The following is a 288,358-nucleotide window of genomic DNA, read 5'->3' as shown; positions in this document are numbered from 1 at the left end:
AAATATCTCTGCTAGGGGACCCGCAATTTCCTCCCTAACCTCCCATAACGTCCTGGGATACATTTCATCAGGTCCCGGAGATTTATCTACCTTGATGCGCGTTAAGACTTCCAGCACCTCCCTCTCTGTAATATGTACACTCCTCAAGACATCACTATTTATTTCCCCAAGTTCCCTAACATCCATGCCTTTCTCAACCGTAAATACCGATGTGAAATATTCATTCAGGATCTCACCCATCTCTTGTGGTTCCGCACATAGATGACCTTGTTGATCCTTAAGAGGCCCTACTCTCTCCCTAGTTACCCTTTTGCCCTTTATGTATTTGTAGAAGCTCTTTGGATTCACCTTTGCCTGATCTGCCAAAGCAATCTCATATCCCCTTTTTGCCCTCCTGATTTCTCTCTTAACTCTACTCCGGCAATCTCTATACTCTTCAAGGGATCCACTTGATCCCAGCTGCCTATGCATGTCATATGCCTCCTTCTTCTTTTTGACTAGTGCCTCAATCTCCCGAGTCATCCAAGGTTCCCTACTTCTACCAGCCTTGCCCTTCACTTTATAAGGAATGTGCTTACCCTGAACCCTGGTTAACACACTTTTGAAAGCCTCCCACTTACCAGACGTCCCTTTGCCTGCCAACAGACTCTCCCAATCAACTTCTGAAAGTTCCTGTCTAATACCATCAAAATTGGCCTTTCCCCAATTTAGAATTTTAACTTTTGGGCCAGACCTATCCTTCTCCATAGCTATCTTGAAACTAATGGAATTATGATCACTGGTCCCAAAGTGATCCCTCACTAACACTTCTGTCACCTGCCCTTCCTTATTTCCCAAGAGGAGGTCAAGTTTTGCCCCCTCTCTAGTCGGGCCATCCACATACTGAATGAGAAATTCCTCCTGAATACACTCAACAAATTTCTCTCCATCCAAGCCCCTAATGCTATGGCTGTCCCAGTCAATGTTGGGAAAGTTAAAGTCCCCTACTATTACCACCCTATTTTTCTTGCAGCTGTCTGTAATCTCCTTACATATTTCCTCCTCAATTTCCCGTTGACTATTTGGGGGTCTGTAGTACAATCCGATCAAAGTGATCTCTCCCTTCTTATTTTTCAGTTCTACCCATATAGACTCAGTGGGCGAACCCTCGGATATATCCCCTCTCACTACTGCCGTGATGTTCTCCCTAATCAAGAACGCAACTCCCCCTCCTCTCTTACCTCCTGCTCTATCTTTCCTATAGCATCTGTACCCTGGAACATTGAGCTGCCAGTCCTGCCCCTCCCTTATCCATGTTTCAGTAATAGCTATAACATCCCAGTCCCATGTACACATCCATGCCCTGAGTTCATCTGCCTTGCCCATCAGACTTCTTGCATTGAAATAAATGCAGTTTAATCTAGACTTCCCTTGGTCTTTGCCCTGCTTTCTCAGACCATCTGTCCGGTCATGTTCTGTGCACTCTCCCTTACTGCCTTTTGTTTCTGTCACCACTTTATTTCCCACTGACTTCCTGCATCGGTTCCCATCCCCCTGCCACATTAGTTTAAACCCTCCCCAACAGCACTTGCAAACACTCCCCCTAGGACATTGGTTCCAGTCCTGCCCAGATGCAGACCGTCCAATTTGTACTGGTCCCACCTCCCCCAGAACCGGTTCCAATGGCCCAGGAATTTGAATCCCTCCCTCTTGCACCATCTCTCAAGCCACGTATTCATCTTAGCTATCCTGTCATTCCTACTCTGACTAACCCGTGGCACTGGTAGCAATCCTGAGATTACTACCTTTGAGGTCCTACTCTTTAGTTTAACTCCTAACTCCCTAAATTCAGCTTGTAGGACCTCATCCTGTTTTTTACCTATATCATTGGTGCCTATATGCACCACGACAACTGGCTGTTCACCCTCCCCCTCCAGAATGTCCTGCAGCCGCTCCGAGACATCCTTGACCCTTGCACCAGGGAGGCAACATACCATCCTGGAGTCTCGGTTGCGTCCGCAGAAACGCCTGTCTATTCCCCTTACAATCGAGTCCCCTATCACTATAGCTCTGCCGCTCTTTTTCCTGCCCTCCTGTGCAGCAGAGCCAGCCACGGTGCCATGAACCTGGCCACTGCCACCTTCCCCTGGTGAGCCATCTCCCCCAACAGTATCCAAAACGGTATACCTGTTTTGGAGGGAGATGACCGCAGGGGACCCCTGCACTGCCTTCCTACTCTTCCTCTGTCTGTTGGTCACCCATTCACTATCTCCCTCAGTAATTTTTATCTGCGGTGTGACCAACTCACTGAACGTGCTATCCACGACTTTCTCAGCATCGCGGATGCTCCAAAGTGAGTCCATCCGCAGCTCCAGAGCCGTCAAGCGGTCAAACAATAGCTGCAGCTGGACACACTTCCCGCAGGTGAAGGAATCAGGGATACAGGAAGGAGCCCTGAATTCCCACATCCCACAAGAGGAACATGACACGGCCCTGGGATCTCCTGCCATGACTTAACCCTTAAATTAGCTTAAGAACAACTCCAAAGTCAAGAGGAAAAAAAAGGAAAGAAAAACTACTTACCACTAACTTTAAGGAGTTTACTCCTTTAAATTGTTCTCAATTTAGAGAATGTTAACTACACGAGGGACCTTGATTGACTAAAAAATAAATGCTACTTCCGATAAGACCTGCAGACCTTCCCTTTCCTTTTACTTCAGTTACTGTAGATAAGTAGAAATACTCACCTGAACCTACTCACCAATCAGGTGCCTCCCCTGTGTCGCGTCCCGATCTGATTCCTGACGTCACTTCGAACTAGGGGACCCGCAATTTCCTCCCTAACCTCCCATAACGTCCTGGGATACATTTCATCAGGTCCCGGAGATTTATCTACCTTGATGCGCGTTAAGACTTCCAGCACCTCCCTCTCTGTAATATGTACACTCCTCAAGACATCACTATTTATTTCCCCAAGTTCCCTAACATCCATGCCTTTCTCAACCATAAATACCGATGTGAAATATTCATTCAGGATCTCACCCATCTCTTGTGGTTCTGCACATAGATGACCTTGTTGATCCTTAAGAGGCCCTACTCTCTCCCTAGTTACTCTTTTGCCCTTTATGTACTTGTAGAAGCTCTTTGGATTCTCCTTTGCCTTATCTGCCAAAGCAATCTCATGTCCCCTTTTTGCCCTCCTGATTTCTCTCTTAACTCTACTCCGGCAATCTCTATACTCTTCAAGGGATCCACTTGATCCCAGCTGCCTATGCATGTCATATGCCTCCTTCTTCTTTTTGACTAGTGCCTCAATCTCCCGAGTCATCCAAGGTTCCCTACTTCTACCAGCCTTGCCCTTCACTTTATAAGGAATGTGCTTACCCTGAACCCTGGTTAACACACTTTTGAAAGCCTCCCACTTACCAGACGTCCCTTTGCCTGCCAACAGACTCTCCCAATCAACTTCTGAAAGTTCCTGTCTTATACCATCAAAATTGGCCTTTCCCCAATTTAGAATTTTAACTTTTGGGCCAGACCTATCATTCTCCATAGCTATCTTAAAACTAATGGAATTATGATCACTGGTCCCAAAGTGATCCCTCACTAACACTTCTGTCACCTGCCCTTCCTTATTTCCCAAGAGGAGGTCAAGTTTTGCCCCGTCCCTAGTTGGGCCATCCACATACTGAATGAGAAATTCCTCCTGAATACACTCAACAAATTTCTCTCCATCCAAGCCCCTAATGCTATGGCTGTCCCAGTCAATGTTGGGAAAGTTAAAGTCCCCTACTATTACCACCCTATTTTTCTTGCAGCTGTCTGTAATCTCCTTACATATTTGCTCCTCAATTTCCCGTTGACTATTTGGGGGTCTGTAGTACAATCCTATCAAAGTGATCTCTCCCTTCTTATTTTTCAGTTCTACCCATATAGACTCAGTGGGCGAACCCTCGGATATATCCCCTCTCACTACTACCGTGATGTTCTCCCTAATCAAGAACGCAACTCCTCCTCCTCTCTTACCTCCTGCTCTATCTTTCCTATAGCATCTGTACCCTGGAACATTGAGCTGCCAGTCCTGCCCCTACCTTAGCCATGTTTCAGTAATAGCTATAACATCCCAGTCCCATGTACCCATCCATGCCCTGAGTTCATCTGCCTTGCCCATCAGATTTCTTGCATTGAAATAAATGCAGTTTAATCTAGACTTCCCTTGGTCTTTGCCCTGCTTTCTCAGACCATCTGTCTGGTCATGTTCTGTACACTCTCCCTTACTGCCTTTTGTTTCTGTCACCACTTTACTTCCCACTGACTTCCTGCATCGGTTCCCATCCCCCTGCCACATTAGTTTAAACCCTCCCCAACAGCACTAGCAAACACTCCCCCTAGGACATTGGTTCCAGTCCTGCCCAGATGCAGACCGTCCAATTTGTACTGGTCCCACCTCCCCCAGAACCGGTTCCAATGGCCCAGGAATTTGAATCCCTCCCTCTTGCACCATCTCTCAAGCCACGTATTCATCCTAGCTATCCTGTCATTCCTACTCTGACTAGCCCGTGGCACTGGTAGCAATCCTAAGATTACTACCTTTGAGGTCCTACTCTTTAGTTTAACTCCTAACTCCCTAAATTCAGCTTGTCCTACAAGCTGAATTTAGGGAGTTAGGAGTTAAACTAAAGAGTAGGACCTCATCCTGTTTTTTACCTATATCGTTGGTGCCTATATGCACCACGACAACTGGCTGTTCACCCTCCCCCTCCAGAATGTCCTGCAGCCGCTCCGAGACATCCCTGACCCTTGCACCAGGGAGGCAACATACCATCCTGGAGTCTCGGTTGCGTCCGCAGAAACGCCTGTCTATTCCCCTTACAATCGAGTCCCCTATCACTATAGCTCTGCCACTCTTTTTCCTGCCCTCCTGTGCAGCAGAGCCAGCCACGGTGCCATGAACCTGGCCACTGCCACCTTCCCCTGGTGAGCCATCTCCCCCAACAATATCCAAAACGGTATACCTGTTTTGGAGGGAGATGACCGCAGGGGACCCCTGCACTGCCTTCCTACCCTTCCTCTGTCTGTTGGTCACCCATTCACTATCTCCCTCAGTAATTTTTATCTGTGGTGTGACCAACTCACTGAACGTGCTATCCACGACTTTCTCAGCATCGCGGATGCTCCAAAGTGAGTCCATCCGCAGCTCCAGAGCCGTCAAGCGGTCAAACAGTAGCTGCAGCTGGACACACTTCCCGCAGGTGAAGGAATCAGGGACACAGGAAGGATCCCTGAATTCCCACATCCCACAAGAGGAACATGACACGGCCCTGGGATCTCCTGCCATGACTTAACCCTTAAGTTAGCTTAACAGCAACGACAATGTCAAGAGAATAAAAAAGGAAAGAAAAACTACTTACCACTCCCTTTAAGGAGTTTACTCCTTTAAATTATTCTTAATTTAGAGAATGTTAACTACACTAGGGACCTTGATTCACTAAAAAAAACGCTACTTGCTATCAGACCTGCAGACCTTACCTTTCTTTTTATTTTAGTTGCTGTATAAAAGTAGAAATACTCACCTGAACCTACTCACCAATCAGGTTCCTCCCCTGTGTCGCGTCCCTTTCTGATTCCTGACGTCACTTCGAACCCCGTCGCAGCTCCCTCTGAAATCCCGCCTTTTTATGGGACGCTCCCTCTGCTCCGATCCGCTCCTCTCAGCTGTTCTCAGCGCTCTGAAATCCCGCCTTTTTATGGGACGCTCCCTCTGCTCCGATCCGCTCCTTTCAGCGCTCTGAAATCCCGCCTTTTTATGGGACGCTCCCTCTGCTCGGCTCCGCTCCTCTCAGCTGTTCTCAGCGCTCTGTTTGATGGGACATTGCAGAGGGAGCTTTACTCTGTATCTAACCCACGCTGTTTAAATAGGACATTTGGTGATGTTACAAATTGGAGTCTTCTGTAGATACCTCTCGGGTTCAGTGACCTTAAGAGGTATGAGCATCTTATTTTTATAGGAGTTGACTCACACTGTCCTATAGCAGCTTGTATATTAGCATAACCCAGGAATATAACAACAGCATCCCCTTGTGATATGGATCGGATACATTTATCTTTTCCATACGTATTTCTTCAATCTCCCAACAGCGAACTGAACTACGACTATGTGAGGCAAGGCTTGATGCAAATTGTTAAGCTGCTTTATTCCACGGTGTGGTGAATGTACAGAACAACAGTTATGACCAGTTCTACCAGAGGTGGCAGTACAGTGATATACAGTCAGGAGGGAGTGGCCCTGGGAGTCCTCAACATTGACTCCGGACCTCATGAAATCTCATGGAGTCAGGTCAAACATGGGCAAGGAAACCTCCTGCTGATTACCACCTACCACCCTCCCTCAGCTGATGAATCAGTCCTCCTCCATGTTGGGCACCACTTGGAGGAAGCACTGAGGGTAGCAAGGGCACAGAATGTACTCTGGGTGGGGGACTTCAATGTCCATCACCAAGAGTGGCTTGGTAGCACCAATACTGACCGAGCTGGCCGAGTCCTGAAGGACATAGCTGCCAGACTGGGCCTGCGGCAGGTGGTGAGCGAACTAACACGAGGGAAAAACCTACTTGACCTCGTCCTCACCAATCTACCTGTCGCAGAGGCATCTGTCTATGACAGTATTGGTAGGAGTGACCACCACACAGTCCTCGTGGAGACGAAGTCCCGTCTTCACACTGAGGACACCATCCAACATGTTGTGTGGCACTACCACCATGCTAAATGGGATAGATTCAGAACAGATCTGGCAGTTCAAAACTGGGCATCCATGAGGTGCTGTGGGCCATCAGCAGCAGCAGAATTGTATTCCAGCACAATCTGTAACCTCATGGCCCGGCATATTCCTCATTCTACCATTACCAACAAGCCAGGAGATCATCCCTGGTTCAATGAGGAGTGTAGAAGAGCATGCCAGGAGCAGCACCAGGCGTACCTAAAAATGAGGTCCCAACCTGGTGAAGCTACAACTCAGGACCACATGCATGCTAAACAGCGGAAGCAACATGCTATAGACAGATCTAAGCAAATCCACAACCAATGGATCAGATCAAAGCTCTGCAGTCCTGCCACATCCAGTCTTGAATAGTGGTGGACAATTAAACACCTAACAGGAGGAGGAGGCTCTGTAAACATCCCCATCCTCAATGATGGCACAGTCCAGCACGTGAGTGCAAAAGACAAAGCTGAAGCATTTACAACCATCTTCAGCTAGAAGTGTCGAGTCGATGATCCATCTCGGCCTCCTCCCGATATCCCCACCATCACAGAAGCCAGTCTTCAGCCAATTCGATTCACTCCACGTGATATCAAGAAATGGCTGAATGCACTGGATACAACAAAGGCTATGGGCCCCGACAACATCTCGGCTGTAGTGCTGATGACTTGTGCTCCAGAACTAGCCGCGCCTCTGGACAAACTGTTCCAGTACAGCTACAACACTGGCATCTACCTGCCAATGTGGAAAATTGCCCAGGTATGTCCTGTCCACAAAAAGCAGGACAAGTCCAATCCGGACAATTACCGCCCCATCAGTCTACTCTCAATCATCAACAAAGTGATGGAAGGTGTCGTCGACTGTGCGATCAAGCAACACTTAGGGATGGGCAATAAATGTTGGCCTTGCCAGCGACGCCCACATCCCATGAACGAATAAAAAAATAACTACCTTCGCTGATGTCCTTTGAATTTAACCCCTTAAAAGCTGAGTCTGATGAATAGTAAAATGCTTGTTCCATTTATTATACCAAGGTAGCATCGTCTGAATTTCTTAAATGTGACCGGTGGCTATATAAAAGTCAAATTCCTTATGTCTCAAAGCTAGCAATAAAGTAGGAATCCAACATAATAAAATGTCACATCTGTACCTGGTCCTTGTTCTTAAAGGGCACTTATAGTGCCATCAAATATGTGGCAGTAAACACATCTAATTATATTGAGGGTGTCGTCAACAGTGCTATCAAGCGACACTTACTCACCAATAACCTGCTCACCGATGCTCAGTTTGGGTTCCGCCAGGACCACTCAGCGTCAGACCTCATTACAGCCTTGGTCCAAACATGGACAAAAGAACTGAATTCCAGAGGTGAGGTGAGAGTGACTGCCCTTGACATCAAGGCAGCATTTGACCGAGTGTGGCACCATGGAGCCCGAGTAAAATTGAAGTCAATGGGAATCAGAGGGAAAACTCTCCAGTGGCTGGAGTCATACCTAGCACAAAGGAAGATGGTAGTGGTTGTTGGAGGCCAATCATCTCAGCCCCAGGACATTGCTGCAGGAGTTCCTCAGGGCAGTGTCCGAGCCCAACCATCTTCAGCTGCTTCATCAATGACCTTCCCTCCATCATAAGATCAGAAATGGGGATGTTCACTGATTATTGCATTTTTCAGTTCCATTCGCAACCCCTCAGATAATGAAGCAGTCCGTGCCCGCATGCAGCAAGACCTGGACAACATCCAGGCTTGGGCTGATAAGTGGCAAGTAACATTCGTGCCAGAAAAGTGCCAGGCAATGACCATCTCCAACAAGAGAGAGTCTAACCACCTCCCCTTGACATTCAATGACATTACCATCGCCAAATCCCCCACCATCAACATCCTGGGGGTCACCATTGACCAGAAACTTAACTGGACCAGCCATATAAATACTGTGGCTACAAAAGCAGGTCAAAGGCTGGGTATTCTGCGGCGAGTGACTCACCTCCTGACTCCCCAAAGCCCTTTCACCATCTACAAGGCACAAGTCAGGACTGTGATGGAATACTCTCCACTTGCCTGGATGAGTGCAGCTCCAACAACACTCAAGAAGCTCGACACCATCCAGGACAAAGCAGCCCGCTTGATTGGCACCCCATCCACCACCCCAAACATTCACTCCCTTCACCACCGGTGCACGGTGGCTGCAGTGTGTACCATCCACAGGATGCACTGCAGCAACTCGCCAAGGCTTCTTCGACAGCACCTCCCAAACCCGCGACCTCTACCACCTAGAAGGACAAGAGCAGCAGGCACATGGGAACAACACCACCTGCACGTTCCCCTCCAAGTCACACACCATTCCGACTTGGAAATATATCGCCGTTCCTTCATCGTCGCTGGGTCAAAATCCTGGAACTCCCTTCCTAACAGCACTGTGGGAGCACCTTCCCCACATGGACTGCAGCGGTTCAAGAAGGCGGCTCACCACCATCTTCTCAAGGGCAATTAGGGATGGGCAATAAATGCTGGCCTTGCCAGCGACATCCACATCCCATGAACAAATAAAAAAAAATATTGGCTCATGACTGCTCTCAGGATCCTGAGCACAAACCATGAGTGCCAATACAATTAGAGCCACACAGAAACCAGAGCTCTCATTGAGCAAACCATAGGAGTTCTCAAGCAAATGTTCTGGTACCGGGACCGATCCGGAGGTGTCCGCAATGTAGCCCCGAGAGAGTCTCCAGATTTGTAATAGTTTTCTGCATGCTACAATTATATAATTTAGAGGGGCCAAGCTTCGCAGCCATCACAGAAGGAAGAAGTGGAGGAGGAAGATGAAAAAGGGAACGAGGAAGAAGAGGATGATGAAGAAGACCAAGACCAAGCAGTGCTGCCAGCTGTCAGAGCTGTAAGGCAACAAATTATTAAGGAACGATTTTCTTTAGCAAACTCTACCCCCAGCACATCAGCAGTCCCACCTACTATCTAACCCAATCCTTTCATCCACATTCTGAATGTCCTGCCAAACTACTATCTCATGGGTGTTACTCTGACATAACTAAGAATATGAAGACCAACATCAATGCAAAAAAAAAAATACTCTTCACTTCAAATCTAGCATAGTCTTGATTTAACAAATTGTCCTTCTCTTAATGTTGAATTGAAATCACCCTAGTGCAATCCCTTAGTGCCTGGCCTCCGAATGTTTATCTATTCTGGTGCTCCTACAAGGTGGTACCCCTGTTGCAAGAGCTTGGGAGGTAGAAGGCTGCTGCTCATCCAAAGGGCACTTGAGATGGCCGTGGTGTGCGACCTCGAGCAGCTCTGTCTGTTGAGGGCCCAGCTACAGATTGCTATGTCTTGGTGTTGTCTAGGCCAGCTGGCTATGTGGAAGCAACAAAGGCACTGGGTCAGAGGCTGGCAGGGGAGTAGCTGCCTGTCATCCTGAGAAAGGACAGCATGATTCTTTCCCATGGAGCCAATGTCACTTTCAAGGGGCTGCGCTTCTGCACTCCCATTGCTCAACATGAGAACACAGTGAAGGAACATAGGAACAGGGTAGGCCATTCAGCCCTTCAAGCCTGTTCCACCATTCAATTAGATCATGTCTGATCTGTATCTTAATTCCATCTACACGCCATGGTTCCATAAGCCTTAATACTCTTGCCTATCAAAACCTTATCAATCTCAGTTTTGAAATTTTCAATTGACCCTGAGCCTCAACAGCTTTTTGGGGGAGAGAGTTCCAGAATTCCACTACCCTTTGTATGAAGAAGTGCTTCCCGACATCACCCATGAATGGCCTTGCTCTAATTTTAAAGTTCTGCCCCCTTGTTCTGGACTCTCCCACCAGACGAAATAGTTTCTCTCTATCTACCCTAGCAAATACTTTAATCATCTTAAACACTTCCAATAGATCACCCCTTAATCTTCTATACTCAAGGGAATACAAACCTAGTCTATGCACCCTGTCCTCATAATTTAAACCTTTTAGCCCCAGTATCATTCTGGTGAATCTGCACTGCACCCCCACCAAGGCAAACATATCCTTCCTGAGGTGCGGTGCCCAGAACTGAACGCAGTACTCCAGATGAGGTCTAATCAGAGCTCTGTATAGCTGTAACATAACTTCCACCCCTTTGCATTCCAGCCCTCTTGAGATAAAGGCCAGCATTCCATTAGCCTTTTAAATTATTTTTGTACCTGTCCACTAGCTTTTAGTGATTTTGGTACTTGAACCCCTAAATCTCTCTGCTCATCCACAGTTCCTAGCTTCTCGCCATTTAAAAAATGCTCTGATCCATCTTTCTTCAGTCCAAAGTGGACGACCTCACACTTTCCCACAATGAGCTCCATGTGCCACAGTTTTGCACACTCACTTAATGTCCCTTCGCAACTGTCTGCTCCCATCTACACGATTTACTGTGCCACCTAACAGTGTCGTCAGTAAACTTAGATACAAGGCCCTCTTTTCCTTCATCCAAGTCATTTATAAATATAGTGAAAGGTTGTGGCATCAGCGGGTGCCTGGGGAACACCACGAATCACATCCTGCCAATTTGAGTACATACCTATTATCCCTGCTCTGTCTTTCACCCCTAACCATTTCCTTATTCAAGCCAATAAGTTGCCTCCATTTCCATGCGCTCTGACTCCTGTCCATGCTCTCCTTCACAGATTGAAAGCCTGGGGAAATGCTGTGCCTCAGAGCCATAGTGGCAGCAGTCTGAGCTCTCAGTGAAGCTGTTACCAGAGGCACCATCAATGTGGGCCTCACTGCAGTGTTCCGTGGCTGACTCCATGGTCTCAGTGCTCTGCTCAATGACTCAAACAAGCAGAGCTCGACTCCTCCATGCTCTCTGCCATTGCTCAAAAGCTCACCGGCAGGCTGCCCAGTGCACTGAAAAAGTCCTGGTGTATAGAAATGAGTCTTTTAATGTAGACTGAGTCCTCAAGGTCTTCATCTATGCCCTCCTCAACAGGGCTAGGATGCAGGCTCTTCCTCTGGCTGGCTGCTTCCTGGGCTGTTCCATACTCTTGCATACTACTGCCCAGTGAGTCTCCCAGTCCAGACCCACCTACGTGTAGTGCCAGTCTCTGAGCTGGTAATGTACAGTTGAGTGATGCTGTGTCATCATGAGTGCTTCCCTCTTCCAACTCCTCAGTCTTTGAGCACTCTACGTTTGCTTCATCTGAAAGGGACGAGAGGGCAAGGATTAGCATTTAGAGTGAAGGATAAGCAGGGACAAATGAGTGACTGCTGAAAATAGCTGCACTTTGACATGCTTTGATGGTGAGATATTAGTGAGAAGAGAAAAAGTGGAAGATAGCCAAGAAACCTGCAGGATGCGTCCTCCAGCCTTGCCCTTGCCACCGACCACTCCCCTAACACGACCCATTCCCGCTATTTCCATGGCGTCTTCCTCGACTTGGTAGAGGACATGAATGGACACTCTGCCGCCTTCTGTCCTCGCATGCTCCCAGTTATTGCTCACAAAAGAAGGGAGAGTGTTAGTGATGGCCTAGTGAGATGCTTTAAGGATATGCATGTCAAGTTAGATTAGTGGTGCTGGCATGTGAAGGGTGGCAGAGGTGTGAGGAGGTGAAGGCAGTAATAGTGAGGAGAGTGGGAGGTGCAGATTATGGTATTAGGAGCAGAAGGAGGTGGCGTGAAGTGTGCAGCAGCGATTGGAGGAGAGTGTTGGTAATCGGGGAGAGAAGGGTTGTGAATGCTGGAACTTCAGGTAGTGCAGTGTTATGCAGAGAGCGTTGCGAGATCAGAGTTAGGAGTCTTACCTTAGCAACCCTGGGCAGGTCATTAAACTTTTTCTTGCATTGCGATCAGGTCTGTGGAGCGATGCTCCTGATGCTGATGCGCTCTGCTATCTGTGCCTACTGCCCGAGCAGCTTTCTTGGATATCTTACTGCTGCCTGGTGGGAAGAGGATGCCACTCCTACTGCTGACCTCCTCCACCAAGACCTCCAATGCTGCATTTGAGAGGTGTCTCCTTGGCCTGCTTTGTTGAAAAGTTGCCTTCTAGTTTCCTGCAGCGAAAGTTCAGCTCTCCTTTAAGAGGTCCTGGCTGCCTTTAAATTGCATCAGGAACACCTGATATTCCCGCCCCCGATTAAGTGAACTGCCAATGAACAGTGCAACTAGCACCGGCAGCCTGCCTATTGAATGATAGTGAGGGCCCATGACCAATTTTATTTCCTAGTTCCAACCATGTGATTAGGCACGTTGTTATCTGCGCAGCACTGTGCCTGGTCCTGAAAACACACCTAGAAGAATTTCTGGCCCAGCAATCAAAACTCATGCATCTTTTAGCTTAAATTCTCTCTCTGTCCTTTGCTTTCTCCTGCCACTAAGATCAGCTTCTTTTAATTTGGACATTTTTTGAATCTCACTGTTTCTGTTCAGTTCATTATTAAGTTTTAAATATCTTAGAATCATAGAATAGAATCATAGAAGTTACAACATGGAAACAGGCCCTTCGGCCCAACATGTCCATGTCGCCCAGTTTATACCACGAAGCTAGTCCCAATTGCCTGCACTTGGCCCATATCCCTCTATACCCATCTTACCCATGTAACTGTCCAAATGCTTTTTAAAAGACAAAATTGTACCCGCCTCTACTACTGCCTCTGGCAGCTTGTTCCAGACACTCACCACCCTTTGAGTGAAAAAATTGCCCCTCTGGACCCTTTTGTATCTCTCCCCTCTCACCTTAAATCTGTGCCCCCTCGTTATAGACTCCCCTACCTTTGGGAAAAGATTTTGACTATCTACCTCATTATTTTATAGACTTCTATAAGATCACCCCTAAACCTCCTACTCTCCAGGGAAAAAAGTCTCAGTCTATCCAACCTCTCCCTACAAGTCAAACCATCAAGTCCCAGTAGCATCCTAGTAAATCTTTTGTGCACTCTTTCTAGTTTAATAATATCCTTTCTATAATAGGGTGACCAGAATTGTACACAGTATTCCAAGTGTGGCCTTACTAATGTCTTGTACAACTTCAACAAGACATCCCAACTCCTGTATTCAATGTTCTGACCAATGAAACCAAGCCTGCTGAATGCCTTCTTCACCACCCTATCCACCTGTGACTCCACTTTCAAGGAGCTATGAACCTGTACTCCTAGATATCTTTGTTCTATAACTCTCCCCAACGCCCTACCATTAATGGAGTAGGTCCTGGCCCGATTCGATCTACCAAAATGCATCACCTCACATTTATCTAAATTAAACTCCATCTGCCATTCATCGGCCCACTGGCCCAATTTATCAAGATCCCGTTGCAATCCTAGATAACCTTCTTCACTGTCCACAATGCCACCAATCTTGGTGTCATCTGCAAACTTACTAACCATGCCTCCTAAATTCTCATCCAAATCATTAATATAAATAACAAATAACAGCAGACCCAGCACCGATCCCTGAGGCACACTGCTGGTCACAGGCCTCCAGTTTGAAACACAACCCTCTACAACCACCCTCTGTCTTCTGTCGTCAAGCCAATTTTGTATCCAATTGGCTACCTCACCTTGGATCCAGTGAGATTTAACCTTATGTAACAACCTACCATGCGGTACCTTGTCAAAGGCTTTGCTAAAGTCCATGTAGACCACGTCTACTGCACAGCCCTCATCTATCTTCTTGGTTACCCCTTCAAAAAACTCAATCAAATTTGTGAGACATGATTTTCTTCTCACAAATCCATGCTGACTGTTCCTAATCAGTCCCTGCCTCTCCAAATGCCTGTAGATCCTGTCTCTCAGAATACCCTCTAATAACTTACCCACTACAGATGTCAGGCTCACCGGTCTGTAGTTCCCAGGCTTTTCCCTGCCGCCCTTCTTAAACAAAGGCACAACATTTGCTACCCTCCAATCTTCAGGCACCTCACCTGTAGCTGTCGATGATTCAAATATCTCTGCTAGGGGACCCGCAATTTCCTCCCTAACCTCCCATAGCGTCCTGGGATACATTTCATCAGGTCCCGGAGATTTATCTACCTTGATGCGCGTTAAGACTTCCAGCACCTCCCTCTCTGTAATATGTACACTCCTCAAGACATCACTATTTATTTCTCCAAGTTCCCTAACATCCATGCCTTTCTCAACCATAAATACCGATGTGAAATATTCATTTAGGATCTCACCCATCTCTTGTGGTTCCGCACATAGATGACCTTGTTGATCCTTAAGAGGCCCTACTCTCTCCCTAGTTACTCTTTTGCCCTTTATGTACTTGTAGAAGCTCTTTGGATTCTCCTTTGCCTTATCTGCCAAAGCAATCTCATGTCCCCTTTTTGCCCTCCTGATTTCTCTCTTAACTCTACTCCGGCAATCTCTATACTCTTCAAGGGATCCACTTGATCCCAGCTGCCTATGCATGTCATATGCCTCCTTCTTCTTTTTGACTAGGGCCTCAATCTCCCGAGTCATCCAAGGTTCCCTACTTCTACCAGCCTTGCCCTTCACTTTATAAGGAATGTGCTTACCCTGAACCCTGGTTAACACACTTTTGAAAGCCTCCCACTTACCAGACGTCCCTTTGCCTGCCAACAGACTCTCCCAATCAACTTCCGAAAGTTCCTGTCTAATACCATCAAAATTGGCCTTTCCCCAATTTAGAATTTTAACTTTTGGGCCAGACCTATCATTCTCCATAGCTATCTTAAAACTAATGGAATTACGATCACTGGTCCCAAAGTGATCCCTCACTAACACTTCTGTCACCTGCCCTTCCTTATTTCCCAAGAGGAGGTCAAGTTTTGCCCCCTCTCTAGTCGGGCCATCCACATACTGAATGAGAAATTCCTCCTGAATACACTCAACAAATTTCTCTCCATCCAAGCCCATAATGCTATGGCTGTCCCAGTCAATGTTGGGAAAGTTAAAGTCCCCTACTATTACCACCCTATTTTTCTTGCAGCTGTCTGTAATCTCCTTACATATTTGCTCCTCAATTTCCCGTTGACTATTTGGGGGTCTGTAGTACAATCCTATCAAAGTGATCTCTCCCTTCTTATTTTTCAGTTCTACCCATATAGACTCAGTGGGCGAACCCTCGGATATATCCCCTCTCACTACTGCCGTGATGTTCTCCCTAATCAAGAACGCAACTCCCCCTCCTCTCTTACCTCCTGCTCTATCTTTCCTATAGCATCTGTACCCTGGAACATTGAGCTGCCAGTCCTGCCCCTCCCTGAGCCATGTTTCAGTAATAGCTATAACATCCCAGCCCCATGTACCCATCCATGCCCTGAGTTCATCTGCCTTGCCCATCAGACTTCTTGCATTGAAATAAATGCAGTTTAATCTAGACTTCCCTTGGTCTTTGCCCTGCTTTCTCAGACCATCTGTCCGGTCATGTTTTGTACACTCTCCCTTACTGCCTTTTGTTTCTATCACCACTTTACTTCCCACTGACTTCCTGCATCGGTTCCCATCCCCCTGCCACATTAGTTTAAACCCTCCCCAACAGCACTAGCAAACACTCCCCCTAGGACATTGGTTCCAGTCCTGCCCAGATGCAGACCGTCCAATTTGTACTGGTCCCACCTCCCCCAGAACCGGTTCCAATGGCCCAGGAATTTGAATCCCTCCCTCTTGCACCATCTCTCAAGCCACATATTCATCCTAGCTATCCTAATCCTGAGATTACTACCTTTGAGGTCCTACTTTTTAGTTTAACTCCTAACTCCCTAAATTCAGCTTGTAGGACCTCATCCCGTTTTTTACCTATATCGTTGGTACCTATATGTTCCACGAAAACTGGCTGTTCACCCTCCCCCTCCAGAATGTCCTGCAGCCGCTCCGAGACATTCCTGACCCTTGCACCAGGGAGGCAACATACCATCCTGGAGTCTTGGTTACGTCCGCAGAAACGCCTGTCTATTCCCCTTACAATCGAGTCCCCTATCACTATAGCTCTGCCACTCTTTTTCCTGCCCTCCTGTGCAGCAGAGCCAGCCACGGTGCCATGAACCTGGCCACTGCCACCTTCCCCTGGTGAGCCATCTCCCACAACAGTATCCAAAACGGTATACCTGTTTTGGAGGGAGATGACCGCTGGGGACCCCTACACTGCCTTCCTACTCTTCCTCTGTCTGTTGGTCACCCATTCACTATCTCCCTCAGTAATTTTTATCTGTGGTGTGACCAACTCACTGAACGTGCTATCCACGACTTCCTCAGCATCGCGGATGCTCCAAAGTGAGTCCATCCGCAGCTCCAGAGCCGCCAAGCGGTCAAACAGTAGCTGCAGCTGGACACACTTCCCGCAGGTGAAGGAATCAGGGACACAGGAAGGATCCCTGAATTCCCACATCCCACAAGAGGAACATGACACGGCTCTGGGATCTCCTGCCACGACTTAACCCTTAAGTTAGCTTAACAGCAACTACAATGTCAAGAAAAAAAAGGAAAGAAAAACTACTTACCAGTCACCAGCCAATCACTTACCTGTTGGCTGTGACTTCGTGCCTCCAGCAGCTGCAGTAGCTCGATCCTCCTCCTAAACAATCAGCTACTCACCAAAATCAGCTCCTTCCCTTCTGCTGACGTCACTTTGGGGTTTTTTTCTCTCTCCCTGACCCTCGCGCTCTGCCGCTCCTCTGCTCCGCCGCCTCAGCTGATCCTGTGCTCCTGATTCCCGCCTTTTTATGGGCCGCTCCTCTGCTCCGCCGCCTCAGCTGATCCTGTGCCCCTGACTCCCGCCTTTTTATGAGCCGCTCCTCTGCTCCGCCGCCTCATCTTGAATCACCTTCATCACCAATATAAACCAGTGTCCCAGGTAGCTGCCAGCAATTGCTCCAAATTTTGGGTGTGCCTTAGATAATCCCTTGGCTTCAGCGGCATTGGTCACTCCCATTGGTGCTTCTTGCATTTAGCAGAGTTCCCATACTATCCATTCTATCTATTCCCATACTATCTATTCATACAATAGCATATCCCTGAGGTGTAACACCAGGACCCCTTTGTGATCTGAACTGTATTTTGTGTCTTTTGCACATGATCACAGTCTTTCAGTAGGTGGATTGATGACACTTTAGTGAGAAGGCCAGATATTTACAGTTCAGCTGCTTTATTTTACAAACTGCAATTGAACGTACAGAAAAAGTTATAATCAAAACTCATTTACTTCACTTCCCTCCATGTACATAAAGTTCATAATAAACCACATCATGCTATAGACTAATTGACTATTTTTTTCAGATCCGCCTTCTAGTTCAGCTTAAGATGAGCGAGTCCTTCCTTGCTGGGCTGGGCTCCCAGACCCAACTGGACGCACATGTGTTCCTTTATCCTCTTTCTCCCTGTGTTCACAGGAAGTGAGAAGGCCATTTCTCCAACAGGGCAGCCTGGCGATAAATAAGACAGGAACCCAAGAAATGGGTGCAACGCATACCAATTTCTACGCCACAACCTGCTGTAGGAACATCTGTCAAAGCAGCTCTGCAGCTGAGATTTTAGATTTCCCTGATTATTTCCCAGGGATTTCCAAAATATGGTATCAATAACTCTTTTAATAGGAATTGTACAATCTGGAATAAAGGACAGGGTTCAAGATTCTGTTAGAACATGGAAGAAATGTGCGATAGTAAACTACTTTCAAACTTAGAACGTAAAAAGCACATACTGTTTGTCAACTCCAATTGGCAGGGCAATGACACAGACTGCTAACAATCTAGGCCCTCTAGTGGTGGAGTGGATCATGTTTGATTTCAGAATACATGGACAGTGGACTGTAGCATAAAGGTTTTTTTTATTTGTTCTCGGGATGTGAATGATGCTGTCAAGGTCACATTAATTGCCTATCTCTAGTTACCCTAAGAATGTGCTGGTGGGCCTACTCCTTGAACCACTGTAGTCCTTGTGGTGAAGGTGCTCCCACAATGGTCTTAGGTAGGGAGTGCCAGGCTATTAGCCTAGCAACGATGAAGGAATGCCAATATATGTCCAAATAAGGATGGTGTGTGACTTGGAGGGGAACTTGGAAGTGATGGTGTTTACACAGCGTTAATGCTCTTGTCCTTCTCAGTGGTAAAGGTCACAGGGGAGGCAGATGCTGTTGAAGTAAGCTTGGTGAGTTGCTGCAGTGCATCCTGTAGATTGTACATACTGCAGCCTCGGTGTGCCAGTGTTGGAGGGGGTGGACATTGAGTCCAGTGGCGGGCTACCTATCAAATGAACTGTTCTGTCCTGGATGGCGTCCAGCTTCTTGTGCTGTTGCAGTTGCACCCATCCAAGCAAGTGGAGAGTATTCCATCTCACTCCTGACATGTGCATTGTAGGTGGTGGAGAGGTTTGAGAGGTCAGGAGGTGAGCCACCTGTTTCAGAGTACCCAGCCTCTGCCCTGCTCTTTTAGCCACGTCATTGATATGGCTGGTCCACTTCAGCTTCTGTTGATCCTCCAGATGTTGATGGTGGGGGTGATGGTGGTACCACTGAAGGTCATGGGGAGATGGCTGAGCTTTCATTTGTTCGAGATGATCTTAACTTGGCACTTATGTGATACGGATGTTATTTGCCACTTAACAGTCCAAGGCAGGATGTTATCCAGGTTCTGCTGTAGGCTAATGTGGGCTTGTTCATCATCAGACAACTGGTGAATGTAGATGAACACTGTGGAATTGTCAGAAAACAGCCCCACTACAGAGCTTATGATGGGGGGAAGATTGTTGATGAAGCAACTAAAGATGGTTGGACTAAGGACACTTCCCTGAGTAACTCCTGCAGTGACGTTCTCGGGCTGAGATCACTGGCCTCTGACAACCTCACCCATCTCACCTTGGTGTCAGGTATTACTTCAGCCACTGGAGGGTTTTCCCTTTGACCCCCATTGACTTCAATTTTATTAGGGCTCCTTGCTGCCACAGTCAGTCGAATGCTGCCTTGATGTTGAGTGCAGCTACTCATACCTCTCCTCTGACATTCAGCTCTTGCGTCTATGTCTGGACCTTAGAACTGAGCGTCGGTGAACAAATTATCGGTAAGCAAGTGTCATTTGATGGCACTATTGATGACTCCTTCCATCACTTTGCTGATGATTGGGAGGAGGCTGATAGGGCAGTAATTGGCCAGGTTAGATTGATCCTGCAGTGTGTGCTGATGTCTGATTTCCCCTCAGTGAAGTGTTTGCCTAACTGTCCTAACTCTCAAACAGCCTGCCTCCCTTCCCAAGCTGTCCTTGGCATGATCATCTGTAGGAAGTGGGTGCTTCCCTTTATCCTGTACACTTAGGCTGCATTCACACTACAGCTGATGCAGCTGGAGGAGGCAGTCTCACTCCACTTCTCTCCTGCCCCAAATTCCTGAGCCTCTCAAGGCGGAAATCTTTTTTGCCGCCCTCATTGACCCCAGGAATTTCAAGGCCACTCTTAAGAAATTTGGCACAGAATTTCCAGTCCTTCCAGTCCTAGACACCCTGCTTGTTTAAGTATTGCTTTACTTTAGATTAAATCGACATTTGTAGGAGGCATGTGATAGTTCCAAGTCTGCCTCTCATTCACAGCATTAGTTCATAAAACAGCCAGGCTTGACCGAGATTTCTGACCATTCTATGACGTCCACGAGATTCGATAGTCAGGTGTCAATGTATACTCGACAATTCTGGCAGAGAGTTGTTGGGGAAACACAAGTGGCAGATCTCTCCAATTACTGCAAGGCTAATCTTTAACAACTCATTCTTCTACTGTGTCTCTAACCCACTGTCTCAGATATATAGGCCTTGCCACATTGTGTTTAACTCTACCTATGACCCTCATTGGTTAATATCAGTAGCATCTCCTGCTTCCACTCCTCCCCCCATTCAGTGGCAGACGCTCGAGCACCATCAAGATCTTATGATCAGGGCCACTTGGACTGGCCAACTTCCCAGCAAGTACAGAACCAGCTGAAGGGATAAGTTTGCACCTTGTCCATCAATTCTATCACCTTCTGCTGGAAGCATAGGGACTCAGAACTCCATAAAATCCACCCATGACCTTCAGCAGCACTGGTACTGAGGATCACACACTGTTTTGAAGCAGTTTCATTTCTTGCCACAGTTAAACAAATGTTTGCAGTAATTATAAATGGCCTTGTTCCTTTACAAATAACAAAAGGAACAGACTATCAATGTGGCAATCAATTCTGTGCCAGGGCCAAATAAGGTTTCCCACATTTATCACATTAAACTGCATGTCCCAGTCATGGTACCAGTCCATAAATTACAGCAGCATTCACCAATGTAACTTATTCCCACCATTCTTCACTTTGTGTTAAAAAAATAAACGGAATCAGTAGCATACATGGGTTCAGGCCCCACTAACGACTTAATAATCAGTGTAGTGCCAAGACAGTGCTGTATTGTTAAAAGTATTGTCTCCCATTTAAGTCTGAGGGGGGGGAAAAAAATTGGATAGGGCCTATTATTGGGCGGGGATAGCGCGATCTGCTATTACCCCTCGCCCAATGACCCCTGCGCAGGCAGGACGAGACTTTTGTGACGCCCGAGGACTTATTTTCAAGCAGCTTTCCGAGTCAGCATTTCGATGCAATTCACACTTTCCACCAGCAAGGGGGGGGCTCCAATCTCTTAAGGCACAGTGGGTGCTAAATTGGGCCGTGTAGCGTCCGTCGTTGGCTCAGGGTCTTCTCCAATCATTGATGACAAAGGCTGGTCCCTCATGATGGCGAGGTTGTGCAGCATGCAGCAGACCACCACGAATCTGCCCACCCGCTCAGGGGAGTACTGCAGGGCTCCTCTCCACGTTTCCAGCGTGACGTGTGCCGGACGCCATCTTGGGATAGGAGTTAGCGCATGTGCAAATACCGAACACTGGAATCATGTAAAGTAGGGCGAAAATGTGTGCAATCAGTGTGCAAGGCTGATTTAAAGTGATAGACACCATTTTGGACCTTAGCGCTCAACTCAACGCATGGTCATAACCCCGACCATCTGAACGATTCTTACAGTGCCTGAAGGACCCCACCAGCGCTATTTAAAGGGGCCATGGAGGTGTTGCAGGTTAGCTGCTGGATTATTGCTTCTGGCTGCTGGTGGAGTAGGAAGTGTTTTTTGAAGCTCCCTATTCTTACTGAGAGTTCCTAGACTACATTTGAGAGTGGTTTGAGGTACTGCCTTACAGGTCGGAATGTTAAAACATTCCTGCCAACTATGGGCGGTCTGCTAGGGCTCCCGCTGGGCATTGAGCACGACTGGGAGCATGCAGAGAGGCAACGCGCAGCAGATCAAGCTGTGAGGAGACGGAGGACGAGGAGGCGCAGCATACTGAGCAGTAGACCCTACCGAATTCTCTTACCTCAACACGGCCGAGGAGGAAAGCATCCGACGCCTGAGGTTCACCAAGGAAGCTGTGACCGAGATCTGTCCACTGGTGTGGCCACAACTGCAGCCTCAGAGCAGGGCGAGGACAGCATTGCCTGTGGTTGTAAAGGTCACCGTGGTGCTGAATTTCTACGGCTCAGGATCATTTCAGGCCTCTGCTGGCGATATGTGCAACATCTCGCAGTATGCAGTGCACTGCTGCATAAGGGAGGTCACAGGCACACTGTACCAGATGAGGAACAGGTTCATCACCTTCCATCTCCACAGAGACAAGCAGAACGAGCGAGCACGGGGGTTTGCTCGCTTTGCTGGCTTCCCCATGGTGCAGGGTGCCATTGACTGCACGCATGTTGCCCTGCGTGCCCCCCGCATATCAACTCAGCCGTCTTCGTCAACCGAAAGGGCTTCCACTCCCTCAACATGCAGCTGGTGTGCGACCGCACACATCGAATTATGGAGGTCGATGCCCGCTACCCTGGGAGCAGTCACAACACCTTCGTCATGCGGCAGTCCAACGTGCCAGCTATCTTTCACTCGACTCGGCAAGTCAAAGGCTGGCTACTGGGCGACAAGGGCTATCCCCTCACGCCGTGGCTCATGACACCGGTCAGGAATCCACACACACATGCACAGCAGGCCTACAATGAGAGCCATAGTGCCACACGCAACATCGTGGAGCACACCATAGGCCTCCTCAAACAACACTTCCGCTGCCTGGACCGGTCTGGAGGAGCCCTGCAGTACTCCCCTGAGCAGGTGGGCAGACTCGTGGTGGTCTGCTGCATGCTGCACAACCTCGCCATCATGAGGGACCAGCCTTTGCCACCAATGACTGGAGAAGACCCTGAGCCAGAGGTGGAAGAGGAAGAGGCTGAGGAGAAGGAGGAGGAGGAGCAGGAGGAGGAAGAGGCTGAGGAGGAGGAGGAAGAGGCTGAGGAGAAGGAGGAGGAGGAGCAGGAGGAGGAAGAGGCTGAGGAGGAGGAGGAGCAAGAGGCTGAGGAGGAGGAGGAGGGGGTGGAGCCAGAAGAGGAAGTGGAGGAAGACGCAAGGGTGCAACAGGAACCACATGCCTTGTCTGCAAGGGCTCTGTGTGCTCGTCTGATCTGTGCCCGTTATCAGTAATGTGAACTACATCCCCCAACTCACTAATAGTCCAACATTCCCCACCTTTCCGCTCCTACAAGACAATCAAATCGCCCTCCGTCTGATTACACATTGGTGTCCCTCTCAGCTCATTGCATAAATAAAAACCACCACCAAATGCAAAATCGAAGTCTCATTTATCAATGAATAAATGAAATTACACAAACAGAACAGAACTATTCACCCTTGTGCATTCCCTTAGTGCCTGTTGTTCGTGTGCCTTTACCTATCCTAGTGCTCCTATGAGGTGCTTCCCCAGTGGCTGGAGCACGGGTGGTGGAACGCTGCTGACCTTCAATGGAGGAGCGTGCAGATGGCCTTGGAGGATGATCTCGAGCAGCTCTGGGCTGGGAGGGCCCGGCTTCAGACTGCACCATCTCAGTATGGGCTGCAGCAGTCTGGCCTGGCTGGCCGATAGGGGCACTGGCGGAGTGGCAGGGGTGGGAGCAGGAAGGCTGTCGTCCTGAGAGAGGACAGCAGGTCTGACTGCCATGGTGCCACTGCCACTCTCCCGGGACGGCGCCTCAGCAATCCTGGTGATCAGCTAGAGAACGATTTGCTGGAGTGCTGTGACGCCATGGAAGCCCCGTTCCACAGTGGTCCCCAGACCTACGATAGCAGCAGTCTGAGCTTCCCAGGCAGCAGTCAGGCCTTGGATGGCATCGGTCTGTGCTGCAATGGAAGCTGTGACATCAGTCATCAGACACTGCATCATGGTGGGTTCCACAGGTGCGCTGATGGAGGTGACCACCTGTTCCATGTTGGAAAGGATGGGCTCCAAGCTCTGCGCAAAGCCCTGTGCCAAGTTGGAGCTGGACTCCTCCATGCCCCTTCACATTATGTGCAGGCTTTCTGGCAGGCTTTCCAGTGCCCCAAGCATTTGGTGGTGTACGCCCATCAGCCGTCTTCTGTAGCCTGGCCCATTGAAGTCCTCATCTGACTCCTCTGCAGCAGAACTAGTGAGCGACCTCGCCCTCCGCCGAGCTGACCTGTGGTATCCGTTCCCTCCGCCTCGACTCCTGCGAACTTGAGCCCGGTGTCTCACCACGTGCAGATCCCTCCTCTAACCTAGCCTCTAAAGGACGCACAGTGTCAGTCTCTGAGCTGGTGGAAGCAAGTGTCAGATTGAGTGATGGTGTGGCTTCAGTGTCCCCCTCCTCCTTCTCCTCCTCCTCCTCCTCGGACGGTGCCGCCACGTGTTCTTGGGTATCTGCAAAGACAAAGGGAACCAAGTTGAGTTGTGGAGTGGGGAGAGGAGCAAGTAAGACGTGTGTGCTGACAGCATCTGCAGCACGTGAGTCAGAAAAGATTATGGGAGGAGGGAGATGTGGAAAAGGAGACGGAGCATTAGATATGCAGAGACCCCCTTCATCGGGACCTCCAGCGCGACATGTTGTCATGGCTGCAGCGACAGCCCGCCCAATGATCCGAAGCACTGTCTCCTCTAGGGGGGCGAGGACATGTAACCGTGCCCGTCCACCCTCAGGCCCCTCCTGCTACCGGCTGTTATGCGCCACCTTCTCCTGCAAGACAGAGGACAGTGTGTCAGTGAGTGTCCTGCAAGGTGATGTGTCTGTCATAAGAACATAAGAACATAAGAAATAGGAGCAGGAGTAGGCCAATCGGCCCCTCGAGCCTGCTCCGCCATTCAATAAGATCATGGCTGATCTGATCCTAACCTCAAATCTAAATTCATGACCAATTTCCTGCCCGCTCCCCGTAATCCCTAATTCCCTTTACTTCTAGGAAACTGTCGATTTCCGTTTTAAATTTATTTAATGATGTAGCTTCCACAGCTTCCTGGGGCAGCAAATTCCACAGACCTACTACCCTCTGAGTGAAGAAGTTTCTCCTCATCTCAGTTTTGAAAGAGCAGCCTCTTATTCTAAGATTATGCCCCCTAATTCTAGTTTCACCCATCCTTGGGAACATCCTTACCGCATCCACCCGATCAAGCCCCTTCACAATCTTATATATTTCAATAAGATCGCCTCTCATTCTTCTGAACTCCAATGAGTAGAGTCCCAATCTGCTCAACCTCTCCTCATATGTCCGCTCATGGTCGAATAGCTGCAAGTTTGTGTGACTTGTGAGTGGTGGTTGTGTAGCCTGCAAGTGTGGTATTATGTGCGGGTGAGATGCAGCATGCTGAGTGCAGCATTGCGTATGGATGGACAGTGTTTGTTGGTGGGTGGGTGACGGGGAGTGTGATGTGTGGAGAACTGGTCCAGTTGGTAGGATGTGCCACTTGACACTTGCATTCACTCACCTTGACCACTCGTGTCAAATCATTGAACTTCTTTCGGCACTGCACCCACGTGCGTGGTGCAATGCTCCTGGCGTTGACTTCCTGCACCACAGCCTGCCAGTGCCTGCGTAACTGCAGTCTGGAGGGTCTCCGACCACCCTGCGGGTACATGTTGGCCAGCTTTTGGTCCACGGCTTCCACCAGGGCCTCCAGAGCATCATTGGAGAAGCATGGAGCCCTCTCTCGTGCCGGTCCTACTATCGTCATGTCCATCTTTCCCTTCTCCCAGTAAGCTTTGTACCTGCCATTTGAAATGTGCACCTGCACCTTTAAGAGGTGCAGGCTGCTGATGACGTGCGCTGTGCACGTCCCATTTCCAACTTCCTCATTCTCCGTGTCGCCTCTCAGCAGCGCCGGTACCACTGGCTATACGGGCGCGGGGTACTAGGGCATCATTCTACCCTGGCCCGAAAACGGCCCTTATCGAATTTTTCCCCCGCTGTCTCTTAAAAATCTCTTAAAGGTAGCTGGTACCTGTTACTTGCTGAAAATAACTGTCTACTGTCTGCACGGAGTCTGAACGGAGATCAGACATCGCACATGCAAAACACAGGTGCAGCTCCCGTACCTATATTTACAAATATTTGAGTTATTTTAAAACATTGAATAAAGGTTGTGCACGACTAAATCCCACATCTTCCAATCTGCATGCCAGACCTCAGCAATCTGTTGATCTGAGTTGGTACCAGGCCTGCGAAAGTGCATGCACCCAGGTTCTCTGCTGATGCACTGGAGACCTTGGTGCAAGAGGTGGACAGAAGGAGGGACATCCTATATCCGCAGGGGGGCAAGAGGCCCTCCAGACATATATCCAAAAGGCAGTGGGAGGCAGTGGGGGACGAAGTCAATGTCAGGCACACAGCATCATGAACATGGATGCAGTGCAGGAAGAAGTTCAATGCTTTGACATGACTGGCCAAGGTGAGTGAGGTCAACTGTCAAGTGGTGTCTCCCACCAACTGGTCCACACACTACACCCCCATCACCCACATACCAATAAACTCTTTCTATCAGTACTCAACTCTTCCAATCAGATGCTTCCTCTCGCCCTTACACATTACCAATGTTTCAAGCCGCCAACCCACAACTCACAGGTCACACACACTAGCAGCTATTCAACCATGACAGGCACATCACCCAGACACAAGTCCTGCTTTCTTGCAGGAGAAGGTGGCGCATATCAGGAGGCAGCAAGTGGCAGTGGCATTTAGCCCCTCCAGCCTGTTCCACAGTTCAATGAGATCGCGGTGGACCTGTGACCTCACTCCAGAGACCCGCCTTAGCCCCACATCCCTTAATACCCTTGGTTCACAGAAATCTATCAGTCTCAGATTTAACTTTCACAAGTGAGCCAGCATCAACTGCCATTTGCAGAAGAGCGTTCCAAATTTCTCCCACCCTTTGTGTGTAGAAGCATTTCCAAACTTCACTCCTGCACGTCCTGGCTCTAAATGTTAGACTTTGTCCCCTGGTACTCAAGTATAGGAGACCTCCAAAAACAGTTCCAACTGTTTCGGCAGCCAGAAGCAATAATCCAGCCACTAACCTGTAAATCCTGCATGGTCCCTTTAAATAGCACCAGTGGGGGGGTCCTCCAGACACTCTAAGACATGTTCAGGTGGTCGGGGTTAAGACCGTGCGTTGAGTTGAGCGTAAAGTCTCAAAATGTTGTCTATCACTTTAAATCAGCGTTGCACACTGTATCCATTTTTTCCTTACTTTACATGCTTCCGGCGTTCGGTATTTGCGCATGCGTTAACTCCTCTGCCGCACGTCACGCTGGAAACGTGCGCAGCCAAGACTCGAAATGTTGGAGAGGCCGTGTAGCGCCGAAACAATGGGCGCTACAGGGCCCAATTTATATCCCTGACTGTTCAAGTGGCTCAGGTGGATATCAAAGATCCTGTGGTATGATTCAACGAAAAGCTGGGAGTTCTCCCCATATCCTGGCTAACATTCCTCCCTCAACTAACACCCCAAGACAGGTTAACTGATCATTCGTCTTGTTGCTGATTGTGGCATCTTGCTGTGAGCAAAATGATTGTTGGTTTTGTCTATGTAACAACAGTCATTGCATTTCAAAGTAATTCATTGTATGTGAAGCACCGTGCTGTGCTTCTGAGGCATTGGATGAGGTGCTATAATACTGTGGGGGAGGAATTCCTGGAGTGTGTACGTGATGGTTTTCCAGACCAATACGTTGAGGAACCAACTACAGAACAGGCGATCCTAGACTGGGTATTGTGCAATGAGAAAGGATTAATTAACAATCTTATTGTGTGGGGTCCCTGAGGGAAGAGTGACCATAATATGATAGAATTCCTCATTAAGATGGAGAGTGAAGTAGTTGAATCCGAAACTAGGGTCCTGAATCTAAATAAAGGAAATTATGAAAGTATGAGGTTCGAGTTGGCTATGATAGACTGGGGAACTTTACTAAAAGGGATGATGGTGGATAGGCAATGGCTAATATTTAAAGAACGTGTGCAGGAATTACAACAATTATTCATTCCTGTCTGGCGCAAAAATAAAACAGGAAAGGTGGCTCATCCGTGGCTTACAGAAGAAATTAGGGATAGTATTAGATCCAAAGAAGAGACATATGAAATTGCCAGAAAAAGCGGCAAGCCTGAGGATTGGGAGCAGTTCAGAATTCAGCAAAGGAGGACAAAGAGATTGATTAAGAGGGGAAAATAGAGTATGAGAGTAAACTAGCAGAGAACATAAAAGCTGACTGTAAAAGCTTCTATAAATATGTCAAGAGAAAAAGATTAGTGAAGACAAATGTAGATCCCTTACAGTCAGAAATGGGGGAAATTATAATGGGGAACGAAGAAATGGCAGAACAGTTAAACACATACTTTGGTTCTGTCTTCACAAAGGAGAACACAAATAACCTCCCGGAAATGTTAGGGAACCAAGGGTCCAGTGAGAGGGAGGAACTGAAGGAAACTAGTATTAGTAAAAAAATAGTGCTAGGGAAATTAATGGGGCTAAAGGCTGACAAATCCCCAGGGCCTGATAATCTATATCCCAGAGTACTAAAGGAAGTGGCCCTGGAAATAGTGGATGCATTGGTGATCATCTTCCAAAATTCTATAGACTCTGGAACAGTTCCTACAAATTGGAGGGTGGCAAATGTAACCCCACTATTTAAAAAACAGGGAATTACAGACCAGTTAGCCTAACATCAGTAGTGGGGAAAATGCGAGAGTCTATTATAAAGGATGTAATAACAGAACACTTGGAAGGCATTAACGGGATTGGACAAAGTCAGCATGGGTTTATGAAAGGGAAATCATGCTGAACAAATCTACTGGAGTTTTTTGAGGAGGTAACTTGTAGAATAGATAGGGGAGAACCAGTGGATGTGGTGTATTTGGATTTTCAGAAGGCTTTTGATAAGGTCCCACACAAGAGGTTAGTGTGCAAAATTAAAGCACATGAGATTGGGGGAATATACTGGCATGGATTGAAAATTGGTTGACAGACAGGAAACAGAGAGTACGAATAAACGGGTCTTTTTCCAGGTGGCAGGCAGTGACTAGTTTGGTACTGCAGAGATCAGTGCTTGGACCCCAGCTATTCACAATATATATCAATGATTTGGATGAGGGAACTAAATGTAACATTTCCAAGTTTGCAGACAAGGTGGAATGTGAGCTGTGAGGAGGATGCAAAGAGGCTCCAATGTGATTTAGACATGTTTGGGTGAGTGGCAAGAACATGGCAGATGCAGTATAACGTGGATAAATGTGAGGTTATCCACTTTGGTTGTAAAAACAGAAAGGCAGATTATTATCTGAATGGTGATAGATTGGGAAAAGGCGAGGTGCAACGAGACCTGGGTGTCCTTGTACACCAGTCGCTGAAAGCGAGCATTCAGGTGCAGCAAGCAGTTAGGAAGGCGAATGGTATGTTGGCCTTCATTGCAAGAGGATTTGAGTACAGGAGCAGGGATGTCTTACTGCAGTTGTACAGGGCCTTGGTGAGACCACATCTGGAGTATTGTGTGCAGTTTTGGTCTCCTTATCTGAGGAAGGATGTCCTTGCCATGGAGGGAGTGCAACGAAGGTTTACCAGACTGATTCCTGGGATGGCAGGACTGATGTATGAGGAGAGATTGGGTTGACTAGGCCTATATTCACTAGAGTTTAGAAGAATGAGAGGTGATCTCATCGAAACATGTAAAATTCTAACAGGGCTTGACAGACTAGATGCAAGGAGGTTGTTGCCGATGGCTGGGGAGTCTAGAACCAGGGGTCACAGTCTAAGGACACGGGGTATGCCATTTAGAACCGAGATGAGGAGAAATTTCTTCACTCAGAGGGTGGTGAACCTGTGGAATTCTCTACCACAGAAGGCAGTGGAGGCCAAGTCATTAGATGTATTCAAGAAGGAGATAGATATATTTCTTAATGCTAAAGGGATCAAGGGATATGGGGAAAAAGCAGGAATAGGGTACTGAGTTAGACGATCAGCCATGTTCATTTTGAATGGCGGAGCAGGCCCAAAGGGCCGAATGGCCTACTCTTGCTCCTATTTTCTATGTTTCTATGCTATATAAATACAAGTCTTTCTATCTTTTAACTATAGATCATTCATGCAGGATTCGGGCAGTATATGTATTGGAAAGGTTTGCCAGTCAGCTGCTATACTGGTCCAAAGTGTTAGATATTTCAACATTCATTCCTCCATCCTCACTTAGGCTCCTCTGTTGCAATAGGTATGCCATTTGCCGAGTTTACAATGGTCGTGGACAAAGTTAATACTGAGAAGTAGGGGACAAAATTCAACTTCGGCAGGGCACGAAATGGGTGGAAGTGGATCCGATTGAAGTCAGTGGAAAGGAAAAAAGGGGCAGGGTCTCATAAGGGCGGCTGATCCACCACTGAAGATTTTACACCCCCACCAAAGTTGAAAGTTCCACTCATATTCCAGTAATATAGCGTCCACTTTAACTATTCTCACTGGCAGGAAATGAGTGACAGTAGGTCAGCAGTGAAGTCAATGGAAATGCAAATCAGGTGGGGTGTAAAACGGGCAGCCAATCTGTTGCCGCCCATTTCCCACTCATCAGTAACAGTTAAAATCGGCCCCACAGTAAAACAACAAGTGTACCATAGGCTTCACTCAGTGAGTACGATTAACACAACCTTCAATATCTGAATTTTAATTTCCATTCCACGATCACATGGAGCATTGCGAATACCCACCTCTGAACATTATGGGCTGACAGTACCAACTGGTCCTTCTCAGAACCCGACTATCCTTTCAAACCAGCAATGGTAAAAGATTTGGACCTGGAGGCTCCTCTTGCTGAGAGATTTTGTGAGGATTTAACACCAGCATTAAAATGTTATCCCCTCTCCATACCGCCATCTGCCTCATGCTGAGTCAATAACAGCCACTTAATCTCAAAAAGAAGATGGGATTCATACAAGACAATCGAGACAACTAGCAAAAGCTGGCCAACAGCCCCAAAAGCTGATCATTCAAGAGTAGCTCTGATTGTAAGCCGACTGTCATGAATTTTTGTCACGAATTCTGGCAGGGACACGGTGGGACAAATGGCCTCCTTCTGTGCCATAACTTTCGATGAATGATGATTGAAGAGTGCAGGGTGCAATGTTAATCTGACGATTGAGGAGTGCAGGGTGCAGTGATAATTAATTATTGAAGAGTGCAGCAGGGTGCAATGTTAAATTAATTATTGAAGAGTGCAGCAGGGTGCAATGTTAAATTAATTATTGAAGAGTGCAGGGTGCAGTGATAACTTAATTATTGAAGAGTGCAGGGTGCAATGTTAAATTAATTATTGAAGACTGCAGGGTGCAGTGATAACTTAATTATTGAAGAGTGCAGGGTGCAATGTTAAATTAATTATTGAAGAGTGCAGGGTGCAATGTTAAATTAATTATTGAAGGGTGCAGGATGCAATGTGAAATTAATTATTGAAGAGTGCAGGGTGCAATGTGAAATTAATTATTGAAGAGTGCAGGGTGCAATGTGAAATTAATTATTGAAGAGTGCAGGGTGCAATGTTAAATTAATTATTGAAGAGTGCAGGGTGCAATGTTAAATTGATTATTGAAGAGTGCAGGGTGCAATGTTAAATTGATTATTGAAGAGTGCAGGGTGCAATGTTAAATTAATTATTGAAGGGTGCAGGATGCAATGTGAAATTAACTATTGAAGAGTGCAGGGTTCAATGTTAAATTAATTATTGAAGAGTGCAGGGTGCAATGTTAAATTGATTATTGAGGAGTGCAGGGTGCAATGTTAAATTAATTATTGAAGAGTGCAGGGTGCAATGTTAAATTAATTATTGAAGAGTGCAGGGTGCAATGTTAAATTAATTATTGAAGAGTGCAGGGTGCAATGTTAAATTAATTATTGAAGAGTGCAGGGTGCAATGTTAAATTGATTATTGAAGAGTGCAGCAGGGTGCAATGTTAAATTAATTATTGAAGAGTGCAGGGTGCAATGTTAAATTAATTATTGAAGAGTGCAGCAGGGTGCAATGTTAAATTGATTATTGAAGGGTGCAGGGTGCAATGTTAAATTGATTATTGAAGAGTGCAGGGTGCAATGTTAAATTAATTATTGCAGAGTGCAGGATGCAATGTTAAATTAATTATTGAAGAGTGCAGGATGCAATGTTAAATTGACTTTCGAGGAGTGCAGGGTGCAATGTTAAATTAATTATTGAAGCGTGCAGGGTGCAATGTTAAATTAATTATTGAAGAGTGCAGGGTGCAATGTGAAATTGATTATTGAAGACTGCAGGGTGCAATGTTAAATTGATTATTGAAGAGTGCAGGGTGCAATGTTAAATTAATTATTGAAGAGTGCAGGGTGCAATGTTAAATTGATTATTGAAGAGTGCAGGGTGCAATGTTAAATTAATTATTGAAGAGTGCAGGGTGCAATGTTAAATTGATTATTGAAGAGTGCAGGGTGCAATGTTAAATTAATTATTGAAGAGGGCAGGGTGCAATGTTAAATTGATTATTGAAGAGTGCAGGGTGCAATGTTAAATTGATTATTGAAGAGTGCAGGGTGCAATGTTAAATTGATTATTGAAGAGTGCAGCATGCAATGTTAAATTAATTATTGAAGAGTGCAGGGTGCAATGTTAAATTGATTATTGAAGAGTGCAGGGTGCAATGTTAAATTAATTATTGAAGAGGGCAGGGTGCAATGTTAAATTGATTATTGAAGAGTGCAGGGTGCAATGTTAAATTGATTATTGAAGAGTGCAGGGTGCAATGTTAAATTGATTATTGAAGAGTGCAGGGTGCAATGTTAAATTAATTATTGAAGAGTGCAGGGTGCAATGTTAAATTAATTATTGAAGAGTGCAGGGTGCAATGTTAAATTGATTATTGAAGACTGCAGGGTGCAATGTTAAATTAATTATTGAAGAGTGCAGGGTGCAATGTTAAATTAATTATTGAAGAGTGCAGGGTGCAATGTTAAATTAATTAATGAAGAGTGCAGGGTGCAATGTTAAATTAATTATTGAAGACTGCAGGGTGCAATGTTAAATTGATTATTGAAGAGGGCAGGGTGCAATGTTAAATTAACTATTGAAGAGTGCAGGATGCAATGTTAAATTGATTATTGAAGAGTGCAGGATGCAATGTTAAATTGATTATTGAAGAGTGCAGGGTGCAATGTTAAATTAATTATTGAAGAGTGCAGGGTGCAATGTTAAATTAATTATTGAAAAGTGCAGGGTGCAATGTTAAAGTAATTATTGAAGAGTGCAGGGTGCAATGTTAAATTAATTATTGAAGAGTGCAGGGTGCAATGTTAAATTAATTATTGAAGAGTGCAGGGTGCAATGTTAAATTGAGTATTGAAGAGTGCAGGGTGCAATGTGAAATTAATTATTGAAGAGTGCAGGGTGCAATGTTAAATTAATTATTGAAGAGTGCAGGGTGCAATGTGAAATTAATTATTGAAGAGTGCAGGGTGAAATGTTAAATTAATTATTGAAGAGTGCAGGGTGCAATGTTAAATTGATTATTGCAGAGTGCAGGGTGCAATGTTAAATTAATTATTGAAGAGTGCAGGGTGCAATGTTAAATTGATTATTGAAGAGTGCAGGGTGCAATGTTAAATTGATTATTGCAGAGTGCAGGGTGCAATGTTAAATTAATTATTGAAGAGTGCAGGGTGCAATGTTAAATTGATTATTGAGGAGTGCAGGGTGCAATGTTAAATTAATTATTGAAGAGTGCAGGGTGCAATGTTAAATTAATTATTGAAGAGTGCAGGGTGCAATGTTAAATTAATTATTGAAGAGTGCAGGGTGCAATGTTAAATTAATTATTGAGGAGTGCAGGGTGCAATGTTAAATTGATTATTGAAGAGTGCAGCAGGGTGCAATGTTAAATTGATTATTGAAGAGTGCAGGGTGCAATGTTAAATTAATTATTGAAGAGTGCAGGGTGCAATGTTAAATTAATTATTGAAGAGTGCAGGGTGCAATGTTAAATTAATTATTGAAGAGTGCAGGGTGCAATGTTAAATTAATTATTGAAGAGTGCAGGGTGCAATGTTAAATTAATTATTGAAGAGTGCAGGGTGCAATGTTAAATTAATTATTGAGGAGTGCAGGGTGCAATGTTAAATTGATTATTGAAGAGTGCAGGGTGCAATGTTAAATTGATTATTGCAGAGTGCAGGGTGCAATGTTAAATTAATTATTGAAGAGTGCAGGGTGCAATGATAAATTAATTATTGAAGAGTGCAGGGTGCAATGTTCAATTAATTATTGAAGAGTGCAGGGTGCAATGTTAAATTAATTATTGAAGAGTGCAGGGTGCAATGTTAAATTGATTATTGAAGAGTGCAGGGTGCAATGTTAAATTAATTATTGAGGAGTGCAGGGTGCAATGTTAAATTGATTATTGAAGGGTGCAGGGTGCAATGTTAAATTGATTATTGAAGAGTGCAGCAGGGTGCAATGTTAAATTGATTATTGAAGAGTGCAGGGTGCAATGTTAAATTAATTATTGAAGAGTGCAGGGTGCAATGTTAAATTAATTATTGAAGAGTGCAGGGTGCAATGTTAAATTAATTAATTGAAGAGTGCAGGGTGCAATGTTAAATTAATTATTGAAGTGTGCAGGGTGCAATGTTAAATTGATTATTGAAGACTGCAGGGTGCAATGTTAAATTAATTATTGAAGAGTGCAGGGTGCAATGTTAAATTAATTCTTGAAGAGTGCAGGGTGCAATGTTAAATTGATTATTGAAGAGTGCAGGGTGCAATGTTAAATTGATTATTGAAGAGTGCAGGGTGCAATGTTAAATTGATTATTGAAGAGTGCAGCAGGGTGCAATGTTAAATTGATTATTGAAGAGTGCAGGGTGCAATGTTAAATTAATTATTGAAGAGTGCAGGGTGCAATGTTAAACTCATTATTGAAGAGTGCAGGATGCAATGTTAAAATGATTATTGAAGAGTGCAGGGTGCAATTTTAAATTAATTATTGAAGAGTGCAGGGTGCAATGTTAAATTGATTATTGAAGAGTGCAGATGATTGCAGTGTGCAGGGTGCGATGATAAACTGATGATTGTAGTGTGCAGGGTGCGATGATGGACTGATGATTGCAGTGTGCAGGGTGCAATGATAGACTGATGATTGTAGTGTGCAGGGTGCAATGATAGACTGATGATTGTAGTGTGCAGGGTGCGATGATAGACTGATGATTGTAGTGTGCAGGGTGCAATGATAGACTGATGATTGTAGTGTGCAGGGTGCAATAATAGACTGATGATTGTAGTGTGCAGGTTGCAATGATAGACTGATGATTGTAGTGTGCAGGGTGCGATGATAGACTGATGATTGTCGTGTGCAGGGTGCAATGATGGACTGATGATTGTAGTGTGCAGGGTGCAATAATAGACTGATGATTGTAGTGTGCAGGTTGCAATGATAGACTGATGATTGTAGTGTGCAGTGTGCGATGATAGACTGATGATTGTAGTGTGCAGGGTGCAATGATAGACTGATGATTGTAGTGTGCAGGGTGTAATGATAGACTGATGATTGTATTGTGCAGGGTGCAATGATGGACTGATGATTGTATTGTGCAGGGTGCAATGACAGACTGATGATTGTAATGTGCAGGGTGCAATGATAGACTGATGATTGTAGTGTGCAGGGTGCAATGATAGACTGATGATTGTAGTGTGCAGGGTGCAATGATGGACTGATGATTGTATTGTGCAGGGTGCAATGACAGACTGATGATTGTAGTGTGCAGGGTGCAATGATAGACTGATGATTGTCGTGTGCAGGTTGCAATGATAGACTGATGATTGTAGTGTGCAGGGTGCGATGATAGACTGATGATTGTAGTGTGCAGGGTGCAATGATAGACTGATGATTGTAGTGTGCAGGGTGCAATGATAGACTGATGATTGTAGTGTGCAGGGTGCAATGATAGACTGATGATTGTAGTGTGCAGGGTGCGATGATAGACTGATGATTGTAGTGTGCAGGGTGCAATGACGGACTGATGATTCCAGTTTGAAGGGTGCAATGATGGACTGATGATTGTAGTGTGCAGGGTGCAATGATAGACTGATGATTGTAGTGTGCAGATTGCAATGATAGACTGATGATTGTGGTGTGCAGGTTGCAATGATAGACTGATGATTGTAGTGTGCAGGGTGCAATGATAGACTGATGATTGCAGTGTGCAGGTTGCAATGATAGACTGATGATTGCAGTGTGCAGGGTGCAATGATAGACTGATGATTGTAGTGTGCAGGGTGCAATGATAGACTGATGATTGTAATGTGCAGGTTGCAATGATAGACTGATGATTGTAGTGTGCAGGGTGCAATGATGGACTGATGATTGTAGTGTGCAGGGTGCAATGATGCACTGATGATTGTAGTGTGCAGGGTGCGATGATCGACTGATGACTGTATTGTGCAGGGTGCAATGATGGACTGATGATTGTAGTGTGCAGGGTGCAATGATAGACTGATGATTGTATTGTGCAGGGTGCAATGATAGACTGATGATTGTAGTGTTCAGGTTGCAATGATAGACTGATAATTGTAGTGTGCAGGTTGCAATGATAGACTGATGATTGTATTGTGCAGGGTGCAATGATAGACTGATGATTGTCGTGTGCAGGGTGCAATGATAGACTGATGATTGTAGTGTGCAGGTTGCAATGATAGACTGATGATTGAAGTGTGCAGGGTGTAATGATAGACTGATGATTGTAGTGTGCAGGGTGCAATGATAGACTGATGATTGTGTTGTGCAGGGTGCAATGACAGACTGATGATTGTAGTGTGCAGGGTGCAATGATAGACTGATGATTGTAGTGTGCAGGGTGTAATGATAGACTGATGATTGTAGTGTGCAGGGTGCAATGATAGACTGATGATTGTGTTGTGCAGGGTGCAATGACAGACTGATGATTGTAGTGTGCAGGGTGCAATGATGGACTGATGATTGTAGTGTGCAGGGTGCAATGATAGACTGATGATTGTGTTGTGCAGGGTGCAATGACAGACTGATGATTGTCGTGTGCAGGTTGCAATGATAGACTGATGATTGTATTGTGCAGGGTGCAATGATAGACTGATTATTGTATTGTGCAGGGTGCAATGATGGACTGATGACTGTAGTGTGCAGGGTGCGATGATAGACTGATGATTGTATTGTGCAGGTTGCAATGATAGACTGATGATTGTCGTGTGCAGGGTGCGATGATCGACTGATGACTGTAGTGTGCAGGGTGCGATGATAGACTGATGATTGTGGTGTGCAGGGTGCAATGATAGACTGATGATTGTAGTGTGCAGGGTGCGATGATAGACTGATGATTGTAGTGTGCAGGGTGCAATGATAGACTGATGTTTGTAGTGTGCAGGGTGCGATGATAGACTGATGATTGTCGTGTGCAGGGTGCAATGATAGACTGATGATTGTAGTGTGCAGGGTGCGATGATAGACTGATGATTGTAGTGTGCAGGGTGCGATGATAGACTGATGATTGTATTGTGCAGGGTGCAATGACGGACTGATGATTACAGTGTGCAGGGTGCAATGATAGACTGATGATTGTCGTGTGCTGGGTGCGATGATAGACTGATGATTGTAGTGTGCAGGGTGCGATGATAGACTGATGATTGTAGTGTGCAGGGTGCGATGATAGACTGATGATTGTCGTGTTCAGGGTGCAATGATAGACTGATGATTGTAGTGTGCAGGGTGCAATGATAGACTGATGATTGTAGTGTGCAGGGTGCGATGATAGACTGTTGATTGTAGAGTGCAGGGTGCAATGATAGACTGATGATTGTAGTGTGCAGGGTGCAATGATAGACTGATGATTGTAGTGTGCAGGTTGCAATGATAGACTGATGATTGTCGTGTGCAGGGTGCGATGATAGACTGATGAGTGTAGTGTGCAGGTTGCAATGATAGACTGATGATTGTAGTGTGCAGGTTGCAATGATAGACTGATGATTGTCGTGTGCAGGTTGCAATGATAGACTGATGATTGAAGAATGGAGGCAACAATGTTAAACTGAAGATTGAAGAATGTAGGGAGCAATGTTAAACTGATGATTGAAGAGTGGTGGGAACAATGTTACACTGATGATTGAAGAGTGGAGGGAACAATGTTACACTGATGATTGAAGAGTGGAGGGAACAATGTTACACTGATGATTGAAGAGTGGAGGGAACAATGTTACACTGATGATTGAAGAGTGGAGGGAACAATGTTACACTGATGATTGAAGAGTGGTGGGAACAATGTTAAATTGATGATTGAAGAGTGGAGGGAACAATGTTAAACTGATGATTGAAGAATGGAGGGAACAATGTTAAACTGATGATTGAAGAGTGGAGGGAACAATGTTAAACTGATGATTGAAGAATGGAGGGAACAATGTGAAACTGATGATTGAAGAATGGAGGGAACAATCTTACACTGATGATTGAAGAGTGGAGGGAACAATGTTACACTGATGATTGAAGAGTGGAGGGAACAATGTTAAACTGATGATTGAAAAGTGGAGGGAACAATGTTAAACTGATGATTGAAGAGTGGAGGGAAGAATGTGAAACTGATGATTGAAGAATGGAGGGAACAATCTTACACTGATGATTGAAGAGTGGAGGGAACAATGTTAAACTGATGATTGAAGAGTGGAGGGAACAATGTTAAACTGATGATTGAAGAGTGGAGGGAACAATGTTAAACTGATGATTGAAGAGTGGAGGGAACAATGTTAAACTGATGATTGAAGAATGGAGGGAACAATGTGAAACTGATGATTGAAGAATGGAGGGAACAATGTTAAACTGATGATTGAAGAGTGGAGGGAACAATGTTACACTGATGATTGAAGAGTGGAGGGAACAATGTGAAACTGATGATTGAAGAATGGAGGGAACAATCTTACACTGATGATTGAAGAGTGGAGGGAACAATGTTACACTGATGATTGAAGAGTGGAGGGAACAATGTTAAACTGATGATTGAAGAGTGGAGGGAACAATGTTAAACTGATGATTGAAGAATGGAGGGAACAATGTGAAACTGATGATTGAAGAATGGGGGGAACAATGTTAAACTGATGATTGAAGAGTGGAGGGAACAATGTTAAATTGATGATTGAAGAGTGGAGTGAACAATGTTAAACTGATGATTGAAGAGTGGAGGGAACAATGTTACACTGATGATTGAAGAGTGGAGGGAACAATGTGAAACTGATGATTGAAGAATGGAGGGAACAATCTTACACTGATGATTGAAGAGTGGAGGGAACAATGTTAAACTGATGATTGAAAAGTGGAGGGAACAATGTTAAACTGATAATTGAAGAGTGGAGGGAACAATGTTACACTGATGAATGAAGAGTGGGGGGAACAATGTTAAACTGATAATTGAAGAGTGGAGGGAACAATGTTACACTGATGATTGAAGAATGGTGGGAACAATGTGAAACTGATGATTGAAGAATGGAGGGAACAATCTTACACTGATGATTGAAGAGTGGAGGGAACAATGTTAAACTGATGATTGAAGAATGGAGGGAACAATGTTATACTGATGATTGAAGAGTGGAGGGAACAATGTTAAACTGATGATTGAAGAATGGAGGGAACAATGTTAAACTGATGATTGAAGAATGGAGGGAACAATGTTACACTGATGATTGAAGAATGGAGGGAACAATGTTACACTGATGATTGAAGAATGGAGGGAACAATGTTACACTGATGATTGAAGAATGGAGGGAACAATGTTCAACTGATGATTGAAGAATGGAGGGAACAATGTTAAACTGATGATTGAAGAGTGGAGGGAACAATGTTACACTGATGATTGAAGAGTGGAGGGAACAATGTTACACTGATGATTGAAGAATGGAGGGAACAATGTTAAACTGATGATTGAAGAGTGGGGGGAACAATGTTAAACTGATGATTGAAGAGTGGAGCGAACAATGTTAAACTGATAGAATCATAGAATCATAGAAGTTACAACATGGAAACAGGCCCTTCGGCCCATCATGTCCATGTCGCCCAGTTTATACCACTAAGCTAGTCCCAATTACCTGCATTTTGCCCATATCCCTCTATACCCATCTTACCCATGTAACTGTCCAAATGCTTTTTAAAAGACAAAATTGTACCCGCCTCTACTACTGCCTCTGGCAGCTCGTTCCAGACACTCACCACCCTTTGAGTGAAAAAATTGCCCCTCTGGACCCTTTTGTATCTCTCCCCTCTCACCTTAAATCTATGCCCCCTCGTTATAGACTCCCCTACCTTTGGGAAAAGATTTTGACTATCGACCTTATCTATGCCCCTCATTATTTTATAGACTTCTATAAGATCACCCCTTAACCTCCTACTCTCCAGGGAAAAAAGTCCCAGTCTGTCTAACCTCTCCCTGTAAGTCAAACCATCAAGTCCCGGTAGCATCCTAGTAAATCTTTTCTGCACTCTTTCTAGTTTAATAATATCCTTTCTATAATAGGGTGACCAAAACTGTACACAGTACTCCAAGTGTGACCTCACCAATGCCCTGTACAACTTCAACAAGACATCCCAACTCCTGCATTCAATGTTCTGACCAATGAAACCAAGCATACCGAATGCCTTCTTCACCACCCTATCCACCTGTGACTCCACTTTCAAGGAGCTATGAATCTGTACTCCTAGATCTCTTTGTTCTATAACTCTCCCCAACACCCTACCATTAACGGAGTAGGTCCTGGCCCGATTCGATCTACCAAAATGCATCACCTCACATTTATCTAAATTAAACTCCATCTGCCATTCATCGGCCCACTGGCCCAATTGATCAAGATCCCATTGCAATCCTAGATAACCTTCTTCACTGTCCACAATGCCACCAATCTTGGTGTCATCTGCAAACTGACTAACCATGCCTCCTAAATTCTCATCCAAATCATTAATATAAATAACAAATAACAGCGGACCCAGCACCGATCCCTGAGGCACACCGCTGGTCACAGGCCTCCAGTTTGAAAAACAACCCTCTACAACCACCCTCTGTCTTCTGTCGTCAAGCCAATTTTGTATCCAATTGGCTACCTCACCTTGGATCCCATGAGATTTAACCTTATGTAACAACCTACCATGGGTACCTTGTCACATGCTTTGCTGAAGTCCATGTAGACCACGTCTACTGCACAGCCCTCATCTATCTTCTTGGTTACCCCTTCAAAAAACTCAATCAAATTCGTGAGACATGATTTTCCTCTCACAAAACCATGCTGACTGTTCCTAATTGGTCCCTGCGTCTCCAAATGCCTGTAGATCCTGTCTCTCAGAATACCCTCTAACAACTTACCCACTACAGATGTCAGGCTCACTGGTCTGTAGTTCCCAGGCTTTTCCCTGCCGCCCTTCTTAAACAAAGGCACAACATTTGCTACCCTCCAATCTTCAGGCACCTCACCTGTAGCGGTGGATGATTCAAATATCTCTGCTAGGGGACCCGCAATTTCCTCCCTAACCTCCCATAACGTCCTGGGATACATTTCATCAGGTCCCGGAGATTTATCTACCTTGATGCGCGTTAAGACTTCCAGCACCTCCCTCTCTGTAATATGTACACTCCTCAAGACATCACTATTTATTTCCCCAAGTTCCCTAACATCCATGGCTTTCTCAACCGTAAATACCGATGTGAAATATTCATTCAGGATCTCACCCATTTCTTGTGGTTCCGCACATAGATGACCTTGTTGATCCTTAAGAGGCCCTACTCTCTCCCGAGTTACCCTTTTGCCCTTTATGTCGGTGAGCGGCGGGAGAGAGCGAGACCAGAGCGGAGATAAAAACAGCGCGGAGAGAGTGAGAGTTCAGTCGGTGAGCAGGAGAGAGTGAGACCAGAGCGGGGATAAAAACAGCGCGGAGAGAGCGAGAATTCAGTCGGTGAGCGGGGGGAGAGAGTGAGACCAGAGCGGGGATAAAAACAGCGCGGAGAGAGCGAGAGTTCAGTCGGTGAGCGGGGGGAGAGAGTGAGACCAGAGCGGGGATATAAACAGCGCGGAGAGAGTGAGACCAGAGCGGGGATATAAACAGCGCGGAGAGAGCGAGGGTCCAGTCGGTGAGCGGGGGGAGAGAGTGAGACCAGAGCGGGGATATAAACAGTGCGGAGAGAGTGAGACCAGAGCGGGGATATAAACAGCGCGGAGAGAGCGAGGGTCCAGTCGGTGAGCGGGGGGAGAGAGCGAGACCAGAGCGGGGATATAAACAGCGCGGAGAGAGCGAGAGTTCAGTCGGTGAGCGGCGGGAGAGAGCGAGACCAGAGCGGAGATATAAACAGCGCGGAGAGAGTGAGAGTTCAGTCGGTGAGCGGGAGAGAGTGAGACCAGAGCGGGGATAAAAACAGCGCGGAGAGAGCGAGAGTCCAGTCGGTGAGCGGCGGGAGAGAGTGAGACCAGAGCGGGGATAAAAACAGCGCGGAGAGAGCGAGGGTCCAGTCGGTGAGCGGCGGGAGAGAGCGAGACCAGAGCGGGGATATAAACAGCGCGGAGAGAGCGAGACCAGAGCGGGGATATAAACAGCGCGGAGAGAGCGAGAGTTCAGTCGGTGAGCGGGGGGAGAGAGCGAGACCAGAGCGGAGATATAAACAGCGCGGAGAGAGCGAGAGTTCAGTCGGTGAGCAGTGGGAGAGAGCGAGACCAGAGCGGGGATATAAACAGCGCGGAGAGAGCGAGAGTTCAGTCGGTGAGCGGCGGGAGAGAGCGAGACCAGTGCGGAGATATAAACAGCGCGGAGAGAGCGAGAGTCCAGTCGGTGAGCGGCGGGAGAGAGCGAGACCAGAGCGGGGATATAAACAGCGCGGAGAGAGCGAGAGTTCAGTCGGTGAGCGGCGGGAGAGAGTGAGACCAGAGCGGAGATATAAACAGCGCGGAGAGAGCGAGACCAGAGTGGGGATATAAACAGCGCGGAGAGAGCGAGAGTCCAGTCGGTGAGCGGCGGGAGAGAGCGAGACCAGTGCGGAGATATAAACAGCGCGGAGAGAGCGAGAGTTCAGTCGGTGAGCGGGAGAGAGCGAGACCAGAGTGGGGATATAAACAGCGCGGAGAGAGCGAGACCAGAGTGGGGATATAAACAGCGCGGAGAGAGCGAGACCAGAGTGGGGATATAAACAGCGCGGAGAGAGCGAGACCAGAGTGGGGATATAAACAGCGCGGAGAGAGCGAGACCAGAGCGGGGATATAAACAGCGCGGAGAGAGCGAGACCAGAGTGGGGATATAAACAGCGCGGAGAGAGCGAGACCAGAGCGGGGATATAAACAGCGCGGAGAGAGCGAGACCAGAGTGGGGATATAAACAGCGCGGAGAGAGCGAGACCAGAGCTTACTCTGAGAGCGAGACTCTGAGACCAGCGGCAGTTCAGGGTGACGTCACCAGTCAGAAAGTGACGCGGCACAGGGGAGGCAGCTGATTGGTGAGTAGGTTCAGGTGAGTATTTCTACCATTTTACTGTAAGTGAAGTAATAAGAAAGGGAAGGTCTGCAGGTTTTATAGCAGATAGTGTTTTTTTTTAGTGAACCTAGGTCCCTAGTATAGTTAACATTTTCTAATTTCAACGTAATTTAAAAGGGGTAACTAAGCTAAGGCAAGTCATGGCAGCAGACCTCGCACCCGTGATATGCTCCTCCTGCAGGATGTGGGAAGTCATGGACACTACCAGTGTCCCTGCCGACCATGTGTGTGGGAAGTGTGTCCACCTGCAGCTACTGACCGATCGTATCTCGGAGCTGGAGCTGCGGGTGGACTCACTGTGGAGCATCCGCGATGCAGAGAAACTCGTGGATAGCACGTTTAGCGAGTTGGTCACACCGCAGGTAAAGGGTATACAGGCAGGAAGTGAATGGGTGACCACCAGGAAGAGTAAGAGGTGCAGGCAGGTAGTGCAGGGGTCCCCTGTGGCCATCCCCCTCTCAAACAGATATGCCACTTTGGATGCTGTTGGGGGGGATGACTTATCAGGGGAAGGCAGCAGCAGCCAACTTCCTGGCACCACGGGTAGCTCTGCTGCACAGGCTGGGAGGAAAAAGAGTGAAAGAGCTATAGTGATAGGGGACTCAATTGTAAGGGGAATAGACAGGCGTTTCTGCGGCCGCAACCGAGACTCCAGGATGGTGTGTTGCCTCCCTGGTGCAAGGATCAAGGACGTCTCGGAGCGGCTACAGAACATTTTGGAGGGGGAGGGCGAACAGCCAGCTGTCGTGGTGCATATAGGCACCAACGATATAGGTAAAAAAGGGGATGAGGTCCTAAAAGCAGAATATAGGGAGTTAGGTGGTAAATTAAAAAATAGGACCTCAAAGGTAGTAATCTCAGGATTGCTGCCAGTGCCACGTGCTAGTCAGAGTAGAAATAGGAGGATATTTCAAATGAATACGTGGCTAGAGGAATGGTGCAAGGGGGAGGGATTCAAATTCCTGGGACACTGGAAACGGTTCTGGGGGAGGTGGGACCAGTACAAGCCGGACGGTCTGCACCTGGGCAGGGCCGGGACCGCTGTCCTAGGAGGAGTGTTTGCTAGTGCTGTTGGGGAGGGTTTAAACTAAAGTGGCAGGGGGTTGGGAACCTGAGCAGGGAGAGAGAGGAAAGCGTAACAGGAAGGGACAGAAGGTATGGAGTAATAGGTAAAGTGTTAAAAAAGGAAAAAGCAGGAACTAAGCGTCACAAAACAGATTTGAAAGTTCTTTATCTGAATGCACGTAGCATTCGTAACAAAATGGATGAGTTAACGGCACAAATAACTACGTATGGGTATGATCTTGTGGCCATTACAGAAACATGGCTGCAGGGTGACAATGACTGGGAATTAAATATGCCAGGGTATTTAACAATCAGGAAGGACAGGCAGGAAGGAAGGGGAGGTGGGGTGGCTATGTTAATAAAGGAAGGAATCACTGTAATACAGATAAATGATATTGGGACAAAGCATCAAGATAATGAAACAGTTTGGGTGGAGATAAGGAATAATAAGGGGAAAAAAACATTAGTGGGCGTAGTATATAGGCCTCCTAATAGTTGCAACTCTGCTGGAAGAAGTATTAATCAGGAAATAGTCGGGGCATGTAATAAGGGAACAGCCATAATTATGGGGGATTTTAATTATCATATTAACTGGACAAATCAAATTGGGCAGAGCAGCCTTGAGGACGAGTTCATTGAGTGCATCAGGGATGGATTTCTTGAGCAGTATGTAACTGATCCTACAAGGGGGCAGGCAACCTTGGACCTGGTCCTGTGTAATGAGTCAGGATTAATTAATAATGTCCTAGTTAAGGATCCCCTTGGAACGAGCGACCACAACATGGTTGAATTCCATATCCAATTAGAGGGTGAGAAGGTTGATTCTCAAACAAGCGTACTGAGCTTGAATAAAGGAGACTATGATGGTATGAGAGCGGAATTGATTAAAGTGGACTGGGAAAATAGATTAAAGGGTAAGACGGTACATGAGCAGTGGTGTTCATTTAGGGAGTTATTTTACAACTTTCAAAATAAATATATTCCACTGAGGAAAAAAGGGTGTAAAAGAAATGACAGCCATCTGTGGCGAAGTAAAGAAATCAAGGATAGTATCCGACTAAAAACAAGGACATATAAGGTAGCCAAACTTAGTGGGAGGATAGAAGATTGGGAATTCTTCAAAAGACAGCAAAAAGTAACTAAAGGATTGATTAAGAAAGGGAAGTTAGATTATGAAAAGAAATTAGCAAAAAATATAAAAACAGATAGCAAGAGTTTCTATAGTTATATAAAAAGAAAAAGGGTGGCTAAGGCAAACGTAGGTCCCTTAGAGGATGAGACCGGGAAATTAATGGTGGGAAACATGGAGATGGCAAAAATGCTGAACAAATATTTTGTTTCAGTCTTTACAGTAGAGGACACTAAGAATATCCCAACACTGGACAAACAGGGGACTCTCGGGGGGGAGGAGCTAAATACGATTAAAATCACTCAGGAGATGGTACTCAGTAAATGAATGGGACTCAAGGCGGATAAATCCCCTGGACCTGATGGCTTCCATCCTAGGGTCTTGAGGGAAGTGGCAGTAGGGATTGTGGATGCTTTGGTGATAGTTTTCCAAAATTCCCTGGACTCAGGAGAGGTCCCGGCAGATTGGAAAACTGCTAATGTAACACCGTTATTTAAAAAGGGTAGTAGGCAGAAGGCTGGAAATTATAGGCCAGTTAGCTTAACATCTGTGGTGGGTAAAATTTTGGAGTCTATTATTAAGGAGACAGTAACGGAACATTTAGATAAGCATAATTTAATAGGACAAAGTCAGCATGGCTTTATGAAGGGGAAGTCATGTCTGACAAATTTGCTTGAGTTCTTTGAGGATATAACGTACAGGGTGGATAAAGGGGAACCAGTGGACATAGTGTATTTAGACTTCCAGAAGGCATTCGACAAGGTGCCACATAAAAGATTATTACTTAAGATAAAAAATCACGGGATTGGGGGTAATATTCTGGCATGGGTGGAGGATTGGTTATCGAACAGGAAGCAGAGAGTTGGGATAAATGGTTCATTTTCGGACTGGCAACCAGTAACCAGTGGTGTTCCACAGGGGTCGGTGCTGGGTCCCCAACTCTTTACAATCTATATTAACGATTTGGAGGAGGGGACCGAGTGCAACATATCAAAATTTGCAGATGATACAAAGATGGGAGGGAAAGTAGAGAGTGAGGAGAACATAAAAAACCTTCAAGGGGATATAGACAGGCTGGGTGAGTGGGCAGAGATTTGGCAGATGCAATATAACATTGGAAAATGTGAGGTTATGCACTTTGGCAGGAAAAATCAGAGAGCAAGTTATTTTCTTAATGGCGAGAGACTGGAAAGTACTGCAGTACAAAGGGATCTGGGGGTCCTAGTGCAAGAAAATCAAAAAGTTGGTATGCAGGTGCAGCAGGTGATCAAGAAAGCCAACGGAATGTTGGCTTTTATTGCTAGGGGGATAGAATATAAAAACAGGGAGGTATTGCTGCAGTTATATAAGGTATTGGTGAGACCGCACCTGGAATACTGCATACAGTTTTGGTCTCCATACTTAAGAAAAGACATACTTGCTCTCGAGGCAGTACAAAGAAGGTTCACTCGGTTAATCCTGGGGATGAGGGGGCGGACATATGAGGAGAGGTTGAGTAGATTGGGACTCTACTCATTGGAGTTCAGAAGAATGAGAGGCGATCTTATTGAAACATATAAGATTGTGAAGGGGCTTGATCGGGTGGATGCAGTAAGGATGTTCCCAAAGATGGGTGAAACTAGAACTAGGGGGCATAATCTTAGAATAAGGGGCTGCTCTTTCAAAACTGAGATGAGGAGAAACTTCTTCACTCAGAGGGTGGTCGGTCTGTGGAATTTGCTGCCCCAGGAAGCTGTGGAAGCTACATCATTAGATAAATTTAAAACAGAAATAGACAGTTTTCTAGAAGTAAAGGGAATTAGGGGTTATAGGGAGCGGGCAGGAAATTGGACATGAAGCTGAGTTCGGATCGGTCAATGCCCTGTGGGTGGCGCAGAGGGCCCAGGGGCTGTGTGGCCGGGTCCTGCTCCTACTTCTTGTGTTCTTTAGATTTGTGGTTGGGATCAGATCAGCCATGATCTTATTGAATGGCGGAGCAGGCTCGAGGGGCCGATTGGCCTACTCCTGCTCCAATTTCTTATGTTCTTATGTTCTTATATATTTGTAGAAGCTCTTTGGATTCACCTTTGCCTGATCTGCCAAAGCAATCTCATGTCCCCTTTTTGCCCTCCTGATTTCTCTCTTAACTCTACTCCGGCAATCTCTATACTCTTCAAGGGATCCACTTGATCCCAGCTGCCTATGCATGTCATATGCCTCCTTCTTCTTTTTGACTAGTGCCTCAATCTCCCGAGTCATCCAAGGTTCCCTACTTCTACCAGCCTTGCCCTTCACTTTATAAGGAATGTGCTTACCCTGAACCCTGGTTAACACACTTTTGAAAGCCTCCCACTTACCAGACGTCCCTTTGCCTGCCAACAGACTCTCCCAATCAACTTCTGAAAGTTCCTGTCTAATACCATCAAAATTGGCCTTTCCCCAATTTAGAATTTTAACTTTTGGGCCAGACCTATCCTTCTCCATAGCTATCTTAAAACTAATGGAATTATGATCACTGGTCCCAAAGTGATCCCTCACTAACACTTCTGTCACCTGCCCTTCCTTATTTCCCAAGAGGAGGTCAAGTTTTGCCCCCTCTCTAGTCGGGCCATCCACATACTGAATGAGAAATTCCTCCTGAATACACTCAACAAATTTCTCTCCATCCATGATTGAAGAGTGGAGGGAACAATGTTACACTGATGATTGAAGAGTGGAGGGAACAATGTTAAACTGATGATTGAAGAGTGGGGGGAACAATGTTACACTGATGATTGAAGAGTGGAGGGAACAATGTTACATTGATGATTGAAGAGTGGAGGGAACAATGTTAAACTGATGATTGAAGAGTGGAGGGAACAATGTTAAACTGATGATTGAAGAATGGAGGGAACAATATTACACTGATGATTGAAGAATGGAGGGAACAATGTTAAACTGATGATTGAAGAGTGGAGGGAACAATGTTACAATGATGATTGAAGAGTGGAGGGAACAGTATTACACTGATGATTGAAGAGTGGAGGGAACAATGTTAAACTGATGATTGAAGAGTGGAGGGAACAATGTTAAACTGATGATTGAAGAATGGAGGGAACAATATTACACTGATGATTGAAGAATGGAGGGAACAATGTTAAACTGATGATTGAAGAGTGGAGGGAACAATGTTACAATGATGATTGAAGAGTGGAGGGAACAGTATTACACTGATGATTGAAGAGTGGAGGGAACAATGTTACACTGATGATTGAAGAGTGGAGCGAACAATGTTAAACTGATGATTGAAGATTGGAGGGAACAATTTGTAATTGATCTTTGAAGTCTAGGGCACAATGTTAGACCGATCATTAAAGAGTGCAGGGTGTAATGTTACACTGATGATTGAACAGGGTAGGGTACAATGTTACACTGATGATTGATGAGTGTAGGGCGTAATGTTAAACTGACGATTGAATATTGTTGTTTCTTTCTTCGACTGATGATTGAAGAATGTAGTGTCTTTGTTGGACTGATGATTGAAGAATGTGGTGTTTTTTTTAGACTGATGATTGAATAATTTAGTATCTTTGTTAGACTGATGATTGAATCGTGTGGTTTCTTTGTTAGAATGATGAATGAAGAGTGTGATATCTTTGTTAGACTGATAATTCAAGAGTGTGATATCTTTGTTAGACTGATAATTGAAGAGTGTGATATCTTTGTTAGATTGATAATTGAAGAGTGTGATATCTTTGTTAGAGTGATAATTGAAGAGTGTGATATCTTTGTTAGATTGATAATTGAAGAGTGTGATATCTTTGTTAGACTGATAATTCAAGAGTGTGATATCTTTGTTAGACTGATAATTGAAGAGTGTGATATCTTTGTTAGATTGATGATTGAATAGTGTGGTGTCTTCGTCAGACTGATAATTGAAGAGTGTGGTGTCTTTGTTAGACTGATAATTGAAGAACGTGGTATCTTTGCTGGATTCATGATTGAAGAATGTAGTGTATTTGTTCGTTTAATGATTGAAGAATGTAATATCTTTCTTGGACTGATGATTGAATAGTGTGGTGTCTTTGTAAGACTGATGATTGAATAGTGTGGTGTCTTTGTAAGACTGATGATTGAATAGTGTGGTGTCTTTGTTCGACTGATGATTGAATGGTGTGGTGTCTTTCTTAGACTGATGATTGAAGAATGTAATATCTTTCTTAGACTGATGATTGAATAGTGTGGTGTCTTTGTTAGACTGATGATTGAATGGTGTGGTATCTTTGTTAGATTGATGATTGAAGAATGTGGTATCTTTGTTAGACTGATCATTAAAGAATATAATATCTTTGTTAGACTGATGATTGAAGAATGTATTATCTTTGATAAATTGATGATTGAATAATGTATAATCTTTTATAGGCTGATGATTGAAGAGTGTGGTATCTTTGTAAGACTGATGATTGAAGAGTGTTGTGTCTTTGTTAGATTGATGATTGAATAGTGTGGTGTCATTTTTAGATTGATGATTGAAGAATGTAGTATCTTTGTTCGATTGATGATTGAAGAATGTAGTATCTTTGTTCGATTGATGATTGAAGAATGTAGTATCTTTGTTAGATTGATGATTGAAGAATGTAATATCTTTGTTAGATTGATGATTGAAGAATGTAGTATCTTTGTTAGATTGATGATTGAAGAATGTAGTATCTTTGTTAGATTGATGATTGAAGAGTGTTGTATCTTGGTTAGACTGATGATTGAATAGTGTGGTGTCTTTGTTAGAGTGATGATTGAAGAGTGTGGTATCTTTGTTAGACTGATAATTGAAGAGTGTTGTATCTTTGTTAGATTGATGATTGAAGAATGTGGTATCTTTGCTGGATGCATGATTGAAGAATGTGGTATCTTTGTTAGTTTAATGATTGAAGAATGTAATACTTTTGTTATACTGATGATTGAAGAATGTAGTATCTTAGTTAGACTGATGACTGAATAGTGTGATGTCTTTCTTAGACTGATGACTGAAGAATGTGGTATCTTTCTGGGACTGATGATTGAATAGTGAGGAGTCTTTCTTAGACTGATGATTGAAGAATGTAGTATCTTAGTTAGACTGATGATTGAATAGTGTGGTGTCTTTCTTAGACTGATGATTGAAGAATGTAGTATCTTTCTTGGACTGGTGATTGAATAGTGAGGTGTCTTTCTTAGACTGATTGTTGAATAGTGTGGTGTCTTTGTTGGACTGATGATTGAAAAGTGTGAGATCTTTGTTAGACTGATCTTTAAAGAATATCGTATCTTTGTTAGACTGATGATTGAATAATGTAGTATCTTTGTTCGACTGATGATTGAAGAGTGTGGTATCTTTGTTAGATTGATGATTGAAGAGTGTAGTATCTTTGTTAGACTGGTGATTGAAGAATGTATTATCTTTGATAAATTGATGATTGAATAATGTATAATCTTTTATAGGCTGATGATTGAAGAGTGTGGTATCTTTGTAAGACTGATGATTGAATAGTGTGGTGTCTTTGTTCGACTGATGATTTAAGAGTGTAGTAGCTTTGTTAAATTGATGATTGAAGAATGTAGTATCTTTGTTCGATTGATGATTGAAGAGTGTCGTATCTTTGTTAGATTGATGATTGAAGAATGTAGTATCTTTGTTAGACTGATGATTGAATAGTGTGGTATCTTTGTTAGACTGATGATTGAAGAATGTAGTATCTTTGTTAGATTGATGATTGAAGAATGTAGTATCTTTGTTTGACTGTTGATTGAAGAATGTAGTATCTTTGTTAGAGTGATAATTTAAGAGTGTAGTATCTTTGTTCGATTGATGATTGAAGAATGTAGTATCTTTGTTCGATTGATGATTGAATAGTGTAGTATCTTTGTTCGACTGATGATTTAAGAGTGTAGTATCTTTTTTAGATTGATGATTGAAGAATGTAGTATCTTTGTTCGATTGATGATTGAAGAATGCCGTATCTTTGTTCGATTGATGATTGAAGATTGTAGTATCTTAGTTAGACTGATGATTGAAGAGTGTAGTATCTTTGTTAGATTGATGATTTAAGAGTGTCGTATCTTTGTTAGACTGATGATTGAAGAGTGTAGTATCTTTGTTAGATTGATGATTGAATAGTGTGATATCTTTGTTAGAGTGATGATTGAAGAATGTAGTATCTTTGTTGGAGTGATGATTGAAGAATGTAGTATCTTTGTTAGAGTGATGATTGAAGAATGTAGTATCTTTGTTAGATTGATGATTGAAGAATGTAGTATCTTTGTTCGACTGTTGATTGAAGAATGTAGTATCTTTGTTAGAGTGATGATTTAAGAGTGTAGTATCTTTGTTAGATTGATGATTGAAGAATGTAGTATCTTTGTTCGATTGATGATTGAATAGTGTAGTATCTTTGTTCGACTGATGATTTAAGAGTGTAGTATCTTTTTTAGATTGATGATTGAAGAATGTAGTATCTTTGTTCGATTGATGATTGAAGAATGCCGTATCTTTGTTCGACTGTTGATTGAAGAATGTAGTATCTTTGTTAGAGTGATAATTTAAGAGTGTAGTATCTTTGTTAGATTGATGATTGAAGAATGTAGTATCTTTGTTCGATTGATGATTGAATAGTGTAGTATCTTTGTTCGACTGATGATTTAAGAGTGTAGTATCTTTTTTAGATTGATGATTGAAGAATGTAGTATCTTTGTTCGATTGATGATTGAAGAATGCCGTATCTTTGTTCGATTGATGATTGAAGATTGTAGTATCTTAGTTAGACTGATGATTGAAGAGTGTAGTATCTTTGTTAGATTGATGATTTAAGAGTGTCGTATCTTTGTTAGACTGATGATTGAAGAGTGTAGTATCTTTGTTAGATTGATGATTGAATAGTGTGATATCTTTGTTAGAGTGATGATTGAAGAATGTAGTATCTTTGTTGGAGTGATGATTGAAGAATGTAGTATCTTTGTTAGAGTGATGATTGAAGAATGTAGTATCTTTGTTAGATTGATGATTGAAGAATGTAGTATCTTTGTTCGACTGTTGATTGAAGAATGTAGTATCTTTGTTAGAGTGATGATTTAAGAGTGTAGTATCTTTGTTAGATTGATGATTGAAGATTGTAGTATCTTAGTTAGACTGATGATTGAAGAGTGTAGTATCTTTGTTAGATTGATGATTTAAGAGTGTCGTATCTTTGTTAGACTGATGATTGAAGAGTGTAGTATCTTTGTTAGATTGATGATTGAATAGTGTGGTGTCTTTCTTAGACTGATGATTGAAGAATGTCGTATCTTTGTTGGAGTGATCATTGAAGAATGTAGTATCTTTGTTAGAGTGATGATTGAAGAATGTAGTATCTTTGTTAGATTGATGATTGAAGAATGTAGTATCTTTTTTGGAGTGATGATTGAAGAATGCATAATCTTTTATAGGCTGATGATTGATGAGTGTGGTATCTTTGTAAGACTGATGATTGAAGAGTGTTGTGTCTTTGTTAGATTGATGATTGAATAGTGTGGTGTCTTTGTTCGACTGATGATTTAAGAGTGTAGTAGCTTTGTTAAATTGATGATTGAAGAATGTAGTATCTTTGTTAGATTGATGATTAAAGAATGTAGTATCTTTTTTGGAGTGATGATTGAAGAATGTAGTATCTTTGTTAGAGTGATGATTGAAGAATGTAGTATCTTTATTAGATTGATGATTGAAGAATCTAGTATCTTTGTTTGACTGATGATTGAAGAGTGTAGTATCTTTGTTAGATTGATGATTGAAGAATGTAGTATCTTAGTTAGACTGATGATTGAAGAATGCCGTATCTTTGTTAGATTGATGATTTAAGAGTGTCGTATCTTTGTTAGACTGATGATTGAAGAGTGTAGTATCTTAGTTAGACTGATGATTGAATAGTGTGGTGTCTTTCTTAGACTGATGATTGAAGAATGTAGTATCTTTCTTGGACTGATGATTGAATAGTGAGGTGTCTTTCTTAGACTGATTGTTGAATAGTGTGGTGTCTTTGTTGGACTGATGATTGAAAAGTGTGAGATCTTTGTTAGACTGATCTTTAAAGAATATCGTATCTTTGTTAGACTGATGATTGAATAATGTAGTATCTTTGTTCGACTGATGATTGAAGAGTGTGGTATCTTTGTTAGATTGATGATTGAAGAGTGTAGTATCTTTGTTAGACTGGTGATTGAAGAATGTATTATCTTTGATAAATTGATGATTGAATAATGTATAATCTTTTATAGGCTGATGATTGAAGAGTGTGGTATCTTTGTAAGACTGATGATTGAAGAGTGTTGTGTCTTTGTTAGATTGATGATTGAATAGTGTGGTGTCTTTGTTCGACTGATGATTTAAGAGTGTAGTAGCTTTGTTAAATTGATGATTGAAGAATGTAGTATCTTTGTTCGATTGATGATTGAAGAATGCCGCAACTTTTTTAGACTGATGATTGAAGAGTGTCGTATCTTTGTTAGATTGATGATTGAAGAATGTGGTATCTTTGTTAGAGTGATGATTGAAGAATGTAGTATCTTAGTTAGACTGATGATTGAAGAGTGTAGTATCTTAGTTAGACTGATGATTGAATAGTGTGGTATCTTTGTTAGACTGATGATTGAAGAATGTAGTATCTTTGTTAGAGTGATGATTGAAGAATGTAGTATCTTTGTTAGATTGATGATTGAAGAATGTAGTATCTTTGTTAGAGTGATGATTGAAGAATGTAGTATCTTTGTTCGACTGTTGATTGAAGAAAGTAGTATCTTTGTTAGAGTGATGATTTAAGAGTGTAGTATCTTTGTTAGATTGATGATTGAAGAATGTAGTATCTTTGTTCGATTGATGATTGAATAGTGTAGTATCTTTGTTCGACTGATGATTTAAGAGTGTAGTATCTTTTTTAGATTGATGATTGAAGAATGTAGTATCTTTTTTCGATTGATGATTGAAGAATGCCGTATCTTTGTTCGATTGATGATTGAAGATTGTAGTATCTTAGTTAGACTGATGATTGAAGAGTGTAGTATCTTTGTTAGATTGATGATTTAAGAGTGTCGTATCTTTGTTAGACTGATGATTGAAGAGTGTAGTATCTTTGTTAGATTGATGATTGAATAGTGTGATATCTTTGTTAGAGTGATGATTGAAGAATGTAGTATCTTTGTTGGAGTGATGATTGAAGAATGTAGTATCTTTGTTAGAGTGATGATTGAAGAATGTAGTATCTTTGTTAGATTGATGATTGAAGAATGTAGTATCTTTGTTCGACTGTTGATTGAAGAATGTAGTATCTTTGTTAGAGTGATGATTTAAGAGTGTAGTATCTTTGTTAGATTGATGATTGAAGAATGTAGTATCTTTGTTCGATTGATGATTGAATAGTGTAGTATCTTTGTTCGACTGATGATTTAAGAGTGTAGTATCTTTTTTAGATTGATGATTGAAGAATGTAGTATCTTTGTTCGATTGATGATTGAAGAATGCCGTATCTTTGTTCGATTGATGATTGAAGATTGTAGTATCTTAGTTAGACTGATGATTGAAGAGTGTAGTATCTTTGTTAGATTGATGATTTAAGAGTGTCGTATCTTTGTTAGACTGATGATTGAAGAGTGTAGTATCTTTGTTAGATTGATGATTGAATAGTGTGGTGTCTTTCTTAGACTGATGATTGAAGAATGTCGTATCTTTGTTGGAGTGAAGATTGAAGAATGTAGTATCTTTGTTAGAGTGATGATTGAAGAATGTAGTATCTTTGTTAGATTGATGATTGAAGAATGTAGTATCTTTTTTGGAGTGATGATTGAAGAATGTAGTATCTTTGTTAGAGTGATGATTGAAGAATGTAGTATCTTTGTTAGATTGATGATTGAAGAATCTAGTATCTTTGTTTGACTGATGATTGAAGAGTGTAGTATCTTTGTTGGATTGATGATTGAAGAATGTAGTATCTTAGTTAGACTGATGATTGAAGAATGCCGTATCTTTGTTAGATTGATGATTTAAGAGTGTCGTATCTTTGTTAGACTGATGATTGAAGAGTGTAGTATCTTAGTTAGACTGATGATTGAATAGTGTGGTGTCTTTCTTAGACTGATGATTGAAGAATGTAGTATCTTTCTTGGACTGATGATTGAATAGTGAGGTGTCTTTCTTAGACTGATTGTTGAATAGTGTGGTGTCTTTGTTCGACTGATGATTTAAGAGTGTAGTAGCTTTGTTAAATTGATGATTGAAGAATGTAGTATCTTTGTTCGATTGATGATTGAAGAATGCCGCATCTTTTTTAGACTGATGATTGAAGAGTGTCGTATCTTTGTTAGATTGATGATTGAAGAATGTGGTATCTTTGTTAGAGTGATGATTGAAGAACGTAGTATCTTAGTTAGACTGATGATTGAAGAATGCCGTATCTTTTTTAGACTGATGATTGAAGAGTGTCGTATCTTTGTTAGAGTGATGATTGAAGAATGTAGTATCTTAGTTAGACTGATGATTGAAGAGTGTAGTATCTTAGTTAGACTGATGATTGAATAGTGTGGTGTCTTTGTTAGACTGATGATTGAAGAATGTAGTATCTTTGTTAGAGTGATGATTGAAGAATGTAGTATCTTTGTTCGACTGTTGATTGAAGAAAGTAGTATCTTTTTAGAGTGATGATTTAAGAGTGTAGTATCTTTGTTAGATTGATGATTGAAGAATGTAGTATCTTTGTTATACTGATGATTGAAGAATGTAGTATCTTTGTTATACTGATGATTGAAGAATGTAGTATCTTTGTTAGATTGATGATTGAAGAGTGTAGTATCTTTGTTAGAGTGATGATTGAAGAATGTAGTATCTTTGTTAGACTGTTGATTGAAGAAAGTAGTATCTTTGTTAGAGTGATGATTTAAGAGTGTAGTATCTTTGTTAGATTGATGATTGAAGAATGTAGTATCTTTGTTCGATTGATGATTGAATAGTGTAGTATCTTTGTTCGACTGATGATTTAAGAGTGTAGTATCTTTTTTAGATTGATGATTGAAGAATGTAGTATCTTTGTTCGATTGATGATTGAAGAATGTAGTATCTTTGTTCGACTGTTGATTGAAGAATGTAGTATCTTTGTTAGAGTGATGATTGAAGAGTGTAGTATCTTTGTTAGATTGATGATTGAAGAATGTAGTATCTTTGTTCGATTGATGATTGAATAGTGTAGTATCTTTGTTCGACTGATGATTTAAGAGTGTCGTATCTTTTTTAGATTGATGATTGAAGAATGTAGTATCTTTGTTCGATTGATGATTGAAGAATGCCGTATCTTTGTTCGATTGATGATTGAAGATTGTAGTATATTAGTTAGACTGATGATTGAAGAGTGTAGTATCTTTGTTAGATTGATGATTTAAGAGTGTCGTATCTTTGTTAGACTGATGATTGAAGAATGTAGTATCTTTGTTAGAGTGATGATTGAAGAATGTAGTATCTTTGTTCGACTGTTGATTGAAGAAAGTAGTATCTTTGTTAGAGTGATGATTTAAGAGTGTAGTATCTTTGTTAGATTGATGATTGAAGAATGTAGTATCTTTGTTATACTGATGATTGAAGAATGTAGTATCTTTGTTATACTGATGATTGAAGAATGTAGTATCTTTGTTAGATTGATGATTGAAGAGTGTAGTATCTTTGTTAGAGTGATGATTGAAGAATGTAGTATCTTTGTTAGACTGTTGATTGAAGAAAGTAGTATCTTTGTTAGAGTGATGATTTAAGAGTGTAGTATCTTTGTTAGATTGATGATTGAAGAATGTAGTATCTTTGTTCGATTGATGATTGAATAGTGTAGTATCTTTGTTCGACTGATGATTTAAGAGTGTAGTATCTTTTTTAGATTGATGATTGAAGAATGTAGTATCTTTGTTCGATTGATGATTGAAGAATGTAGTATCTTTGTTCGACTGTTGATTGAAGAATGTAGTATCTTTGTTAGAGTGATGATTGAAGAGTGTAGTATCTTTGTTAGATTGATGATTGAAGAATGTAGTATCTTTGTTCGATTGATGATTGAATAGTGTAGTATCTTTGTTCGACTGATGATTTAAGAGTGTCGTATCTTTTTTAGATTGATGATTGAAGAATGTAGTATCTTTGTTCGATTGATGATTGAAGAATGCCGTATCTTTGTTCGATTGATGATTGAAGATTGTAGTATCTTAGTTAGACTGATGATTGAAGAGTGTAGTATCTTTGTTAGATTGATGATTTAAGAGTGTCGTATCTTTGTTAGACTGATGATTGAAGAGTGTAGTATCTTTGTTAGATTGATGATTGAATAGTGTGATATCTTTGTTAGAGTGATGATTGAAGAATGTAGTATCTTTGTTGGAGTGATGATTGAAGAATGTAGTATCTTTGTTAGAGTGATGATTGAAGAGTGTAGTATCTTTGTTAGATTGATGATTGAAGAATGTAGTATCTTTGTTCGATTGATGATTGAATAGTGTAGTATCTTTGTTCGACTGATGATTTAAGAGTGTCGTATCTTTTTTAGATTGATGATTGAAGAATGTAGTATCTTTGTTCGATTGATGATTGAAGAATGCCGTATCTTTGTTCGATTGATGATTGAAGATTGTAGTATCTTAGTTGGACTGATGATTGAAGAGTGTAGTATCTTTGTTAGATTGATGATTTAAGAGTGTCGTATCTTTGTTAGACTGATGATTGAAGAGTGTAGTATCTTTGTTAGATTGATGATTGAATAGTGTGATATCTTTGTTAGAGTGATGATTGAAGAATGTAGTATCTTTGTTGGAGTGATGATTGAAGAATGTAGTATCTTTGTTAGAGTGATGATTGAAGAATGTAGTATCTTTGTTAGATTGATGATTGAAGAATGTAGTATCTTTTTTGGAGTGATGATTGAAGAATGTAGTATCTTTGTTAGAGTGATGATTGAAGAATGTAGTATCTTTGTTACATTGATGATTGAATAGTGTGATATCTTTGTTAGAGTGATGATTGAAGAATGTAGTATCTTTGTTGGAGTGATGATTGAAGAATGTAGTATCTTTGTTAGATTGATGATTGAAGAATCTGGTATCTTTGTTAGACTGATGATTGAAGAGTGTGGTGTCTTTGTTAGACTGATGATTGAAGAGTGTGGTGTCTTTGTTAGACTGATGATTGAAGAGTGTGGTGTCTTTGTTAGCCTGATGACTGAAGAGTGTGGCGTCTTTGTTGGACTGATAATTGAAGAGTGTGGTGTCTTTGTTGGACTGATAATTGAAGAGTGTGGTGTCTTTGTTGGACTGATGATTGAAGAGTGTGGTGTCTTTGTTAGATTGATAATTGAAGAGTGTGGTGTCTTTGTTAGACTGATGATTGAAGAGTGTGGTGTCTTTGTTAGCCTGATGACTGAAGAGTGTGGTGTCTTTGTTGGACTGATAATTGAAGAGTGTGGTGTCTTTGTTGGACTGATAATTGAAGAGTGTGGTGTGCAAGAGTTGATGATATCTTCAACCTTCACTAAACTACTTAAGGACACCAGGGTGAAATTTCATAAGATTTTATGACTTCATTTTAGACTTACCTCTCATGGAAAATTAAATAATTCAGGAAGCGATCATACATTTGGAAACTGTCGATTGGATAAACTGGGTCAGAATGGACTGATGGCCTTATCTCTTTTTACACTTTCATACTCTTTCTATTCTTGGATTGCAATTTTTTAATGAAGCTAATGGGAGGGCGCTGGAGCTTGTCAGCACTTGATCAGATGCTGGAGCTTGGCAGCAGTGAGGGTGAGTGTCCTGTGATTTAGCAGTGCTGTGGAGTGAGAACCTAGTGTTTGACAGAACTACTGAGCAGAATGTGCAATTTGACGAACTGGTAGATTCCTGGCACCCATCAGCACAGCCGAGTGGAGGGGACATAGATTTTGACAGCAGTGGGGTGATTGGTCTGTCAACACTAGATTGTAAGTTTGTAAAAAAATCTCTGCAGACATTGAAATAAGTATTTTTGGATTGTGGGCTAGAACATTCAGTTTTTGTTTGATTAATAATTACCAGTGCTGTTTTAGCCTTTGTCCTCTCTACTTGGGGGCTCTCCTGCAGGAACCCTGGAGTTGCCAATTGCTCCATGGTGCTCTGAAGGTTCACCAACAGATCTCTGAGCAGCACTGCATATGGGGAGCAAAGAAGATTCCTTGAATTAAGAGATTCTGCTCATTAATCAGTGCAGCTTGGTATGCAACCCTGAAAAGTACAGCAGGCCCTGTCCCCCTCCTGGTGCTGCTGATATATTGTCACCTCCACTTGCTTCCCTTCACTGATGCTCGCTGCTTCATTAGGTGCACCCACATGACTCTGGGATGTTTCTCGGCTTGTCCCGATTTCCTTTGCAACTCCATTAGCAGCCTTGCTTTCAGCTGCCTAGGTCCTAATCTCTGGAATTCCCTCCCTTAACGTCTCTTATCCCTCTCTCATCCTTTAAGAGGCTCCTTAAAACCTATGTCTTCGACCAAGCTTATGGTCTGTTAACGCTCCTGTGAAGTGCCTTGGGACATTTTACTAAGTTAAAGTCGCTACATAAATGCAAGTTGTTATTGTTGTACTCACAGGGTTTGGAGTGCAGTTGCTCCCATGGGTGGATGTGGGAGACTGCATTCGCTCTGTTCATCACCTCCTACCATGCCTTCTGGATGATAACTCTGGTGGAAGGGATGCTTCCCCTACCCCCAAAACGGCCACCATGCTGCACGCTATCTGCTCCAGCTGCCCTTATTAAATGCGGCAATTCTGTAAGAGCCGCTGCACTTTGGATTCCCCATGCCCGCCAGGTCATTCAGCACTCTGTGCACAAAAAAACATGCAGGGAACTTGAGGCAATTACTTAAATTTGATGGCCCCTGGAATCTGACGGGGATGGCTGACCATTTAACCAGGCCCATGCGTTTTGGCCTGATCGTGGAATCTCCTCTAATATGTTTGACAAGGAGAGGATGATGACATGGTGTAATAGAGAAAGTACTTTGCGCTGGTATATTTCTGATGTTACTGGGAACAAAAGCAATGTTCATTAAAATTAATGAGAGTAAATAATAGAGAAATTATATAGAACTTGAGATTAAATCAATTTAATTGAAAAATAATATGAAGATGTTTATTGAAAGTTTTTTGAATGATTGTTGAGGTTCTTGATAAAAGGGATTGGAAGTTAAACTAAGTTAATGTTTAATATATGAAATAATATATTAAATGTATTTATACATATAAGCCCTCAAACTCTGCTGGGCCATTTGCCCCAGTCATGCTCTCTTCGAACAGGGCTTCCATGTGTCAATTCACTCCGACACTGACTCTTCTGTAAAACATGGGGTCAGCTCATTTAAATACCACCTGGCATTTCCTCAGTGTGGGGGTGGGAGGGTGGAAACTACAGGTGGAGCCTTTAAAAAGGATAACATGGCAGAAGATTTCAACAGCAGGCTGGGGGAGCAACAGTTAAGTACTGAACCTTATGAAAGACAGAAGTGATTGTCTGGTAGCTGTAGCTGTAATAGGTGCCTCACGTGAGATCTTCTGGCATTTTTGAAGAACGTTTTCAACTAAATGATCAGACAGAGGCGCCTAGAGAAAGGAGCAGGGCATTGCAAAGTGTAGAAAAGGAGATACACAATTTATCAATGACACCGACCTTCAGACACTCCCGAATGAAATGCAGCAAAGGAGAGAAAGGCGGCTGGATTCCTATGAGAGGAAACCGCGTAAAAATGTCTCACGTGCCATGTAGAGGGAGCTAGCAGTGACACTGAGGACCATCGCACTCACCTCCAGGACTACAGACCAGTGTCAGAAAATGTTCAAAGACCGGATGATGACAGGCAAAGTAACATCCCGGCCACTGTTCCCTTTCTTTTATGGAAACAATGGCCATATTGTTCACCCACTAATATGACTTGCCACACAAGTCTTCCTTTACACTGCACTGTTGTTTAGGAGGTGACCAATTTTGTATCTTGCACTATGTATTGGCAACACCCCTCACAAGTGTGATTTGCATGCAGAATCTTAACAACCCTTCCTTTACTTTACCAGAAGATCTATTACTGTCTGATTCCACCTGGGAGACATTTCTCTAGTACTAACCCACACCTAATACACCCAATCTTGTTCCAGGATAAACTTGCACCCAATGCTTGTGAAAAGCAAGTGACTCGAGGGGACGTTCCAGACGTCAGCCAGCTGACCCCTATGAGAAGCAGGCCATGTAATTATTGGGAAGGCACTCTGTTCTATATTTCGGACATGGCAGATGGTTGGTGGGTGCAGACCTAAACATTCACCCTGGCAACCAGATGTTTCCACATCCATTGTTTCCTTCATCTCAAGGGGTTCTGCTCACCCATTCTGAGCTGATGTCCTCCTTCTGTGCAGATCGACCACAGCACCAGGGGAAGTTAATGAAGATGATGAGGGGGAGAAGAAGGAGGAAGGAAGAAATTTCTTTCTGGTGGACAATGGCAACGATGATGATGGTGAAGGGGACAAGGATCAGATCATATAGAAATTAAAAAGGAAATTAAGAAAGCAAAGAGAAGGCATGAAAAAATATTGGCAAGTAAAATCAAGGAAAACCCAAAGATGTTTTATAAATACATTAAGAGCAGGAGGATAACTAAGGAAAGAGTAGGGCCTATTAGAGACCAAAAGGGTAACCTATGTGTGGAGGTGGAAGATGTTCGGATGGTTCTTAATGAATACTTTGCGTCTGCCTTCACAAAGGAGAGGGATGATGCAGGGATTGTAGTTAAAGAGGAGGAGTGTGAAATATTGGATGGGATAAACATAGTGAGAGAGGAAGTATTAAGGGGATTATCATCTTTGAAAGTAGATAAATCACCAGGGACGGATGAAATGTATCCCAGGCTGTTAAAAGAAGCAAGGGAGGAAATAGCGGAGGCCCTGAGCATCATTTTCCAATCTTCACTGGATACAGGCGTGGTGCCGGAGGATTGGAGGACTGCGAACTTTGTACCGTTGTTTAAAAAGGGAGCGAGGGATAGACTGAGTAATTACAGACCAGTCAGTCTTAACATCGGTGGTGGGCAAATTATTGGAATCAATTCTGAGGGACAGGATAAGCTTAGAAAGGCACGGAGTAATCAAGGACAGTCAGCATGGATTTGTTAAGGGAAGGTCGTGTCTGACTAACTTGATTGAATTTTTTGAGGTGGTAACAAGGAGGGTCGATGAGGGTCGCACGTTTGATGTAGTCTACATGGATTTTAGCAAGGCTTTTGACAAGGTCCCACATGGCAGACTGGTGAAAAAAGTACAAGCCCATGGGGTCCAAGGGAAAGTGGCATGTTGGATCCAAAATTGGCTCAGTGGCAGGAAGCAAAGGATAATGATTGACGGGTGTTTTTGTGACTGGAAGGCTGTTTCCAGTAGGGTTCCACAGGGCTCAGTACGAGGTCCCTTGCTTTTTGAAGTGTATATAAATGATTTGGACAATAATGTGCGGGGCATGATTAAGAAGTTTGCAGATGATATAAAAATTTGCCGTGTGGTTGATAGTGAGGAAGAAAGCTGTAGACTGCAGGAAGATATCAATGGACTGGTCAGGTGGGCAGAAAAGTGGCAAATGGAATTCAATCCAGAGAAATGTGAGGTAATGCATTTGGGGAGGGCAAAAAGTCAAGGGAATACACAATAAATGGGAGGATACTGAGAGGTGTAGAGGAAGTGAGGGACCTTGGAGTGCATGTCCGCAGATCCCTGAAGGTAGCAGGACAGGTAGATAAGGTGGTTAGGAAGGCATATGGAAAACTTACCTTTATTATCCGAGGCATAGAATTTAAGAGCAGGGAGGTTATGCTGGAACTGTATAAAACACTAGTTAGGCCACAGCTTGAGTGTTGCGTACAGTTCTGGTTACCACATACCTGGGTGTCCTTGTGTACCAGTCACTGAAAGCAAACATGCAGGTGCAGCAAGCAGTTAGGAAGGCAAATGGTATGTTGGCCTTCATTGCAAGACGATTTGAGTACAGGAGCAACGATGTCTTACTGCAGTTATACAGGGCCGTGGTGAGACCACACCTGGAGTATTGTGAGCCGTTTTGGTCTCCTTACCTAAGTAAAGATATACTTGCCATAGAGGGAGTGCAGCGAAGGTTCACCAGACTGATTCCTGGGATGGCAGGACTGTTGTATGAGGAGAGATTGGGTCGACTCGAGTTTAGAAGAATGAGAGGGGATCTCATTGAAACATATAAAATTCTGACAGGGCTAGACAGACAGGATGTTTCCCCTGGCTGGGGGGGGTCCAGAATGAGGGGTCACAGTCTCAGCATATGGGGTCGGACATTTACGACTGAGATGAGGAGAAATTTCTTCAGTCAGAGGGTGGTGAACCTGTGGAATTCTCTACCACAGAAGGCTGTGGAGGCCAAGTCACTGAATATATTAAAGAAGGAGCTAGATAGATTTCTAGACACAAAAGGCATCAAGGGGTATGGGGAGAGATTGGGAATATGGGAAAGAGATAGAGGATCAGCCATGATCATATTGAATGGCGGAGCAGGCTCAAAGGGCCGAATGGCCTACTCCTATTTTCTATGTTTCTATGTTTATTACAGGAATGATGTGATTACACTAGAGAGGGTACAGTGGAGATTTACAAGGATGTTGCCAGGGCTGGAGAATTTTAGCTATGAGGAAAGATTGGACTGGCTGGGGTTGTTTTCCTTGGAACAGAGGAGGCTGAGGGGTGATTTAATTGAGGTGTTCAAAATTATGAGGGGCCTAGATAGAGTGGATAGGTAGGATCTATTTCCCTTAGCAGAGAGGTCAATAACCAGGGGGCATAGATTTAAAGTAATTGGTAGGATTAGAGGGGAGCTGAGGAAAACTTTTTTCACCCAGAGGTTGGTGGGAGTTTGGAACTCACTGCCTGATAGGATGGTAGAGGCAGAAACCCTCAACTCATTTAAAAGGTACCTGGATGTGCACCTGCAGTGCCGTAACCTACAGGGCTACGGACTAAGTGCTAGAAAGTGGGATTAGGCTGGGTGGCACAATTTCGACTGGCATGGGCACGATGGGCCGAATGGCCTCCTTCGTGCCGTAAATTTTCTATGATTCTATGATTCCCTGGATCAAGAACCTTGTCCGTGCCCATCTATCCCTTCCCCTCAATGTCACACCCTGTGTTACTTGCTTTCTACCTCCCATGCACCAGCTCAGATACTTTCACCCAGGGGAAGTTCTATAGTCTGTGAGGATATGGCATTGGGTGATTCACAGAACATTAGAGAGACACAGGAGTGTATGAGGATGTGCCCCTTTCCCATGGCTTCAGAGTCATGGTACCCAGACCACATGGGTGCTTGCCTGAAAAGAACGAAGTTCGAGAAACATCACATTCACAGGCAGGCTCTGAGGACAGACTCTGAGGATACGCAGCAATTGACGTGTGATTCTTGAGTCTACAGCCCTCCATGATCCGGTACATCATGGGAGTTTTTTTCCTTATTGCAGCCATCAATAGAGCATATAACATCTTCATTGGCTTTGGAATCTGCAACAGTCCCCCACCTCAGAAGCAGATCTCTTTCTTTACAGAAGCACAGCCTGCAGCTTTGGCACCAGTAGGGAACAGATTAGACAGAACCCTGTGATCTGGCTTTCAGACAGTTAGGGAAGAGACGTATGCAGCTTTTTCTGAGAGCTTTGAGGATGATAGCTGCCAGCAGTCCAGCCATCATGCCGATCATTGGAGGCATAGATCCAGGGCCCTGTGGGATGGTGACAAACTGTAGTCGCCCTGCATGAGGCTGCAATTTCTCAGAACATGTCAGTCATCTGGCCTGTCCCCTCAGAGTACCACACAAGTGGCAGGTAGGAAGCAACGCCAGGTTGCCGAGGCACAAGCTCCAGAGATGCAGATAGAGGTGTTCCCTTCCAGCAGCAAGCTGCCAAGAGAGAAGGACCAAGAGAGAAAGATCAACCAGCTACCTCTCTGATACAGATCCTCAGGTTACACCATGGAGAAGCACTGGAATAGGAGAAATAAAGGCATGTTTAGACATGCAGAGGAAACAGGGTGTGAGGAAAGAGTAGAATGGACCATGGCCATTGCTTCTAATAAAAAAGGTGCCCTTATTTTGTGCTCTCGTATTCAGTGAGCTTACAAAAACCTGCAGGGTCAGGTAGGGGCAAAGAGGTCTAATGTGATGATTTAGGATGGGTACTGGATTGAAGGATTTGTCATTTATGTGAAGACAGAGATTAGGGAGTTATGGCAGTGGTGGCGAAGAGATTAAACACATGAGGACACTTTATTGATAAGTTGAGTTCTGATGCTCGTTGCCACTGTAACTGAGAAGTCCTTGACTGACAATCCTCCTGATGTTCGACTCCAATTACTTCAGTTACATGGAGAGACTAGAGAAAATGGGGCTGTTCTCCTGAGAACAGAGAAGGTTAAGGGGAGATTCAATAGAGGCGTTCAAAATCATGGAGGATTTTGATAGAGTAAATAACGAGAAACTGTCGGTGACCAGAGGACACAGATTTAAGGTGATCGGCAAAAGAGCCAGAGGCGACATGAGGAAACATTTTTTTAAGCAGCAAGTTGTTATGATTTGGAATGCGCTGCCTGAAAGAGTGGGTGATAAGGGAACCAATATGTAATATTTCCAAGTTTGCCGACGACACAAAACTAGATGGGATTGTGAGTTGTGAGGAGGATGCAAAGCGGCAATTTAGACAAGTTGAGTGAGTGGGCAAATACATGGCAGATGCAGTATAACGTGGATAAATGTGAAGTTATCCACTTCAGAAGGAAAAACAGAAAGGCAGAGATTATTTAAATGGTGATAGATTGGGAAAGGTCGATGTACAAAGGGACCTGGGTGTCCTTGTACACCAGTCACTGAAAGCAAACATGCAGGTGCAGTAAGCAGTTAGGAAGGCAAACAGTATGTTGGCCTTCATTGCAAGAGGATTTGAATACAGGAGCAACAATGTCTTACTGCCGTTATACAGGGCCTTGGTGAGGCCACACCTGGAGTATTGTGGCACCCTGGGTGATATAAAATAGATTCCCCGTGGTTGCGTGAAATCAACCTGTGGCATAAAAGCTGAGCTACAGACAGAGCAGTCTGGGCAGATGATCCTGGCTGCAGCTCTCCATGCAGTAACTGGCACAGCTCTTCCACAGCCTCTTTGGTGAAGCAAATTCTCTTTGTGCAGAGCTGCTCTTCATATGGTCTGCACAGCCTGTAAATTCTTTAGGGAAAGTAATATCACGTGGGGTGCGTCCTCTTAAAAAGTTGCCTCACTCCTTTCCTCGTCATGTCCTGCTCCTGCTCCATTAAAGTAGAGAACACGGGACTGCCCATTGGGAATCCCATATCTGCCACTTTTATAGAACCATGGAACCATAGAAAAGATACAGCACAGAAGGGGCCCATTCGGCCCATCGTATCCACGCCGGCTCAAAGAACAACCAGGTGCCCATTCTAATCCCACCTCCCAGCACCCGGTCCGAAGCCCTGCAGCTTACAGCACTTTAGATGCAGGTCAAGGTACTTTTTAAAAGAGTTGAGGGTCCCTGCCTCTACCACCAATTCGGGCAGCGAATTCCATACACCCACCACCCTCTGGGTAAAAAAGTTTTTCCTCATGTCCCCTCTAATCCTTCCGCCAATCTGCTTAAATCTATGTCCTCTAGTTCTTGAATTCTCCGCTAGTGGAAACAGGTACTTCCTGTCTACTCTATCTGGGCCCCTCATAATTTTGTACACTTCAATCAAGTCTCCCCTCAGCTTCCTCTGCTCCAAGGAAAACAACCCCAGCCTATCCAATCTCTCCTCGTAGCTGCAATTTTCAAGCCCTGGCAACATTCTTGTAAATCTTCTCTGCACCCTCTCCAGAGCAATTACGTCCTTCCTGTAATGTGGTGACCAGAACTGTGCACAATACTCCAGCTGTGGCCTTACCATTACAGTTCCATTATTATATCCCTGCTTTTGTATTCTTTACCTTGGCTAATAACGGAGAGCATTCCGTATGCCTTCTTCACAACCATATCTACCTGTACTGCCACCTTCAGGGACCTGTGCACATGCACTCCAAGGTCTCTCACTTCCTCTACCCCTCTCAACATATTCCCGTTTACTGCGCATTCCCTTTAAATGTTTGCCCTCCCTAAGTGCATTACCTCACACTTCTCTGGGTTGAACTCCATTTGCCACTTTTCCGCCCACTGCACCAACCCATTGATATTTTCTTGGAGTCTACAGCTATCCTCTTCACTATCAACTACACGGCCAATTTTTGTGTCATCTGCAAATTTGCCAATTATGCCCCCTTCATTCAAGTCGAAATCATTCATATATACTACAAACAGCAAGGGACCCAACACTGAGCCCTGTGGCACACCACTGGAAACAGATTTCCATTCACAAAGACAGCCATCGACTTTTACCCTTTGTTTCCTGTTACTGAGCCAATTTTGGATCCAATTTGCCACATTTCCCTGTATCCCATGGGCTTTTACCTCTCTGACCAGTCTGCCATGTGGGACCTTGTCAAATGCCTTACTAAAATCCATGTAGACAACATCCACTGCACTACCCTCATCAATCTTCCTTGTCACTTCCTCAAAGAATTCAATCGGATTTGTAAGGCGTGACCTTCCTTGAACAAATCCATGTTGACTATCCCTGATTAAACCATGCCTTTCTATGTGACAGTTTATCCTATCTTTCAGTATTGATTCTAATAGTTTGCCCACCACCGAGGTAAGACTGACTGGCCTATAATTGTTCGGCCTTTCCCTCGTACCCTTTTTAAACAATGGTACTACGTTTGCGGTCTTCCAGTCCTCCGGTACCTCCCCTGTATCTAGTGAAGATTGGAAAATGATCCTCAGAGCATCCGCTATTTCCTCCTGGGCTTCCTTCAATAGGCTAGGAAACAATCCATCCGGTCCTGGTGACTTATCAACTTTCAAGGATTCCAGTCCCTCTGGTACTTCCTCTCTCGTTATGTTTACCTTATCCAATATTTCACACCTCTCCTCTTTAACTACTATGTCCGGATCATCCCTTTCCTTTGTGAATATGGAGACAAAATATTCATTTAAAACCCTACCCACATCCTCTGCTTCTACACACCAGTTACCCTTATCATCCCTGATAGGTCCCACCTTTTTCTTAGCTATCCTCTTGTTCTTAATGTACTGATAAAACATCTTTGGGTTTTCTTTAATCTTATGAGCTGATATTTTTTCATGCCCTCTCTTTGCTTTCCTTATTTCCTTTTTTACGTCATCCCTGTACTTTTTATACTCCTCTAGGCTTTCTGCAGTATTTAGTTTTCTGTGACAGTCATAGGCTTTCTTTTTCTGCTTTATCTTGCCCCGCATACTTCTAGACAACCAGGGGGCTCTAAATTTGGCAGTGCCACCCTTTTTCTTTGAGGGGACGTGTCTGCATTGTACCCGTAGAATCTCACTTTTTTGTGCCTCCCACTGGCTTGCCACTGATTTCTCCTCAAGTAGTTGTGTCTAGTCCACTTCTGCCAAATCACCTCTTAGTTCTGTAAGATTTGCCTTCCCCCAGTTTAAAATGTTTACTCCTGATTTAACTCTGTCCTTTTCCATAATAATGCTAAAACTAACTGAATTGTGGTCACTATCCCCAATATGGTCACTTCACCCACTTGCCCATCTTCATTTCCCAGGATTAAATCTAGAATTGCACCCTCTCTTGTTGGGCTTGTCACGTACTGGCTAAAAAAGTTCTCCTGGACACCGATCAAGAATTTTGCGTCCTCTGTGCCCCTCACACTGTTTGAATCCCAGTTGATGTTTGGGTAGTTGAAGTCCCCTCCTATTATTGCCCTCTTATTTTTGCACTCAGAAATTTGCCTACATATTTGTTCTTCTATCTCCCTTTCGCTATTAGGGGGTCCATAGTACACTCCTAGTAGTGTGACTGCCCCTTTTTAATTTTTTTTAAATTTCTTAGCTCAACAAAAACATGGAATGTATTACTTGGTGGGTACCTTTACAGAGGTTATCATAAAAACCTATGTGATTCACTAACTTAACAGCTTCATGGTCATTTTTACTGAAGCTTTTCATTAATTCCCAGATTTTTTTAAACCTGAATTTAAATTCTCAAACTGTTATAGTAGGATTTGAACTCACACAGTCTGTATTACTAGTCTAGTAGCATAACCACGATGCTACTTTATCTCCTCACGCCCTTAGATAGCTCCCTCAGACAAACCAATTAACTCCTGCAATAACTTTATCAGATTAAGTTAGAGCATGATTTCCTGTGAATGAAATTGGTTTTTAACTCCTTATGTACCATGTCAGGATTAAAGAAGCCAAAACCATGCTAAGATTTAGACAGAAATACACCAATTTTGTCACGGTAAGTTTAATGTACAGTCCTAACTGCTTATAGCGGGTGTGTTCGTGTGAACACGATTTGCCCGCTGCACACAATGGCTGGTATAATGTGGTAGCGCTATTACAATAATCTGCTATATAACAAGAATGGTGTAGATCACTACTGAATAAACTAAACAAGATTGCATGCAATGCAACTAGCTTTACTGAAACCCCACACCACTTAGAGAGAATCAGAAGGGCTTAAGTACTGAAAAGGTCACAGCACATTAATGAGGTTATTTCACTGATTTCAATGGAATAAAAATCAGGCAGCTTCTATAATGGTTGGGTGATCTGTTCTGCCAGATTACCATCCAGGTAGTAAAGACAAAAATGTATCCTGAGAACAGAAAGAGCTTCTTTCTACTTACAGAGAATGGACATGCTGAATAGACACCCAGATAGAGTGGTAAGTGCAGTGTTATCAGGATAATCCTCATACAGAGATGTTTTAATGCTGTGTGGAACCTGATGATTCCAGAGCAGCTGGAGCCCTGAATACAGCATCTGTGGACGGAACAAGTTAAGAATGAACACTGAAGGACATGGGTTTGATGGATATTTTTACTTGATTTATTATTTGGAGGTAGATGTGAAAACCTTTGCACAGGAGATTGAATGGGGAGTACATTATACATGTTCTGTAGAAGGGGTGGGCTTGATGATGGGACTAATGGCTTTTCTCACTTTGTGCTTTCTTACGTCTGTGTGTCATTAACATATCTGCGTTTAAATCAATAGTAATACTCTTAAAACTGTTGCTCATAAATCAAAAAAAAGGCAGGAGCCATTTTATTTAATATTTCTGGGTAAAAATAATCTACTCAAGTATATTTTTACTGAAATTCAATCAGACAAAAAGTAACATGGTGTTTTATTTTTGCTAAAAACGGCTTCAATGCAAGAACTTAGTAACCTCTATCCTGTTTACTTCAAAGGTAGGGAAGGGCCCTTGATGTGACGCAGCTCTCAGACCTCTTAATTGCCTCCTCCATTGTACGTCCTGTTATGTCACAAATCATACAGCAGCATAGCAAGAGATTTCTATAAGAACTGGAACTCTCAGCAATAAATAACCAAATCCGCCTGGGCTGCAACAGAAACGTCCTGATGAACAAGGTCAGTATGAACTTTGTGTTTTTTATGCTGAGATTGAATGCAAGCACATGAAGTAAAGGCCAACTTATCTGCTCACACCCAGCTAGTGACATTTATGCTTATCTGATGATATATATGAATGTAATGTTGTCTGAATAAATGTATTATTTTGAAGCTCTAAGAAGCCCTTGCCAGTATATCCCAAAATAATACAAAGAAAGCATCTAACAAGCCCAGCAGAATCTGCTTGTCATCGTAGTGAAATACCATGGGAAGCACACCCAGCACCATTGAAATCAACATCTGATCACTAAATGTTTCTGGTTAATGAATAGAAAGTAAAGCTTCCACGTCATTTTCCATTTGTACCCAGTGCACTCTCTTAATTGAATCACTTAGTTCTTTAACCCTTACTCGCCTTTTCCCAAATGTCACTTTACAAACAATACAGCCTGGACAGCATTCACAGGGTATAGCCAGAGACAAGTGTTACAAGTACACGTCCCCAAAAATTGATTCTGGGGCCTATCATCCTGGGATCCAAAGAAAAAGCTGTAAGTGATTCTCAACTTTTCAGAAGACAAGATGCCACTCCAATATTTTGCCACTTTCATTGTGTGGGCACTCCTATAGCATTACTGCTATTGACGCAGGTGCCTACCCCAATATGGTAATGACCCTGGGATGTGGGACAAGGTTATGATGAAAGGTGCACCATTTCTGGCAGCGCAATGCACCGCTGCATCATGGGCTCATAATCTAACCCTCAGGACACACGCAATCAATTTGAGAGTCTGGAAGACCACCCTTTCACATTTAAGTGAAGAAATAAAGAAAAAAGAATTGCAGATGCTGGAAATCTGACACAAAAACAGAAGATGCTGGAAACACGCAGATGGTCCATCAGCATCTGAAAAGAGAAAAGGCAGGTTTGTGTTTTAGGTGGGGACCCTATGCCAGAACTGACATATTAACCAGCCGTTTCTCTTCTGCGGATGGACCTACCCGTACTTCCAGCGTTTCTGGACTGCGTAGGAATTGAACCGTTTCACAAAGATATCAAAAATGCTGTCAGGAAGTTCTTCACACAGAGGATGACCAACAGTGGGAATAGACTTGCAGGCAGGATAGTGGAGAGAAACTCCTGGGACCAGTTAAGAAACAGCTGGATGTTGTGATGGTAGAACTGTAGGCTGTCAGGATGGATGAGCTCAGGTGATTTTGTGATCTTTTGAATGTTCACTTTGTTTTCAAAAATAAATCCTTTGCTCAGAGTGTCAGCAGTGATGCTTTCAAATCGGCCATTGTACAGGCTGCTGTCAGAGGTAGACTAACGTGGAAACCCTGAATGAAGAGAAATGGGGCAGAATTGGAGCATTATACCTTAAAAAGGTAGTAGATCAGTTTCCTCTCAGTTTGAAAAGGGGTTCTTTGCCTAATGCATTGAATTAAACCGGGTTAATAATTGGTTTAACCAGATTTTTACATAGAGCTGTAGAACATAGAGGAAAAAGAACACTGAAGTATGAGCAACGAAGCACACACATGCGAATCTAAGCAAAGTGATAGAAGGAGTCATCCTTAGTGTCATCATGTGACACCTACTCACCAACTCTCAGTTTAGGTTCCATCAGAAGCACTGGGCTCCAAATCTCATTATAGCTTTGATCCAGACATGCGCTAAAGAGCTAATGCCAGATGAAACTGATTGCTTTGACCTTACGGCAACATTCAACTAAGTATAGTACAAGGAGCCTTTACAAAATTGAAGTCAGCCGGGGTCAAGTTAGAACCCTCTGGTGGCTGGAATTATACCTGACACACAGGAAGATGGTTGTGATCGTTATTGGTCAGTTCATGACATCACTGTAGGAGTTCCTCAGAGAAATGTTTTGAGCCCAGCCATCTTCAGTGGATTTATCAATTACTTTAATTCTGTCATAAGATCGAGTGGGCCTGTTTGCTAATGATTTCACAGTTTCAGCTCCAATCAATATTCCTCCGATAATGAAGCAGCCCTTACCATCCTATAACATGACTTGGACAACATCCAGGCTTGGGCTGACAAGTGGTCGCTAACATTCACATCACTGAAAAGCCAGACAGTAACCATCTCCAACATGAAAAAGCCCAACCACTTCAACAGTGCCGCCATCTCCAATGTTCCAACTGCAACATTTTGGGGGTTGTCATTGACCAGAAGCTTAACTGGACCAGCCATATCAACATCACGGCTACAAGAGCAGAGCAAAGTGACGAGTGGCTCAAACCCTCTCCATAACCTACAAGGCTCACGTTCGGAGTGTAATGGAATACTCACCACTCACCTGGATGGGTGCAGCCACAACAACACTCAAGGGCCGAGCAATTCGTTTTCACTGCGTCTGTTTTACAGGCATAAAACAGGCACCTAAACGTCCAATATGTGGGATTCAAGCGCAATCCAATTTCTAGGCCAAGAACTTTGAAATGGAGCAGTCTGCTTGATTGCCCCCTCCCCCCACCACTGGACTCAATATCCACCCCCTCCACCACTGGACTCAATATCCACCCCCTCCACCACTGGACTCAATATCCACCCCCTCCACCACTGGACTCAATATCCACCCCCTCCACCACTGGACTCAATATCCACCCCCTCCACCACTGGACTCAATAGCCACCCCCTCCACCACTGGACTCAATATCCACCCCCTCCACCACTGGACTCAATATCCACCCCCTCCACCACTGGACTCAATAGCCACCCCCTCCACCACTGGATTCAATATCCACCCCCTCCACCACTGGACTCAATATCCACCCCCTCCACCACTGGACTCAATATCCACCCCCTCCACCACTGGACTCAATATCCACCCCCTCCACCACTGGACTCAATAGCCACCCCCTCCACCACTGGATTCAATATCCACCCCCTCCACCACTGGACTCAATATCCACCCCCTCCACCACTGGACTCAATATCCACCCCCTCCACCACTGGACTCAATAGCCACCCCCTCCACCACTGGATTCAATATCCACCCCCTCCACCACTGGACTCAATATCCACCCCCTCCACCACTGGACTCAATATCCACCCCCTCCACCACTGGACTCAATATCCACCCCCTCCACCACTGGACTCAATATCTACCCCCACCACCACTGGACTCAATATCCACCCCCTCCACCACTGGACTCAATATCCACCCCCTCCACCACTGGACTCAATATCCACCCCCTCCACCACTGGACTCAATATCCACCCCCTCCACCACTGGACTCAATATCCACCCCCTCCACCACTGGACTCAATATCCACCCCCTCCACCACTGGACTCAATATCCACCCCCTCCACCACTGGACTCAATATCCACCCCCTCCACCACTGGACTCAATATCCACCCCCTCCACCACTGGACTCAATATCCACCCCCTCCACCACTGGACTCAATATCCACCCCCTCCACCACTGGACTCAATATCCACCCCCTCCACCACTGGACTCAATATCCACCCCCTCCACCACTGGACTCAATATCCACCCCCTCCACCACTGGACTCAATATCCACCCCCTCCACCACTGGACTCAATATCCAGCCCCTCCACCACTGGACTCAATATCCAGCCCCTCCACCACTGGACTCAATATCCACCCCCTCCACCACTGGACTCAATATCCACCCCCTCCACCACTGGACTCAATATCCACCCCCTCCACCACTGGACTCAATATCCACCCCCTCCACCACTGGACTCAATATCCACCCCCTCCACCATTGGTGCACTTACTACAGTCTGCAGCAACTCACCAAGTTTACTTCGACAGCACATCCCTACCCCATGACATCTACTACCGAGAAGACAAGAACAGCAACACCATGGGAACGCCATTAGCTCCAAATTCACCTGCAGGCCACATGCTATCCTGACTTGGATGACTCGTGACATAAGGTCTGATTTTCCCGACGCCCATGGAAATGAGTGATGAGCATGGGCAACACTCTGGAATGGCACTGCACCTGACATTTACATGTTGTGGGCATTACATTGGTGGGCACCAAGGCCGTCTATCGGAAACAGTATGTAGGCTCAGAAAAATGAAGGCCTATGGTAGCTTAAAGGGGCCTAGGAGAGCCCGTGGAGGGAACAGGGAAGCCTGCACCTTGATAAGCAGTGTGGAAGCCGATAACTTGCAGACAAATAACCTGGAGTGCTTCTGTGAATTGATTGTTACCAGAAAATAATTGTTAAGGTCACAGTGCAAAGCAGTAAAATTTGGTGCTTGCATGAAAAAAAAATGCATTCCATCAGCATGCCAGTAAAGAGGATAGAGTGCACAAGGGCATCCTGTTTTGATGATGAGGCCATTGAACCGTTGTTGCAGGAAGCAGAGCAGAGGAAAGATTCTAGGAACACAGGACAATTGGAAGTAGGAGTACAAATAGGCCATTCAGCCCCTCGAGCCTGTTCTGCCAGTTAGTTAGATCATGGCTGATCTGAACCTCAACTCCATTTACCCACCTTAGCTCCATATTACTTGATACCCCTACCTAACAAAAATCTATCAATCCCAATCTTGAAAGCCCAGCATCTTGATTAACCCAGCATCTACAGCCTTTCGGGGGATAGAATTCCAGATTTCTACTACTCTTTGTGTGAAAAAATGATTCCTGATTTCGCTCCTGAATTAACTTTCTCCTCTCGTTCTTGATTTCCCCATCAGAGGAAATAGTTTCTCTGTATCTACCCTATCAAATCCTTTTAACATTTTAAACACCTCAATTAGATCACCCTTTAATCTTCGACATTCAAGGGAATACAAGCCTAGTCTGTGCAACCTATCCCCATAATTTAACCCTCTAAGCCCCAGTATTATTTTGGTGAATCTGCATTGCACCCCCTCCAAGGCCAATATCCTTCCTGAGGTGCGGTGCCCAGAACTGCTCCAGATGGAGTCTGACCAAGACTGTACAACTGAAACATAACTTCCTCCCCTTTGTATTCCACCCCCCTTGAGATAAAGGCCAACATTTCATTAGTCTTTTAAATTGCTTTTTGTATCTGTCTGCTAGTTTTAAATTTGTGTACTTGGACTCTCAAATCTTTGCTCCTCCACAGTTCCTAGTGTCTCACCATTTAGAAGGTACTCCAATTTATCTTCCTTAGGTCCAAAGTGGATGGGTGCAGCCATCTCTACCATTGTAGAAAAGCCATGGCACACAGGACATGTCAAGACATGGCTGAGGCCATCACCAGCAGCAGCACAGTGCCAAGGACCTGGGGGCGCTGCCAAAAGAAGTTTAATGAGCTCACCAGAGGGGGAAAGTAAGTGTGAAATTTTATATGGTGTTAAAAATGTTGTGGCAATTATCTGGTGTTTCTCATCACTCAGTGTAATAAGCTAATTACAGTGCTACCATGTAATGATCGTTCAGACTCCTGCATAATAACCACTGACTCACTAATTACAAGTCACACTTACTCCACACAAACATCTGCAAAGAGCTAATGCATGAAAATAAAGCAGCACTACTTCCACATGTGACTGCAACTACTGCTGAATGCAAAGGCAAAACTTACTGCTAATGTTGAGGGAGGAAATGATGCTTCAGTAAGACAAGAGATTTAAGGTGGTCATGGAAAAGGACAGGGAGGGGCCGGAAATAAAGGTTCTAAATTGGGGGAAGGCCGATTTTAATAGGATAAGGCAGGATCTGGCCAAAATCGACTGGGATCAGCTGCTTGTAGGAAAATCCGCATCGGAGCAATGGGAGTCTTTCAGAAGGGAGATTGAGACCATACAATGGCAACATGTTCCCGTAAAGGTCAAGGGTGGTTCCAAGAACTCCAGGGAACCTTGGATGTCAGGGGATATACGAGAATGGATTAGGAAAAAAAGGAGGCCTTTTGGCAGATAAAAAAGGCTAAAGACGGAGGAAGCTCTTGAGGAGTACAAAAAGTGCAGGGGGATACTTAAAAAAGAAATTAGGAGATCAAGGAGGGGCCATGAAATAACACTGGCGAGCAAAATAAAGGAAAATCCTAAGATGTTTTATAAGTATGTTAAGGGTAAGAGGATGACTAGGGAAAAAATAGGGCCCATTAGGGACAAAAATGGCAATCTGTGTGTGGAGCCGGCAGATGTAGGAGGGGTTCTAAATGAATTTTTTGCATCTGTTTTCACTATGGAGAAGGACGATGTAGACATAGAAATACGGCAGGGGGACTGTGATATACTCGAACATATTAACATCGAGCGGGAGGAGGTATTGGCGGTTTTAGCAGGCCTAAAAATGGATAAATCCCCAGGCCCGGACTAAATGTATCCCAGGCTACTGTGTGAGGCAAAGGAGGAGATTGCGGGGGCTCTAACACATATATTCAGAACCTCTCTGGCCACAGGGGATGTGCCAGAGGACTGGAGAACTGCTAATGTAGTACCATTATTCAAGAAGGGGAGTAGGGAAAAACCAGGGAACTACAGGCCAGTGAGCCTAACATCAGTGGTAGGAAAATTATTGGAAAAAATTCTGAAGGACAAAATTAGTCTCCACTTGGAGAAGCAAGGATTAATCAGGGATAGTCAACATGGCTTTGTCAAGGGAAGATCATGTCTGACTAATTTGATTGAATTTTTTGAGGGGGTGACTAGGCGTGTGGATGAGGGTAACGCAGTGGATGTGGTATACATGGATTTCAGTAAGGCCTTCGATAAAGTCCCGCACAGGAGACTGGTCAAGAAGGTACGAGCCCATGGAATCCAGGGTGCCTTGGCACTTTGGATACAAAACTGGCTTAGTGGCAGAAGGCAGAGGGTGATGGTCGAAGGTTGTTTTTGTGACTGGAAGCCTGTGGCCAGTGGGGTACCACAGGGATCGGTGCTGGGTCCCTTGCTGTTTGTGGTCTACATTAACGACTTGGATATGAATGTAAAAGGTATGATCAGTAAGTTCGCTGATGATACAAAAATTGGTAGGGTGGTAAATAGCGAGGAGGATAGCCTCAGTCTGCAGGACGATATAGATGGGTTGGTCAGATGGGCGGAACAGTGGCAAATGGAATTTAACCCGGAAAAGTGTGAGGTGATGCACTTTGGAGGGACTAACAAGGCAAGGAAATACACAATGTTTGGGAGGACCCTAGGCAAGACAGAGGGTCAGAGGGATCTTGGTGTGCAAGTTCACAGATCCCTGAAGGCGGCGGAACAGGTAGATAAGGTGGTAAAGAAGGCATATGGGATACTTGCCTTTATTAGCCGAGGCATAGAATATAGGAGCAAGGAGGTTATGATGGAGCTGTATAAAACACTGGTTAGGCCACAGCTGGAGTACTGTGTGCAGTTCTGGTCGCCACACTACAGGAAGGATGTGATCGCTTTGGAGAGGGTGCAGAGGAGATTCACCAGGATGTTACCAGGGCTGGAGCGCTTCAGCTATGAAGAGAGACTGGGAAGATTGGGTTTGTTTTCCTTGGAGCAGAGGAGGCTGAGGGGGGACATGATTGAGGTGTACAAAATTATGAGGGGCACAGATAGGATGGATACTAAGGAGCTTTTTCCCTTTGTTGAGGGTTCTATAACAAGGGGACATAGATTCAAGGTAAAAGGCAGGAGGTTTAGAGGGGATTTGAGAAAGAACATTTTCACCCAGAGGGTGGTTGGAGTCTGGAACTCACTGCCTGAAAGGGTTGTGGAGGCAGGAACCCTCACAACATTCAAGAAGCATTTGGATGAGCACTTGAAATGCCATAGCATACAAGGCTACGGACCAAATGCTGGAATATGGGATTAGATTAGACAGGACTTGATGGCCAGCGCGGACACGATGGGCCGAAGGGCCTCTATCCGTGCTGTATAACTCTATGACTCTATGACTCTAATGTGTCCCTGCAAGAGAAGGCGGCATTTAACAGAAGGTGCACCATAGTTACTGAAGGAGGATGTGCTACAGTTCAGGAAGCCACCCCATCTGAGGAAAGGGCCTTGGAGTTCCAGAGACACAACTTGAGAGAGGTGGCACGGAATGGTGAAGCAGGAGGGCACGTCCCCACTGAAGGTGTCAATGTGTCTGAAAATAGCAGCATTTAGGACCTTCCTGTGCAAATGATTGGATGATGAAGCCTATACACGTGCACCTAGCTACTAATTCACCTTTATGTCTCTTTGCCCTCTTATGACTTCGCAAGAACAGCAGAACAGCCAGAGGCCAGACTAACTACAGAACCAACAAGAAAGATCTTATCAGGCACCCCATCACAATTCCAAGACTTGGCATGTAGAAACCCAACGACATCCACTCAGGGATCGAGATACAGAGTATGAGGGGATCACTGAGGTGGAATCACTGAGCACCATGATATGAATTGGACTTGCATATTGTGTAACTAAACATCAGAGAGACCCCCTGATGGGACAAAGCATACTGCAGCAATTACACTCCAGGGTCTCCTCGTGTTACCGAATGTTATATCTAGCGAAGAATGTTCCAGGGAGTCTGAAGTAAAGGCAGCCTTTGCATGACCACACCAACTTGAGTGGTTACTCAGACATAACACACTGGAGAGCAGGAACAGGAGGGGTTGAAGAGGTGGTCCCTCATTGGAGGAGAAGATCCTCCTCCAGCAGCTGCACAGGCTGTCGAGCCAGATCTCTGTGGCCCTGCGTTGGAGTCCATGGAAATGAAAATCATACTGGGCAGTCAATCTGGTACCACCCGTCTTCTGTTTCCCCCCATCCCGAACTTTAAAGTTACTCCCCATAACCTGGGTGTGGAATTTGGGGCTGGGTGCCACCTCTTTTCTGCCCTTGAAACTTTTTCTGTATTTGGGGATGGTCGCATAATATGCGAGGACATGCAAATGAGATAAATACATTTGTCACAGCAAAGCTTGCTCTCTCTGTATCCCTGGCACCTTGCGTTGCTAAAGGTTTCAGAGGGGATTTAAATTTGAAAGACCAATTGCTCTACTGCAATCAGCTGTAGAGCATTCAAATGCATCATAGAAAACGCCAAATTCAAAATCAGGTCAATTTTTACAAATTAAAAAAAAATCTTTGACCATTTATAGTGTGGCAAGGCACCTCAATGGATTTCCTGCCCCACAACCCAGGCGTGCTTTCCAACTACACCATAAACAGTGCGGGCACTCATCCAAAATATTTAAATGTCCCTGACCTCAGGAAGAATGACGGGTTCAGGGCACGACTAGTGATCGGGTTAAAGTCCCGTCCCAACACGTTCCCTTTTTTGAACTGTCTGCACATTTAACAAGCTTACAGTTGGTTTCTGTATCCAGGCCTGTGGTCCTCCACTCAGCACTTGCCCCCCCAGCCTGACGTAGAAATAAGGGTCGGTGTTACCCTCCACAAGAGCCAATAGTCCCAATCACATTTACCCACCCTGTTCCCATATCCTGTGATCTTTTCCTTCATCCATCTATCCAATCTCATTTAGAATGTTGAAATAGGCCCTAAATTTCCTCAGACTTTCTGCCTCTGCGCTACCATGAATTCATTGGTGGTCCAGCGGATTCCCCATTTACACGTGGCAGAAGATCCGAGCAAATTCAGGGCCATCGTTTCTGCCTCAACCACTAATCCTGCAAATGAATTCCACAGCACCTGTTTCCTGTTTTTTTTTTTATCCAACACCTCGTCCAGCCCTACATTTGACCCTTTACCTGTGGATTTTAGTTTTATTAGGAATCTTTCCCATAGGTCCTTTCCCAAAGACTCTCTGAAAGTCCAAACAGATTGTCATTGGAAGCTCCACCATCTATTTGGAATTAGCTCCAAGACTAAAATAGTCTCCAGTTATGATCTTTCTGAATCAACAGGTTTGTGTGGTCGACTTCTGTCATTATAAGGTGACTGCACGAGTACAAAGAGGAGCAGACACCAGAAAAGCACACCCACCTTGAGCATGTTTTTGCAGAGATTATTCCAAAGCAATTTGCTGTCAATATCGCCCCCGTGTGACAAGGAACACTAACAGCAGGTACCAACTTTTTAAAGTTCCGAGAGCAGAATCTTCTTATTGGCTGTAGCGGCAGTTTGGTGGTAGCCCTGTGGTCAGCCCTCACATTTAATGTCAAACCAATGGAATGGCATTTATCTGATTTTACAACAAACAATTCACCGCCTATGGTAAGTTAAAGTTTCCCGTGGAACATAGAATGCAGTAATATCAGTGCAGCACTGAGGGGGTCTCGCAACTTGGCTCCTCGTACAGAGCTGCTGGTGCCAGCGTTTTTGAGGTGTTTCATGTGCCTTTGCACTCCAGTTTGAGTGTTACAGTCCAGATAAAACACTGGGCAGGATTTCTTCTTCTCACTACATGTATCAACAGCAACTTACATTTAAATAGTGCCTTTGGGACAGAAGAAAGGTCCCTAGGTGTTCAGAAGCATGAGGAAAATGAACTCAGAGCCAATGAAAGAGGGATTAGGCGTGACCAAATACTTCAGTAAAGAGTGAATTGTAAGCAGAAGCAGGGGGGGTTCAGACAGGGAGTTGCAGAGCTTGGAACCTAGGTGTTGGAAGGCAAGGCCCACCAATGGTGGGGCAAAGTGAGGAAGAGATGCATAACAGGCTGGAGTTAGAGGAATGAAGAGTTTGGGGGAAGGAGGTTACAGAGATAGGGAGGGGCAGGTCCATGGAGGGAATTAAACGTAAGGATGATTATTTTAAATTTGAGATGTTGGGGGAACCAAGAGCCAACGTAGGTCAGCGAGGGCAGGTGTGATGGGCGAATGGGGCATGGGGCACAGAGTTTTGGATGAGTTGGAGGATGGGAGGCTGGCAAGGACAGCAGTTGAATTATCAAGTCTGGAGATGACTAAAGCATATATGTGGGCGCCAACGGAGGATGAGCTGAGGTAGGGATGGAGGCAGGCAATGTTATGGAGCTGGAAATAGGTGATCTTTATGGAGAGGATATGAGGTCAGAAGCTCAGCTCGGGGTCAAACAGAATGACAAGCTGGTCATTACCCGACACATGTGCAGCACGAATGGAACTGATTACTGGGGAATTGTTAGCAAACAGTACCACCCCTGACCTTAAGATGGAAGGAAGGTCATTGATGTAGCAGCTGAAGATGTTTGGGTTGAGTATGCCTCCCTGAGGAACTCTTGCAGTGATGTCCCATGATGACTGGCCTCTGACAACTACAACCATCTTCCTTTGTTCCAGCTTTGATTCCAGCCACTGGGGGTTTTCCCTTTGAATTCCATTGACCTTATTTTTGTCGTGGCTCCTTGGCGCCACTTGTGGTCGAATGTTGTCTTGATGTCAAGGGCAGTTACTCTCACCTCTCCTCTGACGTTCAGTTCTTGCGTCCATGTCTGGATTAAGGCTGTGATGAAGTCTAGAGCTGAGTGGTTCTGTCAGAACCCGAACTGAGCATCGGTGAGCTGGTTTTTGGTGAGTAGGTGTCACTTGATGGCACTATATCACTCCTTCCATCACTTTACTGATGACGGGGGGGGGGGGAGGCTGAAAGGCCAGCTATTGGCAAGGTTAGATTTGTCCTTTTTTTTGGCTAAGACGTACCTGAGCATTCTTCCACATTGTCGGGTTAATGCCAGTTCAGGATGCGAATATTTATGGAGTGTCCTCATCTTATTAGTTGCCTGGTTGTCCCGCACCATTCTTGACTGGCTGTGGTAAGGCTACAGAGCTTTGCTCTGGCTCTTTGATGGTGGGATTGCTTAGTTCCGTCTATAGCCTGTTTCTTTTGGTTTTTAGCAAGCATGTAGCCTTGTGTAGTTACTTCAATCTATTTCCCTTCCTATGTATAGCATTTTGCACTTGTCTGCAGTACATTTCATCTGCATTTGTTCTGCCTACTTACATATCTTGTCCAACTCATTCTGTAATTTCTGAGCTGCCTCTGTCAACTCCACTGCTCCTCCCAGTTAGGTATCATCTCCAAATTTGATCACTTTGCATTGATTTTCTGAAACCAAGTTATTAATGTAAATTAGAAATAGTGGTCTCAGCACCGAGCCTTGAGGTACCCTCACTCAACATTTGCCCCCACTCTGACACAAATTCTCCAAAGGGGACTTGTTTCCTACCCTACGGCCAGTTTCCTTTCCATTCCAAGAATTTACCCCGAATCCTCACAGCTCTGAGCTTAATTTTATCAAAAGGCTTTCAGAAGTCAACGTCATCCATGTCATAGGACAAACCACAGTCTGCTTGGGTCGTCACTTATTCCAAAGAGCCAAACAGATTGGTCAGATAGGATTCTCCCCTTCTCAATCCACGCTGACTGCTGTTAACTAGGTTATTATTGTATAGATAATCTCCTGTACAGTTTAACCCTGATTATTTTACATGGAATTGAAGTAAGTCTATTGGGTCTGTAATTACCTGTGTCTGTTTTGTTACCCTACTTGAATATAGGCACCACAATTGCCTGTTTCCTATCAACTGGTATCTCCCTCATAATGACTGTCAGTGCCTCACAGATCTCCTCTCTAGTCTCTCTCAGCACTCTGGAATATATACCACTTATTCCTGGGATTTATTTGTTTTGAATCTATTTAGGTTTCTAGGACAACCATCTCCTTTATAACTAAGTCAATGGGCTGGAAATTGCTTTTAAAGTAACGGTGAGCCTAGCAGCACTCATTGTTATCAGTGACGAAATCGAGAGCAGGTTCCAGCGACCGCACATGCGCAGTCAAACGCGGGAATCCGGAACTCGCTCTTCCTGGTTTGCCGGTGATCTGACAGCTTCACCTTAAAGGGACCTCGCCGACTGCAATCAATAAAATCAATAGACCAGCGCCAACTTGCTCTCCTGCCCAGCTGGAAACTAACTAATCTCGCCAGAAAACAGGTGCGCTCAGTTTTTTAAGTCCAAACTAAATTTTAACAGCGTGGTAAGTCTTAATGGCTGCCAAAAAACCTCTGTGGCACTAAAAATTAACTTTTAAAAAATGTGGAGTCTCATTACTCCTGATTTTAATATTTTTTGGACATTTAAAAGTTCTAAAAATTTTAAAATTAAAATTTTTTGATCTGTTTTTAGTCTGCGCTGTTTGTGTCTGAACTGCATTTCCTGGTTCTCGTAGCATGGCTTGCTTCAAGTTGATTGGTTGAGGGGCCTGAGAGATCCTTTCCCCACTCGCACAGCCCGGGAAGGAACGCTGCTGTTTTTTGAACCCGTAGTTCAAGGAAGTTGCCGCCAAAAAGAACGCGGTAATTTAGTGGGTGAATTTAAATCTAATGAGGGGCGATCACCGCTGGTTCATCGCTCGGAGCAATTTCCAGGCCACGGATTTTATTTGGGATATCTTTGTTTGGGGGATCGCATGTCTACTGATGATGCAGCATGTAGATGAAGGAGAGGAGGAAGCCAAGGATGAATATTTGGGGCATTTCAAATATGACAGTGTTTGGGTAGGAAGACAAGCTATTGCTATGGTTCGATAGGTAAGAGTAGAACCAAGCAAAGGCTGTCCTGTGGATGAACAACGGAGGAGAAGCATTGGAGGAGGATGGTGTAGTAGACTGTGTCAAAGGCTGCAGTGAGGTCAAAGAGGGATAATGGACCAAAGTCACAAAGAATGCTATTTGTGACTTTGGTTAGGGTAAATTTGGTGCTGTGGAAGGGTCAGAAGCAAGATTGATAGGATTCAAACAGGGATTTGTGGGAAAGATGCGCGTGAAGCTGGGGTGCCACAACATGTGCAAGGATTTTGAAGAGGAAAGGGAGGTTAGAGATGGGTTGGTAGTTAGTGAGGATCGAGGGGTTGAGGGTGGGTTTTTAGAGGGGGGCGATGGAGACTTATATTGGGCGGGTTGTAAAATTGGCTTTTCCACCTGATCCCATGGGTTTCCCGCCCGGTGATTTAGGTTAAAATTACCCCCTATTGTCTCCATCTTGGTGATGAAGAAATCCATAAACTCTTTGCACTTGTTATAGGTGCAGGTGGAAGGGACAGACAAGGTGGTATATAGTAGAGAACAACAGCTGTATGATGATCCCAGCGTAGTGGATGGTATTGGCAAAGGAGAGTGAGGTCATGCAGAACTTGATGTAGTCTACCCAGGTCTGGTGATTGAAGGCTAAACTGGTTCAGCACTAGATGCACTCAAATTTGCATCCTTCAAACTTGAATGTGCAAAGATGGGGCCCATACTGGTGGAGCAACAGGGATAGGAAAGTTTTGTTGGGGATCAAGCCATGAAAAATAGAAACAGTTGAGCAAATCCACAGCTGCAGAGGTTCAGTAGTGAATGGAATGCAGTTGATATGACTTTTATACATATGTTTACAATTTCACTACACATAACACACAGAGGAAATCTTCCTCATTGTAACTGTATGTTAATGTACTCTTGTGGAAAAAGTGTGGCCGAGAAATTCAATACAGTGAGTCGCACTGCATTTACAACAGTAGAAAATGAGTTGCACCCTCTGATGGTCTGGAGAGATATTTACACCAGAATTTCCTGAGTCCGCTCATTTTCCTATCCATTGCCGTAGTGATTGGTCCAAAACCTTTGTAAAATGGGAGTAATGTGCTGGAGTGCAGCATTTAAAAAGTTGGTTCTGACTGAAGACTGCAGCAGCAGGCTGGGGGAGCATCAGGTAAGAAAAGGACAGTACTTGGCTCTGTTGACTGGAGGTCACCGGTTACTGTTATTGGCTTGGTACAAAGAGGAGAAGAGTCAATTCTCTCTTAACTCTCAATTCGCTTTATTCATGTCGTTCGATCATATACATATAGCTTATACGTCTGGTTAGATATAGACATGCAGTTTGCACCAGGTTATACAATCTTATACCCAAACTAGGATCTAAGCACATACCCACTAGGTTTCTCTGACACTCCTGAGTGGTCACAGAATATAAAGGCTAATACCCGAAAAGGAGAGCTGACGCTGGCCAGGCGTTCCATTCTCTCTCTCTTTCGACGTCGTCTCTACGTCCCTGACGTAGGTTCTTCCACTTCTGCGATGGTTGGTCTCCGAAGTCTTCACTCTGGCTCCACGCCCCAGATTCTTCATTCTTATTCCGAATCTTATCTCTTCAAGCTGTGCTGTCTTTCTCTCCCGTTGGTTTAGGCTTGCTCGCCTAGTCTGTGTCTTCTCCTCATTGGCTCTGTCCCAAGGACTTAGGCAGCATTACCTCATTACTCCTTTTCTAAATAAGGACTTGTGTCTTATCACATCTCCTTTGTCTTTCACAAAACTTAGCTAATTCAAACCGGTTCCAGCCAGCTCAGGCCAGTGACTGAACTCAGGTTACTTCAGTTCAAAAGTTGCTTTTGCCGGTGTGTCAGCAGTTCGGAATAAACTCAGTCGTTTCTGCAGCCCCTGGCCAACAGCTCCTTCACTTGACTTTCAGCCAGCTTGACTACTTGGTGGTGATGTTCCACATGGTACAGCATGGGGGTGAAATTGGTCTTCGACGGTAGAGTAAAACGGGTGGTAGAGAATCAGCCCATTTTACACCCCGCCCAATTTTCTTCCCCTTTGAAGGCGGGGTGTAAAATGGGCAGCCGATTCACTATCGTCCACCGAAGGCCAATTTCACCCCTATACTGTACCGTGTGCAATGGCGTCAACTTCCTGCCACGATTTAAAACCGTTGAGGTGAATCATAGAATCATAGAGATTTACGGCACAAAAGGACGCCATTCGGCCCATCATGTCTATACCGGCCCACAAAGAGCTATCCAGCCTAATCCCACTTTCCAGCCCTTGGTCCGTAGCCCTGTAGGTTTCGGCACTTCAATATCCAAGTACTTTTTAAATGCGATGAGGGTTTCTGCCTCTACCACCCTTTCAGGCAGTGAGTTCCAGACCCCCCACCACCCTCTGGGTGAAAAAGTTTCTCCTCAGCTCCCCTCTAATCCTTCTACCAATCACTTTAAATCTATGCCCCCTGGTCACTGACCCCTCTTCTAAGGGAAATAGGTCCTCCCTAGCCACACTATCTAGGCCCCTCATAATTTTATATACCTCAATTAAATTTCCCCTCAGCCTCCTCTGTTCCAAAGAAAACAACCCCAGCCTATCCAATCATTCCTCATACCTAAAATTCTCCAGTCCTGGCAACATCCTCGTAAATCTCCTCTGTACCTTATTTGGTGTAATCGTTTCTTTCCTGTAATGTGGTGACCAGAACTGTACGCAGTATTCAAGCTGTGGCCTAACCAGTGTTTTATACAGTTCTGACATAACCTCCCTGCTCTTATAATCTGTGCCTCGGCTAATAAAGGAAAGTATCCCGTATGCCTTCTTAACCACCTTATCTACCTGTCCTGCTACCTTCAGGGATCTGTGGACATGCACTCCAAGGTCCCTCTCTTCCTCTGCACCTCTCAGTATCCTCCCATTTATTGTGTACTCCCTTGCCTTGTTTGCTCTCCCCAAATGCATTACCTCACACTTCTCCAGATTGAATTCCATTTGCCACTTTTCTGCCCACCTGACCAGCCCACTGATATCTTCCTGCAGTCTACAGCTTTCCTCCTCACTATCAACCACACGGCGGCCAATTTTTGTATCATCTGCAAATTTCTTAATTATGCCCCCTACATTTAAGTCTAAATCATTAATATATACCACAAAAAGCAAGGGACCGAGTACTGAGCCCTGCGGAACTCCACTGGAAACAGCCTTCCAGTCCCAAAAACACCTGTCGACCATTACCCTTTGCTTCCTGCCACTGAGCCAATTTTGAATCCAACTAGCCACTTTCTCTTGGATCCCATGGGCTTTAACTTTTCTGATCAGTCTGCCATGTGGGACCTTGTCAAAGGTCCTGCTAAAATCCATGTAGACTATATCAAACGGGTACCCTCATCGACCCTCCTTGTTACCTCCTCAAGGTTCAAATATGGCTCAAATAATTCAACAGTCTTCAATTGTGAGCTATAAATTGGCAACATATGAGGGCAATTTGTGTGTTACGCTTTAATTGGGTGGGTAGGGCGGAGGAGTCGGCGTGGGACCCAATCAGTTCTCATGGTGAGCCCTTCTCGTAATGGGGTTGGCAAGCTGCCGGAGGAAAACACGCACCCCAATAGGCAGCTCACCAACCTGAAGGTGGGAAATGGTATGGGGCAGCTGCTTGTAATGGCCTGCAGTGGCACTTTAAAGGGGAGATGTATTTAGTGTTGGGAAAACAAAGAATCAACACTGTGAAGCAGCAGGCCACATGTGCACATAATCTAAAGCAGCAACTACATAACATTTCAAATCCTTTAACGTGAAAAACCCACAAGTGACTGCCATAAAAACGACTCCAAAAATTCCCTGACAGCAGCTGAAAATCCCTTTAATAATCCCTGTAAATGACCGGCTCCCGATTTGATCGATGGGTGGGAGCAGAAACTGGCGGTAGTCAGGTAGGCCGAGGCAAGGATAACATCATTTAACGCTGACCTGCATATATTAATCAGGCTCCCGCCTTTTCCTGATGGGAGCTCTGGCTCCAGGATGCAGAAGTCAACGGAAAGTGAAATTGGATGAAAACGGACATCTGACCCGAACCTGCCCGTTTCCCACCCGGTGGGTTAGGTTAAAACTTCTCCCTTAGTCTTTGTCTGCCCGGCACCCTTGGACCACTGGTACGCTTGTCTGGTGCTCCCCACGTCCTTGTCCCTACCTCATCCCTGGTACCCCATCTCCCACACCAGGAAGGTGCCTGATGCACAAAGGTTAGCCAGCAGACCTTCACTGCCTGCTAGTGCCTGACAATGCAGCTGTGGCATTCCAGTGGTTATATTACTGGAGCAGTAACGTAGAGAGTGAGAGTTTCAGAATCCCCCCATGGCAGTTTTGTAAATTTAAATTCAGTTTAAAACAATCTGATAACAGTACTTTTACTGTGAAGCTGCCAAATTGTCATAAAAACCCAACTGGTTCACTGCTGTACTTTAGGGAAGGAAACCTGCTACCCAGTCTGCCCTGTATGTGACTCCAGTCCCACATCAATGTGGTTGACTTTTAACTGCCCTACAAAGTGGCCTAGCGAGTCACTCAGTTGTATCAAACCATGATTCAGGGCAATAAATGTTGGCCTTGCCAGCGATGCCCACATCTCGGGAATAAATAATAATTTTTAATAATCGCATCACAGAGATGTACTGGGAGTATATTATGCAGGAAGGCTGATTTTGCCTGCACACCACTTGTGCTGGTAGTCCAGTGCTTGGGTGCCATTATCGAGCTCACAATGTCACAGCATCTGACCCATCAATGCACAAGTAATTGATGTTACTTTTCTATACACTAAAGTTTGCCACTTTTATTCTGCTCTGTTACACATGCATGTTTGTACCTTTAAAAGTAAACTGAAGAGAATGGAAACATCAACAATCAGAAAGATTTAGGTAAAGACTTGTTTGATATGATGTAAGAGATCGTTGTGGACTGCATTTTAAATTGTGTGTTTTGGCATCAAATATCTCTAAAGAAAGTTGTAGGTTCGTACACAATGAAGACACAAATGTCACTTTTGATATTAAATTGAGGCACTGTTAGACTAAGTGGGAATTTGGCAACCTGTAATCTGTTTCACTCGTACAAAAACACTTAAAAATGTGACTGTATTCTTTCACCTATCATAATGAAAAATGTTAAATTTTTTACGCTCTTTAAAATTCCTTACTTATTTCGATCTATGCTTTGGGTAGCTTTTTAGTTCTATGTGGCATGTTGTACCCTGGTATGTCCTTTAAAGTATTCAATATTTGCATATTTTCCCCTTTTCTATTTCTAATATATCCTCCCCAGTTCAACCCTCAGAGCTTTAAAATAACATCTCCTGAAATCTTAAGGTTAATTCTGCAATCCTGCGCTCCCAACAAGGAAACACGCTTAATAAGAGCAGGAATTGAAAATAGGGCTACAACTGGGAACAACCCTGTGTTGTACTCATTTTATAATCTCTTCCTACTGTCTGCCCCGCAATATTGAACCTGGTTAGATGCCCACATTAAGGAATGATTTGGCCCAAATGAACAGAATTAATTAATTTTAACAGGCCACGATACTTGTCTTCAAGTCAAATTTCGAATTGGATGGAAACGCAATGATTTTTGGTTTGAGTGCGCATTGGTCAGACCTCGGGCAGATTGATCGCAGCACCTGTCCAATGGCACCAGCGAGGGGACCTAACCATTTTAATTCGATCGGCAAGCTGCCAGCACTCAATGAGTGTTGACAGGCTGCTCACAATGAGGAGGAGTGGAAAATCTGTCAGCTCCTCCGTAGGACTGAGTTGGAAGTAAGCCTTCAAAGAGGGAAGGCAATCCCGGGGGGAGGCCACTGAATGACTGGCAGTGGATGGGACTATTTTTGTGGGGCCAGGAGGAATATGAATTCCTCAGTGGCACAGCTTGTTTTTGGGCTTTTCGGAGTGGCCTGCAGTGGTTCAATTAAGGACCGTTTGTTTAGCCATTCAACACTACTGGGTGGAGCATGCAAACTGCCCAGCATTTTTAAAACATTTGCCTAGCTTACCGCCTCATTTTTCAGCATGAACAGAATGGTCGGCAGATGAAAATCAGCTCCCCACACCCCACCCTCCCTCCTCAGGTGTCTCGGTTGACATATGGACTGGTCAATCAGGTGAGGTACTGGACGCGTGGGACATTACCCCAGACTGAGTCACTGGGGGTAATTTTAACTTTTGGTGATAGTGTACAATGGGCAATATCGTTATACACTTCTCCCGATTTCCCTTTCCATTGAAGTCAATGTATAATGAGCGTCCGATCCGAAACCACCCATTTAACACTATTGCCAAAAGTTAAAATCAGAAGAGGTGAGTTAAGAGCAGAAAACTGAAAAAGCAAGCTTATTATGAAAAGTTCAGGTCAGAAATAGGTGTATCTGTTGACTTTCCTTCAACTGGCAGTTTGCATTTCACAGGCTTCATCAGATACACATGAAACAGGATGTGCATGTGGATCCTGAAACGAATCTCACTACTTTTTCCAAAATTTTTATAACTTCATAAATCTCCTCAAATGGATTGTCAACTCTAGGCTGCTTAGATAGCGACCAAAACAAGTAGTAAATTTTCCTTAATCTTTTTACTTATTCTTCCAGAATTACACTGTTTTGATGGCTTGTTTGCATTTACGTTAACTTGTGACACACAACAAAAGGATTCAGGCAAGTTCAGATGAAGAAATTCATGATTTTTTTTTGCTACATACGCAGTGAGTATGCACAGTTATGTAAAACACTCAAAGGTCCTGGTCACATCTTGTACCGTAAAAGTGTATCTCCGGGGTTAATATAGGTTATCAGGGCCCCCTGAGGGTGGTACAGCATATGGCCCTGGTATTCCTCAAATTTCCCAATGTTTAACACCAGATTTTGGGAGCAGCTGAGAGCCATTTTGTCCTGGTTTTTGCGCTGCCTCAGAATTCCCTCTGGCCTCAAAGCTGAAATGACCCTGGACATGGCGTCTCCATGTGAATGCGACGAAAGTTACCTTTTAAATATGTCATCAGCACCTGTCCTTAGGGTTCCTCCATTTAGCCATGTTGCAGGTCGTGTGCGAGTCTCGTGCAGGTGGCTCCTATAAAAGCAGGAGCAAAGGAGTAAGAAGCACATACCCGATGAAGACAGCATGTGATACGTTCCAGTAAACTAGAATACAGTGGCAAGGGTTCTCTATTCAATCACTGGGTGTCACTACATTTACGTAGTGAATGGCGGATAAGGGCATACTTTGTTTCATGTGGGGCAGAAGGTCCATTTACAGGAGTAGTCATTGATGCTGAGCCCAAATTGTATATTTAACAAAGCCTAAAAATTGGAAAGGACGTGGAGAAGAGCAACAAGGTTGATCCCGAGTACTAAGGGATAAACGATGAGGAAAGTTACGAGGTGTTGCCAAACTACGGCCGAGCCAGAAGGTTGGGTTATCTAACCCCCCGGGTCCCCATTCCTCTATTCCTCCAATCAGAAAGTGATGATTTTCCTCGACATAAAAAGCTCTAGGATCTAGTGTCTGAAATGGGGTACCCACAAGAAACTTCATAACATACACAGATGACAGGAGTGAAAAAAAAAAGGGCATTGGTGATGCCAGTGAAAAGTGGCAGGCAGTGACAGCGGCACCAAAAACAACATCAAGCAGAGGTGAAAAGACACAAGAGTGATGGCCACATGGGATTTTACAGCAGAGGAGGCAGAATCCTTCTGCCCTGCTCTCCCCAGCACCATTTATCTTCCTCTGCTTCAAATGTTTTTCCCCATTCCCCTGGAAAGATACAATTGTCTTGTGGCGTTCCTAAAACCTGATGCAAAATATGTAATAACTGAATCGTAACTTCATCCTCTACAACTTCACCCCCCCTTTCCCGAATGGTCTTACTCTCCCTGTAACTATTCTTTTCCTTTTTATACGCCTTTTAAAAGCCTTTTTTTTATTATCTGTTAGCCTTTTTTCGCACAAAGGGTAATGGAAATCTGGAATTCACTCCTCCAAAAGGGCTGTGGATGCTGGGACAATTGAAGCTCTCAAGACTGAGGCGGACAGATTTTTTTTTAGGTAAGCGTATCAAGGGATATGGAGCAAAGATGGGTAAATGGAATTGAGGTACAGATCAGCCATGATCTAACTGAATGGCAGAACAGGCTTGAGGGGCTGAATGGCCTACCCCTGTTCCTATGTTCCGATCTGCTTTCAATCCTTCTAACTTCCCTTTTCACCTCCCTACTACACTTTCTACATTCCATGTCATTTTCTTTAGTATTGCTAGCGCTAGATTCAGTTTAGCTTTAATCTCTCTATTTAATTATGGTGAGAGGCAGCAAAGCAGAGTAGCAGCAGAGCAGGCCACAAGATGAGGAGGAGGCCCGGGTGAGGAACAGACCCAGCAGCAATAAAATAAGCATATTTTTAATCGCAGTCAATATATTTTTAATCAGGGTCAGTGTTATATGATTGAATTTTTACCCTGATATTTTTCTCGAAATGCCCCATCGGCGGGCCCTTTGTAAAGGGCACTGAAGATTCATGTGAAATTAGACACACACTAATGCAATCGCTGTCTGTCAATAACATGGACTGTGCGTTTCATTTCATCCCAGTTAATTTGCTTCTTTTAGCATTGCTGGATTGCTGAACACCTTACTGCATTCAGATTCAGGCCAGAGGAGAGCACACAAACAATACCGTGTCAGACTTAATTATTGGACACGTATAGATATAACCACCTGCATGTTAGTACCAGACGGATCCCTGGCGTCCTCAGATGTACGCATTTACTGGTTTATTAAATCAATCGACCAGGTTGTTCAATATACCCGCAGCTCTCTTACCATGCATAATTTCCAGCATCTGATTCCCATGCGATCGAGTAATATAGAGTCATAGAGTCATAGAGTTATACAGCACGGATAGAGGCCCTTCGGCCCATCGTGTCCGCGCCGGCCATCAGCCCTGTCTACTCTAATCCCATATTCCAGCATTTGGTCCGTAGCCTTGTATGCTATGGCATTTCAAGTGCTCATCCAAATGCTTCTTGAATGTTGTGAGGGTTCCTGCCTCCACAACCCTTTCAGGCAGTGAGTTCCAGACTCCAACCACCCTCTGGGTGAAAAAGTTCTTTCTCAAATCCCCTCTAAACCTCCCGCCTTTTACCTTGAATCTATGTCCCCTTGTTATAGAACCCTCAACGAAGGGAAAAAGCTCCTTAGTATCCATCCTATCTGTGCCCCTCATAATTTTGTACACCTCAATCATGTCCCCCCTCAGCCTCCTCTGCTCCAAGGAAAACAAACCCAATCTTCCCAGTCTCTCTTCATAGCTGAAGCGCTCCAGCCCTGGTAACATCCTGGTGAATCTCCTCTGCACCCTCTCCAAAGCGATCACATCCTTCCTGTAGTGTGGCGACCAGAACTGCACAGAGTACTCCAGCTGTGGCCTAACCAGTGTTTTATACAGCTCCATCATAACCTCCTTGCTCTTATATTCTATGCCTCGGCTAATAAAGGCAAGTATCCCATATGCCTTCTTTACCACCTTATCTACCTGTTCTGCCGCCTTCAGGGATCTGTGAACTTGCACACCAAGATCCCTCTGACCCTCTGCCTTGCCTAGGGTCCTCCCATTCATTGTGTATTCCCTTGCCTTGTTAGTCCCTCCAAAGTGCATCACCTCACACTTTTCCGGGTTAAATTCCATTTGCCACTGTTCCGCCCATCTGACCAACCCATCTATATCGTCCTGCAGACTGAGGCTATCCTCCTCGCTATTTACCACCCTACCAATTTTTGTATCATCAGCGAACTTACTGATCATACCTTTTACATTCATATCCAAGTCATTAATGTAGACCACAAACAGCAAGGGACCCAGCACCGATCCCTGTGGTACCCCACTGGCCACAGGCTTCCAGTCACAAAAACAACCTTCGACCATCACCCTCTGCCTTCTGCCACTAAGCCAGTTTTGTATCCAAAGTGCCAAGGCACCCTGGATTCCATGGGCTCGTACCTTCTTGACCAGTCTCCTGTGGGGGACTTTATCAAAGGCCTTACTGAAATCCATGTATACCACATCCACTGCGTTACCCTCATCCACACGCCTAGTCACCCCCTCAAAAAATTCAATCAAATTAGTCAGACATGATCTTCCCTTGACAAAGCCATGTTGACTATCCCTGATTAATCCTTGCTTCTCCAAGTGGAGACTAATTTTGTCCTTCAGAATTTTTTCCAATAATTTTCCTACCACTGATGTTAGGCTCACTGGCCTGTAGTTCCCCGGTTTTTCCCTACTCCCCTTCTTGAATAATGGTATTACATTAGCGGTTCTCCAGTCCTCTGGCACATCCCCTGTGGCCAGAGAGGTTCTGAATATATGTGTTAGAGCCCCCGCAATCTCCTCCTTTGCCTCACACAGTAGCCTGGGATACATTTAGTCCGGGCCTGGGGATTTATCCATTTTTAGGCCTGCTAAAACCGCCAATACCTCCTCCCGCTCGATGTTAATATGTTTGAGGATATCACAGTCCCCCTGCCGTATTTCTATGTCTACATCGTCCTTCTCCACAGTGAAAACAGATGCAAAAAATTCATTTAGAACCCCTTCTACATCTGCTGGCTCCACACACAGATTGCCATTTTTGTCCCTAATGGGCCCTATTTTTTCCCTAGTCATCCTCTTACCCTTAATATACTTATAAAACATCTTAGGATTTTCCTTTATTTTGCTCGCCAGTGTTATTTCATGGCCCCTCCTTGATCTCCTAATTTCTTTTTTAAGTATCCCCCTGCACTTTTTGTACTCCTCTAGGGCTTCCTCCGTCTTTAGCCTTTTGTATCTGCCAAAAGCCCTCCTTTTTTCCCTAATCCATTCTCGTATATCCTCTGACATCCAAGGTTCCCTGGAGTTCTTGGAACCACCCTTGACCTTTACGGGAACATGTTGCCATTGTATGGTCTCAATCTCCCTTCTGAAAGACTCCCATTGCTCCGATGCGGATTTTCCTACAAGCAGCTGATCCCAGTCCATTTTGGCCAGATCCTGCCTTATCCTATTAAAATCGGCCTTCCCCCAATTTAGAACCTTTATTTCCGGCCCCTCCCTGTCCTTTTCCATGACCACCTTAAATCTCACCGAATTATGGTCACTCTCACCAAAGTGCTCACCTACTAGCACTTCTTCCACTTGGCCGGCCACATTCCCTAGAATTAGGTCCAGTACCGCCCCCTCTCTTGTAGGACTTTCTACATGCTGGCTCAAAAAGCTCTCCTGGATGCACGTTAAGAATTTTGTACCCTCTAAGCCTTTTACACTCTGAGTATCCCAGTTAATATTGGGGAAGTTGAAATCCCCCACTATTATTACCCTATTATTTGCACAATTTTCTGAGATTTGCCTACATATCTGTTCCTCTATCTCCCCCTGACTGTTTGGGGGCCTATAGTACACTCCCATCAAAGTGCTTGCCCCCTTTTTGTTTTTAAGCTCCACCCATATGGCCTCATTAGAGGAACCTGCTAATATATCATCCCTCCTTATGGCAGTAATTGATTCTTTAATTAATATTGCGACCCCCCCTCCTCTTATACCTCCCCCTCTGTCTCGCCTGAAGATTCTGTACCCCGGAATATTGAGCTGCCAGTCTTGCCCCTCCCTCAACCATGTCTCTGTGACAGCAATAATATCATACTCCCATGTGTTTATCAACACCTTCAGTTCATCGACCTTATTCGCAAGACTCCTTGCATTAAAATAGATGCCATCCAGCCTTGCCCTCACATATTTGCCCTGTCTTCCAAGCTGACTTGTTTTTTTCTCTAAATTGGGCTGCACATCACCCCCTATTGTAGCTCCACTCTGTATCCCATCCCCCTGCCAAGTTAGTTTAAACCCCCCCGAACAGTGCTAGCAAACCTCCCCGCAAGGATATTTGTCCCGCTCTGGTTCAGGTGCAACCCGTCCGACTTGTACAAGTCCCACCTTCCCCAGAAGCAGGCCCAGTGATCCAGGAAACTGAAACCCTCCCTCCTGCACCAACTCTTTAGCCACGCATTCATCTGTTCTATCCTCCTATTTCTATACTCACTAGCCCGTGGCACTGGGAGTAATCCAGAGATTACAACCTTTGAGGTCCTGCTCTTTAATCTGCTACCTAGCTCCCTAAATTCTTGATGCAGGACCTCATCTCCCTTCCTACCTATGTCGTTGGTCCCAATGTGGACCACGACCTCTGCCTGCTCACCCTCCCCGTTGAGAATGCCCTGAAGCCGCTCAGTGACATCCATGACCCTGGCACCAGGGAGGCAACAAACCATCCTGGAGTCACGTTTACGGCCACAGAAACGCCTGTCTGTTCCCCTTACGATAGAATCCCCTACCACTATAGCTCTTCCACTCTTTTTCCTCCCAGCCTGTGCAGCAGAGCTACCCCTGGTGCCAGGAAGTTGGCTGCTGCTGCCTTCCCCTGATAAGTCATCCCCCTCAACAACATCCAAAGCGGTATATTTGTTTGAGAGGGGGACGGCCACAGAGGACCCCTGCACTGCCTGCCTGCTCCTCTTACTCTGCCTGGTGGTCACCCACTTACTTCCTGCCTGTACAACCTTTACCTGCGGTGTGACCATCTCACTAAACGTGCTATCCACGACGTTCTCAGCATCGCGAATGCTCCTTAATGAATCCATCCGCAGCTCCAGTGCCGCAATGCGGTTTGTCAGTCGCTGCAGCTGGATACATTTCCCGCACACATGGTCGTCAGGGACACCGGAAGGGTCCCTGATTTCCCACATAGAGCAGGAAGAGCATAACACGGGGCTGGACTGTCCTGACATGACTTACCCTTTAACTAATTAATTCAAATTAAATGAATCCCACCAATTTCACTTCAATTAAAAAGGTATACTCAAGGGCCCTTGCTGAACAGCAGTCCCCCACTACACAACAGAGACCAGAGAATCCACAAACTCTAACCTTAGACAAATTCAGCAGGATTCTGCTTTTCCTTTGGGCAGCATGACCCTACTCCGGTACTGGCTCTGTCCAGTAGATGAGGACCTAAACAGAAGGCAGCAGGATAGAAGTGAGAGCTGTGTTTACTCGAATGGTAGAGCTGAATATTTGATTACAAAATCAAGGTATACTGAAGGATCACCCATTTTAGAAAGAAAGGGCTTCGCTTCCTGACTCACAATCACTTCACTGTAAACCATTCAAAGAGTCGCTGCAATATAGCACGTCATTTAAATGCACTCAGAGAATACATTTATAATAAAGCCACTAATCAAGCCACTGCAAGATTACCAGCGCCATTATTTTTCAATAGCGAGTACACCGGCATTAATTAAGGGAATTTGCAATCGCCATTGATTTTAATGAGGGCGGAGCTATGATAATTAACTTCTCTCTGTTATAGCGAGAGTAATGGCAGAATGGTGTAAAAGTCCCAAGAAATTAAGGCATGGCATTAGTAATGACGTACGTCACTTACACCATAATTTCCTCTTTTTGCAAAACGGGCACTGTGACATAACTCTCTAGGAAATTTTGAGCCAATATTCAAAACAAGATTAGGGATTTTGCTACATATGTATATTCAGCTCTGAGCTAACAGTTTTTAAAATAATTAAAGATCAGTGACAGCAGCAAAGCGAGTGGAGAGGCCAGGGCCAGCAGTGAGAGCAGAGGTGAGAAGAGGGGAGCATAGACCAGTGGTGAGAGGAGAAGAATACAGGACTACAGAGCAGTGAGAGAAGAGGACAGGATAAGGAGAGGGCCAGCAGCAATAGTGAGAGGAGAGACAGGACCAACAGCAAGAGGAGAAGAGAGGGCCAGCAGCAATAGTGAGAGGAGAGATAGGACCAACAGCAAGAGAAGAGAGGGCCAGCAGCAATAGTGAGAGGAGAGACAGGACCAACAGCAAGAGAAGAGAGGGCCAGCAGCAATAGTGAGAGGAGAGACAGGACCAACAGCAAGAGAAGAAGAGAGGGCCAGCAGCAATAGTGAGAGGAGAGATAGGACCAACAGCAAGAGAAGAGAGGGCCAGCAGCAATAGTGAGAGGAGAGACAGGACCAACAGCAAGAGAAGAGAGGGCCAGCAGCAATAGTGAGAGGAGAGACAGGACCAACAGCAAGAGAAGAGAGGGCTAGCAGCAATAGTGAGAGGAGAGACAGGACCAACAGCAAGAGAAGAAGAGAGGGCCAGCAGCAATAGTGAGAGGAGAGACAGGACCAACAGCAAGAGGAGAAGAGAGGGCCAGCAGCAATAGTGAGAGCAGAGATAGGACCAACAGCAAGAGAAGAAGAGAGGGCCAGCAGCAATAGTGAGAGGAGAGATAGGACCAACAGCAAGAGGAGAAGAGAGGGCCAGCAGCAATAGCGAGAGGAGAGATAGGACCAACAGCAAGAGGAGAAGAGAGGGCCAGCAGCAATAGCGAGAGGAGAGATAGGACCAACAGCAAGAGGAGAAGAGAGGGCCAGCAGCAATAGCGAGAGGAGAGATAGGACCAACAGCAAGAGGAGAAGAGAGGGCCAGCAGCAATAGCGAGAGGAGAGACAGGACCAACAGCAAGAGAAGAAGAGAGGGCCAGCAGCAATAGTGAGAGGAGAGACAGGACCAACAGCAAGAGGAGAAGAGAGGGCCAGCAGCAATAGTGAGAGGAGAGATAGGACCAACAGCAAGAGAAGAAGAGAGGGCCAGAAGCAATAGTGAGAGGAGAGACAGGACCAACAGCAAGAGGAGAAGAGAGGGCCAGCAGCAATAGTGAGAGGAGAGACAGGACCAACAGCAAGAGGAGAAGAGAGGGCCAGCAGCAATAGTGAGAGGAGAGATAGGACCAACAGCAAGAGGAGAAGAGAGGGTCAGCAGCAATAGTGAGAGGAGAGATAGGACCAACAGCAAGAGGAGAAGAGTGGGCCAGGAGCAATAGTGAGAGGAGAGACAGGACCAACAGCAAGAGAAGAGAGGGCCAGCAGCAATAGTGAGAGGAGAGATAGGACCAACAGCAAGAGAAGAGAGGGCCAGCAGCAATAGTGAGAGGAGAGACAGGACCAACAGCAAGAGGAGAAGAGAGGGCCAGCAGCAATAGTGAGAGGAGAGACAGGACCAACAGCAAGAGAAGAGAGGGCCAGCAGCAATAGTGAGAGGAGAGACAGGACCAACAGCAAGAGAGGAGAGGGCCAGCAGCAATAGTGAGAGGAGAGACAGGACCAACAGCAAGAGGAGAAGAGAGGGCCAGCACCAAAAAGGTGAGTATATTTTTTATTGGTCAGTGATGTGGTGATTAAAAATTGATTTTGCAATTATCACGATCTTTGATATCCTGAAGTGTAAAATGTTGTTCCTTTAAACGATCGGTGAGACCAATGCGAGTCGTATTGAAATGTAGAGGGTGAAATCCCACAGAGTGCCGCTATCATCTCATGCTAATTCCATATAATCTCCAGGCACTTTCAGCCTCATAATATTTAAAACAAAGGAATAGGATTTTTGAATATAAGTTCAACTCTTTATTAATTACATTAAAAAATTTAAGTACCAATGACAAAATGATGACTAGGTTTTTTAATTGGTAATTGCAAAACACGTAATCAAAAAGACTCTGGGGAGCCAGGTGCAGGCGATTGTAAAATTTCTGCCCGCCCCGTGACCCTGACACAAACTGCACCAGAAATGGTGGGGTCAGGTCATTCTAATACTGCTGGCTGGGACAAAGATGTGAGTCCCTCCAGCGACTGGTGCACTGCATGTGGGTGGCCCAGAAAATTCTCTTTGGGGATGGGAGGCCCTGGAGGGGTTGTTCTGAGGGCCCGGCTATAGGATTTAAAGCAGGTCTGCTCTTAAAGCAGAACCAGTAAGCGGCAGAGTGAAGAAATGGCTCCAACAGGATGAACTAAAAGGAGAGCAGTACATTTTCCAGGGTGATATAAACATTCGCCTGACTGAAATAGGGGACAGGAGAGGATGCAATATTGGGAGTGGGTGGCAGGTGGCAGGAGTTAGCAGATCTAACACAGCAGGCTGGACCATGCGGAAGGAAGTGGCAGAGGTAGCAAGTGGCAACTTCCTAACCACCAGAGTCCCTCTTCACTGTAGGAAAAAGTTCATTAACATCACCAGGACAGCAAAGGTAAGTGTGATGGCAGCAAGCTGTCATTCATCCATATTATAAACATTACAGGCTGCAAACCAGTATTAATCCTAAAAGTGCAGAAACAAACTTAAAGGTATAACCCTGTGAGCGAAATGATCTGTACAGGCTCCTTCACATAGAACAATTATTGTATTGTCACTGGAGAATCCTGAAATGCATGCATGCCCTTTGAAGAATCATTTTCTGAACGGCAACTCCACAAGACAAGTAATATGAATTCTCCAATAGCTGTCACACAAACCATTCTGTGTCTTAATGTAGCAAGTGTTCTGTTCTCTTGCAGGAAAAAATCGCACGTAATTCACATATAACAATTTACAGGAGGAGGACTGGCAGCAGGAGGAGGCCGTGAAGGTACTGCGATCTTACTCAGCTGGGTTGAGAGGAGAAGGTAACATGGGCGAGCTGGCAACGAAAAATGATTTGTGCAGAACAAGTGCTAAAGTTCAAAGGTCAAGGAAAGCATTCAGTTTACTGAGACTCATACTCTGAGAAAATCCTTACGTGAGCAGAATAGTAAAGAAACAGAGACATTCAGGAAACTCGTTGCATTTCTCTGGGGTAGAGATTCGTTGCTGTCCACTATCGGGCCAGAAGGCAGTGATGCAGCCGCAATGCATGCCTGAACCAGGAGGCCCAAGACTGGCCCAAGGTTAATATTAACTGGGTAAGCTGCCACAGCATGGTGCCCCTCCACAGGCAGCTCACCCATTTGAACAAAATTAATATCAGGCCGACTGACTCGCCACAGTAGCTTGAAGGTAGGTCCCACGAGGGGAGGGGTTGCAGCAACGGGGGAGGGGATGATCGGGATACTGTGGAATCGGAGAGCACTGCTGCTCTTGAAATAAAACTTTCATAAAGGTATTGAAAAACACAATTCAGTGGGTCAATGTAACCATGTTATTGTGAAATAAGTAATTCTTTAATTTTTAATTTTAGGAACATAGAAACAGGAATAGGCCATTCAGCCCCTCAAGCCTGTTCTGCCATTCAATCAGATCATGGTTAATCTGTACCTCAACTCTATTTACCCGTCTTTGCTCCATATCCCCTGATACCCTTACCTAACAAAAACCTAGCGATCTCAGTCTTGAAAGTTTTAATTGACCTGGCATCCACAGCCTTTCGGGGGGAGAGAATTTCAGATTTCCCCTACCCTTTGTGTGAAGAAGTGCTTCCTGATTACACTCCTGAATGACCTCGTTCTCATTTTAAGATTAAGTCTGCTTGTTCTGGATTGCCCCACCAGAGGAAATAGTTTCTCTGTGTCTACCCTATTCAATTCACTTGTCATTTTAAACACCTCGATTAGATCACCCCTCAACCTTCTAAACTCAAGGGAATACAAGGCATGTTTATGCAACCCGCCTTCATAATTTAACACTTTTAGCCTTAGTATCATTCTGGTGAATCTGCATTGCACCCCTTCCAAGGCTAACATATCTTTCCTGAGATATCATGCTCAGAACTGAACGCAGTGCTCCAGATGGGGACTGACCAAGGCTCTGGACAGCAGAAGCACAACTTCCAGCCTTCGTATTCCAGCCCCCTCGAGATAAAGGCTAACATTCCATTAGCCTTTTTGATTCAGTTGTAGCCGTCCACCAGCTTTTGGTGATTTATGTACATAGATACCTAAATATCTTTGCTCCTCCACAATTCCTAGTTTCTCACTATTTAGAAAATACTCTTATTTGTCTTTCTTGATGTGGATTCACATTTCCCCACATTTTACTTCATTAACCACAGTTTTGTCCACTCACTTATTCTATCTATATCCCTTTGTAACTTTCTGCGACCAGCTGCCCTACTTATTGTGACTGCCAACTTAGTGTCATCTGCAAACTTTAATGTACAACTCTCTATTCCTTCATCCAAATCATTGACAAATGGTGAAAAGCTGAGGCCCCAGAACAGATCTCTGGGGACTGCCATTTGCCAATCAGAGTTCGGACCCTTTATCCCACTCTCTGACTCTTACCTCCCAACCAATTTCCAACCCATGTTGCACAGTGGCTCCCAATTCCGTACACTTTCATTATTGCTAATAATCTCTTGTGTGCAGCCTTCTCAAATGCCTCTGGTAGCCCATATGGATAAAATCCATAGACATTCCTTTATCCATCGTGTTAGTAATCTCCTCAAACAATTGAACTAAATTAGTCAGACATGACCTGCCCTTCACAAATCCATGCTGACTCTCTCTGATCAGCTCAAGTTTGTCCAAGTGTCCAGTCACGCTGTCCCGAATGACAGATTCTAGTAATTTCCCCACAACTGACGTTAAACTTACAGGTCTCCAGTTATGTGGTTTCTCTCTCCCGCCCTTCATAAATAATGGAGTGACGTTTGCAATTTTCCAAACCAATGGCAAAATTCCTGAATCAAGAGAGCTGCAATAACAAACACATCTGTAATTTCCTCATCTACGTCTTATAATCCCCTGGGGTGAAAACCATCAGGTCCTCGAGTTTAGTCTAGCTTAAGTCTCATTATTTTCTACACTATTTTAGTTATATTAAATTCAGTAAGTTCCTGCCCTTGATTTATTTTAGATTCCCTTGTACCACTGGTATTTTGTTCTCTTCTGTGAAGACAGATACAAGTTATTCATTGAACAAGTCTGCCACTTCCTTATCGTTGATTACCGTATAACCTATGCCTGTCTTTAATTGGCTCACATTCCCCTCAGCCGCTCCCTTTCTCTTAATATATTTATAAATTTAATATATTTATATTTTGTTTCAAAACTTATTTTGGATATTAGGGGAGAAAAATTCAATAAGGGCCATTTTCGGGTGCGGGTAGCGTGATGCGTTACTACACCACGCCCGATAGCATGAATTTTGAGCTGCCTGCTACTTACCATGATATCTCCGGGCAGCCAGTGCTACCCGCACTGCCGAGAGGCTGCACGGAGAATGAGGAAGTCAGAAATGGGGCGTGTTCAGCGCACGTTATCAGCAGCCTGCACCTCTTAAAGGTGCAGGTGCACATTTTAAATGGGACATGCACAGTCCCCCGGGAGGAGGGAAAGATGGCCGGAGGATGGCGGGACTGGTATGAGAGAGGGCCCCACGCTTCACCGATGAGGCATTGGAGGCCCTAGTGGAAGGGGTGGACAAAAGGAGGGCCAACCTGTATCCGCAGCATGGCAGGAGACAGCCCAGACTGCAGCTCCCGCAGGCACTGGGAGGCTGTGGCGCAGGAAGAGAATGCCAGGAGCATGGCACCACGCACGTGGGTGCAGTGCCGAAAGAAGTTCAATTATTTGTCACAAGTGGTCAAGGTGAGTGAGTGCAAGTGTCAAGTGGCACATGCATCACACTGCTCCACTGCTCCATGCATCACACCCCCCACCCACCAACAAACACTGCCCATCCGTTCGCAATGCTGCACTCAGCATGCTGCATCTCACTCGCACATAGTACCACACTTGCAGGCTACACAACCACCACTCAAAGGTCATACACATTGCCAGCTATTCGACCATGACAGGCACATCACCCACACTGTCCTCTGTCTTGCGGGAGAAGGTGGCGCAGCAGCAGACACCTGAGGGTGGACGGAGACGCTTACACGTCCTCACCCCCCTAGAGGAGACAGTGCTTCAGATCGTTGGGCGGGCTGTCGCTGCAGCCATGACAACATGTCGCGCTGGAGGTCCCGATGAAGGGGGTCCCTGCATATCTAACGCTCCTTCTCCTTTCCCCCATCTCCCTCCTCCCATAATCTTTTCTGATTCACGTGCTGCAGATGCTGACAGCACACACGTCTTACTTGCTCCTCTCCCCACTCCACAACTCAACCTGTTTCCCTTTGTCTTTGCAGATACCCAAGAACACGTGGCAGCACCATCCGAGGAGGAGGAGGAGGAGGAAAAGGAGGAGGGGGGGGGACACTGAAGCCACACCGTCACTCGATCTGACACTTGCTTCCAGCAGCTCAGAGACTGACACTGCGCGTCCTTTAGAGGCTAGGTTAGAGGAGGGATCTGCATGTGGTGAGACACCGGGCTCAAGTGCGCAGGAGCCGGGGCGGGGGGAACGGATACCGCAGGTCAGCTCGGCGGAGGGCGAGGTCGCTCACTAGTTCTGCTGCAGAGGAGTCAGATGAGGACTTTGATGGGCCAGGCTACAGAAGACGGCTGATGGGTGCACACCAACAAATGCTTGGGGCACTGGAAAGCCTGCCAGAAAGTCTGTGCACAATGAGAAGGGGCATGGAGGAGTCCAGCTCCAACTTGGCACAGGGCTTTGCGCAGAGCTTGGAGCCCATCCTTTCCAACATGGAATGGGTGGTCACCTCCATCAGCGCACCTGTGGAACCCACCATGATGCAGCGTCTGATGACTGATGTCACAGCTTCCATTGCAGCACAAACTGATGTCATCAAAGGTCTGCACACTACAGTTTCTGCCCAGACTGCTGCAATGGAAGCTCAGACAGCCACTATCGTGGCTCTGGGCACCACGTGGAATGGGGCTTCCAGGGCCTCACAGCACTCCAGCAGTCATTCTCCAGCTGATCACCAGGATTGCTGAGGTGCCGCCCTGGGAGAGTGGCAGAGGCGCCATGGCAATCGGACCTGCTGTCCTCTCTCAGGACGACAGCATTACTGCTCCTGCCCCTGCCACTCCGCCAGTGTCCCTGTTGTTGACTATCGGCCAGCCAGGCCAGACTGCTGCAGCCCATGCTGAGATGGTGCAGTCTGAAGCCTGGCCCTCCCGGCCCAGAGCCGCTCGAGATCATCCTCCAAGGCCATCTGCACGCTCCTCAATTGAAGGCCAGCAGCCTCCCACCACCCATGCTCCAACCACTGGGGAAGCACCTCATAGGAGCACTAGGATAGGTAAAGGCACACGAACAACAGGCACTAAGGGAATGCACAAGGGTGAATAGTTCTGTTCTGTTTCCATAATTTAGTTTATTCATTGATAAATGTGGCTTTGAATTTGCATTTGGTGGTGGTTTTTATTTGTGCGATGAGCTGAGAGGGAAACCAATGTGTAATCAGATGGGCGATTTGATTGTCTTGTGGGAGCGGAAAGGTGGGGAGTGTAGGTGAATTGGGGTTTAGTTCACATTATTGATAGCGGGCACGGATCAGGCAAGCACACAGAGCCCGTGCAGATGAGAATACCTACGAGGTGCCCCTCTAATGAAATGCATATGTAGTATGGCTCCCCGGCGGGGAATTGAACCTCGGTCTCCCGCGTGACAGGCGGGGATACTTACCACTATACTAATCCTTGATCATTCGTTTATGTTATTAATTTCCTGTATGAAAATGTATGCTTTATTATGAATCAAGCAAAGCGATATGATAAGCTGAATTCTGGGGTAAGCAGGTGTAGGGAGTGTTGTTTTGCAGCTACCTAATGAATGGATCCTTATTTCGGACAAGGTCGAAAAACATCCCAGGCCTGAGATAAGTGAGACTCCCTTTCCTGTGACCTACGTATGAACAGGTATCACCTGTGAGTGGTCGGTCATTATGTCAGTTAATATGGCTTGCCCAGACTCAGCCTATGATTGGTTTTAACCCCTTGCTACTCATGTCCCTCCCCACTCTGAAAATGTATAATTGTGTGAACTTTGACTGTGTAAATTGCCTGTTCTATGAGATTGACCAGACTCTGTCAAGAGTTGAAATCAATTCTATAGATCGGGCCAGCTGCAGCTAATAAATTGTGTTAAAACTTTCAAGTGTATTCGCTTTCAGTTTTTGCTGAACCAGACTAAGAGTAAAGAATCCGGTATCGTCACAGACAAGGCGCTGCACCCTTGCGTCTTCCTCCACTTCCTCTTCCGGCTCCACCCCCTCTTCTTCCTCCTCCTCCTCAGCCTCCTCCTCTTCCACCTCTGGCTCAGGGTCTTCTCTGATCATCGGTGACAAACTCTGATCCCTCATGATGGCGAGGTTGTGCAGCATACAGCAGACCACCACGAATCTGCCCACCCACTCAGGGGAGTACTGCAGGGCTCCTCCAGACTGGTCCAGGCAGCGGAAGCGTTGTTTGAGGAGGCCTATGGTGTGCTCCACGATGTTGTGTGTGGCAGCATGGCTCTCATTATAGGCCTGCTGTGCACGTGTGTGTGGATTCCTGACCGGTGTCATGAGCCATGGCGTGAGGGGATAGCCCTTGTCGCCCAGTAACCAGCCTTTGACTTGTCGAGTCGGGTGAAAGATAGCTGACACATTGGACTGCCGCATGACGAAGGCATCATGACTGATCCATGATTCGTTGCGTGTGGTCTCACACCAGCTGCACATTGAGGGAGTGGAAGCCCTTTCGGTTGATGAAGACGGCCGAGTTGATATGCGGGGCACGCAGGGCAATGTGCATGCAGTCAATGGCACCCTGCACCAGAGGGAAGCCAGCAATGTGGGCAAACCCCCATGCTTGTTCATTCTGCTTGTTTCTATCAAGAGGGAAGGTGATGAACCTGTTCCTCGTGTGGTACAGTGTGTCTGTGACCTCCCTTATGCAGCAGTGCACTGCATACTGCGAGATGTTACACATGTCACCAGCAGAGGCCTGAAATACTCCTGAGCCGTAGAAATTCAGCACCACGGTGACTTTCACAGCCACAGGCAATGCTGTCCTCGCCCTGCTCTGAGGCTGCAGTTGTGGCCGCACCAGTGGACAGATCTCAGTCACGACTTCCTTGGTGAACCTCAGGTGTCGGATGTCTCAGCCATGTCAAGAGAATGTTAAGAGAATTGGTCCAGGAAGGCCCTCATTGGATACGGCCTCCTGCTCAGTGCCCTGCGCCTCCTCGTCCTCCCTCTCCCCGCAGCTTGACCTGCTGGGCGTGGCCTCTCTGCATGCTCCCAGTCGTGCTGAATGCCCAGCAGGAGCCGTAGCAGACCACCCATTGTTGCCAGGAATGTTGTTCAACCACGGTTGTAAATTTCCGAACCGTGAGGCAGTATCTGTCAAACCGCTCTCAAATGTATTCTTGGAACTCTCAGTAAGAATAGGGAGCTTCAAATAACACTTGCTATTCCACCAGCAGCCAGAAGCAATAATCCAGCAACTAACCTGCAACACCTGGATGGTCCCTTTAAATAGCACTGGTGGGGGGGGTCGTCCAGGCCATCTAAGACACGTTCAGGTGCTCGGGGTTAAGACTGTGCGTTGAGTTGAATGCCAAAATGGTGTCTATCACTTTAAATCAATGTTGCACACTGATTGCACGCATTTTCTCCCTACTTTACATGCTTCCGGTGTTCGGTATTTACGCATGCGCTAACTTCTATACCAAGATGGCATCCGTGGGTGTCACACTGGAAATGTGCATGCACAGCCAAGTCGCCATCTTGTATGTTGGAGAGGCCGCGTAGCGCCGAAAGAACGGGCGCTATGCGGCCCAATTTAGTGCTCTAGAAGTTTTAGTTAGTTAGATAAAGTAGTGGATGGACATTTTTTGACAAAGAATTTTGAGTCAATTGATTGGTTTATTAACAAAGACTTGTGATAACTGTTTACATACAGAACATCAATTATAAATGTTTACATAGGTAATTTCAATGTTAAATGTGAACATAAAAGTGTGACAAAAATCTTTGTCAGTAAGCGAAATTTGTGAAGGTGAAATGTGCACACTGAGACTATTTTTAATAGATAGACAGGTTTTTGTGATTATCAAGGTGAGGGAACAGAGCTCTTTTCTACTTTTTTCACCCAGTGTCAGTATCAGCTTCTCCCAAGTCAACACAGCTTGTAAACTGAGTAAAGTTTTCTCCATACTGTTCCAACAATGTGCCTTAACTCTCCCCATCCCACATTCAACACCAGTGTGACATAATCCATGTCCTACATCAGCCATCCTGTCGCCTCTCTGAATGGGATTAGCAGTTTAAGTATTAATTTGTGATGAATATTATTCCGTGTTGTGGGACTGGGTGAAAACAGCCCAGGATCAGTTCACTCAGAACCCTTACAGGGCAAGCATTCAACGGTCAGTCTGAGCTGGATTTGAATCCAGATCCCCTTGCATCTGCAGTTCTCCAAAAAAAGACGTTTTTGCTGTAGTCAATGTATTGATGTATATACAGAGAACAGACTCTGCGTATGTTTTTCAAAGACTGCTTTAGAAATAGCTTCAAATTAGGAAAAGTGATTGTCACTGTGGCCATCACATTCTGAATGTGGTGAACTTTATTTGGATGCCTTGTTAATTTTTCACCAGATGAACCATTTGTGTTAGTTTACATAGATAGTAATAATGCTTCTGTGCATCATAAAAGTACATGCATACTTTGTTCTGTATAGAATGGATTTTAGCAGCATGGGAATATTTACATTTTAAATAGTGATGCCATTCTGGTTCATTTTTCGATGTCACTGTGTAAGTAACGGTCAAACGCTAAATTGGGAGTTAAAATGGCCGTTACTCTGGGGGTTCTGCCCAATTTCCTCTCCTGAACCCTAAATGAAGGGAAATGTTTCAAAGCAATTTTGAGTTACTTTTTGTTGGATACAGATGTACTGCACGGTATGAGGGAATATAAATATGAAGAAAGACTTGAAAAGTTGGGTCTTTTATTGTTAGATCAATGCAGATTACGAGGTGATATAATAGAAGTTTTAAAATTATGAAAGGATGGGACAGGGTAGATAAAAGCAGAGTGTTTCCAGTAGTTGAGGGGTCTAGAACAAGAGGCCAAGATTAAATGGAAGAGATTTCGAACAGAGGACAAGAGAAACCTCTTCACACAGAGAGATGTGAGACTGTGGAATTCACTTCCAGGGTGAGTGGTTGAGGCAGAAACTATGTCAGTATTCAAGATGAGATTGGATAGGTGAATGAAGGATGGGGTTGGAGGGGTATGGGAGCAGGAACTATTTGCTCATGTGGAGGGTACACACCAACACGGACTGGTTGGGCCAAATGGCATGTTTCCGGGTTGTAACTTTCATGTATGTCCATATTTTACAAGCTCATTTTAAACTATCTGTGAGTTTGTGCCATTGGCATGTTACCTTTGAGGTGGTACAATTAGTGGCATCAGGCTGAGCTCCACACACCACTGACAAAAATTCTAACTTGACGTTCATAAAATGTGCCTTGCAGATTTGGCTGTCTTTGTCCCCCTCCTCCACCCATATCAGTGTATTATTACATAGAATTACATAGAAAGTACAGCACAGAAACAGGCCATTTGGCCCAACTGGTCCATGCCAGTATTTATGCTCCACATGAGCCTCCTCCCTCCCTACCTTATCTAACCCTATAAGCATATTCTTCTATTCCTTTCTCCCTCATGTGTTTATCTAGCTTCCCCTTAAATACATCTGCGCTAGAGAGCTACTCCTTGTGGTAGCGAGTTCCACATCCTAACCACTCTCTGGGTAAAGGAGTGTCTCCTGAATTCCCTATTGGATTTATTAGTGGCTATCTATGGTCCCTAGTTCTGGGCTCCCCAACAAGTGGAAACATTTTCTCTACGTCTACCCTATCAAGCCCTTTCATAATCTTAAAGACCTCTATCAGGTCATCCTCAGTCTTCTCTTTTCGAGAGAAAAGAGCCCCAGCCTGTTCAATCTTCCCTGATAGTTATAGCCTCTCAGTTCTGGTATCATCTTTGTGAACCTTTTTTGCACCTTCTCCAGTGCCTCTGCATCCTTTTTATAATATGGAGACCAGAACTGTCATGTAGAATCCAGGATTTCTTTTTGCTTTACTAGTATCATACAGTATACATAACATATTAATAGGCCTAATAATAATTTCATATTATAATTGCAGTTTCATGCAGGTTTGTTTCTCTGTAAATTGTCCATTTTTGTTGTGTTCGGACCACTAGGCACCGGACACGACAAAGGCAAACCAAGCCCAGTCGATCCTGCAAAGTCGTCCTCACTAACATCTGGGGACTTGTGCCAAAATTGGGAGGGCTATCCCACAGACTAGTCAAGCAACAGCCTGACATAGCCATACTCACAGAATCATATCTTTCAGCCAACGTCCCAGACTCTTCCATCACCATCCCTGGGTATGTCCTGTCCCACCGGCAGGACAGACCCACCAGAGGTGGCGGTACAGTGATATACAGTCAGGAGGGAGTGGCTCTGGGAGTCCTCAACATTGACTATGGACCCCATAAAATCTCATGGCATCAGGTCAAACGTGGACAAGGAAACCTCCTGCTGATTACCATCTACCGCCCTCCCTCAGCTGATGAATCAGTCCTCCTCCATGTTGAACACCACTTGGAGGAAGCACTGAGGGTAGCAAGGGCACGGAATGTACTCTGGGTGGAGGACTTCAAAGTCCATCACCAAGAGTGGCTCGGTAGCACCAATACTGACCGAGCTGGCCGAGTCCTGAAGGACATAGCTGTCAGACTGGGCCTGCGGCAGGTGGTGAGCGAACCAACAGGAGGGAAAAACTTACTTGACCTCGTCCTCACCAATCTACCTGTCGCAAATGCATCTGTCCATGACAGTATTGGTAGGAGTGATCACCGCACAGTCCTTGTGAAGACGAAGTCCTGTCTTCGCATTGAGAACACCATCCAACGTGTTGTGTGGCACTACCACCATACTAAATGGGATAGATTCAGAACAGATCTAGCAAAACTGGGCATCCATGAGGTGCTGTGGGCCATCAGCAGCAGAAAAATTGTATTCCAGCACAATCTGTAACCTCATGGCCCAGCATATTCCTCACTCTACCTTTACCAACAAGCCAGGGGCAGCACCAGGTGTACCTAAAATGAGGTGCCAACCTGGTGAAGCTACAACTCAGGACTACATGCGTGCTAAACAGCGGAAGCAACATGCTAAAGACAGAGCTAAGCGATTCCACAACCAACGGATCAGATCGAAGCTCTGCAGTCTTGCCATATCCAGTCGTGAATGGTGGTGGACAATTAAACAACAGGAGGAGGATCTGTAAACATCCCTATCCTCAATGATGGCGGAGTCCAGCATGTGAGTGCAAAAGACAAGGCTGAAGCGTTTGCAACCATCTTCAGCCAGAAGTGCCGAGTGGATGATCCATCTCAGCCTCCTCCCAATATCCCCACCATCACGGAAGCCAGTCTTCAGCCAATTCGATTCACTCCATGTGATATCAAGAAACGGCTGAGTGCACTGGATACAGCAAAGGCTATGGACCTCGACAACATCCCGGCTGTAGTGCTGAAGACTTGTGCTCCAGAACTAGCTGCGCCTCTAGCCAAGCTGTTCCAGTACAGCTACAACACTGGCATCTAACCGACAATGTGGAAAATTGCCCAGGTATGTCCTGTCCACAAAAAGCAGGACAAATCCAATCCGGCCAATTACCGCCCCATCAGTCCACTCTCAATCATCAGCAAAGTGATGGAAGGTGTCGTCGACAGTGCTATCAAGCGGCACTTACTCACCAATAACTGCTCACCAATGCTCAGTTTGGGTTCCGCCAGGACCACTCGGCTCCAGACCTCATTACAGCCTTGGTCCAAACATGGACAAAAGAGCTGAATTCCAGAGGTGAGGTGAGAGTGACTGCCCTTGACATCAAGGCAGCATTTGACCGAGTGTGGCACCAAGGAGCCCTAATAAAATTGAAGTCAATGGGCATCAGGGGGAAAACTCTCCAGTGGCTGGAGTCATACCTAGCACAAAGGAAGATGGTAGTGGTTGTTGGAGGCCAATCATCTCAGCCCCAGGACATTGCTGCAGGAGTTCCTCAAGGCAGTGTCCTTGGCCCAACCATCTTCAGCTGCTTCATCAATGACCTTCCCTCCATCATAAGGTCAGAAATGGGGATGTTCGCTGATGATTGTTCAGTTCCATTCGCAATCCCTCAGATAATGTCGCAGTCCGTGCCCGCAAGCAGCAAGACCTGGACTCCATCCAGGCTTGGGCTGACAAGTGGCAGGTAACATTCGTGCCAGACAAGTGCCAGGCAATAACTATCTCCAACAAGAGAGAGTCTAACCACCTCCCCTTGACATTCAATGGCATTACCATTGCCGAATCCCCCACCATCAACATCCTGGGGGGTCACCATTGACCAGAAACTTAACTGGACCAGCCATATAAATACTGTGATTACAAGAGCAGGTCAGAGGCTGGGTATTCTGCGGCGAGTGACTCACCTCCTGACTCCCCAAAGCCATTCAACCATCTACAAGGCACAAGTCAGGAGTGTGATGGAATACTCTCCACTTGCCTGGATGAGTGCAGCTCCAACAACACTCAAGAAGCTCGACATCATCCAGGACAAAGCAGCCCGCTTGATTGGCACCCCATCCACCACCCTAAACATTCACTCCCTTCACCACCGGCGCACTGTGGCTGCAGTGTGTACCATCCACAGGACGCACTGCAGCAACTCGCCATGGCTTCTTCGACAGCACCTCCCAAACCCGCGACCTCTACCACCTAGAAGGACAAGAGCAGCAGGCACATGAGAACCGCACCACCTGTACGTTCCCCTCCAAGTCACACACCATCCCGACTTGGAAATATATTGCCGTTCCTTCATTGTCGCTGGGTCAAAATCCTGGAACTCCCTTCCTAACAGCACTGTGGGAGAACCTTCACCAGACGGACTGCAGCAGTTCAAGAAGGCGGCTCACCACTACCTTCTCAAGGGCAATTAGGGATGGGCAATAAATTCTGGCCTCGCCAGGGACGCCCACATCCCATGAACGAAAAAAAACCACAAAGATTTTACTCCCATTTAGCAAACAATCTCTGCTCCAAGTTCCAGAAATCAGATCTCAGCAGTGTTCTGCTGTTTCCACTTGGAGTAACACAAATTCTATCTTTTTTGAGCTCTGCCCAATAGACTTTTGTCATCTGGAGACTGTGCCAAATTTTCCTGTATAAAAGACTGAGCCACAGGTGACCGACACCTTACAGGGACCTCGGTAGCTCATACCGAGCTTTGACCAAGATGGGGAGAGATAGGGATGCATCAGTATGGATCCTTGTACTGATAGTCTCATACTCTTATGGCTCCGTCACCTTAGAACGTAAGAATGTTCTCTTTTCCATAAAAATATATTTTGATAATTTTAAGAATGTACTGGAAAATGAGTTCTGTGTCTTTACAAGTATTGAAAAATTCTTGAAAGGCTTCAATCTGCTGGTCTGAATTTGATGCTTTTGCTTTGTGGTTCTTGTTGCAAGGCTGTGTTAAATGCGAATGCCATTGTGGGAACGGAAAAGCATGCTGAATGTACATACCAATCCAACTCTGGAGGAGTATTTTCAATGAGCATCAAACCCATGTTCAGTTAAAAAATCGGTTTGCTGATTGTTGTGTAAAATAGTTAATTTGCATGTTCCTAATGAATTTCTACTGATTAGTCTGATTTCTAATTAAGCCTAAATTGCATTGATAATTGTTAATGAAAGCATGGACTTTTTAAAAAATGAACAAATGTATTTACAGAATATCTCAGAATTTTCAAGGTTTACATGTCTAATTAAAATAGCAGTGTTCTTTGCTACTTGGCATTTTTTCTAAATCTGTGGCAGGTTCAGGTGTGTTGATTTTTTTTTTGGTAAAAACACATTACTGTCATCCTGCTGTGATCTGATAGAGTTTTTGTTGAAGAAATGGTTGCACTACAGCAGCAGTGCTTTCAGACCAAAGCTATTTGGAACTTAAATCACCAGGCGTTGATGTCATTCTTGTCCGTGTCTGGGAAGGCTGTGTTAATGCCCAGTGCCATGTTTATATTTTCCTTTGCAAACCAAAGCACCGACCCATTTCTGACACACTGCACTTGTAAAGGACAACGGGGTCGATTTTAACTCTTGGGCAGCGGATTGGAGGAGAGTGGCATTCTGGGGGCGAGGAAGCCGGAGCCATTTTGAGTCCCAGGCCTCATTTAAATGTGGGCGCTAAACAGGCATCGCAATGAAGCTCACCGGATTCAGGCTGGCCCAATATTGGGTGGCCTGGAGGCTGCAGGCTGGAAGCAACGCAAGTCCAGGGGGGGATGTCGCAATCGCAGGGGTGGGGGAGGGGGGAACCCGAGCGGCAGTGACCTAGATTATTTTTGTGGGGCCTACAGTAACAATCCTGTTCCTCCTGGCCCTAAAGAAATAATTTAAAATTTACCCTTTCAGTGCCTCTTCAGCTTTACTGCCAGTGAAATTGGTTGAAGCGAGCACGGCTCATGCTTCGACCAGTTCTATCCTAAAATGGCATTCAGGGTCCAATGTATGTCATAGGACCCCAACTTGCATATTAAAAGGGACCTACCACCTAAAACAGGCAGGCAGGCAGCACATCTGCTCAGTGGAAAGCCCCTGTGAAAGTGGCAGCAGGCTGATCGCGGCATTAAGTCCACCAAACCCATTTTGAGCTGGATACCACCACGTTAATGCTAATTTTGGCCTTAAAATTGACCCCTATATAATCAGTTTAGACTCTTCCCAATGTATTCTGAATTGGTTACAATTCCCGGTGTGCATTACGGGCATCCAACAGTGGAGATGAGTTGAGAAGAGGAGATCTACAGACAGCTCAGAGAGATGTGGGTGATAGACTGGGAAAAAGGTTGAGGACTATGTGGTCAAAGTGAGGAATGCTTTTTAGAATGCATCCAAAACTGTTTCCTAGATTAATGTGTTTCTAGTCCAACAAGGAAAGAAACATTGCTTGACTTGGTTCTTGGAAATAACTGAAGTGAGAGCAGGAGAACAATTAGGAATTAGCAAATCCAAAATTGTTAGGTTTGATGCGAAAATAGAAAACGACAATAGAGAATCAAAGTTAACGGCGCTGGACTGTGATATGAAGAGATCTGGTTCACATTAACTAGTGCGGAGAGTTAGCAAGCAGGACACTGATTCAGCAGTGAGGAATTTTCAGATATAAGATGGAGCAAATGCATCTATCCCTACGAGGTGAAATGGGGCTATCAAAAGGAAGGTGTTTCATGGATAGATTTAGAAATTAAAATGAAACTGGAACTTAAACTTAATTGTGAGACATATGATAAAGCTAGGGATAACAATACTAAAGAAAATCTTGAGGAATATAGGAAGTGTCATGGGGAGATGAAGCGGGAGATTAGAAAGGCTAAAAGGGCATATCATAAATGGATTACATACATAAGAACATAAGAAATAGGAGCAGGAGTGGGCCATACGGTCCCTCGAGCCTGCTCCGCCATTCAATAAGATCACGCCTGATCTTCTACCTCAACTCTACTTTCCCACCCTGTCCCCTTGTCCCTTGATTCCCTTAGTGTCCTAAAATCTATCGATCTCAGTCTTGAATATACTCAACGACTGAGTATCCACAGCCCTCTGGGGTAGAGAATTCCAAAGAATCACAACCCTCTGAGTGAAGAAATTTTCCTCATCTCGGTCCTAAATGGTCAACCCTTTATCTTGAGGCTATGCCCCCTAATTCTAGACTCTCCAGCCAGGGGAAACAGCCTCTCAGCATCTACCCTGTCAAGGATTTGAGAATTTTATATATTTCAATGAGATCATCTTTCATTCTTCTAAACTCCAGAGAACATAGGCCCGTTCTACTCAATCTCTCCTCATAGGACAACCCTTTCATCCCAGGAATCAATTTAGTAAACCTTTGTTGCACCGCCTCTAAGGCAAGTATATTCTTCCATGGGAAAGGAGACCAAAACTGTACACGGTGCTCCAGGTGTGGTCTCACCAGAGCCCTATACAATTACAGTAAGACTTCCTTACTCTTATACTCCAACCCCTGTGCAATAAAGGCTAGCATATCATTTGCCTTCCTAATTGCTTGCTGTACCTGCATGTTAACTTTCTGTGATTCGTGTACAAGGACACCCAAATCTCTCTGAATATCCAGTTAATAAAGGCCTATGTAAGCATTTTAAAACTAAAAGAATAATTAAAATGAGGAGAGGACCCCACAGAGATGAAAGGGGAAATCTAGTTGTATATGCTAAAGGAATGGGGGAGATATCAAATGAATATTGTGCAGCAATTTTTACAAATGATGGTGGAAATGAGAATGTAAGGGTACTGGAGGAGAACATGGAACAATTGTTAGGAATAGCTGTAGAAAAGGGATTGGTTCCAAAAGAAAATCCCTCCCTCAGCCATTTCACCTTCCTTTCATCCTTTAAGACCATCCTTAAAACCCAACTCTTTGACCACCTACATTATCCCAGTCTATCTTGGGATAGTTAAAATCACTTAATATTATTGCCCTGCCCTTCTTCAATATTTCTCTGAACTCCTCCTCTATCTCATATCCCATAATGAACACCAAGAATTGTAATATTTCCCTTTCTATGGATTCTGTTTTAATGCAATATGCACAAACAAGGCAAAAAGTGCATGACATAATGGATATTGTATGAAGGATATCACTATCATCAGTGCACCATGGACATAACAAGGCAGAAAATACCATCATCAGTGCACAATGGTTAAAGCAAGGCAGAAAGTACCATTGTCAGTGCGTAGCAATGTAAACAGTAACATTATCAGCATAAATGAGATGTAGGAAAGTAGGAATTACCAACAGTGCGTCACAACAGAAATATTATAGCCTATAAATTATGGTTATAGATAATTGGGTACAAATGCTTAATACATTATTGTGCTTTTGCTCTGTCCATTATTCTGATGGGGCATTGGCCAGTTTAAAACAAATGTGTTAAAATAATGGACAGAGGAAAGCCAAAGGAACTTGAGAAACATTTGCTTAATATCAAAGAACATTAATTTCTATGCTTGAAACTAAATTTTAATACTGTTCTGCGTTTTGTGTGAATTTATCACTGCATTGAATTCAAACACTTACAATATTGGTAAACAGGCAACAAATAGCATAATTTAAGAAGATAGTGATGTTTAGCCTTTGATTAATAGACCACTCTTCTTATTCAGTATAATGTATGTGTCTAGTTACTGCTTTATAACATTAGACAATTCACATTTTTATACTTTTTTATGTTTAGTTCTTCATTCAAATGATGAAGTTTGTGTTGTGTTTTTAGATGAGGCAACAGAATCTACTTTGTTTGACAAGACAGTGGTGCTACTTCCAAGAATACCATCAGCTCCATTTTTTTCAAGTAAATAAACTGTATTCCTTTTTCCAATTAAGAAACCTAGTTGATGGGCCAAGATCCATATTCAGGACACCTTCAAAAGTAAAGAATAGAAGATGGGATGAATCAAGTCATAGTGGTTTGATTATGCCAAACTTTGGTAAAAGTCTATAGATTTCAGGAGGAAGATAAGAAGTTGCACAGCTTTGAGGTCTTCGGAAAGAATGAGTTACGATAACAACCAGTACGATAAGCCTTAATTTCAACACAGTGAAGGTGCAGGTGGGAGAAAAAGTGTGTAGAACAGCACATGTGGTGATTAGAAGGAGCAAGAGAAGAAAGTTCACTGGATTGATGATCATAGTATCACAATAGAGAGAGAGAGAATAAATATTGCTTTGAGGAAAAAAACTGGAGGCTAGAAAAGAGAGGGATCACCAATCAGTTGATCTTGTATTCTGCCCCGGAGTGTGAGAGATGCTAACAGCACTTCTCCAGAAATCAACCTATGAATCATGTTCTTACAGACCAGCCTGTGCCAGCTTTACCTGATGAAGTGAGCAACATTCTCTGTGTCTCACAAAACAATCTACAGGGTTAGTAAACAGAAGGATGATCAGGAAAATGTGATCAATAAGGCAATAACTTAATTTCTTTGCTGATCACATTTGATGGAAGTAATTTTTTTAATTTCTTAAAACAACGACGAATCAAATGAACAAATGCGTTACAAATGTTGGTACTTTGGCAGATATAAAACCTGTTGCAGTATGACCTCGTGGCAGCCAGTACTTTAACTGTGAAGATATGTATTTTAAAACCAACTGCTCTGCAGACTAAATCTTCCAAAAAACTCCCTATGTAATTCACCACCCCTCAAAATAATTGTACACTGTTCTCAATTCATAGGTCACAATCCAGACCACAATTACCGTGTTTGCAGTACCTGGGGAAATTACCACTTTAAAACCTTTGATGGAGATGTTTATTATTTCCCCGGAACCTGCAATTATGTCTTCGCTTCCCAGTGTTTGAAGACTTATGAAGAATTCAACATCCAGATGAGGCGCACCATTGTTGATGGTCTTCCAAGGATCACTCAAATTGTCATTAAAATTGATGGATCAGTTGTTGAAGTACTTCATTCAACTATTTCAGTGGATGATAATGTGTAAGTGTTTTGCAATTTATTGCTTTCATTTTGCTGCTTTTCAATATGTAACAATGTAACAGAACATTGCACAATGCATCAGGGGAAGGGCTGAGTTGTAGAATCATAGAACGTTACAGCACAAAGACAGGGCATTTAGACCATTAAATCCGTACCGGTCTTTTTCTCCTATTCTGCTGCTCATTCCCCTTGGCCCTTAATATCCCTCTTTTACAAGCACCAACCTAATCCCCTTTTAAAAGAATTTCTGGTTTCTGCATTAACAACATTCTAACCACTCTTGTGTAACAATTTTTTTCTGTAACTTTCTCTTCATTTCCTTTTGTGATTACCTTAACTGTGTGCCCTCCGGTTACCATCTCGCTGATCAGTGGAAACTCCAACATTAGTTACCCATTCGTAACCATTCATGATCTTGAAGACCTCTATCAGGTCATCCCTTAACCTTTTAGTTCCAGTGAAAAAAGCCCCAACTCCTCAAGTCTCTCTTTATAACTATGCCTCTTCATCGCTGGTGCCATCCTAGTGAACCCATGCTGCATATTTTCCATTGTTTTTATTTGTTTCCAATAATGGATGCCTAAACTTTGCCCAATACTTCAACTGTGGTTGAATGTTTTAATGTATGCATCTAGCCATAAAACAAAGGATTCCATTTGCCTTTTTCAGGCCTTTCTACTTGAGCTCATTCAAAACTCTGCTGCCCGTATCCTAACTCGCACCAAGTCCCGATCACCTATCACCCCTGTGCTCACTGACCGACATTCCTTCAATTAAACATATGGCAACGCCTCGATTTTAAAATTCTCATCCTTGTTTTCAAATCCCTTCATGGCCTCGCCCCTCCCTATCTCCGTAGCCTCTTCCAGATCTACAACTCTCCGAGATCTCTGCGCTCCTCCAATTCTGGGCTCTTGTGCATCCCCGATTTTCATCACTCCACCATTGGCGGCTGTGCCTTCAGCTGTCTGAGCCTTAAGCTCTGGAATTCCCTCCCCAAACTTCTCTGCCTCTCTAACTCTCTCTCCTCCTTTAAAAAGCTCCTTAATACCCACCTCTTTGACCTGTACTAATATGACCTCATGTAGCTCAGTGTAAAATGTTGTTTGATAATGCTCCTGTGAAGCACCTTGTGATGTTTTACTCTGTTAAACTATGTTTTCTATGCTATATAAATGCAAGTTGTTGTTGCTACCTTTGATGACCTATGTATCTGTGCACCAAGACCCTTTTAATCTTCTACTCCATTGAAATTCTTACCATCAAAGGTGTTCATGCTTTTCCTATTTTTTTTTCCAAAATGTATTACCTCACATTTCTTGATTGAACTGCAACTTCCACCTGTCTACCTGTCCAATTTGGTGTCATCAGCAAAATTTGATATTGTTCCCTCAGTTCTCTTCCCGCTCCCGCACCGTTACCTCTGGAGTCCTCCAAGGACCGATCCTCGGCCCCCTCCTATTTCTCACCTACATGCTTCCCCTCAGCGACATCATCCGAAAATACAACATTAGGTTCCACATGTACGCTGAAGGTACCCAGCTCTACCTCACCACCACCTCTCTCGAACCCTCCACTGTCTCTGATTTGTCAAGCTGCTTGTCTGACATCCAGTACCGGAAGAGCAGAAATATCCTTCAATTAAACATCGGGCAAACCAAAGCTATTGCCTTGAGCTGTCTAGGCCCTGAACTCTGGAATCCCCCCCCTAAACCTCTCTGCCTTTCCTCCTCTCTCTCCTCCTTTAAGATGCTCCTTAAAACCTACCTTTTTGATCAAGCATTTGGCCACCTGTCCAAATGTCACCTTCTTTGGCTTGGTGTCAATTTTTTTGTCTGATTCCGCTCCTGTGAAGTGCCTTGGGGTATTTTACAACGTTAAATGCAAGTTGTTGTTGTTCCTAAGTCCATCAGTTATATATAAAGTGAGTAAGAGCAGCCCCAACATGGAATCCTGTGGAACACCACTCACCACAATCAGGAGCCAGTATAATGAAAATCATTTGTTTCCATTTTTTACCCTGTTGTGTATGACATTGGTAACAGGAACAAACAGAAAATCACATCAGAATGTGTACAGTGGGTATTGGTGCATTGTAACCTGCCAGTAGAGTATTTAGTTCTGAGTTATTCCCTAATCAGCTTCAGTTATAATCTGCTCCTGAGGAGAGTTCAAGAGATCATTCCCCTTCAAAGAGAGGCTGATTAAAAACTTAATGAAATGTAGAAATAAAGTCTTTGTTTGAGAGCAAAGTCTTTACAATGCAATAAAAGTGAATCTCAGACAAGCGCTGCATGAAATTTATCACACATTTTTAAGTTCATATCAATACAACAACTAGAACTGACACTTGTGAGCACCCACAACATTACAAGCCTTCCCAAAACAATTGCACACTGAGCAGGAGTTAGGAGTAGAGCTCAGGGAAGTCACCAAATGCGTGGTCAAAGAGATAAGTTTTAAGGAAGTTTTTGAGGTGGGGAGATATGTAACATGGACGAGGGGTTTTCTGAAGAGAATTTTAGAGTGCAGAATTAGTAAACAAGAAGAATAATTTTCAAGTCAATGTAAATAAAGAAAGAACTTCCATTTATATCATTCCGAAAGACAGGAAATCCAGTGGAGGTCAGTGAGGATAGGGTAATGGGTGAGGAGGATAGGATGTGAGTGGTGGAGTTTTGGACGAGTTAGAATCTGTGCTGGAGTAGGGTGGAGCTTAGGTGTGTTGGACAGAGTTGCAAATGGGAATAGGAAGCAAACAATCTTTTTTGTAAATACTCGCATCATTATGCAGTTAGTGAGACTATTAAATTACTAACCATCCTGAAAACTGGTATAACCCACTTGCTTTTCTTATCTTAGGGTGACACTACCTTACACCTATTCTGGGATCATGATCGAGAAAGTTAGCAGTTACACCCGTGTCACTGCAAAGATCGGCCTGACTCTCATGTGGAATGGAAATGATGCCCTCACGGTATGAGAGTCTCAACATTAGCAGTAATTTAAACAGATTGGGGTAGATTTCCAATTTGTTGCATGTGTGTCAAACTGCCATTGTGGATCGCTTACCCGTTACAGAAATCAGTGGAGTTTGAAATCAATGGAAATGAAAAGCAAGGGCTTCCTGTATAAGGCAGCCCATCTGTAACGTCAGTTTTACATCCAGGTGGCAAGTTGAAAATCTCCTGTTTACGGTATTACAATACTGAACATGTTTCATCATTATACCTCATTACAGTTATTGCTGTGTTTAAAATGCTTAGTTTTATGTATTAAAAATGCAAAGTGGACATAATATTCCAATGGTATGGCGCCTGCAGAGCACACTGTGAGGGTCACCTTATGTGACCGATTAAGTTCCATGGATCTCAACTAGAGTAATATAACAGCCTCACTGCATTGAGCCTGAATTCCCTCTGCCTGAAGCTAAGGCAAAATTATATTACATAGAATTACATAGAATTTGGCCCAATTGGTGTCTGCCCGTGTTTATGCTCCTCACAAGCCTCCTTCCTCCCTACTTCATCTAACCCTATCATCATAATCTTCTATTCCTTTCTGCCTCGTGTACATATCTAACTTGGGTGCCTAGCTCAGTTAATTTAAACCAAAATCTGATGTCCCCAAGTTTTCTGCTCCCTGAGCAGTTCAGTTTAAAACCAGATAGAGAGCCGATATTCCCAAACTCCCTGAAGAAGCTGAACTGTCAACCATGAGTTGCACAAAGTATTCTTGCTACATCCCCGAAGTAATAGTGAAAGGTAAGCTGCATGACCAAACCCAGTCTCCCCCGTGCCCCCACCCCCCCACCCCCAGAGCCAGTGAGCCTCTTCCTCCAATTGTTACACTCGTACCTCAGCATCATAGAATCTTACAGCACAGAAGTAGGCCATTTGGCCCATCGTGCCTGCGCCGGCCCTTTGAAACAGCTATTCAATTACTCCCACTTCCCTGCTTTTTCCCCATAGCCCTGCAATTTCTTTTCACTTCAAGTATTTATCCAGTTCCCTTTTGAAAGTTACTATTGAATCTGTTTCCACTACCATTTAAGAACTTAAGAATATAAGAATTAGGAGCAGGAGTAGGCCATACAGCCCCACGAGCCTGCTCCCTCATTCAATAAGATCATGGCTGATCTTCTACCTCAACTCCACTTTCCCACCCTTATTGCCCAAATATCGATTGATCTCAGTCTTGAATATACTCCACGACTAAGCATTCACAGCCCTCTGGAATAGAGAATTGCAAAGATTCACAACCCTCTGAGTGAAGAAATTTTTCCTCATCTCAGTCCTAAATGGCCGACCCCTTATCCTGAGACTTTGTCCCCTAATTCTAGACTCTCCAGCCATGGGAAGCAGCCTCTCAGCATCTACCCTGTCAAGGATTTGAGAATTTTATATGTTTCAATGAGATCACCTCTCATTCTTCTAAACTCCAGAGAGTATAGGCCCATTCCACTCAATCTCTCCTCATAGGACAACCCTCTCATCCCAGGAATCAATCTACTGAACCTTTGTTGTACCTCCTCTAAGGCAAGTATATCCTTCCGTAGGTAAGGAGATCAAAACTGTACACAGTACTCCAGGTGAGGTCTCACTAAAGCCCTGTACAATTACAGCAAGACCTCCTCACTCTTATACTCCAACCCCCGTGCAATAAAGGCTAGCATATCATTTGCCTTCCTAATTGCTTGCTGTACTGCATGTTAACTTTCTATGATTCGTGTACAAGGCCATCCAAATTCCTCTGACTACCAACGTTTCTTAGTCTTTCACCTTTTAAAAAATATTCTGCTTTTCTATTCTTACTACCAAAATGGATAATTTCACATTTCTCCACATTACACTCCATCTGCCAACTTCTCGCCCTCTCATTTAACCTGTCTGTATTCCTTTGCAGACTCTTTGCGTCCTCCTCATAGCTTACTTTCCCACCTAGCTTTGTATCATCAGAAAACTTGGATACATTACACTCAGTCCCTTCATCTAAGTCATTAATATAGATTGTAAATAGCTGAGGCCCAAGCACGGATCCTTGTGGTACCCCACTAGTTACAGCCTTTCAACCCGAAAATGACCCGTTTATTCCTACTCTCTGTTTTCTGTTAACCAATCCTCAATTCATGCTAATATATTACCCCCCATCCCATGAGCCCTTATCTTGTATAATAACCATAATAACTCGCAGCTTAAAAATAATGCTCCTCACCACACCTCTGGCTCTTTTGCTTATTGCCTTAAATCTATGTCTTCTGGTTACTGACCCTTCATCCTTACTCTATCAAAACCCTTCATGATTTTGAACACTTCCATCAAATCTCCCCTTAATCTCCTCTTCTCTAAGGAAAACAATTCCAGCTTCTCCAGCCTCTCCACATAACTGACGTCCTCCTCCCTGGGACCATTCAGGATACAGAGGAGATTTACCTGCATGCCTTGACATCCTTCCTAAAGTGTGGTGCCCAGAATTGGACACAAAACTCCAGCTGAGGCTTAACCAGTGATTTCTAAATGTATACCATAACTTCCTTGCTTTTGTACTTTATGCCTCTATTTATAAAGCCAAGGATCCCATATGCTTTTTTAACAGCCTTCTCAACTTGTCCTATCACCTTCAAATATTTGTGTACATACACCCCCAGGTCTCTCTGTTCCTGCACCCCCTTTAAAATTGTACCATTTAGTTTATATTGCCTCTCCTCATTCTTCCTTCCAGAATGCATCACTTCATACAGTACGGGAGCATGTGCTAACTCGTACACCAAGATGGCGTCTGGTGCACGTCACGCTGGAAACGTGCGTGCTCAGCCAAGGTGATATCTTGAATATTGGAGAGGCCGTGTAGCACCGAAAAAACGTGCGCTACATGGCCCAATTTAGCGCCCTTAATCTTTACTCATCCAGACAGCTCTAGCTTTGGATGCCCTTCCTTTCCCCATGAACCATCTCCTCCTTGAAGGCCTCCCATTGTTCAATTACTGTTTTGCCTACCAATTTTGGATTCCAATCCACCCGGGCAAGGTCCCTTTTTAACTCACTGAAATTTGTCCTCCTCCAGTTAAGCATTTTCACATTTGATTTTTCCTTGTCCTTTTCCATAACTATTCTAAACCTAATGATATTGTGATCACTGTTCCCCAAATGCTCCCCCACTGAAACATGCTCCACCTGCCCCACTTCATTCCCCAGAACTAGATCCAGCACAGTTTCCTTCCTGGTTGGGCTGGAAACTCACTGATCAAGAAAGTTCTCTTGAACATATTTCAGGAATTCCTCCCCCTCTTTGCCCTTTACACTGTTACTGTCCCTGTTTAGATTGGGATAATTGAAGTCCCCCATTATCACTACTCTACAATTCTTGCATCTTTCTATAATTTGCCTGTAAATGTTCTCCTCTATCTCCTTCCCACTAATGGTGGCCTATAGTATACACCCAGTAGGGTAATAGCTGCTCTATTATTCCTTAATTCTACCCAAATAGATTCTGTCTTTGACCCCTCAACTACATCATCCCTTTCCAGTGCTATAATAGTTTCTTTGATCACCACTGCCATCACACCCCCCCACCCACTTTCTTTCCTTTTTTATCTTTTCTGAATACCTTGTAACAGGAATATTAAGTACCCAATCCGCCCTTCTTTGACCAGGTCTCTGTTATTGCCACTATATCATAGTCCCATTTGACAACTTGAGCCTGCAGCTCACCAACCGTATTCACCACGCTACGTGCATTTACACACATGCACTCCAATCTCATCTTAGACTGCCTCACATTTGCCCCCTGTCTGATCCCTCCTATTTCTGAACTCTTCTTTACTCTAGTGTTACTTGTTCCTCCCAGTCCTCTGTGCACCTTGTTTCTCCTCTTTAATGTTTCATCCTGGTACCCATCCTCCAGCCAAATTAATTTAAACCTCCCCCACAGTCCTTGTGAACCTCCCTGCGAGGACATTGGTCCCAGCTCTGTTGAGGTGCAACCCGTCCATCTTGAACAGGTCCCTCCTGCCTCAGAACCGGTCCCAATGCCCCAGGAATCTGAAGCCCTCCCTCCTGCACCATTGCTCCAGCCACGCATTAAACTGTCTTATCCCACTATTCCTATACTCACTATCATGTGACACTGGGAGTAATCCAGAGATTACTACCTTTCAGGCCCTGCTGTTTAACTTCCTCCCCTAGCTCCTGAAACTCTGACTGCAGGACCTCGACCCTTTTCCTTCCCATGCCATAGGGTTCCCATGGCTTTTGGCTGTTCCTCTTCTCCCCTCAAAATGTTCTGCACCCTCTCAGTGATGTTCTTTACCCTGGTACCAGGGAGGCAACACACCATGCGGGACTCACGTCTGCGATTGCAGAAATGCCTGTTTACCCCCTGACTATCGAATCCCCTAGAACAACTGCATTTCTTTTGCCCCCGTGTAGCCGAGTCTCCCATGGTGCCGTGGATTTGCTCCTGATGCACTCCCCCGAGGTGTCATCACCCTCATTGGTATCCAACACTGAATACCGGATTGTGAGTGTCACATTCCCAGGGGACTCCTGCACTGCCTGCCCGTTCCTCCTAGCCTGTCTGGTGGTCATCCACTCCCGCTCTGCCTGAACTCTCTGTAGCTGTGGGGTGACCACCTCCTGAAATGTGCTAGCCATGAAACTCTCAGCTTCCTTGCTGCACTATAGTGATGCCAGTCACCCCTCAAGCTCAGATACTCTGAGCTTGAGCTCGAGCAGTTGGCAGCACTTCCTGCACATGTGGTTTTCCAGGACACACAAAGTGTTCTGGAGTTCCCACATAGCACAGGATGTGCATGTGATGGGCCCCAGCTGTCCTGTCTTGTTAGCTCAGTTACTTAAACTGTTTGTTTAGCTTTAAGTCATGGCTAAATACTTCTTCCCTTCCCCACTCACCCCCACAGCCATGTAATCTCCTGGGAGAGGCACAAAACCAGAGAAAAAACCCAGGGCCAGTAAGGTGAAAAAATACTCTGTAAAATTTCTGTCCGACCACCTCAGGTGATCAAAACCATTCCAGGAGATCACATGGACCAAGTGTTATCTGTAAAGACACTGACCTTCTATATGATGTGATCTCTGTCCCAGTCAGGGACCGGTCCAGCTCCCAATTGAAGGCAGAGAGTCAGCACCCACCACACCGGCCGGCAATGTATTCCAAAGGCTCACAATTCTCTGGGAAATGAAGAACTGCCCAATACCCAGTCTATTCCCACTCTTCCATAGTTTAAACTCATGTCCCCTGGCCCTCCCCAACCTGTTAAACTGGAATAATCGATCAGTAGGGACACTATCCAGCCCTTTAATTATTATATCGACCTCTCTCAGGTCACCTCTAAGTCTACACTGCTCTAAAGTAAATGGACCAAGGTTCTTGAGCCTATCTGAGTAGCTGAGATTCTTTGAGCTCGGAATCATTCTTGTAGCCCTCCTCTGGACCTTTTCCAAAGCTGCTATATCACCCACCATGTGGGGGGACCAAAACTGGGCCCAGTGCTCTCGATGCGGCCTGACCAACGATCTGTATCGTGTCAAAATGGTGTCCTTTGATTTATACTGAATGGTTCTATTAATACAGCCCAATACCCTGTTAGCTTTAGTACAGTTTCTCTACATTGGTCATGAACCTTTAGTGATCTGTGCACAATAACACCCAGATCTTTCTCCCTCTCAATCTCTTTCAGTATTGTTCCCTGCAGATGATACGTGTATTCTGTGTTGGCCCCACCAACATGCATGACGCTACATTTATCTAAATTAATCGCCATTTGTCAATGTGTGGCCCACTCCCCCATCACATCTAAATCTTTTTGCATTTAATTGGACTCCTCTACCATCCTAACCCTTGCACAGATTTTGGTGTCACCTGAAAACTTATTTACCATGCTCCCAACACCACTGTCCGGGTCATTAATAAAGACCATGAAGATTAGTGGGCCTAGGACCGATTCCTGGGGGACACCACCAATAACATGTCTCCAAGCTGAACCACATCCGTTAACTACAACTTTTTGGCTGCGGGATTGGAGCCAATTCCTAATCCAGCATTTCAAATTTCCACTGATACCACAAGATTCTAACTTGTGAAGTTACCCAGTCAAAGGCTTTCAAAGGCTTTCTGAAAGTCCAGGTAAACAATGTCTACCATTTCCCTCATCCACTACCCTAGTGACTTCCTCAAAAAACTCTATCAAATTTGTCAGGCGTGACCTATTTTTCCAAAAGCCATGATGTGAATTTCTAATGGCCCTTTCCCTTGTCCGGTGATCATAAAGGGCCTCTCTTACAATCCCTTCCCAATAATTGGCAAGTCCTGTAGTTCCCTGGCTCTGATTTATCCCCTTTTTTGAAAATAGGAACTACATGAGCTAACTTCCAGTCTAAGGGAAGGCCTACCAGGAGGCTGTCTTGCGCTGCAGATGTGACTGGGCCATGCTAATGACTCGACATACAAGATTCAGTACTTCTGAGGCTTGGACAGGCAGAACACACTTTGGATGTGCTCCGCCTGTCCATCTCCTAGGAAAAGGGTGGAAAGCATATTAAGAAGGGAATCAAGGGTTATGGGGATAGGGCGGGAAAGTGGAGTTGAGGTAGAAGATTCAATCTAATCGTCACAGTTCTAGGACAGATCACTGTAATTAGCAATGATATTTTTTCTGTCTTTGAGGATGATTCATTCTATTGATGTAATTTCATGTTCACCAATTGTCACGTTTGATTTTTGTAAGCATCACAGCCTCCTTTCTACTGAAACAAATCATCTATCATTGACGATATTCTTGGCGATCATTGGTGAAATGATTAGATAAAGAAAATTACATCTTTGTGTTTTCAGAATAAACTAATTCGAATAACCCTTAATGAATATCCTTTGCATTACTGCGATATTGATGCTAGGTGACTGGTGTGGAGACACAAACTGGACGGTCTTTTCAAGTGCTGGACTATTTTATGAGTTTGTATTTCTCAGGGTAGATATACTGTGCACCTCCTGCTTGACAATCCCCATTGTGGTACTTGAGAAAAAATTGCTGAAAGACCCAAAATTCGGCTGGGGCCGCTTCACCATCAGAAGAGTAACGGAGCGTCTAGCCATTCGGAGAGTCTCAGATCCCGATCCAAATTACGGGAACATTAAGGGTCTATTTGAAAATACAGGATAGCCATTTCACACCAGTGAGGGCTCTCCAGCAGCACCCACCCCCAGATCTCCAGTCAGAGCAGAGCCATGCCACTCCGACAGACAAGTGGAGGCCCGGGAAGGGTCCAATAAGAAATCAAGTCAACTCCTCTTCACCTCTGATTGGAGCCAGAGGGGTAATTTTTGAGGTTAATCAACACTCTCTGAGCTCGATTATCTTCAGGCTTTTCCTGGAACCTCGATAGAATGCTTGGTAGTTCTCGGCTGGCAAGAATTCCATGGAGGCCGACTGAAGGTGAAATGGGTGAAATTCTCAACATGGGAAGGGTGATCCCATCCCACTGGAATTTCTGGTGAGTCTGTAAATAGGATGGAATCCTGGCGGAACTGTGTTCCAACCCATTTCCCGGTCGCCCGACGGGCACACTTGACGCTCAGACTACGATCGGAATTTCGAGACCTTGGTATCTGAGACCTGTGTGTGGTCGATGCTGGAGAAATGTTAGCAATACATTTTATCAATGGAAGCACTGAACCAGTGCCATTGTTCGAGATGATGGGGCTTAAAATGGATAACCCCTGAAAATGGGCGTTGGCATCGTGATACGTGATTAGCCCACGCCCACTCATTGCAATGCAGGCAGCTAATGCTAAGTTGGTGCTGGCTACTGATTTTAATGATTGCCTCATGCGGCAGTTGCTACCTGCGCTGTTGATTGGTTGCAAGCATCGGCAGGGGGCCGATATTGCGAGCGGCTAGCGCTACTTAAAGGCAGCCTACACCTCTTAAAGGGGAGGTGCACTGTGGCTGATGGAATTGGTGCCTGGATGTGGATTGCTTTGGAAGAAGTTTTGTGAACATCGCTCAACCTGCGAGAGAGCGTGCACCAAGGTTCCCTGATGATGCACTGGAGGGCTTGGTGAAAGAGGTGGAGAAAAGGAGGGACATCCTGTATATGCAGGGAGGCAGGAGGCCCTCGAAACACGTGCTTAGGAAGCAATGGGAGGAAGTAGTGGCAGAGGTCAATGCCAGGAGTATAGCTCCAAGAACATGGATGCAGTGCAGGAAAAAGTCCAATGATCTGATATGAGTGAGTTCAATCTTCAAGTGGCACATTCGACCAATTGCACCACTAGCCTCATCCGCTACTCAATTCACTGCACCCTCATCACCCATCCACCAACAATCTCCATCAATCAGTTCGCAACCCTTCAATTCATGTGCTTTATCTCACCCTCACACTTTGCACTTTTGCAAGCCTCACACCCACAACTCACAGCTCACACACACTGGCAGCTATTCAACCATGATAGCCACTCAACCTAAACATATTGCAGGACATCACTAACACACTTCCCACTTTCTTGCAGGAGAAGGTGGCGCATAACAGGAAGCAGCAACAAAGAGCTGGAGGAGGACAAACACAGTCCTCCAATGCTGCTCCTGCAGCAAACAACCAAAAGTACAGAATGGAGCAGACCAGGGGAAAGGCTGCTCCCAGATTTACCGATGCCTCACTCCAGGTCCTACTGGATTGGGTGAGAAGGAGGAGGGATATTTTCTACCCAGTGGACAGGAGGAAGTGGCTTGTCTCTGCTACCAAGAAGGCCTGGCTCGAGGTGGCAGAGGAGGTCACCAGCAGCAGCAACGTCTCCCGCACATGGATCCAGTGCAGGAAGTGTTTTAGTGACCTAACTAGGTCAGTCAAAGTGAGTACACTTACTCATTCTCCTACACTCCATCTTCAACATCACCGCCCCCACCCCACAACTCATTCTGTACAAGCCAACACTATTCTATCACATCACTCCTCACACCCACTCAAAGCTCATCCTCAACTTACCTGCACTTACTCACCTCCCCAGTACTCATCCCACCACTACCACTCAACCCAATCCTCAAACAATGTCATGGCTCTGGCTCACACTCACCATCTGATGCATCTCTTTCACGGTCAGCCGCACCCAAACCAATGCATTCAACGGTTGGCCACGTCACCATCCCTTACTCATGCCTCTCTACTTTCTCCCCTTGTAGGAGAAGAGAGCCCAGAATGCACGGGAGAGGGCGAAGACCGGAGGGGGGCCGCAACATCAGGTCGTCCTCACGGACGCGGAGCAGCAGGCTCTTGAACTAAGCCACACCCTCGAGTGCCTGTCCGTCGGGGACGCCGAGACTGCCACCCAACAAACGGCTGGTGACAGAACTTTAACATTTAGCACTCACAAGAGCAAATGATGTCAACATGCCTTGCCATCTTCAGCACCTAAACATCTGTCATCATGCTTAATATTGCCTTCTGTTCTCTTACAGGGCCTTCAGCAACCACCGTGACGGTGGAGGGCGATTCCTCAGAGAACATGCCGGCCTCTGAGGGGACACCATCACATCTGAGCCATCCACCAGCGCAGATACACAGAGCTGCCAGACTGGGCCTGCGGCAGGTGGTGAGCGAACCAACACGTGGGAAAGACTTACTTTACCTCTTCCTCACCAATCTACCTGTCGCAATTGCATCTGTCCACGACAGTATTGGTCGGAGTGACCACTGCACAGTCCTCGTGGAGACGAAGTCCCATCTTCACACTGAGGACACCATCCAACGTGTTGTGTGGCACTTTCACCGTGCTAAATGGGATAGATTCAGAACAGATCTAGCAGCTCAAAACTGGGCATCCATAAGGCGCTGTGGGCCATCAGCAGCAGCAGAAATGTATTCCAGCACAATCTGTAACCTCATAGCCCGGCATATTCCTCATTCTACCATTACCAACAAGCCAGGGGATCAACCCTGGTTCAATAAGGAGTGTAGAAGAGCATGCCAAGAGCAGCACCAGGCGTACCTAAAAATGGGGTGCCAACCTGGTGAAGCTATAACTCAGGACTACATGCATGCTAAACAGCGGAAGCAACATGCTATCGACAGAGCTAAGCGATTCCACAACCAACGGATCAGATCAAAGCTCTGCAGTCCTGCCACATCCAGTCGTGAATGGTGGTGGACAATTAAACAACTAATGGGAGGAGGAGGCTCTGTAAACATCCCCATCCTCAATGATGGTGGAGTCCAGCACGTGAGTGCAAAAGACAAGGCTGAAGCATTTGCAACCATCTTCAGCCAGAAGTGCCGAGTGGATGATCCATCTCGGCCTCCTCCCGATATCCCCACCATCACAGAAACCAGTCTTCAGCCAGTTTGATTCACTCCATGTGATATCAAGAAACGGCTGAGTGCACTGGATACAGCAAAGGCTATGGGCCCCAACAGCATCCCAGCTGTAGTGCTGAAGACTTGTGCTCCAGAACAAGCCGCGCCTCTAGCCAAGCTGTTCCAGTACAGCTACAACACTGGCATCCACCCGACAATGTGGAAAATTACCCAGGTATGTCCTGTCCACAAAAAGCAGGACAAATCCAATCCGGCCAATTACCGCCCCATCAGTCCACTCTCAATCATTAGCAAAGTGATGGAAGGTGTCGTCGACAGTGCTAACAAGCGGCACTTACTCACCAATAACCTGCTCACCAATGCTCAGTTTGGGTTCCGCCAGGATCGTTCGGCTCCAGACCTTATTACAGCCTTGGTCCGAACATGGACAAAAGAACTGAATTCCAGAGGTGAGGTGAGAGTGACTGCCCTTGACATAAAGGCAGCATTTGACCGAGTGTGACACCATGGAGCCCGAGTAAAATTGAAATCAATGGGAATCAGGGGGAAAACTCTCCTGTGGCTGGAGTCATACCTAGCACAAAGGAAGATGGTAGTAGTTGTTGGAGGCCAATCATCTCAGCCCCAGGATATTGCTGCAGGAGTTCCTCAGGGCAGTGTCCTAGGCCCAACCATCTTCAGCTGCTTCATCAGTGACCTTCCCTCCATCATAAGGTCAGAAATGGGGATGTTCACTGATGATCGCACAGTGTTCAGTTCCATTCGCAACCCCTCAGATAATGAAGCAGTCCGAGCCCGCATGCAACAAGACCTGGACAACATCCAGGCTTGGGCTGATAAGTGGCAAGTAACATTCACACCAGACAAGTGCCAGGCAATGACCATCTCCAACAAGAGAGAGTCTAACCACCTCCCCTTGACATTCAATGGCATTACCATCGCCGAATCCCCCACCATCAACATCCTGGGGGGTCACCATTGACCAGAAACTTAACTGGCCCAGCCATATGAATACTGTGGCTACAAGAGCAGGTCAGAGGCTGGGTATTCTGCGGCGAGTGACTCACCTCCTGACTCCCTCAAGCCTTTCCACCATCTACAAGGCACAAGTCAGGAGTGTGATGGAATACTCTCCACTTGCCTGGATGAGTGCAGCTCCAACAACACTCAAGAAGCTCGACACCATCCAAGATAAAGCAGCCCACTTGATTGGCACCCCATCCACCACCCTAAACATTCACTTCCTTCACCACCGGCGCACAGTGGCTGCATCATCCACAGGATGCACTGCAGCAACTCGCCAAGGCTTCTTCGACAGCACCTCCTAAACCCGCGACCTGTACCACCTAGAAGGACAAGAGCAGCAGGTACAAGGGAACAACACCACCTGCACGTTCCCCTTCAAGTCACACACCATCCCGACTTGGAAATATATCGCCGTTCCTTCATCGTCGCTGGGTCAAAATCCTGGAACTCCCTTCCTAACTGCATTGTGGGAGAACCGTCACTACACGGATTGCAGCGGTTCAAGAAGGCGGCTCACCACCACCTTCTCAAGGGCAATTAGGGATGGGAAATAAATGCTGGCCTCGCCAGCGATGCCCACATCCCATGAATGAATGAAAAAAAAACCTCGGTGGGTCCCTGTCCTCAGTTAGTTGTAGTGGCACATGGTGAGTCACCGCACATGTGAGCACGAGCAGACACTGGTGGCACGGGCAGCTGTGGAGAGTCTGCATCGGTGGGAGCACTCCTCTCCAGGCTTTGCTCAGCTGGACACAGATGCTGAACTCTGGGGGCCATCCATTAAAAGGAGAATGATCGAGGGGCAGCAGCACATTTGCGAGGTGCTGGAACAGGTGCCACTCGCACTCTCCACAATCGCGCAGAGGATGGAGGAGTCCAACTCCTGCATGAGTGGAATGGTGACACTGGTACGGGAGGAAATCTCTGAGATACTGTCACAGGGATATGAGGGCATCTCTGAGATAGTGCCGCGGGTAAGTGCGGGAATGTCTGCGATGGAGGGAAAGCTAGCCTCCATCGAGCTTCAAGCACGGCTCACCAATGAGTCCATTGAGGTCCTGACAACGGCCCTTCGGACTCAGGGTGAGCAACTTTCTGCCGCCTTAAACAGGCAGGCAGATACTCTGGCACTGGCCTTACAAGGCTTCACATATGTGCTCCCAAACTGTCATCCAGCAGGGTGGTAGGAGTGATGTGGGCCTGGCCCAGGAGTGGGATGATGGTGAAAGGGGACATGGAAGTGGGGACGCCACTCAAAGCACTCCCACGTCTCACCCATTGCCCCCCTCTCAACCAGTACCCACAATGCTGCCTCCTCTCCAGGTGGCCGAGTCTACCCCTGCACAGGTGCAGGTGGAGCAGTCTTTGGAGGGGCCCTCACGGGCACCGAAACCCAGAGGTCATAGGCCGAAAGCATCTAATCTGTCAGGGCATGGACAAGAGCAACCTGCCACTACCTCTGCTACAGCCACAGGGGAAGCACCATGTAGGAGTACTCGTAAGCATAAGACAAAGGTTTTGTAAGCACAAAGGGGATGCACAAGGGTGTTTGACCGTTTGTCATGTTTTTTATTTATATTTGATTTTTGTTAGTGGCACATTAAATATTATTATTGTCACCACTACTGCCGAGTCTTGGCCATTCTTGACTGGTTTGTGCAATAAGTCCCTTTCATGAAGTTTACCATGAACACCCACACTTGATGCCACCCATTGGGTCTCTCTACAGTGGATGTATGTGTAGTTGCTCGACTATTTTGTACAGGTGCCTGTTCCACAGCACTGTTTTGTGGAGCTCCACGTGGCGGAGGTGGACGGCATGCCTGGCGAGGCTGTGATGTTGCTCGTCCTCGGATGAAGTGATGAATGCAGCTACGGCACCCCCCCATCCTGGTGTGAGTTTGAGGGGGTCCGCAAAGTAGGTAAATGCATTTGAACAGCAGAGTTTTGGGTATAAATTAAGAATTTTGAGTGGAAAGACAAAAGGTGTTGCAGCCAAAACTTTGTCTGAAGTGACAGAGTGCCCTGCTGCAATAAATGAGGTATTCTCATCACACTGTCAAATAATCCTTTGCATCTCCCGCTGGCTGCTGGCTGAAACACGTCTGCTGGAACAGGGAGTGTTTCCCACAGCACAGAAAACACGCTGAGGATCCTTCAAAATTGCACCCCTGCCAAAACCTCCAGTCAACAAGGTCTCTCAAGTACCTCAACTAGCTAAATAACAATGTAAATTATTATCCCACCTGCTTTAATTGCTGGTGGGGGTCCTGCATGCGGGAGCTGGGCGCGCACCCAAACGCCTCATTGGGGAACCCGGAGGTGAGCGGGTTGGAGCCGGGCTCCGAACCCACTCCGGGATTCCGCCATTTAAGGAGCCCCCTTGCCCCCAAAGCACCCGCTTGGCCATCCAAAAATTGGCCCCAATGTCTCCCCTCTTAATGTCTCCCTCGCGATGTCTCTCCCCCCACGATGTCTCTCCCTCGCAATGTCTCTCCCTCGCAATGTGTCTCTCCCCCCGCGATGTCTCTCTCTCCCTCTGCAATTTGTCTCTCCCCCCGCGATGTGTCTCCCCTCGTGATGTCTCTCCCCGGCGATGTCTGTCCCCCCGCGATGTCTCTCCCTGTGTTGCCTGTCTCCACAATGTCTCCCCTCCATGATGTCTCCCCCTACGATGTCTCCCGCTACGATGTCTCTCCCATGATATCTCCCCCCACGAAGTCTCCTCGCGATGTCTCCTCCCCGATGTCTCGCACTCTCCTCAATGCCGCAGTTTCAAGCCGGGGGTATTTTAATTCCTAGGCCTCAGTTAAATGCCACTGGTCATAATGTGGGGAAATGTGAGGTTATTCACTTTAGTAGGAAGAATAGAAAAATAGAATATTTTTTAAATGGTGAGAAACTATTAAATGTTGGTGTTCAGAGAGATTTGGGTGTCCTCGTACACAAAACAGGAAAAGTTAGTATGCAGGTACAGCAAGCAATTAGGAAAGCAAAAGATATGTTGGCCTTTATTGCAAGGGGGTTGGAGTATAAGAGTAAGGAAGTCTTATTACAGTTGTACAGGGCTTTAGTTAGACTTCACCTGGAGTACTGTGTACAGTTTTGGTCACCTTATCTAAGGAAGGATATACTTGCTTTCGAGGTGGTGCAACGAAGGTTCACTGGATTAATTCCTGGGATGAGAGGGTTGTCCTATGAGGAGAGATTGAGTAGAACGGGCCGACACTCTCTGGAGTTTAGAAGAATGAGAGGTGATCTCGTTGAAACCTATAAGATTCTGAGGGGGCTTGACAGGGTAGATGCTGAGTGATTGTTTCCCCTGGCGGGAGAGTCTAGAACTAGGGGGCATAGTCGGCCATTCAAGACTGAGATGAGGAGGAATTTCTTCACGCAGACAGTTGTGAATCTTTGGAATTCTCTACCCCAGAGGGCTGTGGATGCTGAGTTATTGAATATATTCAAGGCGGAGATGGATAGATTTTTGGACTCTAGGGAAATCAAGGGATATGGGGATTGGGTGGGAAAGTGGAGTTGAGGTTGAAGATCATCCATGATCTTATTGAATGGTGGAGCAGGCTCAAGGGGCCGTATGGCCTAGTCTTGCTCCTATTGTTCTTATTTATGGACCATTTATTGCCCGTTCCAGGTGGGAAGAGAGCACGGGGCATCTATGATCAGGCAGCCCTTGGCCGCCTGCCAGCTTCCAGCTTTCCTTTTTGGGGCCAGGAGTACTCTTGCTCCCCCTGGCCGCAAAAAAGAAATCTTTTTCATTGACCTGGAGGGCCTCTTCATCCTCCCCACCAGCTGCCGACCTGCTTCAGCCTGACGGGAAAGCTGCAGTGTATTCCTCGCCTCGGCCCCCAAATAAAATGCCATTGGAGTCCTATAAACGACATGGAGCCTCGATTAATATTTATTCATGAAGGTCTCCTTTGAGTCTGGTGGGTGCCTCATCTGCTGCCAAAATCAGTGGCATTAAATTGAAGATCGGCGGGAACAGAGTGGGAAATGGAACTGCTCCATTTTCAGTGGTTTCCTGCTCTGATCCCAACTACTGAGGAGAGTTAAAATTCCCCCCAATATTAGTCATATTACAAAAAAAAAGAGGTTAGAAACCTAAAGTTGCATGCAGAGAAATTGGAGTTAATTTTAACCTTAGGCACTAATGTAAAATGGGAAAAATCTAAATGGCTGCCCATTATATGGCCCCCCCACCCCCCCGGCCCCGATTCTCCCTTCCGTTGACTGCACGGGCGGCTAATTCGATATCACCCATTTTACATCATCACCCAGAGTTAAAGTTACCTTGATTGTCATTAAAGGTGACTCATTTTTGACTGGTGCCCCCAAACCCAGCAGCTCCATTCTTTCTATCTAGGTCAGCTGGAGCGACAGATTTAATAGCAATTGATGGAAATTGGGTCTGGATAGGATGGACCAGCTGCACTGTGAGAGATCAGCCCACAATAGAACAGTGGCTCTGACAGGGAAGCCACGGCATGACTCTGCTGGATATAAAGTTGTAGCAAAAGAAAATAATTCATTACTTACATGATTTTAGTTGACAAAATTTTATTGATTCTATCATTAATGACACTTAAAACATTTAGCTTCTTCAAAACTTTCTCAATGAAAGCAAAAAATGTATGTTTTTTATAATTTACTTGAAATATAGCTCAGAAAACATGTTCTAATGATTTTCTCTTTTTTTGCATTAGCTTGAACTGGACCAGCAGTTTATCAATACAACATGTGGCTTGTGCGGTGATTTCAATGGCATTCGTGATAACGAAATTTTTTCAAATGGTATGTGTAATGGGCACTTCCCATCACATTTGATGTGTTGTGTTTGATATTAGATGCAAATTGTTCATTTATTGCCCATCACTGATTACAGGCTACCATCTGACTCCTATCCAGTATGGAAACTTGAATAAACTGAATGGTCCCATGGAGCAATGCAAAGATGTACCCTCATCTGAAAGTGTCGAAAATTGTTCAGAATTTGTAAGTGAATGGTTCTCCTTAATTAACCTCCTTCTAGCTTGAATCTGTTTTAACTCCCATAAATCTTTCTTTAACATTAGTTTCTAATGGATAATTAATTAAGTGTTATTAAAGACTGTGAACTCGGGTGGCACAGTGATGAAGTGAACTGTTCTTTCACCACCAGGACCTTGGATTGAATCTAGCCCAGACTGTTGGGGGATTAAAGCCTCTTTTGTGCAGGGTTGTCTTAGTTCTAAGTAGGCACAGGTCCACAGCGCAAAACTGATATTAATTCACCACAAATTGGTATTAAATTGATATTCTCACTGAGAAAGGCCACAAGCCATATGATTGAGGATTCCTGGATATATTCCAGTTCAATAAAATGAGATAGGGAATAGGCAAGGCTCTGGCTTGTATTTTCAGGATTTTCAGACTTATTGATGAAATGTATTATTTTTGATATCCAAAAAAGGAGTGAAAGATGAACCAAGGAATTATAGGCTAGTTAACCTAACCTCAGTAATGGGGAAAATGCACAGGAACATTTTATGGGATTTTGTCAGTGTTAAGGGGCCCCGGAGGCTGTAAATCAAAATGGATTTCAAAGCAGGAAGTCGTGCCTCAACAATCTATTAGATGATCGTTAAGTTAATGAGTAATCCAGTGAATAAAATAATTTGGATTTTTAGAGGAGATTTGATAAAAAAGTAAACCTTTTAAAGGCTGATGTACAGATTATGTTTGTATATGTCCATCACTAAATAATTTCCTTTTCTGCTCAGGAATCCATGTGTGAAAGTGTACTCACAGAGCCAGGTTTTGCCAACTGCTATGGTATCTTAGATTTAGCACCTTTTATCAAGAGCTGCATGCTGGACTTGTGTCTGTGCAAGGATTTAAACAATTCATCATCCTGCCTCTGCAATACCATATCAGAATTTTCTAGACAGTGTGCCCATGTTGGAGGGAAACCCAGCAACTGGAGAAGAGAAGAAATGTGTGGCAAGTACCTTTAAAATCAATCACCCTCAAACCCTCTCAATCAAATCACAAGTGCAGTTATTTACTTATGGAAATGATGAAGACACTAAAAGTTGGCTGTTTTTCTCTATTCCAGAAAAAACATGCCAGTTGAATATGACCTATGAGGAGTGTGGAATTCCATGTGCAGACACATGCTCAAACCCTGATAGGAGCCAGATGTGTGAGGACCACTGCATTGATGGCTGCTTCTGCCCTTCTAGTAAGACACAGTACATCAGAAAATCTAATTCAATTAAATAATAATTGTACGTGATGGTGTTTACCTTTATTGATGAAGTTGAGGAGGATGTTTCATGTGACTATAAAAAGTGAAGTTAAAATTTGCCTTAGCACATCTGTCACACTCTGTAAAGAGAAAAGACAGGTTATGCATCAGAACCCAGAAAATTAACTTGTCTTTTGCCTTTACCTATGCTGACTGATCAGCTGTCTACTGCCAGCATTTTCTGCTTTTGTTTCAGATATTCAGCATTTGCAATTATTTTTCTTCATATTTTAAAATTTACCACTTTGTTACAATGCCCACTGATGTAGGATGTGTTGGCCGTTGAGGTTTCACCCCCTGACTTTAGCACTGAGACAGGAGCTAAACTAAAGTAACATTTCAATAAAGCAAACTGCTAACACTTCTGGAATCGGTACTTTCTGATTTACCTCACCTGAAATAAAGGCAGGGATAAGAGTGAGGGAACTATAATTTTTAATTACAGGGTGTGTTATATCAGAGGGATTGTAATACAGGGGATTCTGTATATGCTTTCTCTTTTGGAGAATGCTATAAACCATAGCTGTGATTTTAACTCGGGGCAGGAATCAGGCAGATTGGGGTTGGGATGAGTATCTTCCTGACCTCAGCTGCGTGACCAACACTCCTGACCTTCCTGGCCCTACAAAGAAAGTAAAAGAAAAAGTTTAAAAATGTACCTCTTTCGAGCTCTTGTGGGCCTGGCTCCTCTTCCTGCAGTCTTCACCTGCTGGGAAAGACACAACAGCTTCCCCAGCTCAGGCCACCAGTCGTCGGGGCCCGATCATGGCCTCAGAGCCCATTCTGCATATTTGGAGAAGGACCTTGCTGGTTTCCAGTGGATGTCCTTGCTGCCTGCTGGTTAAAATTAAAGACTGCAGGAAGGGAGCGGGTAAGTCTCCCGGCTAATGTTAACTGCCTCCCGGTTTCCACCAGCCCCTCGTGTGTTTACATCAGAGCGTATTATAGAAAGTAGTGAGTTGAACCAGAATATTATATAGGGCAGGGGGGGTTGTTCTATTAGTGTAATGGGTGATGTTCTATTAGTGTAATGGGTGATGTTCTATTAGTGTAATGGGTGATGTTCCATTAGTGTAATGGGTGATGTTCCATTAGTGTAATGGGTGATGTTCCATTAGTGTAATGGGGTGTGTTATATTAGTGTAATGGGTGTGCATTACATTAGTGTAATGGGTGATGTTATGTTAGTGTAATAGGGTGTTATATTAGTGTAATGGAGAGAGGTTAAATTAGAGTAATGGGGGGTGTTATATTAGTGTAATGGGGGGTGTTATATTAGTGTAATGGGGGGTGTTATATTAGTGTAATGGGGGGTGTTATATTCGTGTAATGGGGAGTGTTATATTAGTGTAATGGGGGAGTGTTATATTAGTATAATGGGTGTGCATTATATTAGTGTAATGGGTGGTGTTATGTTCGTGTAATAGGGTGTTATATTAGTATAATAGAGAGAGAGGTTAAATTAGAGTAATGGAAAGAGGTTATATTAGTGTAATGGGGGGTGTTACATTAGTGTAATGGGGGGTGTTACATTAGTATAATGAGTCGTGTTATATTAGTGTAATGGGGGTGTTATATTAGTGTAATGAATGTGCATTACATTCGTGTAATGAGTGGTGTTATGTTAGTGTAATAGGGTGTTATATTAGCATAATGGAGAGAGGTTAAATTAGAGTAATGGAAAGAGGTTACATTAGTGTAATGGAGGGTGTTACATTAGTGTAATGGGGGGTGTTACATTAGTGTAATGGGGTGTTACATTAGTGTAATGGGGGGTGTTATATTAGTGTAATGGGGGGTGTTACATTAGTGTAATGGGGGTGTTACATTAGTGTAATGGGGGTGTTATATTAGTGTAATGGGGGAGTGTTTTATTCGTATAATGGGTGGTGTTATATTAGTGTAATGGGGAGTGTTATATTGGTGTAATGGGGAGTGTTATATTGGTGTAATGGGGGTGTTATATTGGTGTCATGGGGGTGTTATATTGGTGTAATGGGGGTGTTATATTGGTGTAATGGGGGAGTGTTTTATTTGTATAATGAGTGATGTTATATTAGGGTAATGGGTGTGCATTACATTAGTGTAATGGGTGGTGTTATGTTTGTGTAATAGGGTGTTATATTAGTATAATGGAGAGAGGTTAAATTAGTGTAATGGGGGGTGTTATATTAGTGTAATAGGGGGTGTTATTCGTGTCATGGGGGTGTTATATTAGTGTCATGGGGGTGTTATATTAGGGTAATGGGGGGTGTTATATTCGTGTAATGGGGGGTGTTATATTCGTGTAATGGGGGGTGTTATATTCGTGTAATGGGGGGTGTTACATAAGTGTAATGGGGGTGTTATATTAGTGTAATGGGGGAGTGTTTTATTAGTATAATGGGTGGTGTTATATTAGTGTAATGGGTGTGCATTACACTAGTGTAATGGGTGGTGTTATATTCGTGTAATAGGGTGTTATATTAGTATAATGGAGAGGGGTTAAATTAGAGTAATGGAAAAAGGTTATTAGTGTAATAGGGGAGTGTTATATTAGTATAATGGGTGGTGTTATATTAGTGTAATGGGTGTGCATTCTATTTGTGTAATGGGTGATGTTATATTAGTGTAATGGGTGGGTGTTATATTAGTATAATAGGGTATTACATTACTATAATGGAGAGAGGCTAAATTAGTGTAATGGGGGGTGTTATATTAGTGTAATGGAGAGAGGTGTTATATTAGTGTAACTGGTGATGCATTAGTGTACTGGGTGAGTGTTCTATTAGTGTATTGGGGGGTTATGTTAGTGTAGTAGGTGGGTGTAATATTAGTGTATTGGGGGGTGTTATATTGGTGTGGTGGGTGTTATATTAGTGTAAAGGAGCTGTTATATTCGTGTTTATTGGGAGAGTTATATTAGTGTAATGGGTCGTGTTATATTAGTGTAATGAATGGAGTTATATTAGTGTAATGGGTGGGTGTTATATTAATGTAATAGGGTGTTATATTAGTATAATGGAGAGAGGTCATATTAGAGTAATGGGGGATGTTGTATTAGTGTAATGGAGAGAGATGTTAGATGAGTGTAATGGTTGGATGTTATGTTAGTGTAATGGGTGGGTGCTATATTAGTATAATGGGAGGTGCAATATTAGGGTAATAGGTGTTATATTAGTGTAATTGGGAGTATTATATTAGTGTAATGTGTGGGTGTTATATTTGTATAATGGAGTGAGGTTATATTAATGTAATGGGGGGTGTTATCTTAGTCGAATGGAGAGAGGTGTTATATTATTGCAATGGGTGGTATATTAGTGTAATGGGTGGGTGTTATATTAGTATAATGGGGGTTGTTATATTGGTGTAGTGGGTGGGTATTATATTAGTGTAAAGGGGCTGTTATATTAGTGTTTATGGAGAGAGTTATATTAGTGTAATGGGTGGTGTTATATTAGTGTAATGGGTGGTGTTATATTAGTGTAATGAAGAGAGGTTATGTTAGGATAATGGGGGGTGTTATATTAGTGTAATGGAGAGAGGTGTTATATTAGTGTATTGGGGGGTGTTATATTAGTGTAATGGAGATCGGTGTTATATTAGTGTAACAGGTGGTATATTAGTGTAATGGGTGGATGTTTTATAAATGTAATGGGAGGTGTTACACGAGTGTAATGTGTGGGTGTTATATTAGTGTGATGGAAGGTGTAATATTAGGGTAATGGGTGTTATGTTAGTGTAATCGGGGTTTTATATTAGTGTAATGGGAAGGTGTTATAATAGTGTTTATGGAGAGAGGTGTCCCATTAGTGTAATGGGGAAGTGTTATTATTATAATGGATGGCTGTTATATTAGTCTAATGGGGTTGTTATATTAGTGTAATGGATGGATGTTATATTAGTGCAATGTGGTGTGTTATTTTAGTTTAAGGTGGGTGTTATATTAGTGTGATGGAGAGAGGTGTTATATTAGTGTAATGGGGGGGTTATTATAGTGTGAGGGAGAGAGGTGTTATATTAGTGTAATGGGGGGTGTTATATTAGTGTAATGGAGAGAGGTGTTATATTAGTGTAATGGGGGGTGTTATATTAGTGTAATGGAGAGAGGTGTTATATTAGTGTAATGGGGGGTGTTATATTAGTGTAATGGAGAGAGGTGTTATATTAGTGTAATGGGGGGTGTTATATTAGTGTAATGGAGAGAGGTGTTATATTAGTGTAATGGGGGTGTTATATTAGTGTAATGGAGAGAGGTGTTATATTAGTGTAATGGGGGGTGTTATATTAGTGTAATGGAGAGAGGTGTTATATTAGTGTAATGGGGGGTGTTATATTAGTGTAATGGAGAGAGGTGTTATATTAGTGTAATGGGGGGTGTTATATTAGTGTGAGGGAGAGAGGTGTTATATTAGTGTAATGGGGGGTGTTATATTAGTGTAATGGAGAGAGGTGTTATATTAGTGTAATGGGGGATGTTATATTAGTGTAATGGAGAGAGGTGTTATATTAGTGTAATGGGGGGTGTTATATTAGTGTGAGGGAGAGAGGTGTTATATTAGTGTAATGGGGGGTGTTATATTAGTGTAATGGAGAGAGGTGTTATATTAGTGTAATGGGGGATGTTATATTAGTGTAATGGAGAGAGGTGTTATATTAGTGTAATGGGGGATGTTATATTAGTGTAATGGAGAGAGGTGTTATATTAGTGTAATGGGGGGTGTTATATTTGTGTGAGGGAGAGAGGTGTTATATTAGTGTAATGGGGGGTGTTATATTAGTGTAATGGGGTTGTTATATTAGTGTGAGGGAGAGAGGTGTTATATTAGTGTAATGGGGGTGTTATATTAGTGTGATGGAGAGAGGTGTTATATTAGTGTAATGGGGGGTGTTATATTAGTGTAATGGAGAGAGGTGTTATATTAGTGTAATGGGGGGTGTTATATTAGTGTAATGGGGGTGTTATATTAGTGTGAGGGAGAGAGGTGTTATATTAGTGTAATGGGGGGTGTTATATTAGTGTAATGGGGGTGTTATATTAGTGTGAGGGAGAGAGGTGTTATATTAGTGTAATGGGGGGTGTTATATTAGTGTAATGGAGAGAGGTGTTATATTAGTGTAATGGGGGGTGTTATATTAGTGTAATGGAGAGAGGTGTTATATTAGTGTAATGGGGGGTGTTATATTAGTGTGAGGGAGAGAGGTGTTATATTAGTGTAATGGGGGGTGTTATATTAGTGTAATGGGGGGTGTTATATTAGTGTAATGGAGAGAGGTGTTATATTCGTGTAATGGGGGGTGTTATATTAGTGTAATGGAGAGAGGTGTTATATTAGTGTAATGGGGGGTGTTATATTAGTGTGAGGGAGAGAGGTGTTATATTAGTGTAATGGGGGCTGTTATATTAGTGTGATGGAGAGAGGTGTTATATTAGTGTAATGGGGGGTGTTATATTAGTGTGAGGGAGAGAGGTGTTATATTAGTGTAATGGGGGGTGTTATATTAGTGTAATGGGGGGTGTTATATTAGTGTAATGGGGGGTGTTATATTAGTGTGATGGAGAGAGGTGTTATATTAGTGTAATGGGGGGTGTTATATTAGTGTGAGGGAGAGAGGTGTTATATTAGTGTAATGGGGGGTGTTATATTAGTGTAATGGGGGGTGTTATATTAGTGTGATGGAGAGAGGTGTTATATTAGTGTAATGGGGGGTGTTATATTAGTGTAATGGGGGTGTTATATTAGTGTAATGGGGGGTGTTATATTAGTGTGATGGAGAGAGGTGTTATATTAGTGTAATGGGGGGTGTTATATTAGTGTGAGGGAGAGAGGTGTTATATTAGTGTAATGGGGGGTGTTATATTAGTGTAATGGGGGGTGTTATATTCGTGTGAGGGAGAGAAGTGTTATATTAGTGTAATGGGGGGTGTTATATTAGTGTAATGGGGGGTGTTATATTAGTGTAATGGGGGGTGTTATATTAGTGTAATGGGGGGTGTTATATTAGTGTGATGGAGAGAGGTGTTATATTAGTGTAATGGGGGGTGTTATATTAGTGTAATGGAGAGAGGTGTTATATTAGTGTAATGGGGGGTGTTATATTAGTGAAATGGGGGGTGTTATATTAGTGTGATGGAGAGCGGTGTTATATTAGTGTAATGGGGGGTGTTATATTAGTGTCATGGGGGGTGTTATATTAGTGTAATGGAGAGAGGTGTTATATTAGTGTAATGGGGGGTGTTATATTAGTGTAATGGAGAGAGGTGTTATATTAGTGTAATCGAGAGCGGTGTTATATTAGTGTAATGGAGAGAGGTGTTATATTAGTGTCATGGGGGGTGTTATATTAGTGTAATGGAGAGAGGTGTTATATTAGTGTAATGGGGGATGTTATATTAGTGTAATGGAGAGAGGTGTTATATTAGTGTAATGGGGGTGTTATATTAGTGTAATGGAGAGAGGTGTTATATTAGTGTAATGGGGGGTGTTATATTAGTGTAATGGGGGGTGTTATATTAGTGTAATGGAGAGAGGTGTTATATTAGTGTAATGGGGGGTGTTATATTAGTGTAATGGAGAGCGGTGTTATATTAGTGTAATGGGGGGTGTTATATTAGTGTAATGGGGGGTGTTATATTAGTGTAATGGAGAGAGGTGTTATATTAGTGTAATGGGGGGTGTTATATTAGTGTAATGGAGAGAGGTGTTATATTAGTGTAATGGGGGGTGTTATATTAGTGTAATGGGGGGTGTTATATTAGTGTAATCGAGAGCGGTGTTATATTAGTGTGATGGAGAAATTGGTATTGTGTATTTTCTGTGTCCAAAACAGTCGCCACAAAGTCTAATTCTGCAGCGTGACATTCTGCACCAGAATGACAGTGGAAGTTCACCCAATGCCATATTGGTTCGGGCACTTGATAGGCCTCCCTGGCGACCATCTGAAACAAATACAGGCAATATGTTAACATGGGTCCTGTGCCTGAATCAGGACCCGTTTTTGAAATTGGTGTCTGTGAGCACCTTAAACTTCACTTCCTAAATCCGTCCAAGCAATTCATGGGTGGGAACAGTTGGAAAGCAGTTTTCACAAGTGGTATTTAAGGAGATCCTTACCTTCATGAAAGAATGTCTCTGGTTCATTGTTTTAGGCTTCTAGGATGCTTTTGGTCCAAGTTTTTGACTGCTTTGGCATGTGCTTGTCTGAGATATTTTTGCAGAGTGAGGTTGTGGAAGGTTAGAACTGTTTCAAAGGACTTGTCTGTTCTCCACTGCTGAATTTGGGAATGCTGCTGGACTTACCTTTGAGGCTCCCAAATCAGGAGGATGACCAGGAGCAAGGAAGGTGGTAAAGGACTGCATGGGCTGCAGGAAGAGCGCAAAGGCAACATTACAGCACGTGGGCATTCAGAGAACATGATTTCTCAAAGCAAGACTGGAGTCGAGTAAAATGTTTCGCTTTGGTATAGATGTAGGCCTTCATAATCTTCGTGATGTAAAGGGATACCACTTATTCCCCAGCAGCCACTCGATGGTCTGGGTGGGAAAACATACTTGAACCTCACAGAGCAGCAGTGTGTAAAGCGGCTGCTTTTGAACAGGGAGACAGTCACTTACCTACGTCACCTGCTGAAGCAAGAATTGGAAGCCAATACCAGGACATGTTTTGCACTGCCTGTGACAGGGAAGGTCACTGTAACTGTAACCTTTTCTGCCTCTGGCTCCTTCCAATCTGCTTCTAGTGACATCAGCAACATCAGTCAGTTTGCTGTGCACATGACAATCCGGCAGGTCACTGGTGCACTGTTTGCGAGGCTACAACAGTTCATTAGCTTCATCATGGAGGCTGGCAAGCAGGAGGAAAGAGCACTGGGATTTGCCGTGCATTGCTGGATTCTTGCAGTGCAGGGCATCACAGAATGCATGCACGTAGCCCTGCATACGTCCCACCACAAACCAGCACTGCATCTCAACAAGAGGGGCTTCCGTTCACTCAACATTCAACTTTTCCTCACCTCGGCCGAACACTTATCTTGAGACTACGACCCCCAGTTCTAGACTCTCCAGCCAGGGGAAACAACCTCTCAGCATCTACCCTGTCAAGCCCTCTAAGAATTTTGTACATTTCAACAAGATCACCTCTCATTCTTCTAAACTCCAGAGAGTACAGGCCCATTCTACTCAATCTCTCCTCATTGAACAATCCTCTCCTCCCAGGAATCAAACGAATGAACCTTCGTTGCATCACCTCCAAGACACAGTAATCCAGGTATGGTTTCACCAGAGCCCTATATAATTGCAGCAAGACCTCCTTACTCTAATACTCCAACCCCCTTGCAATAAAGGCTAACATATCATTTGCCTTCCTAATTGCTTGCTGTACCTGCATGTTAACTTGCTGTGATTCATGTACAAGGACACCCAAATCCCTCTGACTGCTAACATTTCTTAGTCTCTCACCTTTTCAAAAATATTCTGCTTTTCTACTCTCTATGCACTCCTACTCTCCGTTTCCTGTCCGTTAACCAATCCTCAATCCACACGAATATATCACCCCCAACCCCATGATCCCTTATCTTGTCTAACAACCTTTTGTGTGCTACCTTATCAAATGGTTTTTGAAAATCCAAATATACTACATCCACTGGTTCCCCCTTATCTACCCTGCTAGTTTCACCCTCAAAATACTCGAATAGATATGTCAAACATGATTTCCCTTTCATAAAACCGTGTTGACTCTGCCTAATCACATTATGATTTTCTAAGTGCCCTGTTACTACATCCTTAATAATAGATTCGAGCATTTTCCCTACGACTGATATCAGGCTAACTGGCCTATAGTTCCCTGTTTTCTCTCTCCCTCCTTTCTTGAATAGCGGGGTTGCATTTGTTACCTTCCAATCCATGGGGAACGTTCTAGAATTTGGGGATTTCTGGAAGATCAAAACCAATGTATTCACTATCTCTGCAACCACCTCTTTTAAAACCCTAGGATGGAGGCCATCAGGTCACAATAAGAATAAAACCAGGTGGACCACCCGGCATCAGACCACTAGGCACTGGACACGACAAAGGCAAACCAAGCCCAATCGACCCTGCAAAGTCCTCCTCACTAGCATCTGGGGACTTGTGCCAAAATTGGGAGAGCTGTCCCACAGACTAGTTAAGCAACAGCCTGACATACTCACAGAATCATACCTTTCAGCCAACGTTCCAGACTCTTCCATCACCATCCCTGGGTATGTCCTGTCCCACCGGCAGGACAGACCCACCAGAGATAGTGGTACAGTAATATACAGTCAGGAGGGAGTGGCTCTGGGAGTCCTCAACATTGACTCCGGACCCCATGAAATCTCATGGCATCAGGTCAAACATGGGCAAGGAAACCTCCTGATGATTACCAGCTACCGCCCTCCCTCAGCTGATGAATCAGTCCTCCTCCATGTTGAGCACCACTTGGAGGAAGCACTGAGGGTAGCAAGGGCACAGAATGTACTCTGGGTGGGGGACTTCAATGTCCATCACCAAGAGTGGCTCGGTAGCACCACTACTGACTGAGCTGGCCGAGTCCTGAAGGACAGAGCTGTCAGACTGGGCCTGCGGCAGGTGGTGAGCGAACCAACACGAGGGAAAAGCTTACTTGACCTTGTCCTCACCAATCTACCTGTTGCAAATGCATCTGTCCATGACAATATTGGTAGGAGTGACCACTGCACAGTCCTTGTGGAGACGAAGTCCCGTCTTCACACTGAGGACACCATCCAACATGTTGTGTGGCACTACCACCATGCTAAATGGGATAGATTCAGAACAGATCTAGCAGCTCAAAACTGGACATCCATGAGGCGCTGTGGGCCATCAGCAGCAGCAGAATTGTATTCCAGCACAATCTGTAACCTCATAGCCTGGCATATTCCTCACTCTACCATTACCAACAAGCAAGGGGATCAACCCTGGTTCAATGAGGAGTGTAGAAGAGCATGCCAGGAGCAGCACCAGGCGTACCTAAAAATGAGGCGCCAACCTGGTGAAGCTACAACTCAGGACCACATGCATGCTAAACAGTGGAAGCAACATGCTAAAGACAGAGCTAAGCAATTCCTCAACGAACGGATCAGATCAAAGCTCTGCAGTCCTGCCACATCCCGTCGTGAATGGTGGTGGACAATTAAACAACTAACGGGAGGAGGAAGCTCTGCAAACATCCCCATCCTCAATGATGGCAGAGTCCAGCACGTGAGTGCAAAAGACAAGGCTGAAGCGTTTGCAACCATCTTCAGCCAGAAGTGCCGAGTGGATGATCCATCTCAGCCTCCTCCCGATATCCCCACCATCACAGAAGCCAGTCTTCAGCCAATTCGATTCACTCCACGTGATATCAATAAACGGCTGAGTGCACTGGATACAGCAAAGGCTATGGGCCCCGACAACATCCCAGCTGTAGTGCTGAAGACTTGTGCTCCAGAACTAGCTGCACCTCTAGCCAAGCTGTTCCAGTACAGCTACAACACTGGCATCTACCCAAGAACGTGGAAAATTGCCTAGGTATGTCCTGTCCACAAAAATTCCAATCCAGCCAATTAGCACCCCATCAGTCTACTCTCAAACATTAGCAAAGTGATGGAAGGTGTCGTCGACAGTGCTATCAAGCGGCACTTACTCACCAATAACCTGCTCACCGATGCTCAATTTGGGTTCTGCCAGGACCACTCGGCTCCAGACCTCATTACAGCCTTGGTCCAAACATGGACAAAAGAACTGAATTCCAGAGGTGAGGTGACAGTGACTGCCCTTGACATCAAGGCAGCATTTGACCGAGTGTGGCACCATGGAGCCCGAGTAAAATTGAAGTCAATGGGCATCAGGGGGAAAACTCTCCCGTGGCTGGAGTCATACCTAGCACAAAGGAAGATGGTGGTAGTTTTTGGAGGCCAATCATCTCAGCCCCAGGGCATTGCTGCAGGAGTTCCTCAGGGCAGTGTCCTGGACCCAACCATCTTCAGCTGCTTCATCAATGACCTTCCCTCCATCATAAGGTCAGAAATGGGGATGTTCGCTGATGATTGCACAGTGTTCAGTTCCATTCGCAACCCCTCAAATAATGAAGCAGTCCGAGCCCGCATGCAGCAAGACCTGGACAACATCCAGGCTTGGGCTCATAAGTGGCAAGTAACATTTGTGTCAGACAAGTGCCAGGCAATGACCATCTCCAACAAGAGAGAGTCTTACCACCTCCCCTTGACATTCAACAGCATTACCATCGCCGAATCCCCCACCATCAACATCCTGGGGGCCACTATTGACCAGAAACTTAACTGGACCAGCCATATAAATACTGTGGCTACAAGAGCAGGTCAGAGGCTGGGTGTTCTGTGGCAAGAGACTCACCTCCTGACTCCCCGAAGCCTTTCCACCATCTTGCAAGGCACAAGTTAGGAGTGTGATGGAATACTCTCCACTTGCTTGGATGAGTGCAGCTCCAACAACACTCAAGAAGCTCGACACCATCTGAGACAATGCAGCCCACTTGATCAGCATTCCCTTCACCACCGGCGCACAGTGGCTGCAGTGTGTACCATCCACAGGATGCACTGCAGCAACTCGCCAAGGCTTCTTCGACAGCACCTCCCAAACCCGCGACCTCTACCACCTAGAAGGACAAGAGCAGCAGGTACATGGGAACAACACCACCAGCACGTTCCCCTCCAAGTCACACACCATCCCGACTTGGAAATATATCGCCGTTCCTTCATCGTCGCTGGGTCAAAATCCTGGAATTCCTTTCCTAACAGTACTGTGGGAGAACCTTCACCACATGGACTGCAGCGGTTCAAGAAGGCGGCTCACCACCACCTTCTCAAGGGCAATTAGGGATGGACAATAAATGACGGCCTCGCCAGTGATGCCCACATCCCATGACCGAATTTAAAAAAAAGGTCCAGGAGATTTGTTGACTTTTAGTCTCATTAATTTCTCCAGTACTTTTTCTTTGCTAATCTTAATTGCTTTAAGTTCCTCACTCTCAATTGACCCTTGGTTCCCCAATATTTCCGGTATCTTTTTTGTGTCTTCTGCTGTGAAGACAGATTTAAAATATTTGTTTAATGTCTTTGCCATTTCCTTATTCCTTATTATAATTTCTCACGTCTCTGCCTCCAAGGGACCCACGTTTACTTTCTCTATTCTCTTCTTTTTTACATACTTGTAGAAGTTCTTACAATCTGTTTTTATATTTCTTGCTAGTTTACTCTCATATTCAATTTTCTCCGTTTTATCAATTTCTTGGTCATCCTTTGCTGGTTTCTAAAACTCTCCCAATCCTCACACTTGCTACTCTTTTTGGCAACATTGTAAGCCTCTTCTTTTAATCTAATACTATCCTTAACTTCTCAAGTTAGCCACAGTTGGATTATTTTTCCCGTGGAGTTTTTATTCCTCAAGGGAATGCATATTCGTTGAGAATTATGAAATATTCCTTTAAATGTTTGCCATTGGTTATCTACCGTCATATCTTTTAATCTAATTTCCCAATCTACCTTCGCCAACTTGCCCCTCATACCTACGTAATTGACTTCGTTTACATTTAAGACCCCAGTTTCAGACTTAACGACATCACCCTCAAACTCAATATGAAATTCTATCATATTATGATCACCCTACCCCAGAGGATCCTTAATTATAAGGTTATTAATTAACCCTTGCTCTAATTCCTTTAAATCCCTGGGTTGGAAACCATCTGGTCCTGGGGATTTGTCACTCTTTAGTGCTGTTATTTTCTTCATTACTGTTGCTTTACTTATGTTAATTTTATCGAGTTCCTGTCCCCGATTCAATATTAGTTTTCTTGGGATTTCCGGCATGCTATCCTCTTTTTCTACTGTAAATACTGACGCAAAGTAATTGTTCAACATGTCCGCCATTTCCTCATTGTCAATGACAATATCCCCACTTTCAATTTTTAAGGGGCCAACATTGCTCCTGACCACCCTCTTTTTCCGAATATAACTATAAAAGTTCTTCGTATTGGCTTTGATATCCCTTGTGAGTTTCTTTTCATACTCTCTTTTTGTAGCTCTTACTATCTGTTTTGTGACCCTTTGTTGATCTTTGTATCTTTCCCATTCGCCAGGATCTGTGCCATTTTTTGCCTTTTTGAATGCCCTTTCCTTATGTCTTATACTGTCCCTTACCTCTTTAGTTGTCCATGGCTGTTTTTTTTGGCAAGTAGAGTTCTTGCCCCTCAGGGGTATAAACCGATTCTGTATCACGTTAAATGTTTCTTTAAACATTTCCCACTGATCATCAGTCGTTTTACCCATTAACAGATTTGCCCAGTTTATTGTGGACAGTCTCTGTCTCATCCCATTGAAGTCGGCCTTGCCCAAGTCTAGAATCTTAGCAGCTGACTCACTTTTTTCCCTTTCAAACACTACATTGAACTCGATCATGTTATGATCGCTATTGGATAGATTTTCGCGTACAGTTAAGCTGTTAACTAAATCTGGTTCATTACTCATTACTAAATCTAGTATGGCTTGCCCCCTTGTTGCCTCTAGGACATACTGCTGTAGAAAACTATCCCGGACACACTCAAGAAATTCACTACCTTTCTGACAGTTGCTAGTCTGCTTTTCCCAATCTATGTGAAGATTAAAGTCCCCCATTAAGACCACTATGCCTTTCTTACACACTTGTCTGATCTCTGCATTTGTACAATCTAGCACTTCAGAGCTGCTGCCAGGGCTCCTATACACAACTCCCACTATAGTCTTAGATCCTTTCCTATTTCTCAATTCAACCCATAAGGTCTCTGTTGGCTGCTTACCTCTCGTTATATCCTCCTTTATCATTGAAGTGATTTCATCTCTAATCACTAAGGCTACTCCTCCCCCTCTTCCATTTTCCCTATCTCTCCTGTAGACCTTATAACCTGGTATATTTAGTTCCCAATCCTGACCATCCTGCAGCCGTGTCTCAGTCATAGCTTTCATGTCATACCCTCCAATTTGAATTTGAACCTGTAGTTCATTTAATTTATTCCTTATACTCCGTGCATTTGTATATAGAACTCTTAGTTGGGCCACACACCCTAGTCTGACCTTCAGCTTTGATGCTGGGTTAATCGCCTTATGCCTTCTAGTTTTCACTTTATCTGTAGTGTCTAAAGTACACTTTCTTTCTGCTGCTCTATGCTTTTCCCTTTCACTTGTTCTTGAACAACTGTTTGTACTATTTGTATTGTAAATTTCCCCTGGGTCTTCCCCTATCATGCTGTTCTCAACTTTACTCCCTTCTGACTCCCCGCTCAGGTTCCCATCCCCCTGCCACTCTAGTTTAAACCTTCCCCAACAGCACTAGCAAACACCCACACGAGGACATTGGTCCCGGTCCTGCTCGGGTGTAACCCGTCCCGCTTGTACAGGTCCCACCTTCCCCAGAACCGGTCCCAATGTCCCAGGAATCTAAATCCCTCCTTCCTACACCATCCCTGCAGCCACGCATTCATCCTGTCTATTCTCCTGTTCCTATACTCACTAGCACGTGGCACCGGTAGTAATCCTGAGATCACTACCTTTGAAGTCCTGCTTTTTAATTTATCTCCTAACTCCTTAAATTCACCTTGCAGGACCTCATCCCTTTTTTTACCTTTGTCGTTGGTACCGATATGGACCACGACTACTGGCTGTTCACCCTCCCCCTCCAGAATGTCCTGCAGCCGCTCTGCGACATCCTTGACCCTTGCACCAGGGAGGCAACATACCATCCTGGAGTCACGTTTGCGGCCGCAGGAACGCCTATCTGTTCCCCTTACAATTGAATCCCCTATCACTATAGCCCTGCCACTCTTCTTCCTCCCCTCCTGTGCAGCAGAGCCACCCGTGGTGCCACAAACTTGGCTTTTGCTGCTCTCCCCTGATAAGCCATCTCCCCCAACAGTATCCAAAGCAGTATATCTGTTTGAGAGGGAGATGGCCCCAGCGGACTCCTGCTCTACCTGCCTAGTCCTTTTACTCTGTATAGCGGTCACCCATTTCCTTTCTGCCTGCGTAATCTTTACCTGCGGTGTGACCGCCTCACTGAACGTGCTATCCACGATAGTCTCAGCATCGCAGATGCTCCTCAGTGAATCCACCCGCAGCTCCAGCTCCGAAATGCGGTTAGCCAGTAGCTGCAGCTGGACACATTTCCTGCACACATGGTCGCCAGGGACACTGGTAGTGTCCATGACTTCCCACATAGTGCAGGAGAAGCATATCATGGGTTCGAGCTCTGCTGCCATGATTTACCTTAGATTTGCACTGCGTTCACCTCTCAGACTCTCCTCCCGCTCTTGGTCTCTCCTTTTATACTGTGCTCACCTCTCGGACTCTCCTGCCTCACCTGTGAGGTCGCACAGTAGTTTTCTCTTGTTGCCGGTCTGCTGCTGCTTTTATTCCCCGCTCTCAGTCTTCTGCTGCTCAGGTCCGCAGCCGCTCTGTGGAAAAAGTTCGGAAAAGCAAGGCAAAGCAGCACCTCCTTCCCCCACTTCACCAAACTCCCACACTCACCAAACTCTCAGCTGTCTCACTCGGTGCTCTGTTGCACTCAGTTATATTACTTTTATAGAGAGAATGGCTGTTATATTAGTGTTAGAGAGCTGGGTGTGTTATATTAATGTTATAGTGGGTTATTACATTGAAATTATTTGGGTGTTTTATTGCTGTATTCGATAGGAGGGGTGTTACAGTAGTGATATAGAAAGAAGGTGTTATGTTCGTGTTATATTACTGTTAGAGGGAGTTATATTAGTGATATAGAGAGAGGGTTGTTATATTAGTGATATAGAGAGAGGGTTGTTATGTTAGTGATATAGAGAGAGGGTTGTTATATTAGTGATATAGAGAGAGGGTTGTTATGTTAGTGATATAGAGAGAGGGTTGTTATATTAGTGATATAGAGAGAGGGTTGTTATATTAGTGATATAGAGAGAGGGTTGTTATGTTAGTGATATAGAGAGAGGGTTGTGCTATACTAAAGAATGTTATAAAAAGGGATTTGTTACAGAGGCAGTCATGCTATTTGAGAGTGTTATAAAGAGGGGTTTGCAACATCAAAGAATTATAATGAGACAGCCTGACTACAATACTTGCATTATGAATAACTGAACCATATCACAAAGTCAAGTAAATAATAATATATAGAATAAAACATTGTGGATAACTACATATACTGGGAAAAATCTGTACGTTAGGAATCTGTGCATATCTAATTTATATATTTTATATTTTAGATACTGTTTTTGATGACATTTCCAACACTGGATGCATCCCAAAAGTACAATGTCCCTGTACCTACAGTGGGTTTTCTTATGCGCCTGGAGAGTCCTATTCCACCAAATGCAGTAAATGGTAATTAATGTATAGCATTGACTTTTGCTAAAAATCCTGATGAATTGTTATGTTATTTTTTTGGGGGGAGGGGTATCTTTTGTCACTTATTGTTTCTCAGTCTTCATTTAATAAAATAACTGATTTCAAACACTCTCTTTTTAATCTGGTAGCATTTGTAATCGAGGGCAGTGGTCTTGTACTGATCTGTCCTGCCCTGGAATCTGTTCTATTGAGGGAGGAGCTCACATTAATACATTTGATGAAAACTATTACACATTCCACGGAAGGTGTCATTATGTTCTTGCTAAGGTAAGAATCAGTGGAGACTTAGTAAACTGGAAATGACCAGTACCAATAAGTTTATAGTCAATACTTACTACCAAGACTTTTGTGTTGCTGGCAGTACAGTGCATCAGTGAGAGAATTGTCTTCAATACAGTGTTGAAATTCTTGCAGGACATTTCAGTGCTTGAAACATTAAAAAGTAATTTTCACAAAGCACTGAAGGTAGGAATCCCATCTGTGCCAATTTTTTTTTATTCGTTCTTGGGTTGTTGGCATCGCTGGCGAGGCCGGCATTTATTGCCCATCCCTAATTGCCCTTGAGAAGGTGGTGGTGAGCCACCTTCTTGAACCGCTGCAGTCCGTGTGGTGAAGGTTCTCCCACAGTGCTGTTAGGAAAGAATTCCAGGATTTTGACCCGGCGACAATGAAGGAACGGCGATATATTTCCAAGTCGGGATGGTGTGTGACTTGGAGGGGAACGTGCAGGTGGTGGTGTTCCCATGTGCCTGCTGCCCTTGTCCTTCTTGGTGGTAGAGGTCGCGGGTTTAGGAGGTGCTGTCGAAGAAGCCTTGGCGAGTTGCTGCAGTGCATCCTGTGGATGGTACACACTGCAACCACGGTGCGCCGGTGGTGAAGGGAGTGAATGTTTAGGGTGGTGGATGGGGTGCCAATCAAGATGGTGTTGAGCTTCTTGAGTGTTGTTGGAACTGCATTCATCCAGGCAAGTGGAGAGTATTCCATCACACTCCTGACTTGTGCCTTGTAAATGGTGGAAAGGCTTTAGGGAGTCAGGAGGTGAGTCACTCGCCGCAGAATACCCAACCTCTGACCTGCTCGTGTGGCCACAGTATTTATGTGGCTGGTCCAGTTAAGTTTCTGGTCATTGGTGACCCCCAGGATGTTGATGGTGGGGAATTCGGTGATGGTAATGCCATTGAATGTCATGGGGAGGTGGTTAGACTCTCTCTTGTTGGAGATGTTCATTGCCTCGCAATTATCTGGCACGAATGTTACTTGCCACTTATCAGCCCAAGCCTGGATGTTATCCAGGTCTTGTTGCATGTGGGCACGGACTGCTTCATTATCTGAGGGGTTGCGAATGGAACTGAACACTGTGCAATCATCAGTGAACATCTCCGTTTCTGACCTTATGGTGGAGGGAAGGTCATTGATGAAGCAGCTAAAGATGGTTCGGCCTAGGACACTGCCCTGAGGAACTCGTGCAGCAATGTCCTGGGAGCTGAGATGATTGGCCTCCAACAACCACTACCATCTTCCTTTGTGCTAGGCATGACTCCAGCCACTGGAGAGTTTCCCCCTGATTCCCATTGACTTCAATTTTATTAGGGCTGCTGAGTGCCACACTCGGTCAAATGCTGCCTTGATATCAAGGGCAGTCACTCTCACCTCTGGAATTCAGCTCTTTTGTCCATGTTTGGACCAAGGCTGTAATGAAGTCTGGAGCCGAGTGGTCCTGGCGGAACCCAAACTGAGCATCGGTGAGCAGGTTATTGGTGAGTAAGTGCCGCTTGATAGCACTGTCGACGACACCTTCCATCACTTTGCTGATGATTGAGAGTAGACTGATGGGGTGATAATTGGCTGGATTGGATTTGTCCTGCTTTTTGTGGACAGGACATACCTGGGCAATTTTCCACATTGTCGGGTGGATGCCAGTGTTGTAGCTGTACTGGAACAGCTTGGCTAGAGGCGCGGCTAGTTCTGGAGCACAAGTCTTCAGCACTACAGCTGGGATGTTGTCGGGGCCCGTAGCCTTTGCTGTATCCAGTGCACTCAGCCGTTTCTTGACATCACGTGGAGTGAATCGAATTGGCTGAAGACTGGCTTCTGTGATGGTGGGGATATTGGGAGGAGGCCGAGATGGATCATCCACTCGACACTTCTGGCTGAAGATGGTTGCAAACACTTCAGCCTTGTCTTTTGCACTCATGTGCTGGACTCTGCCATCATTGAGGATGGGGATGTTTACAGAGCCTCCTCCTCCAATTAGTTGTTTAATTGTCCACCACCATTCACGACTGGATATGGCAGGACTGCAGAGCTTTGATCTGATCCGTTGGTTGTGGAACGCTTAGCTCTGTCTACAGCATGTTGCTCCCGCTGTTTAGCATGCATGTGGTCCTGAGTTGTAGCTTCACCAGGTTGGCAGCTCATTTTTAGGTACGCCTGGTGCTGCTCCTGGCATGTTCTTCTACACTCCTCATTGAACCAGGGTTGATCCTCTGGCTTGTTGGTAATATTAATTGTGTACATATATATAAATAAAATGAAAATATGGCGTGTTATAAGAATCCTGGAGAATGTGTTGGAGCACTAATTCACAGTGGCACAGAGTGAAAACTTGTAGGTTCGTTCGCTTGACTTAGTTCCTGATCTTGTCTGTTCTGTGGGTGTACATCTTACATAGAATTACATCGAATGTACAGCACAGAAACAGGCCATTCAGCCCAACTGGTCCATACCGGTGTTTATGCTCCATACGAGCCTCCTCGCACCCCTCTTCATCTCACCCTATCAGTATTTTCTTCTATTCCTTCCTCCCTCATGTGCTTATCTAGCTTTCCCTTAAATGCATCTATGCTATTCGCCACAACTATTCCTTATGGTAGCGAGTTCCACATACTCACCACTGTCTGGGTAAAGAAGTTTCTCCTGAATTCCCTATTGGATTGATTAGTGACTACCTTATATTTATGGCCCCTAGTTTTGGTCTCCCCCACAAGTGGAAACATCTTTTCTACATCTACCCTATCAAACCCTTTCATAATCTTAAGGACCTCTATCAGGTCACCCCTCAGTCTTCTCTTTTTTTAGAGAAAAGAACCCCAGCCTGTTCAATTTTTCCAGATAGGTATAACCCCTCAGTTCTGATATCATTCTTGTAAATCTTTTTTGCACCGTCTACAATGTCTCTATGTCCTTTTTATAATATGGAGACCAGAACTGTGCACAGTACTCCAAGTGTGGTCTAACCAAGGTTCTATACAAATTTAACGTAACTTCCCTGCTTTTCAATTAAATCCCTCTACAAATGAACTCCAGTGTTTCATGGGGTGGGAGGGTGAGTGTCCACCAGGTGCATTTCCTAGTCACCAACTTATTAGTGGGAGCCTGTGAGCTGCTCTCTATCCCATCCTTCAAACTGCATGAGGTGTATAGCAACATTGGAAAATAGGAACAGGAGTAGACTATTTAGCCCCTCGAGCCTGTTGCACCATTCCATGTGATCATGGCTGATCTGTGACCTAACTCCATATACCCGCCTTAGCCCCATATCCCTTAATACCTTTGGTCAACCAAAATCTATCAATCTCAGATTTAAAATTAACGATTGAGCTAGCATCAACTGCCATTTGCGGAAGAGAGTTCCAAACTTCTACCACCTTTTGCGTGTTGATATGTTTCCTAACTTCACTCCTGAAAGTCCTGGCTCTAATTTTTAGGCTATGTCCCCTAGTCCTAGACTCCCCAAACAGCGGAAATAGTTTCTCTCTATCTACCCTATCAGTTCCCCTTAATATCTTGAAAACTTCAATCAAATCATCTTCTAAATTCCAGGGAATATAACCCTAGTTTGTGTAATCTCTCCACGTAATTTAACCCTTGGAGTCCAGGTATCATTCTAGTATGGCTCAGTTAGACCTATAATGGAGGGAAAACAGCAAGGTTTGTGCATTGCATAACGGCAAGCTAAAAAAATCTTTAAATTCCTAGGAGGAGAAGTTAAAGTTAGATAGTGCCATGCAAGTTAAGTTATTTGGTTTGTTTACCATTGGCAAGGTTGCTATTTTGGCCTTGTTCTTCTTCTAATCCTTTACTCTAGGACTGCAAAAATACTCTATTCACTGTCCTCGGAGAGCTGCAGCCACGTGGCATTGCTGAGTCTGAGACAGCCTTAAAGTCAGTCGTACTGGCTATCCATGGAGCTCAAACTGTAAGTGATTCCCAATTAGCTTTCTGATGACTTAAATGATTTTGATACACATTTAGGGAAAAACAGTCGTCTACAAATGATTGTATTTAGTAAGCTTTGGTGTTTTTATCATAGATCATTTCCATTAACTCTGGTGGCACTGTCTCCGTCAGTGGAATCTTGACCCAGCTGCCTGTAACTACCGGTAAGTTCATTTGCTGTTTCCACGGCCTAGAATCATTGGCCCAGAATTTGCTGTTAAAATAAGAGTGAGGCTAATAGCACTCACCGTTACTCATGCACAAATCGTGCAGGAACTTCAAGCGAGGGGCAGATGTGAGGTTAAATGCGGAAATTCAAAAGTTGCTGTCTGAGATGCGCCGTTAGCTTCGCGAAAACGGCATTTCGTTGTCTGCCTCACCACTGAAATGCATTGAACGGTGTGAAGTTGCTTTATTTGCGCATAGATACAAACTAAACTCACCACAGAAAGTTAACTCAAGTCATTTCAAGTCTAAGTACCCTTTTAACGACTTGATAAGTGTTAATTACTGCCAGTAAACCTCTCTGGCACTAAAAATTATCTATTACAAGCGTGGAGTCTCATTCCTTCAGCTTCTAATTGGTGGAGATTTTTTTTAAATTTAAAATTAACATTTTTAAAAACTTTTCCTTCCTGTGTATTTTTTCTCTCTCCGTACCAGCACTGACAGGCAGCTCGCTGGTCAAAGAGGCATCTGTTCCTTGGAGCCGAGCCAGAAGCTGCATGTTAATGGCAGGCGGGGGGGGGGTGGGTGGGTGGGGTGAAGAATCGTGGGGAGTGGGGGCCCACGGACGGGAGACTTTTGTGGAGCAAAAGGAGTGTTCAGGCTCCTGGTCCTCCAAAATCTTTATCAGAAAACTTGCCTTGGACTGTTTTGTGAGCTGCAGTGGTCACTTTAAGGCCCTTTGGTAAGGCCAATCATTGCTTCGTACCAATGGGCGGAGTGTGTGTGGTGCGTTCTCCTCCCATTGGTACCTCAAAATTGCATAGGAACGTAGGAAGAAAGGAACAGGAGTAGGCCATTCAACCCCTCGAGTCTGTTCCATCATTCAATTAGATCATGGCTGATCTGTATCGAACTTCATTTACCCACCTCGGCTCCATATCCCTTGACTCGATCTCAGATTTAAAAGTTTTGTGGGAGAGGGTTCCACACTTCTATCACCCTTTGCTTGAAGAAGTGTTTCCTAACTTCTCTCTTGAATTGCCTTGCTCTGATTTTAAGGTTATGTCCCTTTGTCCTAGACTCCCCCATCAGCAGAAAATGTTTCCCTTCATCTACCCTATCAATTCCTTTCAAAATCCAAAAAATCTCAATCAAATCTTCCCTTAACTTTCTATATTCCAGGGAATACAAGCCTAGTTTATGTAATCTCTCATAATCTAACCTTTGGAGCCTTGGTAACATTCTAGTGAATCTGCACAGCACTCCTTCCAAGCCCAGTTTATCCTTTCTAAGGTGCGGTGCCCAGAACTGTACACAGTACTCCAGATGTGGTCTAACCAGGACTTTGTACAGCTGTAGCAAAACTTCCTCCCCTTTATATTCTAGCTCTCTAATTAAGAAGGCTAACATTCCATTAACCTTTTTGATTATTTTTTGTACCTGTCTACTACATTTTAGTGATCTGAGTACATGGACCCCTAAATCTATTTGGATCTCCACAGTTCCTAACTTTTCACCATTTAAAAAATACTCGGATCGATCTTTTCGTGGTCCAAAACGGACGAACTCACACTTACCTGCGTTGAAATCCATCTGCCACAGTTTTGCCCACTGACTTAATCTATCAATTGTATCTACCATAATTTGTAATTTTATGCTCCCGTCTACGTTACTTACTATGCCACCAATCTTTGTATCATCGGCAAACTTGGATATGTTTGCATATTAAAAGTAGCCTCCCACCAGAACCACATGGGCACTCTGGCCGCCCATTCCCACCCCAGGTTGGAAATAGCGGGAGCAGGAACGGGGTGGTTAATGGCACAACTGGTTGTGACTTACCACACATCTGGCACTTTGAAGACAGGATCCAGAGTTATGTCGAGCTGGATGTGTGGTTAGTCCCAAAAGCCATCTTAACTGCCCACCCGCCCGGTTTCCATTGGGTTAAATCAGCCCTTTTATTTCAATAAAGCTCATTTTATTTTTTAATGAGCTGCTGAACAAAAACTGCTAGAACCTATAGAAACATTTTCCATCAGTACAGCTGACTGGTACTGATGCAGCCTGGGAAATTAGATGCCCTGCACAGGCTCAGACCGTTCAATCCAAATTCAGCTCGCAGCATCGAAGCTCTGGGAAAAGAGTACCAGCCAAAGCTCAGGTTTTTTGGAGAGCTGAGGCCTTCAAGTAAAAGCTTTAATGAATGCATTAAAAGACATAAAAGGCAATTCAATGGATAAAATTAATCATGTTATTGTGAAATTATGTGATTTTTTTTGAATTTATTCAAAATGAAAAATGAAAAATTCTCAGAAAACAGTTTGAGAGATTTGTGGGGAAAAGTTTCCTGGTAGCCGGATTGTGCAGTCACAGGGTGATGAATTCAAATTGGAAAACCCCATTATAAATGTACTCATAAATATTTAAAATAGTAAAAAGTTTGAATAAACATGTGGCAAAAACATGGCAACAGGAAATAAGGTTTTGTAGACAGTAAGTGCATGGATGTAAGATTTACAATAAGATAACATTTGAGAAAATTGTCAGATGAAAATTTTTTGTGAAAGACTTTTGATACGATTAGCTCATCAACCAAGATTTACGGCCAAATATTTACATTGGAAATTTCCATTATAAATGTTAGCATCGGAAGTTTCAGTGTTAAATGTTGATATAAAAATGTAACTAAATATCGTGACGAGAAGTAAGATTTGTGGACACAAAGTGTGTTGCTCGCACAAGAATTTTAATAGAAAAAGAACTTGCACTTAAATAGATCTTTTACACCTTCAGCATGTTCCAAAGCACTTTATAGCCAATGAATTACTTCTGAAATATGGTCACTGTTGTCTTGTGGATATATAGATCTATAGTCCAAAGAACAGAACAAGTCCGTAATGGTTAATGTGTTTTTAATGATTTAATATCAATGAGTAAATGAGCAAAAACAAAATCCAAGCTATTCATATAATGTTTGAAATATTTACTCCTGATAGCATCTTTTCATCATCGATAAAACTCTTTATATATGTTCTTAAATGTACAACTTTTCTCTCCTGTTTTCACAGCCAATGTCACTATATTCAAGCCCTCAACTTTCCATGTTATCTTCCACACTACTTTTGGGCTGCAGCTCCAGGTACAGTTAGTGCCTATAATGCAACTCTACGTAACTCTGGATCCTGCTGTCAAGAGCCAGATGTGTGGTAAGTTACAACCCAGTTGTACCTTCACCATCCAGCCATGTCTAATAGCCATTGTAATAATTATAAATGCTTCATTGTTCTAAGTGATAATTAAATGCTGTACAATTTGTTTGTGTTTATTTAGGTCTTTGTGGAAACTTCAACGATGTACTTAATGATGAGTTTAAAACAGTCAGTGGTCTTGTGGAAGGAACACCTTCTGCATTTGCAAATACCTGGAAGACCAAAGCTAGCTGCCCAGACAGAAAAGATATTTATGAAAACCCTTGCTCCCTCAGTGTCGAAAATGGTAAGATTACAACTTATTGCTTTTCAGTGATGAGCCTAAAGGTTTGAAACATAGCATAATGGAGTTGCAAAAGAGTTACCAGGAAAAATAAATAGAATAATGTCAGATCCTGTAATGCAAAGTACGCTATATTCTATTAACAGCTCTCCCATAGCATTGTTCATTGTGAAGTCAGAGGTTTGAAGAGAACAGGGGTGTCGTGCCAAGCAGTTATATCAGGGTCATTGATTTATCAGCACTGGAGGCAGTTCAGCACCTGGCAGTAATGGATTTAGATGTCAGAGTCCAGGACTACTTTAAGCCCAGGGGAGGGAGGTGAGGGGGTTGGTGGGGATCATAGAGTCTGGAAGCACTGGGAGGGGTGGGGGGGTCCCATGCTTCTGGGAACACAATAGAGGGAAGTAATGGGAACACTGGGTCAGGTCCTGACCTGACCTGCAATCTGGGAGCATTGAGGAGGGAGGTCCTGTGGTCTGGGATGATTTGGAGCTGTGCTGGAATCAAGGAGCACTGAGAATATGTCCAAGGGTTTGTGAGCACTGGAAAGTGGTCTTCAGATTTAGAATTGTAGTTGGTGGAGTCTGAAGATATGGCTCCTAAGATCCAGCAGGACTGGGAAAGGTGTTTGGAATCACTGGGGGTAGAGTCTGGCAGAATGGGGATTGCTGGAATCTGGCTGTATTGGGTGGGGTGGGGGGAGGTCCAGGAGCCTTGTAGGGGAAGGAGGCCAATAAATGGCACCTGAGCTGCCTTTGGCCCCTTTCAGGCTATCAGGCCCCAACACCACCACAGCCCTGCCTGCCAGTCTCCTTCCCTGATCCATCTGTAAATCAGGGTTTTCAGAATATTTTGTTACTGGGACCTAACAGTTCAATGTGAGACTTCAGAGATCAGCTCATCAAGGAGCACTTCACCTAAATCAGCCCTACCATTCCCCATTCACTAACAACCTCACAATCCTCTCCTGACAATCACTGTGCGATTACCTCCCTTCAGTCCAGACTTATGGGTCTTGCCCTCGCCTCATTACACTACAAAAATAAACACCAATAGCAAATCCAGATCAAAAAACAAATTTATCAAACAAATCATGTCAGCATTGACAGAATAAAATGACTAATCACCCTTCTGCAATCCCTTAGCGCCTGTCTTGTGTTTTCATTTACCTATCCTGGTGCTCCTACACGATGCTTCCCCAATGGCTACAGCTTGGGAGGTGGAAGATTGCTGAGCTTTCAGGACAATTGGGAAATTGCTCCTTGAGGACACTTCAGATGGCCTTGGAGGACAACCTCAAGCAGCTCTGGGCTAGAGGGCCCTGCTGCAGGCTGCAGCATCTCGGCCAGGGCCGCAGTAGACTGGGCCGGCTGGTTGAGTCACACCAGCTAGGACAATGGTGGAGGAGCAGGCATGCTGTCATCCTGAGAGAGGACAGCAGCTGTCTCTCCCATGAAGCCAAGTCCACTCTCCTGGGGTGGCGCCTCAGCACTCCTAAGGCTCTGCTGGAGAACAGCGGTGATATGATGCCCAGGAAGCCTTTTTCAACAGTGGCCCCCAAAGCCCCCCCAGCAGTGAGGACTGCCATAGTATCCCTATGAGCTTCCAAGGCAGCAGTTTGAAGGTGTCAGAGATGTCATGAGACGCTCCATCATGGTGGGTTCCACTGTGGTGCTGATCGAGCTGACCACTCGTTCCACATTGGACAGAATGGTCTCCATATTCTGCGCAAAACCTTGAGACAGGTTGGAGGTGGACTCCTCCATACTCTGCGACATTGTGCACAAGCTCTCCGCCAAGCTGCCCAGTGCACCAAGCATTTCCTGGTGTCTGTCCATTACCCTTCTTCGGCAGCCTGGCCCCTCAGAGTCAGTATCTGAATCCTCTTCAGTGGGACTGGAATGTGAGCTCGTCCTCTGATGAGCTGGTATATATGATGTCCTATCCCCATGCCCTAGCTCCTGCACACATGCCCGGTGAGTCACCACGTGCAGATCCCTCCCGTAACCTATCCTCTGAGGTCCACGTGGTGTCAGTATCTGAGCTGGTGCCTGTGAGAGTGAGATCAAGTGACGGTGCATCTTCATGATCATTTTATTCCTCTTCCTCAACTGGCTGTGGAGCCTCGACATTCTGAGGAGCTGAGATGAAAGGGCCAGGTTTGGCTTGTGGTCTGAGAGAGAGCGGAGAGAAAGAAGTGGGTGTGGAAAGCACCTGCAGCTTGTCGGACAGAGTGTGTGGGGTGGGGGAGAAATCAGAAGTGACAGAGGATGAGGTGTAAAGAAACCCGGCTCAGCGTCTCCTCCAACATCTCTAGTGGCCACAACCTTCACTCTGGCCCTTCACGTTATAGCTAGGGCGCTCTCTTGAAGGAGGGAAAGGGTACGCAGAAGGGTTCTTCCTTCTCCAATAGCAGCCTGTTGCCTGCTGTTGTGCGCAATCTTCCCCTGCAAGAAAGAATGAAGTGTGTTAGTGAGAGTCATGTGAGGTGTTTGGAGGAGGTGGCTGTCATGATGGGATAGCTGACAGTGTATGTGTGAGATGTGAGCTGTAGCTGAGTGAGGGTTGTAATGATGGTGAATGTGTGAGTATGGGGAGAAGGATTTTTAGTGAAGTGTGGTGCAGTGATTGTGGGACAGTGCAGGGTGATGGGGAGGGCAGTGTTGTGAGTATTGTAATTAATGAGACTGTGAGTGGTGCAGCTATGTTAAGAATGTATTTTAGCAGTCTTCTTACCTTAACAACTCTAGTTAAGTCATTGATTTTTTTCCTGCACTGTTTGGGCCGTGCTCCCGGCATTGACGTCCTCAGCGATCTCCTCCCATTGCCCCCTGAGCAGATTCCTTCAGGGCCTCCTGCCCCCTGGGAGAAAAAGGATGTCCCTCCTCTTCTCCACTTCCTGCACCAAGGCCTCCAGTGCAGCATCAGAGAACCTTGGTGACCGCTTGCTCCTTCCTTCAGCCATTTCTTTCAGAACTTGTTGTACAGTTTTTTGCAGCCAGAAAGCAGCTTCCGTTTAAGAAGTGCTGGCTCCCTTTAGGCAGAGTCCTGGCCTCCTGATATTGGCTGCAGGCACGAATCATTCCAATCAACACGGATATTGAATGGGTACTAGCTCGTACAGGTAGTCTGCACCCTGTCCCCCCACGCACCTGTTTTTGCGTGAGATCCGATTTTTAGGCCATTGAATATAAAAGCCAAGTGGTGATGACAAGCCGACATAAATCCTTAGTAAGAGCTCAGTTAGAGTACTGTGTGCGGTATTGGGCCCCACACAATAGAAAGGATGTGGGGGCTTTAGAGAAGGGACAACCCAGATTCACGAGGATGCTGCCCGGTATGAGGAGATACAAATACAAAGAAAGACTTGAAAATTGTTGTTCTAATGAGAAAAGACCCAATTTTCAACGCAGACTATGTTAGAATTGTTCAAAATTATGAAAGGTCGATTGAAGCAGACTGTTTCCAAGGGCATGATTTTAATCTCGAAGAACGGGTGGATTGGGGGCAGGGGGGCGGTAAAAATGTTAAAAGTTGGGAGAGGGCACGAATCCCAGCTCCAACCCGCCGAAAAATGAGTTTGACCCAGACGCATCTGGGTGTGGGCACTTAGTAAACCCAGAAATCCCGCCGGCAATTAAAACTGGCGGGATGACATTTAAAGGGGCAATTAAGATCGTTGAAGCACTTAAATCAATTAAATTTGTGGGGATTGAGGCAGGTAAATGATTTTAACTCTGCCTGAACGTGTCTCCCGTGGCCTCTGAAACACCCCATGGAAACGGAGACAAGTTGCAGCCGGCAGCAGTTTGGACATTTAAAGCAGTGTTTAAATGGTTGCAGCAGGACAAGCATTTCTCTCAGACAAACCTTTGGCTGAGAGTTCTTAATATTTAGACTCAGATTTCTTTATTCACACTCACAATCTCACCTGGCTGCTCGTGATACCAGGGAGTCGCTCATGCTTGATAGATTCTCATAGGGAGATCGGTGAAATGACTACAGTCAAGTACTCAGACCACCTGTAATGACCACCACAACCACAACCACAACCCCCACCCACCCCCCCCCCTCCCCCGGCAGGTTGCACAAAACAAATCATACAGTGCCATATACACCCATTGTAAACACACCCAATGGGTGGCACCAAGTCTCGCCTTTCATGAGCAGCCACGTGTAAGGGCACGTTCACAAAAGGGTCTCAAGAATGGGCAAGAGGTGGCAGCAGTGGTGAGAATCATAACAATTAATGTGATGTTAACATAAACCAAGTATACATGAAGAATGTGACAGTCTGTTAGACATCCTTTTGCATCCCCTTTGTGATTACAAAACCTTAGACTTCAACCTCCTACAGCTTCTACGTGGTGCATTCCCTGTGGCTGCAGCAGAGGTAGTGGCAGGTTGCTTGGATTCATGCCCGGGCTGTTTGGATGCTTTCAGCCAATGCCCTCTGGGTTTCGGTGCCCGTGAGGGCCCCGCCAAAGACTGCTCCACCTGCACCTGTGCAGGGGCAGACTCGGCCACCTGGAGAGGAGGCAGCATCGTGGGTACTGGTTGAGGGGGGTGTAACGGATGAGACTTGGGAGCGCTCTGAGTAGAGTCCCCATTTCCATGTCCCCTTTCGCCATCATCTCTCTCCTGGGCCAGGCCCACATCACTCCTACCACTCTGCTGGAGAACAGTTTGGTGGACAGGTGTGATGCCTTGTAAGGTCAGCGTTAATGTATCTGTCTGTCTGTCTAAGGCAGCAGAATGTAGTTCGCCTGAGTCCGCACAACCGTTGCCAGGGCCTGAATGGTCTTATTTGTGAGCCGTGCACGAGTCTCAATGGAGGCTGCCATTCTCTCCATTAAAGACATTCCTGCACTTACCTGCACCGCCAATCCACTAGCGCTGGAATTGGACTCCTCCATCCTCTCCACTATTGTGGTGAGTGTGCATGGCATGTTTTCCACTCCCTCACAAAGTTGCTCCTGTACCTTTCTCATTCTCCTTCTCAAGGATGGCCCTTGGGGTTCAGCATCTGTGCCCAGCTGAGCAGAGCCTGGAGAGGAGTGCGCCCACCGACGCGGACTCTCCACCACTGCCCCTGCCACCAGTGTCTGCTCACGCTTACTTGTGTGTGGTGACTCACCAGGTGACAACCGAATGATCTCTCTAATAGGACCCACCGAGGGTGTGAGTATCTGCGCTGGTGCATAGCTCACTAAGATATGTGTGCCCCCAGAGGCCTGGAGCTCCTCTGAGGAATTGTCCTCGACCACGTCTTCGGTCCGTGACGCCCCTGGAGGAGAACATACAGCAATATTAAGAATCATCACAGAAGTAATGTTGTGATGAGCATCCTGAGGTGTGCGACGGGTCAATCATTGATAACATCAATCCATGTTGTGTGTGAGGGATGTTAAAGTTCTGTCACCAGTCTCGGTATCCCTGGCGGCCAGGCACTCCACCGTCTGGCTTATCTCCAACGCCTCCTCCTCCGCCTCTGTGAGGGCCACGATTTGTGGAGGCCCCCCTTCTGTCCTCACCCTCTCCCTCGCATTTTGCGCTCTCTTCTACAAGGGGATAAAGTACAGATGAGTGAGTGAGTGAGAGTGTCATGGTCGCCCGATGGATGCATTGCTCTGGGTCAGGATGATAATGAAGCTGATGCAACAGAGGGTGAGTATCAGACAGATTGATCACATTGGATCAGGAATGGGGTGAGTGGGAGAGGTGGGTGCACAAATGGGGGTGGAAAATGCTGCTGTTTCTGCAACAAGTTAATCAGTTGGAAATAGCTTTTTCTAAATCCTCGAATTTCTCCTTTCTTGTCTTGTTTTTATAGAAAAGTATGCCAAGCATTGGTGCTCCCTGCTAGTAGCTGAGAACTCTGCATTTGCTCTGTGTCATTCACAGATCAACCCCAATCTCTACTATGAGGTACACAAAGTTACTGTGTCATTGTGTCTGATATTTATTGCTATGAAAACTGCAGTATTGGTTGCAACGATGTAAAAGTCACAGCTCTGATTTGTTTTGTGAACATTTCAAGATTGTATTGGTGCATAAGGCCTTGCAGATGATTAGAAACTGCAGCAATGTGGACCTATACTCAATGTTTTGGGTTGCAAATTCTGTTCTGTATTGAGTGTTTCCGTTAGAAGGATTATTTTTTAGTTCAATCTTTGTTTAAAACTTTTCACCTTAAGTGTGAGATAACACAAAGCTTTTATCTTTCAGCAATGTAAATATGACAGCTGTAACTGTGAAAAGAGTGAGGACTGCATGTGTGCTGCCCTCTCCTCATATGTTCAGGCCTGTGCAGCCAAAGGCATCACCATTTCTAACTGGAGAACTGATGTGTGCTGTAAGTACAACTATATTAATCACCTCCACACCCTGTACACCTGTCAGATTTGTAGCAGTAACTGTGAAACATTTGCCCTTTCCCATCTACTGCAGCCTCATATTCTTATATACCTAGAAAAATCCACCATAGGGCAACAAAAGGTACATATTAATGCTTTGCATGGACTGACATAATGTAATGGGCATTCCATTGCCACTCAATCCACCCCCTCCCTTACTGCTGTCTCAGGCTCATCCAGACTGTCTTCAACCTTGGCATCCTGTCAACCCTGACCGTAACTTTAAATCTCTACATCCTTTCCATCACCAAATCACATTCTTGCAGCGCCACAACATTGCTCACCTCCACCCTACCTCAGCCCCTGATACCTTCAGATGACTCCAATGCTCTTCTAGCTGGCCTACCATCCTCCACTTTTCATGAACTCAAACTTGACCAAAACTGCTGCATTTATCCAGTCCCATTTGCTCATCAGCCCCATCTTCACTGACCTACATTGGCACCCTATCCCCAAAAGTATTACACTTAAAATACTAAACCTCATTTTTACATCCCTCCATGGCCTTGCCTCACCCTACCTGTGCAATCATCTCCAGCCCTATGTTCCCTCTCAACAGTCCATTCCTCTGACTCCGGCCTTCTGTGCATCCCTTCCTCCCCCTCCTCCCTTTGCTCCACATTGGTAGCACAGCCTTCAGCTGCATTTGTAAACAATTTTACAACACCAAGTTATAGTCCAGCAATTTTATTTTAAATTCACAAGCTTTCGGAGGCTTCCTCCTTCCTCAGGTGAACGATGTGGAAAATTCAGCTGCATTGGTCTTCATCTCTGGAGCTTTCTTCCTAAACCTGTCTCCACCTTCAAAATCCTTCTCAAAACTCATTTCTTTGAACAAGCTTTCTACCACCCATAATCTATCCCTTCCTGGCTCAATGTCCATTTCTATCACCTATTTGTGAAGTGGCTTTGGACCTTTTTTTCATCAAAGGAGCTATGTTAATGCAAGCTGTTGTTCTTGTGAATGGCAGCGCAACATGTTAATGAACTGTGCCTAAAGGCACAGTATGTTAGTGACTGACACATAGCACATTGTGTTAGTAACAGCCACTCTGAAAGAATATATTTATTTTAGACTAGTTTTAAACTGAAATCTGGAAATTCCTCAAGTTGTCTGTGTTTTTTAATTGCAGCTAAATATATCAACTGTCCCAAGACTCTCATCTACAGCTCCAATATGACAAACTGCCATCGTACTTGCCAGTCCTTAGGAGCACCAGATAAAACATGTGAGGTTGACTTTGTGCCAGTGGATGGATGTGGTTGTGCTAATGGAACCTATATGGATGGCACTGGTAAATGTGTACCACCCTCTAGTTGCTCGTGTTACTATAAAGGGTCGGCAGTGGCAGCAGGAGCAGTCATTCATGAGGAAGATGCCATGTGGTGAGCTAATGAAGCTAATTCATTATTTCACTGAGCAATAGGAGTATCTGAATGGCGTTGGGCTTCAGTGATTGAAGATATTTTGTTATTTTCTTGCAGTGCCTGCAATCAAGGGAAGCTAGAGTGTATTGGAAAAGATTTAAAACTTCAAGGTAACATCTTGAGAAAAAATAAATTATTCAGAGAATAAAATGTCTCTTGTGTGTATCTAAATCCATTTTTGGTTTTGCTTTCCAGCCTGTGTTGCTCCCATGGTTTATTTTGACTGTAATAACGCTTCAGTTGGCAGCGCTGGTACAGAATGTCAGAAGAGCTGCCAGACCCTTGATATGGACTGTGTAAGTGGCAATATAGTGACTGTGGTATTATCTGTGCTAATATTTCAGGGGCCACAAGCACTTGTGTGATTCTTAGATATTATTCTTCTTTCTTGGCTTAGAACTATTGTGCTTTGTGTGCTCAGAGATTCTTTTCTTTTTGTCCCTTCAGTTTCCGTATAAAAAGTAGCACATGAAGCAAAGGCTGTGTGGTAGCTCATAGATTTTAGGAACATAGAAACAGGAGTCGGCCATTTAACCTCTCGAGCCTGTTCCGCCATTCAATCAGATCATGGCTGATCTGCATCTCAACTCCACCTATGTGCCTTTGCTCCTTAATACCCTTACCTCAGCAGTTATTTGGGGGAGTGAGTTCCAGATTTCCACTACCCTTTGTTTGAAGGAGTGCTTCCTGACATCACCCCTGAATGTGGCCTGGCTCTAATTATAAAGTCATGCCCACTTGTTATGGACTACCCCACCAGAGGAAATAGTGTCTCTCCATATACCCTATCATATCCTTCAATCATCTTAAACGTCTCAATTAGATCACCCCTTAATCTTCTATTCTTAATGGAATAGAAGCCTAGTCTGTGTAACTTGTCCTCATAATTTAACCCTCTGAGCCCTTGTATCATTCTGGTGAATCTGCGCTACATCCCCTCGAAGGCCAATATAGCCTCTTGAGGTGTGATGCCCATAACTGAATGGGGCACTCCAGATGTGGCTTAATCAGAGCTTTAAACAATGCGATCATAACTTCCAGCCCTTTGTATTCCAACCCCATTAGCCATTTGTTATTTATATTTTGTACCTGTCCAGTAGTTTTTCGTAATTTCTGTATTTGGACCCCTAAATCTCTGAGCTCCAATAAAAGTTTTATTTTTTCTCCACAGTATGCCACAGATTGTGTCTCTGGATGTGTGTGTCCTGAAGGTTTAGTCTCTGATGAAAGCGGTGGCTGTATTCCCATAAATCAGTGCCCATGTGCACACAATGGCGTCCATTACCAATCTGGGGACATTGTCCAAGTGGACTGCAACACATGGTACGTAGCAAGCATTCACTCTTGATTTTCTGTTAATGTCAACTGCAAGATGCAACTGTGGAACCTCAATGCGAATCTATCCTGGTTAATGTCCATCTTATTTCATTTTCTCAGTGAATGTAACAACAGATTGTGGACCTGCACAAAACAACAATGTCATGGGACATGTATGATCTACGGAGATGGGCATTACATCACTTTTGATGGGAAACGCTACAATTTTAATGGGGACTGTGAATATATTGTTGCACAGGTATTGTTGGACAAATATGCATTTCCTTTCATGTTTATTTGTAATTATTATCTTATTTTAATTAAAACAAAAAGAATGACATTATACAATAAAATTTGAAGCCTAAATCAGTAACAACAATCATGAACTGATTCATTCAACAGTGCAATGATGCTAAATCGATCAGTTTATGATTAGTTTTATGCTTCAAATTTAAAATGTTTAGGACTAAGTAAGTTTCTTTTGTGACACATCTATAGCCTTAAAATCACGTATTGTGTGAAGCTGTTAGTCTTTAATTCTGTTTTTATTCATGATTGTTTCAGGATTATTGTGGAAATAACCCTTCCATTGGCACCTTCAGAGTAATCACTGAAAATATCCCTTGTGGAACCACTGGAACAACATGTTCCAAATCAATCAAAATCTTCTTGGGGGTAAGTGAACAGAGGATAAGATGCAATCAGGGTCACCGTCGCCTTGTTCCATGCAAGTGAAAGGACCCAGTGATTTACATTTTACAATCAGTGAAATTGTTCTACTGGGCATTAATATTTTTGTTAGACACATGCTAATTTTTAAATAATTGTTTCTTTTTATTTTTCTATGTAACGTGATATCAGAATGGTAACAATGGCCAAATTCCGGCAAAGAGCATATTCAATAGATACAGGACAGTTCCTGGTGCAATTTATATGTGACTATTTTATATGGTATTTGACTAATATGATTATTTAAAACCCCCCAGAACTCTGAAATAAAACTCTCAGATGGAAAGTATGAAGTGGTGAAGTTTGGTAGCAGTATATACATACCTTATGAAGTGCGTCATCTTGGCATTTACCTTGTGATTGAAGCTAAAAATGGACTGGTATTGATGTGGGACAAGAAAACAAGCTTGACTATCAAACTCAGTCACTCCTTTAAGGTAAGTGCTTATTCCTGAACCTTGTTGTTATTACCAAGGATGTTCTGTACATTGACAGAAATTTAAAATCTATTGAACAAGAAAGTCTTGCATTTACAATGGCCCTTATCAAGCCTCACAGAAACATCTCAAACCCCTTAACGTACATTGAATTACTTTGAGGTGCAGTGACAGTTGTTGTGTTGGCAGAATGCAGGGGCAATCTAACGCACTCCGCCTCTGTGTGTTAGAATGTGGCTTCCAGTTACAATTTTCAGTGCCTGAGCTTGCAATCACAGACTACCATCCAGGGAGTGGTTTTGGAACTTTCTCGAAGTAATGTAAAAAACTCAGCAAGTCACTCTACACGAATGCACCATTCCTGGAAAAAATCTTAACCCTGGTTGGAATGCGCCAATAGCAAAAATTGTAGGAGCAAGCATCCTGCCTGACAATTGGACAGAGAATGATATGCACTGGGGAATAAATAAACCAATGAAAAATTAAATTCAGATCTTTGGAGGATTTAAGTTTGATATAATCACCACTATAGATCAATATTAATAATCTTAGGTTCACATTTGTGTTACTACTCCTTTGAGAAGTTCTCGGTCAGTACTCAGTATGGAAATAATTAATGTTTTGCCATCTTGTTCAAGAGAATAAAAATGGTGAATAAGATAACATTTATTATAAATGAGTGACCATTGCTGAGTCTCCATTCATTACAACATCATTTCAACAGCTTACTTGAACAGTAAAGATATTTGTTGCTCATCTTTAACACACTGAAGGTCCAACACAAATAAATACTGATGGGTATAGCCAATCCTCTTGATCATCGACTGCTTTGGGTTGATCAGTGGCAGGTAACATTGGTGCAACACAACTGCCAAGCAATGACCATCTCCAACAAGAGAGAGAGCCTAATCATCTCCCCTTGACATTCAATACCATAACCGTGTCCCCCACCATCAACATTCATGGGGTTATCATTGACCAGACACTCAACTCGACCAGCTATATAAATGCTGTGGCCACTAGAGTAGGTCAGAGGCAGGGTATTCTGTGGTGGGTGGCTCACCTCCTGATTCCCCAAAGCCTCTCCACCATCCAGAAGGCACAAGTCAGGAGTGTGATGGAATACTCTCCACTTGCCTGGATGGGTTACAACAACACTCAAGAAGCTAAACACCATCCAGGACAAAGCAGCCCGCTTGGTTGGCACCTTATCCACTCGTCTAAACAGCCAGCCCCTCCATCACAAGCGTACTGTGGCTGCATTGTGTTCTATCTAAAGGATACTCTGCAGCAAGTGGCCAAGGCTTCTTCAGCAGCACCTCCCAAACTCATGACTCCACCATCTAGAAGGATAAGGGCAACAGGTGCATGGGAACACCATCACTTCCATGTTTCCCTCCAAGTCACACACCATCCTGACTTGGAAATATCGCGCATTTCCTGCGAAGGTCGCTAAGCCAAAATCCTGTAACTCCCGACCTAACAGCATTGTGGGAGCGCCTTCCCCACATGGACTGCAGCGGCTCAAGAAGAAGGCCAACCATCACCTTCTCAGGGCAACTCGGGATGGGCTATAAATGCCAGCCTTGCCTGCGAATCCCATATCCTGAACGTGAAGAAAATACTACAAGCCGAAAAGAGAATATGGAGCTCAAAACACTAATCACTTCTATTCAAACAAGTTTTTATCACAGAAAAATCACAAGCAGTTCCAAAGTGTAACCATTTTCACGGATCTGCTAAAGGGACATTGCTTTTCTAAAAAAGGGATAAGCAAACTTCTTCCGATTTGCATGTAAATGGATGATGCACTGACATAAATCACTGCATCACTTGTGCGTGACGTCTTTGGAATGATATGGCACACAGTTCTATTCTCCCCCATCGCTACCAAGTTATTTCTTCTGAAAACGCCTTTAAATTAAACATTTAGAAAGAGAGAAAGAAAGCAAGTCTAATAACTTTCCATATTTTCAGTCTAATAATTGGCACCTTTATTGGTTATTACAGGGTACCATCTGTGGATTGTGTGGCAATTATGATGGCAATGTACACAATGATTTTACCACAAAAAGCCAGTTGGTGGTTGTAAACATGGAGGAGTTTGGAAACAGCTGGAAGATGTCTCCTACCTGTCCGAATGTAAAGAAAGGCAAAGACCCTTGCTCAATTAACGTTCATCGAGATGCGTGGGCTCAGAAACAGTGTAGCATCATCAAGAGTGAGCCATTCCAAGCTTGTAATTCTCAGGTACAGCATTGTGCACCCAAGTGTTTCATGTGTCTTTTCACCACAGTATACAAATAATCTTCAAACAATTGTGTACATGAGCAACAATGGTTTCCATCTTCCTGTGTGCAGAAGCAAAAGCACCACCAGAAAACTTCCAACAACTGCCAAGAGCAAAATGTTTTTCAATGCAGAGGGACAAAATCTCCTTAACTTTCCAGTGACAACTAAGAAGTAAAAATGAGAATGTTTCTTTTGGAAATCCCAGAATCCTTTTACTATTTATAAAAACATAGAAACATAGAAAATAGGAGCAGGAGTAGGCCATTCGGCCCTTCGAGCCTGCTCTGCCATTCAATACGATCATGGCTGATCCTCTATCTCAATACCATATTCCCGCTCTCTCCCCATACCCCTTGATGCCTAGTATATCCAGAAATCTATCTGTCTCCTTCTTAAATATATTCAGTGACTGGGCCTCCACAGCCTTCTGTGGTAGAGAATTCCACAGGTTCACCACCCTCTGAATGAAAAAATTTCTTCTCATCTCAGTCCTAAATGTCCTACCCCGTATCCTGAGACTGTGACCCCTCGTTCTGGACCCCCCCCCCAGCCAGGGGAAACATCCTCCCTGCATCCAGTCTGTCTAGCCCTGTCAGAATTTTATACGTTTCAATGAGATCACCTCTCATTCTTCTAAACTCTAGTGAATACAGGCTGAGTCGACCCAATCTCTCCTCATACGACAATCCTGCCATCCCAGGAATCAGTCTGATGAACCTTCGCTGCACTCCCTCTATGGCAAGTATATCCTTACTTAGGTAAAGAGACCAAAACTACACACAATACTCCAGGTGTGGTCTCACCAAGGCCCTGTATAACTGCAGTAAGACATCCTTGCTCCTGTACTCAAATCCACTTGCAATGAAGGCCAACATACCATTTGACTTCCTAACTGTTTGCTGCACCTGCATGTTTGCTTTCAGTGACTGGTGTACAAGGACACCCAGGTCCCTTTGTACATCAACATTTCCCAATCTATCACCATTTAAATAACACTCTGCCTTTCTGTTTTTCCTTCCGAAGTGGATAACTTCACATTTATCCACATTATACTGCATCTGCCATGTATTTCCCCACTCACTCAACTTGTCTAAATCACCTTGAAGCCCCTTTGCATCCTCCTCACAACTCACAATCCTACCTAGTTTTGTGTCATCAGCAAACTTGGAAATATTACATTTGGTTTCCTCATCCAAATCGTTGATATATATTGTGAATAGCTGGGGCCCAAGCACTGATCCCTGCGGTACCCCACTAGTCACTGCCTGCCACCCTGAAAAAGACCCATTTATTCCCACTCTCTGTATCCTGTCTGTTAACCAATTTTCAATCCATGCCAGTATATTACCCCCAATCCCATGTGCTTTAATTTTGCACACTAACCTCTTATGTGGGACTTTATCAAAGACCTTCTGAAAATCCAAATAAACCACATCCACTGGTTATCTATTCTACCAGTTACATCCTCAAAAAACTCCAGTAGGTTTGTCAAACATGATTTCCCTTTCATAAATCCATGTTGACTTTGTCTAATCCCGTTGATATTGTCCAAGTGTCCTGTTATCACATCCTTTATAATAGACTCTCGCATTTTCCCGACTACTGATGTTAGGCTAACCGGTCTGTAGTTTCCTGTTTTCTCTCTCCCCCCTTTTTTAAATAGTGATGATGTGGAGATGCCGGTGATGGAATGGGGTTGACAAATGTAAGCAATCTTACAACACCAGGTTATAGTCCAACTGTTTTATTTGAAAATCACAAGCTTTCAGAGGCTTTCTCCTTCGTCAGGTGAGCGAGTGTGGGATTCCATGGAAGGTTACCGCATTTATAGTCATAGAACAATACCTGGTGATTACAGATAATCTTTCCAACTGCCCGTTGTCAAGGCAATCAAAGTGTTCAGACAGAGTGGTGTTACCTACAGGACCACCGCATACACTAACGGCCAGAACACAAAACAGACAGAGAGAGAGAAACATCCGAAAGAAAGAGAAAGACAGAGAATGACCCGTTGTGTTAAAAAGATAACTTTTTTCTGCTGGTGGGGTTACGTGTAGCGTGACATGAACCCAAGATCCCAGTTGAGGCCGTCCTTATGGGTGCGGAACTTGGCTATCAATTTCTGTTCGACGATTTTGCGTTGTCGTGTGTCTCGAAGGCCGCCTTGGAGAACGCTTACCCGAAGATCGGTGGCTGAATGTCTTTGACTGCTGAAGTGTTCCCTGACTGGGAGGGAACCCTCCTGTCTGGCGATTGTTGCGCGGTGTCCGTTCATCCGTTGTCGCAGTGTCTGCATTGTCTCGCCAATGTACCATGCTCCGGGGCATCCTTTCCTGCAACGTATGAGGTAGACAATGTTGGCCGAGTCACAGGAGTATGAACCATGTACCTGGTGGGTGGTGTCCTCTCGTGTGATGGTGGTATCTGTGTCGATGATCTGGCATGTCTTGCAGAGGTTACCGTGGCAGGGTTGTGTGGTGTCGTGGACGCTGTTCTCCTGAAAGCTGGGTAATTTGCTGTGAACGATAGTCTGTTTTAAATAGTGTGGTTATATTTGCCACCCTCCAATCTGCAGGAACTGTTCCATAATCTATAGAATTTTGGAAGATGACAACCAATGCATCCACTATTTCCATGGTTACCTCTTTTAGTACTCTGGGATGCAGATTATCAGGCCCTGGAGATTTATCGGCTTTCAGTCCCATTAATTTCTCCAGCACTATTTTTTTATGAATACTAATTTCCTTTAATTCCTCCTTCTCACAAGTCCCTTGGTTCCCTAGCATTTCTGGGAAGTTTTTTGTGTCCTCTTCCATGAAGACAGAACCAAAGTATTTGTTTAATTGCTCTGCTATTTCCTTGTTCCCCATTAATTCATTAAATTCTCCTGTTTCTGACTGTAAGGGACCTACATTTGTCTTCACTAATCTTTTTCTTTTCACATACTTGTAGAAGCTTTTACAGTCCACTTTTATGTTCCTTGCTAGTTTACTTGCTGATTTCCCCTTTTAATCAATCTCTTGGTCCTTTTTTTGCTGAATTCCAAACTGCTCCCAATCCTCAGGCTTGCTATTTTTTCTGGCAACTTTATATGACTCCTCTTTGGATCTAATACTATCCTTAATTTCTTTTGTTAGCCATGGTTGGGCCACTTTTCCTTTTGTGTTTTTGCGCCAGAAAGGAATGTATAACTTTGTAATTCATGCATTCGTTCCTTAAATGTTAGCCATTGCCTATCCACCGTCATGCCTTTTAATGAAGCTTCCCAATCTATGATACCCAACTCACTCCTCATACCTTCGTAGTTTTGTTTGTTTAGATTTAGGACCCTAGTTTCGGATTGAACGACTTCACTTTCTATCTTAATGAAGAATTCTATCATGTTATGGTCACTCTTCCCTAAAGGACCCCGCACAACAAGATTATTAATTAACCCCTTCTCATTGCACAATACCCAATCTAGGATAGCCTGTTCCTTAGTTGTTTATGTGACAACAGTGCAGCAGTTTCTCCTTGATAACACTTGTGGCTTGAAGGAATTTGATTTATCCTTATTTAGAATTCAGGAGATTTTCTTCAGCCCCCTTCCCATTGGAGTTTGCTGAAATGAAAGTTGAGGATGCTCTTGGTTTTGTGAAGTTGTATTTTCAGTCTTCCCAGGAGTCTGGGAGATTTTAAGTAATTGTGAGCATCGTGGAAAGGTCATACTTTCATAAATATCAGAATATGGGGTGTACACAGAACATAATAGTCTTCACATGAAGGAAAATCTGGGAGACTCCTTTTTTGTTCAAAGTACTCTCCCATCCCAGGGTCAGGCGATTCCAGAGAGGCCCTCAGGTTAGTTTGAAGTTACTTGTCCTTCCCACTCTTATTAATGAAGCCACTGCAGGCACCTGGGTGCATTCCGTGTAATTGAAAGCACTGGAGTTGCTCGGCAGGGAGGGACATAGGGGGAAAAAAAATTGGATAAGGGCCGTTTTTGGGTGCGGGTAGCGTGATGCGCTATTACCCCGTGCCCAATGACCCCTGCGCAGGCAGGACATGAGTTTCGTCCGGCCTGAGTACTAACCTGCAATCAGGGTTCCCTTCTGGGCCTTGCATGTGGAATGAATGCAATTCTCACTTTCCACCAGCAGGGGGAGCCCAATCTCTTAAAGGGAGGATGTTTCTTAGAAATCTCTTAAAGGTAGATGGTACCTGTTTTTTTGCTGAAAATAACAGTCTACTGTCTGCACGGTGTCTGAACAGAGATCAGTCACCGCACATGTAAAACACAGGTCCCATCCCTATGTTTACACACTGATGAGTTATGTTAAAACATTGAATAAAGGTTGTGCACTACTAAATCCCACATCCTCCAATCTGCACACCAGACCTCACCAATCCGCCGATCTGAGTTGGTACCAGGCCTGTGAGAGAGCGTGCACCAAGGTTCTCTGCTGATACACTAGAGACCTTGGTGCAAAAGGTGGGCAGAAGGAGGGACATCCAATGTCCACAGAGGTGTCGGGTTGTGGGGGGTGGGGGCAAGAGACCCTCCAGACATATACCCAAAAGGCAGTGGAAGGCAGCGGGGACAAAGTCAATGCCAGGGGCAGAGCATCGTGAACATGGATGCAGGGCAGGAAGAAGCTCAATACTTTGACATGAGTGGTCAAGGTGAGTGAGGCCGGCACATCATCCAGACACACGTCCCACTTTCTTGCAGGAGAAGGTGGCGCATATCAGGAGGTAGCAAGTGGCAGTGGCATTTAGCCACTCGAGCCTGTTCCGCCATTCAGTGAGATCATGCTGTACCTGTGACCTCACTCCATATACCCGCCTTAGCCCCATATCCCTTAATACTCCTGGTTCACAGAAATCTATCAATCTCAGATTTAACATTCACAATTGAGCTAACATTAACTGCCATCTGCAGAAGAGCGTTCCAAACTTCTCCCACCCTTTGCGTGTAGAAGCATTTCCAAACTTCACTCCTCCACGTCCTGGCTCTAAATGTTAGGCTATGCCCCCGAGTCCTAGTATTCAAGTCTAGGAGACCTCCAGAAACAGTTACAAATGTCTCGGCAACCAGAAGCAATAATCCAGCCACTAGCCTGTAAATCCTGAATGGTGCCTTTAAATAGCACCAGTGGGGGGCCTTCCTGGCACTTTAAGACCTGTTCAGATGGTCAGGGTTAAGACCGTGCGTTGAGTTGAGCTGTTAAGTCCCATAATGGTGTCTATCACTTTAAATCAGCGTAGCACACTGATTGAAGCCATTTTCTCCCAACTTTACATGATTCCAGTGTTCATTATGTGCGCCTGCGCTAACTCCTATACCAAGATGGCGTCCGGCGCACGTCACGCTGGAAACGTGTGCGCGCAGCCAAGATGCCATCTTGGATGTCGGAGAGGCCGTGTAGCGCCGAAACAACGGGCGCTATACCGCTCATTTTCATGCCCATAGTACTTTAGGGACTCTATGGTGATAAGAAAATTAACAATTTCAAAAAACTAAATTAAATTAAGGTGAAAACAAAAGCAAAACCCAGCAGATGCTGGAAATCTGAAATAAAAACAGAAAATGATGGAAATACTGAGCATCTGTGGAGAGAGGAAGGCAGAGTTAATGTTTCAAGTCTCAGGACCCTTCATCAGAATCCGGTCCATGTCGCCTTGCTTCCTCTGCCGGGCGGGAAATAAAATTGCCGGAACGCTTTCCTGCCAGAATCCTGCTCCGAATTAAAATCCACTCCAATGATTCAGATCTGTTGAGGCCAATACACTTTCTACCTGTGAGATGCAACCAATTTGGATTGAATAATAGAGTTACATATAGTCTACAGCACAGAAACAGGCCATTCGGCCCAACTGGTCTACGCCAGCATTTATGCTCCACATGAGCCTCCTCCCTCCCTAATTCATCTCACCCTATCAACATATCCTTCTATTCCTTTCTCCCTCATGTGTTTATCCAGCTTCCCCTTAAATGCATCTCTGCTATTCACCTCAACTACTCCATGTGGTAGTGAGTTCCACATTCTTACCACTCTCTGGGTAAAGAAATTTCTCCTGAATTCCCTTTTGGATTTATTAGTGACTATTTTATATTTATGGCCCCGAGTTTCGACAGCTCCGGAATTGGAAACATTTTCTCTACATCTACCCTATCAAACCCTTTCATTATCTAAAGACCTCTATCAGGTCACCCCTCAGCCTTCTCTTTTTCTAGAGAAAAGTTCCCCAGCCTGATCAGCCTTTCCTGATACATGTATCCTCTCAGTTCTGGTATCATCCTTGTGAATCTTTTTTGCATCTTCTCCAATGCCTCTATGTCCTTTTTATAATATGGAGACCAGAACTGTGGACAATACTCCAAATATGGTCTAACCAAAGTTCTATACAAGTATAATATAATTTCTCTGCTTTTCAATTCTATCCCTCTAGAAATGAACCCCAGTGCTTTGTTTGCTTTTTTTTATGGCCTTATTAACCTGTGTTACTACTTTTAGTGATTTTTGTAGCTGTATCCCCAGATCCCTTTACTCCTGTACCCCATTTAAACTCTTATTATCCCTAGGGAATGGCCTCCCTATTTTAATGCACCACCTCACACTTATCTATATTGAAATGTATTTGCCAATTACACGCCCTTTCTGTAAGTTGATTAATGTCCTCTTGTAATTTGTCACATTCTTCCTCAGTATTAACTACACCCCCCAATCTGGTGTCGTCTGCAAATTTTAAAATTGTGCTTCCAATTCCTGAGTCCAAATCATTTATGTAAATGGTGAACAACAGTGGTCCCAGTACCGATCCTTGTAGAACACCACTTCCCACCTTTGTCCAGTCTGAGTAACTACCCTTAACTCCTACTCTCTGTTTTCTGTTTTGTAGTCAGCTTGCTATCCATTCTGCTATTTGTTCCCAGACTTCCATGCTCTGACCTTAGTCATAGTCTATTATACCTTATCGAAGGCATTTTGAAAATCCAAACATCTACTGCATTGCCCTTTTCTACTCTTTCTGTTACTTCTTCAAAGAATTCAATAAGGTTGATCAAGCATAAGCCACAGACAATGCACACATAACAGATAGACAACACATAAACACACACACAATACAGACACACAACACATAAACATACACACAATACAGACACACAACACATAAACACACACAACACACACACACAAAATATACACAACACATAAACACATACAATACTTAATCACACACACACAATAGACACATACACTGCATAAACACACACAATACACACAACACAGACACAACATATAAACAAATGCACACACAACACATACAGCACATACAGAACACACACACATGACACATACACAACAAATAAACACACACACAGACACCACACACTACACAACACAATGCACACAACACAAACACACAAACAATACACACACAACACAGACATACACAACACAATACACACACAACACATAAACACAAACACAATATACACAATATGCAAACAACACATATAGAACACAAACACACGCACACAATACACATACAACATATACATAATAAATGAAAAGACACAACACAAACACACACAGATAATACATACAACATATTCACAACACAAACACACAGACAATGCACACACACAACACACAGTACACACACACAACACATACACAATACTCACACAATACATGCACACAACACATACACAATATAAAAACAGGCACACAACACACACAAAACAAAAACACACAAAACATGTAAACGCATACACACAACACATGCACAACACTTAATCACACACTCTCAATGAACACACACAAAAAACACACACAATACACACATTGCATATACACAACACACACAGTAGACGCATACACAACAGATACATAACACAAACACACACATAGTACACACACATTACACACAATACATAAACACACACACAACACATACACAGTACATAAACACACACATACAATACACACGCAACACATACACAACACACACACAGTACTCACACATCACATACACAATGCATAAAAACATATCGAACAAAATACACAAAACAAATACACAAACATGCGCACCACACATACACAACACTAAAACATGCACACAAACATATACAACACATTCACGACACACTCACAACACATACACAGCACATAAACACATACAGACAATATACACACACAACTCACACACATCACATATACAGACACAAAATACACACAACACATGAACACTATACACAATATACAAACACACACACATCACATCAACACACATAGGCAATACACACACAACAAATACACATCACATCAACAGACACAAACACACACACACAATACATACACAACAGATAAACACACAATACAAACACACACACAATACATACACAACACACAAACACACACAATACATACTCAATACATGAATAGACACACACAGACAATACATATATACATAACACAGACACAACACATAAACACATACACATTACACAACCACAGCACACAAACCAAAGACCCACACAACACATATACAACACATTAACACACAACACACACACACACAATGCACACACAACACATACAGAACGCACACACAACACATACAGAACGCACACACAACACATACAGAACGCACACACAATACACACACAACACTCACAACACAAACACTCCGACTATACACACAACACATACACAACACACACAATACACACAACACATGCACAACACAGAAACACACAAAGACAATACATACATAAGAACATAAGAAATAGGAGCAGGAGTAGGCCAATAGGCCTCTCGAGCCTGCTCCGCCATTCAATAAGATCATGGCTGATCTGATCCTAACCTCAAATTTAAATTCATGTCCAATTTCCTGCCCGCTCCCCGTAACCCCTAATTCCCTTTACTTCTAGGAAACTGTCTATTTCTGTTTTAAATTTATTTAATACACAACACATTCACATCATATAAACATACACAAAAAATGCACACAACCCATACGCAACACATAAACACACACAAAGAATGCACACGCATACACAACACACAAACACACAATGCATACTCAATACATGAACAAACACACACAGACAATACATATATACATAACACAGACACAACACATAAACACACTCACACATTACACAACCACAGCACACAAACCAAAGACCCACACAACACATATACAACACATAAACACACAACACACACACACACAATATGCACACACAACACATACAGTACGCACACACAATACACTCACAACACTCACAACACAAACACTCCGACAATACACATAACACATACACAACACACACAATACACACAACACAGAAACACACATGAACACACAAAGACAATACATACACAACACATTCACAACATATAAACATATACAAAAAATGCACACAACCCATATGCAACACATAAACACACAAAGAATGCACACACATACACAACACAAACACACACAGACAACACACACATACAACAAATACACAACACATAAACAAACACACAATATAACCACGCACACAATACACAATACATAAACACACACAACACATACATAAACACACATAACACATACACAACACAAACACACACAACACATATACTATGTGAACAGACTCACAACACATAACAACACAAACACACACAGACAATATATGAACACACAACACATACACAACACAAGCACACACAATGCACACACATAGAACACACAGTACATATTCATACAACACATACACATCACAAACACGCATATAACACTCACACAATAAATGTACATAAACACACATACACAATACACACACAACACATAATACACACAATACACAACACAAACACCCACAATACATAAACACATGATACACCCACACACAATACAACACATAAGCACAAACACACCATGAACACACACAACACAACACATTATCACACACACAATACACACCCACAACATACGCACAATACACACAACACAAATGCACACAATACATATACACAATACACACACAACACATACCACGTACACATGAATACACACACAATAAACACACAACATATACACAACATGCACAAAACAATACAACACAAACATGTTCACAATATGCACACAACATAATAACACCACATCACAAACATATCAGCACGCAAGGACAATACACACACATAATACACACACACAGACAAAACACACATGTGGCACATAAACACACATGTGGCACATAAACACACACACGTGACACATAAACACACACACGTGGCACATAAACACACACACGTGGCACATAAACACACACAATACAAATACAATACACACAACACATAATCACACATACACAACACCTAATCACACACAATATACACACAACACGTGGCCATACACAGATAATAGAGAACAACACACACAATACATACACAACACATACACAACACAAACACACACAATACACACACAACATATACCACACACAGATGTACACACACACACCATACACAATACATATACACACATAGAACAAACAGAACACATACACAACACATAAACACACATGCAATACACACAACACATACACAACACACAAACAATACACACAGTACACACTCATACAACACATACACACTGTATACACATGCAAACACATATACAATACAAACACACACACAACACATACACAACACGTACACATACTACCTGCACAACAATTACACACAACAAACAGAACACATAAACAACACATAAACACAACACACACACATGCACACAACACAGCATATACACAACACATACACACAATACCCACCATATACACACAGAACACACACTACGTACAACACATACACACAACATACACAATACATAAACACATAGCAAACATAATTCACACACAACACACACAACTCACAAACACAACACATACACAGCACATAAACACACACAACACAAACCATAAACACACTACACACACCACATACACAAACAACATATACATATCACATACACGCACAAAACATAGACAACACATAAACACACACCTCACTCACAAACGCAACATACATCTCACACATTCACAAACTCATTGGCCCCGATATTAGAATGGAGTTGGGATCGCAGTGGGGGGGTGATTGGGTGCGTGGGTAACCCGCCCAATAAAAAATGTCCATTTCGCACGCGATTGCGAATCAGTTGGTGCCACTTAACGTGGCTACCGGGTTTGCCGTCTGAAAGCTGTGCAGCGGGCAGACTGCGGGCAGACTGCGAACCCACATCACAGGTTGTCAGCTGGAGGAGCTCTATTTAAAGGGGTAGTCCTCCAATGGCTTCTCCCGGAGCAAACACCGACACACCACAATGGAGCAGCACAGGGGCAAGGCTGCTCCAAGATTCAACGATGCCTCACTCCAGGTGCTACTGGATGGGGTGAGGTGGAGGAGGGATCTGTTCTACCTGGCGGATGGGAGGAAGTGGCCTCGAGGTGGCAGAGGAGGTCACCAGCAGCAGCAACATCTCCCATACCTGGATCCAGTGCAGGAAGCGTTTCAATGACCTAACTAGGTCAGTCAAAGTGAGTACACTTACTCATTCTCCTGCACTCCGTCTTCCACATCACCGCCCCCACCCCCACAACTCATTCTACACTGCCAACACTACTCTATCACATCACTCCTCACACCCACTCAAAGCTCGTCCTCAACTTACCTGCTCTTCCTCAGCACTTCCTCACCTCCCCAGTACTCATCCCACCTCTACAACTCAACCCAATCCTCATACAATGTCATGGCTCTGTCTCATACTCACCCTCTGATGCATCTCATACTGCACCCAAACCAATGCATTCATCGGTTGGCCACGTCACCATCACTCACTCACACGTCTCTACTTTCTCCCCTTATGCACAGGAGAGGGAGAGGACCAGAGGGGGGCCACAACAAATCGTCGTCCTCACAGACGCTAGCAGGAGGAGCTGGAGCTCATCCGAACCCTCGAGTGCCTGTCCATCGAGGACGCCAAGACTGGCACCCGACAAACATCTGGTGACAGAACTTTAACATTCAGCACACACAATATGATTTGATGTCGCAACATGACACATCTGTGATGATGCTTGATATTGCCTTCTGTTCTCTTACAGGCCCTTCAGCGACCGCTGTGACGGCAGAGGGCGATTCCTCAGAGGAGCTCGCGGCCTCTGAGGGTCCATCATAGTGAGCCATCCACCAGTGCAGGTACTCACAACTCGGTGGGTCCTACTCCTCAGTTGGCACCTGGTGAGTTACCACACACGTGAGCACGAGCAGACCCTGGTGGCAGGGGCAGCTGCGGAGAGTCCGCATCAGTGGGAGCACTCTTCTCCAGGTTCTGCGCAGCTGGACGCAGATGCTGAACCCCGGGAGTCATCCTTTAAAAGGAGAACGATCGAGGGACAGCAGCACATTTACGAGGTGCTGGAACAGGTGCCACGCACACTCTCCACAATAATGCAGAGGATGGAGGAGTCCAACTCCTGCACGAGTGGAATGGTGGCACAGATAAGAGAGGGAATCTCTGCGATATTGTCACAGGGACGTGAGGGCATCTCTGAGATAGTGTTGTGGGTAAGTGCGGGAATGTCTGCAATGGAGGGAAGGTTAGCCTCCATCAAGCTTCAAACACAACTCACAAATGAGTCCATTCAGGCCCTGTCAACGGCCGTTCGGACTCAGGGTGAACAACATTCTGCTGCCTTAAACAGGCAGATACACTAGCACTGGCCTTACAAGGCATCATACATGTCCTCCAAACTGTTGTTCAGCAGAGTGGTAGGAGCGATGTGGGCCCAGGGGAGGGATGATGGCGAAAGGGGACATGGAAGTGGGGACACCACTCAAAGCGCTCCCACATTTCACCCCCCTCTCAACCAGTACCCACAATGCTGTCTCCTCTCCAGGTGGCCGAGTCTACCCCTGCACAGGTGCAGGTGGAGCAGCCTTTGGAGGGGCCCTCGCGGGCTCCAAAACCCAGAGGGCGTAGGCCCAAAGCATCTAATCAGTCAGGGCATGAACACGAGCAAACTGCCACTACCTCTGCTGCAGCCACAGGGGATGCACCATGTAGAAGTCGTCGGAAGCAAAAGGCGAAGGTTTTGTAAGCACGAAGGGGATGCACAAGGGTGATTGACGGTTGGTCATGTTTTTTATTTATATTTGCTTTTTGTTAAACTCACATTAAATATTATGATTGTCACCACTACTGCCACATCTTGGCCATTCTCGACTGGCTTTTCTAATAGGGCCATTTCATGAGGTTCACCATGAATGGCCAACACTTGATGCCACCCATTGGGTCACACTACAGTGGGTGTATGTGTAGTTGCAGGACTGTTTTGTGCAGGGGGGGGTGGTGGGTGCTGTTGTGGGTGCTGCTCTATCCAGGTGGTTTGAGGACTGGACTCTTCACACTTTTTGATGTTAGGAGAACCGTTCACATATCAGTGCGTCCCTGGCATCTACTCTGCCCATAGGTTGCTCCTGCTCCTCGTGCTCCTCCTGCTCCTGCTTCTCCTCCTCCTCCTCCTCCTCCGCCTCCTCCTCCTGCTCCTCCTCCTCCTCCTGCTCCTCCTCCTCCTCCTCCTCCGCCTCCTCCTCCACCTCCTCCTCCTGCTCCTCCTCCTCCTCCTGCTTCTCCTCCACCTCCTCCTCCTCCTCCTCCTCCACCTCCTCCTCCTGCTCCTCCTCCTCCTCCTGCTTCTCCTCCACCTCCTCCTCCTCCACCTCCTCCTCCTGCTCCTCCTCCTCCTCCACCTCCTCCTCCTCCTCCTCCGCCTCCTCCTCCTCCTCCGCCTCCTCCTCCTGCTCCTCCTCCTCCTCCTGCTCCTCCTCCTCCTCCTGCTTCTCCTCCACCTCCTCCTCCTCCTCCTCCGCCTCCTCCTCCTGCTCCTCCTCCTCCTCCTGCTCCTCCTCCTCCTCCTCCTCCTCAATGTGGGTGGCAGATGTGGATGGGGCCTCCTCAGGCGGCACCCCTCTCTGTTGTGCCATTTTATGCAGGGCACACACACGACTATAATGCGTCCCACTCTGTCTGGTGTGTATTGAAGCACTCCCCCAGAACGATCAAGGCACCTCGCATCTTGAGCAGCAGAAGGAAAAAAATCTCCCTTGTGCCTAAAATTGCAATTGAGCATGCTCAATTGTAGACCTGGTGGTGATGTGGCTGTCATTATATCGACGCTGTTGCTCGGTGATGGGGTTCCTCACCGTGTGTGCAGGGGTATCCGTTGTTCCCGAGAAGCCAGCCCTTAAGGGTGTTCGATGCATGAAAGAGGGTCGGGATGTTGGATTCCCGGAGAATGAAGGAGTCGTGGCAGCTGCCAGGGAATCTGGCGCACACGTGAAGGAATCTTTTGTGGTGGTCGCAAATGAGCTGAGTGTTGATGGAGTGATAGCCCTTCCAGTTGATGAACAGTCCTGGCTCGTGTGGAGGTGCTCGTATTACTATATGGGTGCAATCGATTACACCCTGCACCCGTGGGAAGCCAGCCACAGAGTGGAATCCCACTGCCCTCTCCGTCTGGCTGAGGTCATCCATGGGGAAGTTGATGTACTGCAAAGCCCTGCGAAACAAGCCGTCAGTGACCTGCCTTATGTGTGCAGACGACTGAGAGATCCCGGCGATGTCACCAGTGACATCCTGGAATGATCCAGAGGCGAAGACGTTGAGGGCAGTGGTGACTTTGACAGCGACAGGTAAGGAGATGCTGCTCGGCCCAGCCGGCAGCAGCTCAGCATGAAGGAGGCTGCAGATGTCTGTGATTACCTGACGACTCACTCTGAGCCTCCGTATGCACTGCTCCTCAGAGAGGTCCAGGAAGCTGAGCCTCGGTCTGTAGACCCTGTGGCGAGGGTAGTGCCTCCTGCGACGTCACTCTCTCTGTTGTTGCCCTCCGTGCTCTTGTGCAGGTATTTGTGGTGCAGCACCGTGTCGTAGAGCTCCACGTAGCGGAGGTGGACGCCGTGCCTGGCGATGATGGTGATGTTGCTCGTCCTCGGTTGTCGTGCTGAATGCAGCCATGACACCCCCCATCCTAACGGTGTGAGTTTGAGTTTGTCTGCAAAGTAGTTAAATATGTTTGAACAGCAGAATTTTGAGTAGAAAGTAAGAATTTTCAGTGAAAACACAAAGATCTCGCAGCCAAAACTTTGTCTGAAAGAACAGAGTGCCCTGCTGCAATAAATGACCTTTTCTCCCCATCTGTCAAATAAGCATTTGAATGTCTCACTGGCTGCCGGCTGAAACACGTCTGTTGCAACACGGAGTGTTTCCCACAGCACGGGAAACACGCTGAGGATCCTTCAAAATGGCACCCCTGCCAAAATGTGGAGAAAATTAAGTAGTTCAACTATTTAAACTATCTCGACAACAGTGTAAAGTGTTATCCTGCCGGCTTTAATTGCCGGTGGGACTTCCTCATTCAGGAGATGCACGCACCCAGACGGGTCACTGGGCGACCCGGAAGTCTGCGGGTTGGAGCCGGACACTGAACCCGAACGGGATTTCCCTGATTTTCGGAGCCCCCCACGCCCCCAACGCACCCGCAATGTCCCGAGAAAATCGAGCCCATTCTATTTAATCAACTGCACCTTTAGGCACAAGGGAGATTTTTTTTCTCTTCCAGAAGGATACCTGTGGTTTTCTAATCTGCGAGAATCCATTGCAAATCCCACATGACTTTTAGAAGGAATAGGCTGAGTGCCAGCAATGGCCTTTTCTCAGTGTATATTTTCTTAAATTCTAAGCACAGCCCAAGAGTAGCTGAGGAAAGAGCTGCAGCATTTTCATTCCTTCTCTTCAAAGACATACAATGTTAGCTATGTAGGTGTGTCCATACGAATATGTATAATGTTAAAGAAAATTGCAGGACTGCTTCATATCTATCAAGATATCCATCTAAGTATTTTTTCATATGAGGTCCCAAACTTTTTCATGTTTATTTTTCAGGTCAACCCAGCCCCATATTATGAGGCTTGTGTACGTGATGCATGTGCCTGTGACACTGGTGGGGATTGTGAATGTTTTTGCACAGCTGTAGCTGCCTACTCTTTGGCCTGCAGTATGGTCGGGGTGTGCATTTCCTGGAGGAACCCTGAAGTTTGTCGTGAGTAATATTCTGCTTTCATTCAATTTTAGGTTTGGGAGGGTATCTAATGCCAGTATTTTCCACCCAGACCCTCACCTCTCAGGGTTATTCACCGTCCACAGCTGAGAGGTCAGGCCCCTAAGTTACGCCTGGATTAACCTTGAAATTTACACCAATCTTCTCGTCGGTGAGTTACGCTGAAATTTCCTGAGAATCTCATTCGCATCATCAAAACCACCTTAAAACAAGTGTGAATCAGTGCAAACAGGCAAAGAAAGCACCAAACCGACACCATATTCCTTCTTAAAGACCCCCTTTATGCAAGAAAATTACAATTTGAAGCCATCAAATTATCATTTATACACATTAGGTACAGCATGTTTAAAAAAATGCAGTTTCTAAAGCCTTCAATTTTGAATGTAACTCACTCTGATGCTGTAAAAGTGCATTCAAAGATACAATAACACAGTGCAGGTCTCAGTGAGAAATAGTAAAAAGTCACTTTAAAAATGGCCATAAAACAACTGATATGTGACTGTGGGTCGTGCTGTGCCTCCAGTTTGCAGCATAAATTTACAGCCCCTTCACAACTGGCATGAACGGAGGAAACTCACATTCTCTGGTGTTTTGCATTGGCTGGAGCTGTGATAATGTGCGGCGGACGATTTCAGCCGATGGTTTCGCTGAATCGGCAGAAAAGATCAATGAAACTCGGGTATTCCATAAAAATGGGCCGAAGTAACTTGCACCCAAATTTCCTCGGCATTATACCATTCTCATGCCGTTGATTCGCTGCAAGTTCTCACGGAATTTCAGGCCAGTGGTAGAATTTCATTTTCACCGCCTGGGTGGTAAACTGGTGGAGTGCATCGCCTGCCCGATATAGAAGCCGAGGCAGTGAAGATGAGAATTTACCCCACGGTGCTTGAATAACAAGAAGAAAAACTCAGCAGATTAATTCTCTCTTTTCAGCTCTGTTTTGTGATTATTATAATCCTAATGATGAGTGCGAATGGCACTATGCACCTTGTGGGATTCCATGTATGAAAACGTGCCAAAATCCTGGTGGAGCATGCTCCAAAATTATCCCCAAGCTTGAAGGTAATATTTCTACTCATTCATTAATATGATAATTTAATTTATTATTTTATTAGATGTTTATTTACAAGCTAAAATTACATAATTTCAGAAATATTTTGTTTGTTCCAGTCAAGTGAACAAAATCCATTACAGACTTTAATTGTGAAGGAAAATCATCCAAAAGATCAACTGTTTCACACTGCCCTGAACAATTTATTGAAATAACAAGTAGTCCGCTTGATCAGTACTTCATCCACTAGCCTAAACATCCACCCACCTCTATCACTGGCTTACCGTGGCCGCAGCGTGTACTATTTACAGGATGCACTGCAGCAACTCACCAAGGCTTGTTCTGCAGCATTTCCCAAACCCACAACCCACTTCGCCTAGAAGGACAAAGGCAACAGATGCACAGGAACATCATCATCTCCAAGTTTGTTTTAAAGTCACATGCCATCCTGACTTGGATGTGTATTGCTGTTCCTTCGTGGTTGTTGGGTCAAAATCCTAGAACTCCCTAACTAACAGCATTGTGAGAGTACCTTCACATCATTGACTGCAGCGATTCAAGAAGAAAGTACAGCACCTTCTCAAGGGTAACTAGGGATGGGCAATAAATGGCAGCATTTCCGGCGATGCCCACTTCCTGAGAATTAATTTGAAGAAAAAGAAACTACACAGCAGATTACATCAACAGTTAACAGGGTTAGATGTAGGGCGACCACTGAACAGCTACAGCTAAATTACTCTGTGATTAGGAGTGAATAAATCTGGTGGAGAGAAAACATGAGCCATTCATTTATCAGGAGCTCACTGATGTGGAGCTGACTACTGTTAGAGAGTGAGCAGTAATCTAACACCATTGTCACATCCCATAGGCTGCTACCCAGACTGTCCTGATGATAAGCCGTTTTTGGATGAGGAAAGTATGCAATGTGTTGCACTGGATCACTGTTCCTGTCATATTAATGGGAAACACTATGAGCCAGGCCAGACTGTGCCAAGCACTCAGAACTGTGAATCATGGTAAGTTTTACCATAAACATTCCGACATTTTCTTATTAATGGAACAATTATTGCATTAATAAAGATTCTTTTCTTTTTGTGGGGGAGGAGGGAAGAGTTTATTTTGTTTTGGGTGCGGGACACTGATGTTGGACAATGGGGAACTTTCTACTTTCGGAACTCAGTATTAACAGGAAATGTTCCTAACTCAATATAGCATGGGTTAGAGACAGAGCAAACTTTCTTCTACTTTTCCTGCCACTACTTGGTGAATGTTTTCTCCTTTGTGAAGCACCCTCTGATATTCATTACGTGACAGGTGTTATTTAATTCCAAGTTCTTATTGACTGTCTTATAGGATTGCCAACTCTGGTAGGAGGCATTCCTGGAAGTTTGATCGCGTGACATTCTGACCACAAGACGTGTGTGATCATATGACGTCTGTAACTTTAATTGGGCCGGAATTTACTGTAACCGTTTGTTAGACTTGCCCTTTCCATGAGCTTTTGTACTGAAAGTTGCTTTTAGGGATCCAAACGGGCATTTGGGACCGATGTGAACAGGGCAAGCAACTATGTATCTCCTTAGCCAATCAGATTGAAGAATTGTTAATGAACAGCGCAGAGTCTGAACCAGGAAGCGTAAGTTCGAATAGTGAATTCAATGTCAAGTCAGGGACAGAAAGCAAAATAAAGAGATGGAAATAAAGATTGGTTTAAGAGAGACAGAAAAAGAGACAGAAAAAGGAAAAGTAAAAAGAATGTATTTACATTTTAAAAAAAATCTCCAACAGCAATTAAAAGCTGAAGGAATGAGAATCCACACTTGTAAAAGTTAATTTTCAGTGCCAGAGAGGTTGTTTGGCAGTAATTAAGACTTATCACGCCGTTAAAAAGGATACTTAGACTGAAAAGGACAAGCCCTAACTTTCTGTGGTGATTGTAAACAATTTTACAATACCATGTTATAGTCCAACAATTTTATTTTTAATTCCACAAGCTTTCGGAGGCTTCCTCCTTCCTCAGGTGGTGAAGGAAGGAGGAAGCCTCCGAAAGCTTGTGGAATTAAAAATAAAATTGTTGGACTATAACTTGGTGTTGTAAAATTGTTTACAATTGTCAACCCCAGTCCATCAAGGGGTACGGTAGCATAGTGGTTATGTTACTGAGCTAGTAATCCAGAGGCCTGGACTAAAATCCAGAGTCTTGAGTTCAAATCCCGCCACGGCAGCTGGCGAATTTAAATTCAATTAATTAATTAAATTCAATTAATTAAAAAATAAAATCTGGAATTAAAATACTTGTATCAGTAATGATGGCCATGAAACTACCGGATTGTCGTAAAAACCCATCTGGTTCACTAATGTCCTTTAGGGAAGGAAACCTGCCGTCCTTACCTGGTCTGGCCAATATGTGACTCCAGACCCACAGCAATGTGGTTGATTCTTAATTGCCCTCTGAAATGGCCTAGCAAGCCACTCAGTTGTAAAATCTCGCTACGAAAAGTCATAATAAGAATAAAACCGGACGGACCACCCGGCATCGGACCACTAGGCACCGGACACGACAACGGCAAAACACCAAGCCCAGTCGACCCTGCAAGGTCCTCCTTACTAACATCTGGGGACTTGTGCCAAAATTGGGAGAGCTGTCCCACAGACGAGTCAAGCAACAGCCTGACAGAGCCAGACTCACAGAATCATATCTTTCAGCCAACGTCCCAGACTCTTCCATCACCATCCCTGGGTATGACCTGTCCCACCGGCAGGACAGACCCAGCAGAGGTGGTGGTACAGTGATATACAGTCAGGAGGGAGTGGCTCTGGGAGTCCTCAACATTGACTCCGGACCCCATGAAATCTCATGGCATCAGGTCAAACATGGGCAAGGAAACCTCCTGCTGATTAACACCTACCGTCCTCCCTCAGCTGATGAATCAGTCCTCCTCCATGTTGAGCACCACTTGGAGGAAGCACTGAGGGTAGCAAGGGTACAAAATGTACTCTGGGTGGGGGACTTCAATGTCCATCACCAAGAGTGGCTCGGTAGCACCACCACTGACCGAGCTGGCCGAGTCCTGAAGGACACAGCTGCTAGACTGGGCCTGCGGCAGGTGGTGAGCGAACCAACACGAGGGAAAAACTTACTTGACCTTGACCTCGTCCTCACCAATCTACCTGTCGCAAATGCATCTGTCCATGACAGTATTGGTAGGAGTGACCACCGCACAGTCCTTGTGGAGATGAAATCCCATCTTCGCACTGAGGACACCATCCAACGTGTTGTGTGGCACTACCACCGTGCTAAATGGGATAGATTCAGAACAGATCCAGCAGCTCAAAACTGGGCATCCATGAGGCGCTGTGGGCCATCAGCAGCAGCAGAATTGTATTCCAGCACAATCTGTAACCTCATGGCCCGGCATATTCCTCACTCCACCATTACCAACAAGCCAGGGGATCAACCCTGGTTCAATGAGGAGTGTAGAAGAGCATGCCAGGAGCAGCACCAGGCGTACCGAAAAATGAGGTGCCAACCTGGTGAAGCTACAACTCAGGACTACATGCATGCTAAACAGCGGAAGCAACATGCTACAGACAGAGCTAAGCGATTCCACAACCAACGGATCAGATCAAAGCTCTGCAGTCCTGCCACATCCAGTCGTGAATGGTGGTGGACAATTAAACAACTAACGGGAGGAGGAGGCTCTGCAAACATCCCCATTCTCAATGATGGCGGAGTCCAGCACGTGAGTGCAAAAGACAAGGCTGAAGCGTTTGCAACCATCTTCAGCCAGAAGTGCCGAGTGGATAATCCATCTCAGCCTCCTCCCGATATCCCCACCATCATGGAAGCCAGTCTTCGGCCAATTCGATTCACTCCACGTGATATCAAGAAACGGCTGAGTGCACTGGATACAGCAAAGGCTATGGGCCCCGACAACATCCCAGCTGTAGTGCTGAAGACTTGTGCTCCAGAACTAGCTGCGCCTCTAGCCAAGCTGTTCCAGTACAGCTACAACACTGGCATCCACCCGACAATGTGGAAAATTGCCCAGGTATGTCCTGTCCACAAAAAGCAGGACAAATCCAATCTGGCCAATTACCGCCCCATCAGTCTACTCTCAATCATCAGCAAAGTGATGGAAGGTGTCGTCGACAGTGCTATCAAGCGGCACTTACTCACCAATAACCTGCTCACCGATGCTCAGTTTGGGTTCCGCCAGGACCACTCGGCTCCAGACCTCATTACAGCCTTGGTCCAAACATGGACAAAAGAGCTGAATTCCAGAGGTGAGGTGAGAGTGACTGCCCTTGACATCAAGGCAGCATTTGACCGAGTGTGGCACCAAGGAGCCCTAGTAAAATTGAAGTCAATGGGAATCAGGGGGAAAACTCTCCAGTGGCTGGAGTCATACCTAGCACAAAGGAAGATGGTAGTGGTTGTTGGAGGCCAATCATCTCAGCCCCAGGGCATTGCTGCAGGAGTTCCTCAGGGCAGTGTCCTCGGCCCAACCATCTTCAGCTGCTTCATCAATGACCTTCCCTCCATCATAAGGTCAGAAATGGGGATGTTCGCTGATGACTGCACAGTGTTCAGTTCCATTCGCAACCCCTCAGATAATGAAGCAGTCCGAGCCTGCATGCAGCAAGACCTGGACAACATCCAGGCTTGGGCTCAAAAGTGGCAAGTAACATTCGTGCCAGAAAAGTGCCAGGCAATGACCATCTCCAACAAGAGAGAGTCTAACCACCTCCCCTTGATATTCAACGGCATGACCATCGCCGAATCCCCCACCATCAACATCCTGGGGGTCACCATTGACCAGAAACTTAACTGGACCAGCCATATAAATACTGTGGCTACGAGAGCAGGTCAGAGGCTGGGTATTCTGCGGCGAGTGACTCACCTCCTGACTCCCCAAAGCCTTTCCACCATCTACAAGGCACAAGTCAGGAGTGTGATGGAATACTCTCCACTTGCCTGGATGAGTGCAGTTCCAACAACACTCAAGAAGCTCGACACCATCCAAGATAAAGCAGCCCGCTTGATTGGCACCCCATCCACCACCCTAAACATTCACTCCCTTCACCACCGGCGCACTGTGGCTGCAGTGTGCACCATCCACAGGATGCACTGCAGCAACTCGCCAAGGCTTCTTCGACAGCACCTCCCAAACCCGCGACCTCTACCACCTAGAAGGACAAGGGCAGCAGGTGCATGGGAACAACACCACCTGCACGTTCCCCTCCAAGTCACACACCATCCCGACTTGGAAATATATCGCCGTTCCTTCATTGTCGCTGGGTCAAAATCCTGGAACTCCCTTCCTAACAGCACTGTGGGAGAACCTTCACCACACGGACTGCAGCGGTTCAAGAAGGCGGCTCACCACCACCTTCTCGAGGGCAATTAGGGATGGGCAATAAATGCCGGCCTTGCCAGCGACGCCCACATCCCGTGAACGAATAAAAAAAAATTTTAAAAAATCACCGGCATCTCCACATCATTTCTGTGGTGAGTTTAGTTCATTTCTACCATGCAAATACAGGAACTTCACGCTGTCCAATATATTTGAATGGTGAGTCAGACAGCGAGATGCCGTTTTCGCGAAAGCGAGGGTGGAACAGCGCATCTTGGACAGCAAGTTCTGGATTTTTGCGTTTAACTGCGCATCTGCCCTCGCCTGAAGTTGCTGTGCAATTTGCACATGAATAATGGTGAGCACTGTTAGCCTCACTGTTATTTTGACAGTAAATTCTGGCCCATTGTATTCACCTTATAAAGGTTGGGTCCCCTTTAGTTGAGTATCTTTGTTCGTGGGTTTGTGCCAGCATCTGTTGTGTGAGAAGTTCTGAGAATCAGGAGGCCGCCCCTGAGCAGGCAAAGAAGGAAAACCAAGGGTGGGGAAGAGGGGAAACCAAAGGTGGTGGGAACTTTGACTGGGTGGGAGTAACTCACTGCAATTGCTCCGATAAATAATAGTAATACCGGTAACACTCAGAATCCCTTCCGAGCCAACAGTAATACAATAACTTACTGATAGTCTATATGTACCTAGTAGTATGATATTCATCTGATTTCCACTGCAGCCCAATTTCCACTGCACTGCACAAGATGTGGTCAAACTCCCCAGTTGAAGCTACTTTTAATAGGTCCGATCTCTCTCCCTATCATCTTGGCCTCTGGTTTGGACTCAGGTTCACCACATTGCTACTGCAGTTCCCTGCTCAGCAGAAAATGCTGGTCTCCAAGCCCACGACATTCCCCAGTCTCCCTCTCTTCCCCCCCACAACATGAGCCCTAATTCCTCCTGAACCCCAATCCCCAGTATCCCTGTCTCCACGACCCTCCCAACTCCTGACCCCCATTCTCCAGTCTCCCTTCCACCTCCGATCCCCATTCGCCAGGCTTCCTCTCTCCCTGACCACCCATCCCCAACTGACATTCCCCAGTCTCCCTCTATTCCCCAAAGCTACCATCCCCGATTCCCCCTTCAGTCACCCTCTCTCCCCGCGACTATTGATTGTTCCCAGCACACCATCTGGTCCTGGTTCTCTGTGGGGGTGGAACGTGATGTCATCAAGTAGCAGGTTTCTCTGTGGCGGTGGAACATGATGTCATCAAGTAGCAGGTTTCTCTGTGGTGGTGGAACATGATGTCATCGAGTAGCAGGTTTCTCTGTGACGGTGGGACGTGATGTCACCGAGCAGGTGGTTTCTCTGTGGTGATGGGACGTGATGTCACCGAGCAGGTGGTTTCTCTGTGACGGTGGGATGTGATGTCACCGAGCAGGTGGTTTCTCTGTGGTGATGGGACGTGATGTCACCGAGCAGGTGGTTTCTCTGTGACGGTGGGATGTGATGTCACCGAGCAGGTGGTTTATTCTGTGGCGGTGGGATGTGATGTCACCGAGCAGGTGGTTTCTCTGTGGCGGTGGGATGTGATGTCACCGAGCAGGTGGTTTCTCTGTGACGGTGGGATGTGATGTCACCGAGCAGGTGGTTTCTCTGTGACGGTGGGACGTGATGTCACCGAGCAGGTGGTTTCTCTGTGGTGGTGGGATGTGATGTCACCGAGCAGGTGGTTTCTCTGTGACGGTGGGACGTGATGTCACCGAGCAGGTGGTTTCTCTGTGGTGGTGGGACGTGATGTCACCGAGCAGGTGGTTTCTCTGTGACGGTGGGACGTGATGTCACCGAGCAGGTGGTTTCTCTGTGACGGTGGGATGTGATGTCACCGAGCAGGTGGTTTATTCTGTGACGGTGGGATGTGATGTCACCGAGCAGGTGGTTTATTCTGTGGCGGTGGGACGTGATGTCACCGAGCAGGTGGTTTCTCTGTGACGGTGGGACGTGATGTCACCGAGCAGGTGGTTTCTCTGTGACGGTGGGATGTGATGTCACCGAGCAGGTGGTTTCTCTGTGACGGTGGGATGTGATGTCACCGAGCAGGTGGTTTATTCTGTGGCGGTGGGACGTGATGTCACCGAGCCGGTGGTTTCTCTGTGGTGATGGGATGTGATGTCACCGAGTAGGTTGTTTCTCTGTGACGGTGGGATGTGATGTCACCGAGCAGGTGGTTTATTCTGTGACGGTGGGATGTGATGTCACCGAGCAGGTGGTTTCTCTGTGACGGTGGGATGTGATGTCACCGAGCAGGTGGTTTATTCTGTGACGGTGGGATGTGATGTCACCGAGCAGGTGGTTTATTCTGTGACGGTGGGACGTGATGTCACCGAGCAGGTGGTTTATTCTGTGACGGTGGGATGTGATGTCACCGAGCAGGTGGTTTCTCTGTGACGGTGGGACGTGATGTCACCGAGCAGGTTGTTTCTCTGTGACGGTGGGACGTGATGTCACCGAGCAGGTGGTTTATTCTGTGACGGTGGGACGTGATGTCACTGAGCAGGTGGTTTCTCTGTGACGGTGGGATGTGATGTCACCGAGCAGGTGGTTTCTCTGTGACGGTGGGACGTGATGTCACCGAGCAGGTGGTTTCTCTGTGACGGTGGGATGTGATGTCACCGAGCAGGTGGTTTCTCTGTGACGGTGGGATGTGATGTCACCGAGCAGGTGGTTTATTCTGTGACGGTGGGATGTGATGTCACCGAGCAGGTGGTTTATTCTGTGACGGTGGGATGTGATGTCACCGAGCAGGTGGTTTCTCTGTGACGGTGGGACGTGATGTCACCGAGCAGGTGGTTTCTCTGTGGTGGTGGGATGTGATGTCACCGAGCAGGTGGTTTCTCTGTGGCGGTGGGACGTGATGTCACCGAGCAGGTGGTTTCTCTGTGGTGGTGGGATGTGATGTCACCGAGCAGGTGGTTTCTCTGTGACGGTGGGATGTGATGTCACCGAGCAGGTGGTTTCTCTGTGACGGTGGGATGTGATGTCACCGAGCAGGTGGTTTATTCTGTGGCGGTGGGACGTGATGTCACCGAGCCGGTGGTTTCTCTGTGGTGATGGGATGTGATGTCACCGAGCAGGTGGTTTCTCTGTGACGGTGGGATGTGATGTCACCGAGCAGGTGGTTTCTCTGTGACGGTGGGACGTGATGTCACCGAGCAGGTGGTTTCTCTGTGACGGTGGGACGTGATGTCACCGAGCAGGTGGTTTCTCTGTGACGGTGGGATGTGATGTCACCGAGCAGGTGGTTTATTCTGTGGCGGTGGGACGTGATGTCACCGAGCCGGTGGTTTATTCTGTGGCGGTGGGACGTGATGTCACCGAGCCGGTGGTTTCTCTGTGACGGTGGGACGTGATCTCACCGAGCAGGTTGTTTCTCTGTGACGGTGGGATGTGATGTCACCGAGCAGGTGGTTTATTCTGTGACGGTGGGATGTGATGTCACCGAGCAGGTGGTTTCTCTGTGACGGTGGGACGTGATGTCACCGAGCAGGTGGTTTCTCTGTGACGGTGGGACGTGATGTCACCGAGCAGGTGGTTTCTCTGTGACGGTGGGACGTGATGTCACCGAGCAGGTGGTTTATTCTGTGGCGGTGGGATGTGATGTCACCGAGCAGGTGGTTTCTCTGTGACGGTGGGATGTGATGTCACCGAGCAGGTGGTTTCTCTGTGACGGTGGGATGTGATGTCACCGAGCAGGTGGTTTCTCTGTGACGGTGGGATGTGATGTCACCGAGCAGGTGGTTTCTCTGTGACGGTGGGACGTGATGTCACCGAGCAGGTGGTTTCTCTGTGACGGTGGGATGTGATGTCACCGAGCAGGTGGTTTCTCTGTGACGGTGGGATGTGATGTCACCGAGCAGGTGGTTTCTCTGTGGTGATGGGACGTGATGTCACCGAGCAGGTGGTTTATTCTGTGACGGTGGGACGTGATGTCACCGAGCAGGTGGTTTCTCTGTGACGGTGGGACGTGATGTCACCGAGCAGGTGGTTTCTCTGTGACGGTGGGACGTGATGTCACCGAGCAGGTGGTTTCTCTGTGGCGGTGGGACGTGATGTCACCGAGCAGGTGGTTTCTCTGTGACGGTGGGATGTGATGTCACCGAGCAGGTGGTTTCTCTGTGACGGTGGGATGTGATGTCACCGAGCAGGTGGTTTCTCTGTGACGGTGGGATGTGATGTCACCGAGCAGGTGGTTTCTCTGTGACGGTGGGATGTGATGTCACCGAGCAGGTGGTTTCTCTGTGGTGATGGGATGTGATGTCATCGAGCAGGTGGTTTCTCTGTGACGGTGGGACGTGATGTCACCGAGCAGGTGGTTTCTCTGTGACGGTGGGATGTGATGTCACCGAGCAGGTGGTTTATTCTGTGACGGTGGGATGTGATGTCACCGAGCAGGTGGTTTATTCTGTGACGGTGGGATGTGATGTCACCGAGCAGGTGGTTTCTCTGTGACGGTGGGACGTGATGTCACCGAGCAGGTGGTTTATTCTGTGACGGTGGGATGTGATGTCACCGAGCAGGTGGTTTCTCTGTGGTGGTGGGATGTGATGTCACCGAGCAGGTGGTTTCTCTGTGACGGTGGGATGTGATGTCACCGAGCAGGTGGTTTCTCTGTGACGGTGGGACGTGATGTCACCGAGCAGGTGGTTTCTCTGTGACGGTGGGATGTGATGTCACCGAGCAGGTGGTTTATTCTGTGACGGTGGGACGTGATGTCACCGAGCAGGTGGTTTCTCTGTGACGGTGGGATGTGATGTCACCGAGCAGGTGGTTTCTCTGTGACGGTGGGATGTGATGTCACCGAGCAGGTGGTTTCTCTGTGACGGTGGGACGTGATGTCACCGAGCAGGTGGTTTATTCTGTGACGGTGGGACGTGATGTCACCGAGCAGGTGGTTTCTCTGTGACGGTGGGATGTGATGTCACCGAGCAGGTGGTTTCTCTGTGACGGTGGGACGTGATGTCACCGAGCAGGTGGTTTCTCTGTGAAGGTGGGACGTGATGTCACCGAGCAGGTGGTTTCTCTGTGACGGTGGGATGTGATGTCACCGAGCAGGTGGTTTCTCTGTGACGGTGGGATGTGATGTCACCGAGCAGGTGGTTTCTCTGTGATGGTGGGATGTGATGTCACCGAGCAGGTGGTTTATTCTGTGACGGTGGGACGTGATGTCACCGAGCAGGTGGTTTATTCTGTGACGGTGGGATGTGATGTCACCGAGCAGGTGGTTTCTCTGTGACGGTGGGATGTGATGTCACCGAGCAGGTGGTTTCTCTGTGACGGTGGGATGTGATGTCACCGAGCAGGTGGTTTCTCTGTGACGGTGGGATGTGATGTCACCGAGCAGGTGGTTTATTCTGTGACGGTGGGACGTGATGTCACCGAGCAGGTGGTTTATTCTGTGACGGTGGGATGTGATGTCACCGAGCAGGTGGTTTCTCTGTGACGGTGGGATGTGATGTCACCGAGCAGGTGGTTTCTCTGTGACGGTGGGATGTGATGTCACCGAGCAGGTGGTTTCTCTGTGACGGTGGGATGTGATGTCACCGAGCAGGTGGTTTCTCTGTGACGGTGGGATGTGATGTCACCGAGCAGGTGGTTTCTCTGTGACGGTGGGATGTGATGTCACCGAGCAGGTGGTTTATTCTGTGACGGTGGGACGTGATGTCACCGAGCAGGTGGTTTATTCTGTGACGGTGGGACGTGATGTCACCGAGCAGGTGGTTTATTCTGTGACGGTGTGATGTGATGTCACCGAGCAGGTGGTTTCTCTGTGACGGTGGGATGTGATGTCACCGAGCAGGTGGTTTCTCTGTGACGGTGGGACGTGATGTCACCGAGCAGGTGGTTTCTCTGTGATGGTGGGATGTGATGTCACCGAGCAGGTGGTTTCTCTGTGACGGTGGGATGTGATGTCACCGAGCAGGTGGTTTCTCTGTGACGGTGTGATGTGATGTCACCGAGCAGGTGGTTTATTCTGTGACGGTGGGACGTGATGTCACCGAGCAGGTGGTTTATTCTGTGACGGTGGGACGTGATGTCACCGAGCAGGTGGTTTATTCTGTGACGGTGGGACGTGATGTCACCGAGCAGGTGGTTTCTCTGTGACGGTGGGATGTGATGTCACCGAGCAGGTGGTTTATTCTGTGACGGTGGGATGTGATGTCACCGAGCAGGTGGTTTATTCTGTGGCGGTGGGATGTGATGTCACCGAGCAGGTGGTTTCTCTGTGACGGTGGGACGTGATGTCACCGAGCAGGTGGTTTCTCTGTGACGGTGGGATGTGATGTCACCGAGCAGGTGGTTTCTCTGTGGCGGTGGGATGTGATGTCACCGAGCAGGTGGTTTCTCTGTGACGGTGGGACGTGATGTCACCGAGCAGGTGGTTTCTCTGTGACGGTGGGATGTGATGTCACCGAGCAGGTGGTTTCTCTGTGGTGGTGGGATGTGATGTCACCGAGCAGGTGGTTTATTCTGTGACGGTGGGATGTGATGTCACCGAGCAGGTGGTTTCTCTGTGACGGTGGGATGTGATGTCACCGAGCAGGTGGTTTCTCTGTGACGGTGGGATGTGATGTCACCGAGCAGGTGGTTTCTCTGTGACGGTGGGATGTGATGTCACCGAGCAGGTGGTTTATTCTGTGGCGGTGGGATGTGATGTCACCGAGCAGGTGGTTTCTCTGTGGCGGTGGGATGTGATGTCACCGAGCAGGTGGTTTCTCTGTGACGGTGGGATGTGATGTCACCGAGCAGGTGGTTTATTCTGTGATGGTGGGATGTGATGTCACCGAGCAGGTGGTTTATCTGTGGCGGTGGGATGTGATGTCACCGAGCAGGTGGTTTCTCTGTGACGGTGGGATGTGATGTCACCGAGCAGGTGGTTTCTCTGTGGTGGTGGGATGTGATGTCACCGAGCAGGTGGTTTCTCTGTGACGGTGGGACGTGATGTCACCGAGCAGGTGGTTTATTCTGTGACGGTGGGATGTGATGTCACCGAGCAGGTGGTTTCTCTGTGACGGTGGGATGTGATGTCACCGAGCAGGTGGTTTCTCTGTGACGGTGGGACGTGATGTCACCGAGCAGGTGGTTTATTCTGTGACGGTGGGATGTGATGTCACCGAGCAGGTGGTTTCTCTGTGGTGATGGGACGTGATGTCACCGAGCAGGTGGTTTCTCTGTGGTGGTGGGATGTGATGTCACCGAGCAGGTGGTTTCTCTGTGACGGTGGGACGTGATGTCACCGAGCAGGTGGTTTCTCTGTGACGGTGGGATGTGATGTCACCGAGCCGGTGGTTTCTCTGTGACGGTGGGACGTGATGTCACCGAGCAGGTGGTTTCTCTGTGGTGGTGGGACGTGATGTCACCGAGCAGGTGGTTTATTCTGTGACGGTGGGACTTGATGTCACCGAGCAGGTGGTTTCTCTGTGACGGTGGGATGTGATGTCACCGAGCAGGTGGTTTATTCTGTGACGGTGGGATGTGATGTCACCGAGCCGGTGGTTTATTCTGTGGCGGTGGGACGTGATGTCACCGAGCAGGTGGTTTCTCTGTGACGGTGGGATGTGATGTCACCGAGCAGGTGGTTTCTCTGTGACGGTGGGATGTGATGTCACCGAGCAGGTGGTTTCTCTGTGGTGGTGGGACGTGATGTCACCGAGCAGGTGGTTTCTCTGTGACGGTGTGATGTGATGTCACCGAGCAGGTGGTTTCTCTGTGACGGTGGGATGTGATGTCACCGAGCAGGTGGTTTCTCTGTGACGGTGGGATGTGATGTCACCGAGCAGGTGGTTTCTCTGTGACGGTGGGATGTGATGTCACCGAGCAGGTGGTTTCTCTGTGACGGTGGGATGTGATGTCATCGAGCAGGTGGTTTCTCTGTGACGGTGGGATGTGATGTCACCGAGCAGGTGGTTTAGCTGTGGCGGTGGGTTGTGATGTCACCGAGCAGGTGGTTTCTCTGTGACGGTGGGACGTGATGTCACCGAGCAGGTGGTTTCTCTGTGACGGTGGGACGTGATGTCACCGAGCAGGTGGTTTATTCTGTGACGGTGGGACGTGATGTCACCGAGCAGGTGGTTTCTCTATGACGGTGGGATGTGATGTCACCGAGCAGGTGCTTTATTCTGTGGCGGTGGGACGTGATGTCACCGAGCAGGTGGTTTCTCTGTGACGGTGGGATGTGATGTCACCGAGCAGGTGGTTTATTCTGTGACGGTGGGATGTGATGTCACCGAGCAGGTGGTTTATTCTGTGACGGTGGGACGTGATGTCACCGAGCAGGTGGTTTCTCTGTGACGGTGGGATGTGATGTCACCGAGCAGGTGGTTTCTCTGTGACGGTGGGACGTGATGTCACCGAGCAGGTGGTTTATTCTGTGACGGTGGGACGTGATGTCACCGAGCAGGTGGTTTCTCTGTGGCGGTGGGACGTGATGTCACCGAGCAGGTGGTTTCTCTGTGGTGGTGGGACGTGATGTCATCGAGCAGGTGGTTTCTCTGTGACGGTGGGACGTGATGTCACCGAGCAGGTGGTTTCTCTGTGACGGTGGGATGTGATGTCATCGAGCAGGTGGTTTCTCTGTGACGGTGGGATGTGATGTCACCGAGCAGGTGGTTTCTCTGTGACGGTGTGATGTGATGTCACCGAGCAGGTGGTTTCTCTGTGACGGTGGGATGTGATGTCACCGAGCAGGTGGTTTCTCTGTGACGGTGTGATGTGATGTCACCGAGCAGGTGGTTTCTCTGTGACGGTGGGATGTGATGTCACCGAGCAGGTGGTTTCTCTGTGACGGTGGGATGTGATGTCACCGAGCAGGTGGTTTCTCTGTGACGGTGGGACGTGATGTCACCGAGCAGGTGGTTTCTCTGTGACGGTGGGATGTGATGTCACCGAGCAGGTGGTTTCTCTGTGACGGTGGGATGTGATGTCACCGAGCAGGTGGTTTATTCTGTGGCGGTGGGACGTGATGTCACCGAGCAGGTGGTTTCTCTGTGACGGTGGGACGTGATGTCACCGAGCAGGTGGTTTCTCTGTGACGGTGGGATGTGATGTCACCGAGCAGGTGGTTTCTCTGTGACGGTGGGATGTGATGTCACCGAGCAGGTGGTTTATTCTGTGGCGGTGGGACGTGATGTCACCGAGCAGGTGGTTTATTCTGTGACGGTGGGATGTGATGTCACCGAGCAGGTGGTTTCTCTGTGAAGGTGGGATGTGATGTCACCGAGCAGGTGGTTTCTCTGTGACGGTGGGACGTGATGTCACCGAGCAGGTGGTTTCTCTGTGGTGATGGGATGTGATGTCACCGAGCAGGTTGTTTCTCTGTGACGGTGGGATGTGATGTCACCGAGCAGGTGGTTTCTCTGTGACGGTGGGATGTGATGTCACCGAGCAGGTGGTTTCTCTGTGACGGTGGGACGTGATGTCACCGAGCAGGTGGTTTCTCTGTGACGGTGGGACGTGATGTCACCGAGCAGGTGGTTTCTCTGTGGTGGTGGGACGTGATGTCACCGAGCAGGTGGTCTCTCTGTGACGGTGGGACATGATGTCACCGAGCAGGTGGTTTCTCTGTGACGGTGGGATGTGATGTCACCGAGCAGGTGGTTTCTCTGTGACGGTGGGATGTGATGTCACCGAGCAGGTGGTTTCTCTGTGACGTTGGGACGTGATGTCACCGAGCAGGTGGTTTCTCTGTGACGGTGGGATGTGATGTCACCGAGCAGGTGGTTTCTCTGTGACGGTGGGACGTGATGTCACCGAGCAGGTGGTTTCTCTGTGACGGTGGGATGTGATGTCACCAAGCAGTTGGTTTCTCTGTGACGGTGGGACGTGATGTCACCGAGCAGGTGGTTTCTCTGTGGTGATGGGACGTGATGTCACCGAGCAGGTGGTTTCTCTGTGACGGTGGGACGTGATGTCACCGAGCAGGTGGTTTATTCTGTGGCGGTGGGATGTGATGTCACCGAGCAGGTGGTTTCTCTGTGACGGTGGGATGTGATGTCACCGAGCAGGTGGTTTCTCTGTGACGGTGGGACGTGATGTCACCGAGCCGGTGGTTTATTCTGTGGCGGTGGGATGTGATGTCACCGAGCAGGTGGTTTCTCTGTGACGGTGGGACGTGATGTCACCGAGCAGGTGGTTTCTCTGTGGTGGTGGGATGTGATGTCACCGAGCAGGTGGTTTCTCTGTGACGGTGGGACGTGATGTCACCAAGCAGTTGGTTTCTCTGTGACGGTGGGACGTGATGTCACCGAGCAGGTGGTTTCTCTGTGGTGGTGGGATGTGATGTCACCGAGCAGGTGGTTTCTCTGTGACGGTGGGACGTGGTGTCACCGAGCAGGTGGTTTCTCTGTGACGGTGGGATGTGATGTCACCGAGCAGGTGGTTTATTCTGTGACGGTGGGACGTGATGTCACCGAGCAGGTGGTTTCTCTGTGACGGTGGGACGTGATGTCACCGAGCAGGTGGTTTCTCTGTGGTGGTGGGATGTGATGTCACCGAGCAGGTGGTTTCTCTGTGACGGTGGGACGTGATGTCACCAAGCAGTTGGTTTCTCTGTGACGGTGGGACGTGGTGTCACCGAGCAGGTGGTTTCTCTGTGGCGGTGGGATGTGATGTCACCGAGCAGGTGGTTTCTCTGTGACGGTGGGACGTGGTGTCACCGAGCAGGTGGTTTCTCTGTGACGGTGGGATGTGATGTCACCGAGCAGGTGGTTTCTCTGTGACGGTGGGACGTGATGTCACCGAGCAGGTGGTTTATTCTGTGGCGGCGGGACGTGATGTCACCGAGCCGGTGGTTTCTCTGTGACGGTGGGATGTGATGTCACCGAGCAGGTGGTTTCTCTGTGACGGTGGGACGTGATGTCACCGAGCAGGTGGTTTATTCTGTGGCGGTGGGACGTGATGTCACCGAGCAGGTGGTTTCTCTGTGACGGTGGGACGTGATGTCACCGAGCAGGTGGTTTCTCTGTGACGGTGGGATGTGATGTCACCGAGCAGGTGGTTTCTCTGTGACGGTGGGATGTGATGTCACCGAGCAGGTGGTTTCTCTGTGGCGGTGGGACTTGATGTCACCGAGCAGGTGGTTTATTCTGTGACGGTGGGATGTGATGTCACCGAGCAGGTGGTTTATTCTGTGGCGGTGGGACGTGATGTCACCGAGCAGGTGGTTTCTCTTTGGCGGTGGAACATGATGTCACCGAGCAGGTGGTTTCTCTGTGACGGTGGGACGTGATGTCACCGAGCAGGTGGTTTATTCTGTGACGGTGGGACGTGATGTCACCGAGCAGGTGGTTTCTCTGTGACGGTGGGATGTGATGTCACCGAGCAGGTGGTTTCTCTGTGGCGGTGGGACGTGATGTCACCGAGCAGGTGGTTTCTCTGTGACGGTGGGACGTGATGTCACCGAGCAGGTGGTTTCTCTGTGACGGTGGGACGTGATTTCACCGAGCAGGTGGTTTCTCTGTGACGGTGGGATGTGATGTCACCGAGCAGGTGGTTTCTCTGTGGCGGTGGGATGTGATGTCACCGAGCAGGTGGTTTCTCTGTGACGGTGGGACGTGATGTCATCGAGCAGGTGGTTTCTCTGTGACGGTGGGACGTGATGTCACCGAGCAGGTGGTTTCTCTGTGACGGTGGGATGTGCTGTCACCGAGCAGGTGGTTTCTCTGTGACGGTGGGACGTGATGTCAACGAGCAGGTGGTTTATTCTGTGACGGTGGGATGTGATGTCACCGAGCAGGTAGTTTATTCTGTGGCGGTGGGACGTGATGTCACCGAGCAGGTGGTTTCTCTGTGACGGTGGGACGTGATGTCACCGAGCAGGTGGTTTCTCTGTGACGGTGGGATGTGCTGTCACCGAGCAGGTGGTTTCTCTGTGATGGTGGGTTGTGATGTCACCGAGCAGGTGGTTTCTCTGTGACGGTGGGACGTGATGTCACCGAGCAGGTGGTTTCTCTGTGACGGTGGGACGTGATGTCACCGAGCAGGTGGTTTCTCTGTGACGGTGGGACGTGATGTCACCGAGCAGGTGGTTTCTCTGTGGTGGTGGGATGTGATGTCACCGAGCAGGTGGTTTCTCTGTGGCGGTGGGAAGTGATGTCACCGAGCAGGTGGTTTCTCTGTGACGGTGGGATGTGATGTCACCGAGCAGGTGGTTTCTCTGTGACGGTGGGACGTGATGTCATCGAGCAGGTGGTTTCTCTGTGACGGTGGGACGTGATGTCACCGAGCAGGTGGTTTATTCTGTGACGGTGGGATGTGATGTCACCGAGCAGGTAGTTTATTCTGTGGCGGTGGGACGTGATGTCACCGAGCAGGTGGTTTCTCTGTGACGGTGGGACGTGATGTCACCGAGCAGGTGGTTTATTCTGTGACGGTGGGATGTGATGTCACCGAGCAGGTGGTTTCTCTGTGGCGGTGGGATGTGATGTCACCGAGCAGGTGGTTTCTCTGTGACGGTGGGACGTGATGTCACCGAGCAGGTGGTTTCTCTGTGACGGTGGGATGTGATGTCACCGAGCAGGTGGTTTATTCTGTGACGGTGGGATGTGATGTCACCGAGCAGGTGGTTTATTCTGTGACGGTGGGACGTGATGTCACCGAGCAGGTGGTTTCTCTGTGGCGGTGGGATGTGATGTCACCGAGCAGGTGGTTTATTCTGTGACGGTGGGACGTGATGTCACCGAGCAGGTGGTTTCTCTGTGACGGTGGGACGTGATGTCACCGAGCAGGTGGTTTCTCTGTGACGGTGGGACGTGATGTCACCGAGCAGGTGGTTTCTCTGTGACGGTGGGACGTGATGTCACCGAGCAGGTGGTTTCTCTGTGGCGGTGGGACGTGATGTCACCGAGCAGGTGGTTTCTCTGTGGCGGTGGGACGTGATGTCACCGAGCAGGTGGTTTCTCTGTGACGGTGGGATGTGATGTCACCGAGCAGGTGGTTTCTCTGTGACGGTGGGATGTGATGTCACCGAGCAGGTGGTTTCTCTGTGGCGGTGGGACGTGATGTCACCGAGCAGGTGGTTTCTCTGTGGCGGTGGGATGTGATGTCACCGAGCAGGTGGTTTCTCTGTGACGGTGGGATGTGATGTCACCGAGCAGGTGGTTTCTCTGTGACGGTGGGATGTGATGTCACCGAGCAGGTGGTTTCTCTGTGACGGTGGGATGTGATGTCACCGAGCAGGTGGTTTCTCTGTGATGGTGGGACGTGATGTCACCGAGCAGGTGGTTTCTCTGTGACGGTGGGACGTGATGTCACCGAGCAGGTGGTTTATTCTGTGACGGTGGGACGTGATGTCACCGAGCAGGTGGTTTCTCTGTGACGGTGGGACGTGATGTCACCGAGCAGGTGGTTTCTCTGTGACGGTGGGACGTGATGTCACCGAGCAGGTGGTTTATTCTGTGACGGTGGGACGTGATGTCACCGAGCAGGTGGTTTCTCTGTGGCGGTGGGATGTGATGTCACCGAGCAGGTGGTTTATTCTGTGGCGGTGGGATGTGATGTCACCGAGCAGGTGGTTTCTCTGTGGTGGTGGGATGTGATGTCACCGAGCAGGTGGTTTCTCTGTGACGGTGGGACGTGATGTCACCGAGCAGGTGGTTTCTCTGTGACGGTGGGACGTGATGTCACCGAGCAGGTGGTTTCTCTGTGACGGTTGGATGTGATGTCACTGAGCAGGTGGTTTCTCTGTGACGGTGGGACGTGATGTCACCGAGCAGTTGGTTTCTCTGTGACGGTGGGACGTGATGTCACCGAGCAGGTGGTTTCTCTGTGACGGTGGGACGTGATGTCACCGAGCAGTTGGTTTCTCTGTGACGGTGGGACGTGATGTCACCGAGCAGGTGGTTTCTCTGTGGTGGTGGGACGTGATGTCACCGAGCAGGTGGTTTCTCTGTGACGGTGGGATGTGATGTCACCGAGCAGGTGGTTTATTCTGTGGCGGTGGGATGTGATGTCACCGAGCAGGTGGTTTCTCTGTGACGGTGGGATGTGATGTCACCGAGCAGGTGGTTTCTCTGTGACGGTGGGATGTGATGTCACCGAGCAGGTGGTTTCTCTGTGGCGGTGGGATGTGATGTCACCGAGCAGGTGGTTTCTCTGTGACGGTGGGACGTGATGTCATCGAGCAGGTGGTTTCTCTGTGACGGTGGGACGTGATGTCACCGAGCAGGTGGTTTATTCTGTGACGGTGGGATGTGATGTCACCGAGCAGGTAGTTTATTCTGTGGCGGTGGGACGTGATGTCACCGAGCAGGTGGTTTATTCTGTGACGGTGGGATGTGATGTCACCGAGCAGGTGGTTTCTCTGTGGCGGTGGGATGTGATGTCACCGAGCAGGTGGTTTCTCTGTGACGGTGGGATGTGATGTCACCGAGCAGGTGGTTTCTCTGTGGCGATGGGACGTGATGTCACCGAGCAGGTGGTTTATTCTGTGACGGTGGGACGTGATGTCACCGAGCAGGTGGTTTCTCTGTGACGGTGGGATGTGATGTCACCGAGCAGGTGGTTTCTCTGTGACGGTGGGATGTGATGTCACCGAGCAGGTGGTTTCTCTGTGACGGTGGGACGTGATGTCACCGAGCAGGTGGTTTCTCTGTGACGGTGGGATGTGATGTCACCGAGCAGGTGGTTTCTCTGTGACGGTGGGATGTGATGTCACCGAGCAGGTGGTTTCTCTGTGACGGTGGGACGTGATGTCACCGAGCAGGTTGTTTCCCTGTGACGGTGGGATGTGATGTCACCGAGCAGGTGGTTTCTCTGTGACGGTGGGATGTGATGTCACCGAGCAGGTGGTTTCTCTGTGACGGTGGGACGTGATGTCACCGAGCAGGTGGTTTCTCTGTGACGGTGGGATGTGATGTCACCGAGCAGGTGGTTTCTCTGTGACGGTGGGACGTGATGTCACCGAGCAGGTGGTTTCTCTGTGACGGTGGGACGTGATGTCACCGAGCAGGTGGTTTATTCTGTGACGGTGGGACGTGATGTCACCGAGCAGGTGGTTTCTCTGTGGCGGTGGGATGTGATGTCACCGAGCAGGTGGTTTATTCTGTGGCGGTGGGATGTGATGTCACCGAGCAGGTGGTTTCTCTGTGGTGGTGGGATGTGATGTCACCGAGCAGGTGGTTTCTCTGTGACGGTGGGACGTGATGTCACCGAGCAGGTGGTTTCTCTGTGACGGTGGGATGTGATGTCACCGAGCAGGTGGTTTCTCTGTGACGGTTGGATGTGATGTCACTGAGCAGGTGGTTTCTCTGTGACGGTGGGACGTGATGTCACCGAGCAGTTGGTTTCTCTGTGACGGTGGGACGTGATGTCACCGAGCAGGTGGTTTCTCTGTGGTGGTGGGACGTGATGTCACCGAGCAGGTGGTTTCTCTGTGACGGTGGGACGTGATGTCACCGAGCAGGTGGTTTATTCTGTGACGGTGGGACGTGATGTCACCGAGCAGGTGGTTTCTCTGTGACGGTGGGACGTGATGTCACCGAGCAGGTGGTTTCTCTGTGACGGTGGGACGTGATATCACCGAGCAGGTGGTTTATTCTGTGACGGTGGGACGTGATGTCACCGAGCAGGTGGTTTCTCTGTGACGGTGGGACGTGATGTCACCGAGCAGGTGGTTTCTCTGTGACGGTGGGACGTGATGTCACCGAGCAGGTGGTTTCTCTGTGGTGGTGGGATGTGATTTCACCTCTCCGTCTCTCTACCTCTCTTTCTTCCTTTAAGATGCTTCTTAAAACCCATCTCTTTGACCAAGCTTTTGGTTACCTGTCCTAATACCTGCTTATGTGGCTCAGTGTCAAATTTTGTTTGATCATTGCTCCTGTGAAGCATCTTGGGACGTTTTACTACGTTAAAGGTGCTATACTAATGCAAGTTGTTGTTGTTGATTTATTGTATGTTATTAAACTAATGTACTCCAAGGAAAGTGAAAATGAGTCACTGATATACTGTGTTAATTTTTTTAGCAAGTGTATAAACAGCGAAGCACATTGCATCTATGACAAATCAGGTAGGTTCATTCTACATCATGTACTCTTCTTAGATATTTAATTCTTTTCTAAATAAGTTATTTGATCGAATATTGTTGATGTCATTGTTATTATTTTTCCTTCTCAGAGTGCACCTGCGTTTATGATGGTAAAACCTTCCATGAAGGTGACGTTATCTACCACACGATGGATGGCATTGGAGGGTGCATCAAAGCAACATGCGGTGTGAATGGAACAATAAGCAGAAAAGTCTACCCATGCACTCCTAAGACGTCCACAGTCCCCAGTACAACACTAGCCTTCGAAACAACAATTGCAACCACGACATCTAGCACTTCAATTTCTACCACAACTGAAAGTACAACAAAACAAAGTAAAATAACACTGACTTCTTCCTCACCAACAACAGCAGTCACCGTCACAACTTCTAGTTCAACTGAAACAGTCTCTCTCACTGCTACAACTACTCTTGAGACTAGCAAGGCAGCAACAACTCCATCCATCACACTGAGCACAACAACTGCAACAACCACTGAAACTACATCAGAACAAAGCCAAACAACATCAACTACTTTCTCACCAACAACAGTCTCCTCCACAACTACTATTCCAACTAAAACAGTCTCTGTCACTGCTACAACTACTGCTGAGACAACACCATTGAAGACTAGCACAGTAACAACAACTCCAAGCACTATACTGAGCACAACAACTGCAACAACCACTGAAGTTCAGTCAGAACGAAGCCAAACAACACCAGCTGCTCCCTCACCAACAAGTGGCACCAGAGAAACGTTTACTATTCACTGGTTTACCAATCCCAGTAAACCAACCTCTATTACTGATAAAACTACTGCTGAGGCAGAATCAGTGAAGACCAGCAAGGCAACAACAACTCCAAACACGACACTGAGCACAACAACTGCAAGTACCACTGAAACTATCTCAGAAAAAAGCCAAACAACATCGACTACTCCCTCACAACCAACAGTCACCCCCACAACTACTATTCCAACTAAAACAGTCTCTCTCACTGCTCCAAAAATGACCTCAACCACTTCAATTGCTTCTGCAATTGAAACTACATCAGAACAAAGTCAAACAACATCGACTTCTCCCTCACCAACAAGAGGCACCAGAGTACCGTTTACTATTAACTGGTTTACTAATCCCAGTAAACCAACCTCTATCACTGATACAACTACTACTGAGACAACATCAGTGCAAACAAGTACAGAAACAACAACTCCAAACACTATACTGAGCACAACAACTGCAAAAATTACTGAAACTAGCTCAGAACAAAATGAAACCACATCAACCAATTCCTCTCCCACAACAGTTACCCCAACAACTATTATTCCAACTAAAACAGTCTCTCTTACCGCTCCAACAATGACCTCAACCACTTCAATTGCTCCCGTGACTGAAACTACATCAGAACAAAGCCAAACATCATCGACTGCTCCCTCACCAACAAAAACACTCACCGCCACAACTTCTATTCCAAATGAAACAGTCTCTGTCACTTCTGCAACTACTGCTGAGACAACATCATTGAAGACTAGAAAGGAAAGAACAACTCCAAACACGACACTGAGCACAACAACTACAACAACCACTGAAACTACATCAGAACAAAGTCAAACAACATCGACTACTCCCTCACAACCAACAGTCACCCCCACAACTACTATTCCAACTAAAACAGTCTCTTTCACTGCTCCAAAAATGACCTCAACCACTTCAAATGCTGCCGCAACTAAAACTGCATCAGAACAAGGCCAAACATCAACTACTCCCTCACCAACGAAATCAGTCACCGCCACAACATCCATACCAACTGAAACAGTCTCTGTCACTTCTATAACTACAACTGAGACAACATCATTGAAGACTAGCACGGAAAATTCAACTCCAACTACACTGAGCACAACAACTGCAACAACAACTGAAACTACATCAGAACAAAGTCAAACAACATCGACTACTTCCTCACCAACAAGAGGCACTGGAGTACCGTTTACTATGAACTGGTTTACTAATCCCGGTAAACCAACCTCTATCACTGATACAACTACTGCTGAGACAACATCAGTGAAGACAAGCGCAATAACAGCAAATCCAAACACTATACTGAGCACAACAACTACAACAAACACTGAAACTAGCTCAGAACAAAATGAAACCACATCAACCACTTCCTCTCCCACAATGGTTACATCCACAACTTCTATTCCAACTAAAACAGTCTCTCTCACTGCTCCAACAACGACCTCAACCACTTCAAATGCTGCCATTTCAACTGAAACTACTTCAGAACAAAGCCAAACAACATTGGCTACTTCCTCACCAACCAAAACACTCACCGGCATGACGTCCATACCAACTGAAACAGTCTCTGTCACTTCTATAACTACAACTGAGACAACATCATTGAAAACTAGCACGGAAAATTCAACTCCAACTATACTAAGCACAACAACTGCAACAACCACTGAAACTACATCAGAACAAAGTCAAACAACATCGACTACTTCCTCACCAACAAGAGGCACTGGAGTAACGTTTTCTGTTAACTGGTTTACTAATCCCGGTAAACCAACCTCTGTTACTGATATAACTACCACTGAGACAGAATCATTGAAGACCAGCAAGGCAACAACAACTCCAAAGAGAATACTGAGCACAACAACTGCTGCCACAACTGAAACTACATCAGACCGAAGCCAAACAACATCGACTACTCCCTCACCAACAAAAACACTCACCGCAACAACTTCTATTCCAAATGAAACAGTCTCTGTCACTTCTGCAACTACTGCTGAGACAACATCATTGAAGACTAGAAAGGAAAGAACAACTCCAAACAAGACACTGAGCACAACAACTACAACAACCACTGAAACTCCATCAGAACAAAGCCAAACAACATCGACTACTCCCTCACCAACAAGAGGCACTGGAGTAACGTTTACTATGAACTGGTTTACTCATCCCAGTAAACCAACCTCTGTCACTGATACAACTATCACTGAGACAGAATCAGTGAAGACAAGCAAGACAACAACAACTACAACTACAACACTGAGCACAACTGCAACAACAATTGAAACTATCTCAGAACAAAATGAAACCACATCAACCACTTCCTCTCCCACAACACGTACCTCCAGAACTAACATTCCAACTAAAACAGTCTCTCTCACTGCTCCAACAACGACCTCAACCACTTCAAATGCTTCTGCGACTGAAACTACATCAGAACAAAGCCAAACAACATTGACTACTCCCTCACCAACAAGCGGCACCAGAGTAACGTTTACTATTAACTGGTTTACTAATCCCAGTAAACCAACCTATGTCACTGATACAATTACTACTGAGACAGAATCATTGAAGACTAGCACAATAACAGCAACTCCAAACACTATATTGAGCACAACAACTGCAACAACCACTGAAACTATCCCAGAACAAAATGGAACCACATCAACCACTTCCTCTCCCACTACACGTACCTCCAGAACTGTTATTCCAACTAAAACAGTCTCTTTCACTGCTCCAACAATGATCTCAACCACTTCAAATGCTGCTGCAACAGAAACTACTTCAGAACAAAGTCAAACATCAACTATTCCCTCAGCAACAAAATCAGTCACCGCCAGGATGTCGATACCAACTGAAAGAGTTTCTGTCACTTCTATAACTACAACTGAGACAACATCATTGAAAACCAGCACGGAAAATTCAACTCCAACTACACTCAGCACAACAACTGCAACAACCACTGAAACTACATCAGAACAAACCCAAACAACATCGACTACTCCCTCACAACCAACAGTCACCCCCACAACTACTATTCCAACTAAAACAGTCTCTCTCACTGCTCGAACAACAACCTCAACCACTTCAAATGCTGCCGCAACTAAAACTACACCAGAACAAAGCCAAACAACATCGACTACTCCCTCACCAACAAGTGGCACCAGAGTACCGTTTACTATTAACTGGTTTACTAATCCCAGTAAACCAACCTCTGTCACTGATACAACTACTACTGAGACAGAATCATTGAAGACCAGCAAGGCAACAACAACTCCAAAGAGAATACTGAGCACAACAACTGCTGCCACAACTGAAACTACATCAGACCGAAGCCAAACAACATCGACTACTCCCTCACCAACAAAAACACTCACCGCAACAACTTCTATTCCAAATGAAACAGTCTCTGTCACTTCTGCAACTACTGCTGAGACAACATCATTGAAGACTAGAAAGGAAAGAACAACTCCAAACAAGACACTGAGCACAACAACTACAACAACCACTGAAACTACATCAGAACAAAGCCAAACAACATCGACTATTCCCTCACCAACAAGAGGCACTGGAGTAACGTTTACTATGAACTGGTTTACTAATCCCGGTAAACCAACCTCTATCACTGATACAACTACTTCTGAGACAGCACTATTGAAGACGAGAAAGGCAACAACAACTCCAAACACTATCCTGAGCACAACAACTGCAACAACCACTGGAACCATCTCAGAACAAAATGAAACCACATCAACCGATTCCTCTCCCACAACAGTTAACTCCACAACTTCTATTCCAACTAAAACAGTCTCTCTCACTGCTCCAACAACGACCTCAACCACTTCAATTGCTGCTTCAACTGAAACTACGTTAGAACAAAGTCAAACATCAACTACTCCCTCACCAACAAGTGTCACCAGTGTAACTTTTACTATTAACTGGTTTAGTAATCCCAGTAAACCAACGTCTACTGGAACAGCTTCAGTGAAGACTAGCAAGGCAACAACAACTCCAAACACTACACTGAGCACAACAACTGCAACAACCACTGAAACTGCCTCAGCACAAAGTGAAATAACATCAACTACTCCTTCACCAACAACAGTCACCCCCACAACTTCTATTCCAACTAAAACAGTCTCTGTCACTGCTACAACTACTGCTGAGACAACACCATTGAAGACTAGCACGGTAACAACAACTCCAAGCACTACATTAAGCACAACAACTACAACAACCACTGAAACCACATCAGAACAAAGTGAAATAACAGCAGCACCTTCCTCACCAACAACAACTATCCTTTGCTGCACAGTAAATGGGCAAATACTGTCGCCTGGTAAGTGGTAGTAGTTACATTTTTGCGACATCAAATCGTTTACACAGTTTAGCCAAGTTATCCCATTACAACTATTTTGCAGGCATCTGCCCAACGATATGGAAAATTGCCCAGGTATGTCCTATCCATAAAAAAGCAGGAAAAATCTAACCTGGCCAATTATTAACCCAGCTGCCTCCTTCCTATCATCAACATAGCGATGGAAGAACTAATCAAGTGACACCTACTAAACAATAGCCTGCACACCTGCACTAATTTTGTTTCACTCAGAACAGCTCAGCCTCATCACAGCCTTTACCTAGACAGGAACACAAGAGCTGAATGCCAAAAGAGAAGTGAGAGTAGCTGCCTTTGACATCAAAGAGCCTCAGGAAAACTGAGGTCAATGAGAAAAGCCTCCTGGAAGATGCATGAGATGGTCATGGTTGTCAGAGGCCAATCATCACAGCCCAGGATATCAATGCCAGAGATCCTCAGGACAGTATCCTTGACCCAATCAGCTGATTCATCATTTGTCATTATGTCAAGATTGGGACCATTTGATGATGATTCTAGACTGTTCAGCTCCGTTCAGTACTCCGCCGATTACAGAACAGCCCAGTCAAGCTTACAGCAGGACCTGGACCATATCCAGGCTTGGGCTGTCAACTTGCTGTCCAAGATGTGCCATTCCGCCATAAGTTGCGCAAAAACGGCATCTCGGCATCTGGTTCCCCATTCAAATGTATTGAATGGCGTGAAATTCCTGTACTGAAGTGGTAGATAAGGACTAAACTCACCACATAAAGTTAGGGCTTGTCCATTCCAGTCTAAGTATCCTTTTTAACAGTGTGGTAAGTCTTCATTACTGCCAAACAACCTCTCTGGTATGGAAAATTAACTTTTACAAGTGTGGAGTCTCATTCCTTCAGCTTTTAATTGTTGTTGGAGATTATTTTTAAAATGTTATTTTTTTTTTCTTTTTCTTTCCCTTTCTTTTATCTCTCTCTTCATCCAATCTTTCTTTCCCTCTCTTTCTTTCGCTTTCTGTACCTGATTTGACATTGAATTCACTCTTCTAACTTATACTTCCTGGTTCAGACTCTGCATTGCTCATTAACGATTCTTCAATCAGATTGGTTAATTGATACACGGTTGCTTGCCCTGTTCACACAGTTCCCAGATGCTCTGTGGAGGGCACTGCACTGTTTCTATCTCCCACTGACAGGAACTTGCTGTGCAAAAAGCTTGTGGAAAGTCTATGGGCAAATGCAAGTCTAATGAACAGCTCACAGTAAAGTCTGGCCCGATATCCACCTTCCTCATCGCCAGGACACTGCGGCTGCAGTTTGTACTGTCTACAGGATGCACTGCAGCAATTTTCCAAGCTTGCATTGACAGCACATCCCAACACGTGACATTTACCACTGGGAAGGACAAGATCAGCAATTTCGTGGGAATACCATCATCACCAAGCTCCCCTCCAATTCACACACCAGCTTGACATAGAAAAACACCATAGCTCCTTCATCATCGCTAGATCAAAATACAGAATTCATTGCATAACACATTTGTGGGCACACTGTCACCTCAAGTACTGCAGCATTTCAAGGAGAAGGCCCAGCACCACCATCTCAAGGACAAACAATCAATGCATCATCCACAAGAACACATTTTTTAAAAATCCGCTGCATCAAAAAGAAAACTGGGCTGACTTTAACCCTGCTGTTCCTGCGGGAGTGAGGGAGGCAGTTGGTTAAAATGGCGGTCGGCTGATTCCCGCCGTGTTCCTGATGTGTTCACGCCAGCCACCATTTTAACGGTGCTGATTTTGGTGTCAGGAAAGGAATCCGCGACAGGCAGGTCGGGGCTTCATTAAAATGTAAAAGTCATGGTGCGATGACATTATTCGGACTTGGACTTAGTTTTGACCCCGGGTCGCGCACAGTGCCAGACCTGCCAATGAAATCTGGCGGCAAGCAGTAGCATGGCCAGAAGATGCCCAGGAAAGTTTGAATTTTTAATTTTTTTGAAGGTTTCCTTATGGACCAGGAAGAGCGTACTCCTCCAGGCCTCACACAGAAACCTTGGGCCTCTCCTGCCCTGGATTTCCCTCCCCTTCCCCTGACCGTGATCCCCTCCGGACCTCACCCGACCACTTACCTTAGTGCCGGCCAACAATACATTATGTCCCCGGCAGCGGCCTCCCACTGCTCAAAATCCCACTCCTGTCCGCCGGCCACTGAGTGATTCCCACCTGGTTTGGGCAGGAGTCCATCCTCCGATGTGATAATGTTGCCTGGGAGTTAAAATGGGCCAAGACTCACGCCGGCACTGTCACGTGCCCTTCCCGCCAGCCCTGCACCCCCACACTGCACTCGAAATCAGGGGCTCACCTCTTCAGAACACATTTTGTAAATTAGACAACATTCAGCATCTTCAGCCCTCTGCTTCATTCACTCACCTCACACAAACAGCTGTAGCTTGTTGTGACATTCAACCTCTCCATGTGTTCGACTGGGCAGAGAAATTATTTTGATTGTACAAGGATGACATCAGTTTCAGTCTGGGCCGCTGAATTATTCTGCTTTTTGCTTATTTTTATGTTTTCTTTTTATGGTTCCTCTGTACCACACCATTTACCCAGTATGTCAGTCACCTGCTGCGTTGTCCTGACATCTCACATTTTCACGCTATGTCTTGAGATCTATGCAAGAGTTGCTCCTGTAACTTCAATGGAAATCCACAGTATGGTGGGGCAATTTAAGGAGGACCACTTGTCAACACAGGTGGGATTTGAAACTTGTACGTTGAGGAAAACTGAGAGCACACAACTCAAAAGAAAGTCTGCATGGTCTCGAAATTATTACTGCCAGTACAAGCGGGCCAATGTTTATTGGCCACCTCGGACATTCCTTTGTCTGCAATCTAAAGGAGGCAGAAACCCAATCAAAAGGATGTGAAAGGTGGTGGATGGGCTGCTGATCAAGCAGGCTGCTTTGTCCTGGATGGTGTCAAGCTTCTTGAGTGTTGTTGCAGCTAAACCCATCCAGAAAAGTGGAGATGCTCCAACACATGCCTTTTTTTTATTCATTCATGGGATGTGGGCGTCGCTGGCGAGGCCAGCATTTATTGCCCATTCCTAATTGCCCTTGAGAAGGTGGTGGTGAGCCGCCTTCTTGAACCACTGCAGTCCGTGTGGTGAAGGTCCTCCCACAATGCTGTTAGGGAGTTCCAGGATTTTGACCCAGCGACGATGAAGGAACGGCGATATATTTCCAAGTCGGGATGGTGTGTGACTTGGAGGGGAACGTGCAGGTGGTGTTGTTCCCGTGTACCTGCTGCTCTTGTCCTTCTAGGTGGTAGAGGTCGCGGGTTTGGGAGTTGCTGTCGACGAAGCCTTGGCGAGTTGCTGCAGTGCATCCTGTGGATGGTACACACTGCAGTCACAGTGCGCCGGTGGTGAAGGGAGTGAATGTTTAGGGTGGTGGATGGGGTGCCAATCAAGCGGGCTGCTTTGTCCTGGATGGTGTTGAGCTTCTTGAGTGTTGTTGGAGCTGCACTCATCCAGGCAAGTGGAAAGTGCAGCCTTTAGGTGGTGGAAAGGCTTTGGGGAGTCAGGAGGTGAGCCACCTGCTGCAGAATACCCAGCCTCTGACCTGCTCTCGTAGCCATGGCATTTATATGGCAGCTCCAGTGGAATTTCTGGTCAATAGTGATGGCCAGGATGTTGATGGTAGGGGATAGAAACATAGAAAATAGGAGCAGGAGTAGGCCATTCGGCCCTTCGAGCCTGCTCCGCCATTCAATATGATCATGGCTGATCCTCTATCTCAATACCATATTCCCGCTCTCTCCCCATACCCCTTGATGCCTTTTGTGTCTAGAAATCTGTCTAGCTCCTTCTTAAAAATATACTGTGACTGGGCCTCCACAGCCTTCTGTGGTCGAAGAAATTTCTCCTCATCTCAGTCCTAAATGTCGGACCCCGTATCCTGAGAGTGTGACCCCTCGTTCTGGACCCCCCCCCAGCCAGGGGAAACATCCTCCCTGCATCCAGTCTGTCTAGCCCTGTTAAAATTTTATACGTTTCAATGAGATCCCCTCTCATTCTTCTAAACTCGAGTGAATACAGGCCGAGTCGACCCAATCTCTCCTCATACGACAGTCCTGCCATCCCAGGAATCAGTCTGGTGAACCTTCGCTGCACTCCCTCTATGGCAAGTATATCCTTTCTTAGGGAAGGAAACCAAAACTGGTCACAATACTCCAGGTTTGGTCTCACCAAGGCCCTGTATAACTGCAGTAAGACATCCTTGCTCCTATACTCAAATCCTCTTGCAATGAAGGCCAACATACCATTTGCCTTCCTAACTGCTTGCTGCACTTGCATGTTTGCTTTCAGTGACTGGTGTACAAGGACACCCAGGTCCCTTTGTACATCAACATTCCCCAATCTATCACCATTTAAATAATACTCTGCCTTTCTGTTTTTCCTTCTGAAGTGGATAACTTCACATTTATCCAGATTATACTTCATCTGCTATGTATTTATCCACTCTCTCAACTTGTCTAAATCGCCTTGAAGCCTCTTTGCACCCTCCTCACAACTCACAATCCCATCTAGTTTTGTGTCGTCTGCAAACTTGGAAATATTACATTTAGTTCCCTCATCCAAATCACTGATATATATTGTGAATAGCTGGGGCCCAAGCACCGATCCCTGCGGTACCCCACTAGTCACTGCCTGCCACCCTGAAAAAGACCCATTTATTCCTACTCCCTGTTTCCTGTCTGTTAACCAATTTTCAATCCATGCCAGTATATTACCCCCAATCCCATGTGTTTTAATTTTACACACTAACCTCTTATGTGGGACTTTATCAAAGGCCTTCTGAAAATCCAAATACACCACATCCACTGGTTCTCCGTTATCTATTCTATCAGTTACATCCTCAAAAAACTCCAGTAGGTTTGTCAAACATGATTTCCCTTTCATAAATCCATGTTGACTTTGTCTAATCTCGTTGATATTTTCTAAATGTCCTGTTATCACATCCTTTATAATAGACTCTCGCATTTTCCCGACTACTGATGTTAGTTAACCGGTCTGTAGTTCCCTGTTTTCTCTCTCCCTCCTGTTTTAATTAGTGGGGTTATATTTGCCACCCTCCAATCTGCAGGAACTGTTCCATAATCTATAAAATTTTGGAAGATGACAACTAATGCATCCACTATTTCCATGGCGACCTCTTTTAGTACTCTGGGATGTAGATTATCAGGCCCTGGGATTTATCGGCTTTCAGTTCCATTAATTTCTCCAGCACTATTTTTTCATTAATACTAATTTCCTTTAATTCCTCCTTCTCACTAGTCCCTTGGTTCCCTAGCATTTCTAAGAAGTTATTTGTGTCCTCTTCCGTGAAGACAGAACCAAAGTATTTGTTTAATTGCTCTGCCATTTCTCTGTTCCCCATTATAAATTCTCCCGTTTCTGACTGTAATCACTAATCTTTTTCTTTCAACTTACTTTTAGAAGTAGAAGTTTTTACAGTCCACTTTTATGTTCCTTGCAAGTTTATTCTCATACTCTATCTCTCCCCCCTTAATCAATCTCTTGGTCCTTCTTTGCTGAATTCGAAACTGCTCCCAATCCTCAGGCTTGCTACTTTTTCTGTCAACTTTATATGACTCCTTTTTGGATCTAATACTATCCTTAATTTCTTTTGTTAGCCATGGTTGGGCCACTGTTCCTTTTGTGTTTTTGCACCAGAAAGGAATATATAATTGTTGCAATTCATGCATTCGTTCCTTAAATGTTAGCCATTGCCTATCCACCATCATGCCTTTTAATGAAGCTTCCCAATCTATCATAGCCAACTCACTCCTCATACCTTCGTAGTTTCCTTTGTTTAGATTTAGGACCCTAGGTTCGGATTGGACTACTTCACTTTCCATCTTAATGAAGAATTCTATCATGTTATGGTCACTCTTCCCGAAAGGACCACGCACAACAAGATTATTAATTAACCCCTTCTCATTGCACAATACCCAATCTAGGATGGCCTGTTCCCTGGTTGGCTCCTCAATGTACTGGTCTAAAAAACCATCTCATACACACTCCACTGTATTATTGCTAATTTGGTTTGGCCAGTCTATATGTAGATTAAAGTCACCCAGGATTACTGTAGTACTCTTGTTACATGCATCTCTAATTTCCTGTTTGATGCCATCCCCTACATTACCACTACTGTTTGGAGGCCTATAGACAACTCCCATCAGTGTTTTCTGGCCCTTGGTGCTTCTTAACTCCACCCAGACTGATTCTACATCTTGATTTTCTGAGCCAATATCCTTTCTCACTATTGCTCTGATTCCATCCTTTACGAACAATCCACCCCACCTCCTTTTCCTTTTTGCCTGTCCTTCCGAAATATCGTATACCCTTGGATTTAGCGACGGTAATGTCATTGAATGTCAAAGGGAGCTCACCTGTTAAGTGTATCAGTTATTAAAACCCTCCAGGTATGTTAGAGTTAAACAGCGCTATTTATGTCGAAATTATAAATAGGAGAGACAGAGCTTTGTAGAGCTATCGCGAGTTTTTCACCCTATAAAATTTGCATATTTTAAGTACCAGATTTAAGCCATCTTTCCCAGTATTGTCTTCTTTTGGGCTACTAATATCCATTGAGGCTGTATTGTGCTGGGTGAAATAAATCCTCCTGTAGCTGATCTGGAGTTACTCCATCTCCAAAGAGAGAAGTTCTTGAACATTTAACTTCTGAAGCCAACACTGGGTGTATCAGCAAATTATTTTGGAATTAATGTGAATCTGTTTTCTGTTCATGAATTGTTTTATTTTTGTAGCTTTTATTTTTATCACTTCTTTACATTTCACACTCCACTGTCCACACTTTCTGACCCAGGAAGGCAGTCTGTTCAACCTCTGTACCTACTTTCTCACATGATGACATCTCGGGAAGGTCCACTATTGGCCCCAGTTACTGTACTGCCAATCTTCTCTCTCTTCTCAAGGTGGGGAGAGAAGCACTTCACAGACAGCAGAGGTGAAATTTGCAACTTGCTGTTTGTGAAATTCTGGGAGCAAACCTGCAACCTAAAATCCATTAATGCAACATGTAAAATGCAACATGTGACAATGTATCTTTTAACTGAATAGTGAATTAATGTAACAATTCAAAATTTACTGTTGTTGCCTTTTTCAAGATTTCCATTTGCATTTCTTTCCAGGGGAGGTGGTATACAATTCCACAGACAAAGCAGGCTGGTGTTTTTATGCATTCTGTTCTAATAACTGTAAAATTGTGAAGCACATGGAACCATGTGAAAGCACCACATTCTCTCTACCAACCACACAGACATCCACACCAACAACAGCACCACCAGAAGGTTGCTCAGCCCTCCACCCTCCAAGAGCCGTGAGTAAATGGTCATGACAGTTATAATGGCCTATATATAATCTATATACATCATGCCTTAGCAAATGTATTGTGGAAAAATGCACAGGAAAATTGGATAGATATTTGAGTCCGTAGTTGTTTGAGGAATATTAGTTTTTAGGAGTAGCTCTATGGACTGCAGAGCCTTTTCCAGTCCTGTATTTTCTGTTATCCCAATTGGTATTTCTATTGCTTCTGAAACCCTTATCCATCCTTCTCTGCACCTTCATCACCTTAATAATCAATCACGTTACTCGACACTCTTCCCCTTCCCCTTCATTTGGGGATTCAATTGTAAGGGGAACAGATAGGCGTTTCTGCGGCTGCAAACATGACTCCAGGATGGTATGTTGCCTCCCTGGTGCTGGGGTCAAGGATGTCACGGAGCGGCTGCAGGGCATTCTGGAGAGGGAGGGTGAACAGCCAGTAGTCGTGGTCCATATCGGTACCAACGACATAGGTGAAAAAAGGAATGAGGTCCTGCAAGGTGAATTTAGCAGTTGGGAGATAAATTAAAAAGCAGGACCTCAAAGGTAGTGATCTCAGGATTACTACTAGTGCCACGTGCTAGTGAGTATAGGAACAGGAGAATAGACCAGATGAATGAGTGGCTGCAGGGATGGTGGAGGAGGGAGGGATTTAGATTCCTGGGAAATTGGGACCGGTTCTGGGGAAGGTGGGAACTGTACAAGCGGGACGGGTTTCACCCGAGCAGGACCGGGACCGATGTCCTCGCGGGGGTGTTTGCTAGTGCTGTTGGGGAAGGTTTAAACTAGAATGGCGGGGATGGGAACCTGAGCAGGGAGACAGAGGAGGGGGAAACAAGGATAGAAACAAAAGACAGAAAGGGAAGAAGCAATAGTGGAAGGCAGAGAAAACAAAGGCAAAAAACAAATAGGGCCATAGTGCAAAATGAAACCAAGAAGACGAGCAGTCTTAAAAAGACAAGTCGAAAGGCATTCTGTCTTAATGCACGGAGCATTCACAATAAGCTAGATGAATTAACAGCGCAGATAGATATTAACGGTTATGATATAGTCGCGATTACGGACACATGGCTGCAAGTGACCAAGGATGGGAACTGAACATCCAGGGGTATTCAATATTTGGGAAGGACAGGCAAAAAGGGAAAGGAGGTGGGGTAGCTTTGTTAGTAAAGGAGGAAATCAATGCAATAGTGAGGAAGGATATTGGCTCGGAAAATCACGATGTGGAATCTGTACGGGTGGAGCTAAGAAACACCAAGGGGCAGAAAATGTTGGTGAGAGTTGTCCGTAGGTTCCCAAACAGCAGTGGAGATGTAGGGGAGGGCATTAAACAGGAAATTAGAGACGCATGTAAGAAGGGTACAACTATAATCATGGGTGATTTTAATCTACATATAGATTGGTCAAACCAAATTAGCAATAATACTGCGGGGGAGGAATTTCTGGAGTGTGTACATGATGGTTTTCCAGACCAATATGTTGAGGAACCAACGAGAGAACAGGCGATCCTAAACTGGGTATTGTGCAATGAGAAAGGATCAATTAACAATCTTGTTGTGCGGGGTCCCTAAGGGAAGAGCGACCATAACATGATAGAATTCCTCATTAAGATGGAGAGTGAAGTAGTTGAATCCGAAACAAGGGTCCTGAATCTAAATAAAGGAAATTACGAAAGTATGAGGTGTGAGTTGGCGATGATAGATTGGGGAACTTTACTAAAAGGGATGATGGTGGATAGGCAATGGCTAATATTTAAAGAACGTGTGCAGGAATTACAACAATTATTCATTCCTGTCTAGCGCAAAAATAAAACAGGAAAGGTGGCTTATCCGTGGCTTACAGAAGAAATTAAGGATAGTATTAGATTCAAAGAAGAGACATATGAAATTGCCAGAAAAAGCGGCAAGCCTGAGGATTGGGAGCAGTTCAGAATTCAGCAAAGGAGGACAAAGAGTTTGATTAAGAGGGGAAAAATAGAGTATGAGAGTAAACTAGCAGGGAACATAAAAACTGACTGTATAAGCTTCTATAAATATGTCAAGAGAAAAAGGTTAGTGAAGACAAATGTAGATCCCTTACAGTCAGAAATGGGGGAAATTATAATGGGGAACGAAGAAATGGCAGAACAGTTAAACACATACTTTGGTTCTGTCTTCACAAAGGAGGACACAAATAACCTGCCAGAAATGTTAGGGAACCAAGGGTCTAGTGAGATGGAGGAACTGAAGGAAACTAGTATTAATAAAAAAATAGTGCTAGGGAAATTAATGGGGCTAAAGGCTGACAAATCCCCAGGGCCTGATAATCTATATCCCAGAGTACTAAAGGAAGTGGCCCTGGAAATAGTGAATGCATTGGTGATCATCTTCCAAAATTCGATAGACTCCTGGAACAGTTCCTACAAATTGGAGGGTGGCAAATGTAACCCCACTAATTAAAAAAGGAGGGAGAGAAAAAACAGGGAATTACAGACCAGTTAGCCTAACATCAGTCGTGGCGAAAATGCGAGAGTCTATTTTGAAAGATGTGATAACAGAACACTTGGAAGGATTTAATGGGATTGGACAAAGTCAGCATGAGTTTATGGAAGGGAAATCACGCCAAACAAATCTACTGGAGTTTTTTGAGGATGTACTAGTCGAATAGATAGGGGAGAACCAGTGGATGTGGTGTACTTGGATTTTCAGAAGACTTTTGATAAGGTCCCACACAAGAGGTTAGTGTGCAAAATTAAAGCACATGGGTTTGGGGGAATATACTGGCATGGATAGAGAATTGGTTGACAGACAGGAGACAGAGTGTCGGAATAAACAGGTCTTTTTCCAGGTGGCAGGCAGTGACTAGTGGGGTACCGCAGGGATCAGTGCTTGGGCCCCAGCTATTCACAATATATATCAATGATTTGGATCAAATGTATCATTTCCAAGTTTGCAGATGACACAAAGCTGGGGTGGAATGTGAGCTGTGAGGAGGATGCAAAGAGGCTCCAATGTGATTTAGACAAGTTGGGTGAGTGGGCAAGAACATGGCAGATGCGGTATCATGTGGATAAATGTGAGGTTATCCACTTTGGTTGTAAAAACAGAAAGGCAGATTATTATCTGAATGGTGATAGATTGGGAAAAGGGGAGGTGCAACGAGACCTGGGTGTCCTTGTACACCAGTCGCTGAAAGCGAGCATTCAGGTGCAGCAAGCAGTTAGGAAGGCGAATGGTATGTTGGCCTTCATTGCAAGAGGATTTGAGTACAGGAGCAGGGATGTCTTACTGCAGTTATACAGGGCCTTGGTGAGACCACATCTGGAGTATTGTGTGCAGTTTTGGTCTCCTTATCTGAGGAAGGATGTCCTTGCCATGGAGGGAGTGCAACAAAGATTTACCAGACTGATTCCTGGGATGGCAGGACTGACGTATGAGGAGAGATTGGGTCGACTAGGCCTATATTCTCTGGAGTTTAGAAGAATGTGAGGTGATCTCATCGAAACATATAAAATTCTAACAGGACGAGACAGACGAGATGCAGGGAGGATGTTCAGCAAAGGCGAACAAAGAGATTGATAAAGAGGGGAAAAATAGAGTATGAGAGTAAACGAGCAAGGAACATAAAAACTGACTGTAAAAGCTTCCATAAATATGTCAAGAGAAAAAGATTAGTGAAGACAAATGTAGGTCCCTTACAGTCAGAAATGGGGAAGATTATAATGGGGAACAAAGATATGGCAGAACAATTAAACACATACTTTGGTTCTGTCTTCACAAAGGAGGACGCAAATGACCTCCCAGAAATGTTAGGGAACCAATGGTCTAGTGAGAGGGAGGAACTTAAGGAAACTGGTATTCGTAAAAAAATAGTGATAGGGAAATTAATGGGGCTGAAGGATGACAAATCCCCAGGGCCTGATAATCCACATCCCAGAGTACTAAAGGAAGTGGCCCTGGAAATAGTGAATGCATTGGTGATCATCTTCCAAAATTCGATGGACTCCTGGAACAGTTCCTACAGATTGGAGGGTGGCAAATGTAACCCCACTAATTAAAAAAGGAGGGGTCATAGTCTTAGGATACAGGGTATGCCATTTAGAACCGAGATGAGGAGAAATTTCTTCACTCAGAGGGTGGTGAACCTGTGGAATTCTCTACCACAGAAGGCAGTGGAGGCCAAGTAATTCGATGCATTCAAGAAGGAGATAGATATATTTCTTAATGCTAAAGGGATCAAGGGATATTGGGAAAAGGCGGGAACAGGGTACTGAGTTCGACGATCAGCCATGATCATTTTGAATGGCGGAGCAGGCCCGAAGGGCCGAATGGCCTACTCTTGCTCTTATATTCTATGTTTCATAAATTTCAGCTAATCTAGATCTCAGTGGTCCCAAGTCACTCCTTTCCTACACAATTTTCCATACACCCCTCAGCATTGTCCTAACCAGCTCCACTACTCCATGTTCCCCAGCAATATGCAGATGAGGAAAATCAATTAGCCATCCTTCCTTATCGCCCAGGAAAAAAGTATAGACTTTGCAACACAGCATTCAACATTTTGGAGAGGATTCTCTGTGTCTTTCCACCACTACAACAACTTGCATTTATATAGCGCTTTTAACTGAGTAAAACGTCCCAAGGCACTTCACAGGAGAGTTATCAGACAAAAATTAACACTAAGCCAAAGAAGGAGACGTTCGGACAGGTGAGACATAGGTTATAAGGAGCACCTTAAAGGAGGAGAGCGAAGTGGAGAGGCGGAGAGGTTTGGGGAGGGAATTCCATAGATTATGGCCTAGACGGCTGAAGTTATGGGCGCCAATGGTGGGTTGAAGGAAGCGAGGGATGCACAAGAGACCAGAATTGGAGGAACACAAAGTAATCAGAGGGATATAGGGATGGAGGAGGTTACAGAAATAGCTGGGGGGGGGGCAGGGGGGTGGGGTGGCGAGGACCTGGAGGGACACAAGGAGAACACAAGAGAACACAAAGATTAAAAAAACCTAAATCAAAATGTCGATGGACCGGATCCAATGCAGGTCAGTGAGCACAGGGGTGATGGGTGAACGGGACTTTCAGCGAGTTAGGATATGGGCAGCATAGTTTTGGATGAGCTTAAATTTATGGAGGGTGGAAGATGGGAGGCCGGCCAGGAGAGCATTGGAATAGTTGAGTCTGGAGGTGGAAACGGGAGATTTTATGGAGGTGGAAGTAGGCGGCCTTGGTGTTGGATAGGATATGGGATTGGAAGCTTAGCCCAGCTCAGGGTCAGATAGGATGATGAGGTTGTGAACAGTCTGGTTCAGCCTGAGACAATGGCCAATGAGGGGGTTGGAATCAGTGGGTAGGGAATAAAGTTTGTTGTGAGAGCCTAAGACAATGGCTTTGGTCTTCCCAATGTTTAATTGTTGGAAATTTTGGCTCTTCAAGCAGCCTGACAACACGGAGGCAGTGAAGTGGTCGAGATAGAGCGAGGTAGTGAGGTAGAGCTGGATGTCATCAGTGTACGTGTGGAACCCGATGTGTTTTCAGATGATATCGTCGAGAGGCAGCAAGTAGATAAGAAATAGGAGGGGGCCAAGGATAGATCCTTGGGCGACTCCAGAGTTAACGGTGCGGGAGTGGGAAGAGAAGCCATTGCAGGAGATTTTCTGGCTATGATTGAACAGGTAAGAGTGGAACCAGGCGAGGGCAGTCCCACCCAACTGGACGACGGCGGAGAAGTGTTGGGGAAGGATGGTGTGGTCGCCATGTCAAAGGCTCCAGACAGGTCGAGAGAGATGAGGAGGGATAATCCACAACATTCACGTAGGATATAATTTGTGACTTTCATTAGGGCCTACCCAACACAAATACATTCTACATATTCAAAAGCAAAATACTGTGGATGCTGGAAATCTGAAATAAAAGCAGAAAATGCTGGAAAAGCTCAGCCGGTCAGGCAGCATCTGTGGAGAGAGAAACAGAGTTAACGTTTCAGGTTAGGTAACATCGATCTGAAACATTAACTCTGTTTCTCTCTCTTCAGATGCTGCCCAACCTGCTGAGTATTTCCATCATTTTCTGTTTTTATTTTACATTCTACATATTAGTCACTGCGTGAGGAATGTCAGGATGTTAATCTTGAACTTACCTTTTGCTTTTTTTAACCTATGCTTCTTATCTTATTGTCATAGTTTAATTTGAAGTTGTGTTCTCGGCTTACCATATTTGTTCCTTTTATTATTTATGAAGTCCATTGTCAGTTATCTCTTGTCATGGCTGAAAAGTCCAAATTTTCCCAGTCGTTCCTTCGATTCAGTCCTGTGATGCTCGAGGTGTGTCTCATGTTTCTCCTCTGCGCTGCCTCCAGGACTTAACTGCCCTTAGTAGTTTGATTTTTATTATTATGACAATAACATACCATCACACTAATCTTGTAAATGCAAATTATGCTTTGCTATAACTTGTAGGGGCAGATTTTCCTATTCCTGTCCCTATGTGTATTGGGTCACATGGGTGTAGTACTTGGTGGAAAATCAGGCAGGGAGCATTGCATGATGAAATGGATGGAAAATCGGCTTGGCTCCCTTGCGGCCGTGCGATCCTCCTTCCCTGGTTTGCCTCCATGCACTGCGATCCACTGCACCCAGGCACAGGAACAGGCAAATCTGGCCTATGCATTTTCATCGGAACAGGAGTCGGCCCTCGAGCCTGTTGCACCATTCAATTAGATCATGACTGATCTGTACCTCAACTCCATTTACTTGCCTTTGCTCCATTTCCCTTGATACCTTTACTCCAATAAAAGTCTGTGGATCTCAATCTTGAAAATTTCAATTGACCCAGCACCACAGCCTTTTGCGGGAAGAGAATTCCAAACTTCCACGACTTTTTGTGTGAAAATTGCTTCCTGATTTCACTTCTAAATGGCCTAGCTCTAATCTTAAGATTATGCCACTTGTTCTGGATTCTCCCATCAGAGCAAATAGTTTCTCTGTCTCTACCCCATCAAAACTTTGATCATTATAAATACCTTGATTAGATCACCCCTTATTCTTCTAAACTCAAGGGAACACAAGCTAATATCATACAACCTGTCCTCATTGTTTAACCCTTTAAGCACAGGTATAATTCAGGTGAATCTGCACGACACCCCCTCCAATCCCAATACATTTTTTTGATGTTTGCTGCCCAAACTGAATGCAATGCTCTAGGTGGAGTCTGACCAAGGCTGTATACAACTGAATCATAACTTCCTTCCCTTTGTATTCCAGTCTTGTTGAGATAAAGGCCAACATTTCATTAGCCTTTTTGATTACTTTTTGTACCTGTGCACCAGCTTTCAGTGATTTGTGTACATGGACACCCAAATCCCTTTGCTACTCCACAGCTCCTAGTTTCTCACTATTAAGGAAATATTCAAAATTGTCAAAGAATCATAGAAAGATTACAGCACAGGAGGAGGCCATTCGGCCCATCGAGTCCGTGCCGGTTCTATGCAAGAGCAATGCATCTCGTCCCACTCCCATGCCCTATCCCCATAGCCCAACAATTTTTTTTCCTTTCAAGTACTTATCCAGTTCTCTTTTGAAAGCCATGATCTGCCTCCACCACCCCCTCAAGCAGTGCATTCCAGATCTTAACCACTCGCTGTATAAAAAAGTTTTTCCTCATATCACCTTTGGTTCTTTAGCCAATCACCTTAAATCTATGTCCTCCTGGATCTTGACCCTTCTGCCAATGGGAACAGTTTCTCTCTATCTGCTCTGTCTAGACCCTTAATGATTTTGACTACCTCTATCAAAACTCCTCTCAACCTTCTCTGTTCCAAGGAGAACCACCCCAGCTTCTCCAGATACCTAAAGTCCCTCATCCCTGGAATCATTCTAATAAATCTCTTCTGCACTCTCTCTAAGGCCTTCACATCTTTCCTAAAGTGTGATGCCCAGAACTGGACACAATACTCCAGTTGTGGCCAAACCAATGTTTTATAAAAGTGCGTCATGACTGCCTTGCTTTTGCACCCGATGCCTCTATTTATAAAGCCCAGGATCCCCGTATGTTTTTTTAACCGCTTTCTCAACCTGCCCTGCCACCTTCAACGATTTGTGTACATGTACCCACAGATCTCTCTGTTCCTTACCCCTTTTAGAATTGTGCCCTCTAGTTTATATTGCCTCTCGTCATTCTTCCTACCAAAATGTATCACCTCACATTTTTCTGTGTTAAATTTCATCTGCCACTTGTCTGCCCATGCCACCAGCCTGTCTATATCCTCTTGAAGTCTATCACTATCCTCCTCACTGTTTACTACCCTTCCAAGTTTTGTGTCATCTGCAAAACTTTTTTGCACAGCGAGTGGTTATGACCTGGAAAGCACTGCCTGAATGGGTGGTGGAGGCAGATTCAATCATGGCTTTCAAAAAGGAATTCAATAAATATTTGAAGGGAAAAAATTTGCAGGGCTAACCAAGGCTCAATGGGCCGACTGGCCTCCTTCTTTGCTGCAGCAATTCCATGATTCTTACTAGTTTTCTTATCGTTTACTTTCCGGTTTGGGGCCATCAGAAGGCCTCAAAGGGACGTAAGCCAGGTCTCAACTGGTGTGAGCCCCACTGAGGCCTTTCAAGGAGTAATGGGAGGAATTTCCCAGGGAAATCCCAGGAACTCCCCTTAATGGGGTGGAGCAGACAAAAGATCAACACAGGGCTCTCCCTGGCTGGAATTTAAAGGTCTGGTCTAATGGGGACAGAATCCTGGTACTGCCAAGTTCGAGTCCATATTCTGGGCTCCTCCCAGACGGAAATGGACATGCACCCTCTCCAGCTTCAGGAATTCCGGGGTCTATAAATGCTACGTTACCTAAGTCCTGTTTTTAAAAATTAAAGGATTTTCCTTTTCTCTCCACAAACCATAGATGAATGAAACCTGGATGCTCGATAATTGCACAATGGGAACCTGTACAGGGAACAACACCGTTTCTGTGGTGCCAGTGACATGTCCAAGTGCTCATCTGATCACATGTCAAAATGGACTGCAGCCCAAAAAAGTTTATGACCAATCCGGCTGTTGCTATCAGTACGAGTGTGACTGTGAGTATTGCAGGAGGAACTGCATTGCCAAAATTAAAAAGTGATATAAAAGATGCAGAGATGGAGGCAGCATATTGAAACAGCCCTGTGTGGTTCAGTGCTCCACAGCATTGATTGCCTTTTCTGCAATGCAGCTCTGGGGAAGTGCAAAGCAGCATCCAAACAATTCCCACAGCCTTGCAACCAAAATCAGGGATAGCATCAATGTTAAGCTGCTTTTGTGCATCTCCTAGCAGGTAGCTCAAATGCAGTTCTGGCAGAGCCAGATACCCTGCTTAGGAGGTGGATGTGTCAGAGACCAGAAGGGAAGACGCAGGGGGAAATAAATCAGAGGGTAATGTTCCCCCCCCCAACCCCTGCCAGGAAAAAGGATGTCCAATGGGTATGTCCAAGGTTGAGAACACCAGAGTCAAGGTCATGGAAGTAGAGTTCTTGGGCAAAAATTACTGGTGAGGTGCCACACAGCAGGATGCAGGGTACAGTGGAGCAACGAACGACAAAAAAGGTGCTCAGAGATAAGACACCCCACGATGCACATCCTGCTCTTATTCCGATTCCCTGCCCGCACTCACACATCCCATTTTCTTCTACTCCTTTTTCATAACAGCATCGCACAGCTTGATGCTCATTACCAATTTCAAAATTCCAAATATTTGGAGTCATTTTGACCAAAACAAATTTGCAATTATATTTGATTGAGTGCACACATTTAAATGGACAAGTCAGTGGCAAAATGTGGCAACTAATTGGAAACTTCGAACTAATGTTGGAATTTTTAAGCAGAGAAAAGTGAATGTATGAATTAGATACAAAAAGTCAATACTGATTCCTGCATTTGGAGGATGAAGCTCTCTCTACTCCACTTCATTATTTTTTAATACCAACCTTAGAAGCACACCTTCTACTGCACTAATATAACATTTTCCCATTCCCATACCCTCTGTCCTATGGCCACTGTGAATGACAAAGAAAGAAAGCAAAAGAAAGAACTTAGGTTTATATAGAGCCTTATCATATCCAAAGGTTCTCACAAAGCACGTCACATCCAACAAATGACTTTTTTAAGTGCAATCACTGTTGTGTAAAGAAAAATGTCAATCAATTTGCACGTAGCAAGGTCTCACAAACAGAAAATGTGTTAAATAATCAGTTGATCTATTTTGGTGGTGTTGGTTGAGGAATGAATTGTAAAGAACTCCCTGTTCTTCTCCAAATAGTGCTTTGGGATCTTTTACATCCAAGCAAGCAGCTGGGGCCACAGATTAATGCCGGTTTAATGTCTCATCTGAAAGACAGCACCTCTGACATTTTGGTACTCCCTCAATGATGCACTGGAGTCTTAGCCTCAACTATTTGCTAAAATGCTGATCAATGATCTTCTGAGGCAGAGGCATGAATGCAATCAACAGCGCCAAACTGACACTGCTAATTTAATGCCAAATTTGGGCATACTTTGCAGTGTGGGTTCATGCCAGCTGGGAAGTGGATTTTATACTGCCCAAAAGCATTGCACATATGACCAATACAGACAGCAGACAGAGGTGACTTTCATTCCATCAGTCTGGGCTGGCCTATGCCTGAGTTTACAAATGAGTATAACCAAGAGTGCTTTTCTCTTTATGAAAAAAAATACTGATATATGATGTGCTTGTTGATTAACAATCTATCATCTGACTTAAATAAATCATTTTGCTGGAAACTCAGAATGTGACTTTGAAATTTCAGGTGTCTGTGCTGGATGGGGAGGCAGTCACTATCTTACTTTTGATGGAACTGATTACACATTCCAAGGAAATTGCACTTACATTCTGGTGAAGCAGATAAAAGAAGTTATCAAAGGCTTCAAAATTTACATCGACAACTACTTCTGTGATGTTCAGAAAGATCTGTCGTGCCCCAAAGCCATCATAGTATTCTACAAATCGTCTGTAATAACACTGATTCAGATGACTGTCAACAGTACAGTAAAAACCAAGGTACAGGCTGCTGCATTTTCCATTAATGATAAAGAAGTCGACAGCTCCCCTAACAGCTCGGGTTATATGCATTTTCATATAGACCAGGAAGGTATCCTGTTCAGTCCCTTGCAGTGGAGTCAGTATCATTTTGACCTCAGTGTCCCTGGACAAGGGAGGGGAAACAATTAGCTAGGATTCCTGCTCCTCCTCGCTGCCCAATGCCCACTGCTGAAAGAATGTTATCAGATAAAGACAGAATGAGTCTTGGCGATGATAATCTCATGATTGAAAAGCTTGTTGTTATTTACCAGACTCACTTATGAAGAATGGCCACTTTAGCCAGGAACCAGAGGACTGCAAGAACCCATGGAACTGTACTCGAGCATGAGGCAATCTCTTCAGGAGAGGAGGGCTAAGAAAGAAACTTGGGAACTAAAATAAAGGATATAAATACTGTACACGCAAAGGAAACTTCATGGCACTCATTTTCCTCCGCACCCACTGCGGTCTGGGCCCAAGTTAAGTGAAGTGCACAAGAAATGCACTTTGCCTTACCTAGCCCGAACCTTTCTTAATTTCCAGGTTCAGGTCAATTTAATAGGCTCAAAGTTTCCCCATTGCAAATCCAGCCCTTAGCGGGACTTTACACCTGGACATGGGAGAGGAAAGTCAACTGTCACTGCAGGCCTGAGAGACCCTCTCAGTGGTATTGACTGCCAACTGCCGGACCTTCTGGCTGCAACAAAAAAGACTTCAGCCACGAATACCCTTTGCTGCACATATAGGGAAAGATAAACACACTTGTTTTCTGCTTCACTCTGTTTACTGCCTATCCCTTCTCAGATCCTCAAAGCTGAACAGGAATGCACACAAGCCGTAAGACCTATTTACTGTGGGTTAACTTCCTTTGGAACTTCCGCCAAGCAGAAACCCAGGAAAACGTGGAGCGAGTTGTCGTGATTTAATTTCTATGCAGTTTTGATGTTTGCACCTGATGTAGGCGTAAGCATTCTGCCCCACCTAAGGGTATCCGCCCAGAAGTCCCAGTGTAACACAAAGGAGGCAGAGATCCGTTGTCTTAGATCTTCACCCCTTTTTTTTTTTGCTTTGCACCTTGGAAATAAGTATTCCCCAGGCACACAGCAGGAGAAAATTGCCCCTCATGTGTTTTCAGGCAAAACAGACATCTCTCGGGTTCTGTACATAATTATCTATAAATCGATGTACTTGTGAATCTGCCGCAGTGTTGCTTGGAAGCAGAGGATGAAGCCAAGCTGTGGATTACTGTACCCTGATCGAGACACAGTATTAGTGTTATCTGCACACCAAAAGCTGTTAATACTGTCAGCTTAAGATGTGTGCTAATTGATGGGAACATTTATTGAAACTTTTTATGTGCTCTCCACTGGTGCTGGACTCTAAGCTTGGACCCTAATGATTTACCCACTAACCATCCAAATTGACCAAACAAGATTAATAACATACGGCATCAGTTTCAGAATCCTAATCTTAAATCCATCCTGATCCCATCAAAAATAGTTTTAGGGCATTCTCAGTAATTTCATGACTAAAAGCGTTTAAAAATTCAGATTCTTTTTAAATTAAGAACAAAGTTACCAGCAGCTTCCTCAAGTTTAGAAAGCACAGATGTTGACTGGCAGCAGTTGACTGAAAGACTTTTGTTTCTGTTATACAGGCATTGGTCAATGGTCAGGAGATTATACAACCATATTACCACGATGGGATAAGGATCAGTTCCTCAGGGATCACTGTAAAGGTTGAGATTATTGCCATTAATTCTACTGTTACGTTTGATGGCCTGGATTTTACAATAGACCTCCCTTACAAGATCTTTGGAAAAAATGTTGAAGGACAATGTGGTATGTAACACTTTGATCACAATTTTTATTTTCATTTTTCAAAGTTATAAAATGCTGTTTCTGACTTGGGATTGTAATATACTCTGAAGCTTTCATTTGATTGTCCTTAACGCTGATGGAGCGTTTTCGATGCTTGGAAATTTTTTCAGTGGTTAATCCTTTTCCCCAGGAGATTAAATAAATTGAGGAGAGTTTATGGCAATACAAATTGTATATGATTTTTTGAAAGTCAATACCCCAAATGTCTTAACCCTTGCCCTGTTTTCAGGGATATTCCTTTCTCATTCCAATATGGTGACTGAGAGGTGATCTAATGGAGGGATTTAACCCAAAATGTTACTTCAAATTAAACTGTGGGTGTAGAACATGGGGACACAAGTTCAAACCAGAGAGGGCTACTTTTAAGACAGAAATCAGGAAATTCTTCTTCATACAAAGAGTGATCAACATGTGGAATAAACGCTCAGATAGAGTAGAAGAGGGACAAACCTTTGAATCATTTAAGAAACAATTGAATGCTACAATGGAGTGACGTTAGGATCTGTCTGGATGGATGAATCAAGATGAGCCAAATGGTCTTCCTCATCTGTAAATATCTTGTGATGAAATTTGAAATGATGTTTGAAATTCCCAACTCCCTAGGTACCTGTACAAACAGCAGCACGGATGACTGCACATTGCCTGATGGAACTGTGGTACCTTCTTGCTCACATTCAGCACCTTTCTGGCACGTTAAAGATAAGAATAAGCCACACTGTGAAGCAGGGAACACAACCCCATCGCCAATACAACCTTCAACTGTGTCACATATGGAAACCACAACCACCATGTCAACTGTACCAACCACGCCTTGTGTACCATCAGATATTTGCAAGATCATTTTAGGCCCGTAAGTCATGTCTCAGTGTGAAAACCATAACTTAGTAGGGTTTGGAATGTGGTCAACCCCTGTTTAATCAATAAACTGTTTTCCGCCTTTCATTCACATATCAGGAATTGTAAAGCAACGTACAAATTTTAACCTAACAGGAAGCCATTCAACCCTTGACTGCACAGAATTTAGGCACCTTTCAGAGCTGATTTTACACAGAACCATTTTCCTGCTTTCTCCCCAAACTATTTTCTTCTTCTGGCAAGTAATCATTTTGAATGCTGTAGTTGATTTAACATTGATCACCACTTTTGGCAAAACATTCCATGTTCCTCAAACTCTTTACATTAAAGTTTCTTCTAATTTTCTCCTTTATGTGTGTCTATAAGCTTCTTATAAGATCATGGCCTCTTGGATTTACCTACTAATGGAAACAATAGTGTAGAAATTCTGCGCCCTGCAGGGAGTGAAATTCTGGCAGAGTTGTCATAGGGGATCAGAAGTTGGCAGAACCCAGATTTATTTCTGCCCGCCTCCCTCCCCCCATGTCCTGACAGCAGTTTGGGTGGGGTGGTGGAGGGGTATGTCTAGAGTCTACAGTTCCCAAGCTGGCAGAAGCACCGTAATGGACTTATCAGGACTCATGTATGCTGAGAGCAGGTGTAGGTTCTGTTTTGGGCCTAGAAGGATCAATTACCATTTCTCAATTGCTCTTCTGTTCCCTCAGGTAAAACAAATAGCACTTACAGAATTGTAACATTTGCCCCAGTCCAGTGCTTTGGCGCAGGTCTTGAATATAATGGAGGAAATTTTAACCCATTCCGCCCGGTAGGAACAGGGTGGGCGCACAGTTAGAATAGCTGTGCAAAGACTTATCACCTCGTTCCAGCTCGATTTCCGACCGCTGCCATCTTAACTTGAACCTTCTTTTAGGCTGCTAAGGGACCCACCAGGTGGGAGCCTCATTAATATATACTAATATGGGTCATCAGCAGATGGCATTTTAATAAAACCTGGCTGGGAAGAAGAGGAGCCTCTCTAAGGTAGGTCAAAAACTTTCCCTAGTGGGGTCAGGAGGAGCAGGAGCTCTCCTCCAGGCCACACAAGGAAATACTGGGCCTCTGCTGTCCAGGACTTCCCTCCCTTCTCACCCACGAAACGGCCCTGATCCAGCCACCCCCCTCCCTCACCGGCAATTACCTTGATGTTGGCGAGTGGCCTCCTAGCCCCACGATTCAGACCTACCTGAAGCTGGCCGGCTGCAGCTTTCTGACGGTTTCGGGTGGGCAGCTGGCCGTTCGAATGTGAATTGGCCGAGGCCTCCCACGGAAACGTCCAGGCACGAAGGCCATTGGCTCCCCCTGGCTCCCCTCCCCAGTGAAATTTGAAAAATGATGGTTAGTCCCTCCGTTACTTTCTCAACAACCTCCTTCCAGTTGGTCTGAGGCCTTTAGCAATTTTAACACCCTGAGCCCCTTTAGAATATTTTGATTTTAATGCATTTATGTCTTGGTTGTCCTTCTCACTCCTCATCCATAAACTATTGAAAACTTCCTTTAGTCTCAAAATGATGAAGCAAAGCTCTCATTGGACATATCTGCTATTTCCATAGTTACCGTAATACTTTCCCAATACTCATTTTGATTTTGAGTGGCTCCATTAATAATTTTCTTTTTTCTAATGTTTATAAACACCGTTGCTTTTTCCCTTTACGTTGGCTGCAAGCTTTTTCTCACTTTCTCCTAGCTCTCCTTACCTCTCTTGTTGCTTCTATTTGTAGATTATAGTATCTCTCCTCTCTTTACTGCAACTGATTTTACCTTTATTGTAAACTTTTTTCTGAGCCTACGATCCCAGACATAGCCCCTTTTTTCCTCATTTGTACCAATCTCGTGCTTCAATATTTCCCACTGTCTACCAGTTAACTGTTCAATTTAATTTATTCAGACTAAGTCCGCTTTCATTGTTCTGAAGTTTGCTCCTACAATTGATTAGCTTTATTTTTGACTAGGTTATTTCCTTCTCCATTTAAACATTAAAATAAATTATGTTATGTCTCTAGTGTGGGCTTTAAGTGTGTGTAGTGTGGGCTTTAAGTGTGTGTAGTGTGGGCTTTAAGTGTGTGTAGTGTGGGCTTTAAGTGTGTGTGTGTGTAGTGTGGGCTTTAAGTGTGTGTAGTGTGGGCTTTAAGTGTGTGTATAGTGTGGGCTTTAAGTGTGTGTAGTGTGGGCTTTAAGTGTGTGTAGTGTGGGCTTTAAGTGTGTGGAGTGTGGACTTTAAGTGTGTGTATTGTGGGCTTTAAGTGTGTGTAGTGTGGGCTTTAAGTGTGTGTATAGTGTGGGCTTTAAGTGTGTGTAGTGTGGGCTTTAAGTGTGTGTAGTGTGGGCTTTAAGTGTGTGTAGTGTGGGCTTTAAGTGTGTGTAGTGTGGGCTTTAAGTGTGTGTAGTGTGGGCTTTAAGTGTGTGTAGTGTGGGCTTTAAGTGTGTGTGTAGTGTGGGCTTTAAGTGTGTGTGTCGTGTAGGCTTAAAGTATGTGTATAGTGTGGGCTTTAAGTGTATGTACAGTGTGGGCTTTAAGTGTGTGTGTAATGTGGGCTTTAAGTGTGTGCAGTGTGGGCTTTAAGTGTGTGTAATGTGGGCTTTAAGTGTGTGTACAGTGTGGGCTTTAAGTGTGTGTACAGTGTGTAATGTGGGCTTTAAGTGTGTGTGTAATGTGGGCTTTAAGTGTGTGTGTAATGTGGGCTTTAAGTGTGTATAATGTGGGCTTTGAGTGTGTGTGTAGTGTAGGCTTTAAGTGTGTGTACAGTGTGGGCTTTCAGTGTGTGTGTAATGTGGGCTTTAAGTGTGTGTACAGTGTAGGCTTTAAGTGTGTGTACAGTGTGGGCTTTAAGTGTGTGTAATGTGGGCTTTAAGTGTGTGTGTAATGTGGGCTTTAAGTGTGTGTGTAATGTGGGCTTTAAGTGTGTATAATGTGGGCTTTGAGTGTGTGTGTAGTGTAGGCTTTAAGTGTGTGTACAGTGTGGGCTTTCAGTGTGTGTGTAATGTGGGCTTTAAGTGTGTGTACAGTGTAGGCTTTAAGTGTGTGTACAGTGTGGGCTTTAAGTGTGTGTGTAATGTGGGCTTTAAGTGTGTATAATGTGGGCTTTAAGTGTGTGTACAGTGTGGGCTTTAAGTGTGTATAATGTGGGCTTTAAGTGTGTGTACAGTGTGGGCTTTAAGTGTGTATAATGTGGGCTTTAAGTGTGTGTGTAGTGTGGGCTTTAAGTGTGTGTAGTGTGGGCTTTAAGTGTGTATAATGTGGGCTTTAAGTGTGTGTGTAGTGTGGGCTTTAAATGTGTGTGCATTGTGTGAGTTGTAAATGTGTATAGTGTGGGCTGTAAGAGTGGGAGTGAAGTGTGGGTTTTCAGGGTGTGTGTAGTGTGGAGTTTAAGCATGTCTGTAGTGTGGATTTTAAGTGTGGCCAGTAAGCGAATGGAACTGATTTTAAGGGCTCCGCCTGGTGTAAACGGGGCAGTAACAGTCTGAAGATGGTATAGGGTCACTTACCGTGAGGTTCTGGCCACCGCCAACTTGGGTAGGCTCCTGAGTTGGACAACTGGAGAGCCTGCCTGTTCCAGGTAGGAGACCATTTGTAATATGTAAACTGGCGTCCTATGACATACGAGGCCAAGGAATCAATTTGCACCGAATATATAAACAGCTTAATAGATGCAATGACACTAATGAAAAATAGAATAAAAATATACTGAGAGATTACTAAAATCTCTACTCATAATTACCTATGGCTTGATTTGGTCGGCCTTTGTGGAGAGGAGAGGCAAATCAAACAGGAAGGAGAAAAGAAAAAATGGAGTAGTTCCACCCCAGCATCAAAAGAATGGCAGCATAGGTTAACAAGGTCAGCCAACTGCACAGGAAGTGAGACATCTCAACTCAGAACTGTTTGAATCTGTAACATAAGCTTTGTTTCCTCAGTGCCTTTTCGAAATGCCATGACGTAGTTCCTCCAGGCCCATATTATGAAGCATGTGTCCACGATGGATGTCACATGAGGAATGACACAATAATATGTTCCAGTTTAGCAATCTATGCTAAGATATGCAAATCTGAAGGAGGTATCTGTGTCAACTGGCGAGAACATACCAATGGATCATGTCGTAAGTAATTAAATCTGTCTTGATATGAATCTGGACTTTTTCAAACACGCATAAGTATGCAACATATCAAATATAAACACAAACAGTAAACGCTTGTACAGATTGAGGTTACTTGCTCACTTTCTCATGTTGTTTTATTCAATTTAATTCAAACAGTATATCACTGCCCTGCAACGATGGAGTATAAATCGTGTGAGCCAAAAGAACAGCCTACTTGTAGTTCAAGGTTTGTTGTACATATTGAGCAAACCATTCTCAATGACAACAATTGAAATGCTCTTTTTCTTTCATTCTCTCTCTCTCTCTCACTCCCCTGTTTGCTGTACATAATTAATACTCTTTCTTTAATGATTAGGTACACTGACAGGAATGTACCTAGTGACAAGAGTGATCATAATGAAGGTTGTTTCTGCCCAGATGGAAAGTTCCTTTTTGCACCATTAGACATCTGCGTAGACATCTGTGGTAAGCATATTTCTTTAGTAACAATGTCTACAGTATGTAGTAGGGTCACTGCCAAGCTCCAGGAGTCAAATACTGTGCAGAAGTCCACATAGTTCATCTGTGGAATTCCTGTAGCTCGAACTTGTTTGCTACAGCAATGGGGGAGGGATTTTATTTGCTTCTGAGAATTGCAGATGGAATTCTGCATGCTGGGGGTGATGAGAGACCGGTAATATATGAGGATAGAAGAAAATTGGAGAAAATAATCAAAGGAAGTACATTTCAATCATGTGGTTATTTTGTCTGATAGTCATGAGTATTACTGGTTGACTATCGAAGTCAGTGTTATGTCTCCGGATCAGCAATCATTTATTCTCTTCCTTCACTTCTCTTTGCCTGAATTTTATGTTTTCTTCATCTCTATTGATTATTTAGCTTTTAAAACGTTTTGGTGCAGTATCAGTTTGTAAAACATTAATTGTAATTTTTTTTAATCCACTAGAGTGCATAGGACCTGATGGAAAACCAAGACAGGTACATGTTCTTTAGATAAACAGATTATATCTGTTTCTACACTTAACTGTTATTAATTTCAGTTTTACGCTGCTTATAGACCTCCTAGCATGACTTTGTGCATTTATGACAGATTGGTGAAACATGGCAAAGCAATTGTCAGGACTGTTTCTGCAATAATGCAACAATGAACGTTGTCTGCAAAGCCCACAAATGCCCTCCATCGCCAGCAAAAGTATGCAACGGCCAAGGTTTTGTGCCAGTTGTTCAAAGAAGCCAACATGACCATTGTTGTACAGAAACCATGTGCGGTAAGTAAACATGTTGTACATTCCGCTGTGTATGAATATTTCACTGTGCAGTTCAGACATAAGATATTCCAGTCTCCAAAAACTACACCAAATATGTGTAGTGCTTTTGCCTATTTGGCCTAGAAAGAGGTTTTGTTTATTTATGTAATTTTTTTTCATTAAAAAGTTAAATTCAGTTCACAAAGGGTTAAGCCCCAGTGACACGAGCCAGCGAGGATGTTGATCAGGACAATAATTGGAATACCATATGAAACAGCCATAAAAATTTTGTAATCTCACATATGACATCAGTTTTGAGATAGCTGTCCGTACCTTTAATGCAAGAATTGTTTTCTTTCAACATGCAAAGAAAGGACAGAAGGGCTTCGCTAAATGGACAATGTAATTGCCAAAGCTCCCATGCCATCACAGGGGGTTTCTCATTGAAGGTGATAACTTTAATTGGCATTTCAGCAAGCCAATCTTCAATACAGACAGTTGAGGGAGAGGTCAGCCTTTGACTATTTCTTGAAGGAAAAATCAGTTTTGAGCAGTCTTAGTATGGGACATTGAGAGAGTTTTTTTTATTCGTTCATGGGATGTGAGCGTCGCTGGCGAGACCGGCATTTATTGCCCATTCCTAATTGCCCTTGAGAAAGTGGTGGTGAGCCGCCTTCTTGAACTGCTGCAGTCCGTGTGGTGACGGCTCTCCCACAGTGCTGTTAGGAAGGGAGTTCCAGGATTTTGACCCAGCGACGATGAAGGAACGGCGATATATTTCCAAGTCAGGATGGTGTGTGATTTGGAGGGGAACGTGCAGGTGGTGTTGTTCCCATGTGCCTGCTGCTCTTGTCCTTCTAGGTGGTAGAGGTCGTGGGTTTGGGAGGTGCTGTCGAAGAAGCCTTGGCGAGTTGCTGCAGTGCATCCTGTGGATGGTACACACTGCAGCCACAGTGCGCCGGTGGTGAAGGGAGTGAATGTTTAGGGTGGTGGATGGGGTGCCAATCAAGCGGGCTGCTTTATCTTGGATGGTGTTGAGCTTCTTGAGTGTTGTTGGAGCTGCACTCATCCAAGCAAGTGGAGAGTATTCCATCACAGTCCTGACTTGTGCCTTGTAGATGGTGGAAAGGCTTTGGGGAGTCAGGAGGTGAGTCACTCGCCGCAGAATACCCAGCCTCTGACCTGCTCTCGTAGCCACAGTATTTATATGGCTGGTCCAGTTAAGTTTTTGGTCAATGGTGACCCCCAGGATGTTGATGGTGGGGGATTCGGCGATGGTAATGCCGTTGAATGTTAAGGGGAGGTGGTTAGACTCTCTCTTGTTGGAGATGGTCATTGCCTGGCACTTACCTGGCGCGAATGTTACTTGCCACTTATGAGTCCAAGCCTGGATGTTGTCCAGGTCTTGCTGCATGCGGGCTCGGACTGCTTCATTATCTGAGGGGTTGTGAATGGAACTGAACACTGTGCAATCATCAGCGAACATCCCCATTTCTGACCTTATGATGGAGGGAAGGTCATTGATGGAGCAGCTGAAGATGGTTCGGCCTAGGACACTGCCCTGAGGAACTCCTGCAGCAATGTCCTGGGGCTGAGATGATTGGCCTCCAACAACCACTACCATCTTCCTTTGTGCTAGGCATGACTCCAGCCACTGGAGAGTTTTCCCCCTGATTCCCATTGACTTCAATTTTACTTGGGCTCCATGGTGCCACACTCGGTCAAATGCTGCCTTGATGTCAAGGGCAGTCACTCTCACCTCACCTCTGGAATTCAGCTCCTTTGTCCATGTTTGGAACAAGGCTGTAATGAGGTCTGGAGCCGAGTGGTCCTGCCGAACCCAAAGTGAGTATCGGTGAGCAGGTTATTGGTGAGCAAGTGCCGCTTGTTAGCACTGTCGACGACACCTTCCATCACTTTGCTGATGATTGAGAGTAGACTGATGGAGCGGTAATTGGCCGGATTGGATTTGTCCTGCTTTTTGTGGACAGGACATACCTTGTCCATTTTCCACATTGTCGGGTAGATGCCAGTGTTGTAGCTGTACTGGAACAGCTTAGCAAGAGGCGCAGCTAGTTCTGGAGCACAAGTCTTCAGCACTACAGCTGGGATGTTGTCGGGGCCCATAGCCTTTGCTGTATCCAGTGCACTCAGCCGTTTCTTGATATCACGTGGAGTGAATCGAATTGGCTGAAGACTGGTTTCTGTGATGGTGGGGATATCAGGAGGAGGCCGAGATGGATCATCCACTCGGCACTTCTGGCTGAAGATGGTTGCAAACACTTCAGCCTTGTCTTTTGCACTCACGTGCTGGACTCCGCCATCATTGAGGATAGGGATGTTTGCAGAGCCTCCTCCTCCTGTTAGTTGTTTAATTGTCCACCACCATTCATGACTGGATGTGGCAGGACTGCAGAGCTTTGATCTGATCCATTGGTTGTGGAATCGCTCCGCTTTATCTGTAGCATGTTGCTTCCGCTGTTTAGCATGCATGTCGTCCTGAGTTGTAGCTTCACCAGGTTGGCACCTCATTTTTAAGTACGCCTGGTGCTGCTCCTGGCATGCTGTTCTACACTCCTCATTGAACCAGGGTTGATCCTCTAGCTTGTTGGTAATGATAGAGTGAGGAATATGCCGGGCCATGAGGTTACAGATTGTGCTGGAATACAATTCTGCTGCTGCTGGTGGCCCACAGTGCCTCATGGATGCCCAGTTTTGAGCTGCTCGATCTGTTCTGAATCAATCCTATTTAGCACGGTGGTAGTGCCACACAACACGTTGAATAGTGTCCTCAGTGCGAAGACGGGACTTCGCGGTGGTCACTCCTACCAATACTGTCATGGACAGATGCATTTGCGACAGGTAGATTGGTGAGGACGAGGTCAAGTAAGTTTTTCCCTCGTGTTGGTTCGCTCACCACCTGCCGTAGGCCCAGTCTGGCAGCTATGTCCTTCAGGACTCGGCCAGCAGTGGTGCTACCGAGCCACTCTTGGTGATGGACATTGAAGTCCCCCACCCAGAGTACATTTTGTGCCCTTGCTACCCTCAGTGCTTCTCAACATGGAGGAGGATTGATTCATCAGCAGGAGGTTTCCTTGCCCATGTTTGACCTGATGCCATGAGATTTCATGGGGTCCAGAGTCAATGTTGAGGACAGCCCTCCTGACTGTATATCACTGTACCGCCACCTCTTGTGGGTCTATCCTGCCGGTGAGGCAGGACATACCCAGGGATGGTGATGGAAGAGTCTGGGACGTTGGCTGAAAGGTATAATTCTGTGAGTATGGCTGTGTCAGGCTGTTGCTTAACTAGTCTGTGGGACAGCTCTCCCAATTTTGGCACAAGTCCCCAGATGTTAGTGAGGAGGACTTTGCAGGGTCAACTGGGCTTGGTTTGCCGTTGTTGTGTCCGGTGCCGAGTGGTCCGTCCGGTTTTATTCTTGTTATGATTTTTCGTAGCAAGATTGTAGAGCTGAGTTGCTTGCTAGGCCATTTCAGAGGGCAATTAAGAATCAACCACATTGCTGTGGGTCTGGAGTCACATATAGGCCAGACCGGGTCAGGACGGCAGGTTTCTTTCCCTCAAGGACATTAGTGAACCAGATGGGTTTTTACGACAGTCCAGTAGTTTTATGGCCGCCATTACTGATACGAGTATTTTAATTCCAGATTTTTATTTATTTAATTGGACTTAATTAATTGAATTTAAATTCGCCAGCTGCTCGTGGCGGGATTTGAATTCATGACTCCAGATTTTAGTCCGGGCTTCTGGATTACTCGTCCAGTAACATAACCACTATGCTACCGTCAGAAAGGTCTTGCTTTTTCTCCAGCCAGTGAGACTCTTGGCTGAGGCATGAATGCATGTGGCCTATAATGGGAGAGGTTAGTGCTAATAAGTTCAGGGACTGCTAACTTGTAAAGTGAGTTCAGCCTGTCGTGGGGCAAAGTCACATATTTTATTATTTTGATGGAACAAGGAGCGATAAGAAATAGGTAAATCTCACTGTGTAAACTGTATTCTACTCATTCATCTATCATCACTTTGTTAGTTTACAGTCATGCTTCATCTTACTGGTGTGCTTTTCAGTTCACCTTCTAAAAAGCTAGGAGAGAACATGAGCGAGCATGCAAGATCTTAGTATCCAGTGCACACAATGAGGGATCTTATTGTTACTGTACTCAGGTCATGGTAACCTATAACTAGATAGGGCAGTAAGTGTGTTCTCCAAGTCACAGGGGATGTTAGGTCTGTTTATGTTAGTAAATGGTGAAGTGAGAAAATCTCTACCAAAGAACCGAAAATTAGTAACAATCAGCAACATGACAAAATGTTACGACCTGCAACAGGGCCTCCAAAAGGATGCAACCGGAGCAAATTTTCTTCACTATTTTATTTATTAATAAAGAATAAGGCAAACATAAAATTTCACTGGGAACAAAAACTTACTCTGCCATCTTTCTAAAATCTTGTCCAAAAGTCAGAAATGGACAAGGTTATAAGTGTCAAAGTTAAACTACCTTATGTTGTCAGAAGTCTTGGCTCACCATCTTTTTCTGTCTATACAATCACTATTTCAAAACAGGTCACCTGATATTACTGTATCAAAACTGACAATCTCAACCCACTACATCAAAACTGATAACCTGAACCCACTATGTTAAAACAGATAATCTGGTCCCAGTACATTATAACAGATAGAAATAAAGCGTCTTTCACAAACTCAGGATGTCCCAAAACGCTTTACAGCCAATGAAGTACTTTTAAAGTGCAGTCACTGTTGTAATGTAGGAAATGCGGGAGCCAATTTTCATACAGCGAGGTCCCACAAACAGCAATGAGATAATGACCAGATGTTGTTTGAAGGATAAATATTGGCCAGGACAGCAGGGAAAACTCCCCTACTCTTCTTTGAAATAATGCAATGGGATCTTTTACATCTACCTGAGAGAGCAGACCGGCCTCGGTTTGTCGTTTCATCCGAAAAACAGCACCTCCGACAATGTCGGTCTAGATTTTGTGTTCACAGTCCCGGGTGTGGGACTTGAACCCACAACCTTCTGACTCAGAGGTGAGAGTGCTGCTACTGAGTCACAGACACTGTAACAAAGAAGAATGTCATAATGTCTGGTTTGTAAGACCTTCTTTGGAATTTGAATTGCAGTATCCTCTACATACCAAGACTCCACTCAACCATCCTATAATTAGTCTGTAAATGTTAAGTCTTTCTGATGTATTTAATTTGTGGCTGTTAGAGTTAGGATTCTGCCTCTTCTGGGAAAAGAACCTGAGACATCACCTCAGGGGACATGCCTTTTATACACTTGGGACAAGAATATAAACAATCCCCAAATCACCATGTCACTTGGATCAAAATTTGTTAAGGGAAAGCAGCCTAGTTTTTCCCTTTGTCACCTGAGCTTACTCCTGGGGTACGTGGAGATGCTTCCATTAAGGAACAAAGAAGACCTTGCGAGGCAGCCTATCAAATCTTGCTCTTTAAATTCTTTTGGGCTCTTCAGGTAACGCCATTGAATTATAACAATAAGTTCATGATTCACAGCAGTATTAGAAAGTGACATTTCATTTAACCTGCATTGAGACCTCTCATTAGTCTCACTGAGGATCATTAGTAGCGAGCTGAAAGAATAACTACAAGCTTTTTAACCTGTGTCCATTTTTGTTCATTCAGAATGTAATCTAATCCACTGCCCCACTGTGAAATTTGATTGCAAACCTGGATATGAACCAGTGTTCCATAGTCATGAAGACAAATGTTGCCCAGATTATACATGTGGTAAGTGTTGCATTTCTCTTTAATCCGAGGTGGGTAATATTTTACTGTTGCCACCTTAACAATTTGGAGCAATAAGCTTACATCCTGTACCTTAGCTGTAAATGACCTATTGAATTTAATGGCACATTATTCTATTTGCAGAGCCAAAGCCAGTGTGTGTGTACAATGATACTGAGTACAAGGTAAAGATCTTTGGGATATTTTGAGATTATGATTTGTGGTTTCACACCTATTAATCATTTTGTTCAGTGTATAGTTTTTATATTTCTATCTTGTTCTTCAAATTTTGACTTCAAGAATTTCTGAAGATACAAATTCATTTAAAGTCAGAACAGCACAAAATGAATAAATAATGTGAAAATGTTGTAACAAGTGAAACTGGAACAGTGCACTTTTATTTTCATTGCAATATTAATTTACTACAACAAAAAAAACAGGATTTGATTTCAAATAAATGAGTTAATAACTGTGCTAAGGTAATGCACAAATGGATTTCAAGCAAAGGCACGATGAAATGCACTACAAGATGAAACTAAACCTCCACAGCTTTAATTAACTTTACTGTATAGAATCTGACCATTCCAATGTGTAAAAAATCCAGCACAACTTTAAAACACTTCTCAATTGTAACTGACCTAAAGAGGGATATACTTGCCTTGGATGGGGTGCAATGAAGGTTCACGAGATTGATTCCTGGGATGAGAGGGTTGTCCTATGAGGAAAGATTGAGGAGAATGGGCCTATACTCTCTGGAGTTTAGAAGAATGAGAGGTGATCTCATTGAAACATATAAGATTCTAAGAGGGCTTGGCAGGGTAGATGCTGAGATGATGTCTCCCCTGGCTGGAGCGTCTAGAACTAGGGGGAATAGTCTCAGGATAAGGGGTTGAACATTTAGGACTGAGATGAGGAGGAATTTCTTCACTTGGAGGGTTGTGAATCTTTGGAATTCTCTACCCCAAAGAGCTGTGGATGCTCATTCATTGAGTATATTCAAGGCTGAGATTAATAGATTTTTGGACTCTAAGGGTATCAAGGGACATGGGAATCAGGCAGGAAAGTTGAGTTGGGGTCGAAGATCAGCCAAGATCTTATTGAATGGCAGAGCAGGCTCAAGGGGCCATATGACCTAGTCCTGCTTCTATTTTTATGTTCTTATGTTCACCTTTTTTCCAGCCAGGTATGACTATTCCACAGGACCCATGTAAGAATTGCAAATGTACCAATAAAGTGGATCCATCAACCAAGCACAACACTATTGAGTGTACCAACATGAAGTGTGATTCTCACTGTCCACTGGTGAGCATCTGACCCACCTATCATTAAAGATTCACTTTGTAGTTGGTGAAAGGAGAGTAATCATCAATTTTCTGTGTTTCCCCACAGGGCTTTGAGTATAAGGAAGTGAAAGGACAATGTTGTGGAAATTGTACCCAGGTTGACTGCATAATTGAGATGCCAAACATGCCACCAATAATCCTTCAGGTATGCATATTACATTTTGGAAGCAAATCACCATAATGATCATCATCTACTTAATACATTCAGGGGTTAGTTTTGAATATGATGTTCAGCCATTCTATTGTGTAAAGTGACTACTTGAAATATTTAGTGGATTCATCCTTGAACCACATCATGAACCGTATCATAACTCAAAAGAAAGAAGTTTGTTTGAAATTGTCAAGTGGCTTTGTTCAACAAAAAGTGAAGATTTAACCAAAGGAACTGAACTGTAAAAAAGAAAAACTTACACCATTTGGATCAAGTGAGGAGCAAGTTGATGGGTTGGGAAAAGATGCTATGTAAAGATTTGGAGAAATGAATATTGCTAAGGGCATTGGGTGGGTATTTCAATTTAAAAGGCTGATTTCTCTACTGCAAACGATCGCAGAGTGAAACCAGCCTATTTGAAAAAGGCACTTAATTTTGGAAATTCATCAGGTGGTACAGTTATCCCACTTATGTTGCTGTAGCAAGTTTCCACGCCCAATCTAAAGGGGCACTCCAGATGCACTGTAAATAGTGCGGGTGGCCTCCTGAATCATGTAAAGAAGTCCCTTGTACCCAGCATTGCTAAGGCACAAATGGTGAGAATTATGCCATATGATGTATTTCCTTTATTTACATGGTATCATAATATACCTGTCCATTTGTGAGTGGGCTTTTTATGAACCCACACCTAAATTCTATGCAAAACCAAATTTCTCCCCCTGTCTGCCCATATTACCGCATTCCTTTGGTGATTTGGGGGAAGAAATTCTGGGCTCACCAATGAAGTCATTTGGATTAAGCAGCAAATGCCTCCAATGAACCTATCTTGACCAGATATAATTCCCCCTCCCAGAAGTATCAAGCCCTGAGTAAAACTAGAGAATGTATTTAATAAAGTCAATCAACCTTTTAAGCATCCAGATTCACACCTATTTTACTAGTCTTGTAGTCAATGTAGACTTTAACAAATTACGACATCCCTTTTCTGTGTGTGTTATATATGAGGATTAGTTCAGACTTTTAAAATCCTTTTTATTTTGTGACATGTTACACAGAACAGATACAATATGGACTGATGGAGTGTATAATACAATTACAATGATACATATATGTTAAATGGTTCAGGTAAATAAATTAACTTGCTTCTTGGCATTTAGCATCTGAAGGCCAGGATGAAAGGTACTTGTTATACAGTGGAAAGTTTTTATAATTCTTCATAGTACATTAGTAATTGTGGCTTTGATTATTAGAACAAGTCACGATTTTACAGTTTAGGATGAGTTCACAGTCATTGTATTAGAGTTTCTTGTATGAAAGGAAAAATGAATCATCTCCTTTGATGTTCAGCGTGAATTTCAAGTTTTTGTCTTGCAGAGTTTGTGTTGCTGTGATTATCTTCCTAAAGTGCCTTGGGACATTTTTCTATGTTAAAAACACTATATAAATGCTGTTGTTTTAGTAGCTATAGTAGTAAAGATCGATGCACTGTCAGAGTCCAAAGCTCCAAAATTTTTATTTGCCATTGAAAACTTTTCCTTTCCTATTATTGCACAGCCTGGAGCTATCATACCAGATTCAAAGAACAACTGCACTAAATACGAGTGTGAGAAAATAGGGCCTCACTTCGTTCCAAACATCTATAATCAATGGTGCCCCCATCTGGATCATGATAACTGTGAGCCTGTGAGTGCAAAACAATTATTTATTAATTTTTTCGAATAAAAGGAACAAAATCTGTTCTATAAAATTAAACGACCAGAGGTTTTGGAGGATTTGTGATTTCAAATAAGTTTGTTTCTAATGGGTTATTCTCTGTGACAGGGAACAATACACATGGACTCAGATGGCTGTTGTCAGACATGTAAGTAGTATATTTAAACAATTATGAAATCTCTCTGTGACCGTCGTTGTGGCTCTGAATTATGATTCATTCAAACAGTTGATAGCTGCTAATTCTGGTGGAAGATGAATTTAGTCAAGTGTCAGCCATGGCTTAGTGGTAAGCACTCTTACCTCTGAGTCAGAGGGTCGTTGATTCTAAGCCTCATTTCAAGCCTTGGGTAAGTAATTTAGGTTGACACTGTGGTGCTGTCACAAGGGAGTACTTTATTGTCAGAAATATGGGGCACGATTTTTAAAAAATGCGGATGCATTGGGGGCGGGGGGGCAAAAGAGGTGCGGGCAGTACATAAATCTAATTAAGAATGAAGGCAAGCGATTTCAACGCTGCCTCAACGTGTTTCCCGTGCTGTGTGAAAATGCCATGATGAAGGAGTCGTGTTTCAGCTGGCAGCCATTTGGACATTTAAATCTCTGTTTGAGAGATGGGGATAAAAGGTGAGTTATTGCAGCAGGGCACTCAGTTCTCTCAGACAAACTTTTAGCTGGGAGATCTTCGTGTTTAGACTGAAAATTCTTGGTTTCCACTCAGAATTGTTCTGTTTACACATATTTACCAACTTTTCGGACCCCCTCAAACTGACACCAACAAGATGGGGGCCCGATGGCTGCATTCACCAGTACATCCGAGGATGAGGAACATCACCATCTTCGCCAGGCACGGCGTGCATTTCCACCACTTGTAGCTCCACAACACAGTGCTGCGCCACAGGCACCTGCACAAGAGCACAGAGGGGAACAACAGACGGGCATCGGCGCAGGAGGCACTACCATCGCAACAGGGTCTACAGACCGAGGCTGAGCTTCCTGGACCTCCCTGAGGAGCAGTGCATACAGAAGCTGAGAGCGAGTCGCCAGGTGGTCGCAGACATCTGCAGCCTCCTTCATGCCGAGCAGCTCCCGGCTGGGCCCGGCAGCATCTCATTACCCGTCGCTGTTAAAGTGATTACTGCCTTCAACTTCTTTGCCTCCGTATCATTCCAGGGTGCCACCAGTGACATCGCCGGGGTCTCTCAGTCGTCTGCCCACAAGTGCATAAGACAGGTCACCGATGGCTTGTTTCGCAGAACCTCGCAATACATCAACTTCCCCATGGACAACCTCAGCCAGACGGAGAGGGCAGTGGGATTCCCCTCTGTGGCTGGCTTCCCACGGGTGCAGGGTGCAATTGATTGCATGCAGATAGAAATCCGAGCACCTCCACATGAGCCAGGAATGTTCATCGACAGAAAGGATTATCTCTCGATCAACGCTCAGCTCGTTTGTGACCACTGCAAAAGATTTCTTCACGTGTGCGCCAGATTCCTTGGCAGCTGCCATGATTCGTTCATTCTGAGGGAATCCAACATCCTGGGCCTCTTCCACGCACCGAACAGCCTTAAGGGCTGGCACCTCAGGGTCAAGCGATACCCCCTGCACATGTGGCTCGTGACACCTCTGAGGAACCCCATCAGTGAGCAATAGTGTCGATACGACAGCCACATTGCCACCAAATCAGTCATTGAACATGCGATAGGACTGCTGAAGATGCGATTTCGGTGCCTCGATTGTTCTGGGGGGGCGCTTCAATACGCACCAGCAAGAATGGGTCACATTATAGTAGTGTGTTGTATCCTGCACAACATGGCACAACTGAGAGGGGTACCGGATGATGAGGCCCCATGCCCTCATCCACCATCTACACCTGCAATGAACATTGAGGAGGAGCAACAGCAGCAGCAGGAGGAGGAGGATGACGAACCCTTGGGCAGCGAAGCGGCTCACCTGGCTGCTCATGAGGCCAGGGAGTCACTCATACGTGAATGCTTCTCATAAGATCACAAAGTGAGAATAGTCCAGTCCTCATACCATCTGGAAAGAGCAGCCAACACCAGCAACCCCCCCACCCCCACACAAACAGTTCTGCAACTACACATCCACCCACTGTAAAGTCACCCATTAGGTCGCATCAAGTCTCACCTTTCATGATAAAGCACGTGAAAGGGCGCCATCACAAAAGGCAGTCAAGAATGGGCAAGACGTGGCAGTAGAGGTGAGAATGATAACATTTAATGTGACTTTATCAAAAAACAAATATAAATGAAAAAGTGACAGTCTGTGCACGCCCTTTGTGATCACAAAACCTTAGCCTTTCTATTCCTACTACTTCCACATGGGGCATCCCCTGTGGCTGCAGCAGAGGTAGTGGCAGGTTGCTCATGTCCATGCCCGGACTGCTTAGATGCTTCTGGCCTACGCCACCAAAAATTTCTCCACCTGCACCTGTACAGGGACAGACTCGGCCACCCGGAGAGGAGGCAGCATTGCGGGTATTGGTTGAGAGGAGAGCAACGGGTGAGTCATGGGAGCGCTTTGACTGGTGTCCCCACTTCCATGTCCCCTTTTGCCATCATCCCTCTCCTGGACCAGGCCCACATCACTCCTACCACCTCACTGGAGAACAGTTTGGATCCCTCTGTACCGCAGCATTTTGTAGTATTTCTCCATTCAAATAATATTTTGCTTTTTTATTTTTCCTCCCAAAGTGGATGACTTCACATTTTCCCACACTATATTCCATCTGCCAAATTTTTGCCCATTCGCTTAACCTGTCAATATCCCTTTGCAGACACTTTGGGCCCGATTTTAGCACCCACTATCGGGTGCATTCCCGGCGGGGGGCCCCCGAAAATCGCGAAAACTCGGAGCAGGACCGGATCCCGCCTCGATCCCGCCCACTTCCGGGTTCCGCGCTGACGTGCGGGGGTGCGTGCGAAGCCCCCGCTGGTGGGAATCCCGCAGGCAATTAAAGCCAGCGGGATGCCACTTGACAATATTTATCTAGCTATTTCAGCTGTCTTATTAGGAAGTGTGGGATTTTACCTGCACCTGAGACTGTTTCACATACTGGGGGAAACAGTCTCACTCCAAACGGACGTGTTGCAGCCAGCAGCCTGTGGCAGCTGCCAAGGTGCACTCCACGTGGGGGGGGGCGGGGGGGGGTGGGGGAGACCCTTCACCAACGCATCAGGCCACTCCATCAGATAGGGCAACGCTTGCCCTCCACCACCCCCCTCCAAGCCAGAAGATACACCGACATGGAACCGCAGCCCCAGTGCGAGGAAACACCTACCTACCATGCACAACCCCTCAGACCAACACCTGCCAGATGGGGGCCGCCTCGACATCCTCGGAGGACGAACAGCATCACCAGCCCCAGCAGCCTCGCAGTCCACGCCGTCCGCCTCAGCGACGTGCAGGCCCCCAACACGGTGCTGTGGCACACCCACCTGCACAGCAGGAGGGAGGGCAACCGCAGAGAGAGATGCATCGCAGGAGGCACTACCCTCCGCACAGGGTCTACAGACCGAGGCTCAGCTTCATGGACCTCTCCGAGGAGCAGTGCATACGGAGGCTCAGAGTCACTCGCCAGGTCGTCGCCGACATCTGCAGCCTCCTTAATGACGAGCTGCTCCCGGATGGACCAAGCAGCATCTTCTTACCCGTCGCCGTCAAAGTCACCACTGCCCTCAACTTCTTCGCCTCCGGATCCTTCCAGGGTGCCACCGGGGACATCACCGGGGTCTGTCAGTCCTCTGCACACAAGTGCATAAGGCAGGTCACCGATGGGTTGTTCCACAGGGCCTCGCACTACATCAACTTCGCCATGGACGAGCGCAGCCAGATGGAGAGGGCGGTTGGTTTCCATGCTGTGGCTGGCTTCCCACAGGTGCAGGGTGTAATCAACTGCACCCACATAGCAATACGGGCACCTCCACATGAGCCAGGGCTGTTCATCAACAGGAAGGGGTATCACTGCATGAACGCCCAGCTCATCTGTGACCACCGCCAGAGATTCCTACACGTGTGCGCCAGATACCCCGGCAGCTGCCATGATGCCTTCGTCCTCAGGGAGTCCACCGACCCGCCCCTCTTCCACGCACCCAACACCGGCAACGGCTGGCTCCTCGGCGACAAGGGGTATCCCCTGCACACATGGCTCATGACACCTCTGAGGAACCCCATCACCGAGCCGCAGCGTCGATACAATGACAGCCACATTGCTACCAGGTCTACAATTGAGCAGGCCATAGGGCTGCTCAAGATGCGCTTCAGGTGCCTTGATCGTTCTGGGGGAGCGCTCCAATACACGCCATTCAGAGTGGGACGAATTATAGTTGTCTGCTGTGCCCTGCACAACATGGCCCAACAGAGAGGGGTGCCGCTGGAGGAGGCCCCATCCACACCCGCCACCCACATTGAGGACGACGATGAGGAGCAGGAGGTGGAGGAGGAGGAGGAGGCGCGCGAGGATGAGGAACAACCCATGGGCCGAACGGCTCACCGGGATGCTTGCCAGGCCAGGGAGGCACTCATATGTCAACGGTTCTCCTAGGATCAGACAGTCTGAGGCGTTCACATCTCATCACTTGCACAGATTGCCATTTTGAAAATGACCCTTTTATCCTGACTCTTTGTTTTCTGTTAGTTAGCCAATCCTCTATCCATGCCAGTATATTACCCCCAACACCATGAGCTCTTATGCAGTAATCTTTTATGTGGCATCTTATCGAATGCCTTTTGGAAATTCAAATATACTGCATCCATTGGTTCCCCTTTATCCACCCTGCCCATTACTTCCTCAAAAAACTCTAATAAATTTGTCAGACATGATTTCCCCTTCTTAAAACCATGTTGACTCTCCTTGATTGTATTATGAGTCTCCAAATGTCCTGCTACTACTGCCTTAATAATGGATTCTAGCATTTTCCCAATGACAGATGTTAGGCTAACTGGTCTATAGTTACCTGCTTTCTGGCTCACTCCCTTCTTGAATAGGGGTGTTACATTTGCAGTTTTCCAATCCGCTGGGACCTTTCCAGAATCTAGTGAATTCTGGAACATTACAACCAATGCATCCACTATCTCTGTAGCCACTTCTTTTAAGACCCTCGGATGCATGCCATCAGGTCCAGGGGACTTGTCAGCCTTTAGACCCATTAATTTACCTAGTACTTTTTCTCTAGAGATAGTGATTGTTTTTAGTTCCTTCCTTCCCTTTGCCCCTTAATTTTCTATTATTATTGGTATGTTATTAGTGTCTTCTACTGTGAAGACAGATACAAAATATCTGTTCATTTCCTCTGCCATTTCCTTGTTTTCCATTATTATTTCCCTAGTCTCATCCTCTAAGGGGCCAATATTTACTTTTAATATACTGAAGCTCTTACTGTCAGTTTTTATATTTCTTGCCAGTTTACTCTCATAATTTATTTTCTCCCTCTTTATTATTCTTTTAGTCATCCTTTGCTGGTTTTTAAAGTTTTCCCAATCTTCGGGCTTACCAGTAATCTTTGCCATGTTGTATGCTTTTTCTTTTAACTTGATACTATCCTTTACTTCCTTAGTTAGCCATGGTCGGTTCACCCTTTTTGTGGAGTCTTTCCTCCTCACAGGGATATATTTTTGTTGTGAGTCATAAAATATCTTTTTAAATGTTTGCCACTGCTTAGCCACCATCATACCATCTAATCTGTTTACCCAGTCCACTTTAGCCAACCCTCATTCCTTTATAATTGCCCTTATTTAAGTTTAATACAGTAGTTTCAGACCCAAGATCCTCGCTCTCAAACTGGATGTGAAATTCTATCATGTTATGATCACTGCTTCCCAAGGATCCTTTACTTTGAGATCATTAATTAATTCTGTTTTGTTACCCATTCCCAAATCCAAAATGGCCTGTTCCCTGGTTGGTTCCCCGACGTATTGGTCTAAGAAACAGTCCCTAATACACTCTATGAACTCCTCCTCAGGGCTATTTTTGCCATTTTGATTTGTCCAATCCATGTGAAAGTTAAAATCCCACCGAGGTGTGAGTATCTGTGCTGGTGGGTGGCTCACTAAGATGTGACGGTGCACCCTCAGAGGCCGGGAGCTACTCTGAGGAATCGCTCTCTCCCTTCACTGCGGTCTGTAAGAGAACAGAAGGCAATATTAAGCATCATCACTGATGTGTCATGTTGCTATGATCATATTGAGGTGTTCAACATGCCAGTCATTCTTAACATCAGTTCATGTTGTGCGTGAGGAATGTTAAAGTTGTGTCACCAGACGTTTGTGGGGTGCCAATCTCGGCATCCCCGACGGACAGGCACTCGAGGATGTGGCTGATCTGCAGGGCCTCCTCCTCTGCCTCTATGAGGACCACTATTTGTTGTGGCCCCCCTCCAGTCCTCGCCCTCTTGCGTGCATTTTGCGCTCTCTTCTAGAAGGGGAGAAAGTACAGACATGTGAGTGAGTGATGGTGAAGTAGTCAGCCGATGAATGCATTGCTTTGGGTGAGACTGACCGTGAAAGAGGTGCATCAGAGGGTGAGTATCAGATAGAGACATCACATTGGATCAGGATTGGGGTGAGTGGTAGTTGTGAAGTTACAAATGGGGAGGTGTGGAAGTGCTTAAGAAGTGCAGGTAAGTTGACGATAAGCTTTCAGTGAGTGTGAGGAGTGATGTGATGGAGTAGCTTGGCTGTGCGGAATGGTGTGGGGGGGTGGCGGGGTGGTGTGCGACACAAAATGCAGGAGAATCAGTAAGTATACTCACTTTTGCTGACCTAGTTAGGTCATTGAAACATTTCCTGCACTGGACCCAAGTGCGGGATATGTTGCTCCTGCTGGTGACCTCTTCTGCCACATTGAGCCTGGCCTTCTTGATGGTAGAGGCAGGGTGCTTCCTCCTGTCGGCCGGGTAAAATAATTCTCTCATCCTCCTCACCCCGGCCAGTTGCAGCTGAACTGAGGCATCGCTGAATCTTGGAGCAGCCTGGCCCCTGTGCTGCTCCATTGTGTCTCCTTGCTCCAGCAAAATCCAATGGAGCAATGACCCTTTAAATCTAGACGCTTCAGTTGACAGCAGGTCATGCAGGTGCACAGTCCACCCCCTGCGCAGCTTTCGGACAGCAAACCTGGAAACAAGATTAATGGCCACTAATTAAGTTGCGATCGCATGGGGAACATCAAGTTTTTATTATTCGGGTTATCCACACGCACAGTCACCCCCCCACCACTGCCATCCCGCCGGCCTTTTAAAATTGTGCCCATGTTCTTTCAGGTGAGGGATTAAACCTATCCTATCAGGGTAATGGAAAAGATCCCCTGGCATTATTTGAAGATGAGCAGAGAGTTCTCCTGGTTGCCTGACCAACATTTATCCCTCAACCAACAACACTAAAACAGCTTCAGTGGTCATTCATGTTATTGCTGGTGTAGGATCTTGCTGAGCACAAATTGGCTGCCACGTTTGCCTCTAAAACAATAATGACTACACTTTAAAAGTAATTAACCGACTGTAAAGCAATTTGGGCTATCCTGAAGATGTGAAAGGAACTATATAAATGCAAATTCTATTTTTATTATTAGCCACAACTAAGCAAACATCAGGGCCCATTTAAGTCCAATATATATGAACCACTTTTATCTCTCTTTTCGTGACTTGCAATTATCAGGGGTGACATATACGACAGTGTGACATTTACAGGCAGAACTCTTTTAGAAGAAGTTTTCTTTATAACTAAATTACAGCTGAGCTGGTGCAGATCTATTTCAGTAAGTGACAATCACACAGCACACAGTTAATGAATAAAAGGTAAACTGAAATACAGACTGGGAATTATTAATAAAATAACAACCATAGAAATACATAGGTGGGTTTAACAAAAAAGGGTCGTAAAGTGGGGAAACTGATACTCCAGATGTTATGGTACAATTGGAATCAATTGGAACTGCTTCCTTTGATGGATACTGTCATTATTGGTCTGATTGACAAGTGTCATCTCCATTGGCTTATCGCATCCCCTTTAAACAGAGTGTGTGCTATAATTGTCAGTACTCTCATGTTTATGCTTTAAAGGCCTTATTAGAACACTACAGAGGTGAAATATTCATGAGAAAGATTTGGAAAACTCCTACCTTTTAAGCCATCCCAAGGTCCTCATTGCAACAATTACTGTGACTTACTTACATTTCTATTGTACCTTTCGTTTTGAATCATCTGTAGCCTCTGTACAGGAATTTCTTCCTTTCAAGCTTCAAATCGTTGGTGACAATGTCCTGAGCTCAATTATGATCACATTTGCAGGTATTCCAAAGGCATGTAGCATTTCACAAACCACAACCTACATCAACCAGCATGGATGTCGATCTGCACAAAAAGTGACGATGACTTATTGTGGAGGACGCTGTATGACCTATTCTATGTACGTATACAAATCATGTTTTGCCCATAACTGTCTACACGAGTGTATAGTTGTTTTATACTTAAATTGTCTTCTGCCCATTAGTACTGGAGCCTATTCTATTAAATATATAATCAAAAGCAAGACATCTGATGGGCTAAAAAGAAAAGTCTATCTAGAAATGAAATAAATATACTTCAGGTAAAGAAGTAATTGCAGTATCTGCATGTATGTAAAGACATAAGCCTGAATTTCACACTTGCAAAAAAAAAGAACTGCATCTGGGAGAAGCACCAATGAGAGAGGAGCGAAGCCTGAGAGAAACATCAGGGAGAGAAAAGGGGAAACTGAGAGAAACATGAGGGAGAGAAAAGGGGAAACTGAGAGAAACATCAGGGAGAGAAAGTGGGAAACTGAGAGAAACATCTGGGAGAGAAAAGGGGAAACTGAGAGAAACATCAGAGAGAGAGAAAGAGGGAAACTGAGAGAAACATCTGGGAGAGAAAGGGGGAAACTGAGAGAAACATCAGGGAGAGAAAGGGGGAAACTGAGAGAAACATCAGGGAGAGAAAGGGGGAAACTGAGAGAAACATCAGGGAGAGGGAGAGGGGAATCTGAGAAAAACATCAGGGAGAGCTCTTAGTCTGAAAGAAACATCAAGGAGAGAGCTCTGAGTGTGAGAGAGACATCAGAGAGAGAAAAAGGATTCCGAAAGAAACTTCAGAGTGAGAGCAATGATTCTGAGAGAAACATCAAGAAGAGCATGGAGTGTGAGAGAAACATCACAGAGAGTGCAGGATGTGAGAAAAACATCAAGGAGAGAGCACAGAGTCTGAGAGATACATCAGAGAGAGCACAGAGTCTAAAGAAACGTCAGAAAGCGAGAGAGTGGAATCTGAGGGAAACATCACAGAGAGAGCACAAGAGTCTGAGAAAAACATCAGGGAGAGAGGGGTAATCTGGCAGAACTTGAGAGAGAGTCAAATATTCGGAGAAACATACAGTGGGAGAGAAAAGTCCAGTCTTGGTTCCATTGTTAGTCTTGTATTGTGCATCTGTCCTTGAATTGCTTCAAGTTTACTGATTGCATCCAAACAACTAGCGCGGTCGGGAGGCAGGGAAAGAGCTTACCAGGGCTGAAACTAGTCAACTGTTTCTCTGGTCTGGAATGTGAGGAGTTGACTGATGAGCATTCTCCGCAATCTATTTCAGAAAGAAACAAGAGGGTTGGTAGACACTGTGGGCCAAGGCCCCATGGAGCATAGGAACCTGGGAGCCAATGAGGCAGGTGCTATTAATGGGGGACTCTAAGATCAGAAAGTTAAGCTTGTATGTAGGCAATTTTAACCTTCACCGCTTGGGCGGTAAACTGGCGGAAATTAAATGAAAATCGGACAGGTTCTATAACAGGCAGGCGATCCGCTTCACCAATTTACCGTCCAAGCGGTGAAGGTTAAAATTACCTTCTACGTCTTTGAGCATGACTTGGAGCCCAGAACAATATGCTTATCCTTGAAGATAAGGCGAATGACATCAAAGAGTGTGCAAATGATGGGTTGTTTGGGGAGGAGCCAGTGGCCCTATTCCACGTGGAAGCTAACTACAGTGCGCAGACACAGGGCCAGGACTTTCCTCAGAGTCGCTCATGCTCTGCTGCTGTAACTTCGTTGAAAGCGTGGTGGAAAACAGGTTTACGCATGTAAACAGGGTTTCTGCTGCACTTCTGTTGAGCAGGAGCAGCCCTGTGGAAATTCCAGACCAAAGTTTTTAACATATTATTAATCAGTCTGTCGCAGCATTGCGCACAGGGAGTCAAGCCCAAGTATGGTCTTCAGGTGAAGCGGGACTAGCAGTTGGGGGAAAGTTGCACCAGTCCTCATTTTGACGTTATACCTCTGTCCTTATTTTCATACATTTCCATTATAACTTTCTATGTCCACATTTATAATAAAAACAGCCTATTTAAACTTGTTATGCTGCAGTTGCATCCTGGTGCCAGTCAGTCCTTAGTTTAAAGTCATATGCTCTTTCCTAATTTTTATATTACCGTTATAAATTCCTGTGTCCTATGTCCACATTTATAATGGACTTTAAATTAAATGCATTTTAAATTTGCCACGCTGTAATCACACCCTCTCATCACTGGTGATGCTGCAGTGCCTCCACTGAAGAAAGAGAGTCATTACAGCATGACAAGTTGACATAGGCACTTACCATTATAAACGTGAAAATAGAAATTTATCATGGAAGAAGTTGACAGGAAGTGCATGCACGTCTATTATTTTGAATATAATACTAGTCAATGGATAGATCATTTATTTGTGTATATCTTGAAGCCAGTATTCTAAGTAATGTTTCCTCTTGGTTCTATGACAGATATTCTGCTGAAGCAAATATGATCTCACATAACTGCACCTGCTGTCGGGAGTTAGCGACCAGCAAGCAAAATATCACGTTACTTTGTCCAGATGACACAGCAATTGAGTTCACCTACACCTACATAACAGACTGTGGCTGTGTATCTACGAAATGTGAAGAACCCACCAAGCAGTTGCCGGAGCCTCCAGCTGATAAGGTGGCCCCCAGTAAATTGAAGAAGAATAAAGGTTAGAAAGTATAGAAAGTATAGAGCTCTTAGATACCCACATAAATGGGAAAATTCACTAAAGCTTTCAGTCGAATTTTAAGACAAGTGATGATATGAGCAGTGAATGCCAAGGACACTGTTTCTACCTCCTGTAAAGTAAATGCTGTAATGTACTTTTTTCATAATTTCTTGTTCTTGTGTCCAATTCAAAAGGGTCCACTAACCTAGATAGAGATGAAAGGTGTACTTCATCTTCCCTGGGACACAATCCCATACATCAGCCTGCTGAATGACATGGCGGCACTGTTAATCACTGCCTACAGCTATACAATTGTAAACAATTTTACAACACCAAGTTATAGTCCAGCAATTTTATTTTAAATTCACAAGCAAGAATTTAAAATAAAATTGCTGGACTATAACTTGGTGTTGTAAAATTGTTTACAATTGTCAACCCCAGTCCATCACCGGCATCTCCACATCATTACAGCTATACAGTTAGATTAAAAACTGCAATCTGCTATTTCAGTTCGGTTTAGTTTGTGTCTTGTTTTGATGGCAGTGTTTCTACCTGTTGCTTTGTAATTAAATGTACTTGTAAGAACAACTGAAAAGCTGTATTGGCAAGAGTTTCAGAGCTGTGGTGGTAAATGTCATATAAAAATGGAGTTTCCAGCAACTCCACATGCAGTCACTATCACAATAAACTGCCTTGAATTGCTACTCTACATGAGGATGGCCATTGCAATGAGGGCCATAATTAAGCAGCACTATGTTAGAATCTGGTACTACATGGCCCGCGATCTATGACTATCCCTTTAGGTTGCTGGTAAATTAAGTGTCATCTCACCCTTGCTTTCCATGCTGGGTATTTCTGCGTGCTTTCTGATTACAAGTAATCCTTGTCTCTGAGCTTTACTGTGAGCTCTTCTATTCGTCACAATAATAATGGTCAATAAAGGCAAATCAACTGCATTTGTTGTCTGAACTCTCATTAATTGACTTGTTTTAATTCTGTGACATCAAGCCTACATTCTATTTGACAGAGGGTTCAATGTGAGCAATACGTCATGGAACCTACCAGGAAACGGGCTATTTTAGAGCTTGTATTATGTAATGAGACAGGGTTAATTAGTAATCTCACGGTAAGAGATCCTCTGGAGAAGAGTGATCATAATATGATAGAATTTCACATTGAGTTTGAGAGAGACATACTTAAGTCAGAAACTAGAGTTTTAAACTTAAATAAAGCCAATTACTTAGGTATGAGGGGCGAGTTGGCTAAGGTAGATCGGGAAATTAAATTAAAGGGTGTGAAGGTTGAAAAGCAATGACAAACATTTAAAGAAATATTTCAATATTCTCAACAAATATACATTCCACTGTGAAATAAAAACTCCACGGGAGAAGTGATCCATCGTGGCTAACTAAAGAAGTTAAGGATAGTATTAGATTAAAAGAAGAGGCCGATAATGTTGCCAAGAAAAGTAGTAAGCCTGAGGACTGGGAGAGTTTTAGAAACCAGCAAATTGATAAAAAGAGAGAAAATAGAATATGAAAGTATGCTAGCAAGAAATATAAAAAACGGATTGTAAGAGCTTCTACAAGTATGTAAAAAGGAAGAGAGTATCAAAAGAAAACACTGGTCCCTTAGAGACTGAGACAGGAGAAATTATAATGGGGAATCAGAAAATGGCAGATGCGTTAAACAAATATTTTGTATCTGTCTTCACAGTAGAAGACATAAAATACATACCAGAAATAATGGGGAACCAAGGGTCTAATGAGATTGAGGAACTTAAAGTAATTAATATCAGCAGAGAAAAAGTACTTGAGAAACTAATGGGACTAAAAGCTGATAAATGCCCTGGGCCTGATGACCTCCATCCTAGGGTTCTAAAAGAGGTGGCTGCAGGTGGATGCATTGGTTGTGATCTTCCAAAATTCTCTAGATTCTAGAATGGTCCCAGTGGATTGGAAGGTAGCAAATGTAACCCCGCTATTCAAGAAAGGAGGGAGATAGAAAATAGGGAACTACAGGCTAGTTAGCCTGACATCAGTCGTTGGGAAAATGCTGGAATCCATTATTAAGGAAGTGGTAACAGAGCACTCAGAAAATCATAATATGATTCAGCAGAGTCAACATAGTTTTATGAAAAGGAAATTTTATTCAAATTTTTTGAGGATTTAACTAGCAGGGTAGATAAAGGGGAACCAGTGGATGGCGTATATTTGGATTTTCAAAAGGCATTCGATAAGGTGCCATATAAAAGGTTGTTACACAAGATAAGGGCTCATAGGGTTGGGGGTAACATATTAGCATGGATAGAGGATTGGTTAACGGGCAGAAAACAGAGAGCAGGGATAAACGGGTCATTTTCAGGATGGCAGGCTGTAACTAGTGGAGTGCCACAAGAATCGGTGCTTGGGCCTCAGCTATTTACAATCTATATTAATGACTTAGATGAAGAGACCGAGAGTAATGTATCCAAGTTTGTTGACGATACAAAGCTAGGTGGGAAAGTAAGCCGTGAGGAGGACACAAAGTGTCTGCCAAGGAATATAGACAGGTTAAGTGAGTGGGCAAGAAGGTGGCAGAAGGAGTATAATGTGGGGAAATGTGAGGTTATTCACTTTGGTAGGAAGAATAGAAAAACAGGATATTTTTTAAATGGTAAGAAACTATTAAATGTTGGTGTTCAGAGAGACTTGGGTGTCCTCGTACAGGAAACATAAAAAGTTAGCATGCAGGTTCAGCAAGCAATTAGGAAAGCAAATGAAATGTTGGCCTTTATTGCAAGGGGGTTGGAGTACAAGAGTAAGGGAGTCTTACTACAATTGTACAGGACTTTGGTGAGACCTCACCTGGAGTACTATGTACAGTTTTGATCTCCTTATCTAAGGAAGGATATACTTGCCTTAGAGGCGGTGCAATGAAGGTTCACTAGATTAATTCCTGGGATGAGAGGGTTATCCTATGAGGCAAGGTTGAGTAAAATGGGCCTATACTCTCTGGAGTTTAGAAGAATGAGAGGTGATCTGATTGAAACTATAAGACCAAGAGGGGGCTTGACAGGGTAGATGCTGAGAGTTTGTTTCTCATGGCTAGAGAGTTCAGAACTAGGGGGCATATTCGCAGGATAAGGGGATGGCCATTTAAAACTAAGATGAGGAGGAATTTCTTCACTCAGACGGTTGTGAATCTTTGGAATTCTCTACCCCAGAGGGCTGTGGATGCTGAGTCATTGAATATATTCAAGGCTGAGATAGACAGATTTCTAGATTCTAGGGGAATCAAGGGATATGGGGATTGGGCAGGAAAGTGGAGTTGGGGTCGAAGATCAGCCATGATCTTATTGAATGGCGGAGCAGACTTGAGGGGCCATGTGGCCTACTCCTGCTCCTATTTCTTATGTTCTTATGATCAACATTAGATATGTACAATAAAATAATGATCTTTTTATGAAGTTTAAATCCTAGGCTACTGAGCATATCAAGAGAGATTTTGTTTTAACCAGACATTTCTGTTGGGCCAAGTACAGCAATAAATTAAAAACACTCTTCTTTCAGCTGTGGACATTAGGTTTACAAAACCCAAACTCTGAGATTGGGTTTTCCTGCTGGCTGTAAGGAAGGGGCTGGAACTACTTCATAGCTCGACTGTTTCGTTACTAGGTTCAGTTCAGAGTGCTATAGTTAGCTGGACAAATAAAAGAGATTATTGAAGCATGGAAAACAGGTTATCAATAAATAAAATCCAGGCCACATGCCTGCCTCCACCCTCTGTCCGGTTTTGAACTTGACAAAAGATGCCAAACCCTATCATGCACAATAACATTTGTATTTTAACTGTTAGAAGCTACTCAACAATAAAGCTGATGTCAAAACACATGACTTAAAACTACATCCCACACCCAACAAATACATTCTTCTACCAGCTGTTAACAGAGAGAGAGACAAAATGTGACAGTTCAATTCAAAAGCAAAGAGAATGAAAGTGAAGTTTGCCAACAGCTCAGCTGCACTAGCTATGCTGTGCTGTTAGCTGCCAATCAAATGTTATCAGGATTATCCCTGCAATGCTGGTTTTCTCCATCATAGGCCCGTCTCCCAAATACATCACCATGGCAGTGGGGAAGGAAGAAGGGGGTCTGGAGTTGCCAGTTTGCAGCACTCTGATATTATGATGTTGCCAACAATAGAACTTGAATGCTTCCCAACCCATTTGCTGGCTTCAAGACTGTGTCCTGTGAACCTAGCATTTGAGCTTCTTAACATCTTGTTATCTAGCAATTCTTCATCTATAAATGAACTATTTGAACCATTAATAACCTCTGAAAAGTTAGTCATTCCCCATTTCCCAACGATTGATATTTCACTATTATTTTAAAATGCTTTAATTCTTACATTTGCCTTTTTTGTAATGTATTGCATCTACTCCTCTTAGTTCAAAGTCACTTCATTAAAATTACCTGACAATTGAAAAAATTGACTTTAAATTGTCAGGAGATGACTGTACATAAAGATCCTAACTGAAGTGGATTTGTGACAGTTCCATTACTGTTCCTAGCTTATACGAGTCCAAATTGCTCAGTTCAATGATGCTTGCTGATCTCACTCTGAGTGAGATAAGGCTGGCTGACACAGCAAGAAATGTCATAAAGATGCACTGGGAAAGCTGTCCTGAGATTAGGGTTAAGTCACATTGTTGGGGAAATATAGAAGTTAGATTTGCTCTGCATCGAACCATTGCTATAATTGACCTGGAATGCTTAATGGAGCAGTGCAGAGGTAGATTTACTCTACATCTAGCCCGTGGTGTTCCTGACTAAGGAATCCTTGATGGGAGTAAACAGATCCTTACTTTGCATCAACCCCTTGCTGTACCTGGCCTTAATGGAATAGAATATTGGGAGTCTCATCCTCTGTTCAACCTGTGCTGTACTTGACCTGGGAATGCTTGATGGAACAGTGTAGAGCTAGATTTACTCTGCATCTAACCTGTGCTGCACCTGACCGAGAGACGTTGATGGAACAGTGTAGAGGGAGCTTTTCTCTGTATCTAACCCGAGCTCTGCCTGTCCTGGGAGTGTTTGAAGGTATAGTGTAGAAGGAACTTTACTCAGTTTCTAACCCGTGCTGTATCTGCCTTGGGAGTGCTTCATAGAATCATAGAATCATAGAAGTTACAACATGGAAACAGGCCCTTCGGCCCAACATGTCCATGTCGCCCAGTTTATACCACTAAGCCAGTCCCAATTGCCTGCACTTGGCCCACATCCCTCTATACCCATCTTACCCATGTAACTGTCCAAATGCTTTTTAAAAGACAAAATTGTACCCGCCTCTACTACTGCCTCTGGCAGCTCGTTCCAGACACTCACCACCCTTTGAGTGAAAAAATTGCCCCTCTGGACCCTTTTGTATCTCTCCCCTCTCACCTTAAATCTGTGCCCCCTCGTTATAGACTCCCCTACCTTTGGGAAAAGATTTTGACTATCTACCTTATCTATGCCCCTCATTATTTTATAGACTTCTATAAGATCACCCCTAAACCTCCTACTCTCCAGGGAAAAAAGTCCCAGTCTATCTAACCTCTCCCTATAAGTCAAACCATCAAGTCCCGGTAGCATCCCAGTAAATCTTTTGTGCACTCTTTCTAGTTTAATAATATCCTTTCTATAATAGGGTGACCAGAACTGTACACAGTATTCCAAGTGTGGCCTTACTAATGTCTTGTACAACTTCAACAAGACATCCCAACTCCTGTATTCAATGTTCTGACCAATGAAACCAAGCATGCCGAATGCCTTCTTCACCACCCTATCCACCTGTGACTCCACTTTCAAGGAGCTATGAACCTGTACTTCTAGATCTCTTTGTTCTATAACTCTCCCCAACGCCCTACCATTAACGGAGTAGGTCCTGGCCCGATTCGATCGACCAAAATGCATCACCTCACATTTATCTAAATTAAACTCCATCTGCCATTCATCGGCCCACTGGCCCAATTTATCAAGGTCCCGCTGCAATCCTAGATAACCTTCTTCACTGTCCACAATGCCACCAATCTTGGTGTCATCTGCAAACTTACTAACCATGCCTCCTAAATTCTCATCCAAATCATTAATATAAATAACAAATAACAGCGGACCCAGCACCGATCCCTGAGGCACACCGCTGGACACAGGCCTCCAGTTTGAAAAACAACCCTCTACAACCACCCTCTGTCTTCTGTCGTCAAGCCAATTTTGTATCCAATTGGCTACCTCACCTTGGATCCCATGAGATTTAACCTTATGTAACAACCTACCATGCGGTACCTTGTCAAAGGCTTTGCTGAAGTCCATGTAGACCACGTCTACTGCACAGCCCTCATCTATCTTCTTGGTTACCCCTTCAAAAAACTCAATCAAATTCGTGAGACATGATTTTCCTCTCACAAAACCATGCTGACTGTTCCTAATCAGTCCCTGCCTCTCCAAATGCCTGTAGATCCTGTCCCTCAGAATACCCTCTAACAACTTACCCACTACAGATGTCAGGCTCACCGGTCTGTAGTTCCCAGGCTTTTCCCTGCCGCCCTTCTTAAACATTTGCTACCCTCCAATCTTCAGGCACCTCACCTGTAGATGTCGATGATTCAAATATCTCTGCTAGGGGACCCGCAATTTCCTCCCTAACCTCCCATAACGTCCTGGGATACATTTCATCAGGTCCCGGAGATTTATCTACCTTGATGCGCGTTAAGACTTCCAGCACCTCCCTCTCTGTAATATGTACACTCCTCAAGACATCACTATTTATTTCCCCAAGTTCCCTAACATCCATGGCTTTCTCAACCGTAAATACCGATGTGAAATATTCATTCAGGATCTCACCCATCTCTTGTGGTTCCGCACATAGATGACCTTGTTGATCCTTAAGAGGCCCTACTCTCTCCCTAGTTACTCTTTTGCCCTTTATGTACTTGTAGAAGCTCTTTGGATTCTCCTTTGCCTTATCTGCCAAAGCAATCTCATGTCCCCTTTTTGCCCTCCTGATTTCTCTCTTAACTCTACTCCGGCAATCTCTATACTCTTCAAGGGATCCACTTGATCCCAGCTGCCTATGCATGTCATATGCCTCCTTCTTCTTTTTGACTAGGGCCTCAATCTCCCGAGTCATCCAAGGTTCCCTACTTCTACCAGCCTTGCCCTTCACTTTATAAGGAATGTGCTTACCCTGAACCCTGGTTAACACACTTTTGAAAGCCTCCCACTTACCAGACGTCCCTTTGCCTGCCAACAGACTCTCCCAATCAACTTCTGAAAGTTCCTGTCTTATACCATCAAAATTGGCCTTTCCCCAATTTAGAATTTTAACTTTTGGGCCAGACCTATCATTCTCCATAGCTATCTTAAAACTAATGGAATTATGATCACTGGTCCCAAAGTGATCCCTCACTAACACTTCTGTCACCTGCCCTTCCTTATTTCCCAAGAGGAGGTCAAGTTTTGCCCCCTCTCTAGTTGGGCCATCCACATACTGAATGAGAAATTCCTCCTGAATACACTCAACAAATTTCTCTCCATCCAAGCCCCTAATGCTATGGCTGTCCCAGTCAATGTTGGGAAAGTTAAAGTCCCCTACTATTACCACCCTATTTTTCTTGCAGCTGTCTGTAATCTCCTTACATATTTGCTCCTCAATTTCCCGTTGACTATTTGGGGGTCTGTAGTACAATCCTATCAAAGTGATCTCTCCCTTCTTATTTTTCAGTTCTACCCATATAGACTCAGTGGGCGAACCCTCGGATATATCCCCTCTCACTACTACCGTGATGTTCTCCCTAATCAAGAACGCAACTCCTCCTCCTCTCTTACCTCCTGCTCTATCTTTCCTATAGCATCTGTACCCTGGAACATTGAGCTGCCAGTCCTGCCCCTACCTTAGCCATGTTTCAGTAATAGCTATAACATCCCAGTCCCATGTACCCATCCATGCCCTGAGTTCATCTGCCTTGCCCATCAGATTTCTTGCATTGAAATAAATGCAGTTTAATCTAGACTTCCCTTGGTCTTTGCCCTGCTTTCTCAGACCATCTGTCTGGTCATGTTCTGTACACTCTCCCTTACTGCCTTTTGTTTCTGTCACCACTTTACTTCCCACTGACTTCCTGCATCGGTTCCCATCCCCCTGCCACATTAGTTTAAACCCTCCCCAACAGCACTAGCAAACACTCCCCCTAGGACATTGGTTCCAGTCCTGCCCAGATGCAGACCGTCCAATTTGTACTGGTCCCACCTCCCCCAGAACCGGTTCCAATGGCCCAGGAATTTGAATCCCTCCCTCTTGCACCATCTCTCAAGCCACGTATTCATCCTAGCTATCCTGTCATTCCTACTCTGACTCGCCCGTGGCACTGGTAGCAATCCTAAGATTACTACCTTTGAGGTCCTACTCTTTAGTTTAACTCCTAACTCCCTAAATTCACCACGACAACTGGCTGTTCACCCTCCCCCTCCAGAATGTCCTGCAGCCGCTCCGAGACATCCCTGACCCTTGCACCAGGGAGGCAACATACCATCCTGGAGTCTCGGTTGCGTCCGCAGAAACGCCTGTCTATTCCCCTTACAATCGAGTCCCCTATCACTATAGCTCTGCCACTCTTTTTCCTGCCCTCCTGTGCAGCAGAGCCAGCCACGGTGCCATGAACCTGGCCACTGCCACCTTCCCCTGGTGAGCCATCTCCCCCAACAATATCCAAAACGGTATACCTGTTTTGGAGGGAGATGACCGCAGGGGACCCCTGCACTGCCTTCCTACCCTTCCTCTGTCTGTTGGTCACCCATTCACTATCTCCCTCAGTAATTTTTATCTGTGGTGTGACCAACTCACTGAACGTGCTATCCACGACTTTCTCAGCATCGCGGATGCTCCAAAGTGAGTCCATCCGCAGCTCCAGAGCCGTCAAGCGGTCAAACAGTAGCTGCAGCTGGACACACTTCCCGCAGGTGAAGGAATCAGGGACACAGGAAGGATCCCTGAATTCCCACATCCCACAAGAGGAACATGACACGGCCCTGGGATCTCCTGCCATGACTTAACCCTTAAGTTAGCTTAACAGCAACGACAATGTCAAGAGAATAAAAAAGGAAAGAAAAACTACTTACCACTCCCTTTAAGGAGTTTACTCCTTTAAATTATTCTTAATTTGGAGAATGTTAACTACACTAGGGACCTTGATTCACTAAAAAAAACGCTACTTGCTATCAGACCTGCAGACCTTACCTTTCTTTTTATTTTAGTTGCTGTATAAAAGTAGAAATACTCACCTGAACCTACTCACCAATCAGGTTCCTCCCCTGTGTCGCGTCCCTTTCTGATTCCTGACGTCACTTCGAACCCCGTCGCAGCTCCCTCTGAAATCCCGCCTTTTTATGGGACGCTCCCTCTGCTCCGATCCGCTCCTCTCAGCTGTTCTCAGCGCTCTGAAATCCCGCCTTTTTATGGGACGCTCCCTCTGCTCCGATCCGCTCCTTTCAGCGCTCTGAAATCCCGCCTTTTTATGGGACGCTCCCTCTGCTCCGATCCGCTCCTCTCAGCTGTTCTCAGCGCTCTGAAATCCCGCCTTTTTATGGGACGCTCCCTCTGCTCGGCTCCGCTCCTCTCAGCTGTTCTCAGCGCTCTGTTTGATGGGACATTGCAGAGGGAGCTTTACTCTGTATCTAACCCACGCTGTTTAATTAGGACATTTGGTGATGTTACAAATTGGAGTCTTCTGTAGATACCTCTCGGGTTCAGTGACCTTAAGAGGTCTGAGCATCTTATTTTTATAGGAGTTGACTCACACTGTCCTATAGCAGCTTGTATATTAGCATAACCCAGGAATATAACAACAGCATCCCCTTGTGATATGGATCGGATACATTTATCTTTTCCATACGTATTTCTTCAATCTCCCAACAGCGAACTGAACTACGACTATGTGAGGCAAGGCTTGATGCAAATTGTTAAGCTGCTTTATTCCACGGTGTGGTGAATATACAGAACAACAGTTATGACCAGTTCTACCAGAGGTGGCAGTACAGTGATATACAGTCAGGAGGGAGTGGCCCTGGGAGTCCTCAACATTGACTCCGGACCTCATGAAATCTCATGGAGTCAGGTCAAACATGGGCAAGGAAACCTCCTGCTGATTACCACCTACCACCCTCCCTCAGCTGATGAATCAGTCCTCCTCCATGTTGGGCACCACTTGGAGGAAGCACTGAGGGTAGCAAGGGCACAGAATGTACTCTGGGTGGGGGACTTCAATGTCCATCACCAAGAGTGGCTTGGTAGCACCAATACTGACCGAGCTGGCCGAGTCCTGAAGGACATAGCTGCCAGACTGGGCCTGCAGCAGGTGGTGAGCGAACTAACACGAGGGAAAAACCTACTTGACCTCGTCCTCACCAATCTACCTGTCGCAGAGGCATCTGTCTATGACAGTATTGGTAGGAGTGACCACCACACAGTCCTCGTGGAGACGAAGTCCCGTCTTCACACTGAGGACACCATCCAACATGTTGTGTGGCACTACCACCATGCTAAATGGGATAGATTCAGAACAGATCTGGCAGTTCAAAACTGGGCATCCATGAGGTGCTGTGGGCCATCAGCAGCAGCAGAATTGTATTCCAGCACAATCTGTAACCTCATGGCCCGGCATATTCCTCATTCTACCATTACCAACAAGCCAGGAGATCATCCCTGGTTCAATGAGGAGTGTAGAAGAGCATGCCAGGAGCAGCACCAGGCGTACCTAAAAATGAGGTCCCAACCTGGTGAAGCTACAACTCAGGACCACATGCATGCTAAACAGCGGAAGCAACATGCTATAGACAGATCTAAGCAAATCCACAACCAATGGATCAGATCAAAGCTCTGCAGTCCTGCCACATCCAGTCTTGAATAGTGGTGGACAATTAAACACCTAACAGGAGGAGGAGGCTCTGTAAACATCCCCATCCTCAATGATGGCACAGTCCAGCACGTGAGTGCAAAAGACAAAGCTGAAGCATTTACAACCATCTTCAGCTAGAAGTGTCGAGTAGATGATCCATCTCGGCCTCCTCCCGATATCCCCACCATCACAGAAGCCAGTCTTCAGCCAATTCGATTCACTCCACGTGATATCAAGAAATGGCTGAATGCACTGGATACAACAAAGGCTATGGGCCCCGACAACATCTCGGCTGTAGTGCTGATGACTTGTGCTCCAGAACTAGCCGCGCCTCTGGACAAACTGTTCCAGTACAGCTACAACACTGGCATCTACCTGCCAATGTGGAAAATTGCCCAGGTATGTCCTGTCCACAAAAAGCAGGACAAGTCCAATCCGGACAATTACCGCCCCATCAGTCTACTCTCAATCATCAACAAAGTGATGGAAGGTGTCGTCGACTGTGCGATCAAGCAACACTTAGGGATGGGCAATAAATGTTGGCCTTGCCAGCGACGCCCACATCCCATGAACGAATAAAAAAATAACTACCTTCGCTGATGTCCTTTGAATTTAACCCCTTAAAAGCTGAGTCTGATGAATAGTAAAATGCTTGTTCCATTTATTATACCAAGGTAGCATCGTCTGAATTTCTTAAATGTGACCGGTGGCTATATAAAAGTCAAATTCCTTATGTCTCAAAGCTAGCAATAAAGTAGGAATCCAACATAATAAAATGTCACATCTGTACCTGGTCCTTGTTCTTAAAGGGCACTTATAGTGCCATCAAATATGTGGCAGTAAACACATCTAATTATATTGAGGGTGTCGTCAACAGTGCTATCAAGCGGCACTTACTCACCAATAACCTGCTCACCGATGCTCAGTTTGGGTTCCGCCAGGATCACTCAGCGTCAGACCTCATTACAGCCTTGGTCCAAACATGGACAAAAGAGCTGAATTCCAGAGGTGAGGTGAGAGTGACTGCCCTTGACATCAAGGCAGCATTTGACCGAGTGTGGCACCATGGAGCCCGAGTAAAATTGAAGTCAATGGGAATCAGAGGGAAAACTCTCCAGTGGCTGGAGTCATACCTAGCACAAAGGAAGATGGTAGTGGTTGTTGGAGGCCAATCATCTCAGCCCCAGGACATTGCTGCAGGAGTTCCTCAGGGCAGTGTCCGAGCCCAACCATCTTCAGCTGCTTCATCAATGACCTTCCCTCCATCATAAGATCAGAAATGGGGATGTTCACTGATTATTGCATTTTTCAGTTCCATTCGCAACCCCTCAGATAATGAAGCAGTCCGTGCCCGCATGCAGCAAGACCTGGACAACATCCAGGCTTGGGCTGATAAGTGGCAAGTAACATTCGTGCCAGAAAAGTGCCAGGCAATGACCATCTCCAACAAGAGAGAGTCTAACCACCTCCCCTTGACATTCAATGACATTACCATCGCCAAATCCCCCACCATCAACATCCTGGGGGTCACCATTGACCAGAAACTTAACTGGACCAGCCATATAAATACTGTGGCTACAAAAGCAGGTCAGAGGCTGGGTATTCTGTGGCGAGTGACTCACCTCCTGACTCCCCAAAGCCCTTTCACCATCTACAAGGCACAAGTCAGGACTGTGATGGAATACTCTCCACTTGCCTGGATGAGTGCAGCTCCAACAACACTCAAGAAGCTCGACACCATCCAGGACAAAGCAGCCCGCTTGATTGGCACCCCATCCACCACCCCAAACATTCACTCCCTTCACCACCGGTGCACGGTGGCTGCAGTGTGTACCATCCACAGGATGCACTGCAGCAACTCGCCAAGGCTTCTTCGACAGCACCTCCCAAACCCGCGACCTCTACCACCTAGAAGGACAAGAGCAGCAGGCACATGGGAACAACACCACCTGCACGTTCCCCTCCAAGTCACACACCATCCCGACTTGGAAATATATCGCCGTTCCTTCATCGTCGCTGGGTCAAAATCCTGGAACTCCCTTCCTAACAGCACTGTGGGAGCACCTTCCCCACATGGACTGCAGCGGTTCAAGAAGGCGGCTCACCACCATCTTCTCAAGGGCAATTAGGGATGGGCAATAAATGCTGGCCTTGCCAGCGACATCCACATCCCATGAACAAATAAAAAAAAATATTGGCTCATGACTGCTCTCAGGATCCTGAGCACAAACCATGAGTGCCAATACAATTAGAGTCACACAGAAACCAGAGCTCTCATTGAGCAAACCATAGGAGTTCTCAAGCAAATGTTCTGGTACCGGGACCGATCCGGAGGTGTCCGCAATGTAGCCCCGAGAGAGTCTCCAGATTTGTAATAGTTTTCTGCATGCTACAATTATATAATTTAGAGGGGCCAAGCTTCGCAGCCATCACAGAAGGAAGAAGTGGAGGAGGAAGATGAAAAAGGGAACGAGGAAGAAGAGGATGATGAAGAAGACCAAGACCAAGCAGTGCTGCCAGCTGTCAGAGCTGTAAGGCAACAAATTATTAAGGAACGATTTTCTTTCGCAAACTCTACCCCCAGCACATCAGCAGTCCCACCTACTATCTAACCCAATCCTTTCATCCACATTCTGAATGTCCTGCCAAACTACTATCTCATGGGTGTTACTCTGACATAACTAAGAATATGAAGACCAACATCAATGCAAAAAAAAAAATACTCTTCACTTCAAATCTAGCATAGTCTTGATTTAACAAATTGTCCTTCTCTTAATGTTGAATTGAAATCACCCTAGTGCAATCCCTTAGTGCCTGGCCTCCGAATGTTTATCTATTCTGGTGCTCCTACAAGGTGGTACCCCTGTTGCAAGAGCTTGGGAGGTAGAAGGCTGCTGCTCATCCAAAGGGCACTTGAGATGGCCGTGGTGTGCGACCTCGAGCAGCTCTGTCTGTTGAGGGCCCAGCTACAGATTGCTATGTCTTGGTGTTGTCTAGGCCAGCTGGCTATGTGGAAGCAACAAAGGCACTGGGTCAGAGGCTGGCAGGGGAGTAGCTGCCTGTCATCCTGAGAAAGGACAGCATGATTCTTTCCCATGGAGCCAATGTCACTTTCAAGGGGCTGCGCTTCTGCACTCCCATTGCTCAACATGAGAACACAGTGAAGGAACATAGGAACAGGGTAGGCCATTCAGCCCTTCAAGCCTGTTCCACCATTCAATTAGATCATGTCTGATCTGTATCTTAATTCCATCTACACGCCATGGTTCCATAAGCCTTAATACTCTTGCCTATCAAAACCTTATCAATCTCAGTTTTGAAATTTTCAATTGACCCTGAGCCTCAACAGCTTTTTGGGGGAGAGAGTTCCAGAATTCCACTACCCTTTGTATGAAGAAGTGCTTCCCGACATCACCCATGAATGGCCTTGCTCTAATTTTAAAGTTCTGCCCCCTTGTTCTGGACTCTCCCACCAGACGAAATAGTTTCTCTCTATCTACCCTAGCAAATACTTTAATCATCTTAAACACTTCCAATAGATCACCCCTTAATCTTCTATACTCAAGGGAATACAAACCTAGTCTATGCACCCTGTCCTCATAATTTAAACCTTTTAGCCCCAGTATCATTCTGGTGAATCTGCACTGCACCCCCACCAAGGCAAACATATCCTTCCTGAGGTGCGGTGCCCAGAACTGAACGCAGTACTCCAGATGAGGTCTAATCAGAGCTCTGTATAGCTGTAACATAACTTCCACCCCTTTGCATTCCAGCCCTCTTGAGATAAAGGCCAGCATTCCATTAGCCTTTTAAATTATTTTTGTAACTGTCCACTAGCTTTTAGTGATTTTGGTACTTGAACCCCTAAATCTCTCGGCTCATCCACAGTTCCTAGCTTCTCGCCATTTAAAAAATGCTCTGATCCATCTTTCTTCAGTCCAAAGTGGACGACCTCACACTTTCCCACAATGAGCTCCATGTGCCACAGTTTTGCACACTCACTTAATGTCCCTTCGCAACTGTCTGCTCCCATCTACACGATTTACTGTGCCACCTAACAGTGTCGTCAGTAAACTTAGATACAAGGCCCTCTTTTCCTTCATCCAAGTCATTTATAAATATAGTGAAAGGTTGTGGCATCAGCGGGTGCCTGGGGAACACCACGAATCACATCCTGCCAATTTGAGTACATACCTATTATCCCTGCTCTGTCTTTCACCCCCTAACCATTTCCTTATTCAAGCCAATAAGTTGCCTCCATTTCCATGCGCTCTGACTCCTGTCCATGCTCTCCTTCACAGATTGAAAGCCTGGGGAAATGCTGTGCCTCAGAGCCATAGTGGCAGCAGTCTGAGCTCTCAGTGAAGCTGTTACCAGAGGCACCATCAATGTGGGCCTCACTGCAGTGTTCCGTGGCTGACTCCATGGTCTCAGTGCTCTGCTCAATGACTCAAACAAGCAGAGCTGGACTCCTCCATGCTCTCTGCCATTGCTCAAAAGCTCACCGGCAGGCTGCCCAGTGCACTGAAAAGGTCCTGGTGTATAGAAATGAGTCTTTTAATGTAGACTGAGTCCTCAAGGTCTTCATCTATGCCCTCCTCAACAGGGCTAGGATGCAGGCTCTTCCTCTGGCTGGCTGCTTCCTGGGCTGTTCCATACTCTTGCATACTACTGCCCAGTGAGTCTCCCAGTCCAGACCCACCTACGTGTAGTGCCAGTCTCTGAGCTGGTAATGTACAGTTGAGTGATGCTGTGTCATCATGAGTGCTTCCCTCTTCCAACTCCTCAGTCTTTGAGCACTCTACGTTTGCTTCATCTGAAAGGGACGAGAGGGCAAGGATTAGCATTTAGAGTGAAGGATAAGCAGGGACAAATGAGTGACTGCTGAAAATAGCTGCACTTTGACATGCTTTGATGGTGAGATATTAGTGAGAAGAGAAAAAGTGGAAGATAGCCAAGAAACCTGCAGGATGCGTCCTCCAGCCTTTCCCTTGCCACCGACCACTCCCCTAACATGACCCATTCCCACTATTTCCATGGCGTCTTCCTCGACTTGGTAGAGGACATGAATGGACACTCTGCCGCCTTCTGTCCTCGCATGCTCCCAGTTATTGCTCACAAAAGAAGGGAGAGTGTTAGTGATGGCCTAGTGAGATGCTTTAAGGATATGCATGTCAAGTTAGATTAGTGGTGCTGGCATGTGAAGGGTGGCAGAGGTGTGAGGAGGTGAAGGCAGTAATAGTGAGGAGAGTGGGAGGTGCAGATTATGGTATTAGGAGCAGAAGGAGGTGGCGTGAAGTGTGCAGCAGCGATTGGAGGAGAGTGTTGGTAATCGGGGAGAGAAGGGTTGTGAATGCTGGAACTTCAGGTAGTGCAGTGTTATGCAGAGAGCGTTGCGAGATCAGAGTTAGGAGTCTTACCTTAGCAACCCTGGGCAGGTCATTAAACTTTTTCTTGCATTGCGATCAGGTCTGTGGAGCGATGCTCCTGATGCTGATGCGCTCTGCTATCTGTGCCTACTGCCCGAGCAGCTTTCTTGGATATCTTACTGCTGCCTGGTGGGAAGAGGATGCCACTCCTACTGCTGACCTCCTCCACCAAGACCTCCAATGCTGCATTTGAGAGGTGTCTCCTTGGCCTGCTTTGTTGAAAAGTTGCCTTCTAGTTTCCTGCAGCGAAAGTTCAGCTCTCCTTTAAGAGGTCCTGGCTGCCTTTAAATTGCATCAGGAACACCTGATATTCCCGCCCCCGATTAAGTGAACTGCCAATGAACAGTGCAACTAGCACCGGCAGCCTGCCTATTGAATGATAGTGAGGGCCCATGACCGATTTTATTTCCTAGTTCCAACCATGTGATTAGGCACGTTGTTATCTGCGCAGCACTGTGCCTGGTCCTGAAAACACACCTAGAAGAATTTCTGGCCCAGCAATCAAAACTCATGCATCTTTTAGCTTAAATTCTCTCTCTGTCCTTTGCTTTCTCCTGCCACTAAGATCAGCTTCTTTTAATTTGGACATTTTTTGAATCTCACTGTTTCTGTTCAGTTCATTATTAAGTTTTAAATATCTTAGAATCATAGAATAGAATCATAGAAGTTACAACATGGAAACAGGCCCTTTGGCCCAACATGTCCATGTCGCCCAGTTTATACCACTAAGCTAGTCCCAATTGCCTGCACTTGGCCCATATCCCTCTATACCCATCTTACCCATGTAACTGTCCAAATGCTTTTTAAAAGACAAAATTGTACCCGCCTCTACTACTGCCTCTGGCAGCTTGTTCCAGACACTCACCACCCTTTGAGTGAAAAAATTGCCCCTCTGGACCCTTTTGTATCTCTCCCCCCTCACCTTAAATCTATGCCCCCTCGTTATAGACTCCCCTACCTTTGGGAAAAGATTTTGACTATCTACCTTATCTATGCCCCTCATTATTTTATAGACTTCTATAAGATCACCCCTAAACCTCCTACTCTCCAGGGAAAAAAGTCTCAGTCTATCCAACCTCTCCCTATAAGTCAAACCATCAAGTCCCGGTAGCATCCTAGTAAATCTTTTCTGCACTCTTTCTAGTTTAATAATATCCTTTCTATAATAGGGTGACCAGAATTGTACACAGTATTCCAAGTGTGGCCTTACTAATGTCTTGTACAACTTCAATAAGGCATCCCAACTCCTGTATTCAATGTTCTGACCAATGAAACCAAGCCTGCTGAATGCCTTCTTCACCACCCTATCCACCTGTGACTCCACTTTCAAGGAGCTATGAACCTGTACTCCTAGATCTCTTTGTTCTATAACTCTCCCCAACGCCCTACCATTAACGGAGTAGGTCCTGGCCCGATTCGATCTACCAAAATGCATTACCTCACATTTATCTAAATTAAACTCCATCTGCCATTCATCGGCCCACTGGCCCAATTTATCAAGATCCCGTTGCAATCCTAGATAACCTTCTTCACTGTCCACAATGCCACCAATCTTGGTGTCATCTGCAAACTTACTAACCATGCCTCCTAAATTCTCATCCAAATCATTAATATAAATAACAAATAACAGCAGACCCAGCACCGATCCCTGAGGCACACTGCTGGTCACAGGCCTCCAGTTTGAAACACAACCCTCTACAACCACCCTCTGTCTTCTGTCGTCAATTCAATTTTGTATCCAATTGGCTACCTCACCTTGGATCCAGTGAGATTTAACCTTATGTAACAACCTACTATGCGGTACCTTGTCAAAGGCTTTGCTAAAGTCCATGTAGACCACGTCTACTGCACAGCCCTCATCTATCTTCTTGGTTACCCCTTCAAAAAACTCAATCAAATTTGTGAGACATGATTTTCCTCTCACAAAACCATGCTGACTGTTCCTAATCAGTCCCTGCCTCTCCAAATGCCTGTAGATCCTGTCTCTCAGAATACCCTCTAACAACTTACCCACTACAGATGTCAGGCTCACCGGTCTGTACCCTGGAACATTGAGCTGCCAGTCCTGCCCCTCCCTTAGCCATGTTTCAGTAATAGCTATAACATCCCAGTCCCATGTACCCATCCATGCCCTGAGTTCAACTGCCTTGCCCATCAGACTTCTTGCATTGAAATAAATGCAGTTTAATCTAGACTTCCCTTGGTCTTTGCCCTGCTTTCTCAGACCATCTGTCCGGTCATGTTTTGTACACTCTCCCTTACTGCCTTTTGTTTCTATCACCACTTTACTTCGCACTGACTTCCTGCATCGGTTCCCATCCCCCTGCCACATTAGTTTAAACCCTCCCCAACAGCACTAGCAAACACTCCCCCTCGGACATTGGTTCCAGTCCTGCCCAGATGCAGACCGTCCAATTTGTACTGGTCCCACCTCCCCCAGAACCGGTTCCAATGGCCCAGGAATTTGAATCCCTCCCTCTTGCACCATCTCTCAAGCCACATATTCATCCTAGCTATCCTACTCTGACTAGCCCGTGGCACTGGTAGCAATCCTGAGATTACTACCTTTGAGGTCCTACTTTTTAGTTTAACTCCTAACTCCCTAAATTCAGCTTGTAGGACCTCATCCCGTTTTTTACCTATATCGTTGGTACCTATATGTTCCACGACAACTGGCTGTTCACCCTCCCCCTCCAGAATGTCCTGCAGCCGCTCCGAGACATTCCTGACCCTTGCACCAGGGAGGCAACATACCATCCTGGAGTCTCGGTTACGTCCGCAGAAACGCCTGTCTATTCCCCTTACAATCGAGTCCCCTATCACTATAGCTCTGCCACTCTTTTTCCTGCCCTCCTGTGCAGCAGAGCCAGCCACGGTGCCATGAACCTGGCCACTGCCACCTTCCCCTGGTGAGCCATCTCCCACAACAGTATCCAAAACGGTATACCTGTTTTGGAGGGAGATGACCGCAGGGGACCCCTACACTGCCTTCCTACTCTTCCTCTGTCTGTTGGTCACCCATTCACTATCTCCCTCAGTAATTTTTATCTGTGGTGTGACCAACTCACTGAACGTGCTATCCACGACTTTCTCAGCATCGCGGATGCTCCAAAATGAGTCCATCCGCAGCTCCAGAGCCGCCAAGCGGTCAAACAGTAGCTGCAGCTGGACACACTTCCCGCAGGTGAAGGAATCAGGGACACAGGAAGGATCCCTGAATTCCCACATCCCACAAGAGGAACATGACACGGCTCTGTGATCTCCTGCCACGACTTAACCCTTAAGTTAGCTTAACAACAACTACAATGTCAAGAAAAAAAAGCAAAGAAAAACTACTTACCAGTCACCAGCCAATCACTTACCTGTTGGCTGTGACTTCGTGCCTCCAGCAGCTGCAGTAGCTCGATCCTCCTCCTAAACAATCAGCTACTCACCAAAATCAGCTCCTTCCCTTCTGCTGACGTCACTTTGGGGTTTTTTTCTCTCTCCCTAACCCTCGCGCTCTGCCGCTCCTCTGCTCCGCCGCCTCAGCTGATCCTGTGCTCCTGACTCCCGCCTTTTTATGGGTCGCTCCTCTGCTCCGCCGCCTCAGCTGATCCTGTGCTCCTGACTCCCGCCTTTTTATGGGCCGCTCCTCTGCTCCACCGCCTCAGCTGATCCTGTGCTCCTGACTCCCGCCTTTTTATGGGCCGCTCCTCTGCTCCGCCGCCTCAGCTGATCCTGTGCTCCTGACTCCCGCCTTTTTATGGGCCGCTCCTCTGCTCTGCCGCCTCATCTTGAATCACCTTCATCACCAATATAAACCAGTGTCCCAGGTAGCTGCCAGCAATTGCTCCAAATTTTGGGTGTGCCTTAGATAATCCCTTGGCTTCAGCGGCGTTGGTCACTCCCATTAGTGCTTCTTGCATTTAGCAGAGTTCCCATACTATCCATTCTATCTATTCCCATACTATCTATTCATACAATAGCATATCCCTGAGGTGTAACACCAGGACCCCTTTGTGATCTGAACTGTATTTTGTGTCTTTTGCACATGATCACAGTCTTTCAGTAGGTGGATTGATGACACTTTAGTGAGAAGGCCAGATATTTACAGTTCAGCTGCTTTATTTTACAAACTGCAATTGAACGTACAGAAAAAGTTATAATCAAAACTCATTTACTTCACTTCTCTCCATGTACATAAAGTTCATAATAAACCACATCATGCTATAGACTAATTGACTAGTTTTTTCAGATCCGCCTTCTAGTTCAGCTTAAGATGAGCGAGTCCTTCCTTGCTGGGCTGGGCTCCCAGACCCAACTGGACGCACATGTGTTCCTTTATCCTCTTTCTCCCTGTGTTCACAGGAAGTGAGAAGGCCATTTCTCCAACAGGGCAGCCTGGCGATAAATAAGACAGGAACCCAAGAAATGGGTGCAACGCATACCAATTTCTACGCCACAACCTGCTGTAGGAACATCTGTCAAAGCAGCTCTGCAGCTGAGATTTTAGATTTCCCTGATTATTTCCCAGGGATTTCCAAAATATGGTATCAATAACTCTTTTAATAGGAATTGTACAATCTGGAATAAAGGACAGGGTTCAAGATTCTGTTAGAACATGGAAGAAATGTGCGATAGTAAACTACTTTCAAACTTCGATAGTAAAAAGCACATACTGTTTGTCAACTCCAATTGGCAGGGCAATGACACAGACTGCTAACAATCTAGGCCCTCTAGTGGTGGAGTGGATCATGTTTGATTTCAGAATACATGGACAGTGGACTGTAGCAGAAAGGTTTTTTTTATATTTGTTCTCGGGATGTGAATGATGCTGTCAAGGTCACATTAATTGCCTATCTCTAGTTACCCTAAGAATGTGCTGGTGGGCCTACTCCTTGAACCACTGTAGTCCTTGTGGTGAAGGTGCTCCCACAATGGTCTTAGGTGGGGAGTGCCAGGCTATTAGCCTAGCAACGATGAAGGAATGCCAATATATGTCCAA

The 288,358-nt window shown here is 45.1% G+C and overlaps 3 protein-coding genes across 3 annotated transcripts; all 3 read left to right on the top strand.

Moving 5' to 3' along the window:
* Nucleotides 1-104,069: 104,069 nt before the first annotated feature.
* On the top strand, nucleotides 104,070-195,283 carry LOC137307995 (mucin-2-like). The gene is made up of 28 exons (XM_067976965.1): nucleotides 104,070-104,207; nucleotides 107,187-107,358; nucleotides 118,847-119,108; nucleotides 121,971-122,085; nucleotides 138,184-138,271; nucleotides 138,363-138,472; nucleotides 139,240-139,459; nucleotides 139,575-139,700; nucleotides 156,015-156,132; nucleotides 156,285-156,423; nucleotides 160,244-160,354; nucleotides 160,469-160,538; nucleotides 163,614-163,751; nucleotides 163,876-164,040; nucleotides 169,871-169,965; nucleotides 170,266-170,392; nucleotides 171,587-171,839; nucleotides 171,939-171,991; nucleotides 172,077-172,177; nucleotides 173,053-173,204; nucleotides 173,319-173,457; nucleotides 173,763-173,873; nucleotides 174,185-174,364; nucleotides 176,375-176,614; nucleotides 192,647-192,803; nucleotides 193,758-193,886; nucleotides 194,744-194,891; nucleotides 195,229-195,283. The coding sequence occupies exons 1-28, from the start codon at nucleotides 104,070-104,072 to the stop codon at nucleotides 195,281-195,283; spliced, it is 3,912 nt and encodes a 1,303-aa protein (XP_067833066.1).
* A 19,901-nt stretch (nucleotides 195,284-215,184) lies between these two features.
* On the top strand, nucleotides 215,185-239,833 carry LOC137307994 (mucin-2-like). Its single transcript, XM_067976964.1, has 4 exons — nucleotides 215,185-215,284; nucleotides 215,392-220,431; nucleotides 238,641-238,891; nucleotides 239,717-239,833. The coding sequence occupies exons 1-4, from the start codon at nucleotides 215,185-215,187 to the stop codon at nucleotides 239,831-239,833; spliced, it is 5,508 nt and encodes a 1,835-aa protein (XP_067833065.1).
* Nucleotides 239,834-246,139: 6,306 nt separating this feature from the next.
* Nucleotides 246,140-267,401, top strand: LOC137307988 (intestinal mucin-like protein). Its single transcript, XM_067976959.1, has 11 exons — nucleotides 246,140-246,245; nucleotides 246,727-246,758; nucleotides 246,871-247,048; nucleotides 252,720-252,824; nucleotides 252,966-253,006; nucleotides 254,001-254,123; nucleotides 254,211-254,309; nucleotides 255,870-255,998; nucleotides 256,137-256,176; nucleotides 264,329-264,446; nucleotides 266,802-267,401. Exons 3-11 carry the CDS (start codon nucleotides 246,925-246,927, stop codon nucleotides 267,034-267,036), a joined length of 1,014 nt encoding a protein of 337 aa, XP_067833060.1. The 5' UTR covers nucleotides 246,140-246,245; nucleotides 246,727-246,758; nucleotides 246,871-246,924; the 3' UTR covers nucleotides 267,037-267,401.
* Nucleotides 267,402-288,358: the final 20,957 nt, after the last annotated feature.

Source organism: Heptranchias perlo, unplaced genomic scaffold (genome assembly GCF_035084215.1).
Source record: "Heptranchias perlo isolate sHepPer1 unplaced genomic scaffold, sHepPer1.hap1 HAP1_SCAFFOLD_117, whole genome shotgun sequence".
Taxonomy (NCBI): domain Eukaryota; kingdom Metazoa; phylum Chordata; class Chondrichthyes; order Hexanchiformes; family Hexanchidae; genus Heptranchias; species Heptranchias perlo.
This window is presented reverse-complemented; position numbering and strand designations above follow the sequence as displayed.

Excerpts from the sequence above, each read along its gene's own strand:
- LOC137307995 (XM_067976965.1), top strand. The coding sequence starts at position 104,070 with ATGGCAGGAGACAGCCCAGACTGCAGCTCCCGCAGGCACTGGGAGGCT. Across the intron at positions 171,840-171,938 it reads CATGAGGAAGATGCCATGTG|TGCCTGCAATCAAGGGAAGC; the intron begins GTGAGCTAATGA and ends ATTTTCTTGCAG. Across the intron at positions 194,892-195,228 it reads ACTCAGAACTGTGAATCATG|GATTGCCAACTCTGGTAGGA; the intron begins GTAAGTTTTACC and ends ACTGTCTTATAG.
- LOC137307994 (XM_067976964.1), top strand. The coding sequence starts at position 215,185 with ATGTACTCCAAGGAAAGTGAAAATGAGTCACTGATATACTGTGTTAAT. Across the intron at positions 215,285-215,391 it reads TTGCATCTATGACAAATCAG|AGTGCACCTGCGTTTATGAT; the intron begins GTAGGTTCATTC and ends TTTCCTTCTCAG. Across the intron at positions 238,892-239,716 it reads ACAGTACAGTAAAAACCAAG|ATCCTCAAAGCTGAACAGGA; the intron begins GTACAGGCTGCT and ends ATCCCTTCTCAG.
- LOC137307988 (XM_067976959.1), top strand. The coding sequence starts at position 246,925 with ATGAACGTTGTCTGCAAAGCCCACAAATGCCCTCCATCGCCAGCAAAA. Across the intron at positions 254,310-255,869 it reads TGCCACCAATAATCCTTCAG|CCTGGAGCTATCATACCAGA; the intron begins GTATGCATATTA and ends ATTATTGCACAG. Across the intron at positions 264,447-266,801 it reads CGCTGTATGACCTATTCTAT|ATATTCTGCTGAAGCAAATA; the intron begins GTACGTATACAA and ends GTTCTATGACAG.